The sequence below is a fragment of the Spermophilus citellus genome, assembly GCF_964194105.1.
Source record: "Spermophilus citellus genome assembly, chromosome: 2".
Taxonomy (NCBI): Eukaryota; Metazoa; Chordata; class Mammalia; order Rodentia; family Sciuridae; genus Spermophilus; species Spermophilus citellus.
The window spans coordinates 196,547,110-196,833,346 of record NC_138183.1 but is presented as its reverse complement, the minus strand read 5'-3'; the positions used below and the strand labels follow the sequence as shown (position 1 = coordinate 196,833,346).

Below are 286,237 nucleotides of genomic sequence, written 5' to 3'. Positions count from 1 at the left end.
TGAACATGGAGGTTTACCACAAACGTGAGGCAGATGTCTAATAATTAGACTTTTCTGCTCCCTTTTGAAGAAAATAACATTTTTTTAACTCTGGGGAGTCATTTTTTGGTGAGACTCGACACAAAATGATCACACGACAAAGTCAAGAATGCCTTTAGGCAGCCCATAATCAAACTAAATCATAAACCCTGGTATACAGGCATTCCCACACTCAACACCTAAATTTTCTGACTCCCCATTATTGATTGATATACTGATACATATATAAGCTCTGACTCGAGCCCAATAACCTCTCACACACACTGAAACAGTTCACAAAAAAATGTATTTGGATGTTCACAAGTGTTGGTTATTTGAGATGCTTGACCAGGAGTAGAAATCACTACTGTGTGTGACATACAGACTACAGGGAGTACCAGTCAGAAAAGGTATAAGTAGGGCTAATGACCTCAACACCCTTCTGTCCATTACCATATCAGGTACTCTCAAAATAACTATTAATTTTACTTGTTTTAATTTTACCCTTGTTAGGAAGTCAACACTTAACTTGGTCACTCCTCCTACCAGTTCAAGGCACTAGAAGTACAGATAGAAGAAAATCCTGGCAGCTCAGGTAGTTTGGGTATTCGAGAAGGTTTTGTTGTTGTTTTAAGTTTTCTTGGATAGCAATACTTCAATGGAGAAGGAATCTACTTCAATAATCTAAAGGGTATGGAGAAAAATAAACTAAATTAACACCTTCAAAATTCTACACATGAACCAAGCTACTTAGAATGAGATGAAGAGACTTGTCCTGGGACCTGTGAAACTATAGTTATGATTCAAAATCAAGCCTAGACACGGTTGTGTTCATCCTTGGCATAGCTTCATTTTCTAACCACTTTTAAAATTCTCTTTTTTTTCCAACACAAGAAACATACTAAGGTAAAAAAAATATAAATAAATTCACCATCCTTTTGAGTTTATCCCAACATAGAGAAAACAGTTGGTGAATGTGTACTGAGTCTTAGTTGTGTTCAATAAAATGTAGACATAATAGTTACTATTCTGACAGGGTTTAACTTTCAGAATATATTTTTTAAAACCCTCAAATAACCCAATCACTAAATGGGAAACTAAACATATTTCTCAAAAGAAAAAATATGAATGGTCAACAAATGTATAAAAAATGGTCAATATCCTTAGTGATTACAGAAAAGCAAATCAAAATTACACTGAGATATCATCTCACTCCAATTAGAATGGCAATCATCAGGAATACAAATAACAGTAATTTCTGGTAAGGATATGGGAACAAAGCACACTTACACATTGATGGTAGGACTAAAAGTTGTTATAATCACTTGGAAAACAGTATGGAGATTCCTCAAAAGACTGGGGATGTAACCACCATGTGATCTAGCTATCCCACTCCTTGGTATTTATCCAAAAGCATCACAATGAACATACTATGGTGACACATGCATACCAATGCTTCAGCAGCACAATTCACAATAGCCACCTTATGCAACCAGCCTATGTTCTTGTCAACAGACAAAATGATGAAGAAAATGTTGTATACATATAGACATAATAAAGTTTTACTTAGTCATAAAGAAGAATGAAATCATTTAATGTGCAAGCAAATGGTTGGAACTGGAGAATATCATGCTGAGTAAAATAAGCCAGACTCAGAATATCAAGAGTCAGATGTTTTCTCTCACATGCAGAAATTAGAGATAAATAACGAATTTTAAAAGGTGGGGAGATCTCATGAAAATAAAAAAGGGGACAATTGAGTAGAGGAAAAGGAGTGGGGGTAAGGAGGAGGGGTAAAAAAGGGAAGCAACTGTAGAATAAAATTGAACATATTAAGCTATGTGCATATATGAATACATCTCATTGAACTTCGCCTTATGTATAACTATAATGCACCTATTTAAGAACAGTAAATAAATAAAAAGAAGCCATTAGAGTAGAAGAAGGAGATTCGAGGGAGGGAGGAGTAGAGGCAAAGAGGAAGTACTAGGAACTGAATATCATCAAACTATATTAAAAGCATTTATTATTATGTCAGAACTAACCCTAGTATTAGGGTTAGTTACAGCCCAGTGCTTACTCCCTTTTTTTAGTAGAGCCTGTAAGATATGTATTTATTAGGTATAAATATAATGTGTCAATAAAAATATTAAAAAATAGACACACCCTGGCCAATTAAACCATCATTGTTGAATAGAAAGACAATGGCAATACTCAATGCTAGTAAGTTCTAGAGGCTTACTTTAAGGTTAACCTCTGAGCCCATCCACAACAGATGTTTTCTACTGGACTCACAGCATTTACTGCTATAGAAATTGATTTCATCTAAGGCAAACGATAGTATATTATGGCTTATATCTTCATGAGAGAGTTCATACATAACTTTTAAATTTAAAACATAACTTTTAATATATTTATGATTTAATGCATGAATAATTATATGTATTATGATTTGAGACAAAATGTATTACAATTTAACACCTAAATTTCTTGTCTGCTTAGTGCATGTTGGTCACATGGTCTAGTCTTGGCCTTCACTGCCCAAATATCTCTCCAGGTACTGCCACATATACGCACCAGACATCAAGAGCTGATTCACCTCCGTCTTCCACAAAACATCAAACAGCCCAGTACTTACTCCCCTTTTTGAGTAGAGCCTGTAAGACATGTTTATATCAGTTTTCTAAAACCTATGGGATATCCATTTTAATCTTGACTTAGACCTACAGGACTGAGGTCCTCAGAGACTTCCCACAAACTAGTAGATCCTGCTTCAGGAGCCGAAAAGCCCAAGGAATACAAAAGCAAAATGAGAGGTATGGAAATAAACATCAACAAGTGGGGATAAAACACACAGTTAATGTCATCTGTATTTTATGGTGTAAAAACAGATAACTGCTTCTCCATATAAATATGATTATGTGGCCCAATTCTATGGTCTTTCTACATATAGAAGAAACTGGCTGATTTAATTTAAAATTTTAATTAATATCAAAAGCTTCTTTTTTACTGTGTCACCATTTCTCCTCATGAATAGTTTTTTTCCTGCTATAACTGCATTGAGTTTTCCATGCTTAACATAAGAACACAGAACCTTGATTTTTTTAATCCAAATTTGTTTTCTGTATAAGAATATTCCACATTCACCACCAAACTTTCAAATGTATAACTTAAAAAAACTCTAATGACAAATATCAAAAATTCCAATTCTGGAGTAATCTTGCTGGTGTTCATATCTGGCTTGTCACATTCTAGCTGTGTGATTTTGGGTGTCTTATGCATTATTTCTATGTCTCAATTTTCTTATCTACATAATGAGAATAATAATTGTGTTTCCATGATTGAATAGATATGAGACATAAATTAAACTTCTTTGAGGCATTAGAACAGGGTCTTGTACCTAGAAAGTTATCAAATATACTAATTTTTAAATTATTATTTCTGGATTTCAGTTTGCAAGAATAACTCCATAGGCTATTTATTTGTTTATTTTTAATTAATTAATTAAATTTTTTTGCAGTGCTGTGGATTGAACCCAGGGCCTCATGCGTCCTAGGCAAATGCTCTACCACTGAGTTATATCCCCAGCCCCATAGATGTTATTCATGAAAAACAAATTGAGGAATCACGTATACTACCAATTTTATAGACATTTTTCTTCTGAAATCTCTAATTAGAAATAATTCCAACTTAATTTTGAAGTCAAACATAAAAATATTGTGTGGTCTCTATTTTTAATGTGATTTTTTGGGGAATGAAATAATCACTTTATTACCCAGATAAGATTTCTGTGAATGCTTTAGGAAAGCATGAGGCTTAAGAAATAAAGCACTGAATGTAAGCACGAGAAGTAACATCCTTAAACTGATTCTATCTTCTCCATAATTCCATAAAAATGTTTAAATTATCTCCACCAAATTCATGTTTGGTGCATATGTAATAAAATATTCTCTTTGGTCTGATCAAGTTTTCACATCAAATCAAAATCAATCTTAAGACATATACTCAAGGGCTGGGGATGTGGCTCAAGCGGTAGCGTGCTCGCCTGGCACGCGTGCGGCCCGGGTTCGATCCTCAGCACCACATACAAACAAAGATGTTGTGTCCGCCGAGAACTAAAAAATAAATATTAAAAATTCTCTCTCTCTCTCTCTCTGTCTGTCTCTCACTCTCTCTTAAAAAAAAAAGACATATACTCAAAGGTATATTTCTTTTCATAGATGAGGAAGCACCTAACATTGAATGCTATTTAAGATATCTTGGGTCCATGTTGGAGGAGAGGGCTAACTTTAGGATCAAGATGAAGTACAGAATCTCAGCTCCAAACATAAAAAATAAAATTGTCTTTGGTGACACCCTTTAGTTATCAAACAATTCTTTTTTAAGAAATAAAATTTTCTTTAATATACATGTTAACCCTACAAAGAGAAAGGAATTTTCCAGCATCTTGTTGAAACTGTGTGTTAAAGTGATCCAAAAATTGTTTATAAAATAGTGGTGAATAAATTCACTTCACAAAAAGTTTTTAACTTGTTTAGAAAGAATTTGAGAATTGTTTGGTGCCACTTGTATACAGAACATCTACAGATGTGTCATCATTTCTGGTTTTTTATGAAACTCAGGCAATTCTTATATAAAACCAAATCAACATCTTTATTGATATGAGAGCCAATGAATCTCCTTTAATGGATAAAGCCATTTGGATTGTTTGTTTTTCAAACACCTGCAATGTGTCACAGCAGATACAGACTTTTTGTTTCCTTGAAGGCTTTCTTCTGAGGCTTCAGTGCTATAACTCAAGTCATTCCTTCCTAGTGCCATAGAAGTTGATTTCACCTAGTAAGATACTACTCCTTGAACATTACTTTAAGCAAAAAATTAATGGTAGGAGATAAAATAGGTCATGGTGTAGTGACATGAAGACCAATCCATCAGGAAACTATAACATTTAAAAGCATGTATGCATGTGTTAATTGACTATCAAAATACATGAAGCAAAAACTGACAAATAAAAAGAGAAATAAGCAACAGAATATAGTTAAGACTTTAATATGTTGCTATAAATGATACCTACAAATATATGGAAGGTCAATATGGAAATAGAAAATATTATCAACACTGTAAATCACTCCACTCAAAAACAATAAAATATACATTTTTCTCAAGTGCACATGGAATATTCTCTAGGAAACAACATTTGCTAATCCATAAAAAAATACCTCAGCACATTTGAAATAATATAAATAAAATGAAGAATGTTTTGGACTACAACAGGATAAGATTAGAAACCCGTAACAACAACAACACACACAGACACACACAAAAAAACTAAAAAACAAAAATGGTAAGAAACTCACACAAATGTCAAAAGTAATTAGAAAGTTTTTAAATAATAAATTAATCAAAAAGTAAGACAAACTGTTAGGAAATAATTAGATACAGTTTTTACTTTGGTACATTTAGTTTAATAAAAATAATGACAAAATATATCAAAATTTGCAGATGCTTCTAAAGCAGTCTTTACAGGAAAATTTATCACTTTAACACTTATATTCTCTATCAATTAGAGAAATGCAAACTAAAACTACATGAGATTTCATCTCACTCCACTTAGAATGGAAATTACCAAGAATATAAGTTAACAAAAAATATTGGTGAGAATGCAGGGGAAAGTACACTCATTCACTGCAGGTGAGACTGCAAATTGTTACAACCACTCTGGAGTGCAGAGATTTCTCAAAAAACTAGGAATGGAAGCACCATTAGACCCAGCTAACCCCATCCTTGGTACATATACAAAGGACTTAAAATGAGTACACTACAGTGATGCAGTCACATCAATGTTTATAGCAGCTCAATTCACAAGAGCTAAACTGTGGAACCAACTGATGTGCCCTTCAACAGATGAATAGGTAAAGAATATATGGTATATATATGCATTGGAGTATTACTCAGCCATAAAGAAGAATGACATTTGCCAGTAAAAGGTGGATCTGGAGATCATCATGCTAAGTGAAATAAGCCAATCCCAAAATATCAAAGATTGAATGTTTTTGCTGATATGTGGAAGCTAACTCAGTAGATTAGACAAAGGGGAATAAAGGGAAGGAAGGGGAGTAATAGGAATGGTGGTAGAATGAATCTAACATAATTTTTCTGTGTACATATATGAAAATACCTAAGTGAATACCACCATCATGTACAACCACAAGAATGGAGTCCTAATTAGAATAAGATATATTTCATGATTGTATAATTACAATGAATTCTTCTGTCATGTTAGTAAAAAAAAACAATAAAAAGAAGAGAATAAAAAGAGAAGCCACAGTTAGGAAAAACTATTTATAAACTACATAAATGACAAATGATTTGTACCCAGAATGTAATTCTGATATTGAAAAATCTATATACTAGAGATGAACAGTTCTGTACACAGATAGTTGAATATAGGAACAAGATTGGAATCAGCATTTACAGGTAAGTGGGGGGGTGATAGAAAAATGGGTATGGTAATGGCTTATACTTGGAGATGTCAGCATAAACTCATACTGCTTGGTGTAGTACAGATGGCTACATAAAGGAATATTTATAGACATCCCTGTGTGTATGGACATGTTACTATGCATGTATATCTTCCATTTGTTTGTCAGATAAAAAGGACTGAAATCAAGTACACCCTATTAGCAAGAAGTATATCCAGTACCCACATCTTGGTTTCATATAACATTCTTAAAAGGAATCAAGGCTATCTAGAGAAATAACTGATTCAAAGAGTTTAACATGGACTATAGAAGATGATCCAGGAGCATCTAATAGCACAAAAGAGCAAGGGCATGCTAAAAAAAAATGAGTAAGTAAATGAAGTCCAACGTTAATGGGTATATGTCAAAGGACATAGGTATCAACTAAAAAAGTTCCTTTGGGTCAAAGCAGGGACAACTTGAAAACCAAAATAAAATGTATTTGATTTATAATCAAAAATAAAATAAATATCTGTAAGTTAATATTAATATAAATAAACTACTAAATGAATGAGTTTGGCTCAACTTTGATTTCTTATAGTATACTGAAAGTGTGCTAAGTTTCATTCATTCATCATTTTCTTTTGCTAACAGCCTTTCCTACTAGAAATATTTTCTCTGTCCTGAACATAAAATAAAAATGTGCTGAAATATTTTTATACTGCAGTATAGTACTATATGTGAATATTGTTGATCTAGTCTGCAAAGTCTGTATTAAACAGAATTTTTTCTTTCTTTCTTTCTTTTTCTGTACAGGGAATTGAACCCAGGGACACTCAATCACAGAGTCACATTCCTAACCCTTTGTTTAATTTTAGTTTTGAGATAGGGTCTCACTAAGTTGCTTAGGACCTCACTAAGTTTAGACAGAATTCTCTTGAAATCTAAATCTTCAGAAATTGAAGGTTTCCCAAGGGATACAATATAATTCCACTATGAAACCAGGCTTTTATTCTCTTTATTGAAACAGCAAAGATTTGCTATTAGTAAGGTTTAGATGCAATGCCTTGAAGAAAATTATTAGTAATATTTACATTCAAGTCTTTATTACTAAGAAACACTCTCATACAGAGAGGCATCCGATGTGGGGGGGGGGGACGGGGACTGTGTTTTAGAGTCTCTGATTCAACTAAACTTTTTGTTTCTTGAATTTCTTGAGGATTCTGTCACGAATCTGCTTGGTCTTGACACTGTAGACAATGGGGTTCATGAGAGGTGGAACCAGCAAGTATACATTGGCCATGAGCACATGGATAATTGGAGAAGCATTTTGCCCATAGCGACGGATCATAGATAGCCCAATCATTGGTGTGTAGAAAGTGAGTACAGCACAGATATGGGAAATGCAGGTGTTGAGAGCTTTCACTCTCTCTGCCTTGGAGGCAATACTCAACACTGTGCTCAGGATGAGGAGATAGGAGAGGAGAAGGAGCACTGAATCAAGTCCCATGGAGCAGATGACCACCATGAGACCATAGATGCTGCTGACCCGGCGATTGGATACAGTTGTCTTTATTAAGTCCTGATGCAAGCAGAAGGGGTAGGAAAGAATATTGACAGCATGATATTGAAGCCTTTTCAAGAGGAAGGAAGCTGGAAAGACCAGGGCCAAGGCCCTTCCTGCAATTGCCAATCCAATCCCAGTGATCACGCCATGGGTTAGAATGGTTGCATAGCGCAGAGGCTCTCGGATTGCTACAAAGCGGTCAAAGGCCATGGCCAATAGCACAGCAGACTCAATTATTGAAAAAACATGAATGAAGTACATCTGGACCAGGCAAGCATTGAAAGGGATATCCCGGGCATGAAACCAAAAGACGCTCAACATAGTGGGCAAGGTAGTGGTGGATAGACCCAAGTCAGTGAGCGCCAGCATGGATAGAAAGTAGTACATTGGTTGGTGAAGTGAAGGCTCAGTTCTTATTATGAAGAGGATAGTAATGTTCCCTGCAATTGAAGTGCCATAAACCAAGAACAAAGGGAGAGAAATCAAGCCATATCTGTTTTCAAGGCCTGAGAAGCCCGTCAGTAGGAAGCGAGGGTACAGGGCAGAGTCATTAAAGACAGACATCGTGCTGATGGAGGCACCCTCAGTCTACCTGGAGAGAAAAGAACAAGAAAAAATTGGGATAGAAGTCAACACTTTGAGAAGAAAAAATGCTCTATGTACACTGCTCTGTGTTTAGTGTTTTTGATAACTCCCCTTTGCTCATTATATTTAATTTTCACTAGTAATATTTTACCAACTAATTTATTCTTTTTTCATGACAGATTTATAAAGAGCATATCAAAGGAAATCTAGTAGTACTAAGAATAGGGAAATGAATGAGAAATGTCTTGAAATACTTAAAAACTAGTGGATGGAAAGCTAAAATTAGATGTTTGCTTAAAACTTTAAAGGTGATATGAAAACATAAGATGCAAAATACAAAAGAGGATGGAAGCTCATTTAGGAAGGTCAGGGAAGACTTAATGAAAATGATTCTTAAGTCAGGTCTAAAATTCAAATACAAGTTAGATGAAATCAAAGGGATATGATCTATATTACATACTGATGGGCACCCAGGTCATTGTAGATGTATAACTAAGAGGGTAGTGGATCTCCTCTTACCTGGTGATGCATTCCAGAATCCCAGTGGATGTTTCAAACTGTGTATAATAGACTTAACTCTGCATGTATTGTTTATTCCTACAACATATACCTATGATGAAGTTTAATTCATAAACTAGTATAAAAATAGATGAATAATAACAACTAGTGCTAAAACTGAGTGATTACAATGTACATCAATAAGTTATTTTAAACTTACAAATTATTTATTTCTAGAAGTTTCCATTTAATAGTAGACCAAGGTTGATAGATAACTGAAATGGCAGAAAACAAAACTGCGGGTAAAGGGGGAACTACCATATTACTATAGTTACCAGTTATTGTATGACTACTATATTACTGTCAGCCATATAATCTAGCAAAATTACAGGACATGAGTGGCTCTCCAGATGCTTGTTGGAGCTAAGCTTAAAAAGAAATGGGGGGCTGGGGTTGTAGCTCAGTGGTAGAGTGCTTGCCTGGATGCATGAGGCATGGGGTTTGATTCTCAACACCACATACAAAATAAATAAATCAAAGGTCCTTCAACCACTAAAAAGAAAAAAAAAATAAAATAAATGGATCAGAATTTATAAAGGTACTTGCATGTAAATATAAAGGGATTGTATTCATTCTTAGAGGACTCGATATACTAACTACAATAAAAAGTGGTCAGCTGAACAAATGTATATTATACCAATGACAAACTGGGACCAATGATACAAAAGTTCTAAATTGGCAGAGAGAAAGCATGGAAATTATTAGGGTGATAACAATGAATGAAAGTAAAATCTAACAGTGAGATAAGGATATATACTCATAAACATTATATACAAAGAAAAATAGCACAGATAATGTGGATTATCATATTCTAAGAGAAAGAAAGAAAGTGAACTAGGATAAATTCATTTCTTTTTTAGAACTTTTCTCATTTATTGAAAGAGACAGAAACAAAAAAAAAAGTCCTGCATGAAAATTTGGGGAAATTCGTGAGTTAACTTATGATAAATTCGAGGTATGTATGTTGAGGAGGTAGTGGTATATTGCTCCAAATAGAGGTTTGTGAAAGAGGAAATTACTTCCACTCACAGGAAATTATTAAGAACTCTTAACAAAACAAGAAGAGAGAGAGAAAAAAAACATTTTTTTCGGAGAAAAAAAAGAAAATGAAAAAAAAGAAAGAATGCAATATTGAGTTATAAGAAGGGTTTAGAGCTTGGGTTTTTAGTTAATATTTGATAGCAATATTTGGAAAGAACAGGGAGCTCAGTACAATTCTCGCCTTAGGTACTGACTATGCCTGGAGATGAGTTTACAGGCCCCTTTGTGGGTTACTCCATCTTTAACTCTTGCCTGTCCCAGAGCAGTGATCTCACATGAACAATCAGTGATACCTCTTGACATTCCCTACCACTTCTTGAATGCTTTAAATATTTGATATACTAACATCTTACCCTTTCTTCTCACCTCAAAGCCTTCTTTCTGGCACAACTGAACCCTCAGGTGCAGACAGCCATTCACCCTGATGTAGGTTGGCTGGGTTTCCAGTTTGTCAACTTAGGGACTTCTTGTAGGTACAGAAAGCACTGAAGATGGATGTAAAAGAATAAAATACAGTGTTGTTCTAAGACAGACAGCTCTTCAAGGAACTGTAGATACCCTGAGCAAAGAAACAGTCTCTTCTCTTGTGAAGACAAAGCCAGGGTAGGGTGACTTTTGCCTCCAGCATCCTGAAGTTCTGTTTTTAAACTACTCTCACCTGTCTATCACTCTTGACTGGTACATTCCCTTAAGACCATTATTTTCCCCTTCATTGTAACTCTAGGGAAATACAAGTTATTTCTACTGTTCAAGGATGTGAGGTGGACACACTGATCTGGATTCACAGATTCAAAGTAATTGAGAAGTGTTGAAGATCATCTAATAGAGAAAAGGAATGAATTTTGTCAAAATAAGGAAACATTTGCGCACTAAGAAACTAGGAAAATTGTTTTGGGTCATATTTTGCAACTATACCATAGAAACAGAGAAGCTCTTCTTTGTTAACTTATTGTAAAGAATGTAAAACAATTGTATATAAAATGCAAATTTATTACTCAAAAGTAGTGCTTATGATAGCAATCATAAATCCTAAAAAACTATGGGATCCATGTATAGTTGGTCCATAATACCCAATTCTTCTAGCAGACCCCTGAAAGAAGGGTGATATTTCACAATCTTTATTATCGTGCAGCAATTCCTATTTACACTGTCCCACAAATCTGTCTCTGAGCAATACTGAGTTGTTATATTACATGGAAAAGACAAAAGTGTGATATTATACAAAAAGTTATGCCTTCATATCCTCTCAATCAATCAATCAATCAATTCCCCAAAGTACAGTTGTAAATCACATCTTATCTGTTCATTCACAAACTGTACACATAATAAATATGAGAAGAGAGGACAGATTTGGCAATACTCCTCTGCTTTAAGTTAAAATACTTTATGCTGCTTGTCTCATTTCTTTACTACTCTTCCTCTTTCCTCTTTCAGTGCTAGCAAATTTTTCTCAAATGTCTTGTTGCTGTTTCTCACGACCAGTTCCTTTTCCCCCACTTTTTCTCTTGAAGCATGACATAAATAACCAGTATTTTTCCATCCACAATGTAAACTACTTATTAGATCCCTTGTTTTGATTTTATTCTCTTTAATGCCAGATAAATTCATGTCATTACTAATAAACTCTTGACTCAGGGGAAAATGACTTCATGGGGGTTCTAGAAATTCAACAATTGTCTCCTACAAAATAATATGTTTACTAGCCTCTCAAATTTCACCTTCTCTAAAATTTGCTCTAATTGTATTTTTCTTCTCAAATGGCTTTTATTGAATCTTACAATAAACCATTATTTTAAAGTGTTAATGGCCAAAAAATACATATCAATTATCTATCAATTCTTAGTCCACTATATTTGGGAGAAATTTCCCATTGTAAAAGCAATGTGTGTGTATATTCATAAATTCCATTAGTATATTAACATTTCCAGGAAATCAAGAATTGGGAAAATCTGTTTAACAGTCAGATCAGTCTTTTCCAGACACTTTTCACACATTTTACCCAGACAGCATATGTTAACATACGAAAATTGTGTTCTGTGAAACTCAATGTGGGAATAACAGACTGGAAAATCCTTGGTTTAAGGCAGCAATTCTCAACAAAAGCAGTTTTGCTTTATAGAGGATTTTTGGCATTATCTTGGGGCATGGAAATGAAACTGAGAAGTTTCATAACTGGGGAAATGCTTCTGACGTCTAGAGTGTAGTTACTTGGGATATTTCTAAGCATTCACCTAAAAAAAAAAGGGTCATCTAGTCTATTGTAAATAGTGCCATTGTTGAAAAACAATATTTTTTTGGAGAAAACTACACTAAATATCAAAATTCTTTGTTTAATTCTCAGGTTATGTAAAGACAGAGGGTGTGGATACTAGACTCCTGACACTAAAGAACATGGACTCTGATCTTGAGGGCTTTTTCTTTGAGTGCCCATTCTGACATGAATTGTACAATCTAAGAAAATTATATAGACTTTTTTACCTCTTTTTCTTCATTTGTGAAATTAATTAATAATGATTATATCTAATAGGTTTTTTAATGCAAAATTTATATTGTAATTCTATTTTGCCACATTTTTAGTGCTGTGTAGTTATACATAACAATGGGGTTTATTTTACACATTCATAAATGTGTACAACATGATTTTGATTTTCTCTGTTTTAGAGGATTATCTCCTTCTCTCCTCTTCTCCCTACCCCTGATCTCCTTTCTTAACTCTATTGATTTTCCCTTCTATTAATTGATTTATTTTAATCAATGCATTGTAATTACATATAAACTTGGAGTACATTGTGATATAGTCATACATGCACATAGCATCATTTGGTCAACTTTACTCCCCAGTTTTGGCTTCTCTCTCCCATCCTTCCTCCTCCTTTGTCTCTTGAGCTTCCATATTCCCATGACTTTCTGAGTCTGGCTTATTTTAGTTAGTTTGATGTTCCCAGTTTCATCCAATTTACAAAAAAAATTACAATTTTATTCTTCTTTATGAATGAGTAAGACTGCAGTGTGTATGTGTACCTGATTTTCTTTATCTAGCTGTGCAAAGGCTTTTACATTTAATGTTATCCCAGTTGTTAATTCTTGATTTCATTTTTTGAGCTTTAAGAGCCTCATTAAGTCTGGGCATGGTCATGCAAGCCTATAATCCCAGTGGCTTGGGAGCCTGAGGCAGGAGGATCACAAGTTCAAAGCCAGCCTCCATAAAAGCAAGGCACAAAACAACTCAGAGAGAACTTGTCTCTAAGTAAAATACAAAATAGGGCTGGGGATGTGGCTCAGTGGTCGAGTGCCCCTGAGTTCAATCCCCAGTACTCCCCACCTCCAAGAAAAAGAGTCATATTAAGGATGTTGTGCTGGAGTGTTACTCCTATGTTTTCTTCTAGAAATTTCACTGTTTCTTGTCTAATGCCTAAGTCTTTGATGAATGTTGAGTCGATTTATGTGCAGCATGAGAGGTAGAGATCTAGTCTCATTCTTCAACATACGGCTATTTACCATTCCCAGCACCATTTATTAAAGAGGCTATTTTAACTCCAAATTATGCTTTGGGCACTTTTATCAAGTAATAGCTGATTGTATTTATGTGGATTGTTTCTATGTATTCTTGTTTATACTATTAGTCTTAATAACTATATGCTGTTTTTGTGATTATAGCTCTGTGGTCTAATTTGAGATCCGGTATTTTTATTTTTTTTAATTTATTTATTTATTTATTTTTTTTTTTTTTGAGAGAGAGAGAGAGAGAGAGAGAGAATTTCAATATTTTATTTTATTTTATTTTTTAGTTTTCGGCGGACACAACATCTTTGTTTGTATGTGGTGCTGAGGATTGAACCCGGGCCACATGCATGCCAGGCGAGTGTGCTACCGCTTGAGTTACATCCCCAGCCCCAGAGATCCGGTATTTTTATGCCTCTAGTATCACACTTGTTGCTAAGGATAGCTTTGTATATTCTGGGTCTTTTATTCTTCCATACACATTTTATGACTATTCTAGTTCTGTGAGGAATCTCATTGGTAATTTGATGAAAATTAATCTACAAATTGCTTTTGGTAATATGGCCATCTTGACAATATTAGTTCTACCTATCCATGAACACAATATCTTTTCATCTTCTAGGGTCTTAATTTTCTTTCTTCAGTGTTTTATGATTTTCACTGTACAGATATTTTCACCTTCTCAATAGATTTATTAACAATTATTTTATTTTTTGATGCTGTTGTGAATGTAATAGTTTTCTGGATTCTTTTCTCAACAGATTCATTATTGGAATATAGGAGGGCAATTGATTTCCATGTGTTGATTTTGTATTCTGTAACTTTGCTGAATTTGTTCCAGAGATTTGTGTGTATCACTATTCTCATTTGATTCTAGGAATTTTAAATTTCTCCTCTCATTTCTTCACTGATCCATTTCTCATTTGAAAGCATATCATTCAATCTCCATATATTTATGTGTTCTCTATAATTTTTCTTACTGTTGATTTCTAATTAATTTTTATAATCTGATAAAATGCATGGGATTATCTTATCTTTTTGTTTTGTATTTATGAACAAGAATAGGATCTACTTTGGGACATGTTCCATGATCTTCTGAGAAAAAAGTGAAAGTAAATTCAGCTGTTTGGGGATAAAATATTCTTTTTTTTTTAATACTGGGGATTGAATTTAGGGGCACTCAACTATTAAGCCACATCCCCAACCCCTTTTTATATTTTATTTTAAGACAGGTTATCTATAAGTTACTTAGGACCTTACCAAGTTACTGAGATTTGCTTTGAACTTGTGATCCTCCTGCCTCAGCTTCATGTATCACTGGGATTACAGGCTTCTGCAACCATACCTGGCTTGGATGAAATACTCTATAGATGTCTGTTAGATGCATTTGATTTACAACATTATCAGTATAAAATATCTTTATTGATTTTACTTCTGATTGACTTAACTATTGGTGAGAGGGGCATGCTGAAATTACCACTATTATTGTACTGGTGTCTATCTGAGATTTAATGTCAAGAGGTATCTTTTTCATGTAATTGGATATACTGGTGCTGAGACATAAATATTTATTATTATTGTATGTCCTTGTTGGAATTTTACTGTTTAGGTAGTGAGCTATTTTGTCTCCTCTAGTTAAGCTTTGCTTGAAATCTGTTTTGTCAGATATAGGAATAGCTATTTCTTCTTGTTTTCAGACTCTATTTGTATGAACTATCTTTTTCCATCCTCTTAATTTCAGCCTGTGGATATCTTTGTCTATGAAATGAGTCTATTGAAAACAAGATATAGTTGAATATTGTTTTTTAATCCATTCTATCTAAACATTTTTAATTGGAGAGTTGGACAATTAATAGTCAGTGCTATTATGCAAATATGTTTGTTATTTACTGACATTTTAGCTTGTTTCCTTTATTTAATTTGGACTTAATTTTCATTTACATAATTGGTCTTCTAAAGGGTTTTATCCATTTTAGAGTGCTAGGGTTTGTTATTCAATTCTTCCATGTGTAGCTTATCTTTCAGTATTTTTTTGTAGTTCTGGCTTAGTCATAATGAATACTTTCACATTATTCTTTTTTTCCCAGTTTATTCTTATCAGGGAAATTTTTAATTTCTCCTTTGATTTTGAAAGATGTCTCTCTTGGATATAGCAATCTTGGCTTGCATGTGTTTTCTTTCAGGACTTAGAATATCTCCTTTCAAGCCCTCCTTGATTTTAGAGTCTATGTTGACAAGTTAGAAATGTGCTGTATTGGTTTACCTCTAAATATGACCTGACATCTTGTTTCTAGCGTTTGGAAATTTTTATGCTATTATTTCACTAAAACGTTTCTTAATGCCATTAGCCTGTATCTCCATACTTATATTCTGATGACTCTTAGGTTAGTCTATTTTTTTTGTCCTGAATTCTAGTATATTGTGATAATATTTCTTTTTTTTTCCCCATTACTGCATACTGAGTGTTCAGGTTCACATACCCTGCCTTTGAGGCCAGAAGTTCTGACTTCAAGGCTTGAAATTCTATTTTCTACATAATGTAATCTGTTGGTGATAATTTCAAGTGAATATTTTATTTGATTCATTGTGCTTTAATTTATAAGATTTCTAATTATTCTTTTTTTTTTCAGAATCTCTACCTCTTTATTGAATTGTTCTTTCTCTTCTTATATTCCCCACACCCCCACTCCTGCCTCTCTCATACTGAGGATTGAGCTCAGGGGTGTTTTACCACTGAGCCATATCCCAAGCACTCTTTAATTTTTATTTTCAGACAGGGTCTCACTAAGTTGTTATGGGTCTTGCTAAATTTCTGAGGCTGGTCTTGAATCTGTGATCTTCCTGTCTTTTGTCTCCCTAGTCACTGAGATTCCACACATGCACCACCATGTCCAACTTGTATTTTTTCTCTTAATTCTTTCCTTAGATTTTCTTTTAGTTCATTGAACATTTTAGTAATCAATTTTATACTATTTTTTTGAAATTTTATCCACTTTCATATCTGTGGATTTCTTTGTTGGGGAGTTGTAAATTTTGGGGGGAGATTTGTTTGCCTGTTTTCTTGCACTTTCAGAGTTCCTGGTCTTGCACATCTATTGAGATGGCTTCCTCTTTCTATTTTATGTGTGTGTGTTTTTTGGTGTGTATTTATCTTTCTTGTATGAATTCCTATGTTGTTGGCAGCTTTAAACTTCAACATCCAGGCTAAGCACAATCCCACCGTTAATTTCAACCTCCAATGCCACTTAGTTTGGCGATGTAGACCAGAAGTCCCCTTCTAACTGTTCCTGCTTGGAGCCTTAATATTGGTTTGGGTTTTTGCCACTCCTAATCTATGTGTTAAGTAATATTGGAGTTTGCATGGAGTTAGTTTGTGCATGGATTAAGGTTTACTGCCACTTGGTAAAGTTATGGGTGTAGCTCAGCAGCAGAGAGTCTACACTTTGAACTTGTAATGTCCCAATCTCTTCACTCTTAGAAAAAGAGAGAGCAATAAATAGCACTAATATACAGAATTAAAATAAATGTTTGGTGTCTACTATCACATCTAATAATACTGATTACTACTCAGAGGGATGGAGGAAGTCAGTATTTAACATCATCAACAACAAAACAGTTGCATAATAGATCTAGCATTAAATAGCAAGTGTCATCTATGCCATCCACAGTACCAATAACCATAACAACATGAATAATGGGGGACAGAAATAAATAAAGAGTTACAAAATATAGTAAAATTGCAGTTCCTTAAGTGAAAAGAAGGCAAGACAAAGTTTGAAATATTTGAAAAGTGAACAGAAGGGAACCAGGAGAGAGGTAGCTGGTTATGTTTATAAGAACGAAGTAGAGAAAACTATAACTAATAAAGAAAGGGAGAGGAAGACAGAACAAGGGAGTTTGGCTATTAGAGAGGAATGAAGGGGAGTAAAGAAAGATTAATAGGGCTGGGGATGTGGCTCAAGTGGTAGCGCGTTCGCCTGGCATGCGTGAGGCCCGGGTTCGATCGTCATACCAACGAAGATGTTGTGTCCGCCGAGAACTAAAAAATAAATATTAAAAATTCTCTCTCTCTCTCTCCTCTCTCACTCTCTCTTAAAAAAAAAGAAAGATTAATAAAAGGAACAAAAAAGGAAGGTAAAAACAAATTTAAAAATCAAACCAAAACTAACCCATAAAAAACCCCATAGGCACAAAGTTTAGTACACCAGGGGATAGAAACCGTATCTCCTTTTCTCAAGGCAAACTAGTTGGGCAAGATCAAGTCTTTACTCACAGAGTCTTTTGCTAAAACCTTAAGTAAAGCACTTTGGGGACAAATGCATGGAGTACTGCATACATGGCTTACGTTAAGGGCTTCTGAGTGGCAGGCCATCCCCTCATGCTAGGTGCCTGAGCAACAGACCACTTAACTGGTAGGCACAGCCCTGGGTATGGGGCCATGTGTTGCAATCCTAGCACATGTTCCACAACCCACTCCTTGATTGGTCACTGCAAGGACAGTTAGCAAGAAAGTGTATTGGTGGCTGCCTGTAATCTGCCTAGCTACTGCCTGAGTATATATACATGGTAACTGCGCAATAAAATCAGAGCTGCTTCCAGCTTGGTCTCCAGAGGTCTTGAATACTGACTCCACGGCCACACTCTCCTCTCTCCTGTTCCTCGCTGGACAAGAGAAAGCCCATGCAAAACACAAACAAAAAAGATGAAAATCCAAAACAAAAAGAAAAATAAAGATAATTGTTATCCAAGTTATATTCTAAAGTTCTAATATATGGAGGGGTTTAAGGAGAGAATAGAATAAGACTGACTGATATTTAAGATAGAATGGCCCTGAAGTTCCCATTTGAAATTCATTTTTGTAGATCATCAAGAACTCCAAATCAAGATACCACCTTTAACAATCATTTGAAACTTTTAAGTAAGGAATGATAGGAAGTTCACAAATTTATTGCTAGGGAATGTAGAGTAGATAATTTCCCTAGAGATTTTTGTAAAGCAACAATAATCTGCACTGAAATACTGGATAACACTATCACAGAAAGCAAATATCAAAGACTATGATTCTTCTATAAAATGATTATGAAATCCGAAAATATTTCCAATCTTATGTAGTGATTACACACACACACACACACACACACACACACACACATACACATATTGGTTTTCTTGAATTTTATTTGGAGATTAAAGTCATTTTACATGAAAAAATCACAAATAATTCACTATATTAACATAAAATGAGGAAGTCATTATAATATAGATTTATGAAGAAACAATGTTAAATAAGTGCAATGTTAATAATAATGCAAAAACAAACATTAAAACTGAAACAGAAGACATTGTACTTGTTTTGGTTGAAAAGCTGCAATGATACTTCAATCTGAGTTATTAAATATTAAGCAATTTTCCCAGAGATAAAGGAGGAAAAGAAAATACAATACTTTTAAATTTTGCTAAAGTCTTCATCAATAAAACTGGTTGAGAAAATACACAAAAGATAAAAAGATTAGAAGGAAAGAAAAATTTTTATCCACATACAACATTGTTTAACCTTTAATAAATGCAAAATACTCTAAAGATAAGTCATCAGAACCAATAAGTTAACTCATCATGGTAAGCTTATACCTTTTCTATTTCCAAAAATCATATGATAGCAAAAGTAAAGATAAACTAAGAATTAAAGCATGCTGCTCATACTGGCAACCAAATTACAGAGGATAAAAATACTAATGAAAATGTGCAAAACTTCTATACTTAAAATTTCAAAGAAAAGTGAGGGAAATTTAAGATCATCTAATTTAATCAAGAGTTGCACTGTGTTTATATATTGTAAGTCTTAATATTATTAAATGGCTGCTCACTCCAAAATAGTGTATAAAATCAAGCTCAAGATTTTGTAGAAATTGAATATCTCCTGTAAAACTTAGAAGTGAAACACAAATATTAAAATATTTATAGTCTTCGATGTGGGAATACTTCTCAAACTGGTGGGCTGACACTATCCTGTAACAAAACTTAATGTAAAACCATTGTAATTAAGGACAGTATTAGATTAACTCAGGAAAGCAAAACATTATCTAATTAATAGAACAAAAATGATCATAAATAGACCTATACAAATGCGTTTACATTGTATGACAAGAGTATACAATATAGCATTTTATGTAAATAAAGAGTCTGATTGAACTCTATATTCATACAAAACGTATGTTCATTATTCATAAAAATAAATTCAACACAGATTGCATATTCAAATATAAAAAGTAAAGCCATAGAACTTTCAAAAATTTCCCAGAAGGATATAACTGATTACATTAGTAAATATGACAGTTGTCTATTTATTGCCCCAGCCTCAAACATGCAAACATGGTCTTTATTGCCTACTCTGCAATAATGATAACCAGAACCAATGGACTTTTTTTTTTTTTTTTTTTTTGCCATGACACAGTGTTAAGCTTAGCCAGTAGAGGACATTGCAAAGACAGCAGTAGGAGAAATTCTTGTACTTGTTTGATCTTCTTACTTCTATTAGGCAGATATGAGTGGCACATAGGGATAGGGAGGTGTGTGTGTGTGCGTGTGTGTGTGTGTGTGTGTGTAACCAGAGATATCACTCATGTGTGCTCTACCACTGAGCTAACTCCCCAACCTTCCAGTTTTTTGTTTGTTTGTTTTTAAAGACAAGTTCATACTAAGTTGACCAGGTTCTCAAACTTAGAATTTCTCTGCCTCACTCTCCTGAATTACAGGTATACAGCACTATATCTGGTTTCATCCCATCAAATTCCAGCAGTATCCCTGACTAACTTCTAACTGAATTTTACAGTCACTCTACTAGTGGGCTTCCCAGCCATAAGCTACCCTCACACTGCAGGGAGTGTTTCAAGGTTGCCAGTACAATCTGTGATTTCCTATGTGCTTCACAAAGGTATCATAGTTGCCAGTCCCAACTATGTTTCCCTGTCTGCCAGCTTCAGCCCACCTGCATTCTGGAGGGATACTTTCTTCCCCCTATGCCTAGTAGGGAATCTTGGTTGCCAGCCTCAGGCCACCTATTCCCCATAGGGATGTTCTTTCTTGCTCAAGGCAACTGAGTGAACTGCCCTGGTATCCAGTGGGCAGAAACCACATGTCCTTCAATAAAGCATCTACTTTCAACCTGCAGAGAACCACCCCTCTTCCAAGTTTGTTCCTTCCCTGAATAGTCTCCCTCAGTCTAGGTTACTATTTAGACTTACTTCTATCTCTCTTTAAAACTCATTCCTTGACAAAGTCAATTACTTACACAGGGATTAACTAACCCTATTCAAATTCTTATGCAGTTTTGTTTTCTGATTGGACTCTGAATGGCATAGTAGACAGAAATCTCTTTAAAAACAATAAAATTAAGAAAATTTATAAATTAGACTTTATTAAAAATTAAGAATATTTTTGAAACATAGTATTAAGAGCATACACATATTAAGACATACACATATCATGACATATATATTTTAAAATATCAGCTAGAGTCACAGGGTTACTTCCATTTTTCCTCCTTCACATACTAGTTTGGCCTTTGTTTTAAACTTTGAAAATTAAAAAAATATGGCTACCTATTCTTGAATTCTCATTCTGTTCCATCTTTCTAGAAAAGGATATCCTTAAAATTTTTATTTCATGTTTTCTCTATGCCCTAGGTTTTCTGGGAACCTCTTACCCCAAGTTTCTCTAGGAAACAGACTTGAGTTAACCCATAATGTGAACTAGGTTTAATGCAGAGAATCCTTGGGATAAGCATCTAAGAAAGAAGAGGAATAGAATAAGGTAGAACTGGGCAGAAAGAGAACTGGAACTGTAAATCATGTCTGATGATACTCTTATCCAACACAACAAGGAAGTCAAGAGCTCAAATTGTCCAACCATTTTTTATGCATTGATCCAAAATGACATGCCTCTATATCTTACTTTATACTTCATTCATGGATGGGTAATAATCTTGAACAAGGCATATTTCTTCACCTGAGGCAATCCTCGAAGGGGTTAATGGTTGAAGGTTCTCTGTTAGAAATAGGACCAAGAGCTCGGGCTACAAATCCTTCATTCAAATGGGATTGGATAGTACATTTCTAGTCCATCACAACCATGTCAGAGCACTTTGGGTTTGGGGTAAATGCAAGATGCATTGGACAACTTTTTAGTCTCTCTTGGAGATTGAAGATTATTACTTATACAGGCGACTTCTAAATCCTTTGTTTTTATTCATGCTATCTCCTCTCCCAGGAATACCATTCTGAGTGATATATAAGTAAATTCTTAATAATCAGCTCTATAGGGATTATTTTTAAAACACTGGCATACAGTGTTGATAATATCTGGAATTTAAATACCCCATCATGACCAATTTCAAACTACCAATGTGACATTATAGAACACAGTTAGAATAAAACATTCCCAATTGGCTTTCAGCATACCATTTTTTTTTAAACTTTGTTCAAGTAATGAGAATGAATTGGAAACCCAAGACAAAGTTAAAGTAACAACTACTATAATTGTTTATTTCTAATTCCTTGAGTAAAATTGACTATTCTTTATTAATATTGTATAGTGCACCTATTTTCATAATACAATCCATTACACTGAATTTACTAAACTTTTTACATATGTATCTTCACTGTTAAAATTTTATTCTTGCCAGGAGCAATGATGTATGCCTGTAATACCAGTGAATTAGGAGGCTCAAGCAGGAGAATCACAAACTCACAACTAGCCTTGACAACTTAGCAAAATAAAAACTTATAAAGACCAGGGATATAGCTCAGTGGCAAAGTGTCTGTGGGTTCAATCCCCAATTAAAAAAAATATATTACTTAACATTAAGACCATGCAGTTTGATGTTTATACACCTACAGTATTAAAAGTAATAACTACTGTAATACCCAATTAATTTGTCTCAATATATTTTCTTGAATGAATGAATAAGCAGCAAATTTTATACTTTCAACTATTTTATGAGTACTCATTACTGGAGGAGACCAACTGTGCAGTGCTGTGTTACTGGAGAATTTATAGCCCTATACTAAAAATATTTGACAGTATACTTTATAAGAAAGTGAATATAAATGAAATAATAAAAACATCACCCACAAAAGCATGGATATATGTCTTCCTAGTGGAAAAGAAAAAAGTTAATGGATTATCTATAATAAAGACGTTGAATGAAAATGCAGTTCTAAAGATGTGCATAGACTTGTAGAACAGTAAGAAAATGATTGTTAAAAGATGAAGATGGAGATGGTACCCAATTCCCAACCAACTGTTCCACACAGTTGTCTGGATGTTCAGAAAGGTACTTTCAGGCTTTTTGAGCAACCCTTGTGTATCTAATTGTAAACTAAGGGAAACTATAGTTCTAGAATAACAATGAGAGGAAGGACATATCACTGTCCAGGGAGGAGATTAGGATTTAGTCTATGCCAACAGCCATAGTAACAGTTCAAAGTCATGCCAGGACCTCAAGTTCTTAACTTGCCATAAGAACTCAGAAGTCTTTACGTTGAATGTTATGAAATTATAATGCAAGAAACAAAATATGAGCACATGTGTTAGAAAAAAATGAAGAAATAGAGATCAGCTTCTGAGTTGTACATTATCATTAACTTGAGAAACTATATAAGCAGTTACATTTCTGAAGAAAAGTTATTGCTGCTATTATTACTAATTTTACAATATTAAAAATGTATACAGTTTTTTAAACCTTCATTTCTAATTTACACATTATCTATGATTAAACTTCATAATGATCTTGGGGATAAATAAGGCCATGGTTATTATCATAATTTGTCATAGAAAACCCAAATGATATAAAGATTAATGAATAACTGAGATCACAGATCTAGGAAGTGAAAGAATAAGAATTTCACAAGATGAATAAGACTACAACCTAAATTATTTATATTTACTATATAACAAAATAAATTGCCCAATATTTTCAGTGGTAGAACTGGAAGATGAAGTTTATTTAAAGCCTTCTCCATAGTCCAAACTTGCGGAGAATGCCTAGCCTAATCTGCTTTGTCCTGACACTGTAGACAATGGGATTAAGCACTGGGGGAAGGAGCAGGTAGATGTCAGCCATGAGGTTGTGGACTATGGGAGACAGATGCTTCCCAAAGCGATGGACCATCGACACCCCAATAACTGGCACAAAGAAGATGAGCACCACGCAGATATGGGATACACAAGTGTTGAGTGCCTTTAGCCGCTCATCGTGAGAGGCAATACCCAGCACAGCATTCAGAATCAGAACATAGGAAAGAAGTATAAAGACTGAATCCATACCTAGTGTGATAATTACTATACACAGTCCATAAACACTATTGATCCTGGCGTTTGAACAGGATAATTTCAGAACATCTTGGTGCAAACAGAAGGTATAGGAGAGGGCATTGACATGGCAGTAGTCATAGCGTCTCAGTAGCAAAGGCGTGGGCAGTACAACTCCCATGCTTCGTAGCAAGCAGGCCAAACCAATTTTCCCAATTACACTGTTGGTGAGGATGGTGGAATAGTGCAGTGGACAGCAAATAGCAACAAAGCGGTCAAAGGCCATAGCCAGCAGCACGGAGGACTCCAGAAATGTGAATGTGTGGATGAAGAACAGCTGCGCGTAGCAAGCACTTGCCTGGATTTCCTGAGCATTGAACCAGAGCACAGCAAGCATCGTGGGAAGTGTGGACATGGACATACCCAGGTCAGTTATTGCCAAGATGGAAAGGAAGTAATACATGGGCTGATGGAGTGAGGACTCTATCCAAACAACAGAGAGGATGGTAATATTTCCAACAAATGCTATCAAATATGCAAGACAGAACGGAATTGAGAGCCAAGAGCGAACATACTCCAATTCAGGAAAGCCCTTCAGAATAAATATGGGATCCACAGAATTACTGTTGTTCCAAACCATCATGATGAACCCTGTGTGACTTGGTGAATAGTGAAGAACGTTCTGTGTTACTCCTCAAAGTTATCTGTTCTGAGTGCAACAGTGTAACTGGGATGATAAATATGTCCCTCCTCTAACCTCACATCAGAAGAAAGAAGGAGACTCTTGTGGGTCTTACATAAGAAACATTTCCCCAAATTAAAGGGCACCAAACTCTGGAACAAAAGTTTGCACCACGTAAATGTGGTCATCTCTGATGAAAGATTTCTTGGATTTGCATTGAGGACACTGAAAAAAAAAAAAAACTCAAGCAGAACAAGAGTAGAGAAAGTAAGTTTTACTATATAGTATAAAGATGAAAATTTTAAAAGTAATGAAAATTCCTAAGTATTTGCATAAATACCCAGTTATAAATGTTCTGGAGTAAATCAGTATTGTTCTAAGGTTATTTTTATGAATAAGTTTTGAATGGATTCCAAGAACTTAACATAGTTTCCCTTTGATCTTATTTTTATTTGATAATTCATAATATTTAAGCATTTAAATATTTAATATCATAGTGCTAAAAGATAAATACCCCTTTTGTATGAAAAGAAAACAGACAAGAGAAAACAAATTCCACAATAGCGACACACTCATATAAGTTTTAGCAGCTTAACGTAACAACTACTTCCCAACCTAAACCATTCTCCTGGTTGAGAAGAAGGAGGAGGAGGAAGAGGAATGTTTCTGTATGTACACACACACACACACACACACACACACATACACACACACACTTTTATGTATATATCAGATCATGGCTTAAATACTTCAAAAATAAGTCTTTAGAGTGCAAGATCAACTTGCAAACATGAAAGTCCTTCCAAAAGCAGTTTTGCAACTGTTCCCCTACAAAATAATATTAAAACAATACATTTAAGAGGTACTTATCAAATATGTCTTAAATAGGTAAAATGGATAATATCCCACTTTATTGGAATTCATCATTTCTTTAAGGATTTTTGTTTCTTTGTTGTAGTACTGGGGCTTTACATTTGCTAGTTAAGCATTCTGCAACTGAGCTATACCTCCAGCCCCTATCATTTCTTGATTGACTAATTATTCTTTTAAAATTCTGCTTATAACAACAAATTTCAAGTTTATTTTTCTTCAAATTTTAGGACTCATTTGCACCTACTTCTATGAACCCATAGGAGCCCCAGGAACACAGCCTTGAATACTCACCATCAGTGCCTTTTACAACCACCAAGTTCTTTCCTCCTGTTTCAAAACTTGACTCCAATGCCTGCCTTTCCTTTCCTGGGTCATCTTTGCTGTGGCAGCTTCTCCTGCTGAGCTAGATGCCCTTGTTGCCCTTGCCGTTTCCTGGGTTGATGGCACTGAACTCAACAGCAAAGTGCTACAGGGTTCTGTGCCCTTCCATTCTGTGCTTTCCTATCTCACCCATGTCTAGCCCTCACATACCTTGTGCTTTAGAGTTCAGGCCACATAGACCTCAGACATCTCTACAGCCATGGCTCAGCATCTCCCTCATTGCTCCTAGAAGATTTCAGGCTCTTACTGAAGAGTCTGGGCTCTGGCTACCTACCAGTGATCTCTTATTGTTTTGATTGTATAAAAAGATTTTATTATTTTTTATTTTCTCCTTTCTACTGATTCTTATCTCCATTTTATAGTGGGAAGACTAAAAGTTCTTAGGTTGCACAACCTATAATTCTGAAGAGGACTTTAGAATTTATGTCTAGGAACAGAAGAAAATGCTACTCCAACTCTCTGTGTGTTAAGAATGATTTCTCTCACTTTCCACAAGTCCAGGTATCCCTCATCCTCTGGGTCAGACTCCACCCTGGTATTCTTCTCCAGACCCAAGCAGCCTAAATTGAGCTTTCATTGGGGCTTTTGTCTTGAATAAAGCAGTCGGCTATTCACCAATTCAACACCTACCAGGCAGAATACTCATTCTGGACATTTATTTTTCTTTACTCCTAAGCAGGGTTTTTGTTTTTGGTTTTGGTTTGGTTTGAGGGTTTTTTGTTTGTTTGTTTTTGTTTTTTTCCATACTACGAAATTATATGCTTTCTTCCTTAATTCTTCCAACCCTAATATAAATCATATTTTCTTCAGTTATCAGATTAGTATAAGGAAATTAAACAAATCACTGTTCTTTAGAATAATCTTTCTCCCAGCTCTAAATCTCCTATGTGCTGATTGCAGTGCTTAGAAAATTGCAGCTGTAATTAATAAAATTAAAATCCTGTCTGTTAATTCCACAGACTGAAGTTACAACATACAAGAATATCCCTGTGTATGCTTTCCATTTCTTTTTATTGCATACATTTCAGGGTTAAAGCATGATATTTTTATATACATATGTATAGTGAAATGATTACTACAGTCAATCAAATTATCCTGTTACCTTCCATACATGTTATGAGAATGGAAGGTAAAAGCACATAAAATTTACTGTTTTACCAAATTCTCAGTATACAATATTCTGTCATTAACTTTAGCCTTCATGCTGTGTGTTAGATTTTTATTACTATTTAATTGCAAGTTTAGGTCCTTTGACCATTTTCTCCCTATGTCCTCCCCCTGCCACCACTGTTCTCCTATTTAAGTGTATGCATTTTCTTTCTTATACATCTCTCACATCTTTTATTTTTCTTCATTCTCTTTATTGTTGTCTTTTCTCAGTTGATTTTCTTCTAACTCTATTTTCAGATCATTCACATTGAGTAATTTTGGGTTTTGTTTGTTTGTTTGTTTTAATGTAATTTAACCACACTGAAGTTGAAAGCAGTGACCACTGTTTCAAAAGGTGGAGTTGTTAAAAGACTCACATCACACACTTCGAGTAATGAAGAAAAAGACCTAAAGGTAAGATTATTTTCTTGCAGCCTCTCCATCACCTTAGCCAAAGTTCTTGAAAATTATTTTCTACCAACCGTATTATCTTAAAATTGAAAAAAAAAATTGAAGAAGGACTTTAAAATATACCATGCATTCCAAAATTATTCACACTTGGAGACAGCCATTTTTCCCTCCTACATAAAATTATACATTGCCCTTCTAATAATTTTATTCTTTGGAACTATACCTTAGCACAAAATGCAATAAAATATATCTAATATTATGTATAATTTAATTTTAACACTTACCTGAAGTTTGTGCATTAGACAGTTGTATCACTATAAAGGCTTAGCATGCAACCAAGAGCTGTTTCCCAAATCATTTAAATTGCACTTTGTGCTGTTCTAACTAAAGTTTTCTTCACTGTAGATGAAGGAATATCCTCTTTCTGTTTCTACTTTGGGGACTTTCTCATTTTCTCTCTTTTAATTTACTGTCTAAACGTCTTGTCTGTACCTTTCTCTTCTGTCATTTCTTTCTATTTTGTGTTTGTCTAAATGTATGTCTCTTCAGCACATAATCCTATTTTTCAGTCCTTTTCTTACCTTATCTTTTTATCATTTTTCCTTTATGTTTTTGTTTTGTTTTGTTTTGTTTTCTGTACTTCTAGTTCTTGCTCTTTTTGGATTTTCCCTTACCTGGGAAGACTCAAACCTGTACTGCTTACAAAATCTACAATTTTGATTCTCCTTGGACCTCAGATCTTGAAAACCTTTGATCCTGCAGGTAGTGAGGATTTGATGCTTCCACTAGGTTTATAAGCACTCCTTGTTTCTCCTGGGATAGCACATGAGGGATGGATAACAGCCTGTGCTGCATCTCCAGGGATGAAACAGCCGTAAACAGTTCTTAACCACAGCTCCAGCAACAGAATGTGATCAGACTCCTCAAAATCACAGAAATGGATCCCTGCTTCCATCTGTGATTCACAGTCTTTTCTTTCAACTGTAATACTTTTCTCCAGTGAGCATAAGAAAGTGAATTTGCAATGACTTCACTGATGCAGAGAAATCCTGAAATAGATTTGAATTAAGACACGATGCAGTGCTGAGGGGCCTGCCCTTCCAGCATCCACTGTGGGGAGCTTGAGGGTGTGGAGAAACCCCTCCAGAGACAGTTTCAGAGAATAGTGTCTGCTTTATTGCACAGCAAAAATACCTTTTATAATGGGTATGTGCCAATTTACTCATAACAGTCATGATAGGCCAGAGGTGATACATAAATACCATCTTACAGGAATCCAGGCACCAAGAGTCAAGAAACTGTCACATAGGCCAACTTTGCACCAAACAGGGAATAACTCCTTGTCAAGGGAGCAAGGAAATGCCACTTGCCAGTATTCTGACAGCACTCTGCCCCAAAATAAAACGTTCTATGTTAAGACTTCCCTGCTTCATAATGAGCAAGATAAGCATTCCTCCATGAGGATCTAAGGTTAGGCCCTGCAACAATGCAGAACCATAGCAACGAAGCAGAATTGTAGAGCTTTCTGTTTTGCATTTCTTGATGCAGTTTGTTTATCAGGCATATCTTTAAAAACCATCTATTAAAAAACAACGACCTTCAAGTATCCATGCTAAATACTGTAAAGGCAGAAGTCCACCACTGTTTCCACAGTATGGAGCTTGTCCCCTCAGTGCAATCTTTTCTTATATGTTAATTATCCTAACTTTTTGTAATTATTTCTAAATTCTAGCAGGGTAAGGTGGTGCATGCCTGTAATCATAGTAACTTGGGGGGGTTGAGGCAGGAGGATTGCAAATTGGAGGCCAGCCTCTATAACTTAGCAAGATTCTGTCTCAAAAAAATTAAAAGGGGTGGAGGAGTGCTAGGAGTGAAGCTTGGTAGTACAGCACCCTGGTTTCAATTCACAAAACCAACTAATAATAAAAAATATAAATTTTAGAAATATTTTATCCATTTTTTCTGTTTGGAGAGTGCATATATTACCTTAGATTCATTCTTATGTATTTTGTATAAATTTATATTAATGTTAGAAGTTTTATAAATTCCATATTTCTAAATCTTCAATACTGATGTATAAAAATGAAGTTGATTTATATTATTTTATTTTCAGTAAGCAATTGGTAGACTCTTCATGCCTTATTTTGTAACTAATCACACCCACACAGGTTAACCCAATCTTATATATTATTCATTGCTTTGCTTCACTGGTTCCAATCTCCAGTGCCACACTGAGTGGAACTGATCAAAACTCCTTTTCTCTGCAGATATCAGAGTTACCATTCTCAACATTTGTTGTGCTCCATTTGAGAACAGCGTGTCAAAATGCATTCTACTGTCAGGTATAACTAATTAGAACAAATAAAAAAAATTTAAATATCTGGGTGGATAGATGATTAGTTACTTTTATTGTCTTTATTATACCTATTTTCTGTAATTATACGTGTTGCTTTTTAAATTAGAAATGTGCTTTTATTAAAAATAATTGAAAGTAATGGTTTAAAAATTTAACAAAAAAGAATAAATGTCAGATTTCATGAAATTATTTTGTGCCCATTGAGATTTATGACATTATGACCCTTATGATTTTCTCTTATCATGTTATTATTGTGATTAATTATATTGGTTTATTTTCAAATATCAACCTCACATTTCTGAATAAACCCACAATTGGCATATCACTTTATTTTCCCTTATTTACTACAGGATTTGATTTGTACAAAATTTATATCAATGTTTATTAGTAAGAGTGGCCTGAAATATCCCTTACTTAACCATGTCTTTGCCATGTTTTGGTATTATAAGATCATGCAGAGTTAAGTTTTTATGCAAATGATGTATGAGGCATTGAAACCTGTGAAGGGAAGAGAGAGAAATCAGGACTGGGAAAGATGAACTGAAAAGGTGCCTGGCAACATCTTGGCCTACACCTGGGGCTCTCCAGCCCACACTGGGGCATTAAGACTCCGATCCACCTGCTCATCTAACATGAGATGCCTGGAAGTGACTGACCTCAGGAGCATGGTTCTCAGGGATTGAGACAAACCCTGGAGAAGCAGATAAAATATCTCTGCTCATGTCCTACCACATAATTAGATGGGTTTTCAACACATTTGTTTTCTTCTATTTCATCAAATATCCCCCCAGTTTCTTTTGGAATCTCCAAATTATTATTTGATGCAGAAAATTTTGAGAATTTTCAGAAACGACTCCCAAATATCTTTGTATTTTCAAAAAGCTATATGCACTAAACTGAATATATTACCTCTTTCCATTACTAAAAGCATACTGTATGAGTCATAAGAATCCATTGTGTCAGAAATTTTCTTGATTCTAAATAGGTAAGGTATGTGATTTTGTCTGTCCAGGTGACTGGTATAATTCTTCAATCTAATAAACTATAAGTCTTCTACTACACACCTGATCACACACTGCTGACCTATCCATTCCAAATTGTCCATCCAAGATTTCACCCCCTAAACACAGTCAAAGGGTGGGCTGAAAAGAATAAATTTATATCTTCTATTGTAATAACAATACTACTTAAAATTATACTGTGAAAAATAGACTAAAGTGGCTTATATTCACCCTATGCTGGTTAGAACTATGATAGTAAAATTATTAGAAATATTTAACAAATATAAAAACTGAGTCATAAAATGTCAAATAACTTGACCAAAGCTGCGTAGGTAGTAAGTGGATAACCCACCAAACCTAACACTCTACAGCTAACATCATAAATACAGCAACAACAGAACTATTTTCTTAAACTTTCCCACTGTGGTAACACAAAGGGCCTCTTCCTAGTGATTCTCAAAGTGTGATGTGCATAGGAATCAACTGGAAATTCTGAGGAAAATACAGATTCTGATCCAATAGTTTTTTATTGGTTATTTTTATTTGTATATGACAATATACTATGACATAATTGTAAAAAAACATGGAATATAATTTGTTCTAATTCAGTCCTCAGTATTTCTTCTTCCTCTCACCCCCTGTTCCTTTCCTTCTACTGACAGTTCTCCTATTTACTTGTAGTATTTTTTTAATTAGTGTCTCATAGATGCAGATGATGGTCAAATTTACTGTGGGTTATTCATATCTATACATAAGAAAGTTAGATCAGATTAATTTCACTGACTTTCTTTCCTATTCCTCCTCCCTTCCCTTCATTCCCCTTTGTGAATTCCACTCATATTTCCTCTATTCTTTTCTTTATCCCTCCCTTATTTTGAATTAGCTTCTGCACATCAGAGAACACATTCAACCTTTGGGTTTTTTGGATTGGATTATTTCATTTACCATGATAGTCTCCAGTTCCATCCATTTACTGGCAAATGGCATAAAGTCATTTCTTCTTTATGAATGAGTAATACTCTATTGTGTATATATACCCCATTTTCTTTATCCATTCATCTGTTGAATGGTTCATAGGTTGGTTCCACAGCTTAGCTACTGTGAATTGTGCGGCTATAAACACTGATGTGTATGGATCACAGTAGTATGTTGATTTTAAATCTTTTGGAAATATACTAAGGAGTGGGATAGCTGGCTCATATGTGGTTACATTCCATGATTTTTGAGGAATTTCCATACTACTTTCCAGAGTGGTTGTATCAATTTTCAGTCCCGCCAATAATGTATGAGGGTTCCCTTTACCCACATCCTCACCAACATTTATTGTTATTTGTGTTCTTTTATTTTATTTTATTTTATTTCATTGGTTGTTCACAACATTACAAAGCTCTTGACATATCATATTTCATACATTAGATTGAAGTGGGTTATGAACCCCCAATTTTACCCCAAATGCAGATTGCAGAATCACGTCGGTTACACATCCACAATTTTACATAATGCCCTATTCGTAATTGTTGTATTCTGCTACCTTTCCTATCCCCTACTATCCTCCCTGCCCTCCCCTCCCATGTTCTCTCTCTACGCCATCTACTGTAATTCATTTCTCTCTTTGTTTATTTTCCCATTCCCCTCACAACCTCTTATATGTAATTTTGTATAGCAATGAGGGTGGCCTTCATTATGCAATATTCCTTTTCTCTCCCTTTCCCTCCCATCTCATGTCTGTTTAAAGTTAATCTTTTCTTCCTGCTCTTCCTCCCTGCTCTGTTCATAGTTGCTCTCATTATATCAAAGAAGACATTTGGTATTTGTTTTTTAGGGATTGGCTAGCTTCACTAAGCATAATCTGCTCTAGTGCCATCCATTTCTCTGCAAATTCTATGATTTTGTCACTTCTTATTGCTGCATAGTACTCCATTGTGTATAGATGCCACATTTTTTTATCCATTCATCTATTGAAGGGCATCTGGGTTGGTTCCACAGTCTAGCTATTGTGAATTGTGCTGCTACGAACATCAATGTGGCAGTATCCCTGTAGCATGCTCTTTTAAGGTCTTCAGGGAATAGTCCGAGAAGGACAATAGCAGGGTCAAATGGTAGTTCCATTCCCAGCTTTCCCAGGAATCTCCAAACTGCTTTCCAAATTGGCCGCACCAATTTGCAGTCCCACCAGCAATGCACAAGTGTACCCTTTTCTCCACATCCTCTCCAGCACTTCTTGTTGTTTGACTTCATAGTGGCTGCCAATCTTACTGGAGTGAGATGGTATCTTAGGGTGGTTTTGATTTGCATTTCTCTGACTGCTAGAGATGGTGAGCATTTTTTCATGTACTTGTTGATTGATTGTATGTCCTCCTCTGAGAAGTGTCTGTTCAGGTCCTTGGCCCATTTGTTGATTGGGTTATTTGTTATCTTATTGTTTAATTTTTTGAGTTCTTTGTATACTCTGGATATTAGGGCTCTATCTGAAGTGTGAGGAGTAAAAATTTGTTCCCAGGATGTAGGCTCCCTATTTACCTTTCTTATTGTTTCTCTTGCTGAGAAAAAACTTTTTAGTTTAAGTAAGTCCCATTTGTTGATTCTTGTTATTAACTCTTGTGCTATGGGTGTCCTATTAAGGAATTTGGAGCCAGACCCCACAATATGTAGATCGGAGCCAACTTTTTATTCTATCAGACGCAGAGTCTCTGATTTGATATCAAGCTCCTTGATTCATGTTGAGTTAACATTTGTGCATGGTGAGAGAAAGGGATTCAGTTTCATTTTGTTGCATATGGATTTCCAGTTTTCCCAACACCATTTGTTGAAGATGCTATCCTTCCTCCATTGCATGCTTTTAGCCCCTTTATCAAATATAAGATAGTTGTAACTTTGTGGATTAGTCTCTGTGTCCTCTATTCTATACCATTGGTCCACCCGCCTGTTTTGGTACCAGTACCATGCTGTTTTTGTCACTATTGCTCTGTAATATAGTTTGAAATCTGGTATTGCTATACCGCCTGATTCACACTTCCTGCTTAGAATTGCTTTTGCTATTCTGGGTCTTTTACTTTTCCATATGAATTTCATGATTGCTTTATCTATTTCTACAAGAAATGCCGTTGGGATTTTGATTGGCATTGCATTAAACCTATAGAGAACTTTTGGTAATATCGCCATTTTGATAATGTTAGTTCTGCCTATCCATGAACAGGGTATATTTTTCCATCTTCTAAGATCTTCTTCTACTTCTCTCTTTAGGGTTCTGTAGTTTTCATTGTATAAATCTTTCACCTCTTTTGTTAGGTTGATTCCCGAGTATTTTATTTTTTTTGAGGATATTGGGAATGGAGTGTTTTTCCTCATTTCCGTTTCAGAAGTTTTGTCGCTGATATACAGAAATGCCTTTGATTTATGCGTGTTGATTTTATATCCTGCCACTTTGCTGAATTCATTTATTAGTTCTAGTAGTTTCTTTGTAGACCTTTTTGGGTCTTTTAGGCATAGAATCATGTCATCTGCAAATAGTGATAATTTAAGTTCTTCTTTTCCTATTTTTATGCCTTTAATTTCTTTCGTCTGTCTAATTGCTCTGGCCAGTGTTTCGAGAACCAAATTGAATAGAAGTGGTGATAGAGGGCATCCCTGTCTTGTTCCAGATTTTAGAGGGAATGCCTTCAATTTTTCTCCATTCAGAATGATGCTAGCCTGAGGCTTAGCATAGATAGCTTTTACAATGTCAAGGTAAGTTCCTGTTATCCCTAGTTTTTCTAATGTTTTGAACATAAAGGGATGCTGTACTTTGTCGAATGCTTTCTCTGCATCTATCGAGATGATCATATGGTTCTTATCTTTAAGTCTATTGATTTGGTGAATAACATTTATTGATTTCCATATATTGAACCATCCTTGCATCCCAGGGATGAATCCTACTTGATCATGGTGCACAATTTTTTTGATGTGTTTTTGTATTCGATTCGCCAGAATTTTATTGAGGATTTTTGCATCTAGGTTCATTATAGATATTGGTCTGTAGTTTTCTTTCTTTGAGGTGTCTTTGCCTGGTTTCGGAATCAGGGTGATGTTGGCCTCATAGAATGAATTTGGAAGAGCTCCCTCTTTTTCTATTTCCTGAAATAACTTGAAAAGTATTGGTATTAATTCTTCTTTAAAGGTTTTGTAAAACTCCGCTGTATACCCATCCGGTCCTGGGCTTTTCTTGGTTGGTAGGTAGTCTTTTGATGGCTTCTTCAATTTCATCCATTGATATTGGTCTGTTCATATTGTGTGTATCCTCCTGACTCAGTCTGGGCAAATCATATGACTTAAGAAATTTATCGATGTCTTCACTATCTTCTATTTTATTGGAATATAAGTTTTCAAGATAATTTCTAATTGTCTTCTGTGTTTCTGTAGCATCTCTTGTGATATTGCCTTTTTCATCCCGTATGTTAGTAATTTGAGTTCTCTCTCTTCTTCTCTTCGTTAGCATGGCTAAAGGTCTGTCGATCTTATTCATTTTTTCGAGGAACCAACTTTTAGTTTTGTTAATTTTTTCAATAGTTTATTTTGTTTCAATTTTTGATTTCCGCTCTGATTTTAATTATTTCTTGCCTTCTTCTACATTTGCTGTTGTTTTGCTCTTCCTTTTCTAGGGCTTTGAGATGAAGTGTGAGCTCATTTATTTGTTGTTTTTTTCTTTTTTTGAGGAATGACCAACAGGCGATGAATTTCCCTCTTAAAACTGCTTTCATTGTGTCCCGTAGATTCCGATATGTTGTGTCTGTATTTTCATTTATCTCTAAGAATTTTTTGATTTCCTCCTTTATGTCTTCTGTAACCCATTGATCATTCAGTAACATATTGTTCATTTTCCATGTGATGTAGGATTTTTCCTTCCTTCTTTTATCATTGATTTCCACTTTCATTCCATTATGATCAGATAAAATGCATGGTATTATCTCCACCCCTTTGTATTTACTGAGGGTTGCCCTATGGCATAATATATGGTCTATTTTTGAGAAGGTTCCATGTGCTGCTGAGAAAAAAGTATATCCATTTGATGATGGTTGAAATATTCTATATATGTCAGTTAAGTCTAGGTTATTGATTGTGATATTGAGTTCTATAGTTTCTTTATTCAACTTTTGTTTGGAGGATCTGTCCAATGGTGAGAGAGGTGTGTTGAAGTCACCCATAAGTATTGTGTTGTGGTCTATTTGATTCTTGAACTTGAGGAGAATTTGTTTTATGAACGTCGCAGCACCATTATTTGGTGCATAAATATTGATAATTGTTATGTCTTGTTGGTGAATGGTTCCTTTTAACAGTATATAATGTCCTTCTTTATCCCTTTTGATTAACTTAGTCTTGAAGTCAATTTTTTTTTTAATTTTTTTTTTAGAAAGAGTCGGGGTGGGGGGGGAGAGAGAGAGAGAGAGAGAGAGAGAGAGAGAGAGAGAGGGGAGAGAAAGAAAGAATTTTTTAGTATTTATTTTTTAGTTCTCGGCGGACACAACATCACAACATCTTTGTTGGTATGTGGTGCTGAGGATCGAACCCAGGCCGCACGCATGTCAGGCAAGCGCGCTACCGCTTGAGCCACATCCCCAGCCCTTGAAGTCAATTTTATTCGATATGAGGATGGCCACCCCTGCTTGCTTACGAGGACCGTGTGCGTGGTATATTTTTTCCCATCCTTTCACCTTCAGCCTGTGTATGTATTTTCCAATCAGATGTGTCTCCTGGAGGCAGCATATTGTTGGATTTGTTTTTTTAATCCATGATACCAGCCTATGTCGCTTTATTGGAGAGTTTAAGCCATTAACTTTCAGAGTTACTATTGATATATGGTTTGTACTTCCATCCATGTTTGATTATTTATCCATTGTTTTAAAAATTTAGTTTGTTTCTCCATGATTATCTTTCCCCTCGCCCTCTGTCTTTACCGAGGCACTTCCCACTGATGGTTTTGGTTATTGTTTTTCATTTCTTCCTCATGTAGTGTTTTGCTCAAAATGCTTTGCAATGCTGGTTTTCTGGCTGCAAATTCTTTTAACTTTTGTTTATCATGAAAGATTTTTTTTTCGTTGTCATACCTGAAGCTTAATTTTGCTGGATACAGAATTCTTGGTTGGCATCCATTGTCTTTCAGTGTTTGAAATACATTGTTCCATGACCTTCTTGCTTTCAGTGTCTGTGATGAAAAATCTGTTGTTAACCTTATTGGTTTACCCCTGAATGTAATCTGTCTCCTTTCTCTTGTAGCTTTTAATATTTTCTCTTTGTTCTGTATATTGGACATCTTCATAACAATGTGTCTTGGCGTTGGTCTACTGTGATTTTGTGTGCTCGGTGTCCTGTATGCATCTTCAATTTGTATATCTGTTTCCTTTTTTATTTCTGGAAAGTTTTCTGTAATTATTTCATTCAGCAGGTTACTCATTCCCTTGCTTTGAATCTCTGTACCTTCCTCTATCCCGATGACTCGTAAGTTTGGTTTTTTTATGTTATCCCATAACTCTTGGATGTTTTTCTTGTGATTTTTTTACCAGCCGTTCTGAGTTGGCTAGACTCTTTTCAAGATGATATATTTTGTCTTCATTATCTGACGTTCTGGTTTCTACTTGCTCCACTCTGTTAGTGATACTCTCAATTGAGTTTTTAATTTGGTTTATCGTTTCCTTCATTTCTAGAATTATTGTTTGATTATTTTTTATAATCTCTATCTCCTGATAAAGATGCTTAACTTCTTCTTTTATCTGTTTATGTAATTCATTCTCAATGTGTTCTTTCGCTGCTTGAATTTGCTGTCTTGTATCCTCTTTAAGGTTCCATTCCATCTGTCTAAGGTGTTCCTTGAGTTCTTTATATGACCATTTTTCTGATGACTCTAGGTCCTCCTGAATATTTAGGCTGTCCTGCATTATTTGTACTCCTTTTCTTCCTTGCTTTTTGAAGCTGCTCATGTTACTTCTTGTTCTGTTTGACTGCTGAGTTACTGTTTACTCCTATAAATTTATTTGATGCTGTGGCCTCAGGTTTCAATGAAGTTATCTCCTCTGCCGCAGTCTCGTAATATTTTCTTATTTAATCTCTCTTCTTTAATTCTGTTGTTCTACTGGTACCTGCTGTACCACTTATGTAGGCACTGCTGCTTGACTAGCCACAGGTGTCTGTAAAGTCACTGTCGAACCTGTGTCCAACCCAGTCTCTGATGTCTGCATGATGGTCTCATATCAAATGTTGGCAAGGATGTAGAAGAACTGGAATTCTCATACAATGCTTGGCTGTGGATTATTGTGGTGTTGTTGGTGGGTGATGGAGATGGTGGTGGTGGGGAGGAGGAGGAGGAAGAGGAGGAGGAGGAGGAGGAGAGGAGTAGTTGTTGTTGATGGGTAACAGTCGCCAGGACTACGGTGACTATGGCGCTTGATTCACAAGGCAACGGTTGCTATAACTCACAAAAGAGAGAGAGGGAGAGAGAGAGGGAGCCGTTATTTGTGTTCTTGATAATTGTCATTCTGACTGGAGTGAGAGGAAATATCAGTGTAGTTTTAATTTGCACTTCTCTAATCTCTAAAGATGTTGAACATTATTCATATATCTGTTGACTATTTTTATTTCTTCCTTTGAAAGTGTCTGTTTAGTTCCTTTGTCTATTTATTGATTATTTTGTTTTATGGGGTAAGTTTTTTGAGCACTTTGTATATGCTGGATATTAATGTCCTATCTAAGGAACAGGTGGCAAAGATTTTCTGCCATTCTATATGTTGTCTCTTCATGTTCTTGTTTCCTTTGTTTTGAAGAAGTTTGTAGTTTGATGCCATCCCATTTATTGATTTTTTAATTTTACTTCATGTACTTTAGAGTTCTGTTAAGGAAGTCAGTTCCTGAGTTGACATGGTAGAGTGTTGGGTCTATATTTTCTTCTTTCAGGTGCAGGGTTTCTGGTCTAATTCCTAGGTCCTTGATCACTTTGAGTTGTGTTTCTGTGCAGGGTGAGAAAGAGGGATTTGATGTCATTCTATTACATATGGATTTTAGTTTTCCCAGCACCATTTGTTGAAGAGACTATTTTTTTCTACAATGTATGTTTTTGCTGCCTTTGCCTATTAGGAGTTAACTGTATTTATGTGGGTTTGTCTCTATGTCTTATACTCTGTTTCATTGGTCTTCTTGCCTGTTTTGGTGCCAATACCATGCTGGTCTTGTCACAATATCTCTGTAGTATAATTTAAGGACTGGGATTGTGATGCGTCCTGCTTTGCTTTTCTGGCTAAGGATTGCTTTGGCTACTGGTCCTCTTAATTTTCCAGGTGGATTTCACACTGATTTTTGTATTTATGTGAAGAACATCATTGGAATTTTGATGGAAATTGCATTGAATCTGTATAGCACTTTGGATAGTATGGCCATTTTGACAATATTAATTTTGCCTACCCAAGAACATGGATGGTCTTTCAATCTTCTAAGGTCTTATTTTATTCCTTTAATAGTGTCCTATAGCTTTCATTGTAGAGATCTTTCACCTCTTTTGTTAGATTGATTCCCAAGTATTTTAGTTTTTAAAAAAAAATTCTTTATAAAATATTGGCAAACTTCATACAAAAATACATGAAAAAGATAATGCACTGTGATTAAGTAGGATTCATCCCAGTGATTCAAGGTTGGTTCAACATATACAAACCAATAAATGCAATCCACCATATAGAGTTAAAGACAAGAATCACATGATTATTTCAATAGATGCAGAAAAAGGATTTGACAATGTGCAAGAGCCACTCATTTTTAAACACTAGAAAACCCAGGGATAGAGGTTATAAAGGCTATGTATGACAAACCCAAGGCCCAACATTATTCTAAATGGAGAAAAACTGAAAGAATTTCTTCTAAAAACAGAAATAAGACTTAGGATGACCACTTTCACCACTTTTATTCAACATTCTTCTTCAAACTGTAACCAGAGCAATTAGTCGTCAAGGGAAGGAAATTAAATAGATACAAATATGAAAAGAAGAGCTTATATTATCTCTTTTTACGAATGACATTTCCTATATTTAGAATACCTCCTTTAAAAAAAACTCCACCAGAAGATGTCTAGAACTCATAAATGAGTTCAATAAAGTAGCAGGATGCAAAATCAATACCCATAAATCAATCGTGTTCCTATACTCTAATGATGAATATGATGAAAATGAAATTAGGAAAACTATTTCATTCACAATAGCCTCAAAAATATAAAAACACTGATCCAATAGGTTTTCATGGTCCTGATATCCTGAATTTCTAGCAAGCTTTCAGGTAGCCAGTGTGAGGTGGAATGTGTTGACAATGTAGGGGATGTGAGAGGTGTGACTTTAACAGAATGTTTTAAGACTGGAAACCAGGTTTAGTATTTTATTTTGAAGTCAAAACTGTAATAAATTGGAATCCATCTCTTCTCCTACTCCTACCTACACTTAGACCCTCCTCCTCATTCTCATGGTTTTTGGTGTTTTGGGCTTAAAAATCCAGCTTATGCCTCAGCCATTTCCCAGAAGATCCTGTGTTGTTCCATCTCATTCTAAATAAACTACTTGGTGTTATGACCAAAAGTTTTAAAGGCAGAGTAATGTGTAACCTGTTTCTCTCTGATTCAGTAAGCCATGTGGGTGGGGGTGGAGAATTTGGGGGCACTTTACAGAACTGAATTTATTTAGAGCTCTAGAAGTCTTCTGGTGCAGGTTTTGGGGGGAGAGTTTTATAAATAAATTTCTAAATATAGGATAATGTCACTGGCACAAAACAATAATTTAACCTCTTCTTTTCATATTTGTATCCCTTTGGTTCCTTTGTCATAGCACTGGCAACCCTGCTGGGAAAGAGTCATTCAGCATCTAATTCATCATGATATAGAACAAATGCTTCTCCCACAGGACCTGACTTTGGGCTTAGACTGAAAAAAAATCCCTGACAGGTTACATGGGAGGAAATGAAAGATGGGCACAATGTGGTGGGACACAGAGTCATCAATATCTCCATGTCAGAACCACATGAATATTTAATTACCAACTTAGATCATGTTGATTTTCTTTCCTGAAACTACTCTGCATTCACAACTTATTTTTTTTCTATTCAAAAAATGCCATATTGTTGATGATATCAAGGTTACTAAGATACACAGCCTGCCTTAAATTAGTCTACAAAGCCATAAAATAGCCTGTTAAGTAAATAGCCTGTTAAGTAAACATTATGAGACAGTGATAAACCCTGTAATAAACATATGCACAAGTTAGACTAGTGAGTAACTGGAATGGGAAGCTAATCTCCCTGGGTTGGTCAGAGGAGGTAAATAGAGAGCTAAAGGGAACTCAGGGCATGGGGGAAAAAAAGGAAAGAGAGGAGAGAGAGAGAAAGAGAGAGTGAGAGAGAGAGAGAGAGAGGGAGATGGGAAGGAGGGTGGGAGGGAGGGAGAGGGGGAGGGAAGAAGGGAGAGAGAAAGGGAGAGAAGAGGACATGAAGGACATGTCTTTGGGTTAAAGTTTAAGCTTTCTGTGCCTCAGCCCTCTTTGATTGCTAGTCTAAGCTTGCCATTTATTATCATATTTATGATCCCCTCTGGCATCTATAACTTTTGGGTCCTATATTTCCCATTGCCATTAGTGAGGAATTAATGGAATGGAATTCCTAACACCATCCTGGGTCTACACCAAGAAAACTATCAGTGAACTCAGTGATTCTGCTGCTTCTCTCACTGAGACGTATGAAATGGTGTGACTTGCCAAAGGCACATAATTATCTGTCTGATCTTCTGCCTGTACCTAGTCTATTCATTCCATCATAATCATGCTCTGACCTTTTACAATCCTTTCTTCCACTATCTGTCATTCTTACATTTCATTTTTTTTCAATGTGTGTCATTAATTTTTACATGCATCTAAGAGTCAATACAAAGGAGAGATAGGCTATACAGGCTAATCCAAAGTTTTGGAGGAATCTTGGGAAGTATAAATCCTTGGGTCTGTCCACTATGTTCTTCCTATCTTATGTATCAGGACCCTATGTTTCCCTGCTGGAACCCTGATCTTGGCATAATAAACTTGTTTTGGCTGAATATTTAACTAGATCTAAGGTTTAGCCTCTTTGACAATGAAGTCCTGGAGTTGATTATTAGCCTACCCTCTGCTGCACAATGTGAGAGCTTTTGGATTTCAACTAAGAGTCTGAATTTCACACAAGCTATACAGTTGCCAAGTGCTCATCACCAACTGTCTAGAGAACATGACTGCAACTTATATAAATTCTCATATAATGTCAAGTCTCAACAAGGAACCTAAATTTCAGCAAAGAAAGCTCAGTAGATGGGAAACTACCATGAAATTCTCTTGTTCCTTCTCAAACTGCATTACCTAAATTCCACAAGTCTCTTAGAGTGAAGAAAATCCCTGTTAAAATCAAAGGGTCAGCTCAGTCATGACCCCTAAGAGATTGGAGCAATATCCTCTGGGATGTAATATTCAACCTAAATCAAAATTTATTGTGTTACTTTTCTTAAATAAGGAGAAAACATGGAAATCAGTGCTGTCATCACTGAACATCACTTCCAGTTACCTACTCAGGGACTTTGTGATTTCCTCTTTCATTCTGCCAGGCACAGTTTAGGGGTCCTAGTTTCATTGGTGGGAGTATTACACTAAAGACCGTATATTCCTATTAAACTTTCAGTTAGTAGACCACCATATCATTCTAAGAAAATAATTGATTGATTCTTAATAATCAACCTGAAATAGAACTGATATTCAATGTAGTAACATGGCCAAGAATACACTTGCCATTAGATGATCTTTGGCATCTCTTGACATTTTTTGCTCAATATTGATTGTTAATGGTCAAATGCAAAAGTCACAGTCATAGTTTGCAAAGCTTATGGTGGCCAAGGGTTAACTGCTAGTTAAGGATGGCAAAAATCTAAGATTGATGGAGCAGAGAGATGACATAAAGTTAGAGCCTCAGGACAGCTATAGTGCAGATGGTTAATATGATCCTCCCACTAACCATCCTCTTGTCACTTCCCAATGAAGAAATAAAAAACTACATGAATCCTGGAGAAGCTGATTTCAGAATTTATCATTGATGCATTTAGATCCAAGTATGCAATGGTTGTTGAAGAATGATTGGTGCATCACCCAGATCTCATGATCCTGCCAGATCTGAAACACCTATTCCTCCAGTGAGAGTGTTACAGATGACAGCCCTTATTCAAGCCCTTCATGAGAATTTTTTCTTCTGAATGGGGCTACCAATGTCATATTCCCTTCTTGTGGGAAGACCACATTTCATGATCTGTCATGAAGAAAACTCAGGGTTTTCTTTCCATTCAGAAAGATACTTAAGAGTCATTATATTAACTCCAGAAATTTCTTCAAATTTGAATGTAGCCTTTGATACAATTGAATAGAGTTCAAATTCTCTCTGTTCCATGTAATTTTGTACTTTCTTTCCACTTAGCTGTTTAAGTTAAATGCACTCTCCCCCAATATACTTCTGCACACAAATGTTTACTTCAGTGTTCAACTTACAGGGAATCAACCAATGACAACATCATTATCAAAGAAAAATACAAATGGATCAAGGGGAATAATTCTTTGTATGTCACATCACAATAAAAGGTTAATTGATTTTATATGAAAAGCACTCTCACAAACTAATAAATAAAATTTTAAAATGAACAAATTGTGTCCATAGACTGGCTTTCAAAAAGAAACTCAAATGGTCTTGAACATGAAGATTACCATCTCTCATTTTATCAGCAAGAAGCAAAAATGAATCTATAAACTCAATTATGTCACAAATATTATCACCTAGGAAAATAAAGTGTGACAAAAGAAGGTGAAAGAGTAATTATGTTGGATGGAGAAGGAGAGACTTCATAGGTTACTAATGGCTAACACAACATGTAATGGGAATTCAACTGAACCCTTCTTGAATCCACTCTCACTTAAAGACTCACTTATGCAAAAAAAAATCTGTGGACATTGTGGACATCTTAGTCCCTCAGTGTATAGCTTGCAGAGTTTTAATTCCCAGGAGCCTTTGTTCTACTAAAAAAGCATCAGGATACAAGGATCAGAATTAGACTGCAAGGATCTGTATCTGTGCCTAACAATTGAGGTTGGGGTGGCTTCTTCCTGGGCTCAACCCTTTTTGACCTTGAAGTGTACACTAAGTGGCAGACAGCTTGGTAAGTACTTAAACACTAAGGTTCCTATTGTGTATCTCATTGATCATCAAACTTATCCCTGAAAAGCTAATATGATTTTACTGTTTAAATATCACTCACTATTCATACAGTAATAATAAGAAGTTGCCTAAATATTTTGTAGTGATGTTGAAATCTGCAAAGAGCTCTAGTGTATTATCAAATAAATTAGCATATTCATTAATCTTTCACAAAATTGATGTCTTCTGATCATGTGCTCTAATAGGTAACATCAGTAAAATTGTTTCTAGGTATTTATATAAGATTATATTTAATATTATAAAATAAGCCAAATCCAATATACTAACTTCCATTCAAAAACAGGTATCAATAATAGATAATGTAAAAAAAAAAAAGGGGTCATTGCCATTCTCCATAGACGAATGGAAAGATGGATGCTAGATATTTGCTACATAGGTAAATAAATACATAGATACATAAATTCATAAATGCCAAGGGACAGATACATAGATAATGGAATTCAGTGTAAAAATATAATCCTTCATTGGAGTTGAATTCATGGATTAACTTGGCTCCTAGTCTAGAGATGTATTGGTTTTTGACAATTTAATAACTTAAAGGAACTCAACACAATAGTGTTCCACATTTGAAAATTGTGAAGGTACCTTTTATGGGATGTGAAGCTACTAATCCATATGGCACACGGAAGTATTTGTTGTCAGAGTGCAGGTTTGCAACATATAACAAGCTATATCTTGGGATAGGTGGAATAGATTGGGCAAAACTGTATTTAGGTTATCTTTTGAAACATGATCTCTTACCTATCATTAAAAAAAACTGATAATATTGGCAAACTTCAGGGAATGAGGAAGACCAAACATCATGTCTAATTTGGGAGCATGAACAAAAATACATCATCACAGAAATAAGGAAATTTCCACTGAAGATGAGATTTTCAGTAAAAATTCAAAAATAAGCATAGATTCAAACAGTGAGAAAGACACTCCACAACTTCAATAGTGAGGAGAGAAGGAATGTAGATTTGTTGTTCCAAAGGTGTAAACTTTCAGTTAGAAGAAACAAATGTTTAGGATTTGCTGCACAGCATGGTTACTATAGTTAATGACAAATCTTAAAAGTTACCTAAAGAATCTTAAAGTTAAAATCTTAAAGTTGCCTAAAGAGTGAATTTCAAAAGTTCTCACCACAAAAACTAAGTGTGTGAGATGAATGATATGTTAATTTGCTAAATATAATCATTCCATACATACATATGTGCACATATATATCAAAATGTCACATTGTGCCCCATAAATACATACAGCTATTGTCAATTAAAAATAAAAATAAATTTAAAATAACATAAAATATCATAGCAACAGCAAAATAATTGAAAAGTAATGGGGGGATTAGTAGATACAAATTGAAATATGTGGCCATCCAAAATGACCTTCACCCAAAAAGAAAAATGAGTAATTGAAACAAAACTTAATAGTCAGGATACATTTGAGACCAGACACAAATAAAAACAGAACTAGTAAATAAGAAGATGGTATCAAGGGGCGCACCCAAAATATAATACAAATGAATAAAGAAGTTGGGAAATGTGAAACAATCTAACTAGGAAATTGGATTTAGACATCTGAATATTTTTCAGATAGACTGCTTGAGTAGATAATATTGAAAAGAATAATGATTGACAATATTCAAAATTAAAGAAATACATGATCTTTTGATTAAAAATGCTCACAAAGATCTAAGCCAAATAAATGAATAAGTAACTCCCCTGGAGCAATGCATGCTGAACTGAAGACCTCAATCATAAAGAGAATATCTGAGCTTGACATGATGGCACACACCTATAATCCCAGCTAGGCTGAGCAGGAGGATCACGAGTTCAAAACCAACCTCCGCAGCTTGACCAGACCCTGTCTCAAAATAAAAAAAATATAAAGGGCTCACTGGTAGAGCACCTCTGGGTTCAACTCCCAGTATCAAATGATATAAATTAAACATATATATCTACACACACATACACACACACACACATATACACATATATATACATATATGTATTCATATATATTATATTGAAATTTTAAGCAAATTCTGTTCAAGATGTAGATAATAGTATTTATGTGAAAAGAAAAAGTTTTAAGTTTTAAATTGGATAATAGGCACCTTTATAATTTTTTTTAGTTCTGCAAAAGTCTTTAAGACTTGAATCTGTTGTTATCTGCACCTGTTGTAAGATTAGATTTCAAGGTCAATTTTTACATTCTTCATTTTTGCCTTTAGTTGGATATTGATGTTTACCTCTTTACCCATCTATTTTTCTCCCTTTAGGTTTATATCTTAGAATTATGCTTATAATGCTTGGTTTGGTAAGACCTCAGTGATTACAAACGGATAATCAGGCATTTGAGACAATCTATCTGCATCACTAGAAGACATCTCTTCCAGTCTTTCATCTTGATCTCACATCCTGGCATGTCCGTCCTCAACACATCTGAAATTGAAATTTCTACTTTCTATTTGGTCGGGATCCCAGGGATGGAGCCTGCTAGCATTTGGGTCTCCATCCCCATATGTCTCATGTACATTGCTGCTATCCTGGGGAACTGCACCATCCTTCTTTTAATAAAAACAGAGCCATCTTTGCATGAACCCATGTATTATTTCCTCTCTATGTTGGCTTTCTCTGACCTAGGTCGGTCTCTCTCCGCTCTCCCTACCATGCTTAGGGTTTTCTTGTTTAATGCTCCAGAAATTTCTCCCAATGCCTGTTTTGCCCAAGAGTTTTTCATTCATGAATTCTCAGCTATGGAGTCATCTGTACTTCTCATTATGTCCTTTGACTGCTTTGTTGCCATCTGTAACCCCCTGAGATACATGTCCATCCTTGGTAGCGCCAGAGTCATTTAAATTGGGCTTGCTTTTTCTCTGAAAAATGTTTTGTTGATCTTACCTTTCCCTTTCACTCTAAAGCATCTAAGATACTGTAAGAAGAAGCATCTGTCACATTCCTATTGCCTCCATCAGGACGTCATGAAGCTGGCCTGTTCTGATAACAAGGTCAATGTTGTCTATGGCTTATTTGTGGCTCTCACAGGCATCCTGGACATAACCTTTATTTTCATGTCCTATGTGCTGATTCTGAAGGCAGTGTTAAGCATAGCTTCACAGAGGGAAAGGCTCAAGGTCCTCAATACCTGTGTCTCCCACATCTGTGCTGTGCTCATCTTCTATGTGCCCGTTATCTCTCTAGCTGTTGTCTACCGGTTTGCCAAACACAGTTTTCCAATAGTTAGGATCTTTATGGCTGATGTTTTCCTGATGGTGCCTCCATTGATGAACCCTATTGTATACTGTGTGAAGAGCCAGCAGATAAGAAGTTTGGTCTGAGGGAAACTGTGCCAGAAGCAAAGCTGATGGGGTTGCTTAATCACATAAAACCCCAATCAATAAATGACACAGAACAAACTGAACAATCAATAAGGAACCACACTGTATGTGAACTGCTTCATATCATCTCTCAATATTTTAGTAGGATTGAAAAATCAGCCTTGCAAATTCATTGGCTTAGGTTTAGGATTTTGAAGACCTGATATAAACACAGAATATATTCCTACTTTCACCAAGTGAGCATTACCAACTTTGTAAACATAGTTTTCTCCTTGCTCAAAGAAATGTTCAATGCATTCACTTTAAAATTAATAATGAACATTTGTATAAAAACTGGGTAGTGATCCTAAGTGACTAAAGATGGCCTGCTTATTTAAAATAGTTTTCTTCAACATGTAATGTTGGCCTCAGTGAGATATACCCCTGCCTTTTAGAAACTGAAGTTAAGATGGAAAATGAGACTCTTATAAGTGAAATCACTCAAATATGCCCATATGAAAAGTTTATAAAAGCAAAGGAAACATTTTCTTCCTTCACTTATTTCATTTTCTTCAACATTTCCTTACTCAGCATTCAAATGTCATATTCTAAGCAGTGCTGTGTAGGTAGTTCCTTGTCTTCTATGGGAGTACCACTTAACAGCATAGATTTTCTCTGACCAAACTCTAGTCAGTCTTCTTTGAACCATCTTCTCAGCCAGGACTCAACTTTTGGATTTCCAGGGTACCCTCAACATTTTCTATTTGCAAAGAAAGTGGGAGGTGTTTTTGATAAGGAAAAGTGAGATAAAAAGTGAGATATAAAAGATATGATTTTATTCAGGAGAAAAAAAAATGAATTTCATTTTATAGTAGAAGGACTGAGTATTCCAAAATGAGAAAGTGAAAAACTTGTATGGATATCTTTAAAAAACTAAAAGTAGTGTGAAAAGTAGTATTAGAAATGGAATATTATATGTACTCAGTCTGACTAAATATTTAAAGCTTTGTATTTTAAAAAATAAATCTTTAAATATCAAAAGCACACAAACACAAAAGCAAAACAAGAAAGTTTCTGTTTCATTGGTTTACTCTTAATTGTAAAATGTCTTCTCCTTTTTAGGAATTTGCCTTGGAAATCAGAGTTTTGTGACTTGATTTCTGTGCTGTATGCTCACCTTGTATCATACTCTTGATTTTTTAAGAGAACCAAAACTTCTCACTTTTGAAAGAGTTTAGTATTTTGTTTTGTTTTCTCATGTATTGTTTTAATGTTGCTGTCCCAAAATCAATTCCTAAATGGAATCTTCTTGATTTTTTTTAATTAAACTTGAGATTTTCTAGAAGGCCCTTCTTGAAAACTCAAAACAAAAAATTGTTTTTATTACCTTGTAAAGAGAAATGTTTAAAAAAAAATTGATTTGTTTGGCATGCTAATGCATGGGAAGCACTATCAAATGAGAAGAGAAAATATAACTACTACAGGTTGTACTTTTATGGTAAAATATTGTCATTAAAAATTATATAAAGTTAATAGAATTTTATCAATACCCTTGCTATGCATAATATGTCTTGATATGATGCTGCTTATAATAATGCTAGCAAATATTTTCTGTTGTGTGTCACAAAAACAATCACATTTTCTTGTTAAATAAACTCTCATCAGATCATAAGAAGCTGACAGTGTCATAAAACTGCCAACAAAAAATAAGCAAAACAAAATATGTTACATTGAATAGAACTGAATGACCTGGTAAAGGATGACTATAGATCTTGTTTTGGAACACAGCTGACTCTTTAATGTGCTTATTTCTGACTGTAGAGAAACTCACTTTTGTCTTAAGCCAGATATAAATTACAGAAATTTACTAGATTTTACTTTATAAATGAAATGCAAATCAAAACTACACTAAGATTTCATCTCTCACCAATCAGAATAGCAGTCATCAAGAAAACAAACAATACTAAATGCTGGAGTGGATGTGGATAAAAAGGAATGTTTTCATACTGTTGGTGGGGTTGTAAACTAGTAGAACCACTGTGGAAATCTTTATGGAGTTTCCTCAAAAGATAAGGCATAAAATCAACCATATGACTCAAGTATATCACTCAATGGTATTTATCCTAAAGAATTAAAGTCATCATACCACAGTGGTACATATATACCCATGTTTATAGCACCCAAATTATGTTTCACAAAAGCCAAACTACGAAATCAGCCTCAGTGTTCATCAATAGATAAATGAATAAAGAAAATGTGATATATATATATATATGTATATATATATATATATATATATATATAGGAGCTTTATTCAGACTTAAATAAAAATGAAATTATGTCATTTGCAGGAAAATGAATGGAACTTGAATCCTTTATATTAAGCAAAATAAGCCAAACTCAAAAGGTCAAAGGTCACATATTCTCTCTCATATGCAGAAGCTAGAAAGGAAAAAGAAAGAGGAAGGTGGGAGGGGCAAGATCTCATGAAAATAAAAGGGAAATCAGTAGTGGAAAGGGACCAGTGGTGGAAGAAGGGCAGGGAGCAGGTAAGTGCTGAGGAGTGATATTGGCCAGGTTGTTTTATCGTGTGCATGGAAGAACAGGTAAGAACAAATCCTATCAGAATGTACAACCACAATGCACCAATAATAATATGGAAAGGAAAATGCAAATGAAAATTAAGAACTTATCATTTTTTTCTACCTTATGCCTCCAGAATTCAGAAACTTTTATTGAGCATTCTTGTATCTATGGCAATATAGTTATTTGCATATATTCAGTAAAACACTGCTCAACTTGTAACATAATACAATTGGAAATAATGCATATATTATGAAGGTTTTGTCTGCCATATTATCATGCTTGAGAATAATGTGCTAAGAATCAAATTTAAAGAGATTGATGGAGCTAATGGTGATAGAGTCCCCTTGGGAAAAAAATCAGCCTGATTCCTTGCTTTCAGACTACCACACGTAAAAGTAAATAAAGATGATCTCTTCTTGGAGGCCCAGAAACCTCATGATATCTTGAAGGATCTTAAGAAGAGGAATTGATTCAAATCTGGAGGTTTTACAGGTCAGCTTAGGTGGTAAAGTTCTTGGCTTGGATTCCTAGCCTTGAAAACCCATTGAAAATCAAATCTGAGATTTTCTTTGAAATGTTGCAAAAAGAAAACTCAAAAGGGTCTGTATGGTTAATTACCATTCTTACTGGATTTATCAAAATAATTAGGCCAAAACTAATGAGACTTGATCTATTTTTATAAAAAAGAATCACAAAGCAGGGTGACTCTAGAGAGAAATTTTATCTCCAGGGAAACTATAGTGCAATGTATGTATGTTCTCAGTTCTACTCTTCTCTAGTATCTATTTAAAACTCTCCAAAGTCACTTCTCCATTTCTTATTCCACCTTTCTGACTTGGCATTAATGAAAATTGAAACTACTCTCTTCCCCAAGCTCTACAAGCTGAAACTGGAAAGCTTTATAGAAGCTCCCAAAACATGCTGTGTGTATCGTTCAAAAAGTTTCGCAAATCACCAAATTACCTGAGACTATCACTAAAGACCTTCAAACTGCAACCAAAAAAAAAAAAAAAATGTGTCAGATTCCACTGCCGTTCTCACTTCACCATCTAAAGATGCTTTGATGAGCTCATGACGTAGAAATCTTCTATACTGGCTGCCTTTAAACACATAAAGTAGGATTCATCTGTTAATCTTCATTTTTTAAATTTTTATAAGAATTTCTCATTAGATGTGTGATAACTTGCACCTTCCAGCATATGTTCTTGGCAAACTTACAAATTCCCAACAGGTAATTGAGATTATCCTTAATGAAAAGAAGAATGACTAAATGACTAACATTGTTCAATATATATTATTAACATAGACTTATATTGTACAAACTAAAGAATACCCCTCCTTTCCATAAGCAAAAGGAGGCATTGATATAGATTATCTCCTTGATCAGAGATCCTGACCTTCCTCTGAACTTTTCTTTCAACTTTCCTTAAATTTGGGCTTTGTGTTCATCTCTATGTCATTTTAGCAAGAATCCTGCAAAATAATTTAACCAGAACTCCTCACCCTACTCCATTATCCCCATGATATTGATTATGCTCATCTGCCTTCAGAAAGCTGTTGGATCAATATAATCAGGCCACTTCCTCATTCCTGATTTGTCCTCTTACTATTTTGCACTTACAACCCCCCTGCACCATCACCCTGTTCTTTTATTCTAAATTTCTGCTCTTCCTTCTTGCATTTAGACTTAAGCCCAATGTCTTTCTCCTACTCTAAAATGTAATAGTACTAATCTGCAAACCTATTTTCATAGCCCTCCTGAAGAAAGTCTTCCTTAAATTTCTTTAACAAGTTTCATAAATAAACTTCCTTCAATATTACTATATAACTGATTATACTCATATGACTGTATACCCTATTAAAGACCAATTCTCGTAAAAAGGGAAATCATGGTTTTCACACAAATATAAAATTAACATCCATTAAAGATTTCATTTAATTCTTCTTTCAATGAGAGAATTGGCAATGTTACAAATATGTCAAAGGGGAATCCAAAGAACAAATATAGTCCTAGGAAGGACTCTTGCTGTGAATTTACATAAAAGGGCAGAACAGATTCTACCACAGGAAAACATGTGAATCTCTTACCTCTACAGACAAATTTATTTGCATATTCAATGTTATTCTTTAGATATGGGCAACAAAAATGCTAATTTATCACCTAGACCTTCTTAGCCTTGGAATCTCAAATAAGGAATACTTTTCCATAGGCCTCATTGTTGAATACGTAAAACTGTGGTGTGTTGCTAATTGTAGAACTTTCAGGAATGTGAGTCAAACAAAAAATAACTCATAGTTTTAAGATAGTTAAGCAAACCTGTGAGAGTTAAGTCTACCTTTAAGATACCTTAAGATAGTTAAGCAAAGCTATGAGAGTTAAGTCAACCATGATTTATTTATTATTGATAAATTTTGATGATAATACTGAATGAAACATTTTGATAACAGTTCAGAACACAAGTAATGCAACTGTCAAGAAAGTGGGGTTGTTTCTGTAATATGCAAGACAGGATAATACAATCATAAAAAAGAAGCTTTAAACAAAATATTGCTAAGGATAACCATAAAGCCTATATTTGAGGACAGGGTACATTACATCAAATGTTTAAAAATAAATAAGTATAAGTTTTACAATGTAAGCTATTTGGGGATATAGCAAATATCATAAGAAATGATGTACATAATATAGGAAGAAAATATGAAGATTACACCAGAATATTAAGTAATAAGATTCACTGGCTGTGAAACAGAGCCTAAACATTGTATTTTTTTTAAAAAAAAATTAGGCTATACGTTTTTTTCTTTTTATTGAGGAAATGAATAAATATTATTGTTTTATTTGTATTGGTTCCTTTTAGGCAAACATGACAAGAGAATCCATTTTAATTTGTTTATACAAGAATAAAATATATTTTATTCTAATTAGGATCCCAGTCTGTTAATGTACAGGATAGTGAGATTCACCATTGTATTTTTATAAAACTCCATACTTAAGTATAGTCTACATTCCCAACTGTAAACTAGTATTATTGAAGGTGTTATTAAATTCAAATTTTCAAAGCCTTCTTCATTGTAAAAGGAAAACTTTGTAATTTTTTTTTTTTTTGGAGGGTGGTATTGAGGATTGAACTCAGGGGCACTTAACCACTGAGCCACATCCCAGCCCCTTATATTTTTATTTTGAGATGGGGTCTTCCTAAGTTACATAGGGCCTTGGTAAATTGTTGAGGCTGAACTTGAACTTGTGATACTCCTTCCTCTGTCTCGTGAGCTGCTGGGTTTATAGGCATGTGCCACTATGCCCGCAAAACTTTGTAATTTTAAGAAAGTTAATCCAATGGAAGGAGCAGACAAGTAAGGGCATAGTTGCCATACACTGCGAAACTAAGATAATTACATGATGATATGGAATCAGGGAAGAGACATGTATGGCAAACAGAGCAGAGGAGGCTCAAGGGTGTTCTCCACAAATTGTTAATTATTCCCACTTACTGGGAATTGTATGTAGCTTCTTGGTTCCAGTGTCATTTGAGGATTCATCTGCAGGGAATTTTAAGTACATCCTGCTGAGTTGCAATCTCCAGAGCTTTGTGAGCTAAGGGGAAAGCATAAGGAAAGTAATTTGCAGATAAATTGCTGTCCAGGGTTTCGGTGGTGAAGCCCTGGTGACTGTATGCCACCTCGATTTCCTCTTGACTTTGACATGTGGGTCCAATTATCTGTCAACTTACTAGTAAGTTTCCTGACGCTCACAGTTGCAGTTTGCCTTTTTGTACCAGCTCAAGCAAGCAATTCAAATGCTTTCTAACTTGTTCTCCAAGTGATTAGGATGGATGCCAGTACCCCATCACCTTAAAAAGTCCAACAATGTGTGAAAATGCAGGGTACAAGTCCAGAGTTCTGCCAACTCATGGAAATCAACCAAGTGCAAAGCCAAAATCACTATCTCATCCCAGAAAGGAATTCAAAGCCAGATACCTGGTCCTGAATCTTGGGTGGCCTACACTCTGGCTGGTAGAGCCACTGCTTTATAAGATAGGATGTTATTTCTGGGCATGGATACATGAACCTACTGAGTCTGCCCTGGTGAAGAAGAAACAGGTAATGGCTAGGAGACTCTGTCTCAATTATCTGTGTTCACTCAGCATTCTTCTGACCGAGTTTAGGTATCTGCTTCACATTTCTTCTCTCTTGGTAAGGAAGCAACTTTATAATTTTATTTTTCCTTTTTTTTTCTTTCGTACTGGGAATTGAACCCAAGGGTACTTAACCACTGAGCCACAACTGCAGCCCTTCTTAAATTTTATTTAGAGACAGGGTCTCATTGAGTTGCTTAGGACATCATTAAGTTGCTGAGGCTGGCTTTGAACTCACAATCCTCCTGCCTCAGCCTCTTGAGCCACTGGGAGTACAGGTGTGCACCACTGCACTCGCCCAATAATTCTATCAAAAGAATCTACCTGTGAATCTATTTACAGTTCAGAGTATTTAAATAATGTAAGAGTTTGTTTACATTTCATTTAATCATTTAATTTCATACAGAAGCCACCAATTTAAGGGTAAGTCTTTACATTCATCCAGTGTGGATAAGAATGTGTCAACTTTTGTAGGAGACTTTGAATCTAGAGGGAGGAGGCAAAGTGGCAATATTATCAAGGACAGCACCACACACTGGGTTGCTGTCATTCTGATCATTGAGTTGGATGTTGACATTGACCAAGGATTTGAGGATTGAACTGTATATACTGGATAGTACAGAAACCAAGAAAAAAAAAATATATATATATAGAGAGAGAGAGAGACAGCACTCTAAGCTGCAGAAAACAATAGGTGCTATTCAAGTTTTGTATTATTGAAAAGCTCAAATTTCCTAGGTTTTCCTATATTAAAGAAAAATAATCTATAGTATTATTTATAAATTCATGTTCTTGAAACAAATTGATCCCTGTGCACCTCACTTGAGGCTATCTTTTGAAGTCATAGTGTGGGAGCAGGAAGCTGTACAGTGTATTTAAGGGACCACAGATGCATGTCATAGCAGTAGAAGGCCTAAGTGGAGGGTGAGGAGGCTCCAGACCTGCATATGGCCTAACAGGGGAGGGCCCAGGGCCTCACATACCAGCAAGGTGTTTGATAGTGGAAGATCTTTCTGAGATTTTTTAAGACAGAATGGTCAAATTCATGTTAGAGTAAGGCAAATCTTGTTATTCAATAAAATTACTTTTATTCCAGAAGAAGAAGAAAAAAAAGTATGAAATGTTTATGTTTAAATGTTTCTATCTTAATATCAATATTCTCTTGTATCCCTCCTCTCTTATCCCATGCAAACTAACACTGGGCTTCTGGGATTGATGATTCCCTCATAAATAGCCTATAACAAGCTAAAGCTTGGGTTGCAGAAGCAGTGACACAATAAGGCAAGGAAGGATCCTTGTATAGTTGTTATTTTATTCATTTCATTTTGGTCCTGCATTCCCTCAATTTGTAAGCAAAAATAAGGATAATGTTTATTCAAAAAAGTTTATTGAGAACCAAAATGTGCCAAAGCATCAGAGCAATCAAGACAAACACCTGCACAGCTCCCCTCCAGGAACTACTCAGTGCCACACTATTGACGAGATGTGCCTCTCTTGTTGCTGGCTGATTGTCTTCCCTCCACTCAAATCTCCATTGCTTTGACAAGAACCCTGTTACAGTGACTCCAGGTTGTCCTCCCCATATTATGTTACCTCTTTGGGCACCTAAATTAATGTTCCTTTGATCCTAAAGTGGCTGGTCATCCACCCCAGTAAATCTTGATGTTCTACCAGTAGGACTCAGGCCAGTCTATTCTGCACCCCAGTTATAAGGATGGCACAGGTGATCTCCAGATAGGTGTTCTTCTCAAAGATGCAATTTCCCATATGTAACTTTGATATATCAAGAAATGCATTTGGGGGGATACAGTTTCACCTTATAGCAAGTTTACTAAGATATTATTGACAATTGAATTCATTCTAAGTTATATATACATCAATGGCTTTTAGTATATCTGTACTACTGTTCAAATATTACCACTATCTAATACTATAATGTTTTCATCAACCTGAAAATCATTCTACATCCCTTAGTAGCCATTCCCCTTCACCCCTTCATCCAGTCTCTGAGAACCATGACTCTTTCTGCTTCTGTGGATTTGTCTATTCTGGACATTTCAAATAAATGGAATAATGAAATGTACATTTTTTCATGACTTGTTTCTTTCTCCTACTATAATGATTTCAAGGTTCATTCCTGTTTAAAAAAAACACACAAATACTTAACTCGCTTTTATTACCAAATTATACTCACAGAGAACAGTTTACCATGCATCACTTGACAGTAAATTGGGCTGTGTACAAGTTTTGAGGAAACATGCATTTTCTCTGTTCTTAAAAATATACGTAGGAACAGGATTCCTAGGTTATCTTATATTTTAAAATTTGAATAAACTGCTAAAACATTTTCCAAAGTTGGTGAAACATTTGCAGTCTCAACCTCAATGTAGAGAAGTTCAAATTTCTCCACACCTTTGCCAATAATTACTATTTTTCTTTTTTTATTTCAGCCTTCCTGTGTGTGTGAAGTGATATTTCATATTGGTGTTACATTTGACTTACATTTCCTCAATGACTAATGATGGTAAGTATATTTTCACGTCTAATGTAGGGTTGTAAAGGTCCTTTATATATTCTTGAGGAAGTCCAGATAAATGATTTACAAATCTTTCTCTCATTCTGAGTTAACTTTTTAATTTTTTGATGATGTCTTTCAAATCCTAGAAGTGTGTTACACAATATGTGGTTTTGTTGTACTTGATGGTTTCAGTGCCATTTCTAAGCAGACACTGCCAAACTCAAGGTCTCCAAGATTTACTTTCTGTTTCCTTCCAGGGGCTTTATTGTTTTAGCTCTTACACTCATATCTATGATATACTTTGAGATAATATTTGTGTTAAGTAGTCATAGTGCCTAACTTCATTCTTTCAGTTATGGAAATCCAAAATCAGCCAAATTATTCCAGCCAAGTTTTTTGGCAAAAATAATTTCTTAGGGTTAAAAATTCTTCAAAAACTACAAATGGAACTGTGAACAATGGAGTTCCTTCTTTGATCTTGTATTTGTTCATGCGATTTCCAAGTGTACGCATCACTATCCTAACAAAATGTTATAGTAAACACAAAGTGAGAAATTTGCTTCTCCCTTACTGTATGCTGAGTCCAAGAAAAGTGTTTGGAATATTATATCTGTTTGTGGATATTTATTTGTGGAGATAAGTATATTTTCATTTATCTCTTTGTATCCTGCTAATATGGGTCCTGATGTTACTCTCACTTTTAGTTTATAAAATATGCTTAATACTAGGAATTATTGCTTAATAGGAATTATTGTAGGAGAATAGCTGGCATATCAAGATTTGTGTCAACCTGATGAATACAGCTTACTTGTTTGAGACAATTAATTTATGCCTTTGTAGGAAAAAGTTTCTGAGACCCAGGTTCTGGTTTCTTCATACTCCTGCAATGTCAGTCTTCAACATCTCTGAAGATGGAATCTCCACCTTCTTCCTGATTGGAATCCCAGGGGCAGAGCATGCTCACCTGTGGGTCTCCATCCCCATTTGCTTCATGTACCTTGTTGCCATCCTGGGAAATGGCACCATCCTTTTTTTCATAAAAACAGAGAACTCCCTGCACGAGCCTATGTACTATTTCCTTTCCATGCTGGCATTCTCGGACCTGGGACTATCTATCTCCTCCCTTCCAACCATGCTGAGAGTCTTCTTGTTCAATGCCACAGGAATTTCCACAGATGCCTGCTTTGCACAGGAGTTTTTCATTCATGGGTTCTCAGCTATGGAGTCAGTAGTGCTTTTGGTCATGGCTATTGATCGCTATATAGCCATCTACAACCCTTTGAGGTACACCTCCATCCTTACCAGTGACAAAGTCTTTAAAACTGGCTTTGCATTTGCCACCCTGTGCATTTTACTTGTTCTCCCATTCCCTTTTATTCTAAAGAGGCTGAAATTCTGTAAGAAAAGCATTTTGTCCCATTCATATTGCCTTCACCAGGATGTCATGAAGTTGGCCTGCTCAGACAACAGGATCAATATAATTTATGGATTTTTTGTGGCTCTTTTATCTCTATTAAACTTAATGTTCATTTCTGTGTCTTACGTGTTGATCCTGAAAATTGTCCTGGGCATTACCTCACACAAAGGTCGCCTCAAGGTCCTCAACACTTGCATTTCTCACATCTGTGCTGTGTTCATCTTCTATGTGCCTATTATCACCTTGGCTGCCCTTCACCGCTTTGCCAAAAATGCCTCTCCAGTTATTAGAGTCCTAATAGCTGATCTCTTCCTGCTGGTTCCCCCTCTAATGAATCCCATTGTATACTCTGTGAAGAGTCAGCAGATTAGAAATGTGATCCTGGCAAAATTATGTGAGAAACAGCATTGATGGGAAACTTCAGCTTCAGTGGACATCAGGCTAACACAACTTCAGAACTTAAGTAGGGAATGAAGAATGACAATGAAAGAGTAAAGACTGAACTCAAACATATACTACATAAACTCAGAACATTCTAGGTTGGGTGTCTTGGGTTTTAGGTTTCAGATGATAATAGGCTTGTAACTAATCTTCCTGTCTCCTTTTTCATTTTTATCTTTCCAATGCAATCAGATACAAGTTTCAATCATAACAGCACAATCCTAATTAGGATTACAAAAAGTTTTCAACATGTTATTCTTCAAAAAAACAAAAGAAAAATAAAAAAGTATACTCATTAATGAAAATAAAAACCATTAGATGGTAAATAGCTATTTAATTAACTCATGTATGAACAACAATGATTGAAGTCTGTTAAAAAATTTAAGCATGCACACCCACAGCATAAGCATCTTCTGATTACCCATTGTGTGTGTGTATGAGATAGATTAGCAATTCAAAAAAACTATTAAAAACTCATGAATTACTTTGAAATATGTTTGAAGCTATAAGACTATAGAATTCATTTCTCTAGAAGTGATGTTTTCATGATTTACAGCAAGCATTTATCTATAGTAGAAAATGCTAAACTAATCATCATCAAAGACATTGTGCTGATTTGTACATCCAGTAGAAAAATGTAAGAGTTCTGATGCTCTATATCTTCATCAAAATTTGGAATTTTTAACCTTTTTAATATTAGTCACTCTAATGAGTATGTTATAGTATCTCATTGTGATGATAATTTCTATTTTCCTAAACACAAATTGGAAAAAAAAACAGTCAAATACACTGTGTATTTTTTTTAATTTTACATCTTGATTGATAGGAGTTCTTTATCCTTTATCATAGCAGAATATTTTTAGTTGGTGTTTAATCTTTTCATAAAAGTTTTTATATTGATTATTTCTGGTTATTTAAATCAAAGTATTAATAGTAACAGCTCAAGTACATGGGAATATAGGTACATTATACATTGTTTTGGAGACTGTAAATTGATATTACTATTTTGGAAAGTGCTATGGCGATTCCTCAAAAGATTAGGAATGGAATCACCATAAGACCCAGCTATCCCATTCCTTCATAATTACCCAAAAGAACTAAAATCAGCATAACAAGTGATATAAGCATATATAGTGTATAACAACGCAATTCACAATAACCAAGTTATGAAACCAGACTAGAGGCACGTCAACAGATGAATAGATAAGGAAAATGTGATGTAAATACACAATGGAGATTTACTCAACCACACAGAAGAATGAAATTTTTATTTGTACATAAATGAATGGGATGGGGGAACTTCATGCTAAATTCAATAAATGATACTCAGAAAGTCAAGGATTAAATGTTCTAGAGAAGCTAGAAAAAAAGAAAAATGTAATAAACAAAGGCAGATCTCACAAAAATAGAAGGGATACCAACAGTGTAGAGGAAGGGGATGGAGGAGAAGGAAGGGAGAGTCATGGTGAAGTACTCAGAAAGAAGTTTACCAACTACCAAATTATGCTATGTCCATGTACAAATATAGCACAATGAATTCTGCTTTGATATATAATTGTAATGTACTAATTAAAATATTTAATAATAATAGAAGGGAGATAGTAGAGTAGAGCAAGTGGACTAGAGGAGAGAAACAAGGGAGGGAAGGGAAGGTGGTGGAGAATGAGATTGATCAAATTATGTTATGTGCATGTATGAATATGGCCTAATGAATTCCACTATAAAGTGCAATTATAATTCATCAATAAAAAAAGAATTTTTAAGCTAAAAAAAGAGTTTTTTCCATTTTATCTGAGTTATTCACTTTGTTTAAAAGGTTGTTTATTATATTTGTTGAATCCAGCTATTTTCTGTATTGTCTGCAGAGCATTAGCTAAATTCTCTAGTTTTATTATTGATATAAATTTTGTGTTTGCCATCTTATCCTTGATCAGTATCTCCAAGTTCTTGTTTGTTTGTTTTTGTTTTTGTGGTGCTGAGGATTGAACCCAGGGCCTTGTGCATGCAAGGCAAGCACTCCAGCAACTGAGATATATCCCCCCAGTCTCCCAAGGATTTTTATACTTTTCTAAATATAAAATGTTTCTTAAACTTTTCAAAGAATCAAATTTTTGCTTTATTGACTTTATGTCATATTTCTATTTTATTAATTTCTGATCTTATCATTATTATTTCTTTTTCTTTTCCTTCAGGTTTAATTTGTTCTTTATTTACCATTTTCTTGAAAAGGAAATTTACCTTTAGATTTTTACTACTTTCCCTTCCAATTTAATGAAGTTAAATAATTTAATTTCATTACCACATAATGATTCACAGAGGCACTGTTTTAGCCTTGTCCTATCTACTTGATATGCATTCCTTCATCATCATTATCTATGAGGTCCACTAATCCATGATATTTACTTTTATACAAAAATTGCTCGAATTTATATAATTCAGCTATACCACTTTTCCATATTTTTCTAAAGGAGTTAAATTCAGCATACTATAGAGATATCTGCCTATTCATGTTTATCATAGCACAATTCACAATAGTCAAATTATGAAATCAACCTAAGTGTCTATCAATCAATAAATAAAATATGATATATCTATGTCTCTCTCATATATAGATATATCAAGATGAGATAGATATATAGAGAGTATTCTTCAGCCATAAATAACAAAATCATGGCATTTGTAGGAAAATAGATGGAACTGGAGATTATCATGTTAAAACAAGTTGGAGTCTGAAAAACATATCACAGGTTTCCTTTCATATGTAGAATCTAGAGGATAAAGAAACTATTAGGCAAGGATATGAGGATGAAGGGAAAGCAAAAAGGGAGGGCAAAGGGGAATAGTGCAAGGCTGGAAATAATAAAAATATGCTATATGCAGGGTATGAATACACTACAACGAAACACATTATTCTGTATAATTAACATGCACTGATAAAATACTTCAATTTATAACAGTAAAATTAATAACAAATTAATTTATAAAATATATGATTCTTCTTATTATCATTTTAATCTCATTTATAAACTTCAAAATATATTGTTAAGTAAATTAACATACAAAAAGATACAGTGCTAGGTTATAATATAAAAATTATTTAGAATATTTCTTGTTAAAAATTGCTAAAATCTATTATTTTATTTTATAGAAAGCATCAGTAGGTGAGAAAGTTAATGAAGATAAATAAAAGTAAAAATAACATTGAGCAAATTGACATGTAATATCACCAAGGCAATTATTACAAACACATCACACACACACACACACACACACACACACACACACACACTCACCCTGCCTTCTCTTTCATGAACATGATCTGGAAAATGCACAGAGGAAAAAATTCCTGACAACATCAAGTTGGGTATAGGTGTTGCTTATTTTTAAGGCAAAAGTAAACAGCAGGCTGTTTGCAGTTAAAAAGAATCATTACATAGCTTAAGGAGTTTATGGTAAAACTTATGTTTCTTCCTCTTAGTCAACTTAATTTTATATATATTCAAAGACTATATATTTATGAGGATGAATAAATTTTTAATTATTTATTTGTTCTTTACAGTTATAGAAAGTGGAATGTATTTGACATATCATACCTACATGTAATATATCTTCCCATTTTTTTGTGGTTGTCCATAATGTGGAGTTAAACTGGTCCTGTATTCATATATGAACATAGGAAAGTTATGTCTTTCCTATTCCCATTCCCCCTGCCTTCTCTTCATTCCACTTTGTCTAATCCAGTGAACATCTATTCCCCACCCCACTTATTGTGAATTAACATCTGCATACCATAGAGAACATTCTACCTTTGTTTTGTGGGAGATTGGCTTATTTCACTTAGCAAGATAGTCTCCTGTTCCATCTATTTACTAGCAAATGCCATAATTTTATTCTTTATGGCTTGTTTCTACATATAATTTGTGTATATATACCATATTTTTAATCCATAGAATGAAGAATTTTTTTTCTCAAGATCATTTCCTTAGGATACTTATACTAGTATGATTTTCTTTGTTGCCAATTCACAAATATAAGACCAAATATTTTATATTATTCTCAAGAAATAACTAGCAATTGGTTTAGAATGCTGAAAGTAATACAGAATTACAGCAATGCATTCAGTTCTCAGTATCTTAAATATAGTGCAACCCTCCAGATTGCATGCTATGAATTTAGTTGTTAGGAATACAACAGATCTAAATTTTTGAATTACTTCTACCCTACAACCCTTATGTGATCTTGAATGGATTACTTGATCTCCTTGAGAAACACTTTCTTCATTAGTAAAAATGAAGGTAACAATATAACTTACCATTATTTCAAAACTTATAAGATTCAAACTCATCCTCTAGCAGTGAAACTCAGTAAGTGAAATACTTCATATTTTCAATAAATATTGGGCAGTACTCTATAAAAATGTGAAAAGAGCTAGACTTTGGACTCATAAATTCTTAAGCATAAAGTATTATTGATGTGATAGGTGCCTTGAAAAGGGAAGATTTGGGAAGGGAGAAAATGGAGCCTGTGTTGGACAAGCTGGTTCTAAGTGGTGCCCAGAGTACCTGGAGTGATGATCCCAAGCATCAAGAGTAAAGTATACACTAAAAATATATGTCTGCAGGTGTTTTTCCTTGCAGTGCTTTTTTGAGTGCACAAATTCATCTAATAACACCTATGCTTAGTCTCTGACCTGGGTAGAGGGGTAACATATCAGCCAGAAGTCTAGCAGAAGTATCCTATCTTCTTTATGGATGCACAGTATCTTTCCAGTACCTGGTTATTAACAACCTTTCTCCAGCCAAAGCATTTATATTTTCAGGCCTAGGTGTTTATTTTATTTCTGTGTTATCAATTATTTCTGTGGATTTATTGCATCTGCAAATTACTGTTATCATTCTCAGAGTAGATCCAGCCTGGCTGCAATCCCCAGAGAACTCAGGGATTCTAAAGCAATTAGAAAAGGAAGAGACAAGCCCTAGTGTATCAGGAGGAGCCGGAGGTGGCAAGACAGGCAGCAGCATACCCTCGAGGCCAGGGAGGCAGGCCTTGCAGCTATCAAGGGAGGAAAAGAAGACTCAAAATGGTTTAAAAGACTGTTCTGGTTCCCAGACTACTGAGTTGAAAGAGTTCAGTAAAATATCTTGGATTTTTATACTGGGATTCTTTGACTTCTCTCACAATTGCTCATCACTTACTAGTAAGTACTCAGATACTCTCATTTATCTCTGCATTTTACATCTATTTTTTGGCAATTAGTCACATAGACCTTCATATACAGGAAGAATAGGAATTCAGAAGTCATGTCATTAAGATAAAACCTCTGGCAGTTTTGTTGATAGAAAAACATACTTTGTAGGAGTTATTAGAATTAGGAAGATATTTAGGTTCCTTTGTTCACATGTAGCATCATTCTAGAAATTATACCTGCCTGCAGGTCCATCTCCTGTAGGATCTAAAAGCAAGAAATAGTAGAACTCCAGGTTAATTGATTTGGGTTTACTGATATTTTACAGGGAAAATGAAATCAAATACATATCTTCATAAAAAATTCAATTTTAGTTTTTGTACAGGAAAAACATGGCCAAAAATAATTTTCCCAATTTATGACACAGGGAGATTCTAGTCTAATGTGGCATTCATTTGTCTCCATATGACAGCTACAAGAATTCTCTGTTCTGTCAAAAAGAATTAAAGAACCCTTAAATTCCAATGTTGCTTTTTTTTCCTGCAAAATTTCCAGAATTTTATATTTTCCTAACATAAGTGCCTGTACATTTCATTGCAGAGCCTTCTGAATACATCATGGCCATTACCAACACATCATATGCTGAAATCACCACCTTCCTCTTGGTTGGGATGCCAGGGCTAGAACATGCACACATCTGGATCTCTATCCCTATTTGCAGCATGTATCTTATTGCTATTCTGGGAAACTGCACCATCATTTTCATCATCAAGACAGAGCCCTCCTTACATGAGCCTATGTACTATTTCCTTTCTATGTTGTCCCTGTCTGACTTGGGTTTGTCTTTGTCTTCTCTGCCTACCATGTTGAGGATCTTCTTGTTCAATGCTCCTGAAATTTCAGTCAATGCCTGCTTTGCCCAGGAATTCTTCATCCATGGATTCACAGCACTGGAGTCTTCAATCCTCCTGATCATGTCATTTGACCGCTTCTTAGCCATCCACAACCCTCTGCGATATAGCTCCATCCTTACATCAGTCCGAGTTGCCCAAATAGGAATGGTGTTCTCCTTTAAGAGTATCCTCCTGGTTCTACCCTTCCCCTTCACTCTGAGAAGCTTGAGATATTGTAAGAAAAGCCAGCTATCCCATTCCTACTGCCTCCACCAGGATGTCATGAAATTGTCCTGTTCTGACAACCAAATCGATGTCATCTATGGCTTTTTTGGGGCACTCTGCCTTATGGTAGACTTCATGCTCATTGTTGTGTCTTACATCTTGATCCTCAAGACTGTGCTGGGAATTGCATCACAAAAGGAGCAGCTCAAGGCCCTCAATACTTGTGTTTCACACATCTGTGCTGTGGTTATCTTCTATCTGCCAATCATCAACCTGGCCATTGTCCATCGCTTTGCCCAGCATGCCTCTCCCCTCATTAATGTACTCATGGCAAATGTTCTCTTACTTGTACCTCCATTGATGAACCCAATTGTTTATTGTGTGAAAACTAGGCAAATCAGGGTTAGAGTTGTAGCAAAATTGTGTCAGAAGCAGTTATAATAGTGATATGTGATAACAATGGGGGGAAGTCTTTGGTGAGTGAGATAAGGTAAGTTTAAGAATTGTTTTATTCACTTTGAATTCTTACAATGGGCATAGAACTAGAGATATAAGAAGTGCATTGTCTGAAGTTCCCATCTCAGACAGCTAGAATGAAAAGAGTTGTTTTATGATGTTTGTTAACCAGCATCATCAGATAATCATCAAACTACAACTATACAAGTCTTCTGAAAAACTGGTAAATTTACAAAGTTTTTCATTTCCTGTGAGTTTTCATATGAGATCCCTTTTATTGAAAGGTGCTTGACTTCAATTTCATGCAATTCTTTTCTATTCATTTTTTAAAAATTTACATTTAATTTTACCATGGGTTACCTAAAACCTTCTATTTTATCTTTTATTGCTATACTATTCTATATTGATCATTATGCTTGTTATTTGCAATTGCTGTTATATGTTTATGTTTATTTCATTTATGTTTACTTACTGACAAAATGTGCTGTCAATGATTGAAGACAACTATATGTTTTATTTATTTTTATAAATTTAATGTCTAGGACATTTCTGATGCAGTGTAGATTTCAATAAATAATTGCTAATGAATTAAAAAGAAAATAAGATCATGTAAAAAAAATTGTATGTTGAAGAGTTCTGAAAAATTCCAATAAGGTAGGACAAAATTATTTTAAGTTGAGTATTCCAAGTATTAGCATATCACAAGTGCTCAAAGATTTTGAAAATAGGGTATGATGTTAAAGAAAATTATACTGTCTTTGTTCTTATGGATAAAAATAGTCCAGTTTCCTTTCCTAACTTGGCATCTCTTTTATACCATTTAAACAATTTTATTTAGCCTTTTCTTATGACTCATTGAATTAAATCTTTTCTACAAAACACATCAATCCTAGTCTCCTATATTTTTATTCTCAGGTAACCTAAAAGGAAATTTCTGAAAGTGTCAAATATTAAAGAATAATAATTGGCCTAGATCTGGATAGTATACCACAGTAAATAACAAAATTTTAACAGATATAGGCACAGTTTTTGAACCTCTACTACATGCAATATGTAAATATGTATAATATGTTATACATATTTTAAGGCATAATTCTTTTAGGGAGCTACTAGGGATTAAACTCAGGGGCACTCAACCACTGGGCCACATCCCCAGCCCTGTATTTTATTTTTATTTAGAGACAGGGTCTCATTGAGTTGCTTAGCACCTTGCCATTGCAGAGGCTGGTTTTGAACTGGAGATCCTCCTGCCACCTGGATGAGCTTAAGGCATTTTTTTTTATGATTCTTAAAATGACCCAGCTTTTCATCAGGTATTCCTTCCCATTTGTTTCAGTTGGAGACACTGAGACTCTAAGAGATTGATTTATTCAACTTCACACAGACAGGAAGTCAAAACAAGAATTCAAACCTTATTTTTAATACCCCAGAACAGTTCCAACAGAACAGTTCCAACTTATTCAACCTTTTGAGCTTTCAGATTCATAATTGCAAATCTTTCCATAAAGCTTTTCTCAGATAGGAAAATCTATCATCAGACCAAGGCAGAGTTTCTGAGTTTGAAGTGTTTAGCCACATCCTGATACATTTTCTGTAACCTCAGAAGCACAGGCAGGGGGTTGAGGTTGTAGCACAACAAAGCACTAAATGAATGCTTCATTAGTTGAAGGAAATGGAAGCCTACATTTTTCCAGTGTGAGGCAGAACAAAGTGAAGAACTTCATCAGTTTCTACTAACAAGATGAGAAGTGATTAAACAACAAACATCTAAGAAAATGGTTTGTGGGGAGCCCACGAAGGTACTGACTTTGGAAAAGATAATCACTCTCTTAGACAAACAGCCAGAAAATTGTATTTTGTGTATTAAAAGAGGCTGATATGTTTTGTTCTTTGAGGAACGCAGACTTGAGTAACCTAAAATAAAGCAAACAAGCATAAATCACAGACATGTCATATGATTGAATAGATGGATTTTAGCATGAAGAATGGAGAAAATTATTACTGTTTTCAACTTTTATTAAAGTTATATTTAACTGAACAAATATTATTAAACTCTAACTCAATTCCACTCTCTGTGGAATGTACTGGACATGCAGTGCTGGACACAGTACCCATGTTTCTTACTTTCTTGGAGTGGGAGAAGACGGAGCCAAGATTTCATGAGCCCATGTACTGCTTCCTTTCCATGCTCTCTGTCTCTGACCTAGGGCTGTCTCTCTCTTCCTTACCAACCTTTTGGGATTATTCCTCTTTGGTGTTCATGAAATTCATGCAGCTTCCTGCTTTGCCCAAGAAGTTTTAATCTACCTGTTCACGTGGCATCTGACTGGTTTGTGGCCCTGTGTGATACAATTTTAGCCTGTTCCAGAGTTATCAAACAGAGGTCTTGATGACTTCTAAGAAAGTTCTTTTTATTCTTCCACTGTCTGTTTTCTTGCAACAGCTGAGACCCTGTTATCAAAACCTGCTCTCCCAGCCTATTTATCCCCTGGCTCTAGGGACTGTCTGCTGCACTTTCTACCATGCTGTATTTTGTGTTTATTACTTTCTCCTACGTGATTGTAAAGACAGTACTGGGGATTGCCACCCTCAGAATGCGGTTCAAGGCTCTCAACACCTGCATCTCTCACATCTGTGTGGTGTCATCTTCCAAGTGCCCAGGCTGAGAGCAGCCATGCTCCACTGTTTCTAGAAGACTGCATGCTCTATGACCCCATCCTCATGGCTGAGAACTTTCTTCCTGGTGCCATCCTCAATGAATCCCATTATGTACTATGTGAAAATCCATCAAATCTGAGAAAAGGCTGTGGGGAAACAACAAAAAGAAGTTGATCAAAACAACCAGAAAGGGAATAAATGCATAGGTAACAGCTAGCTAGACTTTGAATGTTTGGCTTGGAGAAAGCATAATAGAGTCTTGGGTTTTAAACTCAGAATTCATAAGAAAAATGTCTTGTGGAACTCAGAACCCTGAATCCCCTTAGTACCTTGGCGATCTTGGATTTCCAGATTTTGCATCTGAAAATCTGATATGTAAAGGAAAACTGGAAGATTCTGCTTCTTACATTTTAGGATATATGCCAATAAACAGTATGAGAAAAGGGCCTATGTCAATACCTCTCTTGAAAACATTCTGCTCTTACATTGTTGTCTGAAGTAATAAAATCCTTAAGAGCTAAAATGGTTCTTTGGTTTTTGTTTGTTTGTTTGTCGTTGTTGTTTGTTTTAAAGCTCATAGTAATGCTATGAGTGATCTGTCTAGTCCCAGAACACCCCACACACACTTGCTAACTTTAAAATCTGCATATAAAAAAACATTTCCAGATATAAATTCAAGCTAACAATGCTATTGTTTTGGAGTTATATGAGTCTCCTACACTATTATCCAGGTTATTATTTTTAAATACCTTCAAAAAACCAAATTTTATTGTTTATTTTAATGGTCTTTGTGAAAAGAAATACATTTATCTTGTCATTTATACATACTCAGTTTCCCCATATATTTTACTCCCACTTGTTAGAATAAGTTTATTATAAGCATGTATCTAAGGAGCATCCATTTTTATTTTTTATTGGTTCTTTTTAGTTGTACATGATAGTAGAATCCATTTTGATATAATTATACAAGCATGTCTTGTGAAACTCAAAAACCTAAATCCCCTTAGTACCTCGGCGATCTTAGATTCCTAGATTATACATCTCAAAATCTGACCTATAAAGGAAAACTGAAAGATTTTTGCTTCTTACTTTTTTAGTATATATGTCAATAAAATATTTTATTCTAATTAGGACCCCATTCTTATGAATGTATACAACGGTTGGATTCACTGTGTTATATTCATATATGTACATAGTAAAATTATATCAGATTCATTCCACTGTTGTCACCAGCTGGGTGGGCTGGCAAAATGAGCTGCGTTCAAAGGAGTTGGCTGTATCAATAACTAAGAAAACGGTGAAAAAAACCATGCAGCACAACAACATGATTTCTAAGAATGAGAGTGGGACAGCTCAGTGACCCCAAGGGTCAGCTTCACACTGGGCAACATTGGAAAGAGCAAGAGAGAGAGCAAACCCAAAACCCTCCTATTTATTGGGGAGAAGACATTGGATAGAATATTCTTCCTAAATAAGGCAAGGGGTAGGGTTTCGAAGGGTGGGGTCTTGCTTGGTGATGTCTTGTGGTCAGCAGATTGATTGACATCTTAGCAAGTCATACCCATCTCAGGTGCTGTGTGGGAACACAAGCAGATTGAGAGGAAAGGCACATTTGCATCGCACAGCCCAAAGAGTGCTCAATGCCAGAAAAGTCCCCTCATACGCCCAAATGTGCATAGCTCACACAAACAGACCATGGATGGCTTGGGTTACACTGTCTTTCCTTTTCCTACCCACTCCCTTCCCTTCATTCACCATTGTCTAATCCATGGAACATCTATTCTTTCCCTCTCTCCTTATTTTGGTTAGTATCTACATATCACTGAAAATATTCGACCTTTGGTTTTTTTGAGATTGGCTTATGAACAATTTTTATTATCTAAACAAAATTAGTGAGGCTTTTACTTTTTTCCTCAATCTTGAATCCAGGTGGGGTCACATTTTCATGATGAAACCCTCCCTGATCACTTCCAACCTAGATAGATATTATAATTTCTCCTAAATGTCAATCTTCCTGTATTTGTTCTTAAAATCATATATATTAAGGATTATTTCCTTATATTCTAGGATCATTTTCTTATAATCTTAGAATCCTGTACTTGTTCTGAATATCATATATATTAAGGATTATTTCCTTAATTCTAGAATTATTTCCTTATAATCCTAGAATCCTAGATATCATTCATAACTTATTTTTTAAAATATATTATACAATTATTTGGTGTTAGAATATGAGTTTCAGGAGAGCAGTGACTGCCTATTTTATTCACTACTTCATATCAGCAGCTAGCCCAGTGAAAAATGTAATATACAAAGTCCAAAAAGTTGTGCGCACACACACACACACACACAGACTTTAACATCACAGAGAAATAACTTTCTTGTTGCTTATTTATGACCACATTTAATGCTTTTTCTGTGCCCAATGCATACTTCAATGTCATTATATTTGTTTTATATCACTAACAAGAAAATATGCTTTCAGTTTTGAAATGTTTTGAATAAGTATGGTGAATAACAAACTTCAAATGATTAGATATTGATAATGATGTTTATTTTGACAAAGGAGAGTAGTGAGTACAGTTAAGATTTGAGGAGGCTGAGAAAGTGTCTTTGAGGTCTCCTTTCAGCATGAGAAGAACTCAATTGCAAGGAAAATAAGATTCCTCAACAAGGAACCATCTTTCAGGTATGATATACAAGTTACACAAAAGCTAGCAACGTACAGCAACAATAATCTTTCATTTACTCATAGTTTTGTAATCTGTTCACAGCTCAGCAGCGAAACCTCATCTCTGTTCCACACGGACCACTTAGGCACCTTCAGAGTGGCTGGAGGATGCACTTGTAAAATGGTTACACCTATAGCTGCCAGTTGATGTTGGTTGCCAGAGTTGAATTTAGCTAAACTCCAACATGTGACCTCTACACAAATCTTGGACTTCTAATAACATGATGACTGGATTCAAAGGAGTACCATAAGAGAAAGTAATACGCTCCTGGAAGCAGGTTGGAAGCTTCTAAATCTAAAACATTGTACCTGGCAAGGTATAGAGTCACTTCTACTGTACCTCTTAGTTACATATTAAAGGAGAAAGTAAGTTTCAAAGGAAGGAGAAACCAATTCCACCTTTTGAAAAAATGGTAATAATTTGGAATTGCCTTTAACCCATCAGAGACAGAATTTTATATATTATTATATAAATAATATTAAATATAATAAGCAATACTTATTAATGATTTTATCATATGTGTTGACCACTAAAATAGTTTTAATCAAAAATTAGACTTAATAGTAACATCTCTCCTAAAAGTAAATTTGCTTCTTTAATTTTACATTCAGTTTCATAACTATAAACCATAGATCAGTGTGGCTCTCCCCTGCATTTCCATGCATCCTCATTGCTGAGCAGTGAAGACCATCCTGCGCTGCTCACGATGGTGTCACAGAAACTACTATCTAAGCTGATCATCAGATAGGACTTGGAAAGCTATAATTATTTTGCATTTCAGTTCAGTTCCCACATCCATTCCTCTCAGCAACCAAGGAAGGAATGGAATAGGGAGAATTAAGCCCAACATTTCTCAGGCTCTCCACTATCTACAGCATATACACATACTTCATCCTTTAAAAGCAGTGAAACATGAGTGATTTCATTTTTTGCCATGCGACATCACATCTTCTGTATATATTCTACAACTTATCTCATTCTCATCCCTAAGAGGAATATCACTACTCTAAACAAAACTTAATCTAAGTCCCTAAAAAAATAAATAAATCAATGTATCACCTTCCTACTTCTTCTAATGACCTGACTATACATTATGTATTGTCCTAGTTTTTAATTTCTTTGCTAATAACTACTGTGACTCAGCCTCTAAACATGCTTGCTTAAAAGTGTTTAAAGAGTCACATACCCTGGATAACTCAATTTACCTAGTCTTCATCAATTTCTTAATTACTATAATGTGTTTTGATTTTTTTACTGATACATACATGACATTCCATGTCTCGTGAGTGCATATACATGGAGTTTTTGTTTGTTTCTGTCTTGGTTCTTTCTTTCTTCCTCTTTCTACTCTCTAGACATGAGCAGATCACTCTAGCTCTTCAGATGACCAGCATCAGGAGGTAGCAGAGATTATATAAAGATGCACTAACTGCATTTGAGGCAGACCAGTGTAGGCAGACATTTAGACATCCAGAAATTTATGTCAATAACTCAACTGGCCCTTGGCAAAGGGATTGTATATAGCCTCTTGTTGGGAACCCTTTTAGAATCCTGTCTCTTACTTATCTCCAAATTCATATAATCATAGGATGGCATATGAATTTGCGGAATTCTTCATATTGAACAACATTTGCATTTCTCAAACAACTAGGACTTGCAATAGTCTTTGTCTCTTCTCCCTCCTATGTGTTTTTCCAATATTATTAATTTCAACTTTAGCTTTAGCAATAACCTCTAGTTATTTATATTTACATTTTGCTTGCTTTTCTCGTTTCTTAAACACTTTAGCGTTTCTTAAAAATTTAAAATATATGAAGTTAATAATAATACACTTTAAATAATAAATGAGGTTGTGAATATAAATAATATTAAATATAATAAGCAATACTTATTAATGATTTTATCATATGTGTTGACTACTAAAATAGTTTTAATCAAAAATTAGACTTAATAGTAACATCTCTCCTAAAAGTAAAGCAAACTCATCTATCAGTTCTTGGAAAACTAAGATCTTGTTCACTTTACTAATTACTTTAAATACTATTAAGTATTTACCAAGAATGCATTAAGTATCAGCTATCCTGTTCAGGTGTATGTATCAATCATTTAAATTGATCTTAGAAGAAGTCTTGGTAATTGTTAATTGAAAAAAGTGAACTATTTGAAGATATTAAATCAGTATTTAGAGTATTAGTTTCTGAATTGTGACTCAAATCACATATACTGGGAGGACAACACAGGAGTGTCTAATAGTAACTAAGAAACCAATAGTTTAAGACCAAAGACCAAGAACTTCCTTCCTTCTCCCTAACCTCAAACCAAATCAGTTGACTCTAAAACAGATGAGAATTCTTGATAGTATCAAAATCCATGTTGAAAAAAGGAGGGAGTGTATTCCTCACTTAAAACAAGGAAATAATAATCTCAGAGAGATTAAGTAATTTGCCCTTGGTCACACAATCATATGGTTTAAAGTGTCAGAGGTAGCTACGGTGGTGTCACAAGTTCAAAATCTCAGAAACTCTTGAGGCTGATAGAGGAGGATCACAAGTTTGAGGCCAGCCTCAGCAACTTAGCAAGGCCCTATCTCAAAACAAAAAATAAAAAGAGCTGGAGTGTACCTCAGAGGTAGAGCACCCCAAGGTTTATTCCAGGACTATGAGAGAAAGAAAGCAAAGAGGGAAAGACAGGAGGAAGGAAGAAAGGTAGGGAGGGAGGAAGGGAGGGAAAGAAGGAGGGAGGGGCAAAGAGAGAAAGAAAAAAAGAATCAGAAGTAAGGCTGATCAGCTTTATCTTTTATCTGAATCAAATCTCTCTCTCCCTCCACCCTGCTCTCCATGTCTAGCTGGGTGTTTAATATATAGTTTCAAAACATGGAATCCACAACTAGAAACATACTAATATCTTGAAGATAACCCTTGCACACACACAGTATAGATTTCCCTCCATACCTGTTTTCCCTTGATGCCCATGTTTTAGGGCTTCTCATCAGCTAAGAACCATGAATACTCTTCCGGGAATTCTCAGCTTCAGAAAAAGTCCCCAAGGAGAAACTCCTGGACATTTCAAAAAGCCCTCACATTTTAAATACGGGATATCTTGTAGCCAAGCTACAGTGCAACCTGAGTTCTGAAGTATGTCTTCTGAGTCCTGTTCTTTTCAGCTATTGGTGCTCAGGTATGATTGCAGGCAGCATCACACAGATAATAGTCTAGAACACAGAGGGACTGGGCATTTGGAACCAGGAACACACACTGAGCTCTCCGTCCTGGCTACTTGCTAAATTCTCATATCATGCTGGTAAGGCAGTTTTAAGTTGCAGATGGATTGGGATAGAAGACCTGCAATTCTTTCACTATGTGACATTGTCAAACCAAGCTAGACATTTATTGTTTTTTTTAATTATTTTTAGTTCTTCGACATCTCTCTAACTTACTAAGAAAAGGGAAGACTTTTGAAAGAATACCTCAATTTCCTGTATTTATTCCTGTATTTCATCTGTAGATTTTTCTAACTTCTATATTATATACTATCTTCACTTAAATTGTTTGCAATGTTGTGATTTGAGCCCCTCTCCATCCTCCTCATATTTCGTCTCCTAGCATTTTTTCCATACACTTGGCAGACATCCTATAACTCAAGCTCTCACTCAAACCAAATATCAGTACACATCACATCCTCTAGACTCTCTCACCAAGAATTTCTTTCTTTTCTTTTCTTTTTTTTTTTTCCTTATTGGTACCAGGATTGAACCAAGAGGTGCTTAACCGCGGAGCCACGTCTCCAAACCTTTTATCCCTTTTTCTTTTTTGAGACAGATCTCATGTAATTGCTGAGGCTGGCTTTGAACTTTCAATCCTCCTGTTTCAGCCTCCCAAGGTGTTGGGATTACAGATGGGCACCACCACATAACAGCAGGAATTCTTTTGTAAACTTGTGTTCAGCATGTCCAAAACTGAACGCAGTCCCCCAAACATTTTACCTCTCTATTGTTATCCATTTCAGTTCATTAATCATTTTTTATATAATGGAAATCTCTGTACATATGCTTGCCCAAGGTAGGAAATTTTAAGTTTTTTAATTTACTTTTTAATTGTCTAACTCTTGTAACAGTTAAGTTGGTATGCAATTGTAGTAGAAAATATGTTGTAAAGTGATCATGTAAACTCCAGACTATACTGCCAGGGTTGGGATTTTCTCCTTAGCCCTTACTTTCTCTGCAGACTTACCCAATTGCTTTACCTCCCTGTGCCATGATTTCCAAACTCTGCTCATAAGAATAGAACCTATATGGTAATATTGGTGTCAGAGTTGAATGACACAATTCACATTAGACATTTCGAAAAGTAACAAGTCTATAGCATATTTAATAAATATTACTTATTTTAAACTTCTTATGCATGTGATAAATAATATACTAGTTGCATTGCATTTGCATGTATAGAACACAATAGAACATTTTTTTTCAGTGTAACTGAATAAAACTTCTTCAGGGAGAGCAAAGGACAACCCAGTCCATGCATTTGAAGAATCTATACCTGTTGTATTAGAGGCTTTTTACCAGCTATGTTAGATTTCGCTTCTTAATTTCTTGTGCCTCAGATTTGATGCACACCTCTTCTGCATTCCCATCTCCACACAGAAGACCAGCTTAATCAGTCTGATATCAGAGATACACATCTATCCTGTCCCCTTTTCTAGAATTATTTTTTTTTCTGAAGGCCCAGGTTCTTCTATGATGTTATTCAGTTCCAGTCTTCAGATTTACATACTACATTTGGCCTCCTAACCTACCAAAAGCTGTTATGTAGATTCAGGAAATACATCTCTCTGGTCACAAGTTTCAATTTCAAAGAGTTCAATAAACATTTACTAAACACTCCCTCTGAACTCCCCTAAAGGCTAGGCAAGTGATAAATACATTTGAAGGCACACTGTAGACACCTGATCCTAGTTGAAATTATGTAAAGTGATGTATAGTACAAATTCCCCATATATATGATATAGATTTCTAAATACTTCAGTTATTGAATTGGGGGATTTTTTTCAGGAGGTAACATATTTAAAAAGTGTTATCTGAGGTGACATAATTAAACTACTAAGAGGCCAACATTGATGGAGAATCTGATGGCTCTCATGGGTTGTAGAAATCCCTGTAAAAACTCCCCTTCTGAAACTTCTGGAAAAGTCTAATTGATCCAGAGCCCTAATTCTCTCCCATGCCATCTGCAGACCCTTCCTGACTCACTAGTCCTGAGAAATCAGCCCTGTCAATCTTCAGGAATCTCATTCTGTATCGCAGGTTGGTGAATCTAAAATTGTTAAGTCATGACCATTCCTTACAACAGCAGCCTCCAAAAAGCTACCTTCTTTCTGACGGGCTTTCAAGGTCTGGAAGATCTCCATGGCTGGATCTCTATTCCCTTCTGCTCCATCTACCTGACGGTTATCCTTGGGAACCTCACTATCCTGCACATCATCCGAACTGATGCCACCCTCCATGAGCCCATGTACTATTTTCTGGCCATGCTGGCCCTCACCGACTTGGGCCTTTGCCTGTCCACACTGCCCACCGTCCTGGGCATCTTCTGGTTTGATGCCAGAGAGATTGGCATCCCTGCCTGCTTCACTCAGCTCTTCTTCATCCACACCTTGTCTCTGGTGGAGTCCTCGGTGCTGTTGTCCATGTCCATTGACCGCTACGTGGCCATTTGCAACCCACTGCGCTACTCCAGTGTCCTGACGCCTGCACGTATCATCAAGATGGGGCTGAGCTCAGTGCTTAGAAGTGCCCTGCTCATCCTCCCCTTGCCGTTCCTCCTTAAGCGCTTCCAGTACTGCCGCTCCCACGTGCTGGCCCATGCCTATTGTCTGCACCTGGAGATCATGAAGCTGGCCTGCTCTAGCATCATTGTCAATCACGTCTACGGGCTCTTTGTGGTGGCCTGCACCGTGGGTGTGGACTCCCTGCTCATATTCCTGTCGTATGCTCTCATCCTGCGCACTGTGCTGAGCATCGCCTCCCACCAGGAGCGCCTCCGGGCCCTCAACACCTGCATCTCCCACATCTGCGCTGTGCTGCTCTTCTACATCCCCATGATCGGCTTGTCTCTTGTGCATCGCTTTGGTGAACATCTGCCCCGCATTGTGCACCTTCTTATGTCTTATGTTTATCTGTTGGTACCACCCCTCATGAACCCCATTGTCTATAGCATCAAGACCAAGCAAATCCGCCAACGTATTGTTAAGAAGTTTGAGTTTGTAAAGTCACTTAGGTGTTTTCAAAAGGACTAAGTTAGCAGGAAGAGAAAAAAGTTCACAACATTGTTTGTTTGTTTTATTTGTTTGTTTTTGTTCATTTATTTCACGTATGCTGTGAAAAAATAACATTCTCTTAATTACCAACAAAAAATAATTAATTAGCTCTGCAATAAATAGTCTGTGTAACCTTGGGAAAATTACCTAGCTCTCTGGTCTTTAGTTTCCTTAATTCAGGAATGAGTATAGAAGTAAAGTTGGGAGCAGTGGCACATACCTGTAATCCCAACTACTCAGGAGGCCGATGTAGAAGGATTGAAAGTTCAAGACAGAACTTAGTGAGACACTTTTCAAGATAAAATAAAGGGTTGGGGATATAACTCAGTGATAAAGCACTTGCCGGCATGTACATGGTTCTGAGTTCAACTACCAGTACCTCAAAAAAAAAAAAAAAAGGAATAATTATACCTTTTCTCCTTAGAGAGATGAAGTGACAATTAAATGAGAAAATTCATGCATGCATATCACAAACACAGTGCCTGACAAACACACAATTCTCAATAAATATTAACTGTTCTTATGTAGGAAAATTCAAGTGACACACACCTGTAATCCTAGCGGCTCAGGGGGCTGAGGCAGGAGGATCACAAGTTCAAAGCCAGCCTCAGCAAAAGTGAGGTACTAAGCAACTTAGTGAGACCCTTTCTCTAAATAAAATGCAAAAAAAGAAGTCTGGGAAATGTGCCTCAGTGGTTGAGTGCCCCTGAGTTCAGTCCCCAGTACCACCCCCCCCCCAAAATAAAAGAAAATTCAAAACAGTAGCACAAGTTTCATCTTTCAAATCCTCTGGTAAGTGGAATTTAATTGATGATCACTCTTAATTTACCTCTTAACATTTTTGTTATGTTATTATAATAATCATAATTTTTATTCATTGGCAACCTATTTGCAAATATCCACACTCACACTCCCAGTGATGGCTTTTCATGAAGGTTACTTGCTAAGGACACATGCACAAAAGTAAGAAAGGAGCAAATGCCCTGGAAGTCTGAGGAAAGGAACCAAATTGAAATAATATGAAAATATTTCTGGATAATCAAAAAGGCAACAGAGGCTGAGGGTTATAGCTTTCCATGTGAGATACTAATCAAGCATCTTCTAATCAAGCATATTGACTTCTTCCTTTAGTTATTATGTATATTGCAAGGGTGTAAAGGAGAGAGAAAACCATGTAATGTTTTGTTTCTTTGTGAGGAATTTCCCTCATCTCTGGGCTCAGCCAAGTCATACAACACATTCACACAGGCTGCTGTGGTTCTTTCTTACTGTTTTTGTTTATGTCCCCACAATGCATAGTTTCTGTGCCATCTTTATTTGTGTTGGTACATATGTCCCAATTAGCTAGATTGTGTGAATCATTTTTGTACTGCAGTGGGACAGAAGAGGCTGGACACTTGAGGAATTTTCTGGAAGCAGTTTTATTGACTGCAGGGTTCAGAGGTGGCTCTCACCTAAGAATTCTTCCTTTGAACCATAAGTATAGAAATACTTTGAACTTCATATCCAGTGGAGGTTAGGGGACTAGGAGGTTCATATAAAAAGTGCATTTCATTCTATACTTTAGATAGACAGGGGTTTCACATCTTTTTTTCTGCAAACCTAGCATTTATAAACAAAGAGGAAACTACAAAACACATTACCTTCTGCAGATTTTTGCTGATAGCTGATGTTCTATGCAAAAAAAAAAAAAAAAAAACAACTCTCTGATAAGAAGAGGAATTTACATGACACAAATATGGTGGGGGTTTCTGCTTAATTATAATAAGAGTCTTCTGGGTGGGGGTCTCTGGCCTGCTTCAGTATATTACACATATGTCTAGATACAGGAGGAGAGAATTATAACACTATATATTCATATATATAGGTAGAGGTGTCCTCCTCTAGGACTTTACCTAGAGTCAGAAGAAGGAGAAAGTTTTGGCTCAGCAATTTCTTCCCTTTACAGTTTTGTTGCCCTAACTCTAGTTGCCAAAAGGGAAACCAGTGAGAGAGCATTTTACCCAAAAGGGAAGCAAGTAGAACCAGTGGAGTTTCAAGACAGTGGGCTATATACAAAAATGATTTGTTTTAGATCCTTGAATTTCCCAAAGCATCAGGAAAGAGAGAAGATTGCAATAGTAGTAGTAGTAGTAATGTGTTTGCATAACTTTACATAGGCACATATGAATATGAATACATAAAAAATGACACATATTTACACAATGGCTTGTGCAGTTCAAATATGCAGATTCATGTATTCACCCTAATGGAACTGCATGCTTCCTAGTGTCCTGAGTGCCTTCTGTTTTCATCACCCTGAGATTGTTGAAGAAGCCTGCTTCACTCAGTTCTTCTGTATTCACAATTCCTCATTCTTAGAGTTCTCACCTCTTCTCATGATGGCCTTGGATCTTTGGGAAGTACTTTCTCACACCTTAACATGTACTTCACTGTTTGTTGTTTCTAGAATCACAGAAGCAGGACTGTTCTTGGCAGAAGCCTGAGCCTTGCTTTCTCATTCCTGTTCTAAGGTAATTCCATTATTGTGGATGAGCACTCTACCCTTCGCCCTGTTTACACGAAGATAACAGGAACATAACTGTCCAGGAAACGTCAGCTGCATGCAAGGTTGAGTAGCACTTGATGCATTCTTATCTCATTCTTACCTCCCATCCTCTTAAATACAGGTACCTGCAGGGTGGTGTCTGGAGCTGACTCTGCACACCTTTGTTGCTCACCCCTGCACTGCTCTTGTGGTAGATAAAGATTGTCATTGAAGAATCTGTTTTTGTATTTCTCAAATGACTTTATTTATTATTACCTTCACCATAAAAATGCTAACTTGTTTCAAATGGCTCTCTGTTTTCAATGATTTTAGTGTCCTTTTTTACCTAAATGTTGATTGAAATGTGTGCATTTTTAAATGTTTTAATATTCGTCTAGGAAAACATTGAAATTCAATCATTTTGTTAAAATTTAAATTACCTCTGTCTTCATTAAGTCCCATCTTATTATTATAAAAGGGCTGGTTTCCTTTTTAATTCTCATATAGACTTTTTAGAGAGTAGTTTTAATCAGATTAATTACTATCACCAATATTGCATATCTAATAAACTGGAGTCCAGAACTACATTCAGGTCTGTATGACCTCAAAAGTTGAACTTTTTTGAGATTGTGATGTTCAGACTTTGTGTATTCAAATTTCTCTACATTATATCCTATTCTTCCCTCACAGAAGATACATGGCTAAGATATAGAGACGATGGGATTATCTTTCCTATAATATGAACTAATCTTTATGCTCTTTCTATTAAGGCTATTGAAAGATTTATCAAATATTAATCAAAATTTCCTCCCTCTCCCTCCCACCTTCCTCACTCCCTCCAAACAAATGCACTGAAGTCTACTCAAAACATATCTAATAATAGCTTTCTCTTCCAAGAGTTTGGCCTTAAATATTACCAAAGATGGACATGTTTTGGATATGTTTCCCATTTCCATTAATGCAGAAATGTTCCAAGGTGAAAGGATCAGATCATGAGGGCAATAACCCCATTAGTCCATCCTATAATGAATGTACTGACTGGGTGTTAACCATAAGTGTGGGGGGGTGTGATTAGAGGAGATGAGTCACTGGTGTCATGCTCTGGCAGAGCACATCTTCCCGATGGCCCCTTCTCCTTTTTCTCTCTCTGTCTCCACACTCCCTAACTCCCTTGCTGCCATGAGGGAAGCAAATTTCCTCTGTTAGGCTTTTCCCCCATGATTTACTGCCTCACCTTGGGCTGGGAACAATGGAGTCATCCATGTAATGGACTGAGAGCTCTAAAATCATGAGCCCAAAATAATTTTTTTCTCCTCTAAGTTGCTTTTTTGAGTATTTTTAAATTTTTTTTAGTTACTTATGTATCTTTATTTACTTGTTGAGAATCACACCTAGTGCCTCACGCATACTAGGCAAGCACTATACCACTGAGCTACAACCCCAACCCTCTAAGTTGTTCTTTTTGGGTATTTTCATCACAGCAATGCAAAAGGTAACTAAAACAGGCATGTAGAATAAAATGCATCTCTTATTGTATGTGAAATATTATTTTGCTATTAAATATTTGCTAAATTCATGGATAGATGTTTGACAGGATTATACCTAAATAGGTGTGATGGACTGAATTGTTTCTACCCTAAATTCTATGATAAAGTCCTGACTTGAAGAGCCTCAGGATGTAATTATATTTAGAGATAAATTCACTAAAAAGATAAGTAAGTGAAAATAAGGTCACTAGGATAGAGCCATATAACTGGTGCCCTTATTAATGAGAAACTTTGGATACTTAAGAGAAGTTAGGAGTTCACATGCACACATAAAAGGTCATGTGAGATCATAGTAAGAGACTAAGAAAAGAGGCTTCAGGAGAAGCCAAGCCTGTCAACATCTTAATCTAGGATTTTGTTGGCCTTCAGAACTATAAAAAAATAAATCCTTTGTTAAGCTATCAAGACTATAGCATTTTATTACATAAACTAGTAAATTAATATAACAGGCAACTGAGATGGGTAGTAATTCTAGGTTAAAAGTAAAGATAAACATTTAATTATGGAAGGAATAGAAAATTCTGATTATGAAATCAAACTTGTAAAGAAATCATGAAGACAATGATATGTATGTGAAAATTCCCAAACCCCGTGGCTGACATAAATATCCAATGTTTTGAATCTGTCAGGAAAGGACAAGGCCCAGAAATCTGAATTTAACAAGCATCACAAGAGATTCTGATCCAGATCATCTGGCGACTGTGATTTGAGCCACACTGGTTCATCACACTTCAATGTGTATACAGTATGTCCACCAAGAACATGGGAGTGAGGCCACAGGACCAACCAGGTCAACAAACTGGAATAAACTCTTGGGACTGGTTTGGGGACTCTGGAACATTCCTTAATATCTTTACCTTTACAGTCCCAAGAGAGAGCCAACAATTTCATTTCAATTATCTGAGTAATAAAAACACTGAAATGGCCCTACCTTTGTGTCTCTAATTGTCTTCTCCCTCAGCTTTCTCAGTGTCCAAAAATGGATGGTTAACTCTTCACATCCTTGTATTCACATATAAAAACTCATTTTCAAGTTTTTTAAAATTTGTTTATTGCTTGCCTTCTATTTTTTTCCCTTTCTTTTTTTTTTTTTTTTTGTTTTTGTTTTGGTACTGAGGATTCAATCCAGGGCCTATTAAGCACATTCTGTACCACTGAGCTTCACCCTAACCCTCGCTATTCAATTTTAACAGAGTCACCTTCCATGCAATGGAACACCAGAACTCATTTCTCATATAGAACTGTAACTTAGTGCCCATCAAGCACCTTCTCCCCATCCCACTTCCCCTCTTTCTCTCCCTGGCCCTTAGTAACCACTATTCTACTCACATTTTCTGAGACCCACTTTGTTAGATTCCACAACAGTGAGATTACGTGATACTTGTCTTTCTGTGTCTAGCCCTTTCAAAATATCAAATATGATTATCTATGCCTACTATGCCCAAGGTCACTCCCAATGTACATAATTGGAACTGTGTTGTACCATACATGCAACATTATCAACAGCACATGCTCTGCTTTCCTGGAATTGCAGAGTTTGTTCAAAATTTTCTCCACATCCTTCAGCAGTAGTAACAAGAACATGGCACCCACTGGACTTCCCATCCAGGCATCTCACAAGTTGTCTCCTTTTTATCTTTCCCTCAGAGACTGAGATAATGAGGTCCAGAGACCTATCCACAGCAGGGAATTGATTAAAGATCCTCAAAGGGTCTCAATAGTACTTCCGGCACTTGCATAAAATCAGGGATTTAAACTTCCACCCTCCAGTCCCTCCATACCTCCTATGCCCTGTGTGTTTAGCCTCCCTTCTTCCTGGTTGTAGGAAGGAAGTTGTAGAGCTTCTGGGTGCTCCGCTGTGGAGCAGAGATCTCAGAAGAGTCAACCTGAGGTAGAGAAGGAGGAGAGACAAAGGATTTGAATCATGAAAAGGCTATAGAGGATGCCTGCTGAAGATGGAAACAGCTGCACCCAGATCTCGCTAACTGCGCAGGATCCCAGATCTGACCTTAGAAGTAGCTCAGAAAGCAGAAAATGGCTTTCTTGCATCCATTCACTTCCTTTGTTCCTGCCCAGAGATTTGCCTCCTACACGGTAACAGCTGGATCATTGATGTAAGCAAGTTGAGTGGGCAAAATTGAGGTGCAGAAATGAGATGAACTCAATTATGAAGGGCTCAGCATCTAGTTGTTAGCCCCAGGCACAAGATTATAGAATCAAGAGTTACTTCCAAAAAACAAAGAGTTAGGTGGATAAGAAATAATCTGACCCTCTGGAAGAAAAGCTTTTCTGTAACACAAAAGGACATTTCTATGAGTAACCACAAGATATAAATAGAATCAGAACAGTCATTTATCTTGCCCAAGTCCCTTCAGAAAAAAATCTCCAAGCAGAGCAACTAGGGGTAGAAACTCATGTTAAATTTACTTCCCAATCCCACCCTACTTTTGATAATTGCTTTAGTACTAATTAGAAACAATGAAGTCTTCCCCAAACCTGATAATAGATATTCTGAATATATATTTATAAGAAGCACTTAGAAGAATTATTTTACCAGCATCTTTCTGGTCATCAGGCTAAAACAAAAGGTGATCTTTCCCAAGCAGATATCACTTGGCTTAATTATTCTAGACTTTTTTTTTTTTAATTTCCATGTCCCTTCCTCCAACCTATCCTTCTCTCTCTGGTTCCTATTTGCCCCCCACCTACCACCACTTACACTTACAAAGCACAGCTTCCAAATCCAAACACAGTCTGTCTTTAGCTTACCACAAACAGGTGGTAGGAACCAAAGTTTTTTGATCTCTCTATATATCTTTTGTCATGTAACCTTAACCCGTTAAACAGCCAATTTATTAATTCAATTTTTTCCAATAATTGGTATGTGCTCTGCAGCTTCAGAAATTTGAATTCCAGCTCCACCACTGATGGACAGTATGACTTCAGACACACTATTGAATTCTCTCTCTCTTTCCACGTTTGCAAGTTGAGATAATAATACTAACTTGCAATGTTTCTCTAAGACCTTAATGTGATCATTTTTACAGTGGTCCTGGTAAAATGCTTGGCAAATAGTAACTGATTATCAGGAATTATTTCACTCTAAGACAATTTTCTGCCTTTATTTTCATAAGTCCTGTTGTTGACTAAGATGTAGTGTGCCTGTCTCTGACAGGTAAGTTTATTCTGCCTTTTCTAAATTCACTGTGATGAATAATGTGGTGACCACTGATCATGGCTGCAGCAGAAGCCAAGAAACTTAATGTGAAAGCCAACCTCAGCTTCAAGTGAACAGTGAGTTAATAACAGAGGCTATTTAATGGCATTGGAGTGAAACACATAATGTCTCTCTATATATGTATGCATTTCTCTAACCAATTTTTTGTCTGATTTTTTTTTTCAGTGCTGGGGATTGAAACCCAGAGCCCCACAAAATTCAGGCAAGTACTCCACCACTGTGGTCCATCCCTAATCCATTTATTTATTACTTTAGATAGAGATCAGGATTCAGTACACTTTAAAGGACTATTGATTTTTATGATAGCTGCTGCTTTTTAACGCTGAATCACCATTTTTGTTTTTAAAAAGTGTAACAGCTGATTCGAGTTTGGAGTCAGAAAAATTAGCTCTTGCTTCAAACCCCATTTTGGACTTTTATATCTCTCTGCTCTTATCTATGTTTATAATTTACTTTAAGCCTCCGTTTCTTCATCTATAAAATGACACTATTGTGAGAATGCCATCATAGGAGTTTTTAAGGAGATAAAAATGTACCAAGTTACTAATATTTAACTAAATAAAAATTGAACTCTATTCATGTAAGAAAAAAAATGCTGAGCACTTGCTATTCCAGAGCATATTCTAACACAGACTTCATAGAGGCTAAGGAAGCAAAGCCTGTGCCCTCTTTGAGCTCACATTCCAGTGAGATTATCCATGAGGTGTGAGAAGATCATTGCTTTAGAAGCCAAGAAGCCTAGTTGGCTTCTGACCTCTGCCCCTGAACTAGACTCCCAAACCTTTCTTTCTTCATCTCTAGAAGAATGGGCCTACCAGCATCATTGACCTTTGCTCTGTGGACTCTCGTGGATGTGGCTTCATGATCAGGAATGTGGCCACAGAGGATGGTGCTGCATTCTCTCCTGCCACCCAGCTCCTTAGCAGTTGGATTCCTAGACTTCTGGGGAATGCCAGTTCCTAACTGAGTGGAGGATCAGGACTTGGATGATTTTATGTAGCTGTCAGGAATAGCTTCACAACAGCCATCACACATTCTCCAGTTCACTCCAGAGTTGCAAGGGGCAGCATTTATGAAAATCCTGGAGCAGGCTGGGCTTCTGTGTTGGGAAGACCAGAAAGGAGGTGAGTGAAGAGCTTGTCTTTGTCCAGGATTGGGGTGTTTATTTGACTAATGAAGTTAAACAAAACAGAAAAGAGAAAAGAACAAAGAATAGCAAAGGAACATAGCAAGATAAGGGGAAAAGAAAATTTGGGACATTAGTGAGGAAAAAGGCATATGAGGAGTTTTCAATAAAAGATCTATTCCTACTGCCAAGTATGGTTGCTCATGCCTGTAATCCCAGTGACTAGGGAGTTTGAGGCAGGAGGATTGCAAGTTTAACGTCAGCCTAGATACTTTGGTGAGATCCTGTCTCAAAATTTAAAAAAGGATGAGTATGTAGCTCAGTGGCAAAGCATCTCTGGGTTCAACCCCTAGTTCTGAAAAAAGCATATGTTTACTTATAAGAAGAAGGCAAATTTAACATGGACAATAAGAATAGGAAAAATGTTCTTACTCCTTACCATGAAGGAGCCAACAGAGCGATTACTAGCATCCAAGGAATAAGTCGTTATAGAATAAAAGCCACCCCCCCCACACACACACACACAAAGCCATGTCATTTCATGGTATAATGCAGCCACTGTTGACCCACCATGTCACAGGAGGTAAACTGAATTTTCCCCGCTCCCATCAGCCTCTCTCCTGGGTGCTTCTGTATTGAGAAGAGGATGTGAGTAACCCTTTTTCTAGGGTCAGGGGTTTTATTTGACTAATGAAGTTAAACAAAACAGAAAAAAAGTGAAAAGATCAAAGAAGAGCAAAGGAACAAAGCAAGATAAGGGAAAGAAAAGATAAAAGAAAATTTGGGACATTGGTGAGACAGTGACTAAGTCTAATAAAAATTTAAAGCTGAGCAAGATGGCACACACCTATAGTCTCACCTACACACACACAGGAAGTTGAAGCTAAAGAATCCCTTGATCCCATGAGCTCAAAACCAGCCTGGGAAACCTAATGAGATGCCAACTAAAAAAAAACAAACAAACAAACAAACAAACCTCTAGAAAGCAAGGGAGCCTGGCAAGGGAGGTTGATACAGTGGTCAGAACATTCAACTCACTCAGTTTAGCTCTTAAAAGTTGCACAACATTAGGAAGTCCCTTGAAAATTCCACATCTTTCTTATTGAAACTACAAGACAACAAAATATTTCCTTCAAACAGATGATGAGAGGAAATCAGAGATAAGAGTGAAACAACCTCTTAGAACAGCTGGACAGTTCCAGGTCTATTTGATTCTGATTTCAGTCTCTCTCTCTCTCTCTCTCTCTCTCTCTCTCTCTCTCTCTCTCTCTCTCTCTCCTCACATTCATTCAATTTCTTCAAGGTGCAATCAACAGCATTTGCACAATTCAGGTCAGGGTTTTGGAAGAAATTGACCTCACCCCTTCTCTCCACATACAATGACACTGGGACCCGTGGGAAACAGCAGCAGCATGACGTCTTCCTTCCTGCTGAGTGGCATTCCTGGGCTGGAGCATGTGCACATCTGGATCTCCATCCCACTATGCCTCATGTACCTGGTCTCCATCCTGGGCAACTGCACAATTCTTTTCATCATTAAAACAGAGCCCTCCCTCCATGAGCCTATGTACCTCTTCTTGTCCATGCTGGCTCTGACTGACCTAGGGCTGTCCCTTTGCACCCTCCCAACAGTGCTGGGTATTTTTTGGGTTGGGGCACGAGATATTGGCCACAATGCCTGTTTTGCCCAGCTCTTTTTCATTCACTGCTTGTCCTTCCTGGAGTCCTCTGTGCTACTGTCTATGGCTTTTGACCGTTTTGTGGCCATTTGCCGCCCCCTGCACTATGCTTCCATTCTCACCAACACAGTCATTGGCAGAATTGGCCTTGCATCTCTGGGCCGGAGTGTATCCCTCATTTTCCCCTTGCCTTTTATGCTCAAAAGATTCCCCTACTGTGGCTCTCCAGTCCTCTCACATTCCTATTGCCTCCACCAAGAGGTGATGAAATTGGCCTGTGCAGACATTAAGGCCAATAGTATCTATGGCATGTTTGTCATTGTCTCCACAGTAGGTGTAGACTCACTGCTGATCCTCTTCTCCTATGCTCTGATCCTGCGAACTGTGTTATCCATTGCCTCCAGGGCTGAGAGGCTCAAAGCTCTTAACACATGTGTTTCCCACATCTGTGCTGTGCTCCTCTTCTACACTCCCATGATTGGCTTGTCTGTCATCCATCGCTTTGGAAAGAAGGCACCCCATCTGGTCCAGGTGGTTATGGGCTTTGTGTATCTTTTGTTCCCCCCTGTGATGAACCCCATTGTTTACAGTGTGAAGACCAAACAGATTCGTGATCGGGTGACCCATGCTCTTTGTTACTAATTATGTCAAGTCTTGGAGGCACCATCTCCTTTATGCATCCTTCCTCTTCTATCTTTATAATATCTCACATGCATAAAATAGAGGAAACTTACTTATTTACACAACAGACAAACAAGAATGTGCAAACCATAGCTTTCACACAGTTCTCACTCTGTTCAGGTGAATGTGGAGGGAGACAGTAGAATATGATACTGGTAAGTTGTAATTTTCCATGCCCTCCACCACAAGGACCTCCTCCTGTCTACCATGAAAAAGCTATTTCTGTATGATGAATGTGTGAACCTTGAATATGATGCTGTGGCAGAGTTAAGATTAGCTCCAGGCAGCAAATATATAATAACATAGATTATGTGTGAGTCCAGAGTGGTTTCTATATTACTCAGCCACAAAGAAGAATTAAATTATGGCATTTGCTGATAAATGGATGGAACTGGAGTCTATTATGCTAAGTGAAATAAGCCAATCCCCACAAACCAAAGGGCAAATGTTCTCTCTAATATGTTGATGCAGACTGTTCACAACAGGGGGATGGGTGTTTGCTGGATTAGAAAGGGTGGAGTGCAAGGAAGACAGTACAATTAATCTGACATAACTTTCCTATGTTCATATATTAATACATGATCAGTGTAACCCCACATCGTGTACAACCACAAAAATGGGAAGTTATACTCCATATATAAATGATCTCAAAATACATTCTTTTTTTTCCCAGTGAATTTAAATATTTATCATATAATTTTATATCAAAGTCTTAATGAGCACTCACGGCATCACTTCTGGAAACAATAAAAAATGCTATATTTTGGAATGCTATTTCTAGTTGGATTTTCATCACACGGCATCATTTAAATAAAAGCTGATTTCATGAAAAATAATGACACATTCCTTTCTGAACTTAAAATTTCAAACATCTATGATCAAGAAGCAAAATACAGCCTGCAGTCAGATATTTTAGCCTTCGCTGTCTACGGCCATACCACCCTGAACGCGCCTGATCTCAAAATACATTCTACTATCTATGTGTCTATATACTTCAAACTTCAGAAAAAATATGAAACCATTGAAGCATATGCACTTGTAATTTCTGACGTGCTCTTGTAGTTCCTATATCCACACATTAGTTATGTTCTCTTACATCTTATAGTGAATTCATATTATTTTGATATACTAGAAAGTTCAATAAATAAAGTCTGGCTGAGAAAGTCCTAATTTCTGTGTGACTTTGGAAAATTGTTACCTTTCTGAACTCTATGTATGTATAATATGCCAAAATATACTTTACTCTCATGTATGTCCAAAAAGAACAAATTTTTAAAACTGAATTCAATTTTCTATTCAAATGATTCTAAAAATGTCTATGTCACAAGGATGCCTACTTAAATTAAACATATGATGTAGTTCCATAGTAGAAGGCTTGCCTCGCATGTGTGAGACCCTGAGTACAAACCCCAGCACAGAAAAAAAAAAAGAAGAAAGAAAGAAAGAAAGAAAGAGAGAGAGAAAGACAGAGAGAGAGAGAGAGAGAAAGAAAGAAAGAAAGAAAGAAAGAAAGAAAGAAAGAAAGAAAGAAAGAAAGAAAGAAAGAAAAAGAGAATTGACAATAATTCCAGCAGGCTATGAGGCTGTAGCTAAGCATGAAATAGAACGTGGAACAAGTCTCACACTTACTTTCATACAATGAACTTCTACAAAAATTACAGGGAATAAATTGGCAAACAAGATACATCTCTCATCCTGAAGGAATTCATGTTCTGGTGAAGCAATCTGGAATATTTTATCATTCTGGGTGATATACAAATTGAGTCTTGAAGGTGAGCTTGGTATTATCCAGGTAAAGTTGAGGAAAATTACTATTCTAAGCAAAGAAAGTATTTTGTAAAGAAGCCAAAAGATGACAGGGAGTAGTAATTGTTGAGAAACTATTAACAATTCTTGTAAAGAACTGCTCAAGGTTGGAGTTGTAGCTCCGTGGTATGGTACTCTCACAGCACAGCAAGCATGATGCCCTCCGTTTGATCCCCAGCCTGCATAAAACAAAACACAAAATATGCAAGAACCACTCAGACTTGAGTTCTCTTGAGACTGAGAGGAGGAGGTATCTTGAGGTGCAGCCAGGAATACACAGGAATCAGAACTTGCAATGACTGTGTATTTAGTCATTCACTCAGCTAATATCTATTGAGTACCTACTTTAATATACCAGCAATATTTTTGGTTTGGGGAATAGAGCAATAAAACAGAACCAACAAAAACATTGCCCTCAGGAGTCTTGGAGTTTAATAAGGTTAAACAGGCAATAAACATGAGAAAATTTTAAAAGGGTGAAAAGTGCTATGAAGAAAAATTAACATAGAAAAGGAGAGTAAGCGCTGTCAAGGGTAGCTTCACTGAGGTGATAATTCAAGGATATGAGGATGCAGCACAATCATATCTTGGAGGGGAAAGGATTCCAGCAGAGAGAAGGGCATGTGCAAGATGTAGAGCAGGAACATATTTTGTGCTTAGGTATGTTGGGAGCACCACTGCATCTGCCACTGTGGTGTGGAGAACATAGAGAGTAAGGAGGAAAGAAAGGTAGTGCTGACCATATCACCCAATTCATTGATAGGTCTGGAATTTCAGTTCAGAATTAGATGGGAAGTCATTGGGGAATTGTGAGCAGGAATGTAACTTGACATGGTTTCTGTTTTACAGGAGCATCTTCAGGAGACATGAGAAGCAGCAGGGGGGGGATGGAAAAAAACTAGATCATTGTAATCTAAGTAAGAGAGGACACTGGTTTGGAGCAGGGGGTGGTCATGGAAGTAGAGGGAAAAGATATACGAAATTTATAATGAATAAATAACAGGATTTATTAAAGGGTTGAATGAAAGATGTTAGGAACTTACTCATTACTATGAAGGCAAATGTGATCTATTAAGCCATGTGCAGGAATTATTATTGCACCTGGGTTGAAGAGGAGAGGAAAGGGAAGAGAAGAAAAAAGAAAGATGAGAGAGAATAAGACTGGAGAGTGGAGGAACAATTAGAAGAGATCATATTATGAGAAAAGGGAGCAACAGAGGTGAAGTTGACAAATTGGAAAATATTCACAAGGTAAAGTTGACAGGATGTTTTCAGTATTGGATATAGATGTCATGAGAATGGATAAGCCTAAAAATCTAACTTTGTGTGATGAAACAGGGAATGGACATTTTAAGGGAGGAGAGATGATAATTTTGTTAGGGGAATATAAACAGAAAAGTTATCTCATGGGATTTATGGCTCATACTAAGCTTATTAAATTTGAGGATCTGAAGTCAACAATTATCTCTCAAACTTCTGCACTCTTCTTTGAATTTAGTGGAATTAATTCCTATGCACCACACTATAATTTCACAGTGTGCTCAAGAACAAAGACCTGCACAATTGGAAAGACAATAATTCTCAGTTGTCTGGTATAAATGGGATGACATTCTCAGCTCATGGCATCACATGCAATCATACCTTATGTAAAGTCAGACACACTGTCAAGTTGCTGTGCTTCACATCCTGCTTGTATCAGAAGCACCATCCGATGTGAATCGCAATATGTATACGGGGTAAAAATGGGAGTTCATAATCCGCTTGAATCAAATGTATGAAATATGATATGTCAAGAGCTTTGTAATGTTTTGAACAACTAATAATAAAAAATTTAAAAAAAAATCATACTTTAATAATAAAAAAAAGAATCACCATCAGGACATCAACCCAACCCATCAGCTCCCACAACCTGACCTGCCATTGAGCTGGACTCCATTGTATATTTCTGTGGGGAGGGGAATTCTCTTCGAGGTAGAGACCATATTTTTTTGTGTTCTTGCATCATTGTAATTGATCCTCTGTCATTTCCAGGATAAACTTTGTATTTATTTAACAAATATATGCTTCAGTGTTTTATGGGGATCCTGGGTGGTCTCTGAGACACTTTCTGGAAATTTCTAAGGTCATAACTACTTTCACAATAGTATTAAGATGGCATTTGATTTTATATGTGTTTTATAATTTCCATTTGCATTTTCTCACAAGCATACAGTGAAATTTTCCAAAGGTTAAAAAAAATTAGAAATCTCAAAAGATTGATTTAGAAGCAGATATAACAACTCTCTTATTTTAACCATGACATCAATGAGATTTGCAAAAAAAAATGTTAAAAAGTATAAAAAATCATGAAAATTTAAAAAATGCAAAAAGATAAAACTAAATTCTGACTAGACTGTGGAGAAAATGGAGGCCTTATATACTGTTGGTAGGAATGTAAATTAGTACATTCACTATAGAAAAAAAGTACAGAGGTTCTTCAGAAAATTAAAAATAGAACTATCATATAATCCAGCCATACCACTTCTGGGTCTAAATCCAGAGGAAATAAGTCAGTATTCAAAAGAAATACCTGAACACTCAGGTCTATTGTAGCACTATTCACAATAACTAAGATATATAAGTAAATTAAAAGGAGAAAAACAGTAAACACACTCAATAAAGTATTATTCAGCTATAAAGAAGAACAAAATCCTGTCTGCATGAAAAATGAATAAAACTGGAAGTCATCATGTTAAACGAGATAGGTCAGACACAGATAAACAAGTATCTTATTCCCTCTCTCACATATGTGGAAACTAAAAGAATAAAGATGACCTGAAAGTAGAAGAGGATACTAGAGGCTGGGAAGCATGATGGGAGAGAGAGCAACAGGGGTACAGGAAGGTAATTAGATATGATTGATTCATGATATTTGCATGTATGGAAATATCAGGGTGAATACCACTAGTTTGTACATTTAGTAGGTGTCAATAATTATAATTTAAAATGGAAAAATATTAGGATTCATCTTACATGAAAATATAAAATAAACTTTAAATGCTCTATATAAATGATTATTCTACATGTTGATTGATGTGTTGAACACTAATTGTCTATTTTCTTCTTACAGTCATTGTTATTTTTATTCATTTTGTCATGAATTTACATTCACTGTTTCCTCATATGTGTATTGAAACATGGAACATGTAAGACCTCATTGAATCTGCATACACTACCAACTGGGGGGAGAAAAACTGAGGCTGAATCAAAACCATAGCAAAACCAGAAAATGGAATGAGTTCAAAAGACTAAATGAGCACACTTAAACTAAGAAAAGAAAGGAAATGAATATTTACTTAGTATTTTGTTGTGACCAGTAATCATATGTGAAATATTGTTTCTCTGGGTGGTGTCCCTTGTACATTTAATAAGTTGGAGCTAAACTTCTTCAAACTCAAAAATTATGCTACTTATGCTAATATCTAATGTATTTATTGTTGTTATTTAATGTATATATCTATTTAATGTTAGTTTCAATTTCTAAGATTATAAAAATTAACATATATAATGTAGTACTTGACAAATAAATGTGAGAAAGAGAAGTTGAGGCAATGTATTCGTGATAGGCAGAAAAATGCACCCTCCTACAAAGAGGTCCTAACCCCTGAAACTTGTGAATATACTTCCTCACATAGCAAAAGATAACTTTGCAGATATGACCTAGGTTTAAGACATTGAGAGAGAGAGATTATCCTGGATTATCTTGGTGAACCCCATTTAATTATGTGAATCCTTAAAAGCAGAGCCTCTTTCCCAGAAATGGTCAGAAGGAAATGTGACAGAAGGCAAACAGCACAGGGGGACGTAACATTGGTAACACTGCTGACTTTGAAGGTGGAAGCAGGGATCAATGAGAGGAGAAATGTAGGTGACATCGAGAAGTTTCCATATCTACACCCAAGTACTGTCACCTTGTAAAAGGAGCCAATGTAATGCTTACAGTCCTCACAGAAAGGCAGCATGCCTGGCTCCTGTTTCAAGCTCTCTGCAGTATGTCAGTCTTTAAATGTTCAGTTATCTTGGCCAAATTCTCAATAAAAAATTTGAATTCATCATTCAAGCTAAGCCTCTCGTTTCTAAAAAGTTTTCCTTTTTCGTCCATAGCAATACTGTTTCCTCAATGCCTCACACAGATTGTCATGACAATGAACTCCTTGCCCTCCTTCCAGTTGAATTTTTAGTTGTTTACTCAAACTTTTGACTTTTTCTTAGACTATTTCTATACATGAGAACACGTTCAAAATATAAATTTTGGTGAAGAATATCTTGGTACAAAATTCAGCATACTGTATGAATCTGGTTTTACAAAACACGTAAGAGGAGAAGGACTACATTACCCAAATAGGTTAAATAGCAAACTTACAGAATTTAAAATTATTTCTAGTCATTTAGTGGAATTTGTGAATAACCTACAAACTATGTTTGTTTCATAAATGCCTTCCTTCTCTCTCTGCCCATCCCATAGTCATCTCTTCATAGGATTATTGCACCCTCTCTTGTTGAGTGGCTTCTTAATTTCTCTCAAGTTCAATCCATCTTGCTCATGGTTCAAATATACTGTTCTTTAAATTCATCATGTTAGGTGTTTGTTTAGAGACTCAATCAGCTGTTCAATAGCTCCTGAATTTTAACTTTTCCTCGGAAAGTCAAGGGTCAAATGATTTCTCTCATATGCAAAAGCTAGAGAGAAATAAGGAATCAAAATAGAGGAGAACTTACAAAAATTGGGAGAACATTGAAGTAGAGTAAGAGGCGGAGGAAGAGATGAGAAAGAAGCAGAACTACAGAATTAGAGTGACCAAATCATGGGATGTGCATGTACAAATATGTCACAATGAATTTCACTTTTATGTAAAAGTATAAAGCACTAATTAAAAAAATAAATAAATTGAAGAAAGACCAAGAGAGTAGAGGAAGAGGATTAGGGAGAGTGAGGAAAGAGGGTAAGGAGAAGTATTGGGGATTGAAATGGACCAAATTACTTTATATATATTTATGAAAATGTCAAAATGAGCCTCATTATTTTGTGTAACTATAATACACTAGCAAATATATTTTTATAAATTGCACTATTTTTTGCTCATTTCTCAAACTTGCTAAAGAGAGAGAGAGAAGCACAACAGACACACGTTGAAAGAGTCACTTCAGACTTGTGAATAAATAATTTCAGATCTGAAATTAAGATCACCACCCATTTCTGATTGAAATTACAGGGCTGGAGCCTGCTCAAGTGTGGAACTCTGTACCCATTGGCCTCATGTACCTGGTGGCCAGCTTGGGCAAATGCACTGTCCTCTTCATCTTTTTTTTTTAATTGTAGATGGACACAATATCTTCATTTTATTTATTTATTTTTATGTAGTACCAAGGATTAAACCCAGTCTTACATGTGCTAGGCAAATGCTCTACCACTGAGCTACAACCTGAGCCCTGCTCCATTCTCTTTGTATCAGGACTGAGCCCTCGCTCCATATACTCATATACTATTTCCTTTCCATGTAGGCTGTCTCTGAGGGGGATCTATCCACCTCCTTCCTCCCTACTATGCTGCAAATCTCTGTTCAATGTCACTGCAATCTCCCCAGTTGTCTGTTGTTTTTCAAAAATCTTTCTCCATGGATTCACTGACAGGAACTGACTGATCATATCTTTTGGCTACATACCACAATCCTTTGAGATACAGAATGTCCTTACTAGTGCCAGAGTTGCCCAAATGGGTAAGCTGTTTCTCATTAAAAACATGCTCTTAGTGCTGTTTGACATACTGTAGGCAACATACTATAGGAAAAGCCTACTTTCTCACTCTTATAGTCTCTGTCAGGATATTGTGAAGCAAGCTCTTGCTTGGACAACACACTCAACTTTTTTCTCTGGTTTCCTCATTGCCCAATGTCAAAGAAGGTGTTATTGCTGTGTCCTATGTGTTTATCCTGAAGATGATGATAGGAATTGGATCCCATAGGGAGTTGCTCAAGGACCTCGACACCTGTGTCTCCCACATCTGTGCCTTGCTCATGTTCCATGTGCCCTCCATAACTTTAGCATCCATGCATCACTTTGGCCAGCACAAGTCCCCACTTGCCATGATCCTTGTTGCTGTCATTTTCTTACTAGTGCTACCTCTGATGAACCCCTTTGCATGTTGAGTGAAGACAGAGCAAATTTATGAAAGAGTTCTGAAAAAACTGGGAATAAAGTGAAAATATGGCAGGGGGTAGTAGGGCAAGATCAACCAGGATAGGGAAGAAAATGATATCTTAAAAAGAGTTGTATTATCAATGATTCATCATTATCTTTAAAATCATCTTTATAATCTTTATAATCAGTATAACCTATACAATGGTCATTATACTGACCAAATATAGCTAGTTACTATATGAACATAGGTCATACATGGGCATTGATAGGGATATAGGGACAGTTATACAATAGCATGAATAATAATTGTGAATCAATACAATGATATTTTAATTACATTGCTGATAGCACAAGGATAAGTACATGTGCCAGTAAATCTTGTCCCCTGCAGATAATGAATATCAGACAAGTCAGAGGTTAAAGGATGCTACCCCAATCTGGTTGCAGATTTTCTTTCAGGTGGCTCTTAGGCATGTTATATTCATTGAGGGAAATTTAGCTATTTTGTAGGAATTCTTGATTTCCCATGTAAGTGAAGTCACTGTTGTGAGGTGGAACAATGTCCTCCTTCTCCTCCTTCTTTAACAATAAAATAGGGTCAACCAGTAATTTTTTTACCTCAAAGTTTTCATAGCCCTGTATTATGAGATTAAACTCTCTCACAGCATTCTTTAAGGTAAAACAAAAAAAATTCTTTTTTCCCCACATAATTCCAGAGTTCCAATAAGTAATAACTATTATAAGTAGATAGATGATTGTACTTTTAGTAAGGAGCAGGAAAGAAAAAAAAACATATATGGTAGTTTTAAAAGAACTGAGTTATTAACTGCTCTAAAATAAACTTTATAAAGTATGGTTCTTGTGATTATTTAAGTATTTGGTATTTAAAACTATGATATAGCCAATTAACTAAGTAAGCTAGAAATAATTTCAGAATTATTTTATATTTATGTAATATAAATAATGTATATTTATATAACATAAAATCTTATACATGCATGTATGATTTTATATTTTAAAAAGATAACAACCAACTATAGATGATTGGGTTCCTCAAATTATTTTCTGTAAAATCATTTGCTTCTTGTGTATTTCTTGTTTGTGTCTACTTAATAACAGGTAAAGATATAAAAATAATCTCAGCAATTTAATGAGGTCCTCAACAACTTAGTGAGAACCTGTCTCAAAATTTAAAAAAAATAAAGAAAATAGGCTGGGGATGTAGCTCAGTGATAGACCAACCCTGAGTTGTATCCCTAGTACTATATGCATATGTGTGTGTGTGTGTGTGTGTGTGTATATGTGTGTGTGTGTGTGTATGCACACGTATGTATTTAGAATAAGTCAATCCTTAACACTTTTTATATGAATTGGGGAAAAAATTAATATATTTTAATGTTTTATTGTCTAAACAGAACTCACATATGATATTATTTCTCTTTCAAAGAACCATTTTCAAGAAGTTTTTCTCTGATGGCTAAATATTCATATTTATTTTTTGTCTCCAGGTGAGTTTAGATAAGGTTTTATTGTTGGGTAGCTGACCCTGACTGATTCCCTAATCAGGGAAGAAAGGGTGAATCTTGCCTCTCCCCAGGTTGTTACTCAGTTCTTTCTCAGGGACCCACACATTCACCAATTCTGTCATAATCATTAGTTCATATATCTGTCTCTCTTACTTGTATTTTGTTTCCACACAAAAATGGCATAATGAATATCTTGGTGTAGTTCCAGTACTTTTATAGTACATATGGAATGGCATCTGGCTGGAAGTCTTATGCAACTTTTCCTCCAACTTGTTTTGAGAAACAATCTTAACAATCAAAGAGCCTTTGATGATTATGAAAATATTACAAGTACTATGAACATCTGAAGTGATAGAAAATGTAGCCTGCTTGGGCTCAAACAAACAAACAAACAAAAAGAATCAGTCGGTAGAAACAAAGAATAAATCTAATAGAATCATGCTGTGTGTGTGTGTATGTGTGTGTGTGTGTATTTCACAGGGTATTCCACCATTGTGTATTTATAAAAAGCAGCCATCAAAAATAAATACATAGACACATAAAAGGAAGATCACTAAAGCAGAGGAAGGAGAATGGGAGACAGGATGGGAGGAAAAAGGGGAGACAGGGACTAAGATGGAGTAAATCAAATTCCAGACATGTATGACTTTCTCAGAATAAGCTCAACCATTATGTATCATTAAAACCCTCTAATAAAAATAAATCAGTGAGTAACTGAATTTTATGTCCTGAAGCTGCCCTAAAAAAATGTTCTGTTAAACCCCCCAACACACATACATTTTCATGAGTGAAATGAAAAACACTGTTTATACTCCTTTTAGTGTTTGCCCCAAACTCAGAAGTTCAAATCTGTGCCAGACAGGAATTTCTTAAGTGACAACATGTCAATTAATCTTGTTTCTGCATCTGAAGACTGAACAGGTCCATGTTCTGGTTCTCTGCATTCTTATATAGGTTTCATACATTTCCAGTTCAGCTTACAGTAACATTTCTTTGGAAATTTACTACAACAATTCTAAAAATTGAGTAACAAGAGAGACTATAGAATATAAGATAAAAACAGAAACTAGGCTAAAGCTCAATATGATGGTGACATTTATTACACAGGGTAAGATTGTGTGGTTCACTCACCAACTTAATAGGCAGAGGAAGGAAAGAGAATCAAGGCATTATAACACACCATATAAGACCTGACAACATATAATAAAGCAATATCAGAAAATAATGCAATATAGATTGATTGGTCAAATAACACTAGTAGGAAAAAATGACAGCCTAAAGTTTCCTAAGTGTGGGCATGACATGGTGTCACACACAAAGATAAATTAAAATAAATTAAGAGCTGAGGTGACTTTAAAATTTATTTAAATACAAGTAAAACTATCATCTCTGGATGGGAATTTTTTCTAAGAAAACAAGAATGGAAAAATGAAAAGGAAAAACATGTTTTTGTTAACAAGTGATTAGTTGTATGGATAATATTTAAATAGTAAATTAGAAATAATAGGATATACCCAGGGTTTACCAGGTGTCAACCTATTGGCCTATATGTTTACCTCTATCAGCAACATTAACTTTGCAAGAGCACAGGGTGATAGGTTTATTGATTACTCCTATTCTGTAGATTAGGAAGTTAAAACTTAAAAAATCAACAACTTTTCCAAGGAAATAAAGGTCAAATGTGTTCAGAGATTGAATGCTAATGCAGATAGTATGATTCTTAAACCTATAATTTCAGTTACTACACTAAATTTAGTTACTTTGTTTCCTTCTAAGTTTAACAGTTCATATTACTAGTACTCTAAGAACATAATCAGTGGTATGATCAAATATATATTTATTAGGATATATGTCAAGAGTAACTGAAATGTTAAATAATAGGACTTCATAACCTTAACCATGATATAAATATTATATGCTGTCATTCACCCATGCAAGACAACACTAACAACTAAGTGGTATATATTAGGCAGTGTATCAGGTCTTAAGGATCAAATGAAGCATAAGACATAGGCCTGCTATGAAGCAGCTCACAGTTTGGTAGTGGGGAGAACAAGTAAACAAATATTAATACTCACTGACTAAGATCTGGTAAACTTAAATACACATAAAAGAACAACAAATTGCCTATTCTGGTAGAGACTCAAAGAAAAGATAATACAAAGTACTATGACTTAACAGAGAATAATATCATACAAACAAGAGACACATAAGCATATATTATTGTGTTAATCTGTAAATGTATATGTGTATATTTGTGTGCACTTATGTTGACTTGCTTAAAAAAAAGATTAGGTCATATATAAAATGTCATTAGTGGGATTATAATAATCTTTAATAATTTTCTGTATTTCTCAATATATTCACAATTTTAATCTAAATTTTATATGACATTTATAATCAGAAAAAGGTTCCAAATATATTCAAATAGACTAAGCAAATGAGAGCAAGAGAAAAAGAGTGTGCGTGTGTGTGTGAGAGAGGGGGGGGGAATTAAAGAAAGATGTACAAAGAGTGTATCTGTGAGGAGACAGTGCTCTCTAGAAGGAATTGAAAAGAAATTGAAAGGAGTGTGCAAGATTTTCCTAAAGTGTTTAACCACAAATTTCTATATGTGTGCTTTTGCACACACATGCAACTTTTATTTTTACCAACTCAAAGAAAACCTTCATTGCTCCCTTGGAATGTGAAAAAAATATATAGTTGGATGCAAATATAAAATTATTGTCATTTATTTCTGGTCTGAGAATTAATATTTTAAAACAGATAAATTGTTCCATTGGATTTAAATGACTTTATTGTGCTTTTTATGTGCACACACAGGAGACACTGTCATTTTGTTAAATGTCTGAAGAACATATACACAATTAAATGGGTTTTGAATTGTGGTATTTATGAAACTCTGATAAGCTTAACGAAACAATTTTCTGTTCTCCCACGCCTATATTCCAAATGGAATTGCCTCAGTCACCAAATCCATTTCTCTCTTCAATCTCATCTTTTTCTAAGTCCCCTCATATTGGGGCGCCTTGAACTCTTGAACTGCAACAGCTGAAATATGGCCTGGCGGATCATCCTGGTCTTCAGGCTATAAATGACCGGGTTCAGTACAGGTGGTAAGAGTAGGTAAATATTGGCCAAAATACTACAGATAACCCTTGGGGTAGAATTAAAGAGACGGTGTGATAAAGACAGGGTGATCATTGGCACATAGAAAACAGTAACAGCACAGATGTGACAGACACAAGTGCCTAGTGCTTTTTGTTGCTTCCTGGGGGTTACAATGGTCAGAACAGTACGGAGGATCAGGACGTAGGAGAAAAGGATGAACAGCAAGTCTGTGCCATTCAGGAATAGCTGAAGAAACATGCCCCAAAAGTTGCTGATCCAGGGATTGGAATGTGTGTATTTGATCATGTCTGGGTGGTAGCAAAACGGGTGGGAAAGCTCTTGGCCTCCACGGAAAGACACATTACTCAAGGCTAGAACACAGGGAAACGTGAAAATTACTTGTCGTATGAAGATGATGAGTCCGATCACCAAGCTCATCATGTCTGTGAGGACAATAGCATACTGCAGTGGGTTACAGATAGCCATGAAGCGGTCGAAGGCCATGGCTACCAGCACCGAGGACTCCAGAAAGGAAAAGGTGTGCACTAAATACATTTGAATGAGGCAAGCTTTTAAACTGATTTCCCGGGCGTAAAACCAGAGAACCCCAAGCACAGTGGGAAGGGTCGTGATGGTCAGACACAGATCAACAGCTGCGAGCATGGAGAGGAAATAGTACATGGGCTTATGGAGACTCCGCTCGGTAATGATGACAAACAAGATCATGCTGTTTCCCAAGAGGGCAATGGTATAGAGACAGCAGACAGGAATGGAGATCCAGACATCAGCATGTTCCAGTCCTGGGAACGCAGTGAGCAGGAAGCCGGAGGAGGAGGAGGACGTGGTGTTATTGAAAATGAACATGCTGAGATGAGGGCACACCCTGGAAAGAAAGACAATAAAGATAATATTTGCCATTTAATCCTTTTTTATAATCCTAGCTTCTTCATAAACGCTTCCCCGATTACACAATTGTATCTCTTTATTCAACACTCCCAATCTAATCCCTGTGTCTATCAGATCAGATCCTTCTACAGTGTTTTGGATTGCTCTTTTTAGAACCTGGCCATATTTTCCTGACTCCAGATTATAATCATTTCCAGATTATATCCATCAGTCTCCCTAGTTTCATTGTCACCTTATTTTCTAGGCTAGCCTGACTTGAAATAAAAAAATTTTTATAGACAGGTAAAACACAGGCATATATAATAAACAATATAACCTGGATGGGGGGTCTTTATATTAAGTCTCCAAGCTATATAAGTCACTAAAAAAATAATAGAGAAGTACACAAGCACCACTCTGGGCACCTGTGGGGCGTACTCCACAATGTCTTTGTTAGAAACTGGTCCTGGATGATGTATCCAGAGGTATCCTTGGACATGGTATCCTTGTACCACACTCCCCTCATACTCTCCTATTAGAAATATCCTTTTAGTATTAGGGCTTTGTTACTTCATTTACTGAATGGAATTAATTCCAATAACTCTTGCTTTTACCATTCCACATATTTTTGAGCCTGAGATTCACTGTGTCCTCTATTTCTGTCTCTCTCTATGGCTTTCCAGGTCTACCAACACAACTAGGTTCTATTTTTTCCTCTATCTTACACCTCAGGGTTTTTGTTTCTACTTCTCATGAATATCTACCAGAGGAATTTGAATCCATTTACTTGACTGTCCTGCTGAATCCTGTCCAGATTTCCAAACATTATTCTGGAATATACAACTTCAGATATTCTTATTTAGTCTTAGCAAGTAAGCCTAGACAAAATACCCTGCCACATCAGTTTGTACCTCAGTTCTGCTATTGTGTTCAAGTCATGACAGGAGTTTAATGAACCACTGTGGAGACCATGCCTTGCTTCATTAACTACAACGTGATGGGGCCATGAATGTTGGCACCATTTTATGATATTGGGAGGATACAGGAACAAATCCTGCATCCCTCCTTCTTCGTTTTTCTTCTCTTGTTGATTAAAACAATTATATTAATTTGAATGCTTATTCTATTGATGAAATTATTTTTTGAGTGTCTTGCCATGTCCATGTTGGAATGGACTTGAGATTATTTATAAGCAAGGTGAAATGTATGGAAGGCTCTCATGAGAATGCCATAAATGACTTTGGAAAAATTGTAAATGAGATGGAAGAATGGATAAAAGAAACCAATTAGGGACAGGCAGGCTGAGTTGACATCATAAGTTGGAATGACAAGGAGTTGAATGGATGAGAAAATCCCTAGAATGACAGATACAAGAGAACCCAGAAATGGTGTCCTAAGGAGACAGAAGTATAGAATTTATACTTAAGATGGCCATTCAGAAATTGTTTAACAACTATTGGTCAAAAGAATAATAATTCCTGATTTTTGTTTTTATTTAGGCCAAGTAGTCAACTTTAAAGAGCTGACTGGGAGTGATATATCTGGCCTAGTTGTTAAATGGACACGGTCAGTTCTAAGTGACCTCATCTTCCAGTAGTTATATTTATGCACTGCTGACAGTAAATATAAGAAATTTTCTAATTCCAGAGCATCATGTAAGGATAAATATGAGCAATGTTAATTTGTACACCTCCTCCAGCCTACTGATGATGATAATAGAAATACTCACTTCTTACCTCAACAGGAAAAAAATATTTTATGATGTTATATTTAAGTATTATTGTATTATAGTTGTCTAGGATTTGACTGGAAAATAACACTAAGAATCAGGAAAAGCATTGCCAAATGTGATAGAGATTACAAACATGCTGAATCAAATCAAACACTCATCATTTTAATTGTCAAATTGTAGTGAAAGTCAGGGAGACAGGAATGAGTAAAGAACAGTTTTCATATTCAAAATTTACTCAACCTAGTGAGAATAAATGAGGAAAGAAGCCAAGGCAAACCTTAATTAAGAACTTCTACTACATGGAGAAATGGAATAGCCATTCCTACCCAAAGGAAGATAGGAAAACAAAAGATAGCTGAGATTTCTGTGTCATTATTTCTCTTTTTTGCTACTAAGCACAGACATTAAGAGTATATCTCTTTCTTTATGGTAAACATCCAGGAATCCCTCTACAATGCATAACATATTGAATCTCCTCCAAAAGTATTTTACATATACTTTTATAAGATATAAATTTTTATTTCTGGATCACATTTCTTTCTCCAACCAGAATGTCAACTCTTTGGGAACAAAAAAACATATGGGTTTTTCATCTTTATATTTTCTCAGAGACAAGCACAATGACTGGCAATTAATAAAAACTAAATCAATTTTATATTAGATGTACTGACAGATGTTTAAATGACAAAAGTAGATAAAGAATGGATTAGAGAAATATAGATTGGATCTGGAAGTTTTGAGGGAAGAATGATCCATGTGGAAATAATCTCTCTAGACACCCTGAAGATCATCTAGTTAATTGGGAGAAAGATGGTAAATTAAGAGAAAATGAAAATAATTAAGATTTTTTTATACATACTATCCATTTTGGTAACCTCATTTTGTGTACTTTCAAAAAAATCTAGGAAAATTTTTAAATGAGTTTTTTTCCTGTTTTGAAGAAAGGGAAATAGAACGTGCTAATTAATGTATCCAACGTAAATAGATATAAATTCAATATCAGATTTACTAACTCTAAAGTTCATTATATCTTACCAAACTTCAGACCAAAAGAGATGTCAGCCTTATAAGACAATCCAGATAGTTGGATGCTATATTTTCTTCTTTTAAAAAATATATTATTTTTATATAGCTCTATAATTCAAAGGAAGGATAGAGATGAGCATAAGAACCTCGGTCCTCATGGCTCTCTAAAGAACATTTGTGCAGTACAAGTGTGTTTGGAAATGTGTGTAAATGTCTGCATATGTTTGTATTGTGTGTCTTCATGTCTTGGGTGTATGTAGAGGAGAATTCTAGAGTGGAAGAGTAATCAAGGGACAAATTTCCTATAAAGCAGATACCAATTAATTTTTGGTGTTTGAATAGTATCTCATGTCATTAAGGACCCAAAAAAAAAAAAAAAAGTTCCCGGATAATGAGAGGTGGGTAGGAAAAGAGAAGGTGACAGAGTCTCACTTTGCTGCTGGAGAAATTGTGTCCTATGAATGGACATGTGTAGGCAGGAGGAGAAGCAGCGTGTTCATGTTAAGCTCATACACTCAGGAGCTGCCTGTAGGACACAGTTCATTAAGGTTTTCCCTACATTGCTCACTAACCAGGAAAACGGATTAATGCTTTCTCTCTTCAGGTACAAGTGTCTATCTGACTGGTTAGGTAGAAAATAGCATCTGCCCATACATAAAGAAAAGGCTAAGCAAAATTATCTGAAAAAGACCCACCCAATTCTGTGCCTTCATGATATATAACTCAACATCCCTGTTTTATGGCATTCTCTTCATTTACCAACTTCTATCTTCTGTTCACTCCTCAACACTAGCTCTTATTCCTTCCACAATCCAAAACTTTCCTTGACAAATCCAGAATGTGTTAAACTGAAAATTCCCCTCTACTTCTAATCTTTGTCCATCTTAATGCTTGGACATTTACTTTGATTCTTAATAATGAATCAGAGTGAATATTGATAATTTTTATGTCAAAGTATCTCTTCTTTCTGCCTAGAGGGTGAGCTTCTTTATAGTTTGAGCATACACTCTTTCTCTCTCTCCATGTTAGCTACTAAAGCAAGATCTCAAAAAAAGCAGTTTCAATTAACAAAATTAGCTGCTAAAAAAATTGTAGCCACAAGCAGAGAGTTCTGGGTCCTAACTTCTTATCTCTTTGCCTCTTCTTTTCCTTTCTTTTCTCAATCTCCATATCTCAATCTCATCCCTGATTCATTATACCATTACTACTACCTCTTCACTTGCCTTAGTCGTCATAACTCCCATCTACACATTGCTTTTTCTTCCTCCTGCTCTTCTAGTATTCCTCATTTTAAAATTCTTCTCCATTTAAATCTTTCTTGCACGCTTCTTACCTGGTCACATCAGTGGAAAGAGCCACCAGCTTCTCTTCAGCCCCACCACAGAGCAGAGAATAAGCCAGCTCCCATGGTGGGCTCTTTATAGGCAATGACCCAGTAGAGTCACCAGGCAACAGAAAGTAAAGTTGATTACTTAAATATGCTGCTTGGAGCAAGAGTGATGCGACCCATAAGAATATGCTCCTCTACAGCAGCTCAGAAACAGCTTCAAACCCTGCTCCTAGGCCCAAGGCAAACCCCATCTATCAGAGCCTAGGAGAAAGTTCTGGCCTCAGGGACTGAAAATAATAGGAGACTGTAAAAACAGCCTGCCTGTGTCATATAAGTACACCTATTCCTCTTCCCCCAGCCTCAGGCTACAGAGTCTCAGTCAGAGAGGCTCTCTGAATGTCAGAGCTGGATTAGGATAGGACAGTAAGAATAATTCTTCTGTTCTTTCTTTCCAATATGTGTTCTTCCTAACAGGTCTCACTATCTGTCTAATCATTTCTATCCCCCCCCCCACACACACACAGGAACTGCTCCTATGAAGTCATCCTGAGTCACATTTGCAGGCAACCTACCTTGCAAGCAAAAGTAATCTAAGATTTGAAAATCATGTTTTATATATAACTTTATATATGTTATATATAACTATGTATGTGTGTATGTATATGTGTGTATGTGTATATACACATATGTATATATGTATGTGTATACACATACACACACACAACACTCCCCCCACACCATCTCTCTCTCTCTCTCTCTCTCTCTCTCTCTCTATATATATATATATATATATATATATATATAAATATATATATATATCTCCTTTAAATACATTGTACCAAATTAAAATCAACTTTATGAGTATTCTTCATTATTTCATAATGAGGAAGTGAAAACTCATAGAGATTTTTAATAACTTTGCCCAGCTAAAAGTTAACAAACTACAGAGTCTATGCTTAAGACCATGTCTACCTTATTTCAAAGCAATTGATCTTAAAAAATATGCTACACTACACTTGTTTGTAAATATTTCCATGCATATATTCAGGAAAAATGGTTTCAATATATTATCCTCAATCAACCCATCCTATATATTGCTTGATTCCCAAGTACATCTGAATTAAGCTTCATGTGAACCAGAATCCAACTCTCTGTAACAGGGAGTAAAGTAGTAATCCTGGTAATATCTAATTTCTATGGCTTTTTATACTCCTTGAAACATTTTTGCATCCATATTCTCACTGAATCTGTGCCAAGCACCCTAAGAAAAAGTGCTAATTACAATCAGTATTTAGAAGAAGTAACTAACTCCATAAATTGTACATCAAATAATGCTCAGAATGATAGATAAATAATACCCTTTCCTCTGGTCTCATCAGCAAATTTGAGTGACAAAATTTCAGAAGAAATATGAAGTTTGGACGAGGACAGAGAGAAACATTAGATCAACATTAATAAAGAAGTTTTCATTGATTTTTCCATTCAAGAAAATACATTATGATCCCACTATATGGTCTGAACCACATTAAGCACTTGGAATACAATGAAGTAGAAAGGTTCCTATTCATATGAATTATCTAGAATAGCAGGGAGGAAACACATCTGTTAGGTTATCATACTACAGTGCAAGAAACTGTAACCCACCCACAAAAATAATAAAATAAAATAAAAAAGACAAGAGTGTGGTGGCACACTCCTATAAATCCAGCTACTCAGGAGACCAAGACAGGAGGATTCCAAGTTCCAGGTCAGCCTCAGCAAGTTAATGAAACCCTATCTCAAAAATAGAAATAAATAAGTAAAAAGAACTGGGGATGTAGCTAATTGGTAAAACACCCCTCAGTTCAATGCCCAGTGCTACAATCAAAGAAAGTCAGAATAGCTGTACACATGGAAATGAGGTTGAAATTATCCAAAGTATATGTGGAATTCCATATTTTCCCAGCTCACTTGATATGCCATGCTTTCATCCTTTGTATATGATATTTCTAACTTTCCTCTCCTGCTTCCAACACCTTAGAAGTATACACTTATTTTATAAGATATATAAATAAATACAGGCACAAGAAAATAAACACCTTGTGTTCAGCACTGAACACTAGAATGATTATAATAGAGCCAGAATGGTCTGGAATTTTGTCTTGAAAAAGTTATTAACAATGATATAAAACAGAAAAATATTTAGCAATAAATATAAGTAATCTGTCAGTATATGCAACAGCATGGATTCAACTTAAGTACATCATGCTAAGAAACCAGACACAGAAGATTGCATACTAGAGAGTTCCATTTGTATGACACTCTGAAAATAAGAAGAATTACAGGAATAGAGAATGAATTAATGTTTGCAAAGGGGTTGTGTATGCATAGAGGAGTCACCCACAAAGGGGAAATGTGAGGAAATTTGGAGATGTGATAAAATTCTTCGGCTATTTTGTTTTCAGTGGTGGTTACATGACTCTATGCCTTGTCAAAACTTACAGGGGCATATAAAAAAATCTGTTAATTTTATTGTATATTAATAACTTTAAAATTATTATATAACATTTTGTTATTAAAAGTATCATTTTTTATTCTGATTTGTTTTACATGATGTCAGAATGCAATTCATTTCATATTGTACACATAGAGCACATTTTTTCAAGACACTGATTGTACACAAAATATTTTCACAGCATTCTTGTCTTATACATGTACTTAGGGTAATGATATCTAACTCATTCCGCCATCATTCCTGCCCCCTTACCCCCTTCTTCCCGCTGCCTCCCCATTGCCCTATCTAAAGTTCCTCCATTCTTCCCATGCTCCCCCCAACCCCAATGGCCATTATGCATCTGTGTCCTCATATCAAAGAAAATATTTGGCCTTTTTTTTGGGGGGGGGATTGGCTTGCTTCACTTAGCATTATATTCTCGAACTTCATCCATTTACCTGCAAATGCCATGATCTTATTCACTTTTAATGCTGAGTAATGTTCCATTGTGTATATATACCAAAGTTTCCCTCTCCATTCATCTACTGAAGGGCATGTAGATTGATTCCATAAGTTAGCTATTGTGAATTGTGCTGCTATAAACATTGATGTGGCTGTGTCCCTGTAGTATGCTATTTTTTTAAAGTCTTTTGGGTATAAACTGAGGAGTAGGATAGCTGGGTCAGATGGTGGTTCCATTTCCAGTTTTCCAATCTCCATACTGACTTCCAGATGGGATGTAAAGTATTAATGTAATCAAACTATCTTGCTTTCATCAAAATTATTAGGCAATTACATGACATAATATATTAGATATGTGTTGCTTAATAAAGTAGCTAGTAGTAACCTTATGGGACTATTTAAATTTACACTTAAATTAACTAAAATTAAATTTAAAATTTAGTTGTCCATTTGCACAAGCCAAGATTCAAGTGCTCAATAATTGTGTGTGCCTAATGATTATTATATTAGCAGAGATAATAGAGTATTTACATTTCTGTAGGAACTTCTATTATGAAGTGCTCATTGGATACTTCTCTGATTTGACTGCAAGAAATAATAGTAGATGTCATAAGGGCCAATTCTGCTGCCAGAGAATACTTGTACAATTCACCATCAGATATTCTTGGTCATGACACTGTACACAACAGGATGGAACAGAGAGTAGATATTGACCATTGATGAGGCTGTGTCCCTGAATATGATATTTTTAAGTCCTTTGGGGATAGCTGGGTCAGATGGTGGTTCCATTTCCAGTTTTCCAATGGTGGAATGATTTAGACATCATTACCCTAAGTACATGTATGAGACAAGAATGGTGGGAAAATATTCTGTGTACAATCAGTGTCTTGAAAAATTGTGCTCTATGTGTACAATATGAAATGAACCGCATATCACTGGTGCTAAATGCTTCCCAGAGTAATTAATCAGGATCCTACAAATGATAGGCACCGGAAGACTAGTGCTGCACAAATATGAGAGAGAGATGTTGACAGTCTTGAGCCTCTTCCTGGGAAACAATGCCCCATATTGCCCAGAAGTTACAATGTAAGGGCTCAAAAGGGTCAAGGTATCTAGGACAATGACGAAGATCCCAGGCAACAGACAACAGATGCCATTGACTTGGGTGTCAGTGTAGGCATGACTCTTGGCATCCTAATGGAGGCAGTGTGGGTAGGAGAGACATTAGAAGGCAAAATGGAAGACTTTTCATGAGACGATGCACAAAGACCATAGCTCCCAAATTCTGCAGCAAGATTGCTGCTTCAATCTTGCCAATCATGGCGAGAATGAAAATGGTAGCATAGTTCAAAAGAAAGCAGATGACCACATGACAACCAAAGGCATGAACACCAGAACACCTCATGCCACCACCATGCCCACAAAACTGATAACATTATGTTAAGTGAAATAAACCACGGATGACCACACTCATCTGTGGAGCCTAAAAAAAAAGTTGATCTCAAGGAAGTTGAGAATAGAATGGTGGCTAGCACAGTAGGATGGAGGGGAAGATGGGGAAAAGTTAATCAATGAGTACTTAGTACAGGATGATAGGAGCAAGAGATTCTGGTGACTATAAATGGCAGTAATTTAGTGTACATCTCAAAAAACTATAAAAAAGAATTCTGAAAGTTTTCACCACAAATAATTGAGAAATATTTGAGGAAATAGATATATTTAACCTGATTTAAATATTACACAATGCATACCTCTGTCAAAAGATATTAACCCATGATGCACAATGCTTTTTTTTTAATGTAACATTTAAATTAAATGATAAAAACAATAGTCAAAAAAGGTAAATACATAAAATTTTACCATACACTCTAAGTCATGGATTAAAAAAGTGTAATTATTTATATCTGACTTTTTGATATCTACTACCAGAAGATGAAGGTACCTAAGAAGGAAAGTAAATGAGATCAAAAGGGACACAACTCCTTGTGGATAATTTAAGGACTGACTTCACAAAGGCACAAGGTGGAGGAACCAACTGTTCCTGTAATTTTAAGAACTGTCCTATAAACAAAAAATATCATTACATCAAAATGCATTAAAACAAGTGAAACAATCTATATGTTGTAGATTCAATTTATAACCTGGAAAATCCAACAATTTCAAAGAAATTCATGTTTTTTTGGTTGACAGTGTCTAGACAATCATCCTCTCCAACCAAAAGCAAGAGTGGTCTCCAGCCCTATTTTAATAGGGAAAATTTCAACATAATGTCATTATTGAGTCTGAGACTAGCTTTAGAGTTAAAAGACCTAGAGAGAGAGAGAGAGAGAGAGAGAGAGAGAGAGAGAGAGAGAGAGAATACTAGTATAATCAAAATGAAGAAAATTTGAGAGGTGCAAACTGCAGAAAGGGCTGTCTGGCTGATGAAGGAAGGATTGAGAGTTCTCAGGGACATCAGGATGGAATGACCCAGATGGGAGTACATTAGGCCCCTCAAGGGATACTTTCCGAAGTAGCCGTAAAATCCTTATAGAATCATGATGTTTTCATATACCACCAGAGGTTTGAGTAATCTTCATAAGTGCCCTGCATGTTAGTCTCAGTAAAGGACAGAGCCAAAGTAATGCTGACTTGGAGCACAGACCTTTTTCATACCCTCTACACATAGGAATTCTGGGTAGGATTATTTATGTTTATTACTTTATTAAATTCTCAAGGAAATTCTAGAAAGAGAGATGATCAAGACAGATGAGAATATTCTAGAGTGTTATTCATTGTTGGAAAACTAAGAAATAAAGACAAGGTAAAATATGAGTGTCATTATTAGGAATCAAAGAAGACATTGTGTAGGAGAGGACATAGTGTGTAGAAAAATAAGAAATAAAATTATATGGAGAAAGAATAAACAGAAATTTCATTAGATGATAAAGAAAATAGAGGGCTAAATAGTTAAGAAAATAAATGAGAAAAGTTGGAGAATGGGGACAGGAATGAGGGGAAAAGATGGAGAAGATGGGGAGAACGCATTAAGATAAAGAAAAGCAGACCAGCAAATGGTAAAAAGGAAGGAGGAACAAGAATGAACTATTTGCATTGAAGGACAGTGCTTCAGCTGGCCCTGAAGACTTAAGAGTTCATAGAAGATTTTCCAAGAGTTTCCCAAGAAAAATAACCAGTGCGGATGAGCCAACTGATCATTCCCAACTGAAACCCATTAGAGTTGTTTTGAATGAGGGATCAACAGACCTTAAGAAGCATGGCTCCACCTACCATGTAAAGTATAACAAAGCTCCTTCCTCAAAGTACAGCAAGAAGATTAGAAGCACAAAGCCAGAAGCACAAAGTGCTTGCTTAGATTTGGCTCTGGTTATTTTTTGGAGAGAAGCCTGAATTCTCTTTTCAAGAAACAACACAACATTCGTAAGTGAACTCCACTACTTTTCAAGATTCCTAACATATCGAACAGAAAATAGTTTCTTTGTAATCATGTTTCCCAAACAGCAAATCTTTATCCTACAACAGAGAAACCATGAGCAGAAGGAGTGGGCAAGCCATCTGCTTTTATGGGTCTGCTCCCCTTCTAGACTGAGGTCCATAGACCAGCTCTTAAGACTTTTTTTCTCACAAGTACAAATGTGAGATAAAAGATACTACAGTACCTCTCAAAAATTTCCCACTTAAGTTGTAGTCTGTGGCCTTTTAGAATAAAAGGTTTTTTCCCCATAATTAATGATTTCTAATCATTATGAAAAAGATCAAGGAGATGTCTGCAGCTTTTCAAGACTCCTTGAAAAAAGAATGGCATTCAATTATCCATATTCATTCATTTTTTTGTTCTCTTATTCAAATCGTAAGCAAATGCTCATATAAGCTTTGCATGTGCTCAAAGAGGTGATAAATAAAAAAAATTTCTTCATGGGAATTTAATTTTTAGGGAGATAGAGAGAGGAAGAAGAAGAAGAGAGAAAGAGAAATTTAATAAATATTTACATCATGGATAATTAACTATATTCATTTATAAGAAGAAAAAGTCCAGAATGTGAAAGCAGCATACCAAGAAGTCTTAAACTACCATAAATACTTAGAAATAACTTACTTAAGAAGGACAGATAGGCTAGGAAAAGGGAAACATTAGAAAAAGTAGGAGAAAGCAAAAGGAACTGGGGGAAAAATTTTAGAAAACCTATATCAAGCTGGGCATGGTGGCTCACACCCATAATCCTAGCTACTCGGGAGGCTGAGGTAGGAGGATCATAAGTTCTAGAATCAGTCTCAGCAACTTATCCACATCTCATCTCAAAAAATAATAAATAAGTAAATTAAAAAGTACTGGAGGGGAGCAGGAAGGACAGGGGCTGTAGCTCAGTGGTAGAGCACTTGCCTAGCATGTGTGAGGCACTGGATTCCATTCTCAGCACCACATGTAAATAAAATAAAAGTCCATCAACAATATATATATATATATATATATATATATATATATATATATATATATATATATATATGAATGAACTGGGAATGTAGCTCAATAGTAAAATTCCCAGTAGAGAAAAAGAAAAAGAGAAAGAAAGAAAGAAAGAAAGAAAGAAAGAAAGAAAGAAAGAAAGAAAGAAAGAAAGAAAGAAAGAAAATATTAGGGAGTATCTTAGTGAGATCCAGGAAATTAAAGACTACAAATGTGGCTGCATTGAAGAGACCAAAGCACCAGGTGTGTTGTTGAACACCTGTAATTCCTGGGGCTTGAAGGCTGAGTCAGGAGGATCGCGAGTTCAAAGTCAACCTCAGCAAAAGCAAGGTGCTAAGCAACTCAGTGAGACCCTGTCTCTAAATAAAAAACAAAATAGGGCTGGGGATGTGGCTCAGTGGTTGAGAGTTGAGTTCAATGCCTGGTAACCCCCCACCAAAAAAAAGACCAAAGGGAGAGCAAATAGTATAAAGTGGTGCTAGAGAAACAACTTGGGGCTGAATTATGCTCACCATGAAGACTAATGTAGATATTTAGGACTCTAAGTACATTGGAAGCCTATGAATTAACCTTTGTTATAATGAATAAATCAGATTTCTAAAACATATTCTGACTACAGAATGAAGAATCTATTGGGAAATGGCACTAGTGGATACAGAAAGATCTATTATGGGAATCTGAAAGAAGTATGCTATAACATTTATTAGTTATAAAAATAGGAAGAAGAAATACAGTTTATATGCTTTAGAGACAAGTTTGAAAATTGTTTAAATATTGGTAGGATGAAGGAAGAGTTTCCAGGAATAACGTCCAAACTCCTGATATGTTAGAAGACTTTCAAAATAAAATGTGTGTGTGTGATACATTCTTGCGTATCTTATATGAGGTTGTGTATGGGTCAGTATATTTTACTCTGTTTTTTACTATCTTAAAATGAAGTTAGGAAAAATAATGTTTTTTAAATACATGAATTAAATGTGACTTTCTGCACATGTAATTCATTACAAATATAGTTCAATAAATGCCTAGGCAATGTGTATGTATGTGTGTGTGTGTGTGTATGTGCGTGTGTTCTTTTTTAAAAAAAATATAGTCACACAGACTTATATGATGTGGATTTGTGTTGGCAGTGGTATTCTGTATCGGTGTATGTGTGGTGATGGCATTGAGTTAAGCGGGATTTTAAAGTTACTATTATTTAACTAAATGCTCTATTATTAAATCCTTGAGTATGGCTGATTCTTTTCTGCCAAACCTTTAGGATTGCCAAAGGAGAAGCAATCCAAATTCTCTCCTGTATGAACCCTGGGTGTTCAGTCTTATCTCAATTTTTCAGAAGAACAAGTTAAATTCAAGAAAAAGGAGGCAATTACATGCAACTCTCTTAGAAAGCAAAAATACAAATCAGAAAGTGTCTTGACACTGGTATCTAACCTAATTCTTCCCTCTGTTTTTTTTTTAATCTGTGTACTCATTTACTTATCTCATATGAGAAAATAATTTCAATTTAGGAGCTGTGAGCTAAGTGGGAGAGTCCCACTTCATCCAGTGCTGAGAAGACCATGATGAACTGGAGCACATCACAGGCCAATCACCATAGTTTCATTCTGACAGGTATCCCAGGGATGCCAGACAAGAACCCATGGATGGCCTTTCCACTGGGATTTCTCTACACACTAACCATCTTGGGGAATGGTACCATCCTGGCAGTCATCAAGGTGGACCAGAGTCTCCATGAGCCCATGTACTACTTTCTCTCTCTCTTAGCTCTGACTGATGTTAGTCTCTCCATGTCCACCTTGCCAACTATGCTCAGCATCTTCTGGTTCAATGCCCCTGAGATTTCCTTTGATGCATGCATCACACAGATGTTCTTTATCCATGGTTTTGGAGTAGTAGAATCCGGAGTTCTAGTGTCCATGGCCTTTGACAGATTTGTGGCTATCCGAGACCCACTACACTACACCTCCATCCTCACCCATGGTGTTATTGGAAAGATTGGAATAGCTGTCCTCACCCGGGCATTCTGTGTGGTCTTCCCTGTGCCATTCCTTATAAAGCGACTGCCCTTCTGCCATTCCAATGTCTTATCTCATTCATATTGTCTTCACCAAGATGCAATGCGGCTAGCCTGTGCCAGCACCCGCGTCAACAGCCTCTATGGCCTCATCATCGTCATTCTCACGCTGGGGCTCGATGCCCTTATCATCCTCTTTTCTTATGTACTCATCCTGAAGTTGGTGCTGAGCATTGCCTCCAGAGCGGAAAGGCTCAAAGCCCTCAACACTTGTCTTTCTCACATCTGTGCTGTACTCCTCTTCTATGTTCCTCTCATTGGTGTCACCATGATCCACAGGTTTGGGAAACACTTACCACCAGTAGTGCACACACTCATGGCCAATGTCTACCTGCTACTTCCCCCTGTGCTGAACCCCATTGTCTACAGTGTGAGGACCAAGCAGATACGGAGACGGATCATCCACGTGTTCCAGGGGAGAATAAACAGGGCTTAGTGGAACAGAATCACATGTAAGATAAAGAAGTTGACCCTGAAAAAGTCAATAGTTCCATTTTCAGCACTTACACTGCAATCAAATTTTGCACATCTCGTAAAATGTGGGGTTGTTGAGGCTCATGGGAGAAGATACAAAACTAGTCATTCTTGTTCTGCATATATTCTGTTTTGGAATGCATGCATTTTGATATGTGGTGTCACAAAATCCAGTTTAATTAAGGAACATAGTAATTTTTATTCTTTGGAATGGAGATGAACATCTCTGATATAAAATAATATGTTTACACAGATAACACTTATGTTTATTATTGTAATGTTAAGTAATATTTTCCTTTAGTTATCAATAAATAATAATTACATCAAGAAAAATTCAATAAGCCCTATAGTTCTACTGAAAGACTGGCTATATGGAATATTTCATTTTTAGATAGAGAAAAGAGAACTGTTATAGGATCAAGCAACATTTATCTATGTTTCTAGATATTTAAGGGGTGAAGGGTGTCTATGATAAGATTAAATCAGATTCATCTGTGGTTACTTAATACATACCTTTTCTTTTAAGTAATATCACCTCTCTATAGAGTTAACATAGTTCTAGTTTTTGTCAAATACTTAGTATACTAATACAAGTTCTTCCTTTACTCTCTTGACCCAACATGAATGGCTCCAATTCTGCTGTATAGTAGATGAACCAGTAAAAATTTTACAGAATAAAACTACTTTTCGGATTTATGTAAGGAATGTTAAAAATTCTCAGCACAATAAGGAGATTTAAAGATGCAATACACGGGTGTGTGGGTATGAATATGTCAAATGCAATGTGTTTTTACATTGATGCTAATGCCTGTTTTAAGAATTGTGTTAAAAATTATTCAACCAGCTTGCAGGGGGATTATTTATTCATTCAACAAGTATGTATTTAACACTAACAAAATGCAGTCATTATGGTAACCTCCAGGTTTATGAGAAAAATGCATCCATTTTACACTCAATTTCTAGAATATTTATCTATAAAATATGCATACAGACAATTAAAAGGCAAGTGATATTACATTAGAGTAAATATTTAATTTGTTAACACTAATAATTCTTTTATATATTATTTCAGTAGATTCTCCCAACAACCTTTGAAAACAGATATCATGGACATTTTACACAGAGAGGAAAAGAGACTCAGATCATTTAAGTAACTCGTTCAAGGTCTTGCAGTTTCTTTGTGGAATGGCTAAGTTCAGATTAAGAGTTATTGATTCTGAAGTTTGTAAATTGAGACTTGATCCATGTCTCAGGGTTTCCTGACAGGGACAGGGACAGGAGAAGGGAGGGACTGCAGAGTGAGGCTGACCAAATTATCTATGTACAAATATAAATACACCACAGTAAATTCCACATTTATGTATATCTCTAAAATACCAATCTTAAAAAATCTCTAATAGAAGGAAGATCAGTAGGGTAGAGGAAGAGGAACAGAGCAGGGAGGGGAGGACAAGGGGAAGTACTAGGGAAAAAATGGAGCAAATTTTATTCCATACTTGTATGCCTATGTAAAAATTAAATGCAATATCATGTATGCCTAAAATGCACTAATTAAAAAAAATTAAAACCAACTTGCCTTAGAAAAAGTTTATTTTGAATGCATGATCAAATTCATTATGTGTTAATGATGGATGCACAAGAAGGTGTAGCAGGCATGTTCTACAATGTTTGGGCAGAACAGGTTTATACATCCTAGAGGTGGAATATTTACATGAGCATCTGAACTGCTAGGCTGGTGCCTGATTTATTTCACAGTAAATTTCATGTAAACCTGTCATTGTCATTGCCCAGTGTTCATCAATTGTAAGCAGTTCAGGACACAATTCAAATTGCTTATCAGATATGAACCATTAAACATAACTAACTCACTATAAATTTGAAAATAAAAGAAAATCTAATTGATGTGTGACTACCAATCAAACATATAAACAACACAATTGCCACAGAATATCCTCCCCAACAAAATGCTGCACATAAATACATTGACAGAAACACATAAATTTAATCTCAATTTTATTTGGCATACAAAATTTCTAAAACTATTTAATTTTCAGTTTGGGAAAAATGTTTCCTTCTCATGTGCTTCAACTTCAGGACAGCTGCACATAGCTGGGAAGAGCCAGGTCAGGAGAGAAGAAATGGGAAAGAGAATATGAACAGCCAAGCTGGCTTTGATAGGAAAATCTTGTGGAGAAATGTAAACTATTATTAGTAGCTCTTGTGTGAAAAACAATGGACATGGAGAAAGATGTGCAAAGAGTTATGGAGTCTTGGGGTTGGGGATATAGCTCAGTTGGTAGAGTGCTTGCCTTGCATGCACACAGCCCTGGGATCAATCCCCAGCATCACACACAAAAAAAGAGTTATGAAGTCTAAATACATATTTCACTACCAAGAGTTCACCATCCTCTTTTGAAGACACCTTCAGTAAACACCTTCTTGGCCTAATTCTTCAAGAAAGTCCGTTGGAGATCTTGTTCACTGAATGTAACACCAAGCAGAGATGGAGCCTTAGGGGTCCTGATGTGTTAAAAACAAATAATCATTAAAACAATATAACACAGGCCATAATCTTTCACTCATATCATATGGTATCACCCTAGTATGTGTGCTTTTGACCCTATTTATTACATTTAGATGACTAGGGTCACCTAAGTAATCCAGGATAGTGTCCTTATCTTAAAGTCATTTTTATTAGCAACCTTGATTCCATATTTCTATGTAACATACTTTCCAGAAATTAGGTGATAGACCTCTTTAGGTGGCAATTTTCCTGTTTACCATAGCCACTGATCTCAAGAGTAAAATGTGAAAAGGGAACAAGCTTGTCTGAAAGTGCTGTGGTTCTGGTCAACTATTTGCTTTCAAGGGGGGACGGGTTGGGGGGGAGGCGCGAGGGTAGAGATGACGGGGAATCAACACACAGACTCCAGGAGCTGGTGAGAGAACTGGCTGGAGACCCACCTCAGGTCATCTCCAGTAGCTCAGTTTATTTTTGGAATGCATACAATTGTTATAAGGTTCGAGTGGGGCATGCCCATCAGTCATACACAAGCAAGATAGTATCCATAAGCCAATCATCTTATGCCTAATGTAACCACACTATGAGATGTTCTAAATATTGCTATCATCAGGAAGGGTCTTTGTCCCTAGGGGAGGGGGTTTCTAAGTTAGAAGTTCCATGTCGAAGCTCCTGGCTATCAATTTCCTGGCCTGGCAGCTTGGCCACACTAACCACAAGTGCTAAGGATGTGGTTTCACTAAGGGCTCGGCTTGCTAGAGCAGAGCATCCCATCCTGCAGGCGTTCCTATCAGGCCTGAACAAGTGTAGATTCTTCAAGCACTCCGAGCTGCTCATAGCTGCTAGCCACTAGCTGTAAACTGAAAGTTATTCCAACATGAAAGACTCCAGATAAAGTTGGAGCTCCTCCTCGATTCTTTTATTTATTGTTTATTTATTTATTTATACTGAGTCACATCCCCAAGTTCATGTGTGTGTGTGTATATATGTGTGTGTATTTTTTGGACTCAGGGTCTCACTAAGTTGTTTAGGGCTGGCTTTGAACTCATGATCCTCCTGTCTCAGCCTCCAGAACTGCTGGGATAACAGGCATTTTCCACAGCATCTGGCTACTCCTTGATTCTTGATTATCAGGTGTTAATGTTAAGTCATAATCTAGATCCCTAAAGCTAGAAAAATTGGGATTATATCATGGCTCAATAAATTTAGCTTGGAAGTTCTGATTATAGGATCTATTTGCAGCACTAAAAAGATTAAGTCTACAAATCAAAAATCATGCTGACTTCAGGACATCCTTACCTGGGAAAGAAGATAGCACTTCTCACTTTCCAGGTGATCCTCAGTTACCCAGGAAGCATTCCTCTTGATTACATGCCTGTTTCCAACATTAGACTGTACCTTTTTTTTTTATCCACAGCCCTTGACTTCTAGTTTTCATCCTCATTATTATGTAGTATCTTAGCTCAAGTGCATGAATATATGTATAAGTGTCTATACATGGACACACACATATATATTAAGCTAACTACAAAAATAATATAGAATGCATCCTTTTAAGCCCATATTTCTCAAAACTATCCATAATAAAATACTTTTGGATTTTGTTTTTATTTTTCAAATTGTTTAGATCAATATAATTACTACTACTACTACTACTACTACTACTACTACTACTACTATTACTGCTACTACTACTAGGTGCTCCAGTATCATTGAGAAGTCATAAACTTTTCCAAACACTCTTTCTGAGCTCAGCACAGATAGATAACAGACTATTCCCAGGTCAGCACTGATGCTGAGACCTTCAATCACACTGCACTAAATCACCCCCTTTTTAAGCTCCTCTCATTGCTATGTACTGGGGAGCTGAAATCTTACCTAGAGAGGGACTAGATTAACTGCCTTATTTTGAGGATATTATGCAGTTGTTTCCTTTTGGAAGCAGAAGAAGGCCCTGAGTATACACAGGAGAGGAAACAAGAGACAAGGTTGGGGATCAGCATGGACTTTGCAGCAGAGTGATGTGGTTTCAACTTGTGGTTGTGCCCACTTATTTGCTATTTGAGCCTGATAAAATTCAAAACTGTGCCTCGGTGTACTTTTTATTAGGGCTTTATAATTATATATAATTGTGGGGTTCATTTTGACATATTCATAAATGCATGTAACATAGCTTACTCTATTTCAATCCTCATTACTTTCTCTTACCATTATCACCCCCCTCTACCTGATCCCCTTCTTCTGCAATATTTATCTCCCTTCTATTTATGTTTTAATTGGTGCATTATAGTTGTATATAAAATTGGTCTATTTTTCAATTGAGAATAATTATTATATCAATTGATATTTATTGAATGTTTATTCTTCTCAGGCCCTGAGCTAGATCTTATATACATTATCTCCCTAATCTCCTTAACTCTACAAAATAAATAATATTCTTATGCAGATTTTGTAGATTAGCATAGATACATTAAATTAATTTTGTATTTTATTCCAGATTACAGATAATAAGTGACACAGATAGGATTCAAATCCAGAGGTATGTAACGCTTAAGCTGTTGCTTTCAATACCTTCACTCACAACATTAATTTGGGGGATAATATTATAATATCCAAAATGTCAGCTATTTCTATTAACAGATGGTATAGATCATACTGTTGCAATTCCTAATACGCACCTGCAACTATCATCTTCGCCTCCAAAGCAGAACGTGAAGGAGGCTGAAAGTGGGTAGAGAGAAATACCCAATCTCCTTCACCATGACACTTGTTTCTGAGACCAACCTTTATTGACTTAAGGCACCAAATTCAAATAGCTATGAAGAACATTTCTGTTTGTCTCTAAAGCACAGACTATGATTTTAGAATTCGTTGCCTTCACTTAAATTTAAAGTTCCCAAATGGATGAAAATACCTAAGACCAATATGTGCTCAAAGAGACAGGGTTCATGCCCCAAAAATATCGGTCACTTTTTATTGCTTCTAGGATCTGTTCCCCCAATTTGGAGAAAGTACATCTTTTGGTTTAGTCTTTTTTCCTTAATATATATTTGTATTTATTTATTTTTAATTGATGCATAAATATTGTACAATATTATGGGGTACCATGTGATGTTTTTGTATAGGTATGCATCATACAGGGCTCATTAGCAGCAACAGGAAGAGATGTGGAGATGTATCCCCTGCTCCAGACTCAGGGCCACTGTGGTGGTGTTGGTATAACCTTAAGGCCCTCCAGGCATGATAGACCTCAAGTCATCTAAAAAGTCCAGAACATTTAAATGACATTTTAAACTTATATTATTTTGATGTATGTCTATGGTATACTTTCTTTTGCTTATATAATTAAGAATAAAAGCTTATTTTTACTCAACTAAAATTAATCTGGTAAGGCCTCATGTACCTGAAAGCAGATTGTAAATGGAAATACTCTTTATTTGTATGCACAATTTCTTGTGAATTAATCTTACCAACTCTAAAATAGCCACTGATTAGAGCAATAGTTGCCGAAATATAAAAGAGTCTACCATGTTTCACTTTAACAATCAAATGACAAATACTTTATAAAAAAATCTGACCATGTGGAGTTGGGGTTGTGCTGTCCTTGCACATGTGAGGCACTGGGTTCGATCCTCAGCACCACATAAAATAAATAAGTAAAACAAAGGTATTGTGTCCATGTTCAACTAAAAAGAATTTTTTTTAAATGTGACCATGTAAACAGATACAAGTAGCTCAGAATATACACATGCCTTGTTTTTTTTTCCATTTCTTATACTTTGTTTGCCTTCAAATAAAAGCCATAATGAGTCTTTAAATCTCTTCCATGAATATCTTCAACATATTTCTGCCTAACCCATCTTATCTCTCTATCATGATGTCCAACATTCTACAAGAAATGTTCCAGACCATGCCTTAGCCAAAAAATAAAAAAATAAACTGGTGTTTTTTTTTTGTGTGTGTGTGTGTGTGTGTGAGTGTGTGTGTGTTTTCAGTACTGGGGGTAGAACCCAGGGGTGTTTCACTCTTGAGCTACATCCCCAAGTTCTTTTTATTTATTTTGAGACAGGACCTTTCTAGATTGCCCAGACTGGCCTTGAACTTGTGATCCTCTTGCCTCAGCCTCTCAATCCCTTGGATTAACATTGTTGCCCCACTTCCCCAGCTCCTAAAGATGCCATGATTATCAAATAAAATAACATAAAAGGATTTGGCAACTTGTCTTTTACTTCATAGACAACCTATAAATACAAGCCCTCTTATTCCCTTATATTCAATGTTCTCGAATATTTCTTACAATTACACAACATTTGATAGTTTTATCTATAATTCTTAAATTTAATTTTGTAATAATGCTGGATGCAAAGTGATATTACTTCCATTTTCAAAGTGAAAAATTGTGGCTAAGAGAAATTAAAGTAATTCCCAATGTCATACAGATCTCATTTGGAATAGCTAAAACTCACCCTCAATCCTGCTCATGATGTATATATTCTTAATTCTAAAATGTGATCATTTTTCTGATTCATATTTTAGTCACATTCTCTACAGGTTTTCTCTTATTATTTAATGAATACAGTTTGTTTCCTCCTCAACTAAATTCATAGAGGCAACTTCTAAGTCTTAAACTAGAATGTTAATTTAATGAACTCAAATTTAAAAGTTGTAAAACTTTTGCCTTATTTCAGTTCAAAGGAATTGCTTTTACCAGTGGAATTATTAATATTTCCTGCCTTCAGCTGGCATGTGCCTAGTCTTAAATATAAGTTTATGGGGAAGTGCAAATTTTATGGATGCCACTCTTTCTCTAATAAATAAAAGACAATTCAGCCTAGGAAAAAGAAGGTATTCTCCATGAGTAGAAAAATCTTTCTTTGCCCAATTCAAATCACACAAAAAAAGGTTTTAAAAAAATCAATTTATCATAGTCTTAATTGAACTTTCACAGAATAGGCTCTTCCTCTCTAAAACTGATTGATTATCCCTCTGCAGTAATCTTGGTTTGAACAAATATCTGGGTGATCTTCTTTCGGATTTCTTTGGTCTTCACAGTATAGACTATGGGATTGAGCACAGGAGGTACTAGAAGGTAAGCATTAGCCATGAGGGCATGGGTCAGTGGTGACAGGTGCTTTCCAAAGCGATGAATGACAGAAACCCCAATCAGTGGCACATAGAAGATGAGCACAGCACAGATGTGTGAAACACAGGTGTTGAGTGCCTTCCACCGGCCCTCCCTGGAGGCAAGAGCCATCACCGTCTGGAGTATGAACACATAAGAGAGGAGGATAGAGAGGGAATCTGAACCTTTGGTGAAGATAACAGCAATGAGGCCATAGAGACTGTTGACACGGGTGCTGGCACAGGCAAGGCGCATGACATCTTGGTGGAGGCAGAAGGAGTGGGAGAGGATGTTGGAGCGGTAGAAGGGAAGCCGCTTGATGAGAAAAGGCACTGGGAAGACCACGCAGACTGCCCTTGACAAAATGGCCATCCCCGTTTTGCAGACCACTCTGTTGGTTAGGATGGTGCTGTACCTAAGGGGGTTCCAGATGGCCACTACTCGATCAATGGCCATGGCCACCAGCACACCTGACTCAATGGCTGAAAAGGTGTGGATGAAATACATCTGAACAAGACAGGCATCAAAGGCAATGAACTTGTAGTTGAACCAGAATATGCCTAGCATAGAGGGCAAAGTACAAAGAGTGAGCCCCATGTCTGCAAAGGCCAGCATACACAGAAAGTAGTACATGGGGATATGCAGGGATGGTTCAGACTTGATGGTGGAGATGATGACGCCATTGCCAAAGAGAGCAATGACATATATGGCACCCAGAGGGAATGCCATCCAGTAATACTCCTGTTCAAGTCCTGGAATTCCAGTTAAGACAAAGTATGGGTGTTGAAAGTGGGAGTGGTTATTACCTGCCATGAAACCAATGTGATGTGGGCATGGAGAGCTGGTAGGATCCTGATGAGCGACCTCCTAAAAATACAGTGACAGGGATTAATGATATGTTAAAACCTGACTTCCCTGTCAGGTTTTATGTCCCCATGACTGTGTGCAGGAGAAAAGGGTAACATAAAAGAAAACAGAGATCCTGAGATTACTATTCTGAGGTATGACCTACTGGGGAAATTTTGACTAGCTCAGAGAAAAATGACCTACCCAAGGACAAATAAGTCACATTCAGTTTAAGCAAATCCATTCAGTAAAAATCTTCTATCTGTCCTATCCTTTCTTTCTAATCAGTGTCTTATAAGCTGGTGAATTGGAAGCTGAGGACAAATAACATAGTTATATAAATCTAACAGAATCAATATAAAATATGAAATTGATTTTCCATGAATGATTCAAATACAAACAAATCATACTCTTTGTGCCCAGAGCTTTTTAGAAGGCAGTAGGACAGATGGAAATGTCCAGTTCACATGATGATATTTCCACTTTGAGCATAACTTTCCTTCATCCCCACTGAGCTTGTATGTGCTCTCAGAATCATGTTTAACCCAGGCACCACAGACCGCTTCTTAAATCATTTAAATTGAAATGAGCTTGTTGTTTCTACATTAGCAAGATCTTAGCAGGAGGGAGAGTAAATTATACTTGGGAAAGCAACAAGAAGATTCCTTTTTAGAGTAATCCATTCTATCCAAACAGAAGTAAGACACCAGGGCTCACCTAAAGATATTTTCAGGATTGAAATCATTCGTAATCTTCTACAGTGAAAGCACAGCGATCATGCCACATCTGACTTAGGGCGTATTATAGAGGCCTTAATGGAGATCCAGAAGATGATCTTACATTGCCAGAACCAGTAACCTCTCTTTATCTTAAAGAGCCCCCTGATGGAGTTTTGACATGATTGAAGCCAAAGGTAGAACATGCCCTTTTTCAAAAGCTTTCAACCTTAAGATTCTCATCTGTTGTCTTTATCAATTGATTGGAATAAAGTTTGCTAAGAACTCTAGATACATATATCTCATATTGAGTTCCCCCTGTGCAGTTCCTGTATGTGAACATGTGGATAATAACAGTGTCTGTCCCATAGGATCAATGTGTGAATTAAAATATAAAGGCTATAGAAAGAAATGTGTGCTTTTATTATGATCACTAGGAATAAAAAGTTTTGTTTCTCATGTACTCTTAGTATTGATATTAGATTTTTGTTTCTTTTTTTTTCCTTGATTTTGTTGTTGTTGCTTTTGGCAAGAGCTGTTTTCAATCAGTGGAAGTGGAACTAATAGACACTCTCCTGCCACAAAGAATAACAATTAATTTGTAAATTTTTTTAATGAAGTATTTTGTCCTTTGCTGTGCAATTGTTGAATATCCCACTCCCAGACTCTGTTCCCATCCCTGGCTGACCCATTCTCATGATAAATTAAAAAAATTAGAACTTTTCAAAAAATATCCTCAAATACCCTCTCTAAAGATTTGTAATTAAGATTTCCCCAGCCAGAACATTTTATCTATTTATATAAAATATCCTTTTCCTTCCATTATTATTATGAAAGACTAACTATTCAAATACATGATCTATTAGATCTCTGCCATATATGTTCTGTCTGTCTTGATAAACTGTTGTTTAAGTTTTGGGGTGTCTCAGTGATTTTTTTTAAATGCCTACTAAATTTTTCAAATAACTATAAAAAAAGTGGGATGAAGAAAAATTTTAAGAGGTGAGAAAAATGACAGGAGGAGAAGAAAATAAGGTGAGAGGAGGATAAGAGAAATGTGAGAAAAATAAAAAAAATTCCATGAATAGTTAAAAAAATCAATCTATTTCACTATTTGTTACAGACCTGAAGCTTACATAATGAAAATGAAAATAGCTTTATCTTGCTCACTTCTTGTCACTAGCAAACCAGAGGAGAAAATAGAGGAAGAAAGTACACAGCCTTGTTGAGGAAGATTATAACTAAGTACACCAGGAGCTGGGGACTCCATCAGAGGGGACAATCCAAATCACATCTCCTGGCCAAGACCCTGACCTTCTAATATGAGTCTTCAGATGCTGTTATTAATCTATATTGTCCAAGACCTAGAAAATGGAGTTCAAATCTATCTTCAAATATTAGGCTCTTAGATGAAGTTCATGCTTTGGCATTTTATTTGACCCTCATCTCCAGCATCTGGGGGAAAAACAGACCATACAAGCATCTGTAGCTCTCCCTCAGGTTCCACAAATCATGTGGCCTCACTATAGATACTGTATTGAAGAAGCACATGGAGAATAGAATAAGATTATAAGATCTATTATATGATAACAGCAAATAATGAAACAAAAGCAAACTTTAATTGTTGTAAACAGTAAAGAATATACAGGATTCCAGGCATTCTGACTGTGGTGGATAATAGAGTAAGATGGAGACTGAAACTAACAGGAAAAACTTACCCTTCATTTTTCTGGGATGATTTATGGGCAGGGAGGACTGGAAAAAATAGGAATAAAAACTCTCTTTATGTAAAGATTAATTGTAACCATCCCTTACTTGATGGTAGGACCCTTCTCAAGTAGGGAGAATCCCAAACTCCAAACATCATAGGGTCTAGTGACAGGAATTTTAAAGACTCAATATCTAACAAATATAGAGATATGCACAGCATGTTCCACAGGTGACAGGAGCCCTCTGCCTACATTAATTCCAGTGGCTAGGAATTCCCTGTCAGAGGCATGCAGTCATTATGAAGAATCAAATATCTACCCTTCTCTTAAAAGAGGGTCACCTTATGTGTCATTAGATTAAAATTAGTTGGCTTCATATTTTTTTTCTTTTAAAACAGGTCTGAGTGAAAAAGAGGACAAGACACACGAAAAAGCATGTTTCGGTTGGGGAATGAAAAACAAGGGAAAGAAAAGAGTCACAGAAAGAAGTTGTGGGTGATGATACCCTAAAATATGCTGTCCATGGCCCACTTTATCCTTTTGTTTTGAAACTGACCTGGCTGCTGAGAGGAGCCCTTGTAGATGAGGATTCCTAAGTAGCCTGAGGCTCACCTGGCAAAAACATTGCCATTACCTTGTGAGGACTTTTATGCCCTGAGCTGCTCAGTTCTGCTTTACTGTACCACAGAGATCCGCAGATCAACAAGCAGGGTTAATCCCGGGAGCTTCCAGGACTGAGGAAGTCTCTCCAGGTCTGTAAAATCACCCCCAGCTATCACGTATGGGAAATAAGAGTCACCAAGGAAGCTATTAGGAAAGAGACACAGGAGAGAGAGAGAGAGAGAGAGAGAGAGAGAGAGAGAGAGAGAGAGAGAGAGAGAGAGAGAGAAAGAGGGGAAAATCTAGTCACAGCCCAATCACTGTCTCTCGGGGCCATGTGGTGAAGCCCACTGTTTCCATGCTCTAACCATGCCTTTTTTTTTTTCAAAACATCAGCAAATCTAACAAAAGAAAATCTCAAGAAAGAGTGATTTCATGGATTTTGCATTTAAAGGTTATTCCGAAGTTGAAACAACTCCCCAGCAAATAATTATTTTGATTATTTTACCTACATTTTCAGGTTTTAATATCAACCTAATAATAGTAAGTCATGTCCTTTGCAAAAGGAAAGCAGAAAGCCCTTCAATAAGTGATCAATCAATGCAATCAATCACAAGACAATGAATATTCCTTGATAACCCATTATAATCTTCAGGTAATACTTCTCTCCTTATATGCCCTATGAATAATAATAATAGCAAATAACAAAGCAATTCATCCAGAGCAATGGTAATAACCAACAATATCCTATACTAATTTTTAACTTTGTCATTAATGTTATTTATCACTTTCATTTTTTACCTTAATCATCATAATACTCATAAACCTTCACAGTAATTCTCCTGTGAAGTAGATGATAATAGTATTATCATCCTCACTATTGAAGAGACAAAAGAGGATCACACTGGAAACTGACCCAGACTCTGGGTAATTGTAAGAATTAGATTATAGAAATCACTTAGGATAGAAGTAAAAGAGCAAGAGCTCCTCACTCCCAGTTCTTGAAGGTCACCTTGGGTGTAAGAAAGAAATGCTCATATAGAATGAAGTTCACACACTTAGCATGGTATTCTCCAACTCCATCCATTTACCTGTAAATGCCATGATTATTCTCTTTTAATGCTGATACACACACACACACACACACACACACACACACACACACACACCAGAGTTTCTTTTCCATTCATCTATTGAAGGACATCTAGGTTGGTTCCACAATTCAGCTACTATGAATTGTGCTGCTATAAACATTGATGTGGCTGTGTCACTGTGGTATGCTGTTTATAAGTTCTTTGGATAAAAACTTAGGAGTGGGGTACCTGGGTCAAATGGTAGCTCCATTCCAAGTTTTCTAAGGAATGTCCATACTGCCTTCCAGATTGGTTGATGGAGTTGGAGAATGACACGCTAAATGAAGTAAGCCAATCCAAAAAAACCAAAGGCCAAATGTTTTCTCTGGTAAGTGGATGCTGATCACTAATGAGGATGGAGGGAACATGGGAGGGATGGAGGGAACATGGGAGGAATGGAGGGAACATGGGAGGGATGGAGGGAACATGGGAGGAATGGAGGAATTTTGGACAAGGCAAAGGGAGGGGGCATGGGGGTAGAAAAGCTGGTGGAATGAGATGGACATCATTATCCTAGGTACATATATTAAGACACGAATAGTGTGACTCTACTTTGTGTAGAACCAAAAAACTGAAAAATTGTGCTCCATTTGTGTACTATGAGCTGAAATGCATTCTGCTGTCATGTATAAGAAATTATACCTAATTAATTAATTAAAGAAAAAAGAATGAGACTCACACGCTATTGTCAGTTACCTACCATTCTTCTACGTGACAGTCCCAGAAGAACTCAATATCAATGTAGATTGTTCTTTCTTTTTTTCATTTGTTCTTTTTAGATATACATGACAGTAGAGTGTATTTTGATGTATTGTCCATACATGGAGTATTATTTATTCTAATTAGGATCCTATTCTTGTGGTTGTACATGATGTGGAGTTTCTCTGGTCATGTATTCATATACAAGGATAGGAAAGTTATGTCTGATTAATTCTACTGTCTTTATTATTCCCCTCCCTTCTTCTTTCCCTTCATCCTTCTTTGTCTAACCCAATAGACTTTCACTCTTTCCCTCCCTATCTCTACTTTTTTTTTAAGAATAGCTCCTTTTTTTTAAGAGAGAGTGAGAGAGGAGAGAGAGAGAGAGAGAGAGAGAGAGAGAGAGAGAGAGAATTTTTAATATTTATTTTTCAGTTCTCGGCGGACACAACATCTTTGTTGGTATGTGGTGCTGAGGATCGAACCCGGGTCGCACGCATGCCAGGCGAGCGCGCTACCGCTTGAGCCACATCCCAGCCCCCTATCTCTCCTTTTTTTGTGGGTTAGCATCTACATATCACAGAGAACACTCAGCCTTTGGTTTTTTGGGACTGGCTTATTTCACTTAGAATGATATTCTCCTGCACCTCAAATAAAGCATTAATCTCCAGGATATACAAAGGACTCAAAAAACTTAACAGCAAAATAACAAATAACCCAATCAATAAATGTGCAAAGGAATTGAACAAACACTTCATATAAGATATGTGAATGGTCAAAAACTATATGAAAAATGTTCAACATTTCTAGCAATTAGAGAAATGCAAATTAAAATTACACTGAGATTCCATCTCATTCCAGTCAGAAAAGCTATTATAAAGAATACCAGTAACAATAAATGTTGGCAAGAATGTGGGGGAAAAGGTTCACTCATTAATTGCTAGTGGGACTGCAAATTGTTGCAGACTGTTCTTTCGATACCATAAAGTTCCAATTTGCATCACATAATCACTCCTACAGCAGATTTGAACTAATGAACATATTAATTTGCATAGTAATTAATTAACACATTGCATACCATACCTCTTTATTTTCTACTACTTATAAATTCATATATCATCTTGCAGCTCAGTCATACTATTATTCATATTTTTCTTCTATGTGGACACATAAGATATTGATTAAATCCTTATAGTTTTCTTCTAATTGTTCAACCTAATTGTCTTATCACTTATCTAAGTTCATCATTTATGATCTAATATGGATTATAATCTCTTTTAACTTTGTCATACAATATCAACTCGAGTATAAAACTGAGCAAAGTTTACCATGCCTCTTTTTAAATTTGAACCTCTTGAAAGCTGAAAAGGATATGTATTAGACCAGATTTTACGGCCCTACAAATTTAGGGAATTTATATTTTATTAATCATTTTAATCATACTTGAATTAATCCACTGATAGGAATTAACTAGTTGGTAACTGAAGGCAGGTAGATGGTATGGCTGGAGGAGATAAATCACTGGAAGTGTGCCTTTGGGGTTTATATTTTATCCCCAATGAGCAGAGCTCTCTTTGTTTTTGTTTTTCTTTGTTTGTTTGTTTGCTTGCCATGCCCTGAGCTATTTTCCTCTACCACACCCTTCCACCATGTTGTCCAGCCTCATCTCACATCCAGAGCAATGGAATCAGCCATCCACTGACTGAGACCTCTGAAATCGTGAGAGCCAAATAAACTTTTCCTTCTTGAAAATTGTTCTTGTCAGGTCTTTTTGTCACAGCAATTTAAAAAAAAAAAAGAAAGAAAAGAAAAGAAAGACCTTCTTTATATATACTTAATTATCTCATATCAAAAGCAATTTCAAAAATTTACCACATATTGAACTCCCTCCTCAACTGAATCTTTCACCCAACACTTCCTATTCAAAAAACTTTTCCTACTCATTCAAAAATTTTGTGATTTGATCTGATTTCTCTCAATCCCCCACCCAAAGCTACTTATTGAAATACATCCATCTCCATCCTTTCCTTTCCAGAATTTAAGTAAATTCCCTCTTCTTAGGCTCAGTTGTAATGTGGGTGTGGAGGTTTGATCAGGCAACACTAAACAGTGAGACCCCCCTCTACCCTACTCCACCACTTCACTCTGCTGTATGGGTGTGAGAAAGTGTAGTCAAGAATGGGGTGGAAAGGGATGTCTTCACTCTCCCTCACTTACAGGCCAATAGCAGGAGTGGGTGTACATAAAACAACCATGATCTTTTCTCCTTGACTAGAAGAGGAAAGACATTCTTTATAATATAGACTCTGCCCCTTCCACTGTAGCACTGTAGCACATCGTTTCAATAGTTTGTTTCCATGATTATCACCACTCCATTATTCCATTATTGACTCCAGAGAGAATCTCTCAGTGTTATCAGAGTCAGTGCAGGTATGTGGAGGAAGTACATGCTTATTTAAGGAATAAATGAATGGAAGCAGAAAAACAGGTGTCATTTAAACTACCAGGGGTAGGGTATGACCTGATGTGGTTGCTAAATTTGAACATGGAGTCTGCTACTCTGCAGTCTAATAAGTCATTACTTTTTTTTAAGAATATCATTCCAACTTTAATGTTTTATTAGCAGTGTATGACATATGCATTATTTTATGTATCAGATGGTAATAAGTACCGGAATCAAAAGGTTTGCCTGTACATCAAAAGGCGGCATTTATTTTTATTTTTTTAATTGGTTGTTTAAAACATTACAAAGCTCTTGACATATCATATTTCATATATTTGATTCAAGTGGGTTATGAACTCCCATTTTTACCCCGTAGACAGATTGCAGAATCACATCAGTTACACATCCACTTTTTTACATATTGCCATACTAGTGACTGTTGTATTCTGCTACCTTTCCTATCCTATACTATCCACCCTCCCCTCCCATCTTCTCTCTCTACCCCATCTACTGTAATTCATTTCTCCCCCTTGTTTTTTTTCCTTTCCCCTCACATCCTCTTATATGTAATTTTGTATAACAATGAGGGTCTCTTTCCATTTCCATGAAATTTCCCTTCTCTCTCCCTTTCCCTCCCACCTCTTGTCCCTGTTTAATGTTAATCTTTTTCTCATGCTCTTCCTCCCTGCTCTGTTCTTAGTTGCTCTCCTTATATCAAAGAAGACATTTGGCATTTGTTTTTTAGGGATTGGCTTGCTTCACTTAGCATAATCTGTTCTAATGCCATCCATTTCCCTGCAAATGCCATGATTTTGTCATTTTTTAGTGCTGAGTAATACTCCACTGTGTATAAATGCCACATTTTTTTATCCATTCATCTATTGAAGGGCATCTAGGTTGGATACTTTTTATATTAGTATATTTGAGCACTTGGTGTTGTTTAGGAAAGGCACTGAGTACAACGATGTAGATGGAGTTTGGGCAGTAAGACACAAAAGAGAATTCAAGAATCTAGAAATTGAATGTAGGACCTTGGAGAAAAGATAGATTTTTGACTATTATGGTTTAGAAATGTGATGTCCACCAAAACCTCATGTGTGACAATGCAAGAAATGCGGAGGTGAAATGGTTAGATTATGAAAACCATAACTGAATCTGTGTAGACTAATAAGTTGGGACTTAATCAGTGGATTAATCTACTAATAGAAGTTAACTAGTTGGTATCTGAAGGAAGGTAGGGTATGGCTGGAGGAGGAGGTCACTGAGGGTGTGCCTTTGGTTTTTTTTTGTTTGTTTGTTTGTTTTGCCATGTCCTGAGCTGCTTTCCTCTACCACTCTCTTCCACCATGTTGTCTGGCCTCATCTCATGCCCAGAGCAACAGAGTTAGCCATCTATGGACCGAGATCTCTGAAATAATGAGTGCCAAATAAACTTATTCCTTCTTGAAAAAAAAAAAGCTAACTAAACCACTGACTTCATGAAATACAGGAAATATCAAATTACTTGTATAGGTTTTGCAGGTCCAAGACAAAAAATTTACTTGACCGCAGAGTTCCATTCAACACATGTATAAAACATTCCTTATGTCCCTGTACCCATTCTTGAATTAGGGAATAATGAGAAGAGTGAACTTAGCCATTAAGGAGGCAAAGTACATAATTGAAACTCTCAGAGAAATCATTTACCATATAAATGTGTTCAAATATGGGTCACAGGTATTCATAAAATGAGAATACTGTGAGATCTTATGTAGAAATTAGAAGCTTGTCAGAAAAAGTGCAAATTGAACGTCTGGTAGTTGTAAAGAATTCTATTATGAGTTGATATGGGGCTTTATCAGAGAGTTACTATGTCTACAAAGGCACAAATCCACATGTAAGTTGCACTTATTTGAAATAACATGAGGTCATTAGTTTTACATGGATAGAATCCATGTTGTGGGACAGTGGGAGAGAATGGAGAGAGCGAGCGAGAGAAAGAAAATGGACAGCTGCTGATCTTGAATAACAGGCAAAACTGTTACAGAAATAGGCAGCAGACATGTGCATATGGGCTAGTAGGTTATAACAGCACTAGCAGAAACTCATATGCACTGTGCTGTGCCCTGATGCCACTCCTCTTTAAAATGCTTCTTGAACATCTACCTACTCCTTTACACTTACACTCCAATAGGCCAAGACTAGGCATTCATTACCTCCTGCCCAGCTGAGCTGGACTTCTGACTATTTCTATGTTGCTAGTCTCTGCCCTGCTGGTCCAGTTTACTCACAGCTGCCAGATTCAGCTTCCTGGGACATCTCTGTCATTAATTATTGATAGATAAATTAAATAGTAACTGAGAAAATACTTTATTAAGGGCATTTTCTAGATATATTGGTAAATACAGAAATGTAAACAGAAAAATATAATGATAATAAATAACAACCTCATGAAGAAGAATGATGTCAATAAGATATGAAGCTCCAAGTTCTCCTTCCAGAGTCACAAGTTACCACAACACACAGGTTGAGAACTTTGCTGTGGGAATGCTAGGTGTCAGCTGACTAACTACAGACCCAGGCCAGCATAAAACCAAGAAGTCATTCCAGCAAAAAGTTAAGAAAATTCATGACATTTCTGTTTGTGTTTTTCCACCTACCCAAGGAAATGTCTTTAAACCAAGAGGAAAATTCCAATCCTTGGGCTCCTCCTCCTTTGGGATAAATACAAAGAAATTAACCATAATTTCAGGGTTTTGGCTTGTCTGAGAGCTTCTCAAAGGACTGGTTTGTTTCACTTGTGCACAGACTGATTTGAAATAGAGTTTGAAAGCTGCTGAAAGACAAGGTACAACTACAGTCCCCTAAGCAGACACCAGGGGGACCAAAAGGTCAGAAAAGACTTGAGAGATCCTAGAATCTCTAGCTTGGCTGTTCAGTGAGAGTCTTTTCCTACAGGAAGCCATTATACAAAAAACAAGAGAGTAAGTTTTTTGGTTTTTTGTTTTGTTTTGTTTTGTTTTGTTTTTTCCAAATGTTCAGATCCTACCAAAAATTACAAGACATATAAATGGTGAAACAGGTCAAAGGGCTAAAATAAAACCAGAAACTAACCCTAAAAGAATGCAGATTTATTAACTGCCTGACAATTTTTTTTTAAATACCATAAAGATGCTCAGTGAAATAAAAGACAACACAAACAAACATCTAACTAAAATCAGGAACATCCTGCATGAACAGAAGAGGAACATCAACATGGAAGTAAGATACATTTTAAAGAAAGATCAAAATGGAAATTGTGCAGCTGAAAAATACAGTAAGTGAATTGAACAATTCACTAGAGGGGCTTAACAGCAGACTTAGCCAGGAAGAGAAAATAATCAACAAAGTCTAAGATAGGTTATTAGAAATCATTGAGTCAGGGTAGCAAATTATCCAGACATGATGCCTTAATTAGTTAAGTTGTTCAAAAGTATAAAAATAGAGGCACGAATCCTCCTAAAATTCTTTTTAAAAACTGAAGTAGAGGGAACACTTTCAAGCTTCTTTGTGAAGCTACGTTTACCCCAATGCCATCGGACTATACACCAATATATCTAATGAATCTTGATGCAAAATTTCTCAGCAAATACTAGCAATAAATATAGCAGCACATTGAAAAGACTATACACCAAGACCACAATAGGATTTATATTGGAATGAAAGGATGAATTAACATATGAATACGGGTCAATGTGATATACCACATTAATGGAATGAAGGACAAAACCACTGATGCAACAAAAGCATTTTACATGATTCAATGTCTGTTAATGAAAAAAAAACAACATTCAACAAACTAGGAAAAGTAGAAAACTACCTCAACATAATAAAGACCATTTTCTAAAAAGCCACAGTCACCACTTCTAACCCAACGTAGTATTAGAATCCTAGCCAAAGCACTTTGGCAATGAAAAGAATTTTTTAAAAAATCCACATTGGAAAGAAGAAAATAAAATTATCTCTGGTCACATAGGATATGATTTTGTATATAGAAAGCCTAAAACATTACATGTGTGTGTGTGTGCACGAGCGCACACACACACACACACACACACACACCTGCTAGAATTAATAAATGAATTCAGCAAAGCTGCAAGATACAAAATAAATGCACAAAACCCAGCTGTGTTTCCACTTAACATAGCATCACAGAAAATAAAATATTTTACAAGCTACTCAAGGAGGGAGAATATTTATACACTTAAATCTACAAAATATTGCTGAAAGAAATTAAAGAGAAAACACATAAATAATAAGACATGATATCTATGGATTAAAAGATGTAATATTGTTAAAATGTTCACATCACACAAAGCAATCTACAGATGCAATGCAATTCTATGAAAATCCCAATGACATACATCACTGAAATGAAACTTTTCCCCTAACATTCCTATAAATCCCAAAGGATCTTGGAGAGCAAAATTAATTTTGGAAGAAAAAGAAAAAAGAAAGTTGAAAGATGTACACTTCCTGAATTCAAAACATATTACAAAACTATAGTAATCAAAGAGTGTAGTACGAGTTAAAAGACAAATAGACCAGAAGAATAGAACCATGAGCCAGAAATAAACCCTGGTACATATGGTCAAATGACCTTTGAAAGGATGCCAAGGTCACTCAATGGGGAGATGACAGTATTTTCAATAAATAGTGGTGAGGAAACTGAGTATCAAAATGCAAAAATTTAAAGGGAATATTTATCCTACACATCATAAAAATTAACTCAAAATGAACTACCTAACAATATGTAAGACCTAAAACTCTAAATCTGCTTGAAGAAAACACAGGAGGAAGCTTCTGACATTAGATTTGTCAAAGATCTCCTTTGATATGATTCCAAGAGATGCAAAGATAGAAAACAGGACTTGTTCAAACTTTAAATCTTTGTGCATCAAAGAACACAAATAACAGAGTCAAAAAGACTGGGAGAAACATTTGCACATTATGTATCTGATAAGAGAATATCCAGAATACATTAAGAACATTTACAACTCAACAATGAGAAAATCTAATAATCTGATTTTAAAATGGCAAAATAAGGTAAAGGTTGAAGCTCAATTGTACAGTGCTTTCTTAGAATGTGTGAGGCCCTGAGTTCAACTCCTAGCACCCACCACAAAAATGGGTGGGGGTGAGGTGACAAAGTACTTGAAAAAATGTGCTTCAAATAAATGACCAACAAGAATATGAAAAGATGTTCAACATCACAAATCATCAGAGAAATGCAAGTCATCAAACTACAATATCTCTTCACATCATTTAACAACAACAAAAAAAAATGCTAGAAAAAAATATAGCCATCAGTAAGGATGTAGAGAAATTAGAATCCTTGGTCACTGTTGGTAGGATCGTGTTTTAGTCAGCTTTTTCATCACCAAAAAGACCTGAGGAGAACAATCAGAGGAGGAAAAGTTTATTTGTGGCTCATGATTTAACACTGGCTCACTTTATGCTTTGAAGATAGCCTTTGTTTCTCTGCCACTGCAATTTATTTTTAAAACAGACCTATTTCTTTCTCTTCCTCTCTCCCTTCTCCTCCCTAATCTCTCCCCATCCCTAATCTCATGGGAAATAGGATTACCTTTCTTCCCCATCCTAGGTAGAGTTATCTGTCCCTGAGTACACATCCACCCTAGGAATAAAGTAATCCAGACTTTGCGGATGACACCAGAAGATCTCAGAAGTGACTGTCCCAAAATAACATCTGAATTACAACTCCAGACAGAAAACATGTGGAATGCAGCCTTTGAGTCACCTCTTTAAAAAGCCCCCTGTTTCTGCTGATCCGCAGAATCACAGCTTTTGGGACAGGAGTCCCCTATGTTTTTCATTTGCTAGGAAAGCAATAAACCTTTTTTTTTTCTCTCAAAAACTGTGTCCTTGTTACTGGATTAACATCAGGGACAAGGACCAAGCTTTTGGCAGCAGCTGGGTTAGGGAACAGTAGAAAACCCTAGAACTGAGCATCAGGATTCTTGAATGCCTTAGGAATGTGAAATTGACCAAGGGGCAAAGAGTGAACAATGGAAAAATCCTGTGAGAGAAAATTAAATGATCAGATATATTCTGTACAAAAAGAGGAGGAAATGGAGAACTGGAGACAAAACAAAGTTAATGCAGCACAAATGATGTGTGGAAAAAGGTAGAAGAACAAGTTGTAGGATTAGTATAGTACCATGGAGACCCAGCAAATAGTCAGGAGATGTAACAATAACTTTATAATTTTTATCTGCCAGAGTCAGATGGTAGTGCAGAAACATGTTAGTTTGAGAGACTTAATGAGTCACCTTTCGTCCATTTTTAATTACTTTGAATGGTTTATTATAAATAGTCTCCCTGCTTCTGTCTGTCAAAGTCCACCCTTACTCTACGTGGCAGTGGAAATACATTTTTAAAATCATGAACCACATCCTCACACTCCTCTGCTTTAAAAATACCCCGATGATATTTTCATGCACTTAAAATACAAATTCCTAACCATGTCTGATGACACCATCTGGCAAAGACCAGTAAATATCTTCAGTGCTCATGCAATTGTTTTCCTTTTTCCCTTTAGTCCAAGACACTTTCTGGCTCCTCAGAAACACCAAACTCATTGCCTTGCTGCCTTCATATTGGCTGAAACTCTTTTCCTCCATATCTCCACATGAGTGGTCTGTTCTCAGCATTTAGGTCTCTGCTTAAATATCACCTCTTCTGAAATGTTACCCTTTGTATAGAATTCAGCTGCTCTCCATTTAGGATCGTTTTTTGATTGTTTCATAAGCCCTGTAAAGATTCAACTGGACTTGTCATGACTAGTTTACTCTTTTATTTTCTGTCACTCCCTACTGGAATGTGAAATCCAAAAAGAATCTCACATCCCTTATTTACTACCATGTCCTAGAAAAATACCTGGCATATATCAGGTGCTCAAACCATCTGTTGAGTGAGAGCCAATTCAGAGAGCAAAGAAAGAAACAGAGATTAATGTGGAAATACTGTAAGAAATGGGAGTTATGTTTTATGCTGAGTGTAGCACTAACATTATTACTACACCTGTTTTACTGATGAGAATAATGAAGATCAGAAAGGTGAAGTAGCTGATCCACATCCTCATAGAGAGAAAGTAGGAAAGTGAGGATCATCACTCAGATTCAGCTAGATCTGAATGCCACAGCACCATATGGTGGTCTCTGAAAGGTAGTATAAAAGGATAGACATGTCCTTCTAAGAAAAAGAAAAAGAAGGACCTAGGGATAGTTTCATTCTGAGCCACCCTCTAAACCATTAGGGCAGATTTACTTGTCGTGTTAATAAATTACTGCCTTAATGTCCAGGATATCAATCTGCAGATAAACAAAAGGCCCTGAAAAGGAAAGACAGCCTTGTATCGCAGGGCCATGAACAGATAGGAAAAAGTACATTTAATTGAAGGAGGATCCTAAGTCAGGAACTGGATAAAAGCTGCGCAGGTTCTGAGGAGCTAAAGCCAATTTAATTAATATAATTAATATCCCCTGCTCCATTTACCATGGAGTTAAACTAGAGTTGGTATGTTTGATCCAGGCCCAACGGACCATACCAGCTGAAGTGGTCTGGAAAAAAATGGGAGGAGGGATGCAGTAACCTGAATCCTAGGGATGTTTGACTGTACCCCAGGGATAAAAAGATTAAGGCACCGTCTCCTGAAAGGGACTATAGGAGTGACAGGGACCAGCCAGGGTAAACCTGCAATATGGGATATGGTTACCCAGGCCTGTTGCAGGGATTACAGGGACAAAGCACCCCTGGAAGGTCAGAGGGAGGGAGGAGCAATAGAAGGTATGGCACACAATGAGTGCCCAAGCTGTTTACAGGGATTTGAGTGATCATGCCCAGAGTGTGACAGAAAACCACAAACTAGGATACACGATCCAGGGCATCTATTAAGAACAAGAGATGATAGGAAAATAAGAAACGGCAGAGGACAGAGGGAAGAAATAAAATTGAGTCAAAATAAATGGGCCAGAGGAGAGAGAGGAGACCAAGGCAAACTTGCTGATATATTTTAGAGAGATCTAACTTTCTATGAAATAGTGTGCACATGGCCAGAGATGGCCATCAGACCATAAAAAGGATTAAGAAATCACTCTATAGCCCAAGGGGTCTTGAACTTGATTATGGCCTGACCCTGAAGTTACAAAGCAAAGTGAATAAGTGATCCTGACAGAGATAGAGCCTGTGACCTTGGTGTTATTAACACCATGTGGTACCACACTGAGCTAATGGCAATTAGTTAAAACCAGAAGCTGCAAAACCAAAAGATGTCCCTGAGGACTGAGCCCAAGGCACTCTCTGCAGCTCATTAGCCACTGTCTGAAAAAACAAAACAAAAAAAAAGAACAGAAAGGGGTTTTGATAATGATCAAAGAGTAGATCGGTCAGAAGAAGACAGGGCATTAGGGTTTATGAGTACCAGACTAATGTGAGATGGTGGGGGGGCCTGCTTCATGGGCTGTGAGAGCAGGACTGGATGGTAGGGATGGAGGGATTCTTCCATTTCTGCAGCAGTTTTAAAGGTCATCATGGTCCTTCTGATGGGCAGAATAGCAGGCTCTTAACTAACCACATTCTCACCTTGGCTCCCCCATGGGGCTCTGGCAAAGAGAGAATAAACACCTGTGCTCTCCTTTCCTGTACCCCACATCCCATCTCCAACCCCCCAGATACGGTACAGAAACAGTGACATAAACACTACAATGTATGAGGGTCGCTGAGAGAAACTATGTGTGGTGAGTGAACTGCAAAAGGGAGAAACCCACACGGGAAAGAAGAATGAGATAGGGTGAGGGTGAGCAACTAATGGGGAGAGGCAAGGAAGTGGGGAGATGACAAAGGAAGAGAGAAAAGAAGGTGAGAGAGGAGTGAAAACGGCTCTTTTTAAAGCCAAGAAGGACAGGAAGGAGACAGGGAAAAGATCCTTCTCAGAAAGTTACTTTGGTTTTTGGCAAATTAAAAAGGAGACTGGGGATAAGAAATTAGGCTGGGGCAGATGGAAAGAAAAGTATGGAGCCCTTAGTGGAAGATATAGAACTATGGGCAATGAGAGGAATATGTGTATAGGCGTATTTCTTTGGGACAACTCATGGAATTCAACAAATTTATATCAGGTGTAATGGGTAGAGGCTGTTTGTATAAAAATGAAAAACATAAAAGTTAGTCTCTATGTTCAGATAGCTCATGATGTAATAGCAAGGCCTGAAAAGGGTTACAATAGTGTGTTGCTTTTTGCTATAAAGATGCCTGAAGGTTGTATATAAAGATGGTAGAAAGAGGGGTGGGTGATTCATCTGAAGGGGAGCAATAGATGAGAATGTCCAATAGATCTGGTGGCATAAGTTCTGGGAAGGTAAAATTGGGTCATGAAATGGAAAATGGGGAGAAAGCAGCTATAGTTGTGTGTGTGTGTGTGTGTGTGTGTGTGTGTGTGTGTAAATAAAGGTCAGAGCTCTGAAGCATCATGGAGTATTTCAAATTGGGTGAAGGCCTCTAGACAAAGAGATAAATGGCTCTAAAATTGAATAACATTCTTTAGAAATAGAAAGTCTTTTAGAGCAGACTTTGATGGACAAACTTTTGACTGAGAGCTGTCTCAAAAACTTACTATGGACAAAGTCCTGGATGGTGATTTTAGGAACCTTGAAAATTCAGTGGTGCTATTTTCTATCCCTAAATCTGAGCTGATTGTTTTGCCTTCCTGCCCCAATGATAATCTGCTGAGGTCCTTGTCCCAGGTTTTTCAGAGTAAACCTGAATCCCATGGACATCCCCAGTGAAGATATAATACGAGAAGTAATAGGGAGATCCACCCTAACTATTGTCTTGTATTCCAACCACCCACAAAGATTGGAAGCTAAGAACATTTAAGACCTATAACTTAGCTTGTCATTTGTTCCCTAGGTAGTGTTATTGCTCAACCTCAGATGCTGTGCTTCCTCTGTTGGTGGTGGTGGTGAAAGCTGTGCTTGCTCTATGCATAGGTACTTTGTTGTATCCATATTTCATGATGTATTTGATTTGATATCTTATTGTTAAGTAATTTATGTGATATATCACCTGTCCCCAGTGGAATGCTTGATGAGTAGCACTGCAATTGTCTCTCTCAGTACATTCAGAGTTAATATGAAGACAAGTGGGGGTTCTGCGGGACATGGAGAGACAATCATTGCCTTGGAGATAAGCCCACTCTCTCACCCATTGTTTCCTACTCTGGTCAATCTCTAATGGGTCAACTTCCAGGGAACTGATGCTATAGATTCTATCACATTGTCTACCTCTTAAGCCATTCAAATCCTGCAGCATATATCTGCAACCAAAGATGCTGTCTGACCCATGCTCTTCAATGTCCATCTAAATACTGAAGAGAATTTTGATGAAGAGACTAATAGCAAAGACTAGATCTGGACACAAATTATAGTGAGCAAATTTTCCTCTAACATCTGCCATCCTCAAGTAGCTGCAAAGTTCACTCCATTACACCAAAATCAAGTTCCCTTATAACAAAATACTCTATACTCCATCCATTTATTAGTCTCAGCATGTATTTCAGATTGCAGTAAACTACTCTGATAATGTATAACACTTTTTTTCTATCAAAAAAATGTTTTCAGTAATTTGCAAATGTTGGCAGTGATGACTTTAATTTCAATTTCAAATCCACAAAAATAAATTTATAAAAATAAGATTTCACTTGGACATTTACTAGGAATCTACCATATATTGAAAGGAAAATAAGAATGACCTATTAATTTGTGATATGAAATATTATCACAAGGAATGTTTATTAATTTTGCATTTACATGTATAAATTATGCATGTATGGATGTTGCATATTGAAGGGATGTTTATGAACTCTTAAAAATATATGTGTGTGAGAAGGTAGGAGTTACTAAATGTCTGCATAGGTGTTTCTGTAAAAATTGAGTCTTTGTATTTACCTGTTTGTAATTGTTCAAGGCAGCAAGAGATTGAGTAAGAGCATTATTATTCAGGATTTATAGACATATGAGTGTGTATATGTGTGTGATAATAAAGTACACAAGTGCTTCATGTACAGGTGCTTTGGTTTCCACTGCCTTTTTATGTGATTACATGAATACATACATTTCAAAAGTGCATTTGTTTTAAAGAATGATCATGTGTCTGTTGTTTTTATAACTTTGTGATATGAATAGAAATGTACATTTTTATTTTAATTTGATATACATTTGCCTTAAAATAGTTCTATGAATATAAACATTTTTACATGTGTATATGTGTGTGTATGTTTCTGTATATGAATTTTGTTAAGTGTATATAAAATGTTTGATATGAGTAGTTGTGCATATGTCAGTTTTATATGCACATTGATTACTAAATATATATATATTTATGTGTAAATGTTTATCTTTTATGCTAATTAGGTGTCTATGGAGGACTTTTGAAATTCTGGGAAGGGGTGAACCTGTCTAATGTAAAAGTTCTTATGCAGTGACTTAAATAGTCCCATCTAAACCTCATAGGTTATTAATGACAGACAGCTGCCCCAAACCTCCTTTTTAATTTACCTTATATCAAGCACACCCACAATCTGACATGTTTTTTAACAAGAAGAGTGTTCTGTGAAATGTGTGTTTTGCATCAGGGCCTTAATTTTCCTAAATGTAAGCCCAGTCACTCAGAGCTACATCTAGAGTATACTTTACACAGAGCGGCAGAGATTCCAAGAGCCAAGAGAATGGAGGGGGAACTAGATATGTCTGGGAGAAAGGACTACACTAAAGGAAAGATTGGCATTTTGGAGAAAGATATATGAGGTGTAGATGAAGGGCAGATAGGGACGTTTTGAGGAAGGAATAAGTAGCTGAATGTATAGTTCAGAAAAAGTGACCAAATCCAGAAAAAAATTTAGAGAAACAGTGTCATATTGACATGTTAAAGGTTTATGAAATTTATTTAATTTGAGGTTTAAAGTATACCAGGAACAGGATTCATAGAAATGAATAAATAAACATTCATTTGGGAAGGTGCAATTCATTGAGGAGAAAGGCAAAGAAATACTAATAATTGAGGAAGACAGAGAAAAAAACACACACTGTACCCTCGTGTGACAGCACAGGGTAAAGACCCATCCCCGATGTATGTTTCAGCAAAGCTGGTCAGCAGGGGATTTAGGGAAAAGAGGAGCAATGTCTGAGCTGCAGATTGTGACGCCTGTGAGATGTAAGGATACAGAGAGGGAGGAAATTCCTCTTGTAAAATATAATATTTGAAAGTATAAAAACCAATGACATCTGAGGAAACCAAGTAGTTCAGGAAGGCTCAGATACCTGGATCAAAATACAACAGAAATGAGTTAAGAAGTGATGGGTGTCTAGGCCCAGGCGGTGAGGATGTTTCTGTAACTAATCAAGAGTGACCTTTAAGCTGGGGGCACATATCTGTAGCCCCAGCTACTTTGGAAGCTAATGTGGAAAAGATGACTTGAGTTCATGATAGGAGAAAAGCAGTAAAAAAAAAATTAGAGCATTTGCTGTTGTTGTTGTTGTTGTTTATCAGAGAGTTTTAAGAAAGATGCTACAGCCATAGTATCAGATTGCTAATGAGAAATAGCACTCAGTCATACAGGAATGGATACAAAGGAAGGATTAGAAGGCAAAAGGATTAGCATCAGGGACTGGAGTAATGCAAATGAAAGTCTCAGCAAAGACCACCACACTGTTGATGAGTAGAGTTAGATGTAGGTGAAAATTTTGAGTAACAACAGTAGAGCTCTCTAAATAATTAATAATGACTTTTTATATAATAACCCATCTTACTAAGAGAAAGTAAAGTATGAGGGTTGAGGCTAAAGTCTTCTTAGAATCTGTACTAGATTCAATATTGTTCATTACTAATTTGATCAGATCAATTTAATATGTGTTCTTCTGGGTCCATCTCTTAGCAGTTCCATAAAATGCTATCTGGGAGATAATGGCAGAATTTGGGAGGCTTGAAAAACATACAAGATGCCATAAAGAATAAATAATTTTAAAACTTTTTTAGACTCAGCAATTTCTCTTTATTATTAATCATTGAAACTATGATGCACCATGACCATTTCCCTGATGAATGAATTGTCCCCCTATGAATAACTCTATTCCTCTTGAAAACCACAGTTTTCCTATGCCTTTTTATGCATGTGAAAGTTTTTTGGTTGATATCTCAGAAGCTAAAATTGCCAAATCAAATGCACTTATTTCATTAGGATCTGCCACGTTACTCTCAGAAAGTCTACACAGTTTGACAGCTCTAATTCAAAGTAGTCTTAATAACCGTTCCTACCACTAGTTTTATCAAATTCTTTATTTTTCCCATATAACATGTAAGAGAGGATTTTATCATTTTTAATACATATCTTGTCAGTGACCATTGAGGTTGATTTTATTATACATTTGTTAGCATTTGTATTTATCCTTGTATAAATCACTCACTGTTCATATATGGCCAGATTTTATATTAGGTTTTCAATCTTTTCTCATTTATTTGTAATTCTTTTTATATTCCCAAATCTAATCTTTTGCTAGTAATGAAAATTATTAATATTTTCTATTCTGGGATTGTCTATCCCTTTCTGCCCGTATCTTTCAACAATATATATGATATACATTTTCATATTATTTGTTTTAATTTGACATTGCCATGATTACTGATATCTTAATTCATGGTTTGAATTTATCGTGTTTAGTTTTGAATAACTATTTTGCCTGATATGATAAATATCTTATATTTGTATACAAATTTCAGGATGAACTCATCAAATCCTACAAAAAGGCCTGGTGGCCCTTTGTGAGGAATTTTTATGAGTAAAGATCATTTTAGGGTAATTAATATTTTAATTGTATTGAGACTTCCAATCTGTAAATAAAAAATATTCCTGCCTTTATTTAGAACTTCTTTAATAATTTACCATTGTGTGTTTCAGAATAAGAATTTTGTATTATTTTATAAATTTTCCTGTTCTTTTTTATTTTAATGCTATTATTAATACAATTATTTCCTTAATATTATTTTTAGATTGTTCATTACTATTGATGTTTATAGGTTGATTTTGTATCCTATAACCTTAATAAGCTCATTGATGAGTTTTATCATCTTTTTTTGATGGATTCATTAGGATTTTCTACATATAGATTCATGTCATTTGTAGTTAGAGGTAAAATACCATATATACCTTTCAAAACTGGAAACTTAAATTGCTTGTTTAAATGTATTATCTGGACCCTTCAGTATAATTTGGAATCAAAGTGGAAAGAGCATATTTTCTTAACTCTAAATCTTAGGATGGAAACAAATTTCATACAGTTACATATGATATTTTCTTAGATTATTCATGGATGCATTTTATGAGGCTGAAGAAGTTCCTTTTTATTTCTAGCTTTAGAAAAGTTTTTATGTAAAGAGTGGTTTATAAGAACTGAAAATAATATTTTGCTTTTTTGTGTCTATTGATATGACCTTAGAGATTTTGTCATTATTTTCCTCTTAAGATGGGTATTATATTAATTTATTTTAAAATGTAAAACCAATACTTGTATTTCTGGGATAAAATCCGCTTAAGCACAGTAAATAATTTCCCTTATATGTTGTTGAATTTTATGTTGCTAATATTATGATAAGCATTTGCATATTTATTATGACAAATAAATATTTATAGTTTTCTTTCTGATGTCTTTATTTAGCTTTAGAATTGAGATCACATTATACTGCTTAATTGAGTTGGAATTTACAAAGCCTTCTATTTTTTTCCAAAGGAGAAAAATTGTTTAATTTTCTATATGTAAATCTTATTACAGTTTAAAGAAACAGTTTGAAATCATTTTTCAAGCTGCAGGGAGAAGCCACGCTCTAGTGAGGTAGATTGACAGGTTTGATAATTACTATAGAATTGGTGGAAGCTGTGAGATTAGCATGGCTTTTTTCAAAAATTGGTGCACTAAATTATACATAATAGTGGAATTCATTATGACATATATATACATGCACATAATATAATTTTATCAATCTTATTCCCAGAACTTCCTTTTCCCTCCTCTCTTCCCTCCCCTTCATCCATTTGCTCCACTCTACAGATCTCCCTTCTATTATTATCACTGTCATCATTGTTATTATTTTGGTGCTTAGAATTTTGTAGATAAGCAGATTCACTGAAATATTTTCATATATGAACATAGCAAAATTTGGTAGATTTTGTTTCCCAATAAATCTAATATCCTCCCCTTTTCCCTTCCTCTCAATCCCCTTCTTCTACTCTTGACATCCTTTCAATTTTTGAGAAAATCTTTCTGAAATTTTCCCTCTCTCTCTCCTCTCTCTTTCTCTATCTCTCTTTCTCTATCATCTCTCTCTCCCCTCTTTTTCACTCTCTCCCCCATATATAATTCACGTAGTGCTATCTTTCTCTGTCTGGCTTTTTTCACTTAGTTTAATGTCTTTTGAATTCATCCTTGTTATCACAAGTAGCAGGATTTCCTTCTTTCTTAAGCCTGAACAATACTCATATTTTCATTATCCATTTGTTCATTGAAAGACACTTAGGTTGATATCTCTTTGAGATAATGATTTTCATTTCTTTGGAAGATACAAGGAAGTAGGATTGTTGAATCATGTGGTAGTTTTATTTATAATTTTAGAGGCACCTGCTTATGGTTTTCTTAAAACACTGTAACTATGCTTATCTACATTCCAACCAACAATGTGTAAATGTTACTTTTTCTTCACTTCCATGCCAATATTTATTTATCTCAAGTTTTGATTGTTGATGTTTTATAACTACTATGGTACAAGTTCAGATTGATAAGTTAATAACCTCATTTCTGATATGGGTATTTTTAAGCCATAAATTTCCCTGAAAGCCCTGTACTAGCTGCATACTATAATTTTGAAAATTTGTGTTTTAATTTTTATATGATTCAAAATGATTTTTATTTTTCTGATTAACTTTACTTTGATCTGTTAGTTGTTTGGAAGTGTTGTTTAAAGCTCAAATTTCTTGATTTTGTGGATTTCTAACTTAATTTCATTTTACCCTTTGGTAGAATTTAAATATTTTTAAACCTATTGAGACTTTTTTTCTCCCACAGTCTTTAATATGTCACACAGAGCATTCCCTGTGTTCATGAAAAGAATATTAATTTGCTGTTCATCTCCAACAATATGCAGGTGCATATAAATTTTAAAAATTAAACTACCATATGATCCAAAGAAATATCTATCCAAAGTAATAAAAATCTTGTTTAAATATAAATATATATATATATATGTATAATCTTGTGTTTTATATATATATATATATATATATATATATATATATATATATATATATATATAATCTTGTGTTTTATGCACACACACACATATATATATATAAAATACACATAGGTCTCCAATTTAATGATGTTTCTTTTCTGATTTTTAACTTTACAGTGTTGCAAAAGCATCACCATACAACCACTCCATTTTTCAAGTTTAGTATAGTATTCAATAAATTACATGACATATCCAATACTTTATTATAAGATAGTTTTGTGTTAGTTGACTGTGCCCAGTTGTAAGCTAATACGAGTGTTCAGAGCATGGGTAAGGTAGGGTAGACTAAGCTATGATGTTCACTCAGCACACTGGGTGTATTAAACACCAACGGTATTTTCAACTCACAATGAACTTACTAAAACACAATCCCATTGTCAGTCAAGAGGCATATGTTAAAAATAAAAGCAAGAATGCATCTGTGTGTATATACATATGTAAATAGGTATACATATAATTTATATATATATATATATATATAATATATATATAAACAATGCATTGCTATAATTATCTCCTCTCATAATCTATTTCAAGGAAATTTCGATAAATTTTTAACATATTTCTATTTAACATATTTATAGAGTCCTTTATATTACCCATATATTTACTTTTTTCTGTACTCCCTATAAATCCCCAACTAGCCTCCTGCCTATGGCTTCCTACAGAAAGAATCATAACCTCAGTATAGTAAGTAGCTGGCCACCACTACCTGTTTGCCACCAAGTTAGCAGTGGCAGTGCTCCAACTCAAGGAAGGCCCTAACTTCAGGCAGCTAGAGCAAAGCCCTGGGGTTTCCTTTGACCACTGATGAGAGAGCTGGAGACAGTGGATGATTAGAGTAACTCTCAGTTGAATGCCAGGAACATGGCTGTGATGTCCTAATATTGAGTAGCTATATTGAATAGGTTGATGTCTTTGATGGGCAAAGTGCAAAGTTCTGAAATGGGTGTGATTGACAGTCAGTTCATGGATGCTATAAGCTGCTTTGGGGAGGAGAGGATTTGTCACTCAGTCATGCCAGAAATGAATAACTGGTTTTCATTCCTCTTTCACTGTCTTCTCTTAGATTGACTAAGGTCTTTCTTATATTTGTTTTTCTTCTTCAGTTTGAAAGTCTTTACATTGTATTTTAAGATTTTACCTTTATATTTTAGGACAAGCACCTTTAGAATTTTTTTAAAGTCTCAGATTAATGTGTATCCATATCATGTCCCTTGAGAACATAGTATGTTTGTATTTTGCTTTAGTCTACCATCCAGTTTTTATTGTCATTTAGTACAGAATCTTACTCCCAAATTTTCTGGGCTAGGAGAGAGAGGTACGACTATAGTGTGTGACCAATCCTTCTTATTGAAATTATAAGTAATATTTGGATAATACATATGTAATGAGACTAATGTCAAGGCTTTTATTTTGGGAACTTGATCAGTGTTGATGCCCCTAAATGACCTGTTAAGCAAGAGATCTACCATTGTCTATGCCTTTGTTGTCATTTTCCTCAAATTTTCTCCTGAGGAAAATAGAAGGAGTTTTAAAATTGATGTGTCAAATTATTTGAATTTAAGATATATAAGCATGCCAATATATTTTTGATTCATCAGCTTACAGAATTTACTTGAAGTCATGAGAATAGATAAGACCATTGAGGAAAAAGGAAGAGAGCCAAGGAAGATCCCTCAAAAATACCAATGTATAAATTTTTTGTTCACAGCAAGGTCAACTGTGAGATTAAATTCTGATGGGGAAACTTAAAAATAAACAGAGAAAGGAGATTCATAGCAGACAAAGCTCACTGAGAAATAAATTGCTTAGGAAAAATGAGTGCCTCTTCCTTTAGAAGTGAAGTGGTAATTGATAACCTTAATGAGAGCAGGTAAAGTAAGCTAAATGTGACTGCGTTAAGGCAGCACATAAGACAGATTTCTTGGGGTTGAGAGAAGGAGAAAAAAGCCACTATGGGAATGTAGACCCTTTCCTCCAATGCTTGTCAAAAAGTGAGGGAGTTTAATTAAGAAACAGAGAGGCAGGGTTAAAGGACTATGGAAAAGTTTTGGGAGAGAAACAGCTGTTTAGAGAAAGTTCCAAGGCAAGGGCTGGGTATTCATTGACTATTAGAATGAGTGTGTGCACAGCGAGAGAGTGTATCCACGTGAGTAAGTGTGTGGCAGGAGAGGGGTGAGACAGGCTGAGGTAGATGGCATCATGTAGACATGTCACCAAATTAAGTGCATCTATTTTTATGTTTCAGAGTTCAAATTGTGGACCCTGAACTATGTCCACACTGCTCACCCAGGTAATCCCCAACAGCAGCACGTCAATGGCTCCTACCTTCCTGCTCGTGGGCATGCCAGGCCTGTCAGCTGCACCATCCTGGTGGACAATACCTCTCATTGCTGTCTACCTTCTCTCTGGCCTGGGCAACAGTACTATCCTCTGTGTCATCGCCCTGGAACCCACCCTGCATCGTCCAATGTACTTCTTCCTCTTTCTACTTAGTGTGTCTGACATTGGCTTGGTCACATCCTTAATGCCTACCTTGCTGGGCCTGGCCCTTGCTGATGCTTATATTGTCCCTGCCTCTGCCTGCCTCCTTCAGATGTTCTTCATCCATGTCTTTTCTGTCATGGAGTCCTCTGTCTTGCTTGCCATGGCCTTTGACCGGGCACTGGCCATCTGCCGCCCTCTCCACTACCCAGCACTACTCACCAATAGCACTATTAAAAAGATTGGCATGGCAATTGCTTTCCGATGCCTGGGCCTCCATATGCCCTTGCCATTCCTCCTGGCCCATATGTCCTACTGTCGCCCACAGATCCTCACACATTCTTATTGCTTGCACCCAGATGTGGCCCGTCTGGCTTGCCCAGGAGCCTGGGGAGCAGTCTATAGCCTTTCTGTGGTCCTGTCAGCCATGGCATTAGACCCTCTGCTTATTTTCTTCTCCTATGGCCTGATTGGCAGGGTGTTACAAGGTGTAGGATCCAGCGAGGATCGCTGGAAGGCTGGTCAAACCTGTGCTGCCCACCTCTCTGCTGTGCTCCTCTTCTACACACCTATGATCCTCCTGGCACTCATTAACAGGCTCAAGCTGCCACTCCCTCAGCCTGCCCATACTCTTCTCTCCTATGTCCACTTCCTACTTCCTCCACTGATAAACCCTGTCCTTTATAGTGTCAAGATGAAGGAAATTAGAGAGAGAATACTCAAGAGGTTCCAGCCCAAGAAGGTGGGTTGTACTCAGTGAGGAGGGTGTCCCTCCATATTTGGTGGTAGAGGGCTTCTGCTACAAAGGCTTCTATGACTGCACTCAGTTCACCACACATAAAATGGCCATTCAAGTGAACAAGTGCCCGTGAATGGATGACTCTGCCTGACCCTAGAAGTGTGCATATGTACATTGAAGGAAAAAGTCCAAGAGAATGGAAGAAATCCACCTTCTTTGCATTAAAAAGGGCATAAAAAGGACCAAATTCCAGATCTTCTCACAACCATGGAAGAGTGTGGCTGTTATTGTTCAGTTGTTGTTCATTGACTTTCTCTGTCTATACCTTAATAACTGAGGAAGCTGGAGAAGTTCAAAAAGCTGCACAGTAAAAGAGAGAACAGCAGCATTCTGCCCAGCTGGATGGGGATCTTCCACTTGTGTTCACCCCAATAAATAGTGTACTCACTGATCCTCAGGATTAAATGAAGGAGGATATAGTAAGTCTCTCATTTAGTCTCTTCAAACCAAGAATAGGCCATATAACTGATTGGGCTGGAAAAAAGAAACAGTTGATATTTTTCATCTGTTATCTGGTTTTCAAAGTGTTTATTTTTTAATACGTGCATATTTGTTGTTAAAATTTTATGATTAATAAAAATAGAAGAAATAAAAATCACCTTGAATTATATCATCCAGGTTTAAGCATAATTACCTTTTAGTGAATATTAAGAAATACAATGTCCATATAAAAGTAATCTCACATGTTGTATGTGGAGTTATTTATCTTAATTCTTTATTTCTTAGTAGCTGTATTACACACACACACACACACACACATCCTGAGGATCAAAGTGGGCACACTGCACTTAACCTTCACTGTGCATTTGAGCATGGGCACATGATTCACTCTTTTCAAATAGGATGTTAATGCATGTAATAAGAGCAGGGGCTTCAATGTGATTTTTCAAGGAATTTTACTTCTTGTAATAAATAGTGCTTCCTTAGTTGATTCTGCCAGAATAAGACACAAGGTGCAGACCTGAGTCAGATCCACAGCCTGTGGCCAGTCCCTGCCACTTGGATACTGACTCAGACCCACCAAGTCAAAGCAGCCTATGTCAGAGGAACCCTTGTCAACTTAATGACCAGTGAACATTACAACAAATGCTTTAGTTGCAAGCAAGTGAGGTTGTATGGTTACTATGCAGCACAAGAAGACAACGTAATTTTATTCTATAAAGATGGTTAATATCCTGATTTTTTTCTTTATGTAAATACAATTATTAATACACGAATATGAGTAACTTACCTTGTTTGTAGCACAATGTTTGAATAACATTGTACATGTATTTCTGCATCTGTTTTTTTCTTAAAGTTAAAATCCCTCCAAATTTATTGGAATGGATTTAATTCATTCAAATGACTACATGATACTTGAAGTTATGAGTTAATTATAGTTTATTCAACTGTTTTCTGTTAATGGATATTAGAAATGTATTTTATGTTGCTCCAAACCATTTTTCATGAGCCTTATTATGCAGTTCTCCATGTGTATTCATGTTAATATCTCTTTAAGATTGATTTCTAGATCACTGCTCTTTTTAAATGACTGAACATTTTTTAAAATTTCAATATATGGCATTTTCCCAAAAGACCTTATCAATTCATATTTTTACACTTAGAGGAGAGTCTTTTTTCCCCATAGTCACTAAAATTGACTGTTCTATACTTTCAATTTCTCATCAGTTTTGTTATTAAGAATTATACTTTATTGTGCTCAATTTACTTTATTTTATATTTTTCAATTAGTGAAAAAGAATGTCTTTCACATATCTATTAATCATTTTGTTTCATTTTTCATAAGGAGCTCATTCAAATAAACTTCATTCATTTTTCTGTTTGGTTGTTTATGTTTTAAATATAAATTTGCAGAAGGTAAGTTTTAAGCTTTTCCCATTCTAATATTTGTGCATGACCTTGTTTAACAACCAATTCAACAAATAGTTCTTTGTATAATTCCATCCACCTTCATTTTCCTTTAAAATTTTTGGTTCATGTGTTACTTTGAAACAGATGTCATTGAGCCGGTAGTGTAACCCAGTGAGTGGTAAAGCACTTGCCTACCATTTTGAGGCCCTGGATTCTATCCTCAGCACTGAAACCAAAAGTATTTTGATTCCTAGATTCTACATATGGTCTGTTATGCCTTTTTCTAAAATTGTCGTAATAGTTTCACAATTTTAACTTTTAGTGTTTTCAATATCAGAAGTCTAAAATTATATTAAACAATTATACTAAGAAAGTTATATTAATCATGCATATGTACTTAGACTGCTAGGCCACACAACCTAGCTTAATCATGCAAATGTACTAATGGTAGAATCATTTATTAAATCCATTCTTTTATTTTCACTGAAATAAAAAACTATGTATATAAGTGTTTAATTTTATCCATCCATCCATAATTTAGCTAAAAATGTGGTATAAAACAATCTCATTCTAATAAAACTTCAGGATTCTAGGAGGAATTACTTATTTATAGAATAAATTTAAGGGAATAAACATTGATAGATTTTCATATTCAAGAATGTATGATAGATGTCTCAGAAACAGCTATTCTATATTACTCAATAAAATTTTTGGCTTGGGTTAAATGAATTTCTATGTATTTTATAAATGGTTTGTTGATATTCTAACAAAATATTTCTTTTCTTGCATTAATATGCTTAACTAATAATTACCACAAGCATTATGGCCATTTTATTTAAAATTTGTACTTTATTTGCACATGGAATATATAAGTAAAAAGAAATGATTGGTAGTTTTCCCAATATTCATATAAATTATGTAATTTTATTTTCTGTTTAATTCACTAACCTCCAAAACAATTGTGAAAGATAATTGTAAAAGTGAATGTTCAAATGTTGTTTCTGATTTTAATAGAAATTGCATTTGTGTTTATTAGAATCTAGTACAATGAGTAAATAGTTAATTTATTTTCTTGTTTAATAATGTTTACTTGCTGAATCCTAGCAAATGTTTTTTTTATCATCCACTGTAAAATGTAAATATCTTCTTTAATGAATTGAAGAAAAATTATATTGAAAAATCTTGTTCTCTTGTGATTATAGAAGAATGCACTTTAAATGAAAAGTAGCATAATGAATCCATTTAGTGCCAAAACAAGAAGATATCAAAACACAATATGATATAATCTGATGTAATCATATTGTGATACCTTCCAGGAATATATAAATATAAAATGTAATTCATCTTTATGTTGAACTAAGCTTCCCTTCAATTTATATATTCTCTTATTAAACTTATTAAATGAGTTAGTCACTCCATTTCACAAATGAGAATACAAAGGCTGAGGATTTAAGATGTTTGCCTTACTCTGAAGCCTTCCCCCCAACCTTTTTTATTAATGTCGGCAGGGGAACACTTGGGTCCAGAAACAGCAGTGATGAGGTCCCTGAGAAATGGGAAGAGGAGAGTGCTGAGTAGCACCCAGGTGATGACCACTCCAATATACCCCAGCAAAATCTGGGGGACTGTGGGCCCCGGCCTTCATAATATGTTGAACAACCTTTGACGCTTTGACCCCAGATTTTCCTTATCACAGAAACGTTGAAGTTATTTGTTTTCTGATATTTATTCTACCCTTTTATGCCAATTATTTACCAAAAAAAATACCTCTTTTACTTGAAACTATTCTTTTAATAAAAATGGATACACATCTACTAAGCACACACTATGGATAAAGTACTTTAATGAAATTCAAAGTGGAATGAGCTACAGTTCTTTCCCTGCAGGAATTCACAACACAGTTGTCACGGGAAACATAGGTACAGTGTTGGAGATGCCTCTGGGCTTCCAACCACTGAACCCTAGGCACTCAATCTATTATCTTTACCATTAATGGTACCAAATGTCAAGGCCCTCCTATAACTTCCTGTCCCCAACCCAACTTCACTCAAAACTAACTTTAGCAAATTACATACTTTTTCTATATTTTCCTATCACGATGCCATAGGGAAGTATTCCTTAAACATTAACATGTATGCCAATCCCTTGACAGCTTGCTAAAATGCAAACTGACTCATGAACTCACAGCAGCACATGAGATTCTTCAATTTTAACAATATTCTAGGTAATAAAATTGCTGCTGATTAGTGAACACAGAATCACCTAGACATATTGTAAAGAATTTAATGTAAACCACAATGAATATTCAAATAAGAAGGGGCAAATACAGAGATGTTAATACTTCCAGTATCTCTCAGGATTCTTCCAGTACAGACCAAGGCTACATTTCCTGGCTCCTCCTTAGAAAATTCCTAATATTCTTACTTTACATTCTTGTGCCCACAGATAGATATTATCAATCACCTAAATAACTCCAAAGGATTCATATAGTTGCTATGAAATATATTCTTATTTTTCCAAAGGAAGAAAAAAACCTGTGGGTATATTAGATGCATAATGACTTGATTGTTTGGTTAGTTAATTTAAGCTAATTACTAAGAAGTAAATGGAACAATTTCCTTTTTGGATGGAACAATATCTTACTCCTAGAACAATTTATTGTAGAGAAAATGGAACTTCCACCTTTTTCCTATCACTTAGACTTCAGACCCAATTTTTCTGAAACTTTTACTCTAATCTGCCTAGTTTTTACACAATACACGATGGGATTCATCAAGGGTGGTACCAGCAAGAAAGCATCTGCTATCAAAATCATAGCTAAGGGAAACTTATGCTTAGCAAAGCGATGCATGGTAGCCAAGGTGATGATTGGCACATAAAAGATGAGCACAGCACAAATGTGAGACACACAGGTGTTAAGAGCTTTGAGCCACTCCCCATGGGAAGCAATACCCAATACAGTCTTTAGGATGAACACATAGGAAACAGCAATGAATACACTGTCAGACATCATGCAGAGTGCAACAAACAACCCATAGTAAAAATTAACCTTATTGTCAGAGCAGGCCAGCTTCATGACATCCTGGTGGAGACAGTAGGAGTGGGATAACAGGCGTTTATTACAGTATCTGAGTCTCTTCAATGTAAAAGGAAGAGGAAGCACTAAGAAAATGCTTTTAATAGCAAATACTAGTCCAATTTGTACAACTCTGGAGCTGATGAGGATAGAGCTATATCTCAGGGGGTGACGAATGGCTACAAAGCGATCAAAGGACATGATCAGGAGCACTGAAGACTCCATGTCTGTGAATCCATGGATGAAGAATTCCTGGGCAATGCATGCATCAACAGAAATCCCCATGGTATTAAACAAGAAGAAACTCAGCATAGTGGGGATGGAGGAGCAAGACAGGCCCAGGTCAGATAGGGCCAGCATGGAGAGGAAATAGTACATAGGCTCATGCAGGGAAGGCTCTGTTCTGGTGACACAGAGGATGGTGCAGTTGCCCATGATGGCCATTAGGTACATGAGGCAAATAGGGATGGAGATCCAACCATGCATGTGCTCAAGACCTGGGATCCCAATCAGTAGGAATGTGGAGACTTCAACCTCTGAGGTATTCGGAAGAAACATCTCAAATATGTCTTGTTTTGCTGATCCTGGAACTAAAAATATAACAGACAAATATTTTCTCTTAGCTATATTCACTGAGCAAAACTAAATTTAATTGTGATTTAAATTAAATATAGATAAATCTATATTTATTCTTAGATATGTTTCTGAACAATTCTACAGTTAGGAAGACCTCTGTTTTGAAACCACAAAGATTTATACATTAAGTAAACTAAATAGGATATTCTGTGATGTGAACGGGCTTTGATATCATGACTGTGATGTGGTCATGAACTCACACAAACCACAGATATATAGGAGTAGTGGTTAAAGGAGGCCCAAATCCTAAATTATTGTTCATGGTATAGGTTTGTGTAAATATCAAATGAGCATTGCAGAGGTCTGCAGACAACAATGTGGACTCAAACTCAGCCCATGGCCTGATGTGCAAACTATGAGCTCTGTAATGTTTTTAAAGAGTTGAATTTTTTAAAAATGACAAGGAAACACAAAAGCAAGTGAGATATATGTCCTGATAATTATAAGATATTGACATTCTGACTATTTGCAGAAAGTGAAGGACACATGCGCGCACGCGTACACACACACACATACACAAACATCAAACCATGGTACTGTGAGTGAATATGATGGAAATGGAGAATGGGTCAAGAGGAACTTCAGATTTAAGGTCAATATTTTATTTCTTTCATTCAAAAGATAAAAAACAAGACACATGAAGTAAAAAGATAGATGCTTAAGATTTTCATCAAAATCTTGAAAATATAGGTATTACTTCCTAAACAACTCTGTATTCTTGAAATCTGCACCCTTATCAATTTCTTAGTGAGCACTGCTCCCACAAATATAGACCCCCAAAGCTCAGAGAGATCTGAGTACCAAGCTGCCAGAACCCGACAGCTGCCTGCAGCAGGGCAGGATGAGTACAGCCTCTCGGAGGACAGAAGGACTCTGACAACAGCCATCATTAGTTAGGCAGCAAGCGGCTTTTGGTGGGGCACAGAAAATGGTGAAGAAGCAGCTGGCATGCATCAGTACTGACGTCTTCGTGGGTACTCTGAGCATTTTGCAGGGCAGAGAAAGAGAATTTATCTGTATAGAAAAAATTAACTGGTGATGGTTGTAAATAGAAACCAGTGACGAAGAGAAAGAAAAGAGTAGGTAGCTTTCCTCTGCTGAAAATGTTTTGTAAGGACCTGTCTCAAGTTGACTTGAGAAGGAGGTTCCGTGGTATATGTGGGCACATCATATGGAGAAAAGAAGTGATAAGGCTGGATGAGGAGGACATATCTCCCATTCATAGCGCTGAGTGTCCATTTGTCTCAGCCTTTCATATGTGGTCAACACTTCCTTGGCACGTACCATAAACCATAGCTGCTTACAGCACTCACAGCCTTTCCATGCAACTGCTGCTGGCCCTGCTCAGAACAGTCACAGCTCTTGCCTGTCTCTCCCTAATCTTAGATTCCTTTCCCAGTTGTTGGCTTCTCTGTGTTTGCCCTTTGGATTGGTGACCAATTCAGGTTCTTGTCCCTGGCATATGGGCCTTATCCTCCTCATAATCCTGGTGTCATCATCACTGACTGAGTTACTTGGGTAACTCTCCTTGTAAGAGCTCTGCACCAAGAAGTGGGATTCAGAGAGAGAAATGTACTAACACGCCTTGCATCCTCTCCTCTAAGTCCCCTCAAAATAAACCACAGGTGCCATGTCTAGGGCATTCTTGACAAGCTCCCATCCTAACTGAGGTAACTGAAGAAACGTTACTATTGACAATATTAAGCTTTTCAACTACATTCATCATGGAAATGCAAATAAATAGCCTTACCCTACATATGGATCCTAGTCTTTTCAACCATAAATTCTTCCATAAAATTAGCTTGATTACTTAAGGAAGACTTTTTACCTCCAGCCTTCTGAAAGACATAAGGTTGATCTCTATGAATTGCAGTGTTTTCATTAGAAAATGTAATATTTCCCACCAGGCATGGTAGCTGTAATCCCAGAGACTACAGGTTTGAGGCCAGCCACAGCAATTTAGTAAGACTCTTAGCAACTTAGATAGACTCTGTCTCAAAACATTAAAAAAAAAAAGGATTGGGGATGTAGTTCAGTGGTAAAGTAGCCCTGGGTTCAATCCCTAGTACCAAAAAAAAAGAAAAAGAAAACGTGTTTTCCTGGGATGTTTAATGTGGGACTCCAGGTCAGCTACCAGGCTCATGGCTGCTTTATTCCAAACCAAAGGTGGAAAGGCTCCAAATTCTGCAGCTTCTGCTGGTAATCTGATCTAGCATGCTGGTGGGAATCCACATCTTATTTATAATCTCATATTATTTTTAGCATAAGCACATAGTCTTGAGAATTTACAGACACCTAGTGTCCTGGAAATATGACACTACTTGCTTCATCACTGACTGTCAAATAAAGAGCTTGCCTAAGGAAATGAAGACAGCAGGCTGTTAGTACTCACCAGATATTATCCAGAGGAACTCAGCAGCAAGGTATTTATAAAAAGATATCATGCTGCCATGGACCCCATTGCTAGTCCAGTGGGGCTCGTAAATGGGATCATAATGACAGAAATACAGATAAAGTTAGTCAAAAACATAATTCTCTTTTATTAGGACTTGTCATGGTAAAGGATTTGAAAAACAGTGTTATCCTTATTCCTATAATATTAGCATTTTTGCCAATTTTGCCTCACTGTGAACAAAAGATCTAACAACTTAAGAAAAGGAAAGCTTTATTTTGGCTAATAATTTCAGAAGCTGAGACCATGGTTAGTCAACGCCACCATTGCTCTAGGCACAAGATGAGGCAGCACATCAGGGTAGAAGGGCATGGTAGAGGAAAGCAGCTCAGAGCACGACACCCATGAAGCAAAGAGAGCTCCACTCACAAGGACAAAATATAGACCCCAGAGGCACACCAATGCAATGACCTACTTCCCCCAGCCACACCCTACCTTCCTATAGTTACCACCCAGCTAATCCATCAGTAGATTCATCCACAGATTAGGTTACAGTTCTCATGATGTTTTATCTCGGCACAATCTTAAATTGTCTCACACATACAGTTTTAAGGGACACCTCATATCCAAACCATAAGGGTTAGCAGAAAAAAAAATACATTTCCATCTTCTATAAAATTTTCTAGCACAGAAGGAATATTTTTGCAACCTCTCTCCAGCTGCCAGTAATCGTTTGGCAATATCTGGAGACATTTTTGGTTGTCATAATTGGAAGAAGGTGTTACCGTCAACTAGAAAGCAGAGGTCAAGGATACATGCTGCCAAAATCCTAAATTCACAAAGCGCCTCACAACAAGGAATTATCTAGCCTCAAATTTTCTGAGCCTATTCTAGAGCATAAAAGATAAAAAAATTATTCATTTAATTACTAATGAAGACACATGCAAACATTACAAACAACATATTAGCAAGTCAGATGCAAACTTCCAAAGCCTATTGCATTTCACATTGTAGACTTTGTTCTATGAATGAAAAATTATTCATATTAAGGAATCCATCAATGGTATGATTATACTAATTTTCTGTAGAGACAAGGAAAACCCATAAAATCCAATAGTGATTCAAGATAAAATTCTTAATATTTATGAAGAAAATAAAAGTTCTCTAATAAGGAGTACCTTTCAGAAATTCTGTGAAAATTTGTTTATTATTGATCTATTAAATGCATTTTCATCAAAATAATTAACAAGATGCTACATCTACTATCACAACTACTATTAACAGTACTTCAAACAAAAAAAAACACACACGCAAATAAAAGAATCTATATGTTTGAAAAGAAACAAAAAAATATCTTAAGGTTTAGTTGGTTAATTCCTTTCCTGAAGATAGGAATCTTTCATAGTAAGCAGACAGGAATTCTCCCATTGAGAAACACATAAATTCAAAGCATATCATTCAAATGGCACCCAAGAAATTAAATAGATAATGATGGAAAGATCCTGAAATGTATTCTGCATACATTATGAGTATGCAAATGTATTCAACATGATACAGCAAATAACAAAAATGCAGAACTTGCTGGGGCATGGTGGCACACTCCTATAATCCAGTGACGCAGGAGGCTGAGGAAGGAGAATGACAAGTTCAAAGCTAGCCTGGGCAACTTATTGAGACCTTGTCTCAAAATACAAAATAAAAATGGCTGGGATGTAACTTAGCTGTAGAACCCCTGTATTCAATCCCCAGTACCATAAAAAAAAATAAAAATTAAATTAAAAAGTAAAAAGAAAAAAATTGAAAAGTCAGACTTTTCATATCAAAATTTATCAAGCTATTATAATTAATAAAGTATAATGCTGACTAAGCTATAAAATAAGTTTCAAGAAATGAGTAGTATTTCCAAAGTACTGTAAATGAGAATAAAAAATATGATTGCAATCATACCTTATATCACTGGAGAAAAGAACAGGATGTTATAAATGAGGTTGGGACAATTAATGGATACTTTTTTGGGTTGCTGGGGATTAAACCCATGGCCTCCACATTCAGCCACTGAAGTGCACCCCAGCCCCACTAACACTTCTTAAAACAGTTAAAATTTCCTCTTTTACACATCCTTGCATTGGATTTAAAAGTTCAGGGCAAAGATAGCCTTATAATAATTCTAGAATTATAAAAGGAAATACATTTATGACTTTCTTGGGATTATATTTAAGCCATTATGTAAAATATCTGCACTAAAACAAATATTTATGCAAACATATATGTAAAGAAAATTAGAAGGAAGAAGGTAAGAAAATTACTCCAGGACCTCATCATCCTTGCCATTTTGGTGGTGAAGCAAGTACTGATCTTGGCAACTTGCTTCAAAACATACATATGAATTCAATGAAGAACACACACCTTGTTGACTTTTTTTAAAACTTAATATAATTGGTAGAGTGGATCAGTACTTGTGAATCACACATGCACACTAAATCACTTGGGAAGCTTTTAAAATATGAAGCCTAGATCTGAGCCCACGTCATATGAACCTAAACATTTGGGGATAATGCCCATGCATCTGCATTAAACTAAATTGTGCATCTGTTGTTCTGTGGTTTACTTTATGGTGAAGCAACAACACTAAATACAGAATTTCTGTGTCCAGGAGTTTTGATTGTGGAGGAAGTGGTGGACACTGGCACTATAATTATTCTCGCAAAATAACAAACATGAAGACAGAGGTCCTCGCTTCTTTACTGGCTGGAAGTAGGAGCTTTGGCAATTCATTTCTATCTATAGACTTGAACTTTGAAAACATCTCTGATGTACCTGTTTCCACTTGTTTCCATGATGGTCAAAAAAGTCAAGATTTATTTGCTGTATGTCTTTCTATACACGAATGGTCACAATGGAGGAAAGTAGAGGAGAGCTCAGAGTGTGAGGTTCCTGTGAAAAGGTAGCACTGATGCCAGATAAAAGGACTCAGAACACCTATTTCCTGATAAACAGAGATACAGAAAGCACCCTAACTAAAAAGAGGAGTGAAGCTGATATAAAATGTGTGATAAATGTCATATTTTAGCCCTGTAAAGTGGCATAGGCCTATAATCCCAGTGGCTCTAGAGGCTGAGACAGGAGGATAGCGAGTTCAAAGACAGCCTCAGCAAAAGTGAGGCACTAAGCAACTCAGTGACACCCTGTCTCTAAATAAAATATAAAATAGGGCTGGGGGTGTGGCTGAGTGGTCCAGTGTCCCTGAGTTCAAACCCAGGTACCATCTACCCTCAAAACATCACATTTAAGGGCCACGAAGAGGCACAATAAGTCTACCCCATTCCCTTGGCATGGGCTTTGAGTTTTCTCCTGGAAAGAAATATGAGTCTGTAAGTTTCTTGCTTGATCTCTCTTAATTCCACAACCTTCCTCTTGAGACTGTTACTCTGACCCCTTCCCCCCCCCCCCGAGTATCACTACCCTTCACTCTGATTCTCTCAGTCCTTTGTCTCTAAGCACCTGTCTGCCCTCTGATCCCGTTTCCCTGCTCTATCTCTTCCTGTAGCTTTGCATTCCACAGTCTCTGTCGGGCTTCCTCCTTCTGGTCCTAGTATCTTACCTGGCTCCCAACAGAGGGTCAAGTGCCTCTTCCACTTCCTGCCTAGGGTATGCTTGTAGGTGACTCCTGGACCTGGCCTCTTTAAATGATCCCAGCATGTAACTCTCCTTTGCTGCCAAGATACCCTGGGGACTCCACACTAGATATGACAATTGTAATTTCCCAGGAAGCTCCTCACACTAGGCTGAAGCAAGTCAAATACATATTTACATCTCTTTTTAAATTATTTTATTATCTTTATAATATTTTAAAATTTATTTTTATTACTCTATTTCAATTACACATATTAATGAGATTTAACATATGTATATAATATGTACTGATCAAATCAGGGCAATAAGCATTACCCTCTCCTTATAAATTTTTAGGTTTGGGGACTTCATGCTCCTCTCTTGCAGACCTTCATGTGTGTGTGTGTGTGTGTGTGCAGATATATGTGAACTATAGTTATCGAATTGTGCTGTAGAACATCAGAACTTAATCCTTATAATGGTGTTTTATTACCTGCTACCCAACACCTCCCCAATTCATCCATCCACACCTCCACAATTCCCAGCCTCTAGTAATTACATTCAACTGACATTTTTTGGCTTTCATGTATGAGACAGAATATGCAGTATTTTCCTTTCTGAGTCTGGCTGATTTCACTTAACATAATGACCTCCAGTTCCATTCATGTTTCTGCAAAATGACAGCATTTCATTTTTCTTAATGGTTGATATGCATTCCATTTTGTATACAGACCACATTTCCTCTATCCATTCCTCTGTTGATGGGCACCTAGGTTGATTCCATATCAGCTGTTATGAATAGCACCCTGCTGATTTAATTTCTTTTGAACTCATTTCCAGGAGTGTGAGAGTAGGGTCCTACAATAAGTATATCTTTAGTTTTGGGGTTTTTTAATATTTATTTATTTATTTCTGTATAAAACTGCATCTTCTTTATTTTGCATACTTTAATTGTAGAACAAAATTTAAAAAAAAAACACAATACAACATCCAACCCTGCGGCCAAACTAGGTAGGGGATGGAGTGCTTGAGGCCCTTATTTCCTGCCTTAATTAAGATGCCAAGGACAGGAGAAAAAAACACTATAACATCAATCAGCAGAGGAAGCCAGGTGGGAGAGGGCCACTCAAGGCTACTGTGGGAGCCATGGGGAAACTATACAGAGGGCAGATTTCTCAGTAGCAACTCCTAATCTACTTCTTCCATGCGAGATGCATCCTCATCACCCTCGAGAGGGGGTATCTCATCAGGAACAGCACTGCTGGGTTCCTCTGCTGTCACTTCATCTTCATCAATGCCTAGGCCTAGCTTTATCATGCAGTAGATTCGATTGGAGTGGGTCTGAGGATCCTCAAGGGAGAAGCCAGAAGAGAGCAGCGCAGTTTCAAATAGCAGCACCACCAGGTCCTTGACAGCCTTGTCATTTTTATCTGCCTCTGCTTTTTGCTGCAATGTCTCCACAATGGGGTGATCAGGGTTGATCTCCAGGTGCTTTTTGGCCATCATGTAACCCATTGTGGAGTTGTCTCGAAGTGCCTTGGCCTTCATAATCCGCTCCATGTTGGCTGTCCAGCCATAGGTGCTGGTAACAATGCAGCAGGGTGAAGACCCTACAAGCCTATTGGAGATTTTCACCTTCTCAACTTTTTTATCCAAGATTTCTTTCATAAGCTTGCAAAGGTTCTCAAATTTTGCCTTGCTCTCCTCCATTTTCTTTTTTTCCTCCTCATCCTCAGGTAGCTCCAGGCCTTCCTTGGTCACAGAGACCAGGCTCTTCCCATCAAACTCCTTGAGTTGCTGTACACAATACTCATCAATAGGCTCAGTCATATATACTACCTCAAAGCCACGCTTCTGCACATGCTCCACAAAAGCAGAGTTGGCCACCTGCTCTTTGCTTTCACCAGTAATGTAATAGATGGACTTCTGTGTCTCCTTCATGAGAGAGACATACTCTGACAGAGAAGTCATCTCATCTCCAGACTGAGAGGCGTGATAGCGCAGCAGCTCAGAAAGGCGTCACCGATTTGTAGAATCTTCATGGATTCCAAGCTTAAGATTTTTGGAGAATGCCTCATAGAATTTTTTGTAGTTCTCCTTGTCTTCTGCCAACTCAGAGAAGAGCTCAAGGCACTTCTTCACAATGTTTTTGCAAATAACTTTCAAGATTTTGCTCTGCTGGAGCATTTCTCGGGAGATATTCAGGGGCAGATCCTCAGAGTCAACAACACCACGAATAAAATTGAGATACTCTGGTATCAGCTCATCACAACTGTCCATGATGAACACACAATGGACATACAGTTTGATGTTGTTCTTCTTCTTGTTGTTCTCAAAGAGGTCAAAGGGAGCCCGCCAAGGGATGAACAGCAATGCCCTGAATTCCAATTGACCTTCTACAGAGAAGTGCTTGACTGCCAGGTGGTCTTCCCAATCATTGGTCAGGCTCTTGTAGAATTCTCCATGTTCTTCCTGAGTGATGTCATCAGGGTTTCTGGTCCAAATGGGCTTGGTCTTGTTCAGTTCTTCATGATCAATATATTTCTCCTTAATCTTCTTTGTTTTCCTCTTCTTATCCTTACTAGTGTCATCCTCCTCATCTGAGCCCACATCTTCAATCTTGGGTTTTTCCTCATCATCTTTATCTTCCTCTTCTTTCTCACCTTTCTCTTCCTCTGCCTCATCATCACTGATTTCCTTCTCTCGTTCCTTCTCCAAATAAAGGGTGATTGGATAGCCTATGAACTGTGAGTGCTTCTTCACCACTTTGACCCGCCTCTCCTCCAAGTACTCTGTCTGGTCTTCTTTGAGGTGGAGAATGACTTTAGTACCCCGGCCAATGGGCTCACCATGATCAGCCCGCACAGTGAAGGATCCCCCAGCAGAAGACTCCCAAGCATACTGTTCATCATCATTATGCTTTGTGATCACAAACCACTTTCTCTGCCACTAGATAAGCAGAATAAAATCCAACACCAAATTGCCCAATCATGGATATGTCTGCACCAGCCTGAAAAGCCTCCATAAATACTTTAGTTCCAGACTTGGCAATGGTTCCCAAGTTGTTTATGAGATCAGCCTTGGTCATGCCAATGCCTGTGTCCACCAAAGTCAGAGTCCTTTCCTGAGGGTTGGGGATTATGTCAATTTTCAGCTCTTTACCACTGTCCAACTTGGAAGGGTCTGTCAGGCTCTCATAGCGAATCTTGTCCAAGGCATCAGAAGCATTAGAGATCAATTCCCGAAGGAAAATTTCCTTGTTGGAATAAAAGGTATTGATGATGAGAGACATGAGTTGGGCAATGTCTGCCTGAAAGGCAAACATCTCCACCTCCTCCTCTCCATGGTGCACTTCCTCAGGCATGTTGAGAGAGAAAGGACTGCGAGTGTTAAGAGAAGGTTGGGCCCGAAGAGTGTGAGACTTGCTCGCGACACCTAGGCAGTGTGGGGGTGACTCAAGAGAGCTTAATATTTATTTTTTAGTTGTAGTTGGACACAACACATTTGTTTTATTTATTTATTTATTTATCTATTTATTTATTTATTTTTATGTGGTGCTGAGGATCGAACCCAGGGCCTCACACACACTAGGCAGTGCTTTGCCACTGAGCCACAACCCCAGCCCTGTATCTTTAGTTTTATTGAGGAATCTCCATTCTGTTCTCCATAATGACTATACAGATTTACATTCTCACCAACAGTGCATTAAATTCTTTTCCCCCACATCCTTGCCAGCATTTTTTTTTGGGGGGGGGGGTTGATAACAGTGAGATCTCCTTGTAGTTTTGATTGGAATTTCCCTGATGTCATGATATTAAGAGTTTTTAATTCTATTTTTAAATGAAATTTATTCTACTTCCTGATATGTAGAATCCAGGGAATAAAGGCTCTTAAACTTCCCTTTTAATCTTCTCCCACTTTTCTCAGATTTGATTATATGCAACATAATTTTTCCCTGGACAAGACCTATAAATTGACATAAAGCCTTATAGCTGTTTACTCTTTTGTGTTTAGGTTATTCAAATTTTGAAAGCAAATAAATTTTGACTGAAATTTAATTAAATAAAACTCATCCAACACAGAATACAGAATACTTCATGGGACTAGAAAGAAGAACTGGCATATCATTCTATATCACTAAACACATTTCACTATAAAATACATATTCATCAAAACATTTATTGTTTTTCCTTTTATACTGATTCAATTGCCCAAAGTTATGTCAAATTTTGTTTAGTTTAGACCATGATTTTTGGAACAATTTTTACATTTTCTCTGGAATTCAAATTATCTTTCTTTTGCTTCTTAACAGGATAAAAGACAGCTTTCTTCATTATCTCACTAATGATTTGTTCACAAGGAGAATAAAAATATGGTGAGCATACAAATATTCTCAGGATCTTGTTAAAATGAAAATTCTGATCCATTAGGTCTGAAATGGGGCTTCTTCTGATTTCTGACGTTACTGTTGCTCTGAGGCCATATTTTGTTCAAGGTTATAAGATGGTCTGTGTTTTACTCAGCATGTCAGATTATGTTATTCCTGGGATCACTTCACATGATGTCACCTCTGAGTAAATGGAATTTATATCTATCAAAGATTGAATCCATTACATACTTACTTCATTCACTGAAGCACATACTCCAGGTTTTTTGTTGCAGAGAATAAGTGTACATAAATGATAAATTTTATGTAATATGATTGTCTACATATAGAATTATTATGTTTTAAATGTTTTTATCTGGACAATTTCCAGGCTTAGTTTAATATAGTAGATATGGCCTTCATACTGGTCACAGAAAATTCACTATACATATATTGTACATATATATACAATAAACAATAAAAGTATTCAGATAAAATTTTTAAATCCTAATGACCCTTAAAATATAAATTTTCATGTAGAAACTACTACAAAAATCTCACCAGTTCACAGTGGGGCCCATGTAGAATAAAACTAATCTTATTTGATTTTCTTTATAGGTCTTCTTTCACCCTCTATTTAGAGTGTCAATCTCTACTTTTTATGGTTGACAATTTCAAATTGCACAATACTAATTTTACATACACCCTTCTTTCAGTTCTTTATTTTTTTTCCTTCTTGTCGAGGTGATAAGTGTAGCAATTTTTGTTTCATCTCCAATTGGCAGATAATCAAGTTGTTTCCACATTTTAGCTCTAAGGAGTACAGTTGCTAAACATTCCTAGACATTCTTGGTGGATATATAAAGCATTTGTTTGGAGTATAAAGCTAGAAATAGAATTTCTTGTTCACATGGCAGTCTGATTTTATTAGAATTTGCCACAAAAATGGCAGTTATGACCATGCTCAAGGCCTGAATGCTCAGAGTGCCCCACTTTCTTGCCAATACTTAGAGTTGTCCATGTATTAATTTTAGCTATTTTGACAAGTTTCTCTTGGCATCTCCTCAAGGTTTACATTTTAATTTTCCTAACAAACAAGAATGTTATGCAACTTTTTATTTGGGTATTCATGATTCATCTATTACCCTCTGTGAAGTGCTTGTATAGTTAATGAGTTGCTTGTCTATTATTTGATTGTGAGTCTTTCTTTATCAGCTATGTGTGTTGTGAATATTTTCTCTGTTTCTGGCTTGTGTTTTTGAGTTTCATAAAAGTATTTTTGGAGGTAGACTTTTTTATGTTAATGAACTTCAATTGTTGAAGATTTCCCCTTTGTATAGTTAATGCCTTTATCTTGTGTAAGATGTCTTTGCTTTCCCCAATTTCATGAAAATGTTATCATATTATTTTCTTTTAGATATTTTATAGTTTTGTAATTTTAGCTTTGCAATTCAGGTTTATGTTATATCTATAATAAAAAATTTTATAGTGAAATAGAGATTGAGGGCCATCTTGCTTTCTTCGCATAGATATACAGTTGTTTTAGCATTATAATAACATTTTTCTGTCACTGATCTGTATTGAATCTTTTATTCATACTTAATTATATGTTTGGAACTGTTTCTGGTTTCTTCATCATTTTGCCAATGATGAGTTGATTTATTTCTGCATAAACATAAGTCCACCTTATGATGGGACTCTTAACATTAATGTTTTTAGGGTCCCTGTCTAGATTAACAATTAGAGTTAAATTATGTAAAATTCCAATTGCACATAAGAGGTATAACTTTTTATAGATAAAGATTTATTATAATAGCTAAAAATATATTTGTTGTTTATCAGTTTTCTAGGTTTGCTACAATTAACTGCCACAAACCAAGCAACTTACACAAGATAAATTTGTTGTATGACAATTCTGGAGGCTGCAAGTCCAAGATCAAAGTGTTAGAAGGTTGGTTCCTTTTCTTGGCTTTTACAGGTATCTGTTCTGTAATTCTGTGATTCTCTTTTAGTTTCCTGTGATTTGATGGAAATCTACACTTACAAATATATCGCCTTGTTTTCTATATTCTTGTCCAATGGCATTCTCACTGTTTATCTCTGCATCCACATCTCCCCCTTTATTTACAGATTTCAGTCATGTTGAATTAGGAACTCACCATGCTCCAGAATGACATCAAAATAGCAATTAAATCTGCAATTACTATTTCTAAATAAAATCACGTTCTGAGGACTGGGGTTTAGAACTATAGAATATGATTGTGGGAGAAATAAAATTCACCAAAAATAATTGTCCAGTCAAGACACAAACATTTTCAGACATTATCTTGTTTTTCTAAGATATCTATGAACTTTATTTCACAGCTGATATCAGCAAGAATCTCCTTGAAACAATAAGAAGGCAGCACATGGACCCAGTCATTTCCCCTCTAGGCAGATTTGATTTAATTTGGAATGTGGTACTGATCCCTAAAGTGGAGGAGAAGAAGATGTTGAGGTCACCATCTTTATTTAGGTGAGAAGGAAAAATTGAGGCAGGCAAAGTCTGATATGCTCCTGAAGGCCAAAAATAAGAAGGTTTACCTCTAACAGCATTCTTAGAAGCTCTGCTTACTAATGAGAAACATGAAATAATGAAAGAAATTTACCACGTATAAAAGGTAGAGTCTGGACAATGCACTTAGCAAGAAGGTCAGATGATGATGATGATGATGATGATGATGATGATGATGATTATAACATTTTAAACATTGTCTCACTGCAAAAGTTAAAGAGAATGTGAAAGGTACATTCATACATTGCTGATGGGTCTGCAAGTTGGTGCAACCACCATGGAAGCAGTGTGGAGACTCTTCAGAAAATTTGATCCAGTTATCCCACTCCATGTTTATATCCAAAAGACTTAAAATCAGCATACTACAGTGACACAGCCACAGCAATGTTTATAGCAACTCAATTTCACAACAGTTAAACAATGGAACCAACCTAAGTGTGTTTCAATAGATGAATGGATAAAGAAATTGTGGTATATATACACAATGAATATTACTCAGCCTTAAAGAAGAATGAAATAATGGCATTTGCCAGTAAATGGGTGGAACTGGACTAGCCTGCTAAGAGAAATAAGTCAATCTCAAAGAACCAAAGCCTAAATGTTTTCTCTGATATGAGGACGCTAATTCACAACAAGAGGGTAGGGCTAGGGAAGAATAGAGGTACTTTGGATTAGAGGGAGAGGAGTGGGTATGGGGGTGGAATGATAGTAGAATGAATCAGACATTGTTATCTTATGTGCATATATGATTACACAACCGTTGTAACACTGCATCATGTACAACCAGAAGAATGAGAAGCTATATTCCATCAATGTATGATGTGTCAAAATGCATTCTATTGTCATGTATAACTAATTAGAACAAATAAAAAATACATAAAAAAGAAAGAGAATGTGAAAATATGTTGGAAATTTGCAAAGTGCAGGTAAGGCTGGTTACCACAGACTTGCAATGGCAAGAATCTGATTGTTTCTGTTACTGTTTCCAGTAGCTTAGAGGTGGTTAAAAAAAGTAGCAGGAGACAGTGATATACTGAATGGTAGCTATGATGGGACAATAATTGTACAGGTAATTAGCATAAGTATAGTTGAAATGATGGACTATAAAAACTAGATTTTATACAAATGAATTTTAAAAAGGAAGTTAAAAGGATATGTGTGTATACATAAAATATCTATCACTCCATATTATATATGCATTACATATGTGTGTTAATAATAATTTTTAGACTTTATATCAAATACTATATGCACAAATACATATATATACACACACACACACACACACACACACACACACACACACATATACACACACACACATACCCACATAATGAATGGATAACTTGAAGTGAGAGAACTAGAAAGAATGCTGTAGTTAAAGTAAAATAAGCTTAAAAATTCAGAGATCTAGTATCTCTCAGGTGTGACTAGGTCCAAGCCATTTCCATATGTCACTGACAGAGGTGCTGTGGACATAAAGGTCATCATAAGTGAAAAGACAGGAACTATGTGGCCATAAATACAGTAAAATGACTCAGGATCCTCATGTCAATATCTGCAGTATCCTTTTCTTTCATGTTGGTGAGGATGTGGGGGAAAGATTATACTCACACATTGTTAGTGGGACTGCAAATTAGAGGAACCACTATGGAAAGTTGTATGGAGATTCCTCAAAAAACTAGAAATGGAACCACCATTTGATGCAGATATCCCACTCCTCAGTATATATTCAAAGGATTTTAAATCAGCATACTACAGTGACACAGCCACATCAATGTTTATGGCAGCTGAATTCACAATAGCTAAGCTATGTAGCCAATATAGGTACCCTTCAACAGATGAATGGATAAAGAAAATGTGATATATATATATATATATATATATATATATATATATATATATATAGTGGAGTATTACTCAGCCATTAAGAAGGACAAATTTATGACATTTGCCAGGAAATGGATGGAACTGGAGACTATCATGATAAGTGACATAAGCCAATCCCCAAACACCAAAGGTCGAATGTTTTCACTGATATGTGGAAGCTAACACACAATGTTAAGGAGGGCATAGAAGTTCTAGACTAGACAATTGGGGGATGGAGGAAAGGGAATAGGCATAGGAAAGGAAAATACAGTGGAATGAATCTGATATAATTTTCCTATGTACATATATGAAAACACCACAGTGAATTTCACCATCATGTACATCCAAAAGAATGTGGTCCTAATTAGAGTAAGATATATTCCATGCTTATATAATTATATCAAAACATATCCTACTGTTATGTATAATTAAAAAAGAAGCAATTTAAAAATCTTCCTTATTAAACACCCTTTTGTGCCCTACCCTTGTAACCTCACAATCACAGATTGGTATGGCTATAAGTTTATTGAAACCAAGCTTAACTGAACTCTCAGAACTACCTAGAAATCTTTGTGTATTCTAATAGACAATAGACTTCAAAACAGGATTGGAAGCCTGGTTCCCGAGTTCTCAAAGAATTCTGCAAGAGGTATCAACTTTTGAAAGGTACAAATTATAAGGTACCTGTTGAGGGCCAATCATGAAAAGGTTGCAATTTCTAATACCTACTCCTTACAGCAAGCCTTCTTAAAATACTGAAAATTAGTGTGGCTAACATGAGAATTGAATTTTCCAAGAGACTTCATGCCATGTCTGCTTGGAGTCACTGTGCATCTGGGACTATTAAAGAGTCAAAAGATGGGCAAACACAGGCCCTACTTGTAAATATCACATTCTGTTTGTGGACAAATTTCCTTGGAGGAAAAAAAAGCTAAGGAAAAAAACTGAATAAAAAAGACCTGAGCTTTCTGATTGCATTGTACTGAGCACTTTGCATTCCCAAATTAAATTAAATTAAAATCCCCAAATAAATATAAATTTCAATCTGAGACAATAACAAAATTTCAATGTATAATGTCAGCCTTATCTGCAAAATTATAAAAACCCAGAACATTTCTTTAAAACCTGGACCCCCAATAAAAACTGGTACCCCTATTATTTTATTATGTAGATATCCAAAAGCAAATCATGCCCTTTTTAAATATGATAATCATAATCTACCATAAGCACAATAATGTAAACTTGATAATTCTGTCAACTTTTCCTGAAAATATATGCTAGGTTTTTCATTCTGTGAAACGCATCTTTTGAAGTCTGACTGCTTTGTACTGTGCGAATTACCCTTTATTGTTCTGTTTTTAAATGCTCTTTTCTCATCTTCCTTGAACATCTGATCAAAGATGAAATCTTTTAAAAATCAGGGAATTCTGAAAAATAATAACACCAGCAAGGCTTGAAAGAGTGATGAAAGAGAGCTTGGTGAAGACTTTAATCTTCAGATTGAGTGAGGAGAAAATCACAGCCTTAGAAAGGTTCAGAAATGATTATTGCTAGATCTCCTGCAGAATTTCTTTTCCTTCTCTGGATAATTACCCACTCAGAAGTGAGGGGCTTGGAACTATAGCCATCTCAGTACACAACGAAGCTGATTACCTACCCTCATAAAGCCCCACACATATCATAATCATACACACGCACCAATATGCCATCTCACACAATCAGGTATGTACCTAGGCATGTACCTTCACAAAGCAGCTGTATTTAGTGATAGCTCACTCAGAGAATAATGGTTTCACACTCATTATGCACACTTAAAGCAAATAATTATTCATGAAATCACATATAAACAACCTTATACACAATCACATGCAAACCCAGTCTCATACATATTTACATATGCATCATATTTATAAGCAAACCTCAGATTTACACATCAATATACATGAAATATCAACACACTTTCAAATTTCAGAAAATACTCCTTTGATTGTAAATACACATCACCAGATTAACAAAAAAAAAATGCATGTATATATGGCTCACACCCAGGTAATCACTACAACACACCTTCTTGCACATGAATTGAAATTCCATGCCTTAGCATTGATGCCTACAGTGAAGACAGGAAAGCTAGGGGTTAATGTTTCCAGCATTAGTCTCCAGTCTCAGAGGAAGCCAGTGTGAGTATGAGGCAGTGGGACTTAGGAAGGGGTGGGGGTGGGGGTGGGGGTAGAGAACTAATGCTTGGGGAAGGGAAAGGCCAAGCATAGTCCTTTAAATAGACTCTGCTCTGAGGTTTCTGTCAAAGGCTAAGTCCCAGGGGCTTTTTAGAAATGCTTATGTGCATATCTGGCTTGTCCAAAGACTGAGCATAGCTCAGTGTGAGTGATTCCTTGTATTTCAGGCACCTGTGCCCTTCTCACAGAGCAGTAGGATGCACAGCCTCCCAGAAGCTGAAAGTCAAGGAGGTGCACTGTGCAGAGAGGCTTGAATGACTGGGATCTCCAGGTCCAGAGGTCCATGGACCCTGAACTTCACTAGGAGATGAGAGAAAGAATCATGACTCTACAGTCCTCCAGGGAGACCTAGAAAGGTAAAAAGGCTGCCCCTTAGACAACCCTTCCTGAGGCGAGGTTGGATCTGAACCCAACCTGCTCCATTATTATGGCTCTACAACTTAGTCTTAGATATCCTTAAACAAGAAGAGAGTATCAAAATTTCCCCAAAGCTATTCTTTAGCAAGATCTCAGGCCATTTTATATTTTAATTTTTCTCTGGTTTCAAGCATATAGCTGACTGATAGAAACAGCTATTCCCACATAATGGGCAGAGCAGCAGAGGTCCAACAGAGCCAGCAGTACCATTCCTGGATTCAAAAGCAGAGGTGAAAGCTGAGCTATACTCAGTGGGAGAACATTGTTCACATATCTAAATTTCCTCACCCAAATCTACAGAGTTTTTATGAGTTAGATTTTATTAGGCAGAAGATAAAAAAATGAATCAGAAGTTAAAGTGTGATTGTCCTTAATATAAGATTCATAAAGGACATGACATGGTTTTATTTTTCTTATTAGTGCATTATGGAGATACATAAAGTTCAATTTGCAGTACACATTATGATCATAAGAACTCTGGCCTATGAAAAAGGAAAAAAAAAGATAGAAGAGGAAGGAAAATTGAATAAAAGGGTAATTAATAGCAATTTATTTCCTACTATTGAGGAATGCACATTGTTATCCCTAAAGCCAAAGGAAGCTGTCTTTTCATATTGAAAAGCTCCCACATTATACAAAAATAACCAAGGAGTGGTTATATCTCTGTCTACTTCACATGGCACAGTCTTAAATTTGCCTGTGTTGAGCTCCTAAGTTTTTGAGGGGAAAAAAAATCAAGGGCATTTTTTACAATGAAGGCACTTGATTTCATGTGACAACAGGGGAAAGCTCAGAGAAGAAAGAGAGGCTCAAAACTGAGGCTCCATTCTGATCAAGGTTTGGGTCCCAGTTCAGCTCTGCTCTTTCAGTGTCCACCTAAGAAAGAAAATCTGAGAAGAAGAAATCTGAAAGAGCAGAGTAAAAGGGGGACTGAGAGGCGTCTATTCATGGGTGAGCTCTTTCCAGTGGAAAGTTCCATCATCAAAATAGGAATATGAATGAAAGGAAAGAGGAAGTCGGGATAGTGAAAGAGACTGCCCAGTTGAGGTAGCTAAAATGTGGTCAAGAGGGGAGTTACCACCCCCAGAGAGTACTCACAAGGTAAATCCTCTGTTAAGGCTCAGGGGCAGAAGCCAACAGTGATGTGATCACAGACAAAGTAGCAAATCCCCCAGAGGATCCAGCAGGCAATGCCACAGGCTGGTCCAGAGACCCAGCCCGGGTAAGCAGCAATGTCAGGTCCAACTGAAGATATGTCTCTAATCCAGAGCGCACACCTGTGCCAGCCCCCTTCATGTCTGCCTTTGTCATGACAGGGCAGCCTTCCATGCCTCACCCAACCAGGGTGAGAACCCCAATCACTCACTAAGTAGCAATGGCTTCAGTATCACCAGAAGCCCCTGCTATAGAGTTGCACGTTCGGAGAAAAATTTAGAAAGTGATGCCAGGCAAATCATGTAATGACTCTAAACTGTTTTTCTCATGATAAAATGAGGGTGGGGATATTTTAGAAACAATTACTTAGAAACAATTAACTTTTGGAGTCTGTAGTGTTGGCCCTCAACAAATAGCAATCCCTTCCACAGTTAATGAGATTATTATACACATTGGGAAACCATAGCTTATGCTGGCACCTCTTCCAGTGACTGGCACAGGAATGAAGGTGGTCTAGAATGTTTTTCCAAGAGACTATGACACATGGTAACTGGATTCCCACAAGGAAAAAAATGACAAAGAGTAGAACAAAGCAAAGTTGGGAAAAAGACTGAACTCAACAGAAAATGTAAGACTGTTTGGGAAGATCAGGCCTGGCAAGAAGAGACAAAGCAAGAACCCTGGGGACCAAACAATGTTTGCTTATGAATTTTCATAGTATTCTTGGCCACAGTATTTGTTTAGAGTAAACCAAAAGTTACTATCTAAGTAGAATGGTATTTACCCATTTCTAGGAACCAATCTGTCTAGTAAAATGAAACATTTGTTTGTTCCCAAAAGTGATTTGTTTAGAGGAATATAAATGGATACTCTCCTGGCCAGCATGTATCTGTTAGAAGGAGCTGAAAATAGGTGCAAAACACAGAATTGAGAGCAAGAAGTAAAAAATAAGAAAAAGTTACCAGTGTCCTAAGGATTTGAGGTAGCTGCATTCATCAAAGGGATCAATACAAAGTTGACTCACATAAGGCAAGAACAGACAGAGGATGGTGCCCCAGTGTGCTGAGCAGGGTCAATTCTAGTATGAGAAACATACTAACATATCTTGTGAGTAGGACTCAGAGTAGGGTTAAGTGGGCTCTGGTGGGACATCTTAGGATGTTGTTATACAGGTAAAAGGCTGTTACCACAAAATAATGACACTTATTTGTTATTTTCTTCAACAAATATTTATTAAACCTCTACCCTGTACAAAGCACAGAGGTGCTAGGAATAGAGCTCCAGGCTGAACGCATGTGAATTCATCACCTGGGACTGGCCTTGCTAAACATAGCCTGAAAGCCAAATCCAGCTGTACCCTGCTTTTATAAATAAGCTTTTACTGGAATAAAGTCATACACATGCATTTATATATGGACTATGACTGTTGATTTTGCACTACAAAGTTAAACTGATTAGATGCACAAGAGACTGCATAGCCCACAAAGCTAAAATATTTGTGATCTGAACTTTGACAAGTAAGATTTTACTTCTAAAGAAATAGGAGCCATACATTAAATATGTCTATTTATAGATGAACAATTGCTTCTTCAGCTATCTCCAAACCCAAACCCTCAAGGTAACCATCCTAGAGTCAACCCAAACACAACATCACTCATACATCACTCTCCTCTCATCCCTTCTGTAAAACTGGTTCTTTTTAGTTATGCATGACAGTAGAATCCATTTTGAGACATTTATATAAGCATGGAATATATCTTAATCTAATTCAGCCCCCAAAACCTCTCTTTCCCTTCCGTTTTCCCACCTACTGCTCCCTTCCCTCTGTTGATCTTCCCTCCATTTACCCAAAGCTTTTCTTAATTAAGAATTAAGGAATGTGGATGTACACTATGTTGTGATTCACTGTGGTGTATTCATATACGTACATAAGAAAGGTGTGTCAGATGCATTTCACTGTCTTTCATTTTCCTATCCCCCCTCCCTTCCTTTTATTCTCCTTTGTCTCATCCACTGAACTTCTATTCCTCCACTCCCACCTTATTTTGATCCTTTAATTCTTCCTTGCTGCCTTTCAACTTTGAAATGTTGCCCCAGAGACTTAACAGAGGCATAAAAAGAACACATGGAAAAAGTTAAACAATCAGACAATTGTTGTAAAGAATGAAAGTAAAAAACTTAATATGACCTTATTTGACAAGGTGTAATTTTTCAGGACATTAAAATTTTAAGACAAAAAGTAATTCTAAAACATTAATTATGTTTAGAACTGGTAAGTTGTAACACCATTTAGAATGCCATAGTGTGAACACAAAATAATGAGTAGCAACATCTTATTGCAAGATTTCACATACTAAAATAATGGAATTTATTTTGATTTATCACTAAATTCAATTACCCCAATAAAGGCTTATTAATAATAATAATTGTTTTTATCATCTGCAGAGAATACGTAACTTTTGCAACAGAGAAAATAGTATCCTTCCCCTGATGTTGGCTTCAGGGAACGGCTCTTCTCATCCCATGTCCTTCATCCTGCTTGGAATCCCAGGACTGGAGAGTTCCCACTTTTGGATTGCCTTCCCATTCTGTATCATGTATATTGTGGCTGTAGCTGGCAATATCATCATCCTGCATGTAATCAGGACCGACCACACCCTGCACCAGCCCATGTACCTCTTTCTGGCCATGCTGGCTCTCACTGACCTGGTCCTCTCCTCCTCCACACAGCCTAAAATGCTGGCCATACTCTGGTTCCATGCTCATGAGATTGAATACCATACCTGCCTCATCCAGGTGTTCTTCATCCATGCCTTTTCTTCTGTGGAGTCTGGGGTGCTCATGGCTATGGCCTTGGACCGCTATGTGGCCATCTGCTTCCCACTGAGGCACTCTAGTATCCTCACCACATCTGTGGTGATCAAACTGGGGTCAGTTGTGATGGTGAGAGGGCTGCTGTGGGTGAGCCCCTTCTGCTTCATGATCTCCAGGATGCCCTTCGGCCCCAACAAGGTCATTCCACAGTCCTACTGTGAACATATGGCTTTGCTGAAGTTGGTGTGTGCTGATACCAGAGTCAGTCGTGGATATGGGCTCTTTGTGGCCTTCTCTGTGGTTGGCTTTGATATCATTGTCATTGGAATATCCTATGTGAAGATTTTAAAAGCTGTTCTTCAATTGCCTTCAGATGAGGCCCGTCTCAAGGCTTTTGGCACCTGTGCCTCCCACGTGTGTGTAATCTTGGCTTTCTATATCCCAGCCCTCTTTACCTTCCTCACCCACCGCTTTGGCCATCAAGTGCCCCAAGTGGTGCACATCATGTTTGCTAATGTCTACTTACTGGTACCTCCCATGCTCAACCCCATCATCTATGGAGTTAGAACCAAAGAGATTAGGGACAGGGTCATCCGAGGTTGTTGTGGTAAAGAGCCCTGAGCCAAGGATCACAATGTTCCCAAATTCTCAATTGCTCCATTGATGTGGGGACATAATGAAAAGTGTTTTCCAGGCCATTTTGCATCATCAGAAAGCCATGTATCACTATCCCAGAATACAACAACTCTTCAGAAGAAAAAAGAACAATTTTCAGGATTCCCCAAACAAGAGAACTCTGAAAAATATGTTGCAAAATGCAAATCTAGTTGATCTATGTTCATCCTCACAAGAAAATGATAAATATTTCTCAACTAGTAAATCAGTGAATATTTTATAAGAATGTCATCTTTGTATTATATAGGTGAAAATATTATTGGTAGAAGTGTAAGTTGATACATAGTTTAAAAGATATACAGAAATGGTCACCAACCACATAAGAATAAGTACATTTTCTCTATCTGGAAATTTTTTAAGAATAAGAATTTGTGAAACAAAAACATGTCTAAAGAGATGCTCAGAATCATTATTTATCAAAGTAAAAAGGAATAGTATCAAATACCACAAGAATCCAAGTGAAGTAATGTAAAATTAAATATTATGTGTCATATAGTTACTATATTTTAATTTAGTTGACAATAAAGTCACGAAAAATGATCAAGATATAATATAACATAAAAGAAGAAAAGATAAAAACAATGGCCCACAAATCCAGAGGCACGTATACTAAAAATTATTTGGGAAATACATACAAATGCTAATAATAGATACTTGGATAAATTAGGCTTGTGGCACTTTCTTTTTTCTTTTACCCTTTAAAAACATTTTATTTTTGATTAATGTTTCAATTGTACATACTAAGAGGGTTCAGTGTGATATTGCAATACCTGTCCTCAAAACTTACACTGAAACCCGGGAGTGGTGGCACATGCTTGTAATCCCAGTGACTCAGGAGCCTGAGGCAAGAGGATCATGAGTTCAAAGCCAGCTTCAGCTACTGTGAGGCCCTAAGTAACTCAGTGAGAACCCTGTTTCTAAATATAATTCAAAATAGGGCTGGGGATGTGGTTCAGTGGTAGAGTTCAATCCCCAGTACACTCTCCCCCCGGCAAAAGAAAAAAAATTACACTGAACTGACAGACTTTGATGGTACTATGAAAAACAAAACTATATCAAAGATGATAATTTATTCCAAAGTTTAAGCCAATAAAGCAGACAACTTGGATGACAAGGGACAATGGTAACATACACAAAAGCTTACAAATGTAGATGTAAAATTGCTACTAGTTCATAACTTCTTGAGACTGCTAATAATGAAGATTGGTCTCTACACAAATTTGCCAAGTCCCTAAGTACAAAAGATTTCAGAATGAAGGAGAAATTTTAAAAAGAAAATTAAGGAAAAAGACCCACTTCTAAAGGTAATATATTGCACAGTTCAAGGTTTTAGGAAATTCTTTAGAATTTTTATAGCATTTAAAATATTAAGCCTTTAACTTTTTTTTAAGAGAGAGAGAGAGAGAGAGAGAGAGAGAGAGAGAGAGAGAGAGAGAATTTTAGTATTTATTTTTTAGTTTTAGGCGGACACAACATCTTTTGTTTGTATGTGGTGCTGAGGATCAAACCCGGGCCGCATGCATGCCAGGCGAGCGTGCTACCGCTTGAGCCACATCCCCATCCCCAACCCTTTAACTTTTTAAAATATTTTTAGATGTCAATGGACCTTTATTTTATTCATTTATTTATATGTGGTGCTGAGAATTGAACCCCGTGCCTCACACATGCTACGCAAGTGCTCTACCACTGAGCCACAACACCAGCCTTTAATATTTTAAGTAGTTTTGAAAAGCTTGTTTCCTCTTGAGTCACTGCACTATAATTGATGACCTCTTCTCTGATCTTTCCTACCAAAACTAAGGGAAACAATATATCAGAACACCCACAGGAGATGGTAGCATAAGTTTCCAGTAATGTTAAATTGGTTCCTGAAAAAGAAAATGGGGAGAAGGCAGATATAACCACAGGTGCAGTAGAGGCCAGGGTTACGAAGAAGCATGCAGCATTAGGAATTGGGTAAAAGTCTTAACAGCTAGCTATTAAGGACCCTAAAATGAATACCACAGTTTAAAACCCACTTGGAGCTTACTTTGATGATCTAACTTATGGTTGCGGGATACTTCAAAATTGTATAGCATAGTTCTACCAAAAATTCTGGTACAGTTTGGGGAAGCTAAAATTTCTGTGTTGATATCTTCTTTCCCCACAAGTGGACTGGTTTTTGCCTTCTTTCTGCTGGTGGTCTTCATCCCCAGGTTCCTCAGGCAAAGCAGAATCCCATGACATCCCAGCAAAGACACAGCTTGAGAAACAATTTGAACACAGAGATATGCATAACTGAATGTTACTTTACATTCCAACCTCCCACATAGTCTGGAGACCACAAATATTGGAGGCTGTCTACCTCTGTAACACACCTAGGGAATCAGTCAGCCTCCCTAGATTGCTTTATTTCTCAACCTCAAATGTTATGCTTGTTGTTCTTAAGTTCCCTATACACATAGGTACTTTTCTTTATCCATATTTCATAAAGTACCTTGTTTGATATCTTTATATTTTAGGTATTTAATCCACTAATGGATAAATTTATCTATGGAACAGCACCAGTCTCCAACTCCTCAGCACTAAAGATGTCTCTTAGTATATCCAAGGTTATAGTGGAGACAAATGGGGGTCTCTCAGGATATGGAAGAGCACTCAATGCCTTGAAGATAAGTCCACTCTCATTGCCATTTCTTCTTATTCCACTTTATACCTACGGACCAACTCCTGGGAGTTAATGCTATACATTATGTCACTGTTGCCTTCTTAAAGTCATTCTAACATTACAGTAATTATCAAAGACCCCTTCTGATTCACAATTTTCAATGCTTTTCTGAAAAACTCCAAGGACAGTTTTAATGATGACCATAAGAACCAGAACCAGGGATGTAAATGAATTATAGTGAGCAGATTATTTGTAACATCTACCATCACCAGGTGGTAACTGAGATCTTTATATTGCACCAGCATCAAGTGTCCCTTATACCTAAGCATTCTATGTTCCACCCTAGAGCACTCTAAATGTTTGGTCTTTAAGAGAAAAGTATCTGGTAATGAATAATCTTCTTGTAAATGTCTTTTAGCAACACTGTCCCCACCTTCAATATGAATCAAAAATTACATTTAATTCAAAAAATTATATTTAATTCAAAATTAAATATAAATTTAATAAAATTTTAAATCTTCAGCAAGATTTTAGTTGGAGAAGGATTTGCCTGCTTTGTAGTAATTTACCATATATTACAAGAAAAACAATATTAAAGTTCACTGTTGATTTTTTTCCTCTCATGGTTAAATGGTTTTTGTAACCTGTTTAAGAAATATTTACTTTCTCTAAGCCTAACCCTAACCCTATCCATTACCCTAAACCTAACTGAACCCTAAATATAACCTGAACCCTAAACCTAACCCTATCCATTATCCTAACCCTAACTCTAACCCTAACACTAATTTGAGCCCTAACCCTAAACCTTAACCTAACCCAAACCCAAAACCTGACTCTGACCATTATAATACACCTAGCTCTAAACCTGAACCTTACCCTAAACCTAACTCTGACACTAGACCTAGCCATAAACCTTACCCTAAAACTATGGGTGTTTAGAAAGTGCAGATAAGGCTGGACACTATGAACCTGCAACATCAACTAACAGATCATTTGTGTTTTCATTTTTAGCAGTAGTTCAGTGGTACAGGAGTAGCAGTAGACAATGAAGTTTTGAATCAGAGCTGTGATGAAAAATAGTTCTTGAGTACCTTCATGAGTGGGGTTGAAATGATAGGCAATAAAAATTAGATTTTATACAAAGAAATTTAAGGAAAAAAGTTGTATATATATATACACATACACACACATGCTACAGCTATCACTATATATTAAATGTGTATTAAATGTTTATAATAATCTTCATATTGTATACCATATACTACATGTACAAATATTCACATAATGTGTGTGGAATGGATGATGAGGAAGAACACTGGATGAGCAAAAGCACTAGGAAAAAAAGGATCTGGTAGTTAAATAGGAGGGTGCTCAAAAATACAGAGTGCTAGTATTTCTGAGCTGTGACTAGTTTCAGGTCAATTTTGTACATCATTGACTGAGTTACTATAGACACAAAGGTCAATGACAGTGAGAATATGAAAACTGTGAAGCTATAAAGGTGACCAAGTTTTCTCCATACATATACTGAAGAGTCCCAGGACCCTCATGTTAATATCCTCACCAACATTTTCTTCCATAAAATTTTCTTTCCCAAATCATTCTCTGAACCACTTCCATAAGCCCACAATCACAGTTTCACTGGGCTTGTAATACTGCCCAGAAATCTTTGTGTATCTACTGGAGACAAGTTCAGAACAGGGCTGAGAGCCAGGATCCTAAGTTCTCAATGCATCCTGTAGAGTCAATAGCTTCTGAAATAAATGATAAGGGCACCATAAGACAGCCACCTGGGAAAATATTGAACTTTCTACTACACATTCCATCTTGAGGAAATTTACTCCTTGTAATAAGTTTGAAAAGTTGTGTTTTTGACCTACTAAATTAATTTCTTCAAGAGAATGGACATCATACCTTCTTGGGGTCACTGTCTTTTCAGGCTGGGAAAGAATAGGAAGATGTGAAAACACCAGTTCTACTCCCAGTAGTAACATCTATTTGGGGACAAAAGTTCTTCTAAGATTTAAAAAGAAAAAAAAAAGGAAGAACTGTCTGCTGTCATGTTTAACTAAACAGAACAAATAAAAAATAAATAAAAGTATTAGCCAGAAAAAAGGAAGAAGAAAAAATGAAAGCAAACTCACCTGATTTCATTAAACTTAGACTTAATATATCAAAGCTAAACAAAAGACTAGACAAACAAAAATAATTTACGTTTGTAAACTGAGATAACCAAAATTCCAATGTCCATTTCAGCCTGCTCCATAATATAATACAATTTTCAGTGTTTTCTGTAAACTCAGAGTCCCCTTTAAAATACAATTTTATCCCATGATTTTGTTATTCTGATATCTTGATATGTCCTGACCTTTGTGAAAGAGATCATCATAATCTACCATAAGCACCTTAATATAACCTTAATAACTTTGGCAATTCTCTTTCTAAAAATATATGTTGGCTTTTGTGTCTTCTGGAGTCTGACAGTTCTCCCTTCTGCAAATTAATCTGTTTTTAAGTGCTTTTGTTTTTCACTTTCCTTTGACAACTCATGTAAGATGAAATTTCAAAAAGTCAGTGGTGTGCAAAAACAATTAATATGAGAAACTCAGCAGGACCCTATGTAGGAATTGGGAGAAAGAGCTCTGCAGGTTTTAACTCTTAAGTTTTAGAGAGGAGAGCATCACAGCCTCAGGAAGTTTCAAAAATGACCATAGCAGGATCTCCAGCAGAATTCCATTTCTTTTTGTATAATCAACCATTCAGAAATGAGGGCCTTGGAACCATGTCAACCTCAGTACACAGTGAAGCACCAGTAGGTAATCAACACCCTCAAGACCATACCCCTTATATGTAAACACTATGGTGTGGTGTTCCTCAAAAAGCTCCTGGATTAATAAAGGAATAGTGTAAGTAAATGATTAGATTATGAGAGCTATAACTTACTGAGTTCATCTTGGTTTGAACTGACTGACTTGGTGGAAACTCTAGGCAGATGGAGCATGGCTAGAGGAGAGAGCTTCACTGGGGACAGGTCTTGAAAGAGTACATCTTTCCTGTGGCTCCTTCTCCCCACCCTTCTCTCTCTTCTTCCCAACACTTCCATGAATTGAGCAGTTTTCCTCAACTCTGCCATGTTGTCCTTCCTCAACTAGGGCCCACAGTAATAAGTTGGCTCTCTATCAATTGAGACATCTGAAACCATGAGCTCCAAATAACTTTTGCTCCTCTAAATTGTTCTTGTTGGGTATTTTGTTCACAGTAATAAAAATAACTAAAATAATACTCATATGCATGCATGCCAGTATGCCATTTTACACTATTAGGTATGTAGCTAGGCATGTGTCTTCATAAAGCATGTGCATTCAGTGACTGCACACTAACAGAGTTACATTGTCATAAAAGTACTACAAGCTTAAAGCAAAGAAGTACTCAATTCTTTCATAAAACACAAGCTTATGCATACACACACATACATGCAAATCCAGTCCTAGATACAAATATTTATAGATAAACCTCTCTAATGCATACTAAAACACAGGAAATATCAATATATTTTCAAATTACACAAAATATCCCTTCAATTATTTGCATATATATATATATATATATATATATATATATATATATATATACTCTGAATAACAAAAATATAGGTGTACAGATAAGCTCACACATCTAATTTCACACATTGTTACACATGAATTAAAATCCCTTGTCTTTGCATTGTGTACACAGAGGAGATAGGAAAGTTAGGGGTTAATCCTTCTAGCTTTGGTCTCCAGTCTCAGAGGAAGCCAGTATGAGTATGAGGCAGTGGAACTTGGGTTGGGGGGAGAACTAATGCTTGGAGGGAGGAAAAAAACAGGCATATCCTTTAAATAGACTCTACTCTGCAGTATCTGCCAAGGCTGAATCCCAGCGGCCTGTTAAAAACCTCTTATGGATATATGTGGCTTGGTCAGAGACAGAGCACAGCTCAGTGTGACTGATTTTCTGTCCCTCAGGCACCTGTGCTCTTCCAAGACTGCGGTGGGATTCAGAGCCTCCAGGAAGCTGGAAGGCAAGGAAGTGCACTGTGCAGAAGGGTCGGACTCTGGGAAAACCATGTCCAGAGATCCAGGACCACTGAACTCTACTATGAGATGAAGAGAAAGAAGCAGGGCCCCATCTGTGTCCCCCATGGAGACCTAGAAAGGTATGCAGGCTGCCTCCCACACCCCTCCCCATAAAGGAAGTTGTATCTGAACCCCACCTGCCTTCCACCTTGGTTTTTGGTACCCCAAACTGAAATAACAGTTTAAATTTCCCTGAAGCTACTCTTTAGCAAGATTTCAGCCCATTTTACCTTCTATTCCTTCATTGCCTTCAGCAACACAGGAAACAGAAGGACACAATTACTTAACATAATTAGTGGATGGAGTAATGCCGGTTCAACAGAGCCAGCCAGCCATCCCTGGATTCAAACCCATATTCCCAGAGGATAACCGACTTCTACTCAATTTGTGGACATGGTTCTTGTAACTATATTTCCCCAACTAAAAGTTACACAGTGTCTTTACAAGTTTTATTGGGGAGAAGAGAAAAAAATTGAATCATAAGTTCAAAATGAAATCACCTTAGACCTAATCTTTGAAAGGAATATGACTTAATTACAGCTTCCAGTGTGCACTGTGCTAAAATAATTTATTTTGGGGGGAAAAAAGAGAAATGAACATATTTAATACCAGGGTAGAGAAGGAAGGAGTGTTGCAAAAGATAGGAAACTATGTCATTCTTCTATTTTTTACCATTTAAGGAATGTGCATTCCCCTCCCTGAATCCAAAGCAAATCTGATAACCTATGTGTTCTGTATTGTTTCTGTCTCAAACAGAAAACATAAGACTGAGAAGATCAGGCCTTGCAAAACACAGAGGCCCCAGGCTGCAAATAATGTATTTCTGAAGTTTGGGAATATGCTCAGTAGTGATATTTGTTTTAAGCAAACCTATGCCTATTATATGGGAAGGTTGGGAAAATTTAGGCGTAGAAAAGACCTCAAAAGTCTGAATCTCATTTCCTTCATAGTTATAGGTCCAGGGCAAATAAGAAAAAGTCTCAGCCTATTTGGGGTCTCAAAAATATCATTTATAAGAATAGCCAATCTAGTAAAACGAAACATATACTCATCTCCAGAGGTGATTTGCTAAGCGGGGGCTAGAAAAGATATTTTTCTTGCCTAGATGTGTCTGTTATGAAAGAGATAAAAGCTAAAACTTTGAATTGAAGATAGGAAAACTGAGGTTAAGTAGTGATAAGGTGCTAGGTGACAACAGTCACCTGTGTCCTATGGATTCTGAAGTAGGGAACATTCATCAGAGGAATCTAACATGGAGTCAAATCACATAAGGCAAGTTCAGACAGAGGATAGTGCAGCAGTGTGCTGACTGTCAGCAGGGCCACCTCTACTATGAGAAACAGAACTGTTTTATGAGTAGAACTCAGAGTAGGGTTAAGCGGGTTCTTCTGGGCATCTTAGGATATTGTTATATAGATAAAAGGCTGTTACCACAAAATAATGACACTTATTTTTTATTTTCTTCAGCAAATATTTATTAAGCCTCTACTTGGTACAAAGCACAGAAGTGTTAGGCATAGTGCAGAGTTTCAGACTGACTCCATGTGAATTCAGCAGCTAGGACTGCCCTTGCCAGACCATAGCCTGAAAGCCAAATCCAGCTGCACCCTGATCTTTAAATAAGCTTTTACTGGAATAAAGTCACACACATGCATTTATGTATGGAGCACAGCTGCTGATTTTGCACTACAAAATTTTTTTTTGTTTTGTTTTGTTTTTTATTGATTAATTTTAAAAAAATAAATGATAGCAGAATGCATTACAATTCATATTACACATATACAGCACAGTTTTTCATATCTCTGGTTGCATATAAAGTATAAGTTTAAACTGATTAGATGGCACAGAAGCTAAATCATTTATAATCTGAAATTTGACAGGTCAGATGTTACCTCTAAAGAAACAAGAGGAGTCATTACAAAACAGATGTTTATTTATAGATGAGCAATTGGTCCCTCAGCCATCTCCAAACCCAAATCCTCAAGGTAACCATCCTAGAGTCAACCCAAACTCAACATCACTCATACATACCTCTGGTCCTTTAATCCTTGCTGCTTTTAAACACTAAAATGTTGCCTCAGAAACTTAACAGAGGAATAAAAGGACATATGGGAAAGGTTAAACAATCAGATGCCTGTTGTGAAGAATTGAAGGGGTAAAACCACATTTGCCAAGATGTATTTTCCTTAGCATATTTTACTATCAAAACAAATATTGATTCTGGAAGCATAATTATACTCAAAGATGGTATGTTCTAAGTCCATTTGGAATGCCATTGATATGAATACAAAATACTGAGCAGCAGCAGCATTTTATGCTACAAAATTTTACATGTTAAAATAGTGAAATTGGTTTTGGTCTATCACTAAATCCAATTGCCCCATTCAAAAAGGCTTATAATTATTAACAATGATTGATTTGTTTGTTATCACTTGCAGAGTGTAGATTATGTTTACACCTAAGAAAATAGTATCCTTCCCCTGATGTTGGCTTCAGGGAACGGGTCTTCTCATCCCATGTCCTTCATCCTGCTTGGAATCCCAGGACTGGAGAGTTCCCACTTTTGGATTGCCTTCCCATTCTGTGTCATGTATGTTGTGGCTGTAGCTGGCAATATCATCATCCTGCATGTAATCAGGACCGACCACACCCTGCACCAGCCCATGTACCTCTTCCTGGCCATGCTGGCTCTCACTGACCTGGTCCTCTCCTCCTCCACACAGCCTAAAATGCTGGCCATACTCTGGTTCCATGCTCATGAGATTGAATACCATGCCTGCCTCATCCAGGTGTTCTTCATCCATGCCTTTTCTTCTGTGGAGTCTGGGGTGCTCATGGCTATGGCCTTGGACCGCTATGTGGCCATCTGCTTCCCACTGAGGCACTCTAGTATCCTCACCACATCTGTGGTGATCAAACTGGGGTCAGTTGTGATGGTGAGAGGGCTGCTGTGGGTGAGCCCTTTCTGCTTCATGATCTCCAGGATGCCCTTCTGCCCCAACAAGGTCATTCCACAGTCCTACTGTGAACATATGGCTTTGCTGAAGTTGGTGTGTGCTGATACCAGAGTCAATCGTGGATATGGGCTCTTTGTGGCCTTCTCTGTGGCTGCCTTTGATATCATTGTCATTGGCATATCCTATATGAAGATTTTGAGGGCTGTTCTTCAGTTGCCTTCAGGTGAAGCTCGTCTCAAGGCTTTTGGTACCTGTGGTTCTCATATCTGTGTTATCCTGACTTTATATGTTCCAGCCCTTTTTACCTTCCTCACCCACCGGTTTGGCCATCAAGTGCCCCATTTAGTACACATCATATTTGCTAATGTCTATCTTCTGGTACCTCCCATGCTCAACCCCATCATCTATGGAGTGAGAACCAAACAGATCAGAGACAGGGTTGTCAGAGGATGTTGTGGAAAAGAGCCTTGAACCAAGGATCACAGTGTCCCCACACTCTCAATTGCTCCATTGATCTGACATAATGATTAAAGTTTGATAAGCCACTACATATCATCAATGTTATAGTTTCCATATGAAGTGTCCTCCAAAAACTCCTGTATTAATGTAGGAATATCCAGAGGTGAGATGATTGTATCATGGGAACTCAAACATAATCAGCCCGTCCTAGTTTGAATGAACTGAATGGCTGGTACTATAGGCATTTGGAACATAGCTGGAGCTGAGTCACTGAGGGCATGCCTTTGAAGGGTACATCTTCCTTGTTGCCTCTTTCCTCCATTTCTATGCTTCCTTGTTGCCTTGAATAAAGCAGTTTCTCTCTACAGCACCCTTTTCTCATGATGTTCTACCTCCCCTGGGCCCAGATCTGTGGCCAACCAAACATGGGCTGAACCTCTGAAACCATGACCCAAAATAAACCTTTTCTCCTTTAAATTGTTCTTGTCAGTTCTTTTGATCACAGTGACACAAAGCAAACTAAAACAATCACAAATTTATCTCTGTGGACAACTAGCTCAGAAGCCGTCAATTAATATTGTTTGGATACAAGGTGCTGCCCAATAAGCTCATATGATAGATAATCTAGCAATGTTCAGAGGCGAGAAGATTAGGTTGTGAGAGCTGTAACCTGTTACCTAATGAGTATATTAATCTATCTGATGGATTGATCATTTGAAAGGACTACTGTACTCCTGTACTAGATGGTAACTGGTGAAAGTAGGTCCTGGGGTATATGCCTGAGCCAGCCAACCATGGACTAAACCTCTGAGGCCATGGGACAAAAATAAACACGAACAGCTAAGTTGTTTATTTTGGACTCAAAACTAATTGTTCTTCTCAGGTACTTTGGTCACAGTGATGCAAAGCTTATTAATAAAGCAACTGTCCAGAAGAAAGAGGAACAGTTTTCATGATACTCCAGAATAAGAGATATCTAAGAAATATGATGAATTAATTGACTTATGTTCATTATCACAAGAAAAATTTTTTTCATGTATTAACTCAGTAAATATTTTAAAAGAATGCCATCTTCTATATCCTAGTGAGGTAAAAACATCTTTATGTTATCAGTAGAAGTATGAAACACTGTTTAAAAACAATACAGAAATTTGCATCAGTTAAAAGAAAGACATTTTCTCCCAAGGAATCTCTTTGTAAAAACAGAATTTGTGAAACAAAACAAGTATAAAGACATGGATAAAATCATTATTTGTAAAAATAAAATGGAATTATTGAAATATTATACTATAATAAACCAAGAGACACAATGTGTAGCTAAATACCGTGTTCCACTTGTGTGTGCAACAAGTAAAGAGAACTGTGAAAAGTGATCAAGGTATAACATTAAATTAAAATAAATGAAAAAAAAAAAAAACAACTGCCCATGAAGCCTAATGCCAATTCTAAGAAGAAGACACGTACAAAAAAAATATTTAGAAAATACATCCAAATGCTAATTAGACATCCTTGGAGCAATGAAGCTTGTGTCATTTTTTAAAAAATGTTTTTAAATATACATGACGGCAGATGTATTTTGACATATTATACATACATGAAGTAAAAATTATTCTAATTAAGATCCTTTTCTTGTGGTTGTACATGATGTGGCATTACACTGTGTTTCATACACAATGATGGGAAAGATACATTTGATTAATTCTACTGTCTTTTCTATTACCTCCTTCCACCTTTCCCTCCATTCCCCTTTGTCTTATTCTTCCCCTCCCCACCCTCCCTTGTGGTGGATTTGCATCAACATATCAGGGAGATCATTTGGCCTTTGGTTTTGGGGGACTGCTCTATTTCATTTAGAAGGATATCTACCAGGTCCATCCATTTACCAGCAAATGCCATAATTTCATTCTTCTTTATGGCTGAGTAATATTGCATTGTGTGTGTGTGTGTGTGTATCCCACATTTTCTTTATTCATTCATCTATTGAAAGACACTTAAATTGGTTCCATAGCTTGGCTCTTGTGGATTGAGCTTCTATAAATGTTGATGTGGCTGCATCATAGTAGCATGCTGATTTTAAGTCCTTTGGGTATATACAAGGAAAGGGATAACTGGATCAAATGGTGGTTCCATTCCAAGTGTTCCATAGTGGTTGCACCAGTTTGCAGTCCCACCAGCAATGTGTGAGTGAACCTTTTCCCTCACATCTTTGCCAACATTTGTTACCTGTATTCTTTATAATTGCCATTCTGACTGGACTGAACTAGAATCTCAGTATAATACTCTATCTGAGGTACAGGCAGTAAAGATTTTCTCCCATTCTGTAGGTTCTCTCTTCATGCTATTAATTGTTTCCTTTGCTGTGAAGCAGCTTTTTAGTGTGATATTATGTCATTTATTAAGTCTGATTTTACTTCTTGTGCTTTAGGAGTTTTATTGAGGAAGTTGATTCCTAAGCCAACATAGTGGAGAGTTGGGTCACTAGCAATTAGAGGAAATGCAAATAAAAATTACTCTAAGATTTCATCTCACTCCAGTCAGAATGGCAGCTATTATAAATACAAAGAACAGTAAGTGTTGGTAAGGAAGTGGGGGGAAAGCTACATTCTTAAACTGCTGGTAGGACTGCAAACTGGTGCTGCCAGTATGGAAAGCAGTATGAATATTTCTTAGAAAATTGGGAATGGAATCACCATTTGACCCAGGTATCCCTCTCTTCAGTCTATACCCAAAGAAATTAAAAACAGCATATGACAGTGACACAGCCACATTAATGTTTATAGCAGCAAAATTCACAATAGCTAAACTGTGGAGCCAACCTAGATGCCCTTCAGTAGATGAATGGATAAAAAGAATGTGGCATATATACACAATGGAATATTAGTCAGCAATAAAAGGAATAAAATCATGGCTTTGCAGGTAAATGGGTGGAGTTAGAGAAGATAATGCTAAGTGAAGTTAGCCAATCCCAAAAAAACAAATGCCAAATGTTTTCTCTAATATAAGAAGGCTGATTTATAGTGGGGTAGGGAGGGGGAGCATGGGAGGAATAGACAAACTCTAGATAGAGCAGAAGAGTGGGAGAAAAAGGGAGGGGAACGGGGTTAGAAAAGATGGTGGAATGTCATGGACATTATTATTCAAAGTACATGTATAAAGACACAAATTTGTGTGAACATACTTTTTATACAACTAGAGATATGAAAAATTTGTGCTGTATATGTGTAATAAGAATTGTAATGCATTCCACTGTCATATATAAATAAAAAAATTTAAAAAATATAATGGAGAGTTGGGGCTACTTTTTCTTCTAGTAGGTACAAGGTCTCTGATCTAATGCCTAGGTCTTTTATCCACTTTAAGTTGAGTTTTGTGCAGGGTGAGACATAGGAGTTCAATTTCATTCCACTATGTATGGATTTCCAGTTTTCCCAACACCATTTGTTGAAGAGGCTATCTTTTCTTCAATGTAAGTTTATGGTACCTTTGTCTAGTATGAGATAACTGTATTTATGTGGTATGTCTCTTTGTCTTCTATTCTTTTCCATTGATCTTCATGTCTGTTTTTATGCCAATATCATACCATTTTTGTTACTATAGCTCTGTAGTATAATTTAAGGTCTGGCATTGTGATGCCTCCTGCATCACTTTTCTCACTAAGGATTGCTTTGGCAAATCTGGGTCTCTTATTTTTCCAAATGAATTTCATGACTGCTTATTCTATTTCTATGAAGAACATCTTTGGAATCTAAATAGAAATTACATTTAATTTGTATAGTGCTTTTGGTAGTATGGCCATTATGACAATATTATTCTGCCTATCCAAGAATATGAGAGATCTTTACATTTTCTGAGGTCTTGTTCAATTACTTTCTCTAGTTTTCTGTAGTTTTCATTGTAGAGGTCTTTTACCTCTTTTGTTTGATGGATTCCCAATTTTCTTTATTATTTTCCAAGAGGAAAATTCATTGCATTGAGCTCATTCATTAAAAGATTAGAGAGTTACCAAGTAAATAACCTAACTTTACATCTCAAAGCCCTCAGGAAAAAAAACAAATCAACACTAGAAGCAGAAGACAGAAATAATTAAAATCAGAGCCAAAATAAATGAACTTGAAACAAAAAAATCAATGAAACAGAAAGTTGGTTTTTGAAAAAAATAAGTTGATAAACCTTTAGCCAAGCTAATGAAGAGAAAGAGAGAAAAACTCAAATTACATATACATATATTTGTATTTTATATATAAAATACATATACACATATATCAGGAAGATGGACATACTATAATGGATAGATAATTTATTATTTTTTTTTCTGAGAAGAAAAAACACTCCTGCACTGAAGCAATAAAAGATAGGTTTCTGTAAAGGAATCTGAAATATTTTAAATTTCAGCAACTGTTTTTTCTTTTTTTTTTCATAGTTAGACTTATCTATGAAGATTGCTTCAATGGAAATAGGATCTTCATGAACAGTGAAGATGAAGGGATTTTGAGACCACATTGGCAGTACTTAACAATCAGGTATAATCAGCTATAATATAATAACTGCAGAGAGTAGCAACACTTGAAAGTCAATCAGGGTCATGAGACATGCACTAATCTGTTGAAAAGATAATGGTGTTCCTGGAAACAAGCCAAGTAGATAGTCAACTATGATGTTATTCAGCAAACATTTAGTTAGAGAACTGCTGGGCTCTAGATTGATCTTGACCACCATAATCAGAAATCATGAATCCTCAGATTGTGTAAATATTTAAGTCACTCCATGTATACAGAATCCATTAGTTGAAAATAAGGCTTTGTCTCCTCCATAAAGTAGCCTGCAATGTCACTGCCAGAATAAAATTTAAAAATTATCCAAAGTTTTCCCCAAATGAATATATGACCATTTAAAAATATAATTGCTGCATTGTAGAAAGAATAATACCCAGACTCTTTGAGAACTGTTGGATATAGGCTGTAATACTAAGCACCAAAAATGTCATCAAGCTCTTTTTTATTGTAATATTATTGAGAAGGAATAGTTATTAGAGTTGTGGAAAATATTTATCTCAGAGTGAGTCCAGTTATTTTTCAGGTCTGCTGTGATTATTCTTCAAATGCTAAAGTGTTCACTTCTATGCTAAAGTGTATAATTGAAGATAGTATCCTTAGCTGCTGTAAAAATTCTCATGTTCTACCCAGATCTGTGGCATTTGAAAGATTATGAAAGTAAGGTAAAGTACAAGGTCAAAAAGCATCTAAACAGTTGGTCCCAAATTTCATGGCACATATCAATCCCAAATAATGGTGACTCCATGAAATCATATGCAGAGATTCATCAGGGGTTCCTGAAACAGTGCCAAAAAGAAGAGAATATAGGTTTGATTCACTGCTGAAAAAATTGGTGCTAACAAAAAAAATGAAATACTATGACACAATATGGGTGGCCATAAAGAACAGTGGTGAAGGAAAATCCTTTTAATGGGCAAAGTTGTGAATAGTATCTTTGGCTATTAACCTGGGTATGCATTATGGGTTGGATATAAGGCATCCCCCAAAACCTCATGATTAGAGTATGAAACCTATGACCTCACTAATGGATTAATCCATTTGATGAGTTTGTAATTTGAAAGGGTTACTGAACTGGATGATATCTGTAGGCAGGTAGTGTGTAACTGGAAGAAGTAGGTCACTGCAGCATGCCTTTGGGGTTTATACTTTGTCCCTGGAGCTTCACTTTCTACTTTTGCCATCATATAAGCAGCTTTCCTTCACTATACCCTTCCTTCATGATGGTCTGCCTCACTTCAGACCCAGAGAAATAGAAGTGGCTGACCATGAACTGAAACCTCTGAAAATATGAGCCAACGTAATCTTCCCTCCTCTCAGTTATTCTTGTCAGGTATTTTGGTCATGGTGATAAAATGTAGACTGACACAGTATGAAAGAGGAATTATTTAAATAGAATCAAATAGATTTTGCTGATAGGCGTCAGTAGTTGCTTAGGGTATGAGACCAACAACTTTGGAAGAAGAGGAATAAGGAAGTCTGGAAATTATGTGATAGGCATATGGTATAGACACAAAGGGCAAAAATATTTGTATCTCACATTAATCACCAGACAGCACCCACTTTAGAGTAGAAATTCAACAACCAGGTTTTAAAAAATATATCTGTATATGGATATCAACCAGCCTTGCTTCCCCAATGCTATCCCATTGAGCCCATAAATGACCTCATAATGGCAGAGTGAGTGAGAAACATAAGCCAAAACTATGTGAGTTCCCTTTCACAAGCCTAAAATTAAAGATTTGGAAAATAGAGTTATTCTCGTTTCTGAAATGTTACCAATAATATTACTAAATTTGTGTGCAGGTATCTGTCTTTCTCACTGGGGATAAAACCTGGGGTTTCTCTATCCCTCTTTTCTCTCTCTCTCTCTCTCTCTCTCTCTCTCTCTCTCTCTCTCTCTCCTCTCTCTCCATTGAACCCAAGGATACTTAACCACTGAGCCACATTCCCAGCCCTTTTTATTTTGAGACAGGTTCTTGTTATGTTGCTGAGGCTGGCTCTGAACTTGCAATTCTCCTGCATCAGTCTCCTGAGTTGCTGGAATTACAGGTGGGCACCAATATGCCTGGCTATTACCAAGTTTTAATGTTTGGCCAACAGTAGTGGTAACTGGGTGCTAAACACTTGATGTAATATTTATATTCATGTTGTATATGTTCTAGCACATAATAAAGGCAAGATATCTATAACTAAACAAGACCCAAAGTCAAATTACCTTGATAGGTAATTTTAGGACTTTCTCATAAAATTAAAAGTCACAGAGGGAATCAATATCCTCAAGAAAAACAATTGCTTTTGCTTGCCATTATGAAAAGAACAACCCACTTACTTAAAAAGTTTCCCACATTAAGCTGGGCATGGTGGCACATTCCTGTAATCCCAGAAGCTTAAGAGGATGAAGCAGGAGGATGAGAATTCAAAACCAGCCTCAGTGACAGTGAGGCACTAAGCAAGTCAGTGAGACCCTGTTTCTAAATAAAATACAGGGGAAAAAAAGGGTTGGGGATGTAGCTCAGTGGTTGAGTTCAATCCCTAGTATCCCCCCTCAAAAAAAAAAAAAAAAGGTTTCCCACATTGTTTCTGAACTTTTAAAATTGTATGCAGAGTCTGAATTAACAATTAATACAGGTCTAACATTGTTTTCAAATATGAATGGTCATCCACCTATAGTATCTCACTTTACATTGAAAAATACATATAATTTAGATGTATTGGTATATATTTACCATCAAAGAAACTGAATAAGCAATAACATAAAACCTGTATGTTTATAGTTTGGAGTCTTTGAGGCATGTTTAGTATTTCACCCCATTATTCCAGAGCATTTTTTCATAAATGGCTTTATCATCTGAGATAATGCGATTAGATTTGGCGCTGCTTCTGAAATAAGATCCTGATAATGGCCTTTCGAATCTGTTTGGTTTTCACACTGTAGATGATAGGGTTGAGTACAGGAGGGATGAGCAGGAAGACGTTGGCCATGATTGTGTGGACAAATGGAGGTGCTGAATGGCCGTAGCGGTGGATAAGAGACAAGCTGATGAGAGGGATGTAGAAGATGGCAACAGCGCTGATGTGGGATACACAGGTGTTGAAGGCTTTCCGCCGCTCCTCTGAGGAAGCAATGCTGAGAACAGATCGGATGATCAGAATATAAGAGAGCAAGATGCAAGGGCAGTCAAACCCTGTAGTGGAGAAGAGTGCAAACAGACCGAGGATGCTGTTAATTCTGTTATCTGTGCAAGAGAGCTGAATGAGATCCACATGGTAGCAGTAAGAATGGGAAAGGACCACAGAACTGCAGAAGGTCAGCCTGTTGACAAAGAGCACGACTGGCAACATGACAGCAACATTCCTTATCAACATGATTACCCCAATCTGGGCAATCCTGGCATTGGTGAGGATGGTAGTGTATCTCAGTGGGTCACAGATGGCTACAAAGCGATCAAAGGCCATGGCCAGCAGAACCCCAGACTCCATAAAAGTAAACCCATGGAGAAAGAACATCTGGGCAATGCAAGCATTTAAGTTGATCTCTCGGGCTTCAAACCAGAGAACACCAAGGGTAGTGGAAAGTGTGCACAGGGATAAGCTGAGGTCGGTGGCTGAAAGCATGGAGAGGAAATAATACATGGGCTCGTGGAGGCTCTGCTCACGGAGGACCACCAACAGGATCATACTGTTTCCAGAGAGCGCGATGACATAGAGGAGACAAAAGGGAATGGAGATCCAGACCTGGCCTGCTCTCAGGCCTGGGATACCCGTCAGGAAGAAGATCAGAGGGGGAGCATTGGTACTATTGAAGACCAACATAGTGAAGGACTGTGAAGACAGGGATATTTGAATAATGGAACACAACACATAATAAATATATAACTTATCACTTAGTACATCTTTCTGGCACTCCAAGTTTCACTAAATTATTATTACTAATTCTCAAAGAACTTTACCATTTTCTGAGTTTTCTAGAGCTGCAACCTTCTCTCTCATTCTCTCAGTGTTTCACTTGAATAGGAAAGAGAATAATTTTATGCATTTTCTCAGCTTTATATTTCACCTATATTATGACGAATTTCTAATAAATATCTGAATGCCAGTTCTGGTTTCCAGTTTCCAGACCTGAATTTAGAACTTTCTTCTAGGCATTTCCATATGGATTTTCCCAGATAAAACAAACAATATGTTCAAAAGCAAATTGATCACTTTCTTCTATAACTGCCCATTATTCTATTAGTATAAAACTTAAAATTTTAACAAAAATGATCCAATTATCACAATTCTTTATTTTTTAACCCCTTCCAATTAATTACCATGTATTTTCTACTTTACCTGTAATATTTCTCTCTTGGTCTACCTCAGCTTTAGCTGAGTACAAAACTATATCTTATAAATCTTGACATAGTCTAATTGGACTACTAAATTAGCTGGAAAATAATAATAATTTGTTATTTTATTTATATAATGATAATTACATAATAATATAAATGGCAAGGACTTCAAAGCAATAACAACTTCCATTTATTAGCATTTTCTCTCTGCCAGAAAAATTATATAATTGAGAAAAAGAACCTTTAAAGAAGAATAGCAATAAGATAACCACTTGTGATCATTGAAGTACCTGAAGATTATCCATTTGAAAACCAGAATGGAAATATTAATTATCTACATTTGCAGTATGAGAAGCTAGGAAAATATTTTTTAAAACATCAAAAGAAGAAATTCATGGAAATAAAGATAAAAAAGAATTAGTTAACAACAAAACCAGAGCCGATTAATTTTTTAAAATAACTTATTTCAAAACTCATCCAGGAAATTTTTTAAAAACACAAAAAATTAAAAATATAACAAAACTAGAAAGAAATATTCCATTAAGCATACTTAAATAGTATGCATAATTATAGCAATATATTTGACATCATGTATATGGTAGATAATTTTATAGGAAAATATCAATCACCAAACTAGTTTAGAAAATAAAATCCCAATAAAGACTCAAGTCATGTACTGTGGTTTGGGACAAAGACCATGTATTTTGATTTAAATAAACAAAATGAGTGTTTTATCTATTACAATCTATAAAGCAGGGAAGAGAGGACACATGGTGCCCCAGGGGTTATTTGGTTATGCCTAGGAACACTTTTGATTATCATAACTAGGAAGGGAGTGTTACTGGCAGTTAGTGTGTAGAGGCCAGTAGTGCTCCTAAAATTCACAAGGCAGCCCCTTACAACAGAGAAATGTCCACCCCAAAATATCTATAGTACCAAGATTGAAAAATTCTAGAGAATATGAAAAGATATAAAGTTACTCATCTAGTCACTTATGAAGGGAGATACAAACACTATTAATATGATATTTGCAACTCAGTACAACTCTTTTAAAAATAATAGTTCATATTTATACTACAGACCTTGTCTTATGAATAAAAAAATTACTCAAATTAAGAAATCTATCAATGGTGTGATTATATGAGTAAATATAAGAAGAAACATGATTTTCTTAAGAGATGAGAGAAATCCAGGAAATTCAATAGGGATTCATGAAAAAATTGTGAATAGGAAGTAAGTTTTCCAGTGAGGAGTATCTTCCAGAAATTCAGAGCAAACATGTATATTAGTGAAATATCTACTAAAAGCATTTTCATTCAAAGTTTGTTTTCATTAAAATGAGATAACACATAAACTATTACAACTATTATTCAACATTTTTAGATAGTAACAGCAAAGAAGAAAGGTAAGCTAATAGGAAGAAAATGTATTATCTTGAAAAGAAATTTTAAAAGTCTTTATTAAGGTTTTTATTGATTTTTTTTTCTGAAAACCCTAAAAAAATACTATAAACTCAAACTAGAATTGATAAGAGTAACTAGATAAAAATCAAAATTACAAATTAATAGATTTTTATAAAATTCATCACTTTGAGAAAATTTTATAGAAATAGGCTTTATTCACATGAGCTGTAAAGCTAGAAAAGTTATTGCTATTAAGTTCATGTTATGCAGCAGAGGGAGGTCTGTAATAATATACAAAGGAACTTTAAGAATTATTCTTATTTCTTAATTCCCCTCTTGAACCCAGGATTCTGCCATAGTAAATGTATGGGAATTTTTCCCTTAACACATAAATTCAAAGCATTATTTATCAATAACATTTAAGAATTTTAATTGAAAATAATAGATCCTACAGTATAATAAGCACTATGAATATACAAACCTGTTTATTAAAATGCTGAGACAACAAAGAGAGTGGGCTGGCCCTTTAACATATCAGAATATAATATAAAGCTAATGGAACTAATGAGGTATATTACTGACAGAGGTATAAGAATATGTATTCCAAGAAAAGAGTATTCCTTCCCTAAAAATGCAAATGTGGATGACAATGGTATCTTCTAGCATTAGAAAAACAGAACAGATTATGTAATTAAAGGATTTGTCCAATCAGCTACCACCTTTTTTAGAGTATGAACTCTATTTTACAGTTATTTCCTGTGTTTGCATTAACATTTATGAGATGTGCACCCAGACAAAACCATACAAAACTACTAAAATGCTTTTATTAAAGTCATTAAGTAAAATACTAATATCAAACACTGCATCAAACTCAAATACCACTGATTAGGAAAGATATGCATAACAAAAAGAAGCAGAGCATGTTCTTGTATTGGAGCACCAAGACCAGAGAATGCAGATGCTTCTAGTCAAAAGTAATAGTCTAAATTAAAGTACAGAAAGTGATATAGAAACAGAAGATTTGAACATATTTTTTAAGACAAAATAAACAAGATTTGGCAAAGCTGTGCAAAGCTAGATGTGGGGTCAAAAACAAAATAAAAACCACAACATGATATACAATATGGAATGGGACAGCCAAGGACAGAAAAGTCAGTAAACACATGGTTAAACCCCCTCTACTGGACTGGGGTTTTGGCTCAGCAGTAGAGTGCTCGCCTAATGCCTGCAGGCCCTGAGTTCAATCCATAGCACCACATAAAAATAAGTAAGTAAAATAAAATAAAGGTATTGTGTCCAACTACAACTGAAAAATAAATATTTTTTTAAAAACTCCCTCTACTAAGAAGATAAAAAATGTCCCCCACAAACTCATCATTCAACAGCTTGGTGATAAAATAAACATAAAAATGCCTGAATTTTGATCTTAGCTGTTGGAGCCAACATAAATTTGCAAACAACTCAATACACAGCTTCTACCTTATGGACTTTTCTTTTAAAATTATTAATAAAAAGTAGACAAAATTAGTGTTTGTGAACCATTCCCATACAGTTAGAATCATCATCATTCATTTTAAAAAAATATGAAGACAAGCAGGGCTGGGTGATGCACACCTGTAATCCCAGCAAATAGGGAAGCTTGAGACAGAAGAATCGCAAGTTCAAGGCCAGCCTCAGCAACTTAGCAAGGCCTTAAGCAATGTTATTGAGATCTTGTCATAAAATTAAAAAAAAAATTAATTAACTAAAAGGTTGGGATATAGCTAAGTGGCAAAGTACCCCTGAGTTTAATCCCTATTCAAAAATAAAATAAAGCCAAAATCCCAGCAAACAAAAAATAAACCCAATATCTGGGGATAGTATCCCACATATTTCTATTAAGCTGGATATGTCTATTATTGCTGTTGTTGTTGTTGTTGTTGTTGTTAGGTTTTTGTTGGGGGGTAGTAATGTTCTGTGGTTTGATTGATGATAGGGCAGACTCAGAGGGCCACAATACTAAATATAGATGTCAGTATCCAGAAGTTTTGTTCATGGAAGAAATTGGAATACATGATTATTCTGGCCAAGGAAAATAATAAACATAAAGATAGAACTCTGTACCCTTGTTGAATACAAGTAGGAACTTGGTAACTCATTACCATCTATGGTCTTTTACCTATAAACCCTGGATTTTAAAAATATCCCTGGTCTGCCTATTTCCAGTTAATTCCATGCTTGTTAAAAATGTGAAGATTTATTTGAGGGACATCCTTCTAAATATGAATAGGTACTATTAAAAGAGTCAGAGAGAGCTTGGAATACTAGGATCCTATAGAAATACAGAGCTGATGCCAAGTAATATTCCTACAAAAACTTATTTTATAACAAATAGGGACAAATAATAAATAAGCTAATTTAAAAGCTGAGTAAAGCAGAAATAAAATATACAATAAATATCATATTTAAGACCACCACAAATCACAATAAGACTACCCAATTCCCTTGACATACTGGGCTTTGAGTTTTCTGGAAAAAAAAAAAAATATGTGGTTACAAGTATCTCGCTTGATCTCACTTAATCCCACAACCTTCCGCTTGAGCCTGTTACTCTGAACTCCACTCCCCAGTATTTCTACCCTTCACTCTGATTCACAGTCCTTTGCCTCTAAGCACCTATATCACCCCTCTGCATCCCTATTTCTCTACTCTACCCCTCCCCTCCTCTCTATCTAGCATTCCACAGTCTCTTTCTTATGGGCTTCCTCTTTGGGTCCTAGTGTCTTACCTCGCTCCAACAGAGGAGAGAAGACCTCTCCACTATCCAGACAGTCAGCTATATGTATGTCTGGCTCATCGACCTGGTCCTCTTAAAAGGATCACATAATGTAGTACAACCCTGCTGCTAAGAGATGCTGAGGACTTCACGCTAATTGTGACAGCTAGAATTTCCCAGGAGGCTCCTCACATGAGACTGAAACAGGTCAAAATAATGTTTGCATCTCTTTTTAACTATTTTATTATCTTTCTAATGTTTTCAAATATAATGTTCTTTATTACTTAATTATATTTAGATTTTAATTCCTAAAATTGAAAGTCTGGAGAATGAATGTCCCCATATTTCTTTCCTTTCTTCCCCATTTTCCAAATTCAGTCACCTATAGCATAATATTTTCCTAAACAAGATACATAACTTACTGTCTTACAGTCATAAGTCTATCTTTCTCTTAAGTTGTTAAATTTCAGTACTACATAAGCTTTGATTGAAATACAATTAAATAAATTTATTTGACAAAGAATACAGAATATGTATGGTGTGGTTAAAAAAAAGAATAGCACATTATTCTCTATAATTAAACATCTATCACTATAAAAGAAGGAGCCCCTTAAAAGAAAATTGATTCTTGCCTGGTATACTGGTTCAACTGCCCATCACTATGTCAAATTTCTTTTTAATTAATTTTGGACCATGGCTTTCTAGAAGAACTTTTATGATTTCTCAGAAATTCAGATTTTTATATTTTGCCAAATAGCAGAATAAGGAAAAGATTTCTTCATTTTTCTCCCAAATAACTTATTGTCATTTTTTTTCTTAAGAATATCAGAATTGTTCTCTTCTGAGATTACTTTACATAGTGGTTGAAAGTAAATTTAACTTGTAAATTGAACTTTATCAAAAGCTGAATTTATTGTATACCTTATTTCATTTACTGAAGTACATATTCTAGGTTTCTTTTTAAATTTATTTTGGAGAAAAAAATGATGAATTGTCTGTATTTCTGTTTGTCTAGAACCTCTCTCCTTTCTTCTTGTTATACTTAACAATCACATTGACTGTATGAGGAGGAGGAAATTGCTGACATGGTAGTATTCAATAGATGAATGTTCCAACTGGCCCACATTCTTTTGAATACCTAGTGTTGTAGGTATATTTAATTTGACCTATTCTAATAAACTTGTAATGGGATCCCCTCATGGCATAAATTTCCATTTTCCTAATGAATAATGATGCTGAGCACATTGTCACGTGCATATGTTAATCATTTGTATACCTTCCTTTTTGAAATGTCTATTTAAAACAGTTGCAAATTAGTGCAAACACTCTGGAAAGCAGCATGAAGATATCTCAAAAAATGTAAGAATGAAACTACCATATGACCTAACAATCCCACTCCTCAATATATATTTAAATGATCTAAAATTAGCATACTAAAAAATTGAAATAAAAAATAAAATTAGCATACTATAGTGACACAGTCACATCAATATTTATAGGAGTATAATTCACAGTAGCCAAGCTATCAAACCAACCATGTTATCCTTCAACAGATGAATAAAGAAAATGTGGTATATATACACAATGGAGTATTATTCAGCCACAAAGAAGTATGAAATTATGGCATTTGTTAGCAAATGGATGGAAATATAACCTATCAACCTAAGTGAAATAAACCAGACTCAGAAAGCCACAGGCCAAATGTTTTCTCTGATATTCCAAAGTTAGTCCAAAATAAGGAGGAAAACTAAAAAGAGAGAAAAGGAGAGAGAGAGAGAAAGGGAAATTCAAGGTAGGGTCCATAAAAATAGTAAAAAGACTGGTGGACAAGATGAAGGGGAATGAGGAGGAGGGGAAAGAAAAAGGATAAAGGTAAGTGAAGAACAGAGGAATAAACAGAATCTAACTTTCTTATGTAAATATATAATAAATGCACCACAGTGAATCTCATAATTATGTATATATATAGACAGTAACCCCCCAAAATAAAAAAAAATTTAAAAAAACTAAAAGTAAATAGCAGAAAGATCCATAGAATAGAGCGAAGGGAACAAGGAGAGTGAGGAGGGGTGAGAAAAGATAAATACTGGGTACTGAATTTGAGCAAATTATATTCCATTCTATCTTAATTACTTCAAAATGAATCCTAATGCTGCGTACAACTAAAAAGAAAAAAATTTAAAACCAGTTGCCTGTATTTTTAATAAGCTCTTTTTTATTAACTGATTTGGAACTTTCTCTATCAGATATATGCTCTTTTTGGTTTCCATTTTCGCTTTCATAATTGTATCTTTTGAAGATCAGCCTTTTTCTTTTGATGAAATTCAATGTTGAAGTTTTTTCCTCTTTAGATTAATGCATTTTATTTCTTATATAAGACATCTTTGCATTCTCCATGTTTATTTCATTTTCTTTTGAACTTTATAGCTTTATCTTTATACTTTTTCGTTCTATGTTACATCTCATATTAAGATTTTTAACCTTTACATAGAAATCAGAGTATGTTTGTTTTTCATACGTATATACAGTTGTTTTAGCTCTACCAAGACATTTTTTCTTCACTGAATTGCATTGATTTATCTGTGGATAACCAATTAATTACATGTTTAAAGAAGTTATTTTTGGTTTCGTCATCATTTCTCAACAATGGGCAGCTCTATTTATAAATACAAGCCCACCCCTAGAGAATGTGGGACACTTGACAAATATTTAGAAGGGTCTCTGTCATTATAAATAACTTCATTAAAACTGAATTTAAAAGTCTACTATCCAATATGAGGTATAGTATTTATAGATGATGACAGTTTAGAACAATAAGTAGATATACATTTGTTGTATTATTTTACTAGGACTGTTACAACAAACTACCATAAACCAAGGGGCTTAAACTGGAAACTCATTTTTTTTCACAGTTTTGGAGGCCTCCAGTTCAAGCTCAGGTATCAACTGGGTTGGGTCCTATTCTTGAAACTGAGGGTGAATTTGTTCCATGCCCCTCTCCTGGCTTCTGATGGTTTAATGGAAATCATGGCTTATAGATGCATTACCTGGATCTCTCCATTCTTGTTCAATTGCCAGCTCACTATGTGTGTATCTCTGTATCCAGATTCACCACACTCCAGTTTGACCTTGTCCTAACTAATTTCACCTAGAGTTGCACCATTTCAAAATAAGGCCACATTCTGAGGTACTGGGCATCAGGGCTTTAACATATGAAATTTGGGACAATACCATAAATTCTACTTTCTGTTAGGCCAATGCATTTTATTTCGGAAGCTATGTTAATGAAAATAAATATTTATTACATTAAAATAAATATATGTGCCATCACATTTTTGCAAAAATAAATTAATTAAAACTAAATTAATTATGGGAGGTCACAATTTACCAATAATAATTGTTCAGTCAGGGCACATAGAGTGTCTTGGTTTGCTTTGGCAGTTTCTACAACCTTCCCAACAATGTTGCCATCAGCCTGATGACCTCAGAAATTAGAAGAAGACAGCCTCTGGACCCAGACATTTCTCCCAGCCAGATTTCTTTTAACCAGAAAGTGGTACTGAGCCCTAGGTTGTAGATACAGTTGTGGTGAAAGCACCATGCTTAGATGAGTAGGAAGAATTGAAATGAACAAAGCCTGGAACACTTCTCTAGGCAAAGAGAGAGAGAGAGAGAGAGAGAGAGAGAGAGAGAGAGAGAGAGAGAGAGAGAAGGAATTATCTTCAACATCATGCCTGGAAATTCTGCTTCCTTAGGAGATGCAGAGAATAATGAAAGAAACTTACCATAGATTAGGAAACAGAGTCTTTACAATAATCTTCAACATATTGTTATCATTATCATTTTCTTCTTTTAAATTTTTTTTAGTTGTTGACAGGCCTTTATTTTATTTATTTTTATGTGGTGCTGAGAATCGAACCCAGTGCCTCAAACATGCCCAGCAAGTGTGCTTCTGCTGAGCCACGGCCCTAGCCCCTCATTATCATTTTCTAATATCATGTCCTTGCACAGTTAAAGAGAGAGGATGCAAAAATAAGTTTGGGTATTTGGAAAGTGTGGATAAAGCTGGTCTCCATGAACTTGCAACAGAACAAACTAATCATGTATGATTGTTTCTAGCAGTTGCCATTGGTACAGAAGTGGCAGGAGACAGCAATGTATTGAATGGCAACTATGATGAAAAATGATAGTAGAGGTTATTCTCATGAATAAAGTTGAAATAAAGTTACATTATATGTCTATATAATACTCTCTATCTATGTGTGTGTATTTATGTATGTGTGTGTATATATATAGATAGATGAATGGATGATATGGAAAACCATTCATGCATGAAAACAGGATGCTATATTTAAACAGAAAAATGCTTAAAAATTCAGATCCCCAGTATCTTTGAGCTATAACTAGGTCCAGGCCATCTTGATACATCTTTGACTGTGATACTATGGCATAAAGTTCAATAGAAGGGAGGGTATAAGAACTGTAAGGCAATGGAGGTGACCAAGATTTCTACATGAATATAGAACATAGTGAAGAGTCCAAGGACTTTTATGACATCACCCCCAACAACATTTTCATCACAAAAATTTCTCCTAAACATCCTTCTCTGCCCCACTTCCATAAGTCCACAAGTTCACTGTTAGCACTTTAACTCGGCTCATAACATAAACCATTGTGCATCTACTGGCGACTGAACTTCAGGACAGGACTGGAGGCCAGGGCCCTAAGTTCTCAGTGCATCATGTAGAATTACCAGTTTTTGAAAGACATAAATGATATAGACCCTGTAAGATGGTCAATGTGGAAAGATTGAGCTTTCTACTCCACACTCCTCACAGCAAGCTATTCCCACCTCAAATTGAAAAATAAGTGGTTGATTTAAGAAGTACCTTCCTTAGTTATGTGTCTTTTTTTCTAAGAGTCATTGTGTCAATCAGGATTATGGAAAAACCAGGAGATGAGAAAAACGCTGTACCTAACCCCATAAGTCCCATTATATTGGGAGGCAAAAGACCTTTGAAGGAGGAAAAAAAAAAAAGGAGGAATGAGACATGAACTTTGTTTTGTCTTTAATATACTGAGAGTTTATATACTAAAGTTAAATGAAACAGCAATGAAAAATAATATGCAATCACAGATAAAAATGAAAATTCCAATTGTAATGGCATCTTTATTCTTGATACAGAAAAACTTAAATATCTTCTGTAAGCATGAACTCCTTAAAAACATTAATTATACTAATGATTTTATTTTGTTGGATATTTAATATCTAAATATGATAATCTCAATCTGCCATATGCCTATTAATGTTAACCTGATAACCTTGGCAGCTTTTGTGTTATTTTTCCTAAAAAAAGTGTATGTTGGGATTTGTGTTTTGTGAGGTGTATTCCCTGAAGTCTGATGGATCTTCACTCTGAGAATTAATCTATTCTTTCTATTTGTAAAGACTTCTTTCTCAAATATCCCTTTGACATTCATCAAAGATGAAATAAAAGAAATCAGGGAATGTTTAAGAAATAAACTAGAAAACACCAACAGTCCTACGTAGGGATTGACAAAGACAGGGAGCTCTGTGAAGACTTCAATTATCCATGTTTAGTGGAGGGCCTTCAAGACTCAGACATTTTCAAATATAAATATGGAAGTATCTTTATGCTTTAGTTGGCTTTTTCATTGTTGTGACCAAAAGACTTGACAAGAACAATGTAGAGAAAGAAAAGTTTATTTTGACTCAGTTTCAGAGGTCTCAGTCCATGGTCAGCTGACTCCATATCTCTGGGTCTAAGGTGAGGCAGAAAATTATGGCAGAAGAACATGGCAAAGGAAAGTTGTCAGGACATGACAACAGGAAGCTGAGAGCTCTGCTAGTGAAGGTCAAAATATAACTCCCAATGGCATGACCTCAGTGGCCTGCCTCCAGCTGTACTCGACCTGCCTACAGTTACTGCCTAGCTAATCCATCAATGGATTCAACCACTGATTATGTTATAACTCTCCTAACCCAATCATCACCTCTAAAATTTCTTGCATTGTCTTACACATGAGTTTTGGGGAACCCAATACATCCAAACCACAACACTTCATCAGAATTCCCTCCCTGGATAATCACCCATTCAGAAGTGAGGGAACTTACATTCTTGTTATAGTGAAGCACGAATGGATTATCAACATCCTCAACAAGCCCACACCTCTTACATATACATACCCATATATATGTATGCTCATGAGCCATCTCACACTTTCAGGTATGTAGCAGGGCAAGTGCTTTCACAAAGCATATGCTTTTAGTGACTGTTCATTCCTAGAATGATGATATTGCTAATTATACATACTTAAAACAAATAATTTGCCATTCTTTCACATATATGCAACCTTAGACACATATCCATTTACATGTAAATTCAGTTCCTTACATACCTATTTATTGTCACACCTCTCAAATACATGCATTAATATACATGAAATATCAACACATGTTCAAATTGCATGAAATGTTATTTTATTTATAGATACATAGAACTCACTAACAAAAAATACAATTGTACAGATAATTTCACACATATATATAATCCCAACAATGCACCTTCTTGCACATGCTCTCAAATTTCCTCTTTGCATTCCTGTAAATAGAGAAGAGAGGAAAGTTAGGGGTTAATGTTTCCAGCTTTATATCTTCTACTCTCAGAGGGAGCCAGTACGAATACAAAGCAGTGGGAATTAGAGGGAGGGAGGAAACCAATGCTTGGGGAAGGGACAGACTAGTCATAGTCCTTTAAATAGACAATGATCTAAGGTTTTTGCCAAAGACTATGTCCTAGGACCTCTTTAGATATGCTTGTGGCTATGCTCAGCTTTGCCAAAGAGCAGAGCTCAGAGTGAGTGATTACCTGTGCCATAGGCACCTCCTCCCTTCCCAGACAACAGTGGAATTCACTATCTCCAAGAATATGGAAGGCAAAGAGATGTACTGTGCAGAAAGGCCTGACTCACTGAGAACCCCAGATCCTGATAGCCACGACCATTGGACTTCATTCTGAGATGGGGAGATGAATCAGGGTTCCCATTCTGTCCTCCAAGGAGACCTAGAAAGGTAGGAAGGCTGCTGCTACACTCAAACTCTCTTTGAAGGAGGTGCCATCTGAACCCCACCTGCTCCACACCTCAGTTTCAAATGCCCTACAGTGAGAAAACACTGTCTAGGTCCCCAAAGTTATTCTCCAGCAAGATCTCAGCCCATTTACCTTTGTCACTTCACTATCTTCAGAAACACAGCTGACTGATGGGTACAACTACTTCCATACAAGGGAGAAGTAATTAAGCCAAGGGTACCAGAGCTGGAGTCAAGCCATATGCATAGATGAAAGCTACTCAGTGTGAGAACAATGCTGTATAACCAAATTTCCTCAAATGACAGCTTACATAAAGGTTTTGCAAGTTATATTTTGAAGAACATAAAAACATGGAATCAGAAGTTAAATCATTCTAGCTCTAATGTTTGAAAAGCATATAACGTTGGGGCTGGAGTTGTGGCTCAGTGGTAGAGTGCTCGCCTAGCATGTGCAAAGCTCTGGGTTCGATCCTCAGCACCACATAAAAATAAATAAGTAAATAAATATTTTTTTTAAAAAAGCATGTAACATAATTTAATCTTTCAAAATGTATTGTGCTAATAAGAGTTCTTGCTGGGGTGAGGGAGAAAAAAATTAATAGCAGGATAGAGTAGATCAAACAGGGGTTATGTTGGGGTTTGTATTGGATAAGCCATGTCTTCTGAAGGCTGACTGATCTGCACTGTGAGAATTAATTTTTTCCTTCTGTTTTGAAACAGAAGTTTTAGGCAAGAAGGGAAATTATATTGTTCTTTTCTTATAGTTTAGGAAATTCATAGTTCCCTCTCTAAACCCAACAGCAAACTAATAAAGCTGTGATTTTCTTATTTGGAAACCTCACATGCTAGACAAAAATGAATAATAATTGGGCAACATGGTATCTGCTAAACATGACTTGTAGCCTTAAATCTGTCTGTGTTCAGCTCTTAAGTCTGAAATGAAAAGGCACAGGAATTTCTGAGAGTGAAGACTCTAGATTCCAGGGAACAATAGGGAAACATTCAGAGAGAAAATAAAGCCACTTGTCAAGGGCCCTATCTCCCATTTCAGATGCAGTTCTAAGATCCTCCCTGTTCCTACATCACCAGCCCAAGCAAGAAAGTCAGAAGGAAGATAGAGCCCACAAAATCAATGAGGAAAACTAAGAGACACCTCTTAACAGGGGAGTTCTGGCCTCTAAAATAATAATTTGAAAAAGCATGGGTATGAATGGAGGGGAAGACAGAAAATGGATTTGGAAAGGGGCTTACCATGTAAGCAGTTGAAATGTGGTGGTGAAGGAGTCACTGCTCACAAGGAGGGTAGGAAAATTTAGTTTTCCATGAAGGCTCATGGGCCAAAACCAATGAAGATGTCATCTGAGACACAGATGCCAGCAGGCATTGCTACAGCCTGGTCCAGAGTCAGCAGTTCAGTGAAGGAGTGGTGATCCAGGATCCAAACGCAGATCTTTCTCCAATTCAGTAGACAATTGTACAACCCCCTTCATGTCTGCCTCTGTCATGATAAGTCAGCCATCTCTGCCACACCAAGCCAGGATGGGAGTCCCAACCACTCACTATGTAGCAATGGCAGCAGTGTCCACCATGAGGAGCCCTGACAATAGAACCATGAGCCCTGACAGTAATTTGGTATTTCATGGGAAAATGATCTAATGACTCTCAACTCTCTTTTATCATTGTAAAATGAGGATGCAGAGGTTTTATTTTAATTAGAAATAATAAATATTTAAGAACCTGCAGGGCTGTGTCTCAAAAAATAACAACCCATTCCACAGCTGATCAAAGACTATTATACACAGTGAGAAAGTGGACCTTTAGGCAATACCTTTTCCAGGGTCTGGTGAAGGAATGAGGATGGTATAAGTATGATTTTCCAATTTGCACTTAGCCTCGGTGAGTATGTCCCCACAATGTGAGAGCGAAATACAGGTGGCAAAAGGCAGGTCTGGAGGAAAAAGAAAAAAAAAAAAAAATCTCTGACTCCAACAGAAAATCTAATGCTGGGAAGATAGGCCAGGCAAAAGCAAATAAAAGTGAGGTTCTAGGCTCTAGACAATGTGTATATATGAATTATCACCATGCTCTAAAGAACATCTGTCTTGAGCTAACCTACAGCCTTTTTCAAGACAGGATAGTATAGTTTCTGGTATAGAGCAAAACTTATAAAGCCTGATCCCCTTTTCTCTCATACTATTATAATATAGGAAATATTTAAAAGAGGCTTGGCCTAACTATGATATTAAAGAAACAGTTGTGGGAAACAATTCAGTTTAGGAAAATGAGGTTTTGTTAGTTCCCACAGATGATGTATTAAAGGAGTTTGGAAATGGTATTCTTCTTAAATCAGTATTTCTATTTTGAATAGAGTAACAACTAAGACTTTCAAATCAAGGCATAAAACAGCTAAGATTAAGTAGTGAAAAGGTATTGGGAATGAAAAAAGTCAGCTCTGTCCTTATGGATTCATGATAATTGCATCCAACATAGGGATCAAACGGTAGAGACAACCCACATAAGGCAAGGGCAGACAGAGTATGGTACAAATAGTGTGCTCACTGGCAGCAGGCCACCTCCATTTGATGAAAGGACATAACTGTCTTATACTCAAAGTAGAGGCAAGATGGCTCTATCTTGATATTGCTATGATATTGTTAATCAGGTAATAATGTTTTTCAACTAAATAATGGCATTTGTTATTTCCCTCAGCAAGAGTTTATGAAACTCCTAATCTGTTCTGAGCACAGAGTTCCTAGCTACTACAGAATCCAAGGTTGACCTCATGGAAAATATATGATCTAGGATAGCCCTTAGAAAATAACAGCCTGCACAAACCCGGGTTCCAGCCTGTTTCCATACATAAAGTTTTATTTGAATACAGCCACACATATGAATATGTAATGATTATGGTGGCTTTTGCACTACAACAACTAAATTACAACAGCTAAATTAACTGGTTTCAATAGACACTATATGGCCTAGAATCCCTAAAAAAATTATATTCTGTTACAGAAAGTTTTCCAACTTTAAATCTAGAAAGTGACATAGACTAAAGACACTACATATAACTGCATGTGTACAATTTGTCCATCATTTATCTTCAATCTCAAATCCTTATGAATTGTCTTTGAGTCCAAGTTCAATTAACATCATTATATAAATTCCTATGGTCCTTTAAGCCAGGCTAACTTCTGACCCTGAAATGTAACTTAAGAGATTCAACAGAGGGATAAAAAAGGACATATGGGAAAGGCTGAGTGATCAGTTAGTTGTAAAGAATACAAGGGCAAAAATTATCATGACATTATCTATCATTATAATTTTCATTTAGCAGATTCTACATTTAAGAAAGTATTGATTATGCAAGAAATAATTATACTTTAGCTACTATGTCCTAAACTCACTTTAAATAATGAATAACATCATTTTACATTACAAAATTTTATTTCTTTTAAGAGTTGAAATTATTCCAGATATTAGGGAGCCTACCTGCCCTATCAACCAATTGTGGAATCAAAAGACCAATAAATAATAATAATTGCTTTGATTGTTATCATCTGCAGAGAATAAATTACTTTTGCACCAGAGAAAATATTATCCATCGCCTGATGTTGGCTTCAGGGAACGGCTCTTCTCATCCCATGTCCTTCATCCTGCTTGGAATCCCAGGACTGGAGAGTTCCCACTTTTGGATTGCCTTCCCATTCTGTATCATGTATGTTGTGGCTGTAGCTGGCAATATCATCATCCTGCATGTAATCAGGACCGACCACACCCTGCACCAGCCCATGTACCTCTTCCTGGCCATGCTGGCTCTCACTGACCTGGTCCTCTCCTCCTCCACACAGCCTAAAATGCTGGCCATACTCTGGTTCCATGCTCATGAGATTGAATACCATGCCTGCCTCATCCAGGTGTTCTTCATCCATGCCTTTTCTTCTGTGGAGTCTGGGGTGCTCATGGCTATGGCCTTGGACCGCTATGTGGCCATCTGCTTCCCACTGAGGCACTCTAGTATCCTCACCACATCTGTGGTGATCAAACTGGGGTCAGTTGTGATGGTGAGAGGGCTGCTGTGGGTGAGCCCCTTCTGCTTCATGATCTCCAGGATGCCCTTCGGCTCCAACAAGGTCATTCCACAGTCCTACTGTGAGCACATGGCTGTGCTGAAGTTGGTGTGTGCTGATACCAGAGTCAATCGTGGATATGGACTCTTTGTGGCCTTCTCTGTGGTTGGCTTTGATATCATTGTCATTGGAATATCCTATGTGATGATTTTGAGAGCTGTCCTTCAGTTGCCCTCAGGCGAAGCCCGTCTCAAAGCTTTTGGTACCTGTGCTTCTCACATCTGTGTTATTCTTGCCTTATATGTTCCAGCCCTTTTTACCTTCCTCACCCACCGGTTTGGCCATCAAGTGCCCCATTTAGTACACATCATATTTGCTAATGTCTATCTTTTGGTACCTCCCATGCTCAACCCCATCATCTATGGAGTGAGAACCAAACAAATTAGGGACAGAGTTGTCAGAGGATGTTGTGGAAAAGAGCCCTGAGCCAAGGATCACAATGTCCTCATACTCTCAGTTGCCCCATTGATCTGGGGACATAATGATTAAAGTTTGACAAGCCATTATGCATCATCACAAAGTCATCTCCTGGACAGCCAACCCAGAAGTTAGCAACCCTCCTGAAGAAACAGGCACAAGTCTCAGGATATCGAGAACTCGAGATCTGAGTGATTTGATGGATAATGAAAATTTAGTTGACCTAAGTTTACCATTGCAAGAAAACTGTTTCATGTATTAAATCAGTGGATACTTCAAAGAATGTTATCTACATATTATTAAGGCAAAAACATTATTTTATATGATTGATAAAAGGATAAGTGCTGATGTTGAAGACCCTGGCTACTCCTATGGTATATTCCGAGGCCAGAAATTCTGAGATCAGAGGTAGAATGAAAGAAACACAGGTCAATGCCTGATTTTTCAGAGGATGACCCTTTCCTGAAATCTACCCCAAACCAGATAAAGCTAGAGTCTCAGTCTTCAGTTTCCAGTTCTCAATGTATCTATCTTAAGTACCCACCATCATAGAATTCCCCAGAGTTGGATTTCTCTATTTTCTGGAAGTCTAAGTGACATCCCTATTATTTCCTACAGGTTTTCATCACTGAAGTTTGGCACAGGCAAGCAAATGTGATAATCTAATTATATTTTTTAGATAAGGATACAGAAACCAAGGAATTTAAGCAATGTCCTTGGCTTTACTTCTGAGATAGAAAATAGAGGAGAGCCAGAAATGGAAAAAATAAACAAACAAATAAAAAAAAAACCAAACTCCAAGGCAGAAATTGGCTCTTCCTGAGAAATCAGCTAGAAGTCTTAGTGAGATATAAGTAAAAGGCTATGGATTGCTTATTTCTGAGAAGAAATCCAAAATTGTAATTCATACTAGTGATGCTCCTAGAGGTGTGCAAAATGGTGCCTTAGGAAGAAATTTAAAATTACACTTTATTTATACCAATGTTTGTGTCCTGAGTGTGCTAGTACTATTTGAAACTTAATGCTTTGATAAGAAGATCAAGGGCACAGGGACAGGATACCTCCTCAACATATATTTTCATTTTAATTGTCTTTTGACTAGAGTAGAAAGGGGTCAGTGGATATTATAAACTAGACTTTCAGCAACAGTTTTCTTACTACCAAAAACATAGTACCTGCAACAGGCTGCTCTGGGAAAGATGGTATAAAGGGAAGTTCTACCAAGGGAAGAATAATTTTTCTCTGGAAACAAAATATAGATGTCTAAAATGCAGTGATATAGACTCCAGATGAAATGGAATGATGACTTGAATTACCAACAGAACTTTTTTTAGACTTTTTTGGTGCATTATAATTATACATAATAGTGGGATTTAGTGTGCCATATTTATAGATGCACATAACATAATTTGATCAATCTTGTCTCCAGTACCTTCCCTTTTCCTCTATCTACTTGTTCTTCCTATTGATCTTCATTCTGTTGTTGTTGTTGTTATACCACATTATATGCATACATATGATACACATGTACATGTATATATGATCATGGTTATACATGGAGATACCATAATTCAGTAGATTTAATTTCCCATTACTTCCCCATGTCCTCCACTCCTTCCTCTCTCTCTCAATCCTCTTCCTTTACTCTATTGTTTTCCCTTATATTTTTGTGAAATCCAGTTTTATTTCTCTCTCTTGCTCATTCATTCTCATTCTCTCTCTCTCTCTCTCTCTCTCTCTCTCTCTCTCTCTCTCTCTCTCTCTCTCTCTCCCCCTCTCTATCCTTCCCTCTCTCTCTCTCTAACTTCCTCATGTGAGGGAAAATATTTGACCTTTGACTTTCTAAGTTTGTTCTAAGTTTGGCTTATTTTACTTAGCATAATGCTCTCTAGTTCATCAGTTTGCCAGCAAATGACAATTTCATTCTTTTTTATGATAGAGTAAAACTCCATTGTATATATAAACCACATATTTTAATCTATTCATCTGTGGATGGGCCCCTAGGCTTGTTCCATAACTTGGTTATCAACATAACAAAGATTTGGTTCTTTGAAAAAATAAACAAGATTGATTTTGTTAGCCAAACTGACCAAAAAATACCCCAATCAACAAAATTAGAGATGAAAAAGAAGATATTACCATAGCATTTCTAAAACCTACAGGATCACTAGGAGCTGTTTTGTAAACTTATATTCCAATAAATTTGAAAATCTAGAAGATATGACATATTTCTAGACCATATAACCCTCCCAATTGAACCAAGAGCATATAGAAAACCTAAACAGATCAGTAACAGACTGAAACAGTAATAAAACAACTTCCAAAAATAGAAAACAGTAATAAAACAACTTCCAAAAATAAAAAACCAAGGACCAGATGGATTCTTAGCTGAGTTATACCAAACATTTAAAGAAGAAATAATGCCAATCTTTCTCAAACTATTACATAAAATGTAAATGGAAGGAACACTCCCACATTCATTTTATAAAGCTAGAATCACCCTGATACCAAAGCCACATAAAGAAACACATTAAAGAAAGAAAACTACAAAACAATATCCTGATGAACCTAGATATAAAAATCTCAAATACAGTATTAACAATCTGCACTCAATCTTCACATTAAGATGACTGAATACCATAATCAAGTTGAATTCATCTCAGGAATGCAAGGCTGGCTCAACATATAAAAGTCAATAAATGAAATTCAACATATAAAATGAAATTAAAGACAAAAATCATATAATCATCTTGATAGATGCAGAAAAATCCCTTAACAAAATCCAACATTTATTCTCTTTAAAAACACTAAAGAAACTAGAAAGAAAAGGAACTTACCTCAATATCATAAAGTCTATATATGGCAATTCTAAAGCCAACATCATTGAATAGAGAAAATCTGAAAAAATCAGAAATGAATCCAGGATGTTCACTCTCAACATTCCTATTCAATATAGTTCTTAAAACTCTAGCCATAGTGATCATGCAAGAAAAGAAAATTAAAGGGATATAAATAGGAAACAAATAAGTCAAATCTTTTTTTTTTTTTTTTTTTTTTTTTTGTGTGTGTGTGTGTGTGGTACTAGGGATTGATCCCAGGGCCTTATGCATGTGAGGCAAGCACTCTACCAAAAATATAAAAAATTTAAAAAATAAGTACATGTATAAAGGCATAAATTGGCATGAACATACTTTATATACAGAGATACGAAAAATTGTGCTCTATATATGTAATAAGAATTATAATGCATTCCACTGTTGTCGTGTATTAAAAAAAGGAAATCCAATCATGTCTGTTTACAGATAGCATGACCCTATATATAGAAGACCCAACAGAATTTATTAATGAAACTAATTTTATTAAATCCACGTGGAGGATTATTAATTCTGTCACATATTCCATAACTTCAATGAACATTTCTATGTATTGTTTTGTGTAACTATCAACAGTAATATTTTCCTTCTTTTTTTGTTTTTTTCTCAACTCACTGAGGCTTTTTGAGGGAAACCATCAAATCATTCTTTTTGGTGTAGGTTTAACAGTTCAATGGTAGCCTGGAATATGGTAAATGTGTAAGTAGGAAAAGTTTGTTAAATGACAAATTTTACTTGAATGATAAATAGTGTGTTCTAAAGAGGTCTTGTGTAGGATTTTAAAATATAACTATCAATTTTATAGATTCTCTATGGACATTCACTTTCACCAGCCTATACAGAAGTGCATAAATCTAAACAGCATTGATGGTTTATTTACATACTAGTCCTGGCATGCTTCAACAGCAGCTACTGAGGAAACTGGCCCTGAAACATCATCCTTTTCCCCAAAGTTCCCAGAACTTAGGCCTAGGATTGCCCGTGGTGTAGCCAAGGAGTGAGCAGAGAGCTATAGAGTTAGGTCACCTGGGGTCTAGTCCTAGTTCAGGTCTTTTGTTCAGTACCAATACCTTTTATCATTTCCTCACCTCTCAGAGTGAAACCATAATCGTTGCTTTCTTCCCCTCAAACAGAAAGTATGCTACAGTTTGGATCTTGAATATCCTCCAAAGACCCATGTGTTGAAGCTTGGGTCCCCAACCTGTGACGCTTTTAGGAGGTAGTAGAACCTTTAGGAGGTAGACCTAGTGGAAGGTCACTGGGAGCTTACCCTTGAAGAAAATAATGGAACCACCCCATTCCTCCCTCTCTGCTTTCTCATAGCCTTGAAGTGAATAGGCCTCCACCACGCACTCCTGCCATGATGCAGGGTGCTGCCACAGACAAAAAGCAACAGAATCAAGCAACCATGTACTGAAACCTCTGAATCTGCGGGCCAAAATAAACCTTCCCCCTTTTATACTGATTATCTCAAATATTTCTTCAAAGAAATGGAAAGCTGACTAGAACAAAGCATTTATGTATACACAAGGAGTCTATCTACTTATGAATTCCCCCATTTGAGGGCAGGGACTTAATGACAAGTATTCAGAAATACCTATAATGCTTTACTCAAAAGCTGGAATATTGTACTGATTAGGAAGAAAGTATCAAGTCTCCATGCTGAGCATGGGAAAGACAGAGCCTAGTATTGAAATCAGTGCTTACAATTCAGTCATGAGAGAGAGACCTTAAAAAAAATAAATAGGGGCTGGGGTTGTAGCTCAGTGGTAGAGTGCTTGCCTCACGTGTGTGAGGCACTGGGTTTGATTCTCAGCACCACATAAAAAAATAAAGATATTTTTTAGAACACTAAATAGAGTTTTAAAAAATAAATGAATGAATTAAATAGGAAGTATGTGTTCCAAGTAATACAAGGACTCTGAAATTAGGGTGAAATGAGTTTAAGGTAGAAATGTGTTAAAATGATTCTGAGAACCAGAAGACATCACTAGAAAGGTGATAAGTAGTCTGTGTTCCAAATGAGTAGTTTTAATTCATCAGATGAATGAAAATGGAAAGGAAATTTGAGGCAGAGGAATTAACATCTATAGACATGAACCAAGAGAGATCAAGACACAGGAAGTGGATACAGAGACAAATCAGTCTGTGGAGCAAAACACAGGCTCTGTCTTTCTGAAGAGCTTAGGTTTCAGCTTACAGGACAGAGATTACTCATTACATGTTTTGACCAAAGAATCCTGAGCAAATTCTGAGTGGGGATTTGTCCTTTAGGAATGCTTAGGGGAAAAGTTGAGTTCCAATAGGAAAAACAACAACAACAACAACAACAAAACCCTGAACTTGCCCCAGATCAAGAAGGCAAATCACAGCATCAGTTTTTAGGATGCTATAAGGAATCAAATGAGCATCAGGAGAACAGAAAAGATTCTAATAGCACCTGTTTCTCCCTCCCTCTCATCTTGTTTTGGTTTTTTGTTTGTTTGTTTGTTTGTTTGTTTGGTGGATAGAGGGGTATCAGGGACTAAACTCAAGAATACTTGACAACTGAGCCACGTTCTCAGCCCTATTTTGTATTTTATTTAAGGACAGGGTCCCATTGAGTTGCTCAGCACCTCACTTTTTCTGAGGCTGGCTTTGAACTCATGATCCTCCTGCCTCAGCCTCCCGAGCCACTGGAATTACAGGTGTACATGACCGCACCTAACCCTCCTCTTTTTAATTTTTCCAATTTCATTAAATTTCATGTTTACAAAAGGTAAGAGTGTTCATAACTGCACACAGGCCTAATGTAAAATTAATTTATTTCTTTATAGATAATTTAATTTTTTAAAATTCTTATTAGTAATGATACAACACCAGGATTACACCCTGACATTATCACATTTGACTCATTTCTGTTGAAGATTTATTGATTGAAATTTTTATTCTTCATTTATAAATCTGAGTCTGTGGTTTATAAGTACTATCATTAGGTGAAATTAGATACATCCCAACATTTTTAGGTTTAATTTATAAAAAAAATATTTGTTTTTATTGGCATATGATAAGTGGCTTTTTGTTTAGATCATTTTCTAATGACTTTACATTTATAGTTTCCAGTCCTTCTAAAAATGTGCTTATTGCTTGGTTAGTCTCTGTAAAGTGTATGTATCTCCCTGAAATACTAGTGCAACCATCATCTTCTGATTAAGCACCCTCTCCCCGCCTCCCCGCCCACACACACACTTGCCTCTCTGTCTTTCCAGTGTGGGAGGATTCCCAAGTATGGATCTGTTTACCAATCTTTATAGTTATGCCATGATTGTTGAGAGAAATATTGCTGTTTTCTATGTGGCCTATGCAATTCTTCCCGAGCCTTCTAGTTTTCATGGGGAAGTGTTCTCATGTCCATTTCATCTAAGACATTATCCATTTGATTGGTTCTAAGCCTATAAAATCAAACACTATACCTGCCTCGATCATTCCAGGTTTGCTTCATCCACGGTTTGTCTTCTGCTAGTCACAGGTGGTCAATAGATGCAGCCATCAGCCTTCTATCTCACCATGTCATTTGGTTCCAATTATTGGCACCAAGCAAAGAACAGTGATAGCAACACAGTGTTCTGTGAATGAACCCCTTTTTATGTTCTGGATCCCCATCTGCTTCAACCAGGGCATCCCCTTGACTTCCACTGGTGCATGCACACACCAAATCATATCTATAGACTCCTGTAGTCTTCCCATGGTTGGATTACAGTAGCTATCATGACAGGCAGTGCTGTAGCTATCTTCTGGAAAACCTCTGCCCATGGTATTTAGCACATATGTCTGTACATTTGTGTCATCCTGTCCCAGTGTATCTTCAAGCTCTGTTTTTAATTCTCTCATTGCTTTAGTTGCCCTAAGCTCAAAGTGATTTCTGTCACTCTGCTCAATGTCTGCTTACTGGTGCCTTCCATGTCCAAAACCATGTCTTAATCTTTATCTTTGGAGTGAAGTTTAAGCATACCCAGGAAACCATGGTAGAGAAATGTTGTGGGAAATTTTTCCTAAAATAGAAGCATCTACTTGGTTTTCCTCATTCTTGTCAGATAAGGGCCAAAAAAGTGTAAATAACCATATTTCTCAAATTCATCAAAATCATTATCTATCATTAAATTTCATCTAAGAAAAATTTTTATAAGCATATCTAAGTGAGGAAATACTCAATATGCTCTTGAAGAGCGAGGATTTAGGAATCTTTGTCATGAAAAATATAATGGTTCTCCATTAGATTTAAAATATTTAATCTATTATGATTTTACCTAGACATAGAACTACTCTTAGGTCAACTGAGAGAATAATTCCATGCTAGATTTTCCCTGGACTGTTTTTACTCTTCCTTATATTAATTGAAGAAAAACAAAACTTAAAAATACACAACCAAACATATAAATTTTGAATCAAGTTGTAAAAGCCATAAATTTGTTTTATATGAGAAAGAAGGAAATATTGAAGGATTTGGTCACTTTTACATTCCTGAAGACATTTTTATCTGAAAGTCAGTTCTCACAGTAAGGGCCCTAGAGGCAATCTCCACTGACATTTCAGGATAGATGGGATCTTTCCGATACCCGGAAAGAATAATACCTGTATTTATACCCAAGAGTAATTGGAAAAATTAAATATAACAACTTGTGTAAAAATAGAAATGCAAATAGTCATGACATTTATACTATTTTCACACACTGGCCTATGGAAATTGATTACTGGAAAACCCATGGACTTAGCTATCAGGAAGATAGGAAACTCAAACCAGCTCAGCAATTCATGAACTGTTTTATTTGAGATAATCACTCTACTTCTTTTATTTTATCCTTTTGTTGTTACTGTTACTAATGTAAGACAGCATGCTCATTTAATAGGGTTATAATGAAATGAAACATATAAATGAACTATCAAGCACCTGATTTTTAATGAGTATCCAGTACATTCTCATACAACACATAAACAGCAATATATGTAATCCCCATTCCTTTTTTTTCTGTGTGTGGCCACCTAAAAATCTGTAGCCCCATCTCAGGCAGTTAAAAAATCATCTCTTCTCCAAGAATACATCATGTATGTGATAACAGAAATTTATGTTCATCCAAGACACCAAAATTGCTTTTGGTTTACTGGTTTTTAAACCTCCATCTGATTTTCTTGTATTTCCTAATGATGCAAGTATTAATGACAACAAGCCCACTGTCCTGAAGAGTAAGCACCTTCTTATTCTGAACAGACAGAGTGAGAGTGATCATTGCTTCTTTCATTCATCCCTTAGGGCAATAGAAAATTCATAACACACAGCCAGGGCCTTCCTCCTAGATGTTACAAGAGATGAGCACACCAGTCTTTGCAGCAACCTATCTGCTTATTGAGAGAGCATTTATCAAAAATAACCTTCCCTGATCAAAATATATTATATTCATATACAAATATGCCACAGTGAAACCCATTAGTCTGTATAATTAAAATGCACTGATGAAAAAAAAGCTTCACTAAAATATACTACTGAAGGTTGGTGAGGGGCCGGAGGAAGGCCATAAGGTGATATTATATTGGAGCCATTTAAAATCTCTTCTTCTTTAAGAGAAAAATCATGTGAATAAAATAATTCCATAGTTTTCATTATTTATTATTTGTGCTTTCCCTAAGTCTGTATCTGTGCACTGAGCTGTCTGGGAGTGTGCACACATATTTTTAAAACATAGCTATGTGAGTGAATGTGAGTGGATACTCCTTTCTCAGGGTCAAGTGATTCTTCTATTTCTTTTGCTCTTTATTCAAAAACACTGAACTTCAAAATAGCTGGTAGACTTTTTAATGTCCCTAAAATAAAGAAATGATAAATGTTCGAGGTGATATGATTAGTACATTGTGTGAACATATTAAAATATCACACTGTACCCCCCATAAATATGTACTGTTATTACATGTCAAAATAAAATTTAAAATCTATAAAATTAAATTTTAAGAAACACTAAACTATACAGGCACAAGTGGGCAAAGCTACAAAATACTATCAATTACAAGCAAAGAACACTCTCATGTCCTCACATTAATAACCAAAAAGTAGGTGCCAAAAAAACAATGTTCTTAGTATAATATCTGACTTTTGTCTCTGCGTGTGGCTTTTAAGTCCTTATCTGGATATAAAAGTCTCACTACTTTCCAAGTGTAAGCCATGCTCTGACAACTGCAATTTTTGCCATCCCCTTATCTCACACTCTTCCCAAATGTCCAGTTCCTGTGCTCTTGGGGAGAATAAACTACTCAGTTTTCAGAGCCCATTTCAAAATAGGAGAAAAGCAATTTAGTAATGATGCAATGAAAAGTAACTTGAGAGAAAGATGGTGGGGCTAATGAAGAATGAAGCAAATTATAGCCCAAGGTCTATGTGTTAATTTACCTTCTCTATCTGTGATCAAGAATTATTTAGATGTATAAAATATCTAAGAATAAATCCCAAGTGTATAGGGGGCCATTTTCATCCAGTATGAATAGATTAGATTTGGGCTAATTTTCCCAGGGATGCTGCAAAGACACAAAGATTTAGGAAGATAGGTTGCTTTGAGTAATGATTTAATTAAAATGAAAATATAACATATATTGCAATAAATGTCACTCTATATATTAATGTTTCTATGCTCATTAGCAACCACACATTGTAAGGTATCAAAGAACAATCAAATTGCATTTCTTTAAGCCATTAAGTAGTGCCTCAAAACAACAGGAACATTTTATCTCTCAGTTTCTTTAAGTCAGGAGACTAGTACAGCACAGCTTAATCCTCAAAATAAGGCTGGTATCTCACTTCAGCCTTAGCTGAAGAAGGATTTGAAAATAAGAACAAAGGTCAGTTTTGATCAGAAAGTCAGGTCAGGAAGATGGATGCAGATTCAAAGGAATTGGAATGTTGATACCTTTAAGACACTTCCGAGCTCTTCCTCACTTATGGTCAAGGTCATCTGCTTCCAGGGAATTGCTCCTCCCAGCTAGGAGTTGTTAATGAGTATCCCCTGGGTAGCTACATTCCCACCCTTGACTCCACCTTTTGGGCAAGGTGAGAGGAGGTGGCATGAAAACAAAGGAAACCTAAGATCTATAAAAGGGGCAAGCCACCCCCACTCCCTGGGGCACCAGCTCTGGACCCCCTCCTCTCTGGAGGAGTTTCTCTCCCTCTCTCCCTCTCTGCCTCTTTCCCTCTCTCCCTCTCTCCCTCCCTCCCTCCCTCCTTCTCCTTTAAATAAAACTTTTTGCTCTTGCCTTGGTATTTTCTGGGTGTTCAGTCTTCAACACCAAGAAATAGGACCCGACCCTAATTTTCAAGACCAATTTCAATATGCTTCAAAATTTTCATGGTCCTGCATAGAATCTCATGGGTACTTGTGGCCTGTTGAACTGAAGGACTCAATTTCTCACTATATATGTCTGGAGAAGGCCACATTTAGCTCCTGACTGATTGTTGGCTGGAGCCTGCCCTCAGGCTTTGCTGTATGAACATGCCCAACAAGCAGCTTGTTTCACCCCAATCAGGATGTGAAGCATGCACGTGAGAACCATCATCATCACCATATCCTATTGGTTATAAGAGAGTCACAGTTCCTATCTCATGAGAGGATTACACAGGGGCTTGAGTACAAGAAGGCAGAGATAATCAGAAACTATTTCATTATTTCCTGATCAAACCAGTATAGAAAGAATTGGGTATAAACTTTATTGAGATTATTAGATCCTTGAAAGCAAGGGTCGTGACCCTTCTGATTCTTTAACAATCACTCAAAAATCCTCACAATGATTTGCTCACAGTCCATTTTTGTTATTGATATTTATCTGTGAAAATGCTCAATAGGAGGCCTATGTAGTTACAGTGCTTGAATTGAACCCCTCAGGCTTTCTGTCATTAAAATTTCTATAATAAGAAAACATGTGTATAATAATCACACAAAAATAGCTAAATGAGGATCAAATTGGTATTGATACCTAAGAAACCCAATAATCTTTCCCCATGTGTGTCTTCTCTATAAAGGAGAAGCACAATGTTCAGGTGTGGATCTTCTCCTTTCCTGTGGACCTAGAATAGCTGGGATGTCAAGAAGTCTACCTCCATTACTCAACAGCCTACATTGACAAGGGAGGTCAAACTCCTCCAGAGAAACTGATGTAACTCCATTTTTGAAAATAATTAAATAATAGCAGCTTCTACCTGCTGTTATTTTTTTCAAAATAAAATTGAAGAGAACACACATAAATAATAAGACATGATGTCTATGGATTAAAAGATGTAATATTGTTTAAATGTTCACATCACACAAAGCAATCTACAGGTGCAATGCAATTATATGAAAATCCCAATGATATACATCACTGAAATGAAACTTTTCCCCTAACATTCCTATAAATCCCAAAGGATCTTGGAGAGCAAAATTGATTTTGGAAGAAAAAGAAAAAAGAAAGTTGAAATGAGATACTAATGTGACTCCATTTTAAAAAATGCTTCTACCTCAAGGCCTGTCCTAAGGAAGGGGGCATGACCCTTGTCCTTGGAAAAACCCACAGAGCACTCCTAGGCACATACCCACCCTGCTGAGTTGTTTGTCTACAAATAACTGGAGATATCTGCAGTGCCAGGTGTCCCTGACTCAGTTAGGCTAGGTGAGGACCCATAGAAACCCCCTAGCAACCACCAATTAGCTTGAGACAAGGAAAATACCTGGGATGCCAGATAACCCCCAGTAATTTATGGTGGTTGATAACATGTTGGGAAACCATGTAGTTTAGCTCGTACTCCCCTCGTGGCTTAAACCAATCAGTTCAAACAAATCCCCCTCTTGTACTAACCAATCACCCCTACCCAACTTGTTCCCGCTGTTACCACTGTTGACCGGTGACGAGTCCTTGCTTCCCCAATGTTGAAGAATAACACCAGAGAAGCACGCCGAGGCAAGGTCAGAGTGGAAAGTAGAGGCTTTATTAAAGGACAGCAGAAAAGACTTCTCCCAAAGGAAGAAGGGGACCCAAAAGATGGAATCCGTGAAAGTGCGGTTGTTTCCCCTTTTTATAATTCTTTCAGTGATGGAATGTAGGTGGGAAGGCCCGAAAGGGTGGAGCACAGGTGGGGCAAAGAAGTAATCTTCATTAACATTTCTTTGGGATGGGCTGGGGTCCTTGGGCTTTTCCCAGACTTCATTAACATTCCAAGAGTTGTTCTGCTTTTCCCGGAATTCATTCTTAACATGGCCTCCATTCTGAATCCTACTCGATATTAGACCAAATTTACCTAACTATACTGACTACCTAGCTTTAAATCTGGCTTCACCGCCAGTGAATGTGCTAATCAATGCTAAGAGTTGTTCTTTGATTTTCCTGTGGTATGGAATGATTTGCTGTGTGATGTTGTGATGCATAGAGTATCCCCCCAAAACCTATAAAATCTCACTGAACAAAGGACTAGGACTCACTCCCTGGGACTGCTGTGTCAGAAATGGTTGTGAGTCCAGGCTCGAGCTTGCAATAGACTCTTGTGTGTTTGCATAGGATTCGGCTCCTGGAGGTCTATTGGGGTCCCATGAATCTGGCATTACACTCCCAGTCCAGAAACTTGAACTTACTACTTCACTAAAATATTAAGTAACAGAACAAGTACACATGTACATGAGTATTGTCCATACACCTCAGTGTCTCCAGACAGGAATACAATGGAGCTGAAATAATATATCAGACTGTTAGGTAATAGCTAGCAATGAGCAATGATCCTTCTTTAAATGACTTCCAAAGTAAATGAGAAAGCAAGAAGTGGTAGTTAATTTGTAGAAAATAAACAAGAAGAAAAAGGAGCTAATGGGAAGACACATAAGATAAAAGGGTTGATGGAACTAAATCTTGACAATGTCCACTGAGGTTGGTGTGAAGCTAGGGATTATGGCTAAAGGTATCTCCATTTGTCTGGTAAGGAAGATTCCTTTAATAGTGCAGGCACACTAAGGTGACTTCTGACCAGCTATTGACCCCAGTGCCCACATTAACATGGCATTGACTTGTAGATGAAACCCCCTAAATAGGATGGCCACCATGACACTTCCCCATAGGACAAACTAAGGTCAAAAACTCCACAGCTCAAGGTGAAGGAGGAGTTGAACACCTGATTGGCAAAGAGTACAGAAGGTGATCCCCAGTTATCCTGGTAAAACATCAAACGGTAGTAAAATTGGGGACAGTATTGTCTCCTCTTTCATTCTCTGCTTGGAGACGGCCCACTCTCTCCCTTGAGAGTGCTTTTAGCTTAAGCCTCACTTTTCTTTTACTTTATTTTCACCTTACTTTCACTTCTAATAAAGTTCTCCTGCATGACTCTTGGTGTCTGACTAAATCTTCTTTCATAGGAACACAAGGGCCTAGGTTTGGAGTTTCAGTTGCCTGCTTTCCTGTGATAAGATCAGGAACTGACTCATTTGGGGGGAAAAGCTTGTAGGTTGCTGAAGACAGATGGCTTTGAGAATGGACATATTATCCTCTTTAGGGGTCAATATGATTGTGTAGGCCTAGGACTCCTGGGGACCAGGATACAACTTTTCCTCTCTCTTCATTATCACCATAAGTATCACAATCAACAGTAGTTTGTTTTCCTATCTTCCTGGCATACTTAAAATCCAAAGACAATAGCAAGCATACTCCTATTTCCCAGTGGTGAGAACAAATCTTAATTTTCCAAAATGGATCAAAGACTAGTAATTAAACCCGAAATTTTGTGACTCCTAAAAGAAAACAGGGTCAGCACTCCAACCTACAGGTTTAGGCAATGACTTCCTCAATAGGTCTCCAAAAGGCTCAGGAAATAGCATCAAGAATTAATAAATGGAGCCGGGCATGGTGGCACATGCCTGTAATCCCAGCAGCTGGGGAGACTGAGGCAGGAGGATCATGAGTTCGAAGCCAGCCCCAGCAAAAATGAGGCACTCAGCAACTCAGTGAGACCCTATCTCTAAATAAAATACAAAACAGCATTGGGGATGTGGCTCAGTGTTTAAGTGGCTCAGAGTTCAATCACAAGCAGCATCTCCCTCCCCCCCAAAAAATTAATAAATGGGATGGCATTAAATTGAAAACTTCTGGACAGTAAAGGAAACAAGACTGAAAACAGCCTACAGAATGGGATAAATTCTTTGCTAGCTAGTTTTCTGATGCAGGATTAATGTCCAGAATATAAAGAACTCAATATACCTTCCATTTATTTTCATCACTCAATTTAAGTGGGAAATATTTTATAGGACCCTTCTACTACACACACATACACACGTGTGTGCGCACACACACACACACACACACACACACACAACAGAAGGCACAGATGCTTTAATACCTTGTATAAAATGGTGTTGTACTTGCATATAGTCTATGCGCATTCCACTGTACATTTTAAAGTGTCTCTAGCTTATTTAGAATCTCTAATACAATGAACATGCTACATAAATAGTCATTATACTATCTATAGTGTTTAGGGAATAATGACAAGGAAAAAATCTGTTCAGAAAAGATGTCATTTTTTTTCCAAATATTTTCCACCTGTGGTTGGTTGAATTCACAGACAGAGAACACATACATATGGAGAACTGTTTCTTTTGCTTTGCATTTTAAAAGTCCCTGGAGACCTCTCTTCACTTGAATTAGTAACTAAAACCCTTCTGAGATTTCACAGCACTGCACTATGTTTACAGATAGGGGAGAGGGATTTCAGCATTTCTTGGATCATGGCCCAAGGAAGATCCACATCTTTCTGACGATCCCACAGTTCAATCCCAGCTGGGTATAAAGTCCATGGCTTCAGAGTTTTAGTCCATCTGCTAGCAAAGACAGAGAAGGCTCCTCTTTGCACATGTAGCTGATTAAAAAAAAAAAAAGGTAGAGAAAAATGTTCATTGTATTGACTTCGTGCTTTGATCGTTTCTTATCAAATATGCCAATAGTCTTACAGAAAAATTCAAAACCAGTAGGGCACACAATAATATAACATTATCTAATGATTTATAACTAAAAATTTAGAAGATTTTTATCAGAATTAAATCCCAGGGAATAAGAGATTTAACCAAAAATACTGAAAACTGACACTTAAAAAATTATAATGTGTATACTTATTACAAAGGATTTATGAAATAAAGTTTATATTTTGAAAAGCTTGACTTAAAAGTATTAGAATTATAAGTAACTAAAATTGCTATTATTTCATTTCAAATCTTGCGAAATATTAGTTATATAAAAATATACCTTTAAAAATATTTGTAGAATTATAATTGATCAAGTTTCTATACCAATTCTTTGTCTCTAAGTGGCAGATCTCTGCCCTGTCTTAAGCCAGCATCTATCATTCCACACTTCATGGATAGCAGGAAATGTCTCTGTATTTATTCAGAGAGAAAAAGGTAGACGTCTCAGATGATAATTGTTTTGCATAACTCTCCACCAAATTACACATTTACAAATTACTCAAATGGAAATTCTAATCCTCATCTTTTTAATGTGGTTTACTATCATGCTGTACATTAAGTCACCTACTACTTTCCTCAAGGACCCACATGTCAATGAATCCCTCTCATTCTATATTCTTATTCTGTCACCCTCTACTGTAACTTTAATCTTACCTTGTAAATGTATGCACATCACTAATTTTTTTCCAATCTTTCAAAAACCCTCCATCCCTCCCGGCTTCATTAGTCATGGTCTATTTCTCTCCTTGCTCTCACTGCCACGTTACTAGAAGTAAAACACATCAAAACCCCACTACTTACTTTTCCATCCATTCCTCAAGCCACTGTGTCAGGGTGTCTATTTTCACCCTTTAAGTTCAACTGTTTTTTCCATGGTTGCTAATGTGCTCTAAGCTGCTTTTGATTTTTTCAAAATTTTTCCAGACTTGACTGCTTCAACAAGTTGACATTGTTGTTTATTCAAAATCAGTCTCAGCATCGCGTTCCCTTGGTTTTTAAGTTTCTCATAAGTTGTCTTTCTCTCCTAACGTTAAGGAATACAGTCTTTTTCAAAAACTGCCACCAAGCTCTGTCATGATTATATTTCGAGTCTACTATCCGAGGTTGTCCACCCACACTGTTGGATGGAAATCATACAATTAAAGGACAATATTATATGCATTCCTTATAAAATCCAGAGATCTGTGCATGGATATTCACACCTACAGGGCCCTTTAAGACCCATGGACATTTTTTTAGTGGATTTCTCTCACTCATTATACAACACAATATATTAAAATTTTAATGCACTAATATTTCTTAACTGTCTCTATCTGTAGAATCAGAAGGATCTTAAAAGGCTATGAATATAACAATAATTATCATCAAAATATGTAGTTATGTAAATATATTTTATTAGACTTAAAAATAAAAATCCTGTATCTTTCCTAAATGTCCCTATTTATAAATGCTATGTGAAATTATAATATAATTTAATGTATTTTCAATGACAGAGACATTATCTATGACTATAGATAACTCTCTAAATGCAAATAATTCTAAATATTTCTACATAACAATGTAATTTATTACTTCTACAGGATGTGAGCCTTGTAAAGAGAAATGCTACAAATCCAGGACAACATGGATATCCTCAGTAATTTGACATCCAGATTTCCAACCTTCTCACTCACTGGCATTCCTGGCCTAGAGTCTGCCCAGGCCTGGATCTCCATTCCTTTCTGTTGCCTTTATGCCATTGCCCTGTCTGGGAACAGCATGATCCTGTTAGTCATCAGCACCCAGCACAGTCTTCATGAGCCCATGTACTATTTCCTCTCTATGTTGTCAGTCACAGATCTGGGCTTGACTCTTTCCACAATGTCCACAACATTGGGTATCCTCTGGTTTAACGCAAATGAAGTCAGTCTGGACAGCTGCAATGTCCAGATGTTTTTTCTTCATGGATTTTCTGTCATGGAGTCTGGGGTGCTGGTATCTATGGCTTTTGACCGCTATGTGGCCATCTGTGACCCTCTCAGATATGCTACAGTTCTCAATAATTCCAGGATCATTCAGATGAGTCTCCTGGTAATTACACGTGCTATAATATTAATATTACCACTACAATTGCTCCTTAAGCCTCTCTCTTTCTGTAGAATAAATACCCTTTCCCACTCCTACTGCTACCATCCAGATGTGATTAAATTAGCATGTTCAGACACTCAAGCCAATAGTATCTGTGGATTGCTTGCCCTCATCCTGTCCACAGGGATAGACATGCCATGCATTGTTCTGTCTTATATTTTGATAATTCGCTCTGTCTTCAATATTGCCTCACCTGAGGAACAGCAGAAGGCTTTAAGCACTTGTGTCTCCCACATTGGAGCAGTAGCTATTTTCTATATCCCCCTGATGAGCCTGTCCTTGGTACATCACTATGGTGGGTCAGTCCCCGATGGCCAATATATGCTTGCTTCTGCCCCCTGTGCTCAATCCTATTATCTACAGTGTAAAAACAAAACAGATTCGCAAGGCTATATTTCGTCTGCTCCCTACAAAGTAAAATGGATTATTACTTTTGAGAAAAACCTGATGTAATTTACTTACACTATAGGAAAGGAACCCTAGTAGGGCACTGCCTATTTAATATTATTTTTCATGTTTTCATTTACACAACATTTAGTAAATATTTTTTGTATTTAGGCAAGATCACTTTCAGGAGAATATTTAAAAGGTAATGATTGAAGAGAATGGCTTATGTTCAGAGAAGTAATGTAGCTGCTTTGTAGTGGAACTAAGATACCTGGCAGAAGCTTGAATGGAAATGATAAAGGCAATAATTCAAGTATTCCACCAAGGCATTAAGTGTTGACCCCAGCTAAGTAAGAAAAACTCTTAAATTCTGAGTTATGAAGCCCTTTACCAGAAAGAAAATTAATCCCAGAAACTCATCCATTTTAGGTCTGCTGGTAGCAATCCAAGAGTGACTAAAACTGCATAGGCTTAGATATTGTCAACCCCACACTTGTATCTTCAGTGTACCTCGTACCAACATCATTATCATGCTCACCTGAAAATTTCAGCATTTGCATTTATGTTGCTTTCTGTGATATATTGCAAGCTTCCAGAGGGCATAAGATGTGCCTTATTTATTTATGCATTCCCTAGTTTTATCAGGGCTAGGCACATAGTAGATGTTCAAGAAATAGTTGCTGAATTTTGAGATGCAAAGATTGAGAATAGCTGGAAAACAACCTAGATGTTGGAGTCTTGGTTTTCAAAATGTAGATTTAGCAAAGTGAAGTGATGCCCAACTGAAATCCCAGCAACTTGAAAGGCAGAGGCATGTGGATGGCAAGTTCAAGACCAGTGTGGGCTACTTAGCAAGACCTTGTCTCAAAATAAATAAAAAGGGATTGGGGGGAAGTGGCCCAGCATATGCCTAATATGCACAAGGCCCTGGGTTCAATCTCTAGTACCACTAAATATATAAATGAACAAAAACATAAATGTAAATAAATATGTCCATGAGTTCTGCACCTACTATAATATTACAACTGGAAGGTGGCAATTCAACTACAATTAGAACCGGAAGAGAAACTTCCATGCAAATTTCTGAAGGGAGACCTCTCTAAGAGTTACATTGTTTTGAGACCTTAGCACAATTATTTATTTTTTTTTTTTTTACATATAAGAGGTTGTGAGGGGAATGGGAAAATAAACAAAGAGAGAAATGAATTACAGTAGATGGGGTAGAGAGAGAAGTTGGGAGGGGAGGGGAGGGGGGATAGTAGGGGATAGGAAAGGTAGCAGAATACAACAATTACTATTAGGGCATTATGTAAAATTGTGGATGTGTAACCGACGTGATTCTGCAATCTGCATTTGGGGTAAAATTGGGGGTTCATAACCCACTTCAATCTAATGTATGAAATATAATATGTCAAGAGCTTTGTAATGTTGTGAACAACCAATAAAAAAAAGCACAATTGTTTTTGAATGTCAGTAACTATTAAATATGGTGATCATAATGACCATGGTGTATGGTCTCTGAATCAGCACACAATGGGCATGCATATTCTAGAATAGTGAACCAAAATTAGTAGAGATCCTCTAGCAGCACATGGAAAAAAGTGCATGGTTCATTTGTGGTAGGAGCAGAGATGGTAGGTAGAGGGAGAGATACTCCAAAATCTGATTTGTGTTCTCGTTGGGGATTATCATCCTTGTCTTCACTCATACATAGCCCCCATTTTAAGTAAGAGAAGCATGGCCTTGTTTGGTACCATATGATAATCATTGCTTATATCTTCCACCCAAAATGAGTTGTATCCCTTCTTCTGGAAACAAGAAGATAGAATGAGAGGCCATTTCAATGTATGAACTATTGTGAAAAATGTTGAATTCCAAAGTGAAGCAGGAGGACCCAACAAACATTTTGATAATCCCCCCAAACTCTCAAATATAACTACCTTACCATTGATTGTTTCTTAAGCATAATTTTCAATATTTATACATTCACCTATTGAAATAGCTGTGTAGGATTATTACATATTCTATAGGGCAAGTTGTTTTGTTACATATGCAATCTTCTTAAATATTTCTCAACATTGAGTGCAATTTTAAACCTGTAAGTAGTACACAATGTAGGCTCAATAAATCTTGATTGAACCTAGGAAACATATCAAGTGTGAATTTCTCTTCTTTACAAAGGCATATTTTTACCTTCAATAAAAGATGCCTTCCCCTAAAATGTCAATTTGTATACTAAGAAAAATCTATATTAACCTAATTTTTATGGATTTATTCCAGGTCAAAAAATCAGAATATAATTAGTAATTTTCTACTAGCATCTTCAAGGGAGATGTACTAAGAATATGGTAGCAAAGACCCCAGATGCATTGCATCTTCAGAGAGGAATAAAGCATGAGTACTTCATTCAACCTAATATGAAACGTGGAAGAGAAAGAGGCTTCAGAAGCATACATACCTACATATACACATCCATGAAATCATTTTTATTTAAAACTTGACAGAGTGCACACAGAGACACATAGCAATCTCTACCATTACTTATTTATATTCAACATCCTCACACTTCAAATTAGAAGCTATCATTCTTCAATTAGATATTTTGTCTAAATATAAAATGCAAATAGCTATTTCACAGCAATCTTAAGCAGTCCTCTACTATAACAACCTACTAATAAGAATGAAATTATGTCTTTTACCGGTGAATGAGTGAAAATGGAGGACTCCATGCTGAGTGAAATAAGTCAGATGCAGAAAGTCAAAGGTCAAATGTTTTCTCTTATGTGCAGAAGCTAGAGAGAAATAAGGGATTTTTAAAAGTGGAGGGCAAGTGTCTCAAGAAAATGGAAGGGAGAACAGATGAGTAGAAGAAGAGGGAGAGAGGAGGAACAGAAAAGGGGAGGAAACAACAGAATGAAATCAACCTATGTCAGGTGTATGTGTGAAATTATCACAATGAAGCCCACTTTATGTGTATCTATAATGTGCCGATTAAAAATAAATTAAAAAGACAGTATCCAGCCCTATAATTTCTAAATGTGTAGGTCTGCTAGGAACTCACATACTAAATAACAACAGAGCAAAACAGACATATTCAAATCACACAGCTCTGGTCCTTTGTCTATATGCATCCATCTAACACATGCTTTCTTCCAGAGTTTTTTAGTATGTGGTGTGTCTATTAAGTATGATAGCAGCAAAAATTAGATGTCCTTAGGTCCTTAGGCAGTGGCAGTAGCTCCATCTTCTACATGTAGCTGAAGCATGACAATCCATAAAGAACACAGGATTTGGAGTCAACAGACCCAGAATCAAACTCCATAGAGTTTTATTTTAAGTAAGTTATTTAATATTACAATCCCTCCATTTCCTCCTTTGTAAATTAAGATCACAGGTGTACATGCTGAAGAATGAAGCTTCAAACTGAACAAAACACAAGCACAAAAGAACAATGCTGGACATGAATAAGTGGGTGCTTGATGAGTATTGTTGTTGCTTTTGTTGTTTTGTTGGTAGACAAGAAGTATAGGTCTATGTAGATTGAAAAAAAAAAAAAAAGAGCCACAGAGTGTGTCATTGGATCAGGTAGATTCCAACAAGAAAATCAGTTTTCAAAAAGAAAAAAGGAAAGCTCACCTGAGTTCTCAGAGGCTTGGCTCCAGAATTGCCTTTAACGGGAGCATCCAGTTCCCTAGGAGAGCTGTGCATTCATAAGGAAGAGGAATCTGAGATCCAGATGTGGAAGACATTCAGTCTAGGTAAATGTGTGGAAGGAAGACTGGGTCTTCAGACATGGTATTGCTGAGACATGACATGGTGAGTTGGTGAGAGCACATCCATCTTCATTGAGCATCCATACTTTTCAGAAGAACCAAACTCCAAATATATTTGTGCCTGAGAGACTGCTAAGCAGGTTCTCCAGATCTGCAGAGTCAGCCTAGGAGAAGAAAAATACAGAAGCACTCCTCCATTCATCAGTTCAGTCCCTTGGTTTCCAACACATTTTTTCACACACACAATATTGCTTCATCCTAAGTCAAGAAAGTTTTAGCCATAATGGACCAGCAGGAGTACCCTGCACTGATGGAGAAAATTAGAGGAAATGGGGTTGAGATGGTGGTACCTTTTCTAAGGATGCTCTCACTCTCTCATGGCCACCTCACTACATTTTCAATAGCCATGGGAGTCAAATGCAGGAAAGCAAGCAAAGTCCACAAGATCATGGTAGAAATGTTGATATTAAATGTTGAGTTGTGAGTTATCCCTGGTTGTATTGTATGCAGTTAGTGTACAAGAGTAAGTGTTGTAGATGATGGGGATGAGGGAAGAGAGGTTACAAATGAGATTTTGGAGGAGTCTTTGTACTAGCTAAACTCCTTTGAGGTACAGAAGTTCAAAAAAAGAGAATGATCAACTGGAATGGGAAGCATTAGTGGACTCCTTTATGAGCAACAATTGTGCTCCAGATAAAACCATTCTCTCTTCATTCTTCTAATTTGTAGCAATCATTAAAAATAGCATTTTCTGGGCTGGAGATGTGGCTCAAGCAGTAGCGCGCTCGCCTGGCATGCGTGCGGCCCGGGTTCCATCCTCAGCACCACATACAGACAAAGATGTTGTGTCTGCCAAATACTAAAAAATAAATATTAAAATTCTCTCTCTCTCTCTCTCTCTCTCTCTCTCTCTCTCTCTCTCTCTCTCTCTTTCTTTAAAAAAATAGCATTTTCTTCTGTTGTTCCTGTATTAGTTCAGGCTACCTTGTAATAACCTTGAGTCCCTTATTATCATACAATAACATGCTCATGCTTATGAGAAGTTATGTGTAGACCTTCTACACATGAGAACCATGTGTAAAAATTCTATAGTTGTGGCATCATGATCTACTTTAGGATGCTAAAGTTTCCAATAAAACCTCAGTTACTTAACTCCTCAGTAGGATTCTAAGAGCTCAAAGGAGAAGAAAGATTTAGTAGTGAAGTGTTGCCACTTTCAGAGTGAACTACACTATCCAGTTTCTGAATGCCTTCCTTTTTCTCCCCTTACAAAAATATCTTCTGACAAACTATAAGAAACATGAATAAAGGTAGAGACAAAATTGAGAAGTTATGAAATATTTCTCAGAAAGAAATACATATGATGCTTTATTTTAAATAGTATGAACCTTTTTTTCATTTTATAACAACATGTAGTGAACTAGCATTAGGAGCACAATATCATTTCTGAATTTGCTACAAATAGGATTAGTTTTGCCTTTGTTAATATTCCCAAAAACAGTATGGTATCTAAAGAAAACATGGTAAATAGAAAAACAATATGTAGATAGAAATTGCATAATAACCATTTACATACAAATTTGCATCTCATCACCCCATGGTAGGTTTTATGATGCCTTTTTCATTTTCACCCTGCACAGATGAAGTCTCACCACTTTCTGTGTATTTTTGTCATAAGGACTTTATTTTCTCACCTTCCCCTTTCTTCCACAGCATATTAAATATGTGGACATACATCCAGAACTGCACTTGTAGCGAAGATTATGGCCTTAAACACCTGTGTTAGGAAAAAAAGAGAAATTCTGTAAACAAGGTTTTTTTAAAGATAGGTATCTCCATAATTTGATAAAAGAAATGCAAATTCATCTGAAAGACTTACAAGTTTAAGATATAAAAGGAATCAATTATAATCAAGGAAAAACACACATATATGTATATATATGTATATATATATATATATATATATGTATATATATATATATATATATGTATGTATATATATATAAAATCAACATTGGCATGAAGAAATGACATCATTATAGATTCTAAAGTAACTTTGAAAATAATTTTAAATACCTTGCACTGATGTTTTTGAAAATTAGTATGAAATACATGGATATCTAACAAAACAGCCATGAAAGTATAAGAAGTTTTCAATAATCTCATACATTATATCCATACTTATAAGTCAATCCAAGAAGTAAGGAAGGAAGGAAAGAAAACAATAAAGAGTGTGAATACAGAATCTACAGAATGGGAGAAAATCTTGGCTAGCTCCTCTTCCAACAGAGAAATGATGTCCAGAATATATAAAGAATGAGATAGATTTTCCATTTATAGTCATCACTCAATATTCATAGGAAACTCGTTACATGACCTCCAGTGTACACCAGAATGCACAGATGCTTTAATTACATATAAAATGGTGTCATATTTGCACACCCCACTGTGTACTTTAAGTCATCTCTAGATTGCCTTTAATACTGAATACAATAAAAATGCTATATAAATAGTTGTTATACTATAGTGTTTAGGGGACAATGATAAGGAACAGGTCTGTTCATGTTCATGCCAATTTTTCCAAATACTTTCCATGTATGGTTGGTTGAATTCACATATACAGAATACATAGATATGGAAAGCTCAGTATGAATGGATTATTTAGTTTGGGATTGCTTTGCATTTCAAATATCTCTGGAGACCTCTGTTCACTTGAAGTAGTAGCTAACACCATTCTGAGATTTCATAGCTCTGCCTATAAATACAGAGAGGGAGAAAGGGATTTCAGTGTTTCTTTGTCTGTGGCTCCAGGAAGATCCACATCTTACTGATGATACCACTTGCTATAAAATCCATGAGTCTACAAGTTTAGTATATCTCCTCTCTGCTAGCAAAGACAGACAAGACTCCTCTTTCCACCTGAAGCTGATAAAAAGGTAGAAAGTTTCATTGTATTTACTTTGCGTTTTGATTGCTTTCTAATCACAAATATGCAAACATATATACTGAAAAGTCAGAAAACAGTAAGGTGCACTATAATATAACATCTAATAATTTAAAATTTAAAACTTGGAAGGTTTTTCTCACATAGAATGAAATACCAGGGAACTACAAAATTAACAGAAATACAGAAAGCTAACATGAAAATAATAGACTTATTACAAGGCATTTACTCTCATGAGGTGAACTGTACTCTCTGCTGCCTAGTATTTTTAAAAGCTTGATTGAAAAGTACTACAAGTATAATAACTAATATTTCCATACTTGGAATTTAAGTCTTCCTAGAATTGATTTAACAATGTAAATCTATTATTTTAAAATTTATATCTGAACAGGTTTACATACCATTTATTTTTCTAGACAGACAACTCTTCTCATTCCCTGTCTACTGAAGACTGCTACCTTATCATGAGTCCAGCATCTATCACTGCATTCTTTCTGAACAGGAGGAAATCTTCCCCTAGTGATTCACAGAGAAAGGTAGACATTGGTGATAAGTCCCTCACGTGACTCTCCACCACATTATCCATTAGCCAGTGTCTCTGCAGTACTGATGGAAATGAAGATCCTCATTTTTTTGAGGTCTAATTACAATCATGCTCTACATTCACCTACAAATATCTCCAGAACTCCATCATCACTTAATCCTTCTCATCCTATATTTTCAATCTCTCATTATCTACTGTATCTTTAACCTTACTTTATAAAATTACACATTCACTAAGGTTTCTTCATCTTTCAAAAATCTTCTCATAGGCTTCATTAGTCATGATTTATTTCTCTCCTTGCTTTACTGCTAAGTTACCAGGAGAAAAACATATAATTTCTGCTATTTAATTTTCTATGCATCCCTCAAGCCAGTATGGCAGCTTTGTCTATTTTATCCTTCAAGTTCAACTGCTTTTTCTAGGATCACTAACATGCCATAAGTTGCATTGGACTTTTTGAATCTTTCCCAAAATTGATTGTTTCAGCAATTTGACGATGTTGTTTATATAACAGTGCCATGTTCTCCTGGTTTGTAATGTTCCCCATAAAGCTTCTAGTCTCATCTGACTTTCATGCATACAGTCTTTTTTCAGAAATTTGTACAGAGTTATCTTCATTGGTTTTCTCTTAATAGTCTGCCATCTGAGGATATCCATCAATATTGTTGGATAAAAATGCTACATGTACAATGGTAATTTCTAAACCTCTATTGCTGGCAAAATCTGGAAATCTGTGCCTAAAGATTCACATCTGCAGGGCCTCCTGAGACTTATGGATGTCTGTAAGTGGATTTCTCTTACTTATTTCATTACATGGTACATTCAAAATAGACTGCACTGATATTACCTTTTTTATTTTTGAGGTCCTGGGTGAAATGATAAAACCCAGGACCATAGGTGGGTTAGGCAAACAGTCTACCATTGAGTTACATCCATAGCCCTGGATTTTTCTTAACTGTCTATATTCATAGAATCATATGAAGATTAAAAGGCTATAAAAATAATTATCATAAAAACATGTAAAGTTATATCAAAATATTTTCCTTATGTTTAATGCTAAAAATATTTATACCTGGCTAAATGTCCCTATTTATGAATGATAAATTATTATAATTTTATTTAGTTTTTTCAACCATACACTATTACCTTAGATAACTCTCTTAATGCAAATAATTCTAAATATTTCTACATAACAATGTAATTTATTACTTCTACAGGATGTGAGCCTTGTAAAGAGAAATGCTACAAATCCAGGACAACATGGATATCCTCAGTAATTTGACATCCAGATTTCCAACCTTCTCACTCACTGGCATTCCTGGCCTAGAGTCTGCCCAGGCCTGGATCTCCATTCCTTTCTGTTGCCTTTATGCCATTGCCCTGTCTGGGAACAGCATGATCCTGTTAGTCATCAGCACCCAGCACAGTCTTCATGAGCCCATGTACTATTTCCTCTCTATGTTGTCAGTCACAGATCTGGGCTTGACTCTTTCCACAATGTCCACAACATTGGGTATCTTCTGGTTTAATGCAAATGAAGTCAGTCTAGACAGCTGTATTGTCCAGATGTTTTTTCTCCATGGATTCACTTTTATGGAGTCTGGGGTGCTGGTATCTATGGCTTTTGACCGCTATGTGGCCATCTGTGACCCTCTCAGATATGCTACAATTCTCACTAATTCCAGGATCATTCAGATGGGTCTCCTAGTGATTATACGTGCTGTGGTTTTAATAGTACCACTACTTGTGCTCCTTAAGCCTCTGTCTTTTTGTAGAATGAACACCCTTTCCCACTCCTACTGCTACCATCCAGATGTGATTAAATTAGCATGTTCAGACACTCAAGCCAATAGCATCTGTGGATTAGTTGATCTCATTCTGACCACAGGAGTAGATACACCATGCATTGTCCTGTCTTATACATTCATAATTTACTCTGTTCTCAGTATTGCCTCCCCTGAAGAACGGTACAAGGTGTTTAATACCTGTGTCTCCCACATTGGAGCAGTAGCTATTTTCTACATTCCCATGATAAGCCTATCTTTGGTTCATCGATATGGTCGATCAGCTCCCAAAGTGGTCCATTCAATGATGGCCAATGTCTACCTGCTGCTGCCCCCTGTGCTTAACCCTATTATTTATAGTGTAAAAACAAAACAGATCCGAAAGGCTATACTTAATTTTCTTACAAAATAAGCAGAGATTATTAAGTTTGAAAAAAAAACTGATAATGATTTTCACTGTAGAAAAGCAAGCTACTAGATTGGATTTTTTCCATATTTTTCACTTATTAAATAATATTTAATGAATATTTTTATTTTTTCCATTAAATGTATAAGTATGACATGCTACCCCAAGGATTTTATAACCTAGCAAGGGAAATTGGAAAACATTAATAATGAAGTTACATAAAAAATACAGCACCTACCATTTCCTGATTGATTTATTCTAAGTGTTCTACTAAGTGCTTTTAGGACATATTCTACTTATTCTCCAAAACATCACAATGAAATATATGACACTCTTAACTATTTTTCTGACATAGATATTGAGGTTTAGAGACATTTAGGCCACCAAAGACCATACAACTAATTTGGAGCAGACACAATTTTAACCCATGATACCTCTCCTTCCATTTGTGAAATACCCAAAAAACTAAAGAATGCAACAAATGTATCACATATGGTAACTTTGAAATAAATTTTTATGCTCTTAAAGTTATCTATTCTTTTTAGAAAAGAATTTTTCTTTCAGAAAAGAATAATGATAATATTCTTTAATATGATTAATGATAATAAATTATATAATTAGTTCTAGGTTATGGTCTCCAACCTAATTTAATGCATTGTGTCACTATCTTTGAAATATTTGCAGAATTTGAAACTTGGGACTTTATGGGTTAATCCTTCCCAGACATGTTCTTTATAATTTTATTATGTATTCTGCCAAAAGCATCTAGGAGAAAAGCTGTGATATCAAAAGTAAGACCCAGATCTCTATGAATACATGCCAGGTCTCTAAAAGTTTTAGTAGTCTTTTTATGGTATACTTGAGCTTGTTTCTTTGGACAATCCATAATACAAAAAGTGAAAATAGTTTATAGAATGTATGCAGAAGTTATTATTAAGTGTTAGACATTCAAAAGAAAGGCTTCCAGAATTAAGGATATTTGCTTATTTGATACAGGAAATGGAAAACTTATAGAACTAGAAAAGATCATGAAGTAGGATGCAAGGAAATTTAGAACAGAAATTTCTACATATTTTCTGCACAATGGTATTTTAAGAATTTAACATAATCTGTTTTCTTCCACAGAAAAATCTAAGATACAAAAAAATTCACATTATTTTTTATAAAATTTCAGGATTCAAAAATGTCATGAAGGATCACATATCTCTCTTTCCAAAGCAAAGAACTAAGCTTAAAAATGATGGTTTTGAGCCTATAAGCAGTTTTACACAGTTAGACTCCAAATATTTGGTACTTTGGATTAGATAAAGGGAAATGAAGGGAAAAGAGGGGAAATGGGAATAGGAAAGATAGTAGAATTAACAAGATATTATTTTACTATATGCATATATGAATATACACCAATGTAATTCCACAGCATGTACAACCAGAAGAATGGGAAGTTATACTCCATATAAGTATAATATGCCAAAATACATTCTACTGTCATGTATAACTAATAAGAACAAATTTAAAAAGAATGCACTTAGAGGAATGATAGTTAATAATGAAAGAGTAGCATTTTACCCTATTTTTTTTTTTTTTTTGCCCCTTAAGTTGAAAGAGTTGGGCTGGGGATGTGGCTCAAGCAGTAGCGCGCTCGCCTGCCATGCGTGAGGCCCGGGTTCGATCCTCAGCACCACATACCAACAAAGATGTTGTGTCCGCCGAGAACTAAAAATAAATAAATAAATATTAAAAATTCTCTCTCTCTCTCTCTCTCTCTCTCTCTCTCTCTCTCTCTCTCCTCTCTAACTCTCTCTTTAAAAAAAAAAAAAAAAAAAGAGTTCCTAAGGGTGCATCGAGCATGTTTTGATCGAGCATGTTTTGGAAGCAACTGTAGGAGAATGTGAAAAGTAGCATATCCAATTTCATTACTCATGGCAGAATGGGAGAATACTTTCCTGAGAGGTGAAAGACCTCTATAATGAAAACAACAGAACGCTAAAGAAAGAAATGTAAAAAGACCTTAGAAGATGGAAAGATCTACCTTTTTCTTGGATAGGCAGAATTAATATTGTCAAAATGACCACACTACCAAAAACACTATACAGATTTAATGCAATTCCAATCAAATCCCAATGACATTCCAAATAGAAATAGAAAAAGCAATCATGAAATTCATCTGGAAAAATAAAAGACCCAGAATACCTAAAACAATTCTTAGCAAGAAGAGTGAAGCAGGTGGCATCACTATACCAGACCTTAAACTATACTACAGAGCAACTATAATAAAAACAGCATGGTATTGGCACCAAAATAGTCTTGTAGACCAATGGTACAAAATAGAGGACACAGAGACTAACCCACAGAATTACAATTATCTTATATATGACAAAGACGCTAAAAACATATATTAGAGAAAAGATAGCCTCTTCAATAAATGGTACTGGGAAAATTGGAAATTCATATGCAACAAAATGAGATTAAACCCCTATCTCTCACCATGCACAAAACTCAATTCAAAGTGGATCAAGGACCTAGGAATTAAACCAGAGACACTGCATCTATTAGAAGAAAAAGTTGGCCCAAATCTCCATCATGTCAGATTAGGCCCCAACTTCCTTAATGAGACTCCTATAGTGCAAGAATTAATATCAAGAATCAATAAATGGGATGGATTCAAACTAAAAAGATTCTTCTCAGCAAAAGAAATAATCAGTGAGGTGAATAGAGAGTCTACTAATTGGGAAAAAAATTCTTACCACATGCACATCAGGTATAGCACTAATCTCTAAAATATATAAAGAATTCAAAAATCTTAACAACAAAAAAACAAATAACCCAATCAATAAATGGGCCAAGGACCTGAACAGATACTTCTCAGAAGATATATAATCGATCAACAAATATATGAAAAAATGTTCAGCATCTCTAGCAATTAGAGAAATGCAAATCAAAACTGTTCTAAAATTTCATCTCATTTAAGTCAAATGGCAGCTATTATGAAGAAAAACAACAACAAGTGTTGGAGAGGATGTGAGGAAAAAGGTACACTCATACATTGCTGGTGGGACTGCAAATTGGTGCAGCCAATATGGAAATCAGTATGGAGAATCCTTGGAAAACTGGGAATAGAACCACCATTTGACTCAGTTATCCAACTTCTTGGTCTAAATTCAAAGGACTTTTATTAAAAACAGCATACTACAGGACCACAGCCACATCCATGTTTATAGCAGCACAATTCACAATAGCTAAACTGTGGAATCAACCTAGATGCCCTTCAGTAGATGAATGGATAAAAAATGGGTATATTATACACAATGGAATATTACTCAGCAATCTTAAAAGATAATAAAATCATGGCATTTGCAGGTAAATGGATGAAGCTAGAGGATATAATGCTAAGTGAAGTTAGCCAATCCCAAAAAACCAAATGCCTAATGGTTTCTTTGATTTAAGGATGCTGATCCATATATGCTGGGGGTGGTGCGGGAATGGGAGGATTAAATGAACTTTTGTTAGAGCAAAGAGGGAAAGGGGAGGGAGGGGAAGTGAGGGGATATAGGGGTAAGAAAGACAGTGGAATACAATGGTCTTCGTTACCCTAAGTACATGTATGAAGACACGAAGGATGTGACTCTAGTTTGTGTACAACCAGAGATATGAAAAATTGTGCTGTATATGGGCAATATGAATTGGAATGCATTCTGTTGTCATATATAACAAATTAAAATTTAAAAGAAATAAATTCACAAGTCCTATCTGTTCAGAGGGTATTGAGATACTGAAAACCAATTTTTTTTTCTTTCTGTTTTCTCTATCTGCCCATTTCCTCTAGGTGAATTTAGATCATAAAATTTGCATTTGGTGCTTAAAGAACATCTTTTGCTTGAACACTGATATTACATAGGGCTTATGTGCAGATTTAGCTTAGAAGTTTGGCCATATTTTCTATGTTTTATATGTGAGCAACTCTTGCTCTAGTAATTGTACATACATTTTAACTTCTTGGAACTTTAGAAAAAAAGAACAAATAATAATGCAAACTTTAAATAACTTTTACTTTGAGAAGCTCCAAGGGCTGTGTCATTGTAAAGTGTAATTCTAGGAGAACCTAGTCAGAGAAAAACCTCCATATTTGAGTGAGACATCTTTCCTGGAAATGAATGAATGAGAGAGAGAGAGAGAGAGAGAGAGAGAGAGATGATGATGATGATGAAAAAGGAAATGTGTTCTTGTACATATAGGTTAAATATTATAAGGGATAGAGTAAAACAAAAACTTGAATAATTTCATTTAGCTTAATATATCTTGTATGTCCTATACATATCTAGCATGCTACATATTCCTGCGTACAATTTATTTAAGGGAAGAGATGCATGTTTAGGTTAGTAGGGGTGGACTCAAGGTAAATTTACTAAGTATTCATTGTAATAAAGATTAGTAGCTCAAAGAGTACCATTAAATATTACAAAAGATATTTAAAATCAGTAAATAAATAAGAAAAACAATAATAACAGGAGAGACTTTAGGAGCTGAGTATTTCATCCTGTTGATCACCCTCATCCAAGAGAGTGACAAGAAGAAGGAGAAAACACAGCTTCGGGCAGGTGAAGGCAGAGATTAATGTTTCCAGATGTCACTGGCCACAGTCTGTAAGACTCAATAAACAAGGGTTAAGGGAAGAAGCAGCAGTCCCCCAAACTTTAGTTCATTCCAAGATTATAAGTGATATTCATCATCAGGCTCCTTCACCAATTTTCTCTAGATTCCCTATACTCTGAAACCCTTCCCATAATTCAGATGTCTGCTACTGGAATCATCTACTTTTTTCTTCAAAAAAGCTAAGTCCTGGTTACATTTCCTTCACTGGCCATAGTTTCTACAATTTCCCCCTTTGTTTCTTTTATTTTAACAGTGTTATTGAGATATCATTAATATGTTCTCCCCCCAAAACTGCACATATTTATTCTGTATAATAGTTTAGACATATGCATACACCTATGAAGCCATCAAAGTATAATAATAATAATCACATCTATCAGCTGCAAAAGTTTTCTTACATTCCATTGGCTTTTTGTTTGTCTTAGATTTAGTTTTGTGGTAAGGACATGCTATCTGAAATCACCATCTTAATAAATCCCTTAAGTGCACCCTACAGTATTATTAACTATAGACAGTATGTTGTACAACAGATCTCTAGAATTTATTCACCTTCCATAACTGAAAATTTATGCGTGTGGAAAAAAACCCTCATCTTCCCCAATTGCCTTTTTACTTGCCAGTCATTAAATACTAACAGTTGCCCCGCTGAATTCTCCAAATTCCCGTTGACTCCCACTATGTAGCAACAGCCCTAGTTCCTCATGATAATGAGTCAGTTACCACAATAAATCAGAATATTTTTCTTTCCAACTGTTTTACTGGTATAAGTGACCAGAAATAAAACTAACTAATATACATGCGTATGATGAGGTATTAGCATAATAGAGGCCAGATCGCAGTAATTAACCACCAAGAGCTAGAAACTATAATTATTAGAAGAACAAGAAAGATCCAAAGGGTAGAAAAGAAGGATTACAAGTAGTTGTAGAGACAGTTAACAGACCATCACATACCTGAGGAAAGATAAGCAAGAAGCCAACAAGGGGTGAAGTAAACTTTATCATAAAAAGAAGATATAGGAGGGGCTGGGGTTATGGCTCAGTGGTAGAGCACCTGACTAGCATGTGTGAGGCACTGAGTTCGAGTCCCAGCACTGCATATAAATAAATAAAATAAAGTCAATTTACAACTAAGAAATATTTTAAAAAGAGGAAGAGGAGGAGGAGGAAGAAAGCGGCAGAGGAGACCCAGGAGGTTGGGAGAGCTGTCAAACTTTGAGGTCAGCTTGACCTTGCATTAAAGAGAAAGGAAAGGAAGTATGGTAGAAAGAAGCATCTTAGGCCGTTGTGTAGTTCTAAACAGAGTTGGTCAAGGCTGTTGGGTACCCTCGGGCCTATGTTTCTTCTCAGAACTGAGTCTTGTGCCTTCCAGGGAGTCTCATGCCTGACACATTTGGTCATTGTTCGGAAGCAGTTCACCAGAAGTGGGGCCTACATAGAACATGAGAATGGACTAAGACCGTGGTACCCAGAATCTGAGATGTGAAGGAAGCATTCCAATAACTACCGTACTATCAAATTAAGAGGAAAAAAAAAAAAGGTAAAGCAATGCAAGGAGGAGCCAACCAACCAACCCCTGGGAAAAAAAGAAGAGCCAGATCAGCCCTGGTCGGCTCAAGAGAAGTTCAACAGTCTGCTGTTTTCCAGTCTTCATGGGTCTTTTTCTAAATACCCAGGAAATAGAATGTGAACGTGAAGGACATATGAAAATTTTAGTATCATTTTTATAGATTTTCTGTAATTCAGAAATCATTTTGAAATATATTTTAAAATTCTGATGGAAGAACACTGTTTGTTCCTGGTTGGTTCAGGTGTCCTAATCTCTCGTGTTGACATACTTGGTTCCTATGTAGAGGACCAGGGTATGAGCCCCACATCTATGTTTGGGACAGTTATCAGACATATTTTTGCCAAAGAATTACTACTCTTATACCAACAAAGTACATTAAGAATATTTGGATATTGACATATGTCTTAAGACAATGGTGATGATTTGGGGGATTTAAAATGACAAAACAGAAGTTTATAGTTTCCCTTTTAGTAAAATTGCTTCAGGCAAAAGTACCAGGGATTGCAAAATCACTCATTAGATGACTAACAGAACCATTACATAAAATTACAAAGTAAACACGTTTTAATATGTCAGACCTTTCCTGCAGCAGAGACAGTATCTGATATTTCAAGTGAAGATTAAAAACTAATCAAGATTAAAAATTTACTCATTAAGCATATAAGCAATAAAATTTTCCTGCTTCATAAAATTCTCATAAGATTCTTCATAAAATTCTCATGCTTGTTATATTAAGAAATTATTTATTCTGACAATTACCATTTTAGGAATCTTATTTAATATTAAATACTTGGATACTAATTACAAATAATGCTATGCCCTATTACACTTGAATAATTCGTAGTCTTAGACAATTTAGAATCAAACAAAATATACAAAAACAATTACAAGATAATCTATAATAACTTAAATCTGTTTCTGCACTCATTGCCGTGTCTTATTAGACAGAAATCTATTACTCAAAACTAATTTCCACAAAGTTATACATTTATTATTTCATGATTCATTCAGTGACTATCAAAACCTGCTACATAAAAATAAATAAAGCATGCTTTGTAAAGATTTATACTCTCATGAAGCATTTCTAACCATGTCTTCCTACTGAAAGAATCTATATGTACCATAGGTTCCCAAATTTAGCAAGTCCAAAATCAAATTAGTTTCTTTTACAAATAATCTGCTACTTCTCCTTGATAAGGTTAGAAGGCAGTTGAAGTAGTTTTCTTTCTTTGAAGAAATTTGTTCAAGCACTTCTCAGGCCCCTAGTAACATGCCTTTCTGTTAAAATTTCTATTTGATCAGAACTGCACATTTCAGATCCTTCTTTAGTGATGCCACCTTTTTTTCCCACCCAATCAAGTATGATTTATCAAGGTCACCTGTGACTTTTCTCTCCTCACCATTCAAACTGATACCATTTGAGGTAAGCGCAGCTTCCTTGAGGCAGCACCTCAGGTAACTTACCACTTCTTGCTTCCCTGTTCTGTCTTTAGAATTTCTCTCACTGTAGGCATATTCAAAGAGGCAGCCCATACCTCCAATCTCATTCTAATTTGTCCTTGATGCAAATATCAGATTAATCTTTTAATAGAATCATAAATTGATTAAAACAACCTTCCACAGCCTCTCTTCTTTTCTATATTGCAAACAAACTACAGCAGCAAAAAGGACACTAAATCCTAAACCTGTGCACTTCTCTTTAAAATTTTCAGAGATTAGATGTAAATGTATCTAAAAGATGATGTTTTCACTGTAACAATCTGGTATCTGAATGGGTTTTTAAAGCATTACACAATCTTGCAGTTAAAAGTTGGGTTGTCAGAGATAAAATAATTAATAAAGAGTCTTAACAGTAGAAAAAAAATTTCAGAGATTGACTATACCATCTCTCTATTTTACTGATAAGGAAACAGATGCACTTATCTATGGTGTTTTTTTTTTTATTTGAGCTATAGTATTAGGAGAACAAAGCTTTATGGTTTTCTAGTTGTATCACACAGAGTACCTGGGACTACACTATGCTGCTTCTTTCGTTAATAAAAATATTTGAAATAGTCACCCTCAGTGAATCTTTGTTTCCCTAGTTTTCCACTTTTCTAAAAATGTATTACAATATTATAAATACAAAGATTTCAATGTAAGTTCTGAACAAACTTGATAGAGTAGTCAGAAATCTCTATTCACTCTCTAAATTATATTGACTGATTTCAGCATCTAGTTGAGCACTCACCCTCATTCTTTAATTAGAAGCACCTCATTGCCCCAGTAAGCAAACTATAGTCTATTGGATATTTTGTTTTTTGTTTTATTTCTCAGCCAGAATAATTTTTAAAGTGGAAATTTTACATGGTACATTAAAAATATAGCTTATGCAAGAAAGATGATATGGAATTCCAGTTTGCAGAACTATGTTCAAGGACCTGATCGCTACAAAAAAACCTGGTGAATAAATTACTTCCATAAGTTTTAAATTGAAATAAAATGTTCTGTGTAAATACAAGAACTTTCTGGCTTCTATATTTAACTAGTTTTACCAGCTGATTAACCTAGTGGCCGTCACAAATAGAACTGGGTAAATTGACTTCTACTTTCTTTGTCCATATGATTCCCTTTCCTAGACTACTGAATAGATCTTCAAGAATGGGAACAAATCAGTTTGGTAAACATTATTGACCATTGATTGTGTGTTAAACACTGTGTTCTGGTACATCTCAGGTAAATAAAATTTATTTTAGCCTAAACAACTAAGACTAGGATAATATACCTGAAAATACTTAGAAAACATTAAACCCTATATATAAGTTAATTAATATATCTTTGAATAAAAGTCAGTCTTTGCCCCTCTGGAAGTTACTTCCACTTAAGTTTCCAATCTACCAAAGCTTTCTTCTATGGAAAGACCAACACTTCCCCTCCTTGGATTTTCTTGATTCTGAAGCTCTAATTTACTGCTTGCTTCTAAATTGGAGAGATTCATCCATACATTTTAACAGGTATTTAATGCAACCCGTATACCTGGGACTACGCCATTACCTGGAGATATTTTCAAAGCATCTGTTACTCCAATTATCCCTACAATAGATTATTTACAAGAAACACATGGCAGAATATGCAAAAATAAATACTGGATCCTCGTCTTAAATGCTATATCCATCAACCAAGTAATGGTTCAATTTCATTTTTAATTACATTATGTCAATAAAAAGTTCCTGTGTCAATGTGTTTTGGCTCTTTTCCTCTTATGTAAGCAGCCACATTTCCTTGACACTAACCCATGAGTCAGAGAGGTGCAGCACAACAGAATGGCACAGAAATCCCACAGGGGTACACTTACCCCACTTGGGGAGGGGATGCTACTGTCAAGTTTCCTTGTAAAATCTCTCATTCATAGAGGAAATGGGTGACTTTCACATGTGCCACTCTAAATACAAAATCTCTCTACCTCACATAAAGATCAAGTTGATCAGCTGCTCTTGGATCCGAAGTTGTATATTTTTGTGCCTATAATAAATGTGTCTGATGACTTTAAGTTGCACCATGAATAACTTAGCTTGGACAAAAACAAGAATTTCTTAAAAGTGAAGTTAACAGATAATGCTAGATTTCTGGTATCACTCCTTCAGCACCTTTACTTGTAACCCTTCTAATTCTCCACATTTTGAAAAGTAAGACCTCCACCCTGGTCCATGACCTCCAAGTCAACTAAGCTCCTGCCTGTACTCCCCACTGTTTTGCTCACTTCTGTGGACCTAAAGTCCATTCAGAAACCCCAAATCCCACATAGATGTTTTATTTTTATCCATTTAGCTGATCATAGCAATAACTATACTTGTATGTAAGTATTTCCTGACACAAATAATAACTAAACCACAAACTACAATTACAGGCATGTTCTCATTACTGTCTAACTTACATTTCAAGTTGATTTATACTTACTGCAGCACATATATTACATTTACTCTCTTAAACTTGCATCCATCAAAGTTATTTCTTTCTAATTTATTTCTGAACACCAGAGAGGTGGTGTGCACAATAAAATGACCACACCTTTAGGTTCAGTCTGACCTCCTATGTCTATCAATAGGAACTCAATAAGTTCTTCAATCTGAACCTGTTAATAAGCATTCCTTTGGTTGATGGAGAAATTGGAGAATCTCCCTGTATTAATTAACAGTTATTTGAATAATTTCATTTTAATTCCCTTTGCTATTATTTCTCTATTCACATTTTCACTGTTTTATACTAAGCACATTACACCAACTGAATGTTGTATTTGCTTCAAATATTTCCCCCAGTTTGTAATAAGTCTTAAATTTGTGTAAATTGTTTTTGCTGTGAAATAATTCTTTGTATTTTATCATATGGAACATATCAAATTTTGCCCCTATGGTTTCTGACCTATTCTGACCTCTTCATGTTTTTTTTTCAGTTTCATTATTAGCAAATTATTCCCCACTTTTGGATTAAATAAACAGTAAACGTGATTTAATCTAAAATATATGTGCTTTCTTGATAGTTACTTACTTACTTAACCATGAGGAAATAATTTCAATATAAATTGTGGTGATATGATTTTTTTTCCAAATGGATGGTTGGTTTATCATACTCCTATTCAATAACTCACTTTATTACTACCAGTTTAAATGTCTATATTTAACAATGTTCAAAGTTCACCTGGGCTTATTCCTGTACTCTTAATTCTGCTCTAGTGTTCTATTTGTTTCCAAGCAGGTACTGAATTATTTTAATTATATTTAATATGGTAATCTAGAAACATTTATCTGCATCTGATTCCTTCAGTAATCACAGCAAATCCCTTGGTGCTAACAAATACACGTCAATCCCTTCAGATGAAAAATTTATTTTCTTGATTTTTTTTTCTGTATCAGCCTCTATTCTCAATTATCAAATGGCACAATATTTCAGGTTTTATATTAAAGATATGACACAGCATCAAAATAATTCAATGTAGAATTTTCCACTAAAAGGAAAGAACAATATAATTTGTTATTCAAATAAAAATAAATAATATGGGAAACAAAGAACCTAGTATTTTTAAAATTTATTTTGTAGTTGTAGATGGACGGCATGCCTTTATTTTATTTGTTTATTTTTATGTGGTGCTGAGGATCAAACCCAGTGCCTCACACATGCTAGGCAAACACTCTCTACTGAGCTATAGCCTCAGTCCCAAGAACATAGTATTTTTAGGATCAAATATTCAGAAGCTCAGTAGTAAGCTTCAAAAAGATAATTACTTTTGTTTAAATATAAAAGTGATTTGTCATTATTAGCACTCACTATGAAAATGGGCAAAATAAATCAAAGTGTTCCTAGCTCAAACCTATAATCCCAACATACCCTACTAGGCAACAGAAACATTAACTTAGTAGATGACAGTTGAAGGGGAAAAAATCAAATGAATATTTGCCATTTCAGAAAAATATCCTCTTATTTCCCAGAAACATAAATGTGGAAGCAGGGGACAGGGCACACTAAAATCACTGGTAAATGTCTTCACATGTTAGAGCATTGACAGATCTGAGCAAGTTCTTAAAGAATCATAGATCTTGGGGCCATGAATACTTAGAGCTTTCATCATCATTCAGAAAGAGCTTACACAAAGTAAGCTAAACTTTAACAGGAAAAAATATAGATAAAATGTCTGGTGGCCCTTTTGGCATTCAAGAAAAATTCAGTATCAGCTAGGTCATACCTAATTATAAGAAATGGGTATCGTGAATCAACATCAGTGTATACACCTCCAGAACCCAAAGCATTCATCAAGAAGGTTTATCTTTCTTGTACTGGAAAATCCAAGATGAAATATGATTATTTCTTAATTGTGGAATATATGTCTAAGCCACTGGACCACTAAAACTTTCACTGATGTGACTGACCAGTGTATATTTGTAACGAAAATTTCTTTTCTTGACTTTTTTTCTGGAAAATGTTTATTAGCTACTTCTTGTCCATTTCACATAATGACCAAGGTTCATCAATAGAGCCGACTAGTATGAGTCTCTTAGGGTAATCCTACTGCTCCAAGTTTCTTCAGACTGTATTATGACAGAGATCCATAGAGACATATAGGCCTGGATCAAGGCCATATCAATAGCCACATAACAGGCATTGGAAGCTATGTCAATATGCTCTAGAACAGCAACAGCAAAAGAAAGGCTATGGTTTAGTTGAGTTTGCAGTAGTCAACTCTCATTTTCTAAGGTCTCTCTTTTTTCCAGAGACCAAAATGATAAAAGGAGATCTGATGAGAAATTCCACCTCCACCTTGTAGATCTTTAATGGTGCCATTAATTCCTGCCATCTTCTTCCAATGTTGACTCTAAAAAACAAGGAGAAATCAGACTGCTGCTGTACCATGGGAACAGTGAGCATCATATCTGGAAACTCAGAGACTTCACTGGCACTACTTATGCTCCATATCCTGTAGTAAAGGCAAGTGAAATACTATAGCAAACCAGTAAGAAAGGGAAAGACCAATGAGGATGCAGTACTTTGGGAAATAAAAATTTGGTTAAACCACTGGCCAAAGTGATAGCTAAGGAAAAGGTGATGTGTAATAGTGAGATTTTTTTGTATCATAAATATAAGCTATGGTTTCATGACCAACTACAAAAATGAAGACTGCATTATCTATGCATATTTAATATAATTACATTGGCCAATTATGTTTTCCCTTTTCCCACCATTTTGTAGGAGGAATGCTAGTACTGCTTAACTTCATAATTTATTACATATGTCATCAGTATGCAAGAATCACTGCCCGAATCTTGGAAAATTTTTTATCACTTGGAGATCCTGTACTCCCAATAAACACTATGCTTGAAGGCTTTCTCATCTCTACTTTTTGTAGATAAAAACAGGGTGGTTTTGTGTGTGTGTGTGCGTGTGTGTGTGAATCCCTGATATCTATTGGATTGAATCATAAAGCTATCAAATATATTTGATAAATAGTAAAAAAAAAAAAAAAGAGTGTACTGTGGTTACCTTGAATAGGTTTGCTCCTAGTCCTTTTTTACTTACTCAAGTCTGCACAATATCTCAATGAAAACCAACCCTTGATGGTTGTGTCCTTCAGTTTTCCATATTAATTGTATTCCAACTGGGTTTTGGCCCCTGGAAGATATTAATATAAGACTGAGGGCAAATGAAGGCATAGGAATTTCTCCATGCCCCTCTGTGCTTTGGGTAGCTTCTCTGGCAGTCTTACATGTTCCCCATGTTCCTCCCTTCTATCTCCCTAAGATCCAATAACACCAAAGAGTCTCCATCCAGGAGGTCAGTGGTAGTTTCCTGCAATTGGGTTAGGACATCATCACCTGCTTGGCTCTCAGACTCTTCACCACCTAAATAACAATATCCTTCTTTGAAAACATGACATGACTTCAGATTTTCTACATAAACGCCAACTTCTGTTTTTTTTATTTTTTATTTAACTTCCAGAGAGCTTAACTTACATATGAAACAGAGAGATGTTTATAGTAAATATTTGAAAGCTTCAGATAATATATTTAATGAGATTTTTTGTTCACAGCAGAAGATTGGGAACAAGTTAAGTGTCTGTGAACAAAAAGACTATTTTTTTAAATGTGATATGTTTCTAACATAAGATCTTATACACATTTTAAAAGCCATACTTCATGTTACAAATATTATGGATATCAATATATACACTCTCAAAATAGTTTTAATAAATAGAGTGAAATGAACATTGGATATATGAAATACAAATCATTTATTTGACTTTAAAATCTTTAAACAATCTGTTTATTAATGTGTGTGTGTGTTCATGTATATGTACTCAACAAAAATTGTAAAGCTTTCAAGGAAATGATGTTCACTACTTTCAGATTAGTGTTGATCTCTAGCAAGCAATTCCAAGGAAAGGAAGGAAAACAGAATGGGGGATAAACAAAAGGGAAATACTGAGCCTTTGATCTGATTTGCACACAACTTGCAGCCACGCACACAAATGTGAAATGGATATTTGTGTGCAGAAGACTTAATAGAGTGTACTCCTGGAATAGCATCTATAAGAGAGGGAGACCTCATGGGGGTAGAAGGAAATGCTGTCTTCCTCTTACTTAGAGGCTTCAAGAAGTCCCACAGGAGCCCCAGAGCTGGAATGATCTTCAGACCTGTCAAGGCAAGGGGCTGGTCCTCTTGTATTGGCCAACCGTTGGACTTGAGAACAAAGAGAAGGTGTTCTGCTGTGCAGGTGGAAACTCCATACAGCTTTGGTTAATACTCAGAAAGGGAATCAGCTGTAAATATTGATTTATTCTTAAGTTATAAAATAATGTTTCATAAGAAATCACTTTCCTAAATTATTCATTTAGGCCCTTTCCAATTTTCGTGCCCAATGAATAATCCAACTGTCAATAGCATCTTTATTAATTTTTTCATATCTTAATTTTCATTGACATTTCTCTAATTAGAATTTCTGAACCAAATAACAACTTAACAGCTGCTAATACCTATTCCATTGTCCATTTTACCTTCCAGGAGAGCTATTCAGTTCACACTCACACTAACTTCTCACAAGTATATTCTGCTCATCTACACTTAGCAATACTATGATGATTTACTTAAATCTTTGTTAATTTATTAGCTACATCATGACAGTTAAGTGTTTTATTCTATGACTTCTTGATCACTACAAATGCTAAAGAGGCTTGGAAACTTTTTATAGGATTACCAGGAACCTGGTACTGAGCCAGGCAGTTAAAGGAAAATACAGATATGTTGTTTCTTTTTCTTCCAACTATGGCCATAAAATTTTCTTTTTAAATAATAAAAGTTTCATATTTTCTATTTATAAATATTTAATGACTGTAAGCAAACATTTTAGCAAATGCTATTAAACAGACCATTTGATGCCTCGTGAGCAATATCACCTTGTAAATGATCTGCTTGAAAGTAAAAGGCTGTGTTTTATAATGTACCCAGTGGTGATGAATATATATTATGCATGGGACACTTTCCTTAAAGCAAGTGCAGTTTCTTTTTTCTCCCTCTCTCATTATAGTTATTCCAGTGGAAAACACCTTTCTTGACCCTGGTTGAAAATATTGGCAAGCAATATAAATTTTATGCTTATGCTTAGAAATAGAAAGTCCTACTTTGGGTCAGAAAAAACATTTTCAATATAGAAATTGCAAGAATCCAGTTTGATAAACTAATTAACACTTGCATCATTCAAAAACAATAACTCTCCCTACTACCTGAGCTAGAGCTGAGGTAGGCCTCCGTATATTTAGGAAGAGGCTGCATTTGGCTGGCTCCCTTACAGCACATAGTTTACATCTGGACAACAGGACACACTCATGCAGCCTTGTCATGGGCAGACCGGGAGAGAGACTTATCGACCCAATGTACAAAATGACAATTCTCTTTTCTCTACCACCACAAAAACTCCTCACCCCTTTTCTGGCTCTTTGATTTTTCTCAGAAAAAAAAAATCACTTGGAAGTCCACTATCTTTTTCAGCTCTCTCTGAAGGATAGCAGTATGTCTGTCCCCACCCACCTGCTTCTTCCTCCTCTGGTGAACAAGTAGATCGTTTTTACTTATTTATTTTTGTTATATTTTTATTTGTGCTTGCAATTGTACACAACACTGGGTTCATTGTGACCTATTCATACATGTACATAACAATTTGCTCTATTTCATTCCCAAGTACCACAGTTTTCTCTAGAGTAGTCTTCTTCACAAATCTTAAAACAAGCACCCCATTTGACAGCATTTCCCTATGTTACAGTGTACCCTGTCCGTACTATGTCTATGTCAAAATCCTCGGACCGAAAGAAAGAAAGAAAGAAAGAAAGAAAGAAAGAAAGAAAGAAAGAAAGAAAGAAAGAAAGAAAGAAAGAAAGAAAGAAAGAAAGAAAGAAAGAAAGAAAGAAAGAAAGAAAGAAAGAAAGAAGTTCTTAGAAAACAAGGCTAAGACAACAAAGGCTGACAGTTCTTGCAAAGAGGCCATTTGCCTCTTTTTTAAGATATAGAACTAGCTATGTGTTAGGGTGTAGAGAAAAATGTTTGCAACTTCAAGATGCCAAGAAGACTGTTCTATATGTGTAATCCTACTTCCCCTTTAGGTATACAGATTGATAGGCAAAGACAGTCTTATATTTTCACTTTTTAGTCTGTTCTCTTTATGCCTGCAATAATTTCTTCAGTTCTTTTCTGAATTATATATTCACAGTCATTTGACCTATCTTCTATCTTGATAATCTTACAACTCACATTGTAATTTAGTATCTATAGTTTTCCTGCCTCAGCCATAACCAGATAGAAAAAAATCCAATTTTAACATTGTATTATAGTAATCAATGAAGTCTATGCTATTGGATTCATTTAAACGTAAATTTCCCCCTACCACTTTGTAACCCTTTCTGAAGATTTTTGGTAGGACTTTGGCAACTTCAGTTTTAGCATTAAGATTCTACAAAAGATTTGGGTATTACTCTTGCTTCTAGACCAGACTATTAGTTCCTGGAAGGCTAGAAAGGCAAATTTCTAATCTGCATTCCACAAGGTAAAGCACAAGGTAACCAGTAAACAGATTATTTCTTTTTTATTGATTTTTTAAATAAGTGACAGCAGAATGCATTACAATTCTTATTACACATACACAGCACAATTTTTCATATCTCTGGTTGTATATAAAGTATGGTAACTTCTTTCAATATGTTTAATGATCTGGATCTCTATTGCTAGCCATTGAAAAGGAGATGGGGTTGTGATAGGAAAACTAGAGATTTGCTAGAAAGGGGAGAAAATGCCTCCAAAAAAGACCTGAAATTTGTCAACTAGTGGTTTTCCATCAGATTATAATTAATAATACCTGATGAACTACAGAAGCACTTGGCTTGCTATCATTAATGGTTACTGCTGTTATTATTTAAATCCCAGGTTGGAGCATCTAATAAAACTTCTTTCATATTCACAGTGACCTTAATCATGTTATAAGCCCCATACCCCATCATGCTGGTTGTGAAGCTACTGTATCTCAGCTCCAAAACAACAATTCAACAGACTCTCAGCTTATGAAAGAAGGCTGAAACTGATGAATCACATAGTTTATCAGTTCCCCACATATACTGCTGACTGGAAGATACTAGAAGGAAGACTGGAAGATGCTAAAGAGACAAGTATATCCATTATGTTTGCTTACTGCACCTGTCATTGCCTTACAATAGTTCTTACTAAGTTGAATTAGTTCCAGTTTGTAGTTTTACACTATCCTATACTTCTAGCACTAGTCCCAACATGCCCCTTCAGAATGGAGCAAACCACCAGTAGATCCATTCTAAAAATTTGAGTTCCAACTCCATGAGAAGTCCTCCTCTTGCTCCTGGAGTAAGCTCCAGAGGGAAGTGCTTAACCCTCGGAGGTTGGGTCTTACTTAACTCTAGGTGTTCTGCCCTCTGAGCTGTTCAGGTACCAGAATGATAAGGGTAAAATTCTCTCATTATAGGTGCAAGTGTTAGTTCTAGGGGAATACAATTACAAGACTCTATATTTTAATATGCCCAAATTCTACTCAGTGCTCAAAGTCATACTAGTGGAAGAAACTTACTGCAATTATTAATTCTGCTTGCTTTCTTGCTTGCTTGCTTTTTTAACTTTTAGTCCTCCAATTAAACGTTCCCTGGGTTATGATATGGGTTACTGATATGATTTCTATATTACTATCTAAGCCTGATTTGCATATGAATGACAAAATTCTTTAAGGAGAAGGTTCAGATATAGCACTAAAAACACAATCAGATTAAAAATATTTCTATATTTGCTTATTGATAATTTCAAGATTTCAAAGAAAATTAATTTATTTGGAGAAGTTATTTTCTAAAAATAAAAACAGATTTAGGAAGTAATTATCATAAAATTATTGACACACAAAAAACTTATTGTCCTGAAGAGTTATGAGAAAGTACAAATATTTGACCAAATTAGGTTAGATTGCTGATGAAGCAATAAAGTATTTATTATTATGATAGTAGCTGTTAAATAAGGAGAGCAGGAAGGGCAGGGGAAAGTATGAATATTTGGAACAATTAAGTAGCCAAGGGCACTGTCAACTTTATATGATAGATTCATACAAAAAGATTTGGTGATTCAGAATTGTTAATACAATTTTTATTCTTATTTATGAATTGGAGTGATGCCATTTCTCACAGTAAGGCAAAATTTAAATGAGTCAATAGACATTCTACTTCTTGTATTTAAAAAAATAGTTGTATGCATGAAAATTAAGTTGAGTCATTGGCTAGATACGTCTTTCATCTTGAATTTTAAAATGATTTTATTATCCCTGTGAATATTTTAAGATTTTAGTTAAACCAATAAAAACCTTCACTTCATATCAAACTCTATTAGCTAACAAACTTCCAACATAATGAAAGTTAGTCTTTGGGAAACTTTCAACACAGCATCACTTTAACTTTCTGACAGGTATTTTACTCTTCCATACAATAGCAAACACTAGAGAAAATTTTAGAAGAACCATCTAGGTCTTTGTCACACTTGAATGGAAAACTTTTAACACAGCCTTGCATAACTGTTTGGTCTTCACACTGTAGATAATGGGGTTCATCACAGGAGGGATCAGCAGGTAGGCATTGGCAATCAAGGTATATACATAAGGTGGGGCTCCTTTTCCAAATCTGTGCACAAAGGACAGACTGATCAATGGAATGTAGAATACAGCCACAGCCCCAATATGGGAGACACATGTACTAAAGGCTTTCCTCCTCTCTTCAGGGGAAGCAATGCTGAGGACAGTCCTAATGATCAAAACATAGGAAAGCACAATGAAGATTGAGTCCACCCCAGCAGTGGTGATCAGGGCAGTCAACCCAACTGCACTGTTGATCCTGGTGTCTGTGCACGAGAGCTTCATTACATCAGGATAGAAGCAATAGGTATAGAGGAGCACGTGGCTCCGGCAATAGGACAACCTTTTAAGAAGTACCACCATAATTGTAAGAGTAAGGGTCCCCTAGTGATAATTGCTACACCAATCACCACTATTTTAAGATTGGTTAGGACAGAAGCATACCTAAGGGGATTAGAGATGGCCACAAAACGATCAAAAGCCATAGCGAACAGTACTGAAGATTCCATGACAGCGAAAAGTTGAATGGAGAACATCTGTGACAAGCAGGCATTGAAGCTGATCTCCCTGGTATTGAACCAGAATATGCCCAGCATGGTGACCAGAGTGGATATGGACAGCCCAAGGTCTGTGGTGGACAGCATGGAGAGGAAATAATACATGGGTTCATGGAGACTGGGCTGCGTGATAATGACGAAGAGAATCAGGCTGTTCCCTGAGAGGGCAGTTGCATAGAGAAAGCAGAAGGGAATGGAGATCCAGGTGTGGAAGGCTTCCAGCCCAGGAACACCAGTAAGCAGGAAAATGATGGAAGAAGATGTGCAGTTTTGGGAATTTGACATCTGGAACTCAAACAACAAAATCTTAAGGTGTGTCCTGCAATGATAAACTGTATTTATTATGCATTCAACTCGAAATTAAATTTTGCCCAGATGAACATTTCTAAAAGCCAATACTTGTGTTATACAAAGAGCTCATGAAAACTAGTTTTGCAAAGCAAACTATTAAACTACATCAAATGAAGGAGCAGAAAAGAGTTATTGCAAAATTAATGAGGATACAGAATTTTTTCAGAAACAAATGAAGTACATGTTACTAATACAACTCTACACGTCTTATGAGTGCTAAGGCTGGAATTTTGGAGATTATTTCCAGAACTCATGTCATAGGGCAGTCAGATGTTACTGGTTGAAATATGGGTGAACAGTTCTATGAAATTTAGAATGATAAACAATACATGCAACAATTTCAGTAGCATGTTTTTGAAAATACTTGAACTGTAACTATATAATTTTATATGATTGCAAATATCAACAATTAACACAATTACAATAGAATCACTTGAGCTTAGAGGACCTCCAATATAAGTTTTATGGAGAGCTTATGATTTTTATCCTCGATCAGAAGTCAATTTTACTATTCCTGCATAGTCTAAATTTTGATTTGATGCAAATGTTCTATCAAATCCAAGTTAGTTTATCAGAGAAAAATTACTAAACTGTATGGTCCTTCTCTCTTATATAACATACATTTCTTATATGCATATCCCATAGGATCATTGAAAGAATTAAAATTATTATATGTTAAAAAGTCAAGAAGATACATCACTATGGTTAAATCTCACCAAGTATTAAACATAAATATTAAAAAATTACCCAAACATTTCTCAGTCATCTCTTATCTATATGTCTCTTCCTAACCCTTCTTCACTCATCTACTTGTCCTTCCATTTGACAGTCTCAGAATGATGGAAATATGCTCAAAGTCAAACTGTACAATGGTCTTTGGTTAAAATTTCATCCTAATTTGGTCTCTTCTTTCTCCAGAGTTATATTTTTTTCATTGTTCTGGATTCATCTAAAGAACACTTTCTCCTCTCCTTATAGCCCTACTATCTAGGTTCTTAATCGATGTTGACTCAGTTATTTTAACATCAATTATTACATAGTATAAGCCATAATTCAGAATAAGGAGAAGGAACCAAATCAGAAATTACCCTTAAGGAACGTAAGAAAAAAATAGGGGAGTTCAGTAAACAAATGTGTAAATAAACATGTAAACAGAGAGATTATGTTTAAAGTACAGAGTTTGCACATATTAGAAACTTGTATATGGAGGCATCAAAAGGCTTCTTTGGGTAGGTAAAGAATTGCTGTGCAGAGGCTGAAAGGTGGAAACCATCGTGAAAAAAAAAATCTAAGTATATCCACAGGCAATGTAGTTCCAGATATGTTAGAAATACCTCTACAGTGTGACATGCAAACTACTGAAAGGTAGTGTTCAAGACAGTGAAATGAATCTCACGTAACTTTCCTATGTACGTATTTGTATATGCCACAGTGAGTCTCAACATCATGTGCATACACAAGAATGGATCCTAATTAGAATAAAATACATTACAAGCCTGTATAAATATATCAACATAAATTCTACTGCCACGTATAACTAAAGAGAACAAATTTTAAAAAAAGAGGAAATAGGGGTTAAGTATGGAATTATCTTGCCACATTCAAAAACACAAGGAATTGGTACCAGAACTACAATCTACGTGGATGTGCGATTTCTTCCTGAACTTAAACATGACTTTAAATAACAACCTCAGCTTGCCACTGAACCCCATGTCACTCTTACATGTGTCTCTATCCTCCACCACCACTCAAGACACAAGTTGTCTGAACTCATCATTTAAACCTCTTCAACGGTTCATACATAAACTTGAAGTCTGGCTTCTCTTGTAGAAGGAAACATACTCTGCTGCATTAGTCACCTATGGCTACAAAAAATTACTAAAACTTCAATAGCTTGACACAAGGCCCTTTTTTATCCCATAGTTCTGTAAGTACAATGTCAAAGCACAACCAAATGAGGTTCTCCTCTCAGGATCTCACAGGTTGAGTCAGAGGTTGCCACCAGGTCTGTGTCCTCATCTAAAATTCAAGGTCCTCTTTCAAGCTCATGCAGGTTGTTGACAGCATTCAGTTCCTTGTGGTGCAGGTCTGGGGTCTCTGATTTCTTTCTGGATGTGGACTGGAGGTTGCTCTAAGCTCCTAGAGGCTGCTTTCAGTTTTACTTGTGTAGACTTAATCACAATGATATGGTAATTTTTCAAATCCAACAGGTAATCTCTCTGTTACTCCTTGCCTCTTACAAAGGCTTCTGTTTAGGTCAAACACACTCAGCATACTCTTTTTTTTCAATTTAGATGAAGTTCAGTAATAAGGGACTTTATTTGCATCTATAAAACCTTTTGACACATACTCACACAAATGATATTCCACCACACTCAGAGGCCCCAGTGATATTAAAGTGATGGTTAACATTCATGCAAGTGCACCACAATGAGTATTAATTTTTGAGGTGCTGTGAGAATTCTGCCCACTACAGCTGCCAAGGCATTGCAATCGCCAAATGTTCATAGGTTCAACTTCTGCAATGTCCCTGGGATAACTATATTCATCCTCCAGTTCCATCACCATTACTTTACATGAAACTCTCATCAGTTTTTTTCAGGATGTCCATTAATACATGCACAAGTAATTTCACCTCACTATGCTTCAAAGGTTTTTGACCTTCCTTTCATGAATGTTGGTAACATGTTTAGAAAATACATCCTCATATTCCTCATACAACCCTTCATTGACTTCAACATGAAGTCAGACTCTATCTTTTTATCCCAGCCAAAAATATCTTCTCATTCTGATTAATGTCTACATCCACAATGACCTCCCTGCTTGAATACCTCAAGAAACATTGTGATATATTCAACCTGTTTTTTCCTTATATCACCACAATATCAAATAGAGGAAGTTCTTTCACACTGGTGTGCTCTGAAATTATTGATTTATGTTCCTTTTCTTTATTCACTCTTTGATTTACAGAATCACATATAAATTTATTATGAATTTGTCTATTTCAGGAAGCAAACAGTGGCATCACCCTTACTAACTAAATCAAGTCAAAAGAAACTGTCTTCCTCTAAACTGATAACATTTTATATATCTAGAATAGGGGTTGTTTCATGGTGTGACAATGAGTTATTTGGAAATATGCCTTTCTAACCAAATTATTTATATCATTCCTCATTCAACATCACATCTTGGTACTGCACTTTATCTGGAACATTGTGAACAGGCAATGTATGTTTTCAAAATAATTCTAATCCAAGAGTTGCAAGATGAACAAGGATTCTAGAAACATCTCAAATTTCAAAATTTTGCAGTTTAATTTGTTTAAATCAGGCTGCAGGGCCTGAAATTACATATCACCAAGCTTTCCTCCATTTCCATAAACTGAGGTGTACGTGAGAGTGTGTGTGTGTGTGTGTGTGTGTGTGTGTGTTCCTATTGGGGTTTTTGATGAAAAACTCTTCCCTGTCATAGGAGGATAAACTTTGGCATGCTCCCCCAATTATTGAAAGTGTTTCACTTCATATGATAATAATATGCCTATTCTGTGCAGAGCTAACTTGACTTCTCGCTCTTCTTTGAACTTGACTTATCTCTCTTCTTTGATTATGGAGTCAGCAGTATGGTTATAAGATCAGGCAAACCTGGGTCAACTTCTGTCTTTGAACCCAGCAGGATGGAGCTCTTTAAATGATTCCAAGTCTCTGAAATTGGTAGCTCACCATTGGCATGGAAAAATTCAATAAGATTATCATTTGGAAATCACCTCATATGCTGATTACTTCTTAGAATATGAACAGTGGTGATGAAGGTGAAAATGATGGTAGCTGTGGATGGTGGGGACAGTGGCAGCTCACCTTAGGTCACAACTTTAAAATGTGGTACAACTAACTGAAAACTCACACTTGGCATGGATATATTAAGCTGCTTTAAGCAGAAAGAAAAATGGCACGTAGAACAACTGAGCCTCCTTGGTTAAATAAGGTGCCTCATAAAATAGAGATTTCAGGAAAGAGCTTCCCACAATTTTTCTTAGGCACCCAGGAGAGCTCTTTGAAGTTATTAAAGCCCTCCAGATTCTTAAAAGAAAGAGAATGTAGAAAGAGCTTAATGTTTCCCCTGAATGTAGCAGTTTCACTTACACAAGGTAGAGATGTGCTCTTTCTTGCCTTACCTTCCAGGAAGGGACCTGAGAAGCAGTGAAGTGTGTCGCTCAGGAATGGGTGGCTTATATTAGGGGCCAGGTGTCAGCCTGCCTAACATCTCTTAATCAGCAAACTCCTGGGGGGGCTTTTTGTGGCCCCAGAGTATGGTGCTCCCATGGGTTCCTTCAAGTTTGTGACTTCTATCCCCTTAACTTCATTATATCTACTCTACTTTTATAGTTTCCATGAAGGAACCAGTATTCTATTCTTTCATCTATTTCCTGATAAAATTGAATTAAATTTGTAAAAACCTGGAAACAATAACAACTGTTATTTCCATGAGCTCACCCCTCATCCCCACAGACTACAAATTCCATGTGATAAATTTGTCTTTTTACAATACTATTTGGGTGAATTCTATAAAATTCTTAGAAGTCTCTTTACTTATACTTCACCCAGAACAAAAAATATTCTTTATTCTTTTATGAAGCACTTGACATATCTAATAATTTCAGATCTTTGCATAGATGATGCAGATAATGGAACTGAGTTTCCTACCTCCAGACCTCACAACTAAATAGAATTCAGTGATTACAATATGCATTTATATTCTATTAATTATTATTTTAATTGTCTATATTTTGGGGATATAGGGTGATAATTCAGTACAAATACACAATGTGTAATATTCAAACCAGTGTTTAGAATTTATATCTCCTTAAACATTTAAAAATTTTGATTAGTGTATTAATTATGTTATAATTAATATAATTATATATTAATTAGGCACAGTATGAAAATTCATTATATGTGTACAGTTGTACTGATAAAATCAGAGTGATTTTTTTCCTTTAGCCGCATATTTAGATGATGAGTCACTTATATAATTAAAATATTAATCCATTTACAGAGTAATTCCAAGGATTCTTATAAGAATTAGGAAAGTATTTCTTCATTCATGCTTGTTCTTAATTATTGCACTTATTTGAATTCCTCAGTCATTAATTTATTTATTTGGGTAACAATAATCATCCCTATTATAAACTATAGGAATTACTGAAAGCAATCCTGTTCTTATTTATCTATATTATGGGACATATCTTGAATAGCTATACACTCTACAAGGACTGAGACAGTCTGGACCTATAAAGCATGAATTCATTTGTCCATATTTACAGACAATTTTAATCATAGTCCTATACTGGTCCAGGTAGAGTATCACATAGTCAGAAGGCTCCAAGATGAAGTTCCTGAATTCAAAGAATCCATAATCTAAAACTGTGTAAATAGTAAATCAATTTATCATCAGAAGAGAGAAAAACATGAATTTATAGATTTTTTCAAAGTACAGTGGTAACTCATACTAGTAAATAATCAATCATAGGTTAGGGGAAAATTCCAAAAATGGGATACTCTAAAACTTGCCTAAACTACCTTGGGAATAAATAGTTTAAGCACAGCCTTGCGAATTTGTTTTGTCTTCACACTGTAGATTATGGGATTCATTACAGGAGGGATGAGCAAATAAACATTGGCAATGAGAGTGTGCACAATAGGAGGAGCATTCTTCCCAAATCTATGCACCAGGGACAAGCTGATCATGGGGATATAGAAGATGGCAACAGCACTGATGTGGGAGATGCAGGTTCCAAAAGCCTTTTTCCGCTCCTCTACGGATGCAATGCTGAGCACAGAACGGATGATCAGAACGTAGGAGAGAAGGATTAACACAGAGTCCAGACCAGCAGTAGAGATGACAATGGCCAGGCCAAATGCACTATTTATCTTTGTGTCTATGCATGAAAGCTTCATCACATCAGGGTGGAAACAATAGGAATGGTGGAGCACATGACTGTGGCAGAAAGACAGACGCTTAAGGAGCAGCAGTAAAGGCACTAGGGCTGTTGTGCCCCTGATAATGATTGCAAAACCCACTTTGATGATCCTCGAATTGGTCAAGATCATGGAATACCGCAGAGGATTACAGATGGCAATGAAGCGGTCAAAGGCCATTGCTAGGAGTACTGAGGACTCCATGAACGTGAAGCCATGAATAAAGAACATTTGGCTAATGCAGGTGTCAAAGCTGATTTCTCGTGCATTGAACCAGAAAATACCCAGCATGGTGACCAGTGTAGATAGACACAAACCTAGATCTGTGAAGGACAACATGGAGAGGAAATAGTACATGGGCTCATGGAGGCTCGACTCAGTGATGATGACAAATAGAATCATGCCATTCCCAGAGATGGCAATGGCATACAGACAACAGAATGGGATGGAGATCCAGATGTGATAGGCTTCAAGACCAGGGATGCCAGTAAGGAAGAAGACAGCAGGGTGAAAAATGCTCTGGTTGAAGGGTGACATGGTGACCAAAGGAAACAGTTATCCTTGGGGAAAAGGACCATACCCTATAATAAAAGGGAAGAAAAATGTTTTCACTGTCATGTACATACCATACAATTATAGGATCATAAGTTAACCACGTCCTTTTAGCTTTTATCTTCTGGTCCTTTTCCTCTCCTGATCTCCCTTTGATCATGAGATTTCCCCCCAGCCACCTTTCTTTTACTTTTTTTCCTCTCTAACTTCCATATAGGACAGAAAACATATAATTTTTGACCCTTGACCTTTTGAGTTTGGCTTTTGTTGTTTTTTGTTTTGTTTTCTTTTGGTTTGGTTTGGTTTTTTGTTTTGTTTTGTTTTGTTTTTCTTTTTAACCAGGGATTGAACCCAGGGACATTTAACTATTGAGCCACATCCCCAGTCCTTTTTAATTTTTTTTTTTTTTTGAGAAAGGGTCTTGCTAAGTTGATTAGGGCCCCACTAAGTGGATGAGGCTGGCTTTGAACTTGTGATCCTCCTGCCTTAGTCTCCTGAGCCACTGGGATTATAGGCATGTACCACTGTGCCCAACTGAGTATGGTTTATTTCACTTAACATATTAGTCTCTAGTTCCACCCATTTTGTTGTAAATCGCATAATTTTACTTTTACTTATGACTGAATAAAACTCCATTGTGCATATATACACCACATTTTCTTTACCATTCATCCATGGTTAGACACATAGATTGATTCCATAGTTTGGTTATTTTGGATTGTGCTGCAATAAACATGGGTATCAACACTCTTCAGATTATTCCATGAAATAGAAAGGGACAGAACACTTCCAAATTCATTCTATAAAGCCAATAATTTCCCTTATGCCAAAACCAGATAAGGGTGCATCAAAAAAAAAAAAAAAGAAAGAAAGAAAAACTATGGACCAACACTGCTGATGAACTTAGATGCAAAAATCCTTAATAAAACATTAGCAAATCATATTCAACAACATATTAAGAAGTTGGCTTTATCCCAGGATTGCCAAAATAGTTACTTCATGAACTCTAATAAATATAATTCACCATATAAATATAAATAAGGACAAAATTCACATTGACATTGTCATCCCAATAAACGTAGAGAAAGCTTCTGAAAAAATTCAGCACTTATCCATGATAAAAACACTGAAGAAACTAAGGATAGAAAGTACTTAGCTCAGCATCATAAAGGCTGTATATCACACATCCAAAGCCAATATCATAGTGAATGGGGAAAAACTGAAAATATTTTCTCTATAATCAGGAATAAGACAAGCACATTCACTCTCAACATTCCTATTCAATATAGTAGTAGAAATTCTAGCCAGAGCAATTAGGCAAGACAAGGAAATAAAAAGGATATTAATAGGAAATAAATAAGTCAAATTATCACAGCAGATGATATGTCCTATACTTAGAAGATGCAAAAAGTTCCACAAGAAGACTGCTAGATCTGATAAATTCAGCAAAATAGCAGTTTAGAAAATCAACATACAACAAAACAACAGCTATACATCAATAATGAATCGGCTAAGAAATCAAGAAAACATTCTCATTCACAACAGCCTTAAAAAAATAAAACTAACCAAGGAGGTGAAAGACCTTTACAATGAAAACTACAAAATACTGGGGAAAAAAATTGAAGAAGCCACAATAAAACGGAAGGACTTCCCATGTTCATGGATATGCAGAATTAATACTGCTAAAGTATTGAGCCAAAGCAAGGCTGAAACCCAGCAGGACAAACATTAAATCTTAAAATATCCAAAGCACATTTTAGCAGGATGTATATACCTAAGTGCTTGGGGTGCCCTGCCTCTATGGCCTCTATAGCAGCCTACATGGCTACTCTCTTAGGCCAGCTCTGCATGCAGCATGCAGGCATTCTTCAAACCTGACATCTCTTCCTTCCTGGGTTCTCCATTGCAGCTTCAGCTTCACTGTCGCAGCCCCACATATCCTCTCAGGCTCCACTTTCAGGGACTCCAACCCTGCCACACACTTCCTCATCTCCCAAAGTCTTCTCTAAAATGTCATCGGAAACCTCCATGACCTGTAACTTGGAATCTGCCTGCCTGAAAATCATCTGCACATGAATGATGCCAACACCTGCCACCTGTGCGAGCTATACCTGGGCCCATGTGAACCATGGCAGCAATGGCCTATGAGTTTGTTGCCCACAAAGTTCCCAAGGCAGCCCTAGGGACTCAGGGCACCCCACAGCTCTATTCTCCATAGAATTTTCCCTGGAAAGTCTTTGAATCAAATTTTCATTTTTATACTTTTGAACTTGTGATGGATGGAGTCTTGTTAATTCCTGATACACCCTCAAGGCATCTTCACTATTATCCTTGTGTAAAGCATGTGGCTCCTTCTTAAAGGCACTAATCTCTTTAGCAATTGCACCCTCATTTAATTCTCCTTTAAAAATGTTCCTTTTCTGGTCAAACTGTAAAGTTTCTAAATTTATTTGCTCTGTTCCTTTCTGCTTCCAATGCTTGCTATAAATTTGGCTAAAAGCAGACAGTGAGACCCATGCCACTGCCTAAATACTATGCTGTCTTAAAATTCCATCTGGCAGATAAATAAGTCAGTCATCTCACTCCAGTAAGATTGGCAGCCATTATGAAGTCAAACAACAACAAGTGTTGGCGGGGATGTGGGGAAAAGGGTACACTTGTACACTGCTGGTGGGACTGCAAAATGGTGAGGCCAATTTGGAAAGCAGTATGGAGATTCCTGGGAAAGCTGGGAATGGAACCACCATTTGACCCAGCTATCGCACTTCTCGGACTATTCCCTGAGGACCTTAAAAGAGCGCACTATAGGGATACGGCTGCATCAATGATTATAGCGGCACAATTCACAATAGCTAGACTGTGGAACCAACCTAGATGCCCTTCAATTGATGAATGGATAAAAAAAATGTGGCATCTATACACAATGGAGTATTATGCAGCACTAAGAAATGACAAAATCATAGAATTTGCGGGGAAATGGATGGCATTAGAGCAGATTATGCTAAGCGAAGCTAGCCAAGCCCTAAAAAACAAATGCCAAATGTCTGCTTTGATATAAAGAGAAAAACTAAGAACAGAACAGGAAGAAAGAGCATGAGGAAAAGACTACAGTAAACAAAGACGAATGGGGGGAGAGAAACGGAGAGAGAAGGGAAAGCATATGGAAATGGTAGGAGACCTTCAAGGATACATAAAATTATAAGAGGTTATGAGGGGCAAGGGGGAGGGAAAAAAAAAAAGGGAGAGAATTGAACAACAGCAGGGGAGGTAGAGAGGGAAGATGGGAGGGGAGGGGAGGGGAGGGGGGATAGTAGGGGATAGGAAAGGTAGCAGAATACAACAGTCACTAATATGCCATTATGTAAAAATGCGAATATGTAACAGATGTGATTCTGCAATCTGTATTTGGGGTGAAAATGGGAGTTCAAAGCACAATTTGAGTCTAATGTATGAAAGATGATATATCATGAACTATGTAATGCGATAAATAATCAATAAAAAAAAAATTAAAAAAAAAAAAAAAAAGAATGTACAACCCAAAAAAAAAAAAATAAGTCAGTCATATTTAGTTTTATCTTTCTTTTTCTTTACTTCTCTTCAGGTGTTGTGTTTGTTGCTGCTGTTGCTGCTGTTTTCAGACAGGAGTTTTGCTATGTTGCCCAGGCAGGTCTTGAACTCCTAGGTACAAGTGATCCTCCCATCTCAGCCTCCAAAATATATTAGGTCACTTTAAACTCAGCCTCCCATTAAGTTTCAGAAGAATAAAATGCATTCAAAATATTTGCCACTCCTGATACAGGTGACTGTAAGTCCAATTCCCAATGAATCCTCATTTCCATCTGAAATCTCAGCAATCATTTTCTGTCTGCAGTTCTATCAATATTCTGGAATTCTGAGTCCTCATCAAAATCTCTGCTTAAGTTCTGATTACAACATTCTACACTTTTTCTAGCCTGATCTTCAAATTTTTCTAAATTCATCCAGCAAACCAATACCAAAGTCTCTGTCAAATCATCAGCTACAGTCACAGCAATGAGTATACTCCTGATGCCAGTTTTCTGTGTTAGTTAACTTTCTGTCATTGTGATAGAATACTTGAGGTAATCAACTTATAAAGAGGAAAGGTTTATTTGGCCTCACAACTGTGGAGGTTTCAGTACATAATTGGGTATCTCCATTAATTTAAGACTGTGGCAGCATATCACGGTAGAATCATATGGTAGGGCAAAGGTTTCACCTTATGGGCACTAAGAATTAGAGAGAAAGAGGAAAAGACCAAGAACCCACAATTGAGAACAATCCCCCAGTGACCTAAAACTTCCTAGTAGGCCCCACTCCTTAAAGGTTCCACAATTCCCAACAGCATCAAGCTGGAGACTAAGTCTTTAATACACGGGCCCTTGAACATTAAAGATCTAAACTTTAGCAAGTATTGTGCATGTAGGAATGTGTTAAAACAAATCCCACTAATTTGTATAATTATAATGCACCAACAAGATTTTTATTTTTTTTCAATTGAAAGCTAAAGCAAAATAAAACAAACTCTTTGGGTTTGGACTTAGCCCTTAGACCTCAACTGAAAAATAAGGCTCACTTTTTAATCTGTAACTTTCTACCCAAGAACTGAAAAATGTACTGACATTTGTACCCCAGGAGAAATGACTTCTGCGCTGATAATGAGGCAGAAGTGTTGTCAGACTAATGTCGGCTTGAAATCACAGCAGTGGGAAAATGCTGTGGAGTAATAAATCTTAGGGAAAAGAGATCTTAGTGCAGAACTCTGTACAACAGTAGCATTTAAAGAAAAGCAGAAGTACCTTCTAATGAGACTGCAGAGACAAGGCCACTAAGGTGAAAAATGACTTCCAGGAAACACAGGAGATCTCCGGTTTTCTCAGATCTATGGTCTCAGCGTCAGGAAAAATGCTGGTCACAGTAGCATTTAAATGAACCTTTTATATGAATGAATTGCTTCTAATAAATAGTGAGAAACCTAGACACTGAATATTCGGGTATATACTGTGATTTCTTATATACAGCGCACTCAAAATAGATGCGAAATTCAGGTCAACGTATTGGCATATTTTTAAAAGGAAGAAATGTTCTTGTTAATCTGGTATTCATCCTTGACATTAGGAATCTGCTTAAATTTGGACATGGTGATAAAAAGTTTTTCTAGATAATGTGGAAAGTAAGAAAGGAACTTAAAATCATATACTCTTAAACTTAAAGATGAAAAAGAAGGTTCTTGATTAATGTTATTTTATTACAGTAAATAAATTAAGAAATTTCATTTAAAATTAATATTCAAAATATATGGGGCTGGGGATGTGGCTCAAATGGTAGCGCGCTCGCCTGGCATGCGTGCGGCCCGGGTTCGATCCTCAGCACCACATACCAACAAAGATGTTGTGTCCGCCGAGAACTAAAAAAAATAAATATTAAAAATTCTCTCTCTCTCCTCTCTCACTCTCTCAAAAAAATATATATGAACAATTATACAGCTCAACAGCAAAAGACAAATAATAAAATTGAAATGGAAAAATGACATTAATAGACATTTCTCCAAAGAAATCATACAAATGGCCAACAGGTATATGAAAAGATGTTCAACATCACTAATCATGAAAATGTATATCAAAATCATAAGAAGCTATCACTTCATACCTATTTTTTTAAAAAGACAAATGTTCAAAAGGACATGAAGGAATCAGAATCCTTGTACACTATTGATGTGAATATAAAATCATGCAGCCATTACTAGAAGCAATATTTAGCTTTATCAAAAAAAAATATATAAGTGCCATTTATGTGATTGAGAAATACCACTTCTGAATATATGGCCAAAGGAAATGAAATCAGTATGTTGAAGAGATACCAGTACTCCTGTGTATCTATTTCATAATAGTCAACATATGGAAACAACCTAAATAGCCATAAGCAAGTGAATGGAGAAAGAAAATGTAGTATATACATACATCAGCTTTAAAAAACAATAAAATTCAGATGCATAATACAACATGGATGAACCTGGAGAACATTATACTAAATGAAATAAGCCAGTCACAGAAGGACGAATACTGCATGATTCTACTTATGAGTAGCATAGTGAAATTTATAGAAACAGAGTGTAAAATGGTGTTTGCCAGAGTATAAAGGAAGGGGGATGGGGAGTTGTTATTAAATGGGTGTAAAGTTTCAGTTATGCAAAAGAAGTTATAAATGTCTGCTGCTATATAGCCTTTTAACTATAGTGAGTAATATTTAACATACACTTGAAAATTTTAAATAGGTAGAACTCAGGTTCTCACCACAATAAGGAAATAAATAGAAATAAATAAAATGGCTATGTTGCTGACAACAACAAATTAAAGAAATAAATAAAATTAAAGAAAGATCCCAGTAGATTATCTAAGTGTTCACAGCAGACTTCTCTGTAATAACAATAGTGGTAAAGTTAAATATGCCAAACAATTTACTTCACTGCATTTAAGTCCATTTTCCACTGCACATTTCTCATGGTATCTTTTTTATTAATTCCTTATATTCACAGAGAAACAGTAGGGCTCTTGTAACATAGGAAATTCTTTTAGCAAATTTAAAGGAAGAATATTTAAATTTTAAAATTTAGATTTTAAAAAAGTTCTATGATTCTTAAATCATCCTTCACTTGTCTTGTATAACAAGCAAATACCTAATAACTATTCCTAGATATATTAAATGTCTCTTTCTCCCCAACTGATGTTCTTTTAAGGCAGGGACTATGAATTGCATTTATCTGCAACCAAAACACCAGGAACAGCTAAATAGCCTTCATACAAACCACTATCCCAATAACATCATTGGATATTATTAGCTCTGTTCTATGTATGAGAAACAGACTAAGACAAGAAAACCAAGACTCAGAGAAATCATATTACTTTCTCATTCACTCAGCAAGATGATGACAGATCCAGGAATTGACCTCTGTTCTGGCTCTAAATTTCACGGCTTTGATACTATTTATTTTAAAGGAATTAATTTAAAGGAATTAAATGTTCAAAAACTGCAAAAAGAGGGGCTGGGGTTGTGGTTCAGTGGTAAAGCACTTGCCTAGCAAATGTGAGGCACTGGCTCACAAATAAAATGATAAAATAAAGGTACTGTGTCCATCTACAACTAAAAAAATAAAAAATTTAAAACCACAAAATGAATGAACACATGCTTATGATTATTGTCTATATTTGCAGTGACTATTTAGAACATTAAAACATTTTAATTGACATATTAACCCATTGAATGTATATTCATGGATTCCTCTGAACCATTCTAAGTTGCTTTTATAAACTATCTAGTCTTCAGTGCTCTAAAACACCAACAGCATGCACAGAGATATTCTTGGGTCTAGGTTGTGAGGTCATTTATCCTGCCCTCTGCTTTTGTAAAATTTTTATTTATGATTTAGTACTACGGATTGAAACCAAGGGTGCTTTACAACTGAGCTACATCTCCAACCTTTTGATTTTTTTTATTTTGAGACAGGGTCTCATGAAGTTGCCCAGGATATCCTCAAACTTTTGATCTTCCTTCCTCAGCTTCCCCAGTAGCTGGGTTTACAGGCATGTGCCACCATGTCCAGACTGGCCTCTGCTCTTTGAAGGGTCATCACAGGCATCAGAGAATGTTTGAGAGAGAGAGAGATTATGCCAACCTCCCAAACTCACCGGTAGAACGGTCCTTCTAGACTAAAGCTGGGGGATCAGTCCCTGATTGGCCCTACTCTCTGACACTGTCACTGAAGTGGCTCTCTTTCGCCAGAAACCCATAGGGAAAAAATCCAGGAATGGAAGTACTATCAGATTTAAGAAACAGAGCTTTATAAGGAACTCAGAAGCTATTTGGTGAGAGTCATTTGCCCAGTAGAAAAACAAATTCTCAGGAGAGAACTCTGTACAGCTGTGTCCTGCTAACCCTTTGTGTTCCAAATGATAGATTGTAAAAAAAACAATTTCTTTTCAGTCTAGCTTCACTCTAACTTCTCCATGGGAAATCCTGAAGATGAGCTACAATTTCAGGTCTCCTTCGAGAACACTGTCACTCACAAACAGTTGTGGGACAAAGCTTTGCATAGAGCCAGAGAAAATGAATGTTTAAAGAAATATTAATGGATCATCCATGATTTTGTTCATCTGTCATTTGTCAGATTTACAGCAATCATAAGACACTCATATAGAAAGGGAGTCGCTGAATAACTATATTCACTGAAACCAGTGCAATGGTTATCTGGTTCAGAGCCTAAGGCCTCCCTTGGTGTTCTGAATATCTTGGAGTGGCTGCCCTCCTGTGCATAGACAAAGAAAACAATTTAAGAGGAAGTAATTAAGGCAAGACTACTACTATATTTTGTGAGTCCCTCTGTGTCTCTTGCCAGTTTACAGAGTTATGAGTTTGTTCTGATAGCTGGACCCAAACTTCTACAACTACAGGTAACACTGCAGTGGAGAATTAACCCTGTTTGTTTTGCAGTGCTGGGGATTGAACCCAGGTCCTGTGCCTGCAAGGCAAGCACTCTATCAACTGAGCTATATCCCCAGTCTGAGTTAACCATGTTTTGTGGACAGTTTTTATTAACCTTCGAGTTTTTGTGGACACTCAAAATTGAGTCTCAGGCTGTGTCCATTAATTTAGCCTTGGACACTTAGTAGTGAGCTTGACTGGCTGATAAGTTCAAGAATAACTAATTAAATGTGCTTCTTGGCACAAGAAACTGTGTCAAGATGGCATTACTTGACAAAGACCTGCTATATGAAAAAAGGGAATGAAGAAACTATTTCCGTTAGAGTTATCACAGAGCAGATACCTTCATTGACCTATTTTTATTTATTTATTTATTTTCTTCTTACAAGATTCTAGATTCCTGGGAAAGTCTAAAAAGTTTTTTTCCCCCCTAGGATTTCACCAAGAACCTAAGAAAACATTCTTTTTAAGGTAACTTCTGGACTAATAAAAACAACCTTCCCCAGAAAGCATTTCAACAGTTGGGGAAACATTTTCAGTTTGGGATGAAATTGCCACACAAAGTACGTGAGACTCTATCGGGAAATACACAATTTCAACATACCCTTTTAAGACACAGAAGAAAAAGGAGATGCCCAAACTATTACAGGGATATAAAACTGAAGATCTTGCTATGCTAAGGACTACATTCTAAGGAGTATTGGTCCATGAACAATGTGCAAGAGATGGGAAACAGCAGAACCCCAAGATTGTTTTCAGTGTAAACCCCAGGGAATTAAGTCATTTATTACAAGGCAATAATGACCAGTGGATACACAGGCAGAGGGCATAAAAATGAGTGCTCTTAATGTTACACCCTTGGTATCTTATAAAAATGTATATTATGATTCAGAAGATTGTTTTTTTAAATATTTCTAATAAGCTTTCAAGTGATGCCAATGTTCTTGATCCTTTAATAGAAAAGATCTCTGTTAATATTTCTCTTTTAAGTGTTAACATAGTATTGCAATTTCCCATGTATTTATTTATATACCCTACTAGACTTCAAATTCTGTAATATCTGGGGTGATGTCTATTGTGTTCACCATTATACCTTCAATATCTTATTCAATATCAGATATGAAATGTGTATATAATATTTTTGTAATGCTAAATAATCAAAAACTCTGATAACAGCATGTATAAGACATTGATGGGAACAGAGATGAATGGAATAGACAAGACTAACAGGAAGAGCTATCAGAAGTTCATAGGAAGAGGTTAAGTATGAGCTACATTTCTATATGCACTGACATTGAATGGTCAGTGTCAGGCAAATCATTAGGGCAGGAAACTGCTCATAATTCAACATGGATGAAGCCAAGAAAAGAAGCGAAAGTGGCTTTAGAGAGGTGAATGGGGCTTTCCTCAGACCGTGAAGGGCCAGTAGGTGATGTGGGGTCTTAATATATTTTACATACAATTTTTGATACAGAAATCAGTTTTTGTTGCTGTTGCCATTGTTTTCTTGCTTTTAAGTTTATTTCTACAATTTGCAAACCTTAACCCCAGATTTCCTGATTTGTCTCTGGTTTCTTTCTCCTGTATCACTCTTTCTTTCTGAACTTGCACCGTTTGCTGCCTTGAAAGACTCAGACCTAAAACCTGCCTTCCAGTTTTCTCATCTGGCATAACATTCACAGAAGCAGCTACATACATGAATTCAAAGGTCAAAGAACTTCCCAGGACAAAATAAATATACCTTATGTATTCCAAATCATTGATAATTTTTAACCCATATTTTTTACTAGTGTAAAAATAATACTGCAATAAATGTTCCTGTGCATAAAATGTGGACTCACTCTGATATTTTCCTTTCAATAAATTTTTAGAAATGGAAACCTATGAACATTTTAAGACAATAATATGCTGGAAACTCTACTTCCATAAAGTTTATGCAAATATTGTAAAACAATACTTAGTGTTGTGTTGCTGTGCTATGGTGGACTAAGTTTTTAAAAATATTTGCTTATTAGATAGGCAAAAATATTTTGCTGTATACTGCAGCAAAATGCTGACACTAAATAAGGTTTATTGCAAGTCCTTACAACACAGTTTTCTTGTGTCAAATTCTGCCCCTCCTGGTTGGATTACCAAGTTTGGGAAACATTACTCCAAAGTCCAATAATGTCATAGACTATGATGTGTTTTCCAGATTCAATGTATAGATATTGACATATTAATAACATATGTCTTCATGTATTTTTTTGAGAAACATTGTGCTTAGACTCCTAGTGTAATAAAATTGCCAGTGATAGTTTTGCTAAGCTGACAGGAAAGTAGGATAACAAAATATATATATATATATATATATATATATATATATATATATATTGAAATATATTATGTATATTATATATAAATATATTTATATATTTATTGTATCTTATATATCATATATATGTATGTATGCACACATACACACACACACACATACACACACATATATTGCTGGACTGATGGGGACTGAACTCAAGGCTTTGTGCATGCAAGGCAAGCATTCTATAATCTAAGATTCATCCCCAATTTTAAAGGCCATTTTTTAAATTATTTGTTCTAATTAGCTATACATGACAGTAGAATGCAGTTAGACTCGTTGTACACAAATGGAGCAAAACTTTTCATGTCTTTGCTTGTACATGACACAAAATCACACCACTAATAAATCATATGTGTACATGGGGCAACAATGTCCAACTCATTTCACCATCCTTCTTCCTCATACCCCTTCCCCTCCCATCACTCCCCTCTGCCCAAAAGTCCTCCATTTTTCCCTTGCACACCACCCCTATTATGGATCAGCATCCATATATCAGAGAAAACATTTGGCCTTTGGATTTGGGGATTGGTTTATTTTGCTTAGCATGATATTCTCCAATTCCATCCATTTATCTGCAAATAAAAGGCCATAATTTGAAGAATATGGACCAATGTAGGTAGGTATGAGTACTTTGACCAATATACACACCAGTTTTGTGTACATGTGCAAAGATCAAAACAGAATATACATACAACTACTATTCTTACAATTGCTCTGAGAGAAGAATAATATCCTTTAATCTGGGGAAAGAATAAATGAGACCATTCTCAAATAGTTTCTGAGATGGGTGGTAAAACAGTCACAGACCTAGAATTTGCCCAATCTGCCAGAGGAGAGTTTTTCAAAGGTCTCAAGAAATGTACTGTCTGGAGACACAATAGTGGAGAAAAAATCCATTATGTAAAAAGTTTAAGCATACACAAGTGATGATTGTTAACATCCAATCTGCCACATAAGCATACAGGCATGCTATTGAGTTTAAGTGACATAAATTTGGAAGTATTGCTGAATGGACATCATATAAAGACTTTAAACAATGAATTTTGAATATTGAAAGGCTGTCCAATATCTGAGGCTTTGAATACTGGTTATGGCACTCACTGAGAGACCTAAGTAAGTTACTTAAACTCTCTAATTCTTGAATACTGCATAAATCAAACTAATAGTGGATTTTTCCTATCAAATTGATCTTAGAGTTGTATAGATCAGAAATGGACATGGATCTCACTGAGCTAAAATCAAGGTACCAGCAATTTTCATTTATTTATAGAGGATCTAGGGAAAATTGACAAATGACAAATCCTTTGTCATTTGTCTTTTTGGAGATTATCCACATTTCTTGACTTGTGGCCTCCTTTTGCCATTTCCAAATCTAGCAGCAGTGAATCAAGTCCTTCTCACACTGACATCTCTCTGGTTCTCCAATTTTAAGGATTCATGTGTCTAGAATGAAGAAACACACAGCCCAACTAATCTCTCCAACTAATCTTGAAGTCTTTAATTTTAATCACATCTACGAAGTCCCCTTTTCCATATAAGTTAACATATTCCAGGTTCAGGATGTGGACATCTTGGATATATCAATATAATACCATTGAATCTGGAAAACACATCATAGTCTGTGACTTCATTGGACTTCAAAGTAATGTTTCCCAAACTTAGTAATCCAAACAGGAAGGACAGAATTTGACACAAGAAAACTGTGTTGTAAGGACTTGCAATAAATCTTATTGAGTCTCAGCATTTTGCTCCAATAAACAATAAAATATTTTTGCCTATCTAATAATTTTGCCTACCACAAACTCTTGGCATAGTAACTTGGACATAAAATACACAATAAAATATGATTGATATTGTTTCTTTTTTGTTACTTTGTAAAGAATAAAATACCTCAGGGCAAGACATTTTTTTGTACTACATATTCAGTGCAACAGACTTAGTTTGAGGCAAATAAGATCAGAATGGAAACAAAATTAGGAAACTACTGAAATTACAGTAATAAGAGAAAATTTTTTACTTGATAAAGGTGGAAATTTTGGACATCATGAAGAATGATCAAATTCTTATTGTATTTTCCAGGAGGCTGACAAGACTTGCCGATAGATTGAACACAGGATGTAACAGAAATCAAGGGTGACTCAAAGATCCCCAGGCCCAAGAGGGGTGTAGAAATGCTGGAAATCTCTGAGGATTTAAAAAGGCCAGAAATAAAAATGATAGCTAGATAATATATAGCAATCTATGGGTACAATTTACTAAAGACTAATGAGGGTGTCATGGTTTGTATCTAGAAAAGCTTATATTGAAGTCTTGGGCCCCAATGCAGCAAAGTTCAAAGGGAGATTTTTAGGTATTGATTGGATCGTGAGGGCTGTGACCTCATCAATTAATATAGCAATCCATTGATAATTGGATAGACCTCTGGAAAGTGGGACCTAGTTGAAGCTAGTCACTGGGGGCATGCCCTAGAAGGATTTATCTTCTCCCTGGCCCCTTCTTCCCGCTCCTTGTCCCTATCTCTCTCCATCTCCTTCTCTGTCCTTCCTGGCTATCATGAGCTGAGCAGATTTCCTTGGCCACACTTCTACCATGATGTTTTGCCCCACCTCAGTCCCAGAGCAGTGGAGCTGGCAATTATGGGCTGATTACATCTGAAGCCATGAGCTAAGTTGTTCTTCTTTGGGGCAAAGTGATGCACAGCTGACTAACACAGAGATCAAGAGTTACCTCATATCAGATGACATCTCTGGCCAAATAACAGCAAATCCTTGGTACAATACAACATTCTCAAAAACTGAACACAATAATTTGGGAGAACCCCGCATTATTATGATTAATTTTCTTCTACCTAAGGGATTGGAACTTCAAAATAGAAAATAGATCAAATCAAGAAAAATTAAACAAAACAATATTTTCTGTGCCCCTAAGTTGTGGGCTGAGATTTTGACCCATGGTATTCATCAAGCACTTGCTTTATGCCTCTAAGAGAGCCCTGTCATTGGTTAACACATACTCATTGGTTGATCATATTTAACACTAAAACCCTGGACAGTAAGAGGTATGTTGTATTCTTTTTTTAAAATATCTAGCATTTACCAAGATGTTTGGAATATAAGTGTTTTTTAATATGTGTTTTAATATATGTTTTTTTAATATAAGTTAGTTTTTCATTACTCTGACCAAAAACCTAACAATAACAATTTTAGCAGGGGAAAATTTTATTTGGTGTGAATAATTTCAGAGGTCACAGACCACAGACTGCTGACTCCATTGCTCTGAACCCAAGATGAGGCAGAACATCATGGCAGAAGGGTGTGGAGAAGGAAAGCAGCTCATCACATGGCATTTAGGAAGCAGAGAGAGCTCCCCTCACCAGGGACAAAATATAAACCCCTAGTGACCCACATTCTCCAATTATATCCACCTTCCCACAGTTACCACTCAATTAATCCATGTTAGTGGATTAATCCACTGACTTAGTTAAGACTCTCACAACCTAATCGCTTCACCTCTGAAAATTCCTGCTTTGTCTAACATATGAGCTTTTGGGGAACACCTCATATTCAAACTATAATAATAAAACACTCTTATAAAATACCTATGGATATATGCATGCATGAATAAATGAATTATTGTTCCTAGTTGTAAAAGATTGCTGCCACTATAAAAAAATCACAGGTAATAAAAGAATACTACACTAACGAACCAGTACTACTGTGAATATGACAGATGGTAAGGAGTTATGGGGGACAGTATTACTCACACTCGTGATAGGAGATGCCTTTAAGCAATTTGGTGTAAATTTCATATTTTAAAGTCATCCCCTTTAAAAGGACTGCTAATAATGATGGGGTTTCTTTTGTGGGGTGTTAAAAATTTTTCCAAAATTATGTTGTAAAGGTGATTGCTGCATAAGTCTGTAACTTTGCTAATATCTTTTAAATTATACACTATAAATGGATGAATTTTATAGCATATTAATTAGATCTCAATAAAGCTGTTAAGGAAAACTTTTTTAAAATAAAATGGCACAACAGAAGAGTTACATAATTAGCCGGGCCTATAATCCCAGCAGTTCGTGAAGGTAAGTCCAGAGGATCACAATCCCAAAGCCAGACTCAGCAAAAAGCCAGGCAGTAAGCAACTCAGTGAGACCCTGTCACTAAATAAAATATAAAATGGGGCTGGGACTGTGGCTCAGTGGTCAAATGCCCCTGAGTTCAATTCCCAGTACAAAAAGAGTTATATCGGCCCATAAATCATGAAGCTACAATAAATAATTGCATAATGGAACAAATATAAAAAGACTGTATCAAGCAAGTCCTCTGGGAACCCATAACCCAGAGACACGGTGAATTAGCACCACCAATGGGAACTGGCCTCTCAGCTCTATGCCTTTCTCCAACCAAGCTGAAATAAGTTCAGTCATCGTCTGGAATCTGAAGCTTCCTCCAGCATTTGAGTCAGACTGAGAGGACAGCAGAACTGCTGGATGTGCTCTGTGAGTAACTGTTCAGTGAGCATGCCTGACTCTAGGTGAGATGCCCCTTCTTATACACAGGGAAGAATTTTATCACAATGGGCATAAATAGATCAGATGATGGGATGGTGAGATAAAGAGGATGATACAATTTGTAGGGTTATTTATTCCCAGGAAATATGCAGAAAATGGACAATTTGTTCTGCCTGGCAGGGCTTGGATACTGTTGTTAGATAATTTAATTAGTGCACTATTACATTTATCATGATCAGTGAGCCTCATTCCTAAGCCCAATGCCTTTTACTAAACCTTTAAAATTAGCAGTTTGGAATACCTTCTGCATGCCAGAAACCTGTTACGCATAGTATCTATCCTATCTTATAAATGAAGAAACTAAATCAAAGGATGTTTACATTTTTTGTAGGCATTAGTGAAATAAACTTTCCTGAAAACATTGGAATTAAAAAGCACTGAGTTAAAAATCCCAACTCTGACATTCACCAGTTGTGTGTGATCCTGAATATGTTTTTATCAGTTCTCTTAAATTCAGTTTATTTATCAGAAAAGTGAGTTTAAAGTGAATCTACTAATAGTTGCCATATGTGTTCTAGTACAAATTAAAAGAATCTTATAAAGCACAATAATGTTTGCTGACCAAGTGTCAAAAAAAATGTAGATTTGTATTGCTATACAAGGTCTCAAAACCTGTTAGTATTTGAGCAACGAGCTAAACCCAGGTCCGTCATACACTATAACCATGCCATCAGTGATGGTTTAGAGAATACTGATGAGGCCATATGGTCTAACTTAGCAGCTAAAAGCCACAAGCTACAGCCCTTAACAGTGCAATGAGAAAAGAGTGTCTTTGAGATCTGAATAGGAAAATTAGTTGAAAGAATATAGCTTATTTCACACAAAAGAGAATTTCAGTGTATATGGATTGGAGAAAATGAGTCAGATTTGAGAGTGATGGAATAAAAAAAAAAGGGGTGTAGCTTGGGAGAAGTATAGTGCTTCCCTCAATGAATATTCATCAATCCCTTTTTATTCTCTACTATGATCAGTTTAGGGGTTTTTTTAACCAAAGTAAGAAAACTGCAATGAAATACAACTTTATTTTCTCAAAGTAAGAAAATTGCAATGAAATACAACAAATACACCAGCAACAGTTTGCCACAGTTTCCTATTCTTGGTGGTTTACATATAGACCTCCTGAGGCTCCAGTTTTTGACATTTCGGAAGTAGAATCAGTATAAATTAATGAATATTTGTATGTAGGACATGAGAGACAGAAAAAAAGAGGAAGAGAATGTGTATATGTTGTGGGTGGAGACTAATTCTAATTAGATGATTACTAGAGCTTCATGCCATTTGCTGAAAAATGTAACAGAAGAAAGAGCTGGGTTTAAAATGGGACAGAGAATGATTTCTGTTTGTCTTGCATTGAAGGTCAAGTACATGAGGGTTTATGGATGGGGATGTCCCTCAGAGATAAAGTGCTTTATTCACCTTTTATTTACTAAAAGTGAGAGTTCTGATTTTTTTCTCCAAACTGCTGCCAGAATTTCTCTAATTGGAAGATTTGATTGCCTATTTTCACTTTTCATTACTGCCTTCAGTTTAAGCCCAGACATGTTGCCACAACAGTCTGCTAACTTTTGAAGCATAGATCTCAGGATATGCTATAATTAGATTGCAGACTTGTGAATTATCTGGATGCAAGGTCTGTTTAAAGCGATGGAAATAACTAGGATATCCTAAGGACATTATATGGAGAGAAAGAAGAGGAACTTCTTGGAAGAAAAGCACCCTTTAAGGATACCACAATTTGTAAGACAGAACAAAAACATTGCTTGATAAATAGGAAAAATGCCAGAACAACTGGCATTGAAGCCACTGAAGGAGAAAATTTCAAGGAAGAGGTAATCCCCCGTTGCCAAAATTTGAGATGATGGAAAGAAAAACAAATCTGAAAATAAACTATTATACTTGGTATTTAGAAAATCATCAGTGACATCAGTTGGGGGAGTCTCTGAGAGTTATATCTTTGTGCAATCTATAGCTAGTGACTTTCTTTCTTTGTCTCTTATTCCTTTGAAAAGCACTGTCCCTAATAGAGTGTCTGACATGCAGCAGGTGTTCAAAATCAATTTTCATTTTTATAAGAATCACCAGAGTCTTAATAAACATAATAAGATATTATAAGAAGATATAATAATAATAATAATAATAATAATAATAATAATATAATTCATCCTTCTAAGCCTGGGTTTTTCAGCCCTTGACAAACGCCGTGGCTTCCATGGACACAAAACCGCTGTTATTTCACTTGCTTCCTCTTCTTAGTGGCTGACACAAGATTCAGTGAATGCCCAATGTGTTTGCTATTGAACTGAACTAACATTTATGATAGGAGGCTAAGTAGAGCTATTGGCCATGAGAAGGAACATGTAATCAATCACCTGTCTCTGAACCCAGCATGGATGAGGACAGAATGCAGGAAGATATGGTTGAAGAGCCATGAAAAGGAGAGGACTTGAAGACAGACCAGATCAAACTGTGCTCTGTGGTTTGGTGTCAGGTTTGGTTTATGATATCTCAGCAAGAAAAGGGAGGAAAAAGAATGAAATTAGCAACAAATAATGAATTATAGAAACAATATAAAGTGAGTCATTAAAAGGTTAGGGTGAAAAATAAATTGTTCAGGTAGCAGTTTAAAGTGTTTTTTAATAGGATTTTAGAACTCAATGATGAAAATTGAAACTCAATCATTGCATATGAAATAAAAGTGATGATATCCAGAGTTAATTGGTATGTACAGAAAGTCCTCTGTACTTCCATAACCATTTTAATATTTATCTTACACACTAGATATTGAAGTTATTAAGAAGCAGTACTGATCTTTCTCACTTATTTGATTATAAACTCTTTTAGGGATTTTTATTTACTTTGTTCCTTAACTTTTAACAGCACTATGCAAAAATAGGTACTCAGTAAATGTCCTGAGAGTGAAAGGGAAGATCAAGGTAAGAAATTTCATGAGAGCATTCCTGCTCAGCATTTTTACATATTGCATTCTAAAGGACTTGTAACTCTTCATCTCAGTTGAGACAACACACAGAAATGGTTGATTATTTTTAGTGATACATAACATTAGGATTCATTTTGACATAATCACAAAAGCACGGAATATAATTTGCTCTAATTCAGTCCCCAGTACTTCTCTTTTCTTCCCCATCTCCTCCCTCCGTTCCCTTCCCTCTACTCTATCAATCTTTCTGCTATTTACACATAGTTTTGTTTTTTTTAATTAGTGTCTTGTGGATGTGCATGATGATGAGATTTGCTGTGGTATATTCATATGTGTGCACAGGAAACTTAGGTCAGATTCATTCCACTGTCTTTTTTTATCCCATCCCTCCTCCCTCTCCTTCAATTCCCTTCATCTACTCCAGTGATTCTGTTTTATTTTATTAGCAGCACTTTTTCTAGAAAGGCTTCTCCAAATTCTACAAACCTATTGAATGTTCACTTTATGTCTGTCTCTTTTAGTTTATAAAATTATTTTACTTCTAACTGACCAATAATACTGTGTATATCTATGGGACACAATGTGGTATTTCCATACATGTATACCTTTGCAATGGTCAAATCAAGCTAATTAACATATCCTTAACTTCAAATATTTATTATTTCTTTGTGATGACAACAGTTAAAATCCTATCTTCTAGTAGCTTTGAAGTAAACAATGCACTGTTATTAAATTCTCTTCCTGTTATGAAGTTCCATTATACGTTTAAGACATTACATCCATCACTCCCCTGAAGACACTCATTACTGTCAATATCAGAATATAAACTTATAGTTTACTTATTTGGTCAGCTTATATAACACACTTCTTTTTTTCCCTCTAATTTTCTGATAATTTTAGCTATTTTTTTCATTTCTTAAATAAGGTTTCTTTAGGTGATCTTTAAGTTAACACTTTTTCTGGGTGAGTTCTTGGGGTCTGGAAATTTGGGATCCTTTCATTCCCCTTTTTATCTTACATTTACCGTCAGCTGCTTAGTACCTTTTTTCCCACTGAAAAAACCTATCCTAAAATTGCTCTCTCATTGATGAACCTTCTCCAGACAAAGCCATAATTTCTCTATTTTTCCCATTTGTCCCTATTTTAAACTCACATACATATCTTTCTACCTAGTCTACAACTCTCTACTCAATAAAGAAAGAATTGTGACGCTATCAACAAAGTTGTATCTGCCCCTTCAAAACAAAACAGTGACATTCTGTTAGGTATCTCCTGTGTCTTAACAAAATGGTGAACATCTGTTCTGGAGAACAAGTCTTCAGGCATAAACAAGACAGATATATACTTGAACGTGGCAGCCCATTATGCCAGGTGAAGAGCAGCATTCTCTGTCTCTAAGCCTAGTGGGAGGTCTGTG

General features: G+C 36.1%; 19 protein-coding genes and 1 pseudogene across 20 annotated transcripts; 11 read left to right on the top strand and 9 right to left on the bottom strand.

The window, feature by feature from the left end:
* Positions 1 to 7,668: 7,668 nt before the first annotated feature.
* LOC308642119 (olfactory receptor 51G2-like) lies at positions 7,669 to 8,610 on the bottom strand (the record flags this gene model as incomplete). The annotated part of the gene is made up of 1 exon (XM_081280716.1): positions 7,669 to 8,610. One exon carries the CDS (start codon positions 8,608 to 8,610, stop codon positions 7,669 to 7,671), a length of 942 nt encoding a protein of 313 aa, XP_081136842.1.
* Positions 8,611 to 23,734: 15,124 nt separating this feature from the next.
* Positions 23,735 to 24,682, bottom strand: LOC308642079 (olfactory receptor 51L1; the record flags this gene model as incomplete). Its single annotated transcript, XM_081280679.1, has 1 exon — positions 23,735 to 24,682. The coding sequence occupies one exon, from the start codon at positions 24,680 to 24,682 to the stop codon at positions 23,735 to 23,737; it is 948 nt and encodes a 315-aa protein (XP_081136805.1).
* Positions 24,683 to 46,565: 21,883 nt separating this feature from the next.
* LOC308642114 (olfactory receptor 51A4-like) lies at positions 46,566 to 47,507 on the top strand (annotated as a pseudogene). Its single transcript has one exon. The product of its transcript is annotated as an olfactory receptor 51A4-like (transcript).
* A 10,078-nt stretch (positions 47,508 to 57,585) lies between these two features.
* LOC308642121 (olfactory receptor 51A7-like) lies at positions 57,586 to 58,527 on the top strand (the record flags this gene model as incomplete). Its single annotated transcript, XM_081280727.1, has 1 exon — positions 57,586 to 58,527. One exon carries the CDS (start codon positions 57,586 to 57,588, stop codon positions 58,525 to 58,527), a length of 942 nt encoding a protein of 313 aa, XP_081136853.1.
* A 5,832-nt stretch (positions 58,528 to 64,359) lies between these two features.
* OR51A4 (olfactory receptor family 51 subfamily A member 4) lies at positions 64,360 to 65,301 on the top strand (the record flags this gene model as incomplete). Its single annotated transcript, XM_081280334.1, has 1 exon — positions 64,360 to 65,301. One exon carries the CDS (start codon positions 64,360 to 64,362, stop codon positions 65,299 to 65,301), a length of 942 nt encoding a protein of 313 aa, XP_081136460.1.
* Positions 65,302 to 76,034: 10,733 nt separating this feature from the next.
* On the top strand, positions 76,035 to 77,000 carry OR51G1 (olfactory receptor family 51 subfamily G member 1; the record flags this gene model as incomplete). Its single annotated transcript, XM_081280636.1, has 1 exon — positions 76,035 to 77,000. The coding sequence occupies one exon, from the start codon at positions 76,035 to 76,037 to the stop codon at positions 76,998 to 77,000; it is 966 nt and encodes a 321-aa protein (XP_081136762.1).
* A 9,838-nt stretch (positions 77,001 to 86,838) lies between these two features.
* Positions 86,839 to 87,780, top strand: LOC308642106 (olfactory receptor 51G2; the record flags this gene model as incomplete). Its single annotated transcript, XM_081280705.1, has 1 exon — positions 86,839 to 87,780. The coding sequence occupies one exon, from the start codon at positions 86,839 to 86,841 to the stop codon at positions 87,778 to 87,780; it is 942 nt and encodes a 313-aa protein (XP_081136831.1).
* Positions 87,781 to 100,322: 12,542 nt separating this feature from the next.
* On the bottom strand, positions 100,323 to 236,188 carry OR51T1 (olfactory receptor family 51 subfamily T member 1; the record flags this gene model as incomplete). Its single annotated transcript, XM_081280633.1, has 2 exons — positions 236,177 to 236,188; positions 100,323 to 101,322 (listed from the first exon to the last, which is right to left on the bottom strand). Exon 2 carries the CDS (start codon positions 101,301 to 101,303, stop codon positions 100,323 to 100,325), a length of 981 nt encoding a protein of 326 aa, XP_081136759.1. The 5' UTR covers positions 101,304 to 101,322; positions 236,177 to 236,188.
* Positions 114,375 to 115,325, top strand: LOC308642071 (olfactory receptor 51H1-like; the record flags this gene model as incomplete). Its single annotated transcript, XM_081280673.1, has 1 exon — positions 114,375 to 115,325. The coding sequence occupies one exon, from the start codon at positions 114,375 to 114,377 to the stop codon at positions 115,323 to 115,325; it is 951 nt and encodes a 316-aa protein (XP_081136799.1).
* On the bottom strand, positions 122,863 to 123,819 carry LOC308642055 (olfactory receptor 51H1-like; the record flags this gene model as incomplete). Its single annotated transcript, XM_081280658.1, has 1 exon — positions 122,863 to 123,819. One exon carries the CDS (start codon positions 123,817 to 123,819, stop codon positions 122,863 to 122,865), a length of 957 nt encoding a protein of 318 aa, XP_081136784.1.
* Positions 149,799 to 150,770, top strand: OR51S1 (olfactory receptor family 51 subfamily S member 1; the record flags this gene model as incomplete). The annotated part of the gene is made up of 1 exon (XM_081280635.1): positions 149,799 to 150,770. The coding sequence occupies one exon, from the start codon at positions 149,799 to 149,801 to the stop codon at positions 150,768 to 150,770; it is 972 nt and encodes a 323-aa protein (XP_081136761.1).
* Positions 155,353 to 156,294, bottom strand: LOC308642118 (olfactory receptor 51A7-like; the record flags this gene model as incomplete). The annotated part of the gene is made up of 1 exon (XM_081280715.1): positions 155,353 to 156,294. The coding sequence occupies one exon, from the start codon at positions 156,292 to 156,294 to the stop codon at positions 155,353 to 155,355; it is 942 nt and encodes a 313-aa protein (XP_081136841.1).
* LOC308642015 (heat shock protein HSP 90-beta-like) lies at positions 163,294 to 165,843 on the bottom strand. The gene is given in 3 exon segments (XM_081280610.1): positions 163,294 to 164,395; positions 164,399 to 165,307; positions 165,309 to 165,843. Coding segments are annotated over 3 exon segments (2,172 nt in total). The 5' UTR covers positions 165,741 to 165,843; the 3' UTR covers positions 163,294 to 163,564.
* LOC308642100 (olfactory receptor 52R1-like) lies at positions 177,465 to 178,409 on the top strand (the record flags this gene model as incomplete). Its single annotated transcript, XM_081280699.1, has 1 exon — positions 177,465 to 178,409. The coding sequence occupies one exon, from the start codon at positions 177,465 to 177,467 to the stop codon at positions 178,407 to 178,409; it is 945 nt and encodes a 314-aa protein (XP_081136825.1).
* Positions 187,709 to 230,740, top strand: LOC308641719 (uncharacterized protein; the record flags this gene model as incomplete). The annotated part of the gene is given in 5 exon segments (XM_081280333.1): positions 187,709 to 188,646; positions 196,317 to 196,710; positions 196,807 to 197,018; positions 229,794 to 230,630; positions 230,632 to 230,740. Coding segments are annotated over 5 exon segments (2,490 nt in total).
* On the bottom strand, positions 196,057 to 197,007 carry LOC308642068 (olfactory receptor 51F2; the record flags this gene model as incomplete). Its single annotated transcript, XM_081280670.1, has 1 exon — positions 196,057 to 197,007. One exon carries the CDS (start codon positions 197,005 to 197,007, stop codon positions 196,057 to 196,059), a length of 951 nt encoding a protein of 316 aa, XP_081136796.1.
* OR52R1 (olfactory receptor family 52 subfamily R member 1) lies at positions 212,400 to 213,432 on the top strand (the record flags this gene model as incomplete). The annotated part of the gene is made up of 1 exon (XM_081280694.1): positions 212,400 to 213,432. One exon carries the CDS (start codon positions 212,400 to 212,402, stop codon positions 213,342 to 213,344), a length of 945 nt encoding a protein of 314 aa, XP_081136820.1. The 3' UTR covers positions 213,345 to 213,432.
* Positions 236,189 to 239,209: 3,021 nt separating the features above from the next.
* Positions 239,210 to 240,166, top strand: OR51F1 (olfactory receptor family 51 subfamily F member 1; the record flags this gene model as incomplete). The annotated part of the gene is made up of 1 exon (XM_081280656.1): positions 239,210 to 240,166. The coding sequence occupies one exon, from the start codon at positions 239,210 to 239,212 to the stop codon at positions 240,164 to 240,166; it is 957 nt and encodes a 318-aa protein (XP_081136782.1).
* Positions 240,167 to 258,911: 18,745 nt separating this feature from the next.
* Positions 258,912 to 259,861, bottom strand: LOC308642069 (olfactory receptor OR51C1-like; the record flags this gene model as incomplete). The annotated part of the gene is given in 2 exon segments (XM_081280671.1): positions 258,912 to 259,405; positions 259,408 to 259,861. Coding segments are annotated over 2 exon segments (948 nt in total).
* A 5,633-nt stretch (positions 259,862 to 265,494) lies between these two features.
* On the bottom strand, positions 265,495 to 266,439 carry LOC308642093 (olfactory receptor OR51C1-like; the record flags this gene model as incomplete). Its single annotated transcript, XM_081280692.1, has 1 exon — positions 265,495 to 266,439. One exon carries the CDS (start codon positions 266,437 to 266,439, stop codon positions 265,495 to 265,497), a length of 945 nt encoding a protein of 314 aa, XP_081136818.1.
* Positions 266,440 to 286,237: the final 19,798 nt, after the last annotated feature.